General features: G+C 47.2%; 19 protein-coding genes and 2 long non-coding RNA genes across 58 annotated transcripts; 8 read left to right on the plus strand and 13 right to left on the minus strand.

Annotated features, from left to right (window-relative positions):
- Positions 1-20581: 20581 nt before the first annotated feature.
- Positions 20582-22003, plus strand: foxq1b (forkhead box Q1b). The gene has a single exon (XM_049726066.1). It carries the CDS (start codon positions 20711-20713, stop codon positions 21596-21598), a length of 888 nt encoding a protein of 295 aa, XP_049582023.1. The 5' UTR covers positions 20582-20710; the 3' UTR covers positions 21599-22003.
- Positions 22004-24673: 2670 nt separating this feature from the next.
- On the plus strand, positions 24674-27965 carry LOC125972612 (forkhead box protein F2). The gene is made up of 2 exons (XM_049726421.2): positions 24674-26070; positions 27432-27965. Exons 1-2 carry the CDS (start codon positions 25083-25085, stop codon positions 27605-27607), a joined length of 1164 nt encoding a protein of 387 aa, XP_049582378.1. The 5' UTR covers positions 24674-25082; the 3' UTR covers positions 27608-27965.
- A 3018-nt stretch (positions 27966-30983) lies between these two features.
- On the plus strand, positions 30984-34439 carry LOC125976292 (forkhead box C1-A). 3 transcript variants are annotated; one of them, XM_049732402.2, is made up of 2 exons: positions 30984-32717; positions 33910-34439. In XM_049732402.2, exon 1 carries the CDS (start codon positions 31299-31301, stop codon positions 32709-32711), a length of 1413 nt encoding a protein of 470 aa, XP_049588359.1. In that variant the 5' UTR covers positions 30984-31298; the 3' UTR covers positions 32712-32717; positions 33910-34439. The 3 variants fall into 3 exon arrangements, with proteins under 3 accessions (XP_049588359.1, XP_049588360.1, XP_049588358.1); XM_049732403.2 differs by having other exon boundaries at positions 33913-34439; XM_049732401.2 differs by having other exon boundaries at positions 30985-32717; positions 33907-34439.
- A 1217-nt stretch (positions 34440-35656) lies between these two features.
- On the minus strand, positions 35657-64336 carry gmds (GDP-mannose 4,6-dehydratase). 3 transcript variants are annotated; one of them, XM_049732405.2, is made up of 12 exons: positions 64107-64335; positions 60916-60960; positions 60709-60796; positions 60515-60624; positions 57784-57976; positions 57031-57135; positions 52438-52565; positions 44130-44248; positions 43874-43927; positions 43716-43812; positions 37064-37132; positions 35657-35975 (listed from the first exon to the last, which is right to left on the minus strand). In XM_049732405.2, exons 1-12 carry the CDS (start codon positions 64203-64205, stop codon positions 35913-35915), a joined length of 1170 nt encoding a protein of 389 aa, XP_049588362.1. In that variant the 5' UTR covers positions 64206-64335; the 3' UTR covers positions 35657-35912. The 3 variants fall into 3 exon arrangements, with proteins under 3 accessions (XP_049588362.1, XP_049588364.1, XP_049588363.1); XM_049732407.2 differs by lacking the exon at positions 57031-57135 and having other exon boundaries at positions 64107-64336; XM_049732406.1 differs by lacking the exon at positions 43874-43927 and having other exon boundaries at positions 64107-64332.
- A 275-nt stretch (positions 64337-64611) lies between these two features.
- On the minus strand, positions 64612-85356 carry mylk4b (myosin light chain kinase family, member 4b). Of its 8 annotated transcripts, none has more exons than XM_049732396.1 (15): positions 85262-85356; positions 82764-82844; positions 77002-77236; positions 68568-68640; positions 68088-68403; positions 67800-68014; positions 67635-67740; positions 67430-67523; positions 67230-67339; positions 67011-67152; positions 66877-66947; positions 66684-66812; positions 66376-66607; positions 66155-66203; positions 64612-66083 (listed from the first exon to the last, which is right to left on the minus strand). In XM_049732396.1, the coding sequence occupies exons 3-14, from the start codon at positions 77149-77151 to the stop codon at positions 66159-66161; spliced, it is 1683 nt and encodes a 560-aa protein (XP_049588353.1). In that variant the 5' UTR covers positions 77152-77236; positions 82764-82844; positions 85262-85356; the 3' UTR covers positions 64612-66083; positions 66155-66158. The 8 variants fall into 8 exon arrangements, 7 of the variants coding, with proteins under 7 accessions (XP_049588353.1, XP_049588352.1, XP_049588350.1 ...); XM_049732395.2 differs by lacking the exons at positions 82764-82844; positions 85262-85356 and adding exons at positions 77827-77937; positions 79536-79804; XM_049732393.1 differs by lacking the exons at positions 82764-82844; positions 85262-85356 and adding exons at positions 77542-77701; positions 77827-77937 and having other exon boundaries at positions 77002-77418.
- serpinb1 (serpin peptidase inhibitor, clade B (ovalbumin), member 1) lies at positions 83106-85982 on the plus strand. Of its 2 annotated transcripts, none has more exons than XM_049732408.1 (7): positions 83106-83268; positions 83812-83994; positions 84579-84716; positions 84790-84907; positions 84974-85116; positions 85216-85383; positions 85532-85982. In XM_049732408.1, the coding sequence occupies exons 2-7, from the start codon at positions 83827-83829 to the stop codon at positions 85937-85939; spliced, it is 1143 nt and encodes a 380-aa protein (XP_049588365.1). In that variant the 5' UTR covers positions 83106-83268; positions 83812-83826; the 3' UTR covers positions 85940-85982. The 2 variants fall into 2 exon arrangements, with proteins under 2 accessions (XP_049588365.1, XP_068508200.1); XM_068652099.1 differs by having other exon boundaries at positions 83161-83268; positions 83928-83994.
- On the minus strand, positions 85727-86116 carry LOC137840667 (uncharacterized). The gene is made up of 2 exons (XR_011087514.1): positions 86018-86116; positions 85727-85935 (listed from the first exon to the last, which is right to left on the minus strand). It is a non-coding gene; the product is annotated as an uncharacterized lncRNA (long non-coding RNA).
- Positions 86055-90556, plus strand: bmb (brambleberry). Its single transcript, XM_049732399.2, has 12 exons — positions 86055-86898; positions 87543-87805; positions 87950-88078; positions 88298-88483; positions 88564-88786; positions 89028-89144; positions 89217-89396; positions 89465-89671; positions 89747-89879; positions 89957-90006; positions 90259-90365; positions 90515-90556. The coding sequence occupies exons 1-11, from the start codon at positions 86892-86894 to the stop codon at positions 90267-90269; spliced, it is 1506 nt and encodes a 501-aa protein (XP_049588356.1). The 5' UTR covers positions 86055-86891; the 3' UTR covers positions 90270-90365; positions 90515-90556.
- On the minus strand, positions 87482-94886 carry LOC125976295 (GDP-L-fucose synthase). 4 transcript variants are annotated; one of them, XR_011087513.1, is made up of 11 exons: positions 94678-94885; positions 93306-93406; positions 93068-93182; positions 92857-92985; positions 92376-92449; positions 91896-92029; positions 91571-91702; positions 91413-91492; positions 91120-91219; positions 90901-91043; positions 87482-87703 (listed from the first exon to the last, which is right to left on the minus strand). XR_011087513.1 is itself a non-coding variant. In XM_049732411.2 (10 exons), exons 1-10 carry the CDS (start codon positions 94750-94752, stop codon positions 90988-90990), a joined length of 996 nt encoding a protein of 331 aa, XP_049588368.1. In that variant the 5' UTR covers positions 94753-94884; the 3' UTR covers positions 90790-90987. The 4 variants fall into 4 exon arrangements, 3 of the variants coding, with proteins under 3 accessions (XP_049588368.1, XP_049588369.1, XP_049588367.1); XM_049732411.2 differs by lacking the exon at positions 87482-87703 and having other exon boundaries at positions 90790-91043; positions 94678-94884; XM_049732412.1 differs by lacking the exons at positions 87482-87703; positions 94678-94885 and adding an exon at positions 93725-93888 and having other exon boundaries at positions 90790-91043; positions 93263-93409.
- Positions 94887-96381: 1495 nt separating this feature from the next.
- Positions 96382-108323, minus strand: eps15l1a (epidermal growth factor receptor pathway substrate 15-like 1a). Of its 9 annotated transcripts, none has more exons than XM_049732138.2 (27): positions 108186-108321; positions 107161-107202; positions 106997-107086; positions 106123-106170; positions 105944-106039; positions 105678-105734; positions 105478-105603; positions 105342-105401; positions 104920-105162; positions 104696-104853; positions 104465-104621; positions 104269-104331; positions 103702-103787; positions 103289-103321; positions 102944-103016; positions 102706-102867; positions 102340-102537; positions 102063-102257; positions 101789-101894; positions 101611-101661; positions 100921-101057; positions 100626-100689; positions 100407-100555; positions 100231-100324; positions 99940-100104; positions 99665-99681; positions 96382-99482 (listed from the first exon to the last, which is right to left on the minus strand). In XM_049732138.2, exons 1-27 carry the CDS (start codon positions 108210-108212, stop codon positions 99336-99338), a joined length of 2844 nt encoding a protein of 947 aa, XP_049588095.1. In that variant the 5' UTR covers positions 108213-108321; the 3' UTR covers positions 96382-99335. The 9 variants fall into 9 exon arrangements, with proteins under 9 accessions (XP_049588095.1, XP_049588096.1, XP_049588100.1 ...); XM_049732139.2 differs by having other exon boundaries at positions 102072-102257; positions 108186-108320; XM_049732143.2 differs by lacking the exon at positions 101611-101661 and having other exon boundaries at positions 108186-108322.
- Positions 108324-108665: 342 nt separating this feature from the next.
- On the minus strand, positions 108666-113984 carry LOC125976178 (UV excision repair protein RAD23 homolog B). The gene is made up of 10 exons (XM_049732155.2): positions 113564-113984; positions 111617-111698; positions 111451-111530; positions 110526-110869; positions 110018-110064; positions 109823-109950; positions 109638-109752; positions 109264-109424; positions 109009-109191; positions 108666-108912 (listed from the first exon to the last, which is right to left on the minus strand). The coding sequence occupies exons 1-10, from the start codon at positions 113630-113632 to the stop codon at positions 108799-108801; spliced, it is 1323 nt and encodes a 440-aa protein (XP_049588112.1). The 5' UTR covers positions 113633-113984; the 3' UTR covers positions 108666-108798.
- Positions 113985-115516: 1532 nt separating this feature from the next.
- On the minus strand, positions 115517-122431 carry LOC125976179 (calreticulin). Of its 2 annotated transcripts, none has more exons than XM_049732157.2 (9): positions 122263-122431; positions 121628-121729; positions 121041-121244; positions 120724-120818; positions 120293-120502; positions 119623-119736; positions 119412-119555; positions 119239-119331; positions 115517-118897 (listed from the first exon to the last, which is right to left on the minus strand). In XM_049732157.2, exons 1-9 carry the CDS (start codon positions 122348-122350, stop codon positions 118730-118732), a joined length of 1218 nt encoding a protein of 405 aa, XP_049588114.1. In that variant the 5' UTR covers positions 122351-122431; the 3' UTR covers positions 115517-118729. The 2 variants fall into 2 exon arrangements, with proteins under 2 accessions (XP_049588114.1, XP_049588115.1); XM_049732158.2 differs by having other exon boundaries at positions 118743-118897; positions 119479-119555.
- Positions 122432-123132: 701 nt separating this feature from the next.
- Positions 123133-129264, minus strand: naprt (nicotinate phosphoribosyltransferase). The gene is made up of 13 exons (XM_049732153.2): positions 128758-129264; positions 126816-126943; positions 126668-126750; positions 126469-126599; positions 126288-126403; positions 125953-126149; positions 125734-125874; positions 125563-125647; positions 125406-125486; positions 125238-125340; positions 124968-125125; positions 123331-123438; positions 123133-123243 (listed from the first exon to the last, which is right to left on the minus strand). Exons 1-13 carry the CDS (start codon positions 129005-129007, stop codon positions 123157-123159), a joined length of 1668 nt encoding a protein of 555 aa, XP_049588110.1. The 5' UTR covers positions 129008-129264; the 3' UTR covers positions 123133-123156.
- An 872-nt stretch (positions 129265-130136) lies between these two features.
- On the minus strand, positions 130137-135829 carry eef1db (eukaryotic translation elongation factor 1 delta b (guanine nucleotide exchange protein)). Of its 5 annotated transcripts, XM_049732150.2 has the most exons (9): positions 134593-135140; positions 132553-133580; positions 131890-132016; positions 131684-131755; positions 131403-131496; positions 131142-131248; positions 130882-131085; positions 130597-130791; positions 130137-130258 (listed from the first exon to the last, which is right to left on the minus strand). In XM_049732150.2, exons 2-9 carry the CDS (start codon positions 133578-133580, stop codon positions 130220-130222), a joined length of 1866 nt encoding a protein of 621 aa, XP_049588107.1. In that variant the 5' UTR covers positions 134593-135140; the 3' UTR covers positions 130137-130219. The 5 variants fall into 5 exon arrangements, with proteins under 5 accessions (XP_049588107.1, XP_049588108.1, XP_049588109.1 ...); XM_049732151.2 differs by lacking the exons at positions 132553-133580; positions 134593-135140 and adding an exon at positions 135670-135829; XM_049732152.2 differs by lacking the exons at positions 132553-133580; positions 134593-135140 and adding an exon at positions 135171-135616.
- Positions 135830-136013: 184 nt separating this feature from the next.
- pycr3 (pyrroline-5-carboxylate reductase 3) lies at positions 136014-139843 on the minus strand. Of its 4 annotated transcripts, none has more exons than XM_049732162.2 (8): positions 139480-139843; positions 138961-139047; positions 137651-137747; positions 137508-137572; positions 137172-137351; positions 136884-137096; positions 136610-136702; positions 136014-136432 (listed from the first exon to the last, which is right to left on the minus strand). In XM_049732162.2, the coding sequence occupies exons 3-8, from the start codon at positions 137727-137729 to the stop codon at positions 136226-136228; spliced, it is 837 nt and encodes a 278-aa protein (XP_049588119.1). In that variant the 5' UTR covers positions 137730-137747; positions 138961-139047; positions 139480-139843; the 3' UTR covers positions 136014-136225. The 4 variants fall into 4 exon arrangements, with proteins under 4 accessions (XP_049588119.1, XP_049588118.1, XP_049588117.1 ...); XM_049732161.2 differs by having other exon boundaries at positions 138927-139047; XM_049732160.2 differs by lacking the exon at positions 138961-139047 and having other exon boundaries at positions 139480-139842.
- An 11028-nt stretch (positions 139844-150871) lies between these two features.
- On the plus strand, positions 150872-156831 carry adcyap1r1b (adenylate cyclase activating polypeptide 1b (pituitary) receptor type I). Of its 2 annotated transcripts, none has more exons than XM_049717133.1 (14): positions 150872-151113; positions 152600-152734; positions 152825-152930; positions 153148-153261; positions 153342-153451; positions 153535-153632; positions 154455-154587; positions 154655-154808; positions 154885-154945; positions 155027-155096; positions 155173-155264; positions 155363-155492; positions 155690-155731; positions 156247-156831. In XM_049717133.1, the coding sequence occupies exons 1-14, from the start codon at positions 151111-151113 to the stop codon at positions 156433-156435; spliced, it is 1437 nt and encodes a 478-aa protein (XP_049573090.1). In that variant the 5' UTR covers positions 150872-151110; the 3' UTR covers positions 156436-156831. The 2 variants fall into 2 exon arrangements, with proteins under 2 accessions (XP_049573090.1, XP_049573098.1); XM_049717141.1 differs by having other exon boundaries at positions 152828-152930.
- Positions 156832-156871: 40 nt separating this feature from the next.
- Positions 156872-164003, minus strand: ghrhrb (growth hormone releasing hormone receptor b). 2 transcript variants are annotated; one of them, XM_049717112.1, is made up of 13 exons: positions 163666-163995; positions 162391-162499; positions 160923-161027; positions 160049-160149; positions 159107-159204; positions 158866-158998; positions 158317-158470; positions 158191-158251; positions 157924-157993; positions 157665-157756; positions 157462-157591; positions 157342-157383; positions 156872-157274 (listed from the first exon to the last, which is right to left on the minus strand). In XM_049717112.1, the coding sequence occupies exons 1-13, from the start codon at positions 163888-163890 to the stop codon at positions 157068-157070; spliced, it is 1527 nt and encodes a 508-aa protein (XP_049573069.1). In that variant the 5' UTR covers positions 163891-163995; the 3' UTR covers positions 156872-157067. The 2 variants fall into 2 exon arrangements, with proteins under 2 accessions (XP_049573069.1, XP_049573077.1); XM_049717120.1 differs by having other exon boundaries at positions 157125-157291; positions 163666-164003.
- Positions 164004-165826: 1823 nt separating this feature from the next.
- Positions 165827-172816, minus strand: cyldl (cylindromatosis (turban tumor syndrome), like). 4 transcript variants are annotated; one of them, XM_049717100.2, is made up of 15 exons: positions 172391-172813; positions 169164-169596; positions 168790-169068; positions 168504-168579; positions 168262-168425; positions 167927-168074; positions 167721-167862; positions 167516-167626; positions 167364-167455; positions 167231-167294; positions 167027-167159; positions 166818-166926; positions 166627-166745; positions 166339-166552; positions 165827-166232 (listed from the first exon to the last, which is right to left on the minus strand). In XM_049717100.2, the coding sequence occupies exons 2-15, from the start codon at positions 169590-169592 to the stop codon at positions 166048-166050; spliced, it is 2265 nt and encodes a 754-aa protein (XP_049573057.1). In that variant the 5' UTR covers positions 169593-169596; positions 172391-172813; the 3' UTR covers positions 165827-166047. The 4 variants fall into 4 exon arrangements, with proteins under 4 accessions (XP_049573057.1, XP_049573039.1, XP_049573049.1 ...); XM_049717082.2 differs by having other exon boundaries at positions 168504-169068; positions 172391-172816; XM_049717092.2 differs by having other exon boundaries at positions 168262-168579; positions 172391-172814.
- A 67-nt stretch (positions 172817-172883) lies between these two features.
- On the plus strand, positions 172884-189456 carry zc3h3 (zinc finger CCCH-type containing 3). 2 transcript variants are annotated; one of them, XM_049717048.2, is made up of 13 exons: positions 172884-173067; positions 173472-173592; positions 174444-175734; positions 175962-176128; positions 180992-181130; positions 183893-184056; positions 184329-184401; positions 184513-184665; positions 185885-185954; positions 186461-186592; positions 188445-188599; positions 188667-188812; positions 189067-189456. In XM_049717048.2, the coding sequence occupies exons 2-13, from the start codon at positions 173547-173549 to the stop codon at positions 189096-189098; spliced, it is 2568 nt and encodes an 855-aa protein (XP_049573005.1). In that variant the 5' UTR covers positions 172884-173067; positions 173472-173546; the 3' UTR covers positions 189099-189456. The 2 variants fall into 2 exon arrangements, with proteins under 2 accessions (XP_049573005.1, XP_049573014.1); XM_049717057.2 differs by having other exon boundaries at positions 172884-173035.
- A 4651-nt stretch (positions 189457-194107) lies between these two features.
- On the plus strand, positions 194108-197496 carry mafaa (MAF bZIP transcription factor Aa). The gene has a single exon (XM_049725320.2). It carries the CDS (start codon positions 195018-195020, stop codon positions 195957-195959), a length of 942 nt encoding a protein of 313 aa, XP_049581277.1. The 5' UTR covers positions 194108-195017; the 3' UTR covers positions 195960-197496.
- A 7830-nt stretch (positions 197497-205326) lies between these two features.
- On the minus strand, positions 205327-207759 carry LOC125970897 (uncharacterized). Its single transcript, XR_007482290.2, has 2 exons — positions 206267-207759; positions 205327-205903 (listed from the first exon to the last, which is right to left on the minus strand). It is a non-coding gene; the product is annotated as an uncharacterized lncRNA (long non-coding RNA).
- Between the last annotated feature and the right edge of the window lie 10500 nt (positions 207760-218259).

Here is a 218259-nt window from a genome sequence, read left to right on the forward strand (position 1 = left end):
AAGCCGGTCCAATTAGACGGGGCATAGTCCAATTAGACGGGGCAGTCTTCAAATTGTGGGCTCCAACTGTTCCGCGGCAGTTTGAACAGTTGTTGATGCTATACACATGCTGTTTGTCTACATAAACAAGCACTTAGAGCCACCGAGCTTGACGATTTCATCTCTGTCTCGGCAGTGCGGGTCTGACCCGTCGACAATCTCTCGGCAAGTTACTCTCGGTTAGGGATATTGGAATCGCACATGGTATTGATCTTTTCTATTTACGTCTCGGGTATATATTTTGGAAACAACTTAATATTTCGGGCCTTGCGCTTTGATTACACTCATCAACAAAAGATTACTAAACTTTTGCATCAAAGATGCAAGTCAGCGTTTGCAGATGATTATTTTTTTTTTTTACACTGATTCCGGATCTGGCCTAGTTTTTTTCTCTCTGATAAGAACGATAAAAATAATAATGATACAAATAATACTAATGCTAATAACAGTAATTATACTGATGTCAAAATAATGTAGTAATATTTATAAATTAACGGAAATGAAATGTTGATTCAGATATTCTGTAACAACGGTTCCAAGTGGGACTGCAGGGCAAGTGATATTAATAGAAGCACTTTTGAAGCAGCTGTTCAAGATGGTGCACGCCTGTAGGACAGCGATGGTGCCTTGGTCCTTTCGCTGACCCCCCTCCCCACCAACCCCCGGTGCTCCGTAATGCACATCCCGTAATGGCACATGCTGCGCTGGCACCATTGCTCATCCCCCGAAGCCCATTGTTCATTGTTTGTCTTCTCCAGTTTGTTCCCATGGGCCCCTGGCCAGTGAGAGGAAAAGGTCACTGTAAATATTGCACTGAAGTCCTCCCTCCCTCCCATCCAGCTCCTGAAGATGGAACAGGCCACCAGTGGGTGAGCACTTCCTTCCTGCACAGGGCATTTCGACTACCGGACATCAAACAAGTAGGAATCCCTCAATGTCAAAGATCATTGTGGTGAGATGGTTACACTACAATAACCCGGGCAGCTCTGCGTTCTTTGGGACTCGGTTTGGAGAACACAATCAAAGGAGGTGGCGCCAGCATATTTGGATTTGAGCATTTTGACACGAACATCATTTTTGATCATCTCAACTCACACAGCTTTGAAAAACGGATTTCTTAGCGGAAGACTCCTGGGGTATTTGTTGTGAATTTGCTTTTTGACATGGGGCAAGCCAAAAGACACAACAGCTGAAGTAAAAAGAAGAAAGCCGTCTTTTCGTTAGGTAGTTCATCGACAATCTGTTTCGGAGATACTATATATAGGCAAAATACTTTGAAGGGGTTCATGAAATGAAAAAGACTGAAAACATGAGCATAGAAACACACACACATACACAGTTGTAGTCTAATTACATATTTCGGGTGGGGTATAGATTCCAAACGTAGCATGTGAATGACAGCAGGCAAAGTAAAAGTGGAGAAATAAATGTGAAATTGTGCAGGACTGCAGATTACGTCTTCAATTAATAAATATACAAGCTGTGTCATTTTGGTGAACTGATACTCGCCGGTGTTATGAGAAGATGGAAGAGGGCTGAAGCTTTGCAAAGGTCCGGACGTGAAAGGGGCATTTTCCCAAATCTGGTGAGGCCTTCGCCACCCAGGTTAAGATAACATGTCGGATGGGCTCTCATAACAGCCTTCCTTTCCGCCGTCAGGCCAGACAACAGGCTACTGTGAACCACATGCAGAGCCTCTTTCCTGCCGAGAAACACTCTGGGAAACGTCTTTGAAAGATCCACAAGGGTGGCAAAAAAAAAAACGCTTTGCAAATCCTTGTTAATCTCATGCTACACTGCCTTTGATCGTTTAACATGGCAACTCTTGTCATGGCTTGTAATTTTGAAATAGAAACCGTCTGATCGATTTAATTCTAAGTAACAAAACGCGCATATAGCTTACTTCCATTACTATCTTTTGATGTATTTAGAAGCATACCTTTCAGTACAAGGATATTTTTCAAAACATTCATACGACCCAGCAGGGGGCGCCCAAGTCATTGTCATTTGTGAGCTTGCCTCGCCACTTTGAAAGACAAAGTCACTCCGGTGTTATGTTGTTTATTATGTAATCTCGTGACAGAATAATGGACGGCAGATGTATTTGCCTTATTTTTGCAGATATCTCATGCTTACACTATGTAACCTATGTCATGTAAAAGCCATCATTAACAACCCCCGGAGAAAATGTCAGCACTATACTTTGTCCTTCATTGCTATAAAACTGTGAGACGTGATTGGTCATTACCCGAACAATTTTGATGTCATTTTTAGTTGACGGCAAGTCGCAAAATGGATCACCCCCCTGAGATGGAAAAAAAAAATGGGTGCATTTTACTGCTTAATTTAAATGCCACAAACAAAATATGAATCAAAATACCGTGTTTAGACTCGTGGGGGCCCATACAGCACAATTGTGAAGAGTATTTTTCAATTTACTTCAATGAAGAGTTTCTGGTTGTGAAAGTCTGGGTGGCTAATAGAGTGCAGCTGTTCAAAGCACATTGTAGGATTTGATTGAGCATTTTCTTTTCTGTCCTATTTAAAATTACACGATACGTTCCATGCATCTTTGAGTGAACATGATGTACGTATAATTAGGTATAGTTGAGACTGTATGCATATGTTGACGCAAACAATGTGCGTGTGGGTGCAAAGGTGATGCTGACAAGTCAACTGCTTGCTGTGAAAACAGTGCAAAAGAAGACAGAGAGGAAGCACAACCCGGGTGCTTCTTTGAAGCACCCCACGCTCAAACGCTATTCCTAGTTAAGCCGTACAAACGTGACACGGTTTGTCCCCAATGCTGATCCGGGCATCTCCTTGCTAAAGTGGGGGGTCATAGATTAGATCAAGAATGGGTTTGAGATAATACAAGATTTCTTCTGCTGATTGTGGAGTCGAGGAAGGGAAAGAACAGTTGTTTGGGGGAAGGGGCGTGGGGCGGGGGGGTCACGCATGGAGACCTGTCGGATTGTCGGCGGGGAAACGAGTGAACGGCAGTGCAAATTGAGGTCAGTTTCAGGCGGGCGGCGTTTTGGCTTTGATCCCGGTGCCGAAGTGGATGAAAGACATCCTGCTTTGCTCAGCAACGACGGAGGAGCGGAGGGCCGGACTCTTTCCACCTGATAAAGAAGGCCTCATTCTGAACAATCGGTCAACTCCACAACACGGGAGTTCTTTCTGTTTTGAGCCATCTGTGTCATGGCTGGGAATGGAGTCGCCCACATGCAATTAGCTCAAGAAGGCTTGCCAATTCATAGCTCAGCCTTGACTGACATCTTTGTTGGTGCCTAACACCCGAAGGTGAAAAGGTCCCTGAGGACATACAACATGAATCAATTCATTGAGGAGTCTTATTTATCGGACTGAGATTTGAATCAGTGGCACTATTGCATATTAAGACATGTCCAAACAGCTGTAAATCTTCTGGGCTGGTGTAAGCAAACTTGCCAGACAAATTCTTGCTCTGTCATAAAGCAGCTTGCTTGATCTGCAATGAGAAACCATGAAACACGGCTGGACTCATCCAAAACGTTTTAATCTCCCGAGTTGCGCTCTGCAGCAAACATAAATCAATTTGCCTCACGGATTTGGTACAGGGCGGCTCGGTGGCGCACTGGTTAGCACGTCCACCTCACAGTTAGGAGGGTGCGGGTTTGATTCCACCTCCGGCCCTCCCTGTGTGGAGTTTGCATGTTCTCCCCGTGTCCACGTGAGTTTTCTCCGGGCACTCCGGTTTCCTCCCACATCCCAAAAACATGCTTGGTAGGCCGATTGAGCACTCCAGATTGCCCCTAGGTGCGAGTGCGGATGGTTGTTCGTCGCTGTGTGCCCTGCGATTGGCTGGCGACCAGTCCAGGGTGTACCCCGCCTACTGCCCAATGACAGCTGGGATAGGCTCCAGCGCGCCCGCGACCCCCGTGGGGACAAAGCGGTACAGAAAACGGATGGATGGATGGATTTGGTACAGTCAAATTGAAAATCTACAGACTGCAGTTCCTGGACATTTTTGAGCTGGCAAATGCACTTGTCTATTAGCAGGCGTGTGGATTCTATAACGACCCGGACTTTGTGCGCATATGGCTTTCAAAATGAGGACGAGCTCTGCTTTTGCAGTTCTTCCATATTGTTTACGTCTCGTCCCCAGTTTTGCTACGTGTCTAGGTTGCTATGGTTTCTGTTTGCGTTGCCCCTCCCCTCCTGTGTCACCTCAATCAATGTAACCGCGGTCACCTGCCTTGTGTTTCGTGTTTTGTATTTAAGTCCTGTCTGCCCCTCACTCCCCGTCGGAGCATTGTGTGTTCTTGTTGTCGTTATGTCTTGTTGTCGTCATGTCCTGCTGTCTTCTTGTCTCATGTCCCGGTCAGTCAGTCAAGTTATTTTGTTAAGTCATGTCAGTTTGCCTTTTGAGTTCCCTTCAATAAACCCTGGTCCGAGCTGCATTCGGTCGCCCTGCTCCATCCGTTCCATGACACTTCTCAAACAATACCCTATTTTTTTTTTGTCTAAACCCATTCCAGCAAATATGGGCAATTGCGAGTCTTCAATTAAAACACGTTGTGGGGATGTGGGAAGAAGCCCGATCACCCTCGCGATCTCCCACTGCTGCTTCTGCAAACTGTCACCATTCATTCAATATTGAGTTGGTTGTTAGATTTCTTTTTATTTTGCAGATTGCGTGACCTCAAGTTAATTTTTTTTCACGGTCTCCTCACAAAGGCAACAAACAGATGATTATGTCACAGTCACCTCAAAGTAAAGTGACACCTTTAAAAAAGTTGTTTTTGATCACTGTGACGATCCGTTCACATTCCCATGAGACCGCGCCCGAGTGCCTTATGTAATTCAATGTTCATGACACGACATCAACATGAGTCCCCATCTGGGATTTTTTTTTATTTGTAATTCATGGAACAAAAAGAGCAATCTGACACCTCGCAAACACCACCACAGTTTTTTACTCACCCAGCTTGTGTAACTTGTGTTTGTTGTTCCCAGAGGCTGTGGATGTTGGTCAGGTCTCCTGAGAGTGTCTGTACGTAGGTTGTGTAACTGACACGCTTCTATGAGGAAACATCTTTCAATTAAGAGCACTTCTTCAAACCTGACAGGCACCATTAAAAAAGGTGAGCCGACTGGACATGGCACCTCAAAGGTTGGACAACATTGAAAGACAAACCCTAAAACAAAACAAAAAGTTCAGGCTGTCATCATGCATGGCTTCAGTTACAAATGTGTGTGCAAATAAAAAAAAAAAAAAACGTTCACCGTGTTAGGTTACGGATTTTAGTTATTGATCTGACTCCAAATTGCGATCAATACTTAACATAAATTGCTATGTCCTAATCCACACACTGGCGCACCTAACAATTTTGCGAGTTCGTTCTGTCAAAGAGAAGACCAGTAGATCAATCAGACCAAATTTACCAATTGTTTATTCCTGACAAAGCGCACTAATACAGGCCTGGGTCCCGGGTCCCTCACACTAAAACTCGTGCGTTTTTGTGACCACCAATAGATGACACATTCTTCCGGGTTGCCCAGTTTTAAAGAAACACAATATGAATATTAAAGCATGCAAAACATTGTGAGATGATTGGTCGATGGCCGTCTCCTCCCCGTCTAGGTGTCGCTGAAATCTGGCGGTTGGGTTTTCCCTGCAAAGCCCGACCACATAGACGTGCTGTTGTTCTCGTTTCTCACCGACCTTGAGGTGTTCTCATCCGGTACTCCCTGTCTGGGCCTATTCCACAACACTTCGAAGAAAACAAGTTCATGCAGTTTGCCTGCACATTCTTTGCCACCCACCAATCCACACGAGCACTCCAATACTGGATATTAATATGATTATAAGTTTAACACAACCTTAAAAAATATGTTTGCAAACTCCTGAAAGCACATTTCCCTTTAACCGCTTGATGAAGATGTTGTTTCTTTCTCCTCAGTGAAGCAGCTGAAGGACGACGTCACCCAAGGCCCAAGTTGCCGGGCTCTCTCACATCAATCCTTCATCTGTCGTCGTGAGCTTTTCACACTCCCAAAGCTTGCGGACACGCGTAAAAACATTCTGATCAAGAAGAAGAAGAGTAATTGCAACCTGCAGGACAGGAGAAGCGTCAACTTGTGGTTGATCGTGTTCCAATCAGGACACTTTGGCTTGCAAGTGCTTGAGAGGCAGTTATGGGCAAACTACGGCCCGCGGGCCACATCCGGCCCACGGGACAGTTTAATCCGGCCCGCCAACCCTAAATAAATTGTATTATTAAACATTTTTTTTTTCGGTCATTTTGCCTGCAATGACTGTGTTTCCCCAGTAGATGTGGAACCACTCGCCTGCGCATTTACTACCGGAAGCCGTGTCAGAAAGCTCGGTGCACACTCACAAGTGCGTGTACGTACTCAGTAGTACGGAAATGGCGCACTCGCGCTCTATTTGTATCAGTGCCGAATTTAGAGCGTGGGCTGTGACGACAGCATTCTTGTAATTTGCGCGCCGAGCTTTCGGATACAGTTTTACGCTAAAGCCACCCATAAACCTTCCCCTGGAATCCTTCCATTAAAATGAGTCGCCCATGGAAAAGCAAGGTGGACACTGAGTGCCGAGTGTTTAAAAAGAGTGGCCAATTTGGCTCGACGTACGCGACGTGACGTTCAGCCACATGAACATCAACATCCCGTCACAGATCTAGGTAAACGGACCAACACCTCGGATCTCTCCTAAGAATTGCCACAACAAATTTCACTCCAGACTATGACACACTAGCAAAAAAAGGGAGACCAACAACACTGTTCCCACTGAAAATGAAGGGGAGGCTTTCAAGTTTGCTGTAAAAAAATGCATTTTGAATATGATCTGTACAAATAACAGGGATTGAAACTAGCGACCATTCTCATTTTCAAACAATGCAGGATGCTCAAGGACATTGATGCACCACCTGTTTGTGACTAATCTTAACCTGTAAAGTTCTTAAGGCTTACTTTAAGGAAGTGTTTCCCGTTTCCTCACCTCTGTTACCAGGTGTTTGTGAGTTAAAACTCTGCTCTGATTTTCAGATACCCCTCACCGTGTTGCCGTTTTGGTTACTTTATTTGGATGTATGCTTTCACCGATTCTTCAAGATGATATATTTGGTCAGAATGTTTGCCGTTTGATGTGATCTCATAAGATAAACATCTTTCATTAATCTGACCTGCAGGCACTGAAGTGATGGAGACTGTTATTCATAATAACAGTGTCGTATTTTATAAGAATCGCTGATAGCAGTTTTTTAGGGATTTTTTTTTTTTTAATGCTGTTAATAAATGCATTTGTTTTCAAAAAACTTTTTTTGAATATCCATGCTTTACTACCTACTAAAGGCCAAAACCTTTTATGCAATGACCTTTACAGGTCGTTTATATTACTTCCCGGTCAAAATTTAGAACCCAATTCGGCCCGCAAGTCAAAAAGTTTGCCCACCCCTGGGCGGGAGGGAACATGCAAAGCTTCTGGGAAACGTGCCTTGGCGACCATGACGGACGCAAGAGGGCCGGCCTTCGTTGTTGCTGCTGGAAGAGAAAGTGCAAGCGTTTACGTTATCTTTCTCTCCGTCACGTGGAATAGAGCCAGACGAAGCCGACACATTGGAGTACGTATATCCGACACGTCACTCAGGAAGCAGTCTCCTATTGTGTACGCATCTGCAATATATAAATATCTGCAATGTTCTCTATTCTCGTGCTTTCAAAGTGTAGAGAGTCGCTGCATATCAGGCCGGTGCTGGATTTGCAGGCGGGTAATCCTTATGCACATGCAATGTTCTTCTTTCAAGACACAGGTTGGGATTAAAGCGGAGAGTTATCGACACGTACGGCACACGCTTGGAGAAAGCGCGATTAACATAGAAAGCGACACGAGCCTTTGTGAGAGCGGTGCTGAGCGAGCTCAGCAGCTGCCTGTGTTGCCCAAACAAAAAGTCGACCTGAGTGGGAGCGCTTCGTAATGGCTTGATAGAAGCGTAAACCCCCCCCCCCCCCCCTTAAAAAAGTCAACCTCGACTTTGCAGAAATGTACCGATTGCGCGACATCATGGAAAAGGTGTACGTATCAAGCGCAAAAAGTGAGCAAACACTGTAAGCACATACACTCATCAGGTGCAAGTTAAATGTGTTTGCTTTCCATGTGACGAGCTTCGTTTGCTGTGTTTATTGCTTGCCATGGTCGGTGATGATGATATGATTGGCTAATTGCTTTATTGCTACAGCATGCGCTACCATTCACAACCTGTTTGTCAAGTCCAAACATCACTGCAGTGATTCGTGTTCATCTAATAATTTTTGCAAGAACATCAACGTCGCATCGATTTAGCTGTCTGGAGATAATGGCAAAGGTGAATCAATAATGAACATTGTAAACGTAAGGGTGACTGGTGTGGGTCAAATTAATTTTTGTGACTCGAAACCATCAAGTTTAACAGAAATTCAGACCTTCACAAACATTTTGATGCGACTGTCTGTGGGATATGAATTCAAAGACTCAATCTGTTACAGCTTATCAAACAAACGGGGAGGGAAAAAAAGCAGTGGGAGGTGTGTTGTTGAATGAGGCAACGGCGCGGCCGCTACCTTAGAAACATAACAACGTATCGTTGCTCAATGACGGCGAGGGATTGCCCTTTCCGAAATCCTCAAAGACTTTCCCAAACTAAAAATAGACATGAGCTCTTCGCAGTAAGGCAAATACACCTGAAAGCCGCCCAGCGGACGAGGCCCAACAACCACTTGAAACGCAACCACAGAAAAGCGTTGTTCGCCAGATGCTTACATTCTTTACACTTGCTCCACTTTGACCACGGCAAAACATGGAGCCGCCATCTTCGTCTGTTTGATGTTTCCCGCTCTTTTTTCATCCTCCTCTCCAAAGAGTCGAGTCTGAAAGGCTGCGCAGGGATTTTTAAGAGCACGTTTTGTAGCCACGGTGAACAATGAGCAGGAATTCAAAGAAGTTCAGGGGAGAAACGTGGAGACAATGCTCAGCTGGGAAAGATTCGACGGTGGCTCATTGCTACACTACGTGCTAAATCTCAGCTTTTGTGCCCGAAGCTTTGATCCCAAAGTTCTAGCGACCCGCCGGTGGAGTCTGTTTGCTCCTGTTGACGTATGTTAAGACTTTCCATTATGCGCCGGCTTCACAAACAGCCCGCGCTCGCTCACAGATTAGTTTACGTAAAAGCCAAAATACCAAAAACGTTCTTTTGACACTGCCAAGAGGTAATCTGTAGACGAATGTGCAGACTTTTCTTTATACAAGTGCTGTCTTTTGAATGTCTCAACATACCATAGAGTAAAAAATACATTTGCAAATCAAAATGAACACAAAAATTGACTTAATACTTTGGGTTTTGAACCACTTGTTTACTGAGATATGCACTTGAAAGGCAACCAACCCTTGCAGAGAGACAAGCAAAGAGTGTGTGAGTGCAGTTGATGTTTACTATTTGATTTCTAAATACATGTGCTGACAAATTGTGTTCTACAAAGTTGTCTGCGAGTGGTAGCAAATTTGGATGCATGTTTCAGCCTATAGAAAAAGTGCACGCATGATTAATTGCATTCAACTCATCATTGCATTTTCAGTCTCCGGTGAGGTACCAGCACTTCGAATTACAGTACGAGGAGTTTGAGTGGGGACGGTTCCAGTATTTTTGCTTTCCTGTGGCCAAAGTGGGGCTTGACCGGTATTTGGGGCTTGACCGGTAACTAAAAGGCTGGGGCCACATATTTATGACCCCTTTATCGTAGTGTAGCACTGGGCGCTAACTGCTAACTACTACAGCATGCTCACACCACATCACGTCTCGTTTCCATCATCCTCCCCAGGACACAATTGCGTGACCAAGCAGTTAAGATCCATTCAATTCTTGCCTACTTTATTCTACATTTGGGTTCTTCTGCCTTGAACATGCACCTCAAAAGGGATCGCCAACAAAAATGTAAGCATGACAGACACCAATGGTATGATAATCGTTGCAGAGGTAGACGCAAGTGGAGAGAGTGTGTTGACTGCCAACATATCTGAGCGCAATTGAGCGGCTGATTGAGCAATCACAGGATTAACGTCTTGCTTGTGTATGGACTTACACGTACTACATGCACACACACGGCACAGCAATAATTTCAATTAACATCACAACCCAGCACACGCTAGGTGCCAAGAATTCTTCTCTGAGCAACATGTAACACACAAACACACACAGACACACTCTATATCTATCTATCTATCTATCTATCTATCTATCTATCTATCTATCTATCTATCTATCTATCTATCTATCTATCTATCTATCTATCTATCTATCTATCTATCTATCTATCTATCTATCTATCTATCTATCTATCTATCTATCTATATATATATATATATGTGTGTGTATACAAATGTGTATATATATACACATTTGCATACATATATGTATGTATGTATATATATCCATCCATCCATCCATTTTCTGAACCGCTTAGTCCCCACGGGGGTCGCGGGCGTGCTGGAGCCTATCCCAGCCGTCATCGGGCAGTAGGCGGGGGACACCCTGAACTGGTTGCCAGCCAATCGCAGGGCACACAGAGACAGACAACCAATCTAACTCACACTCACACCTAGGGACAATTTGGAGTCTTCAATCGGCCTACCAAGCACGTTTTTGGAATGTGGGAGGAAACCGGAGTGCCCGGAGAAAACCCACGCGGGCCCGGGGAGAACATGCAAACTCCACACAGGGAGGGCTGGAGGTGGAATCGAACCCGCACCCTCCTAACTTTTTTTAAAAGGCCACGAAGGTGACTAAGCAAAGAGAGTGTCTCATTGACAATTACTGGCATCAATTATTGGCAACATTCCAGCAGCAGCATTCTGCATTCATTGTCAGGTTTTGAAGTCACAGCGATATGAGTCATTTGTCTTAATTGGCACGACGTTAACATTTTACTGAAGCTGATGATGACCTGAGATGACCTGTCTTGTTTGCTTGTTGGTTTCGAAACAATTGTGACGTGGGAAAAGTGCAAGTTTTCCGCGGTTAAATAATGACCAGTTTCTGTGCCCGTAAGCAGAGCAGCTCATGGTTGTCAATCTCTTTGCTTGGTCACATCAGTGGCCTGCAGAAGAAAAAGATATTGCGCTGTTACTTTTAAAATCAAGGCTGTTGTTACAGCTTGACCAACCTCCATCCTCTCACCCCCTTCCTTTCTCTGTGGACCAAAAGAGTTCAACCCCTGCTGAGTTTCTCATGCTGCACATAACATGCTAGCACGCACGCGCACACACACACACACACACACACACGCACACACACACACACACACACACACACACACGCACACACACACACACACACACACACACACACACACACACGCACACGCACGCACACACACACACACACACACACGCGCGCGCGTGCGCGCACGCAGGCGCGCAATAATACTGTTGCTTGCATGCATTGACACCACAGCTCGATCAATGTAAAAGAGATTCGCCATGTAACATGCCGTGTGAGCCACCCGCGACAGTTTTTCAACAGTACTTGTGACGACTTATCTTATCGGCTCATCTGGATGGTGGAAAAGCAAATAAGCACACACGCATAGCCACTATTTGACTCACGCACTTTTGGTATGTGCATCCAGTGAGGTGGAAACTGCACCATCACCAATGAAGTTGTCACTTTTGAGCTATTTGAGCAAATTCATCTGTAGAAGTGCTGCTAAGAAAGGAAATAATATTTCCATGAATTACGGTTCCGTTTGAGATCTGCATATCGATTGCTATTGTTATGTGGACTGATGAATTGTGATTGGAGTAAATTATGCCAACCAATGGCGCGAGCGTGTCATCGTATTCTATCGCTGTGCTCAGCTGGGCAGGGCAGCTGACTTTGACTTTGACTTTGATGAGGGCCCGCCGAGTTGACGGCAGTGAGGAATGTCTAACCCGGCATACTGACTTTCCTACATACGTCAGAAAAAGTTGTCGCTCACCCTTTGCGGCCTTATTGTGCTTCATCGCAAAGTTGTGTTCAAGTCAAGGCTGGAAGGGCCAACATCTTCCTCAGCAATGACGTGTGGTTCCATCAATCACTACAATTGTACCTAAAGATTGATCTCAAAAGATGATCAAATCGTTCTTGTGCTGTTTTCTTCTTTTCATTTTGGTTATTAGAAAATGAAATTTTGAGCAGAGAGCAAATTCCTGGTGATTTAGGGTTGACTTTCACTTTTAGCCAATATATCGTAAACAGTTAAACATTGCCAAAGGCCATGGCGAGAAAAGCCCGGAAGGCGGTTTTCCTCAAGGAACAAGTTCTGATGCTATGACATTGCTCACAAGTATGTGGGCTATGCACCTCGGCCAGACTCTGAAGATCAGGTGCGGTTGCACCTAGCAGAGGGTCACTCACTTGGGGGGCTGCCCTTCAGCGGTCCGCCACAAATTCACGTATCTCAGGTTCACACCTCAACTCGTGCTCTGGACACTCGGTCATGTCTTTTTCTTTTTTGTTGTTCTTGTGTGGCATCCGCCGGATTGGTAAAGTAATCGCAAGGAAATGACATTTTGGGGAGAGCCTGTCACGCAGCCACAACGGCTTTCTAATCATCCTACCATAAACAAGCTCAGTTGTAAGCAGACACAGAAAGCAGGCGCAAGTGTAATTATGGGCTTTGTGTTGTTTTTCAGATCTGCAGTCAGAGAGCCGGCTTGTCTAACAAACACAAAACCCAAGTCGGGCTGGACGTCTCTCTTTGGATCCGCACCTGCATGAATCACAACACTTCTGATTCACCCATCTTGAAAGCACAATCACAGAGTCTAAATTTAGACGAGGCAAAGAAAAATGGCTTTTGTTTTGGCCGTGTAGGGAAGCCCCAACGCCTGGTGATCCCGGTGCTAGCGATCACTGTCAAAACAACATTTCTGAAGAACTGGTTTTTAATTGCGCCCGCAAGACAAACACACACATGCCAAACCTCAACAGCTCAACGTACACGCAAGGGCATTCTCTCAACAATGACTCACAGCCATTACCTGAACTATTAAGGGTTGTGAAACACTACCCGGGTAGCCCGCAAAGTCGGACTGACATTCACTCTTGACTCATATTTCAGAGCAACGGCTAAGTATGTTTGGGCATTCACGACAACGCCGCGTGCCACAAGTTAGCCATCACGCATGTAAAGCGTTCGAGCGAACGCAGGTGCCGTGAGCACACCACCGCATCACAAAACCTGCTCGACCCGCGATAAGGGGAGGCCGTCGCTTGCTCCGACGCTATCCAAACATGGCACAAAGGCCAGAGGTGTCGGCCCGATTCCTCGCCTGTCTTGACGATAAGGAATGCGCTTGTAGCTGTAAAAAAGTATTTTTCCACGCAGCCGTTGTGGTGTGGCTCGGCGATGAGAGAAGCCGTGTGTGAACTACAAAGTGTAAACAGGCGCAGGACCAGTCTTGCTCTCAAGTAATTTTTGAGGCCGTCACTGTTCAAAAGTAGTCCGTCAACTTTCGGAAATGTTCCTGTGCTGCGTAGATGGCCGTCCGTCCTACCTTTCCAAAGTAATTTTGCCAACACTGCACAGCGCATAAGATAAGACAGTTTGGTGCCTTCTCTGCCTTTTCTTGGTGATGGAAATGATGCAGACAGACCACAGTGCTGCCCACCGTGTTGTGTGGCACACCGTGGTACTACACTGAAACGGCTTAATTTGCACTACGAAGATATTTCTGGGATGTGAATGACAACTGAATAAATATTTTGCATGTCGAGTAATGCACATCGGCATGTTTGAATACTGGAAAGGTTTGCGTTATTTATTTTCCGCTGGTGGTTTCAAGCACGTCTGACAAAAAGCATAGTCATTGTTATTTTGAGGGGAAACTTGCATTTGGACATGTTTGCTGTGAAATTTGTGAAAGCTTTCCGTGTTGTGCGCAAGGGTAATCGTCTCAAAAGCTGTAACGATGTGATTGGCGGCCATCGGGCCATTGAATTGGAGTGTAGCCGAAGCAGGCGATGGCGTGCGGTAGCCTTTCAAACACAGCTCCGTTCGCTCTCACTCGTGGACCACCTGGGTGATCTGTTTATAGAAGTCATCCTTGGTTCTGGCCCTGAGCACATTTAAGCTATTCGTGCCTCTTTTGTTTACACAAGGACAATTTCTAATGTCTCTGCGGAGATTAGAAACAGAGGGGCTTGTTGGACTGAATGCTTTTCTGTCCAGAGGAAAGTTCTTCTGAGATAGACTCAGTTCAGTGTCTTGGATTTACGTAACTCCTACGTTGGATTACTCCGGGCTTTCAGAGAACGCTCCTAAATGGGGAATTGTCGTACTGAGCTTCTCAACAATCGCCGTGTAAACTTTGATTCCGGAAAAAAAAAAAAAAAAAGAAAAAAAAATGCGTCAGGTATCGCGTGTGCCGTTCGTGCCAGAGAGTTTCCAGTGGGGAATTGTCAAGCGGCGCTTTGCACTGTTATCATGCAGTGTTTTGCCCCTGCTGTGAAAAGTGTTTTTCAGTTAACCCAAACAGCGTCTATAGTAACAGTGATATTATCTACCTGAGCATGCGGGGCCCACCTGCAGGGCTGGAACACGCAGAGGGAGATGTTTTACCTCGTCTGCACGAATGGGCCTGGAGCATGTGTGGTGGGGGCGGGCAGGTGGGGGAGTGCTGTATAGTGTGGGGAAGCAGAACTTTAGAGAAGTTTACAAGCTAACACGCAGGCTGCTGTTTGGGCAGGTTGCGCTTACAGATCTGCTGACTTTTCACTGGCTAGTTTTTTTTCTTTGCTTGAGCAGCCAAACTATAATTATTCCAATGTATGGAAACCTAGACACGCAAGAGCAAGTGAGAAGAACATTTCTAAAAAGAGATAGTCTTGTATTGTTGTCTTAAAACGACTGTAGCTGCAGTGCAAAGATCACACTAGAGCAGTCGAGCGCCGTTCTCCTGCCCTCAAAGAGCAGCCTCTGAATGCAACTCTCGTAGTATTATGACAACTGTGCTTTTCCCCCTTTTGACCGCCCATTTTCTGTCAGCTGACGGAAAGACAGAATTATTTTCCTTAACGGGCACTACACTTTTTTGTCCAAGGCCAATGGCGTTCATTTGTAAGCTGCTAAGGATTGAACTGCGCATTTAAATGTGAACAGGCGGAAATGAGTCTAGAAGGATATTTATTATCTGACACGTCTACACCAGATTGGAGCTGTGCCGCGCAGGCCGGAAGCCGTTGTTTGTTCCCGTGGATCGATGCTAGCACGGAGGTAACGCACCTTACCATCCAGCTGGAGGAAATTTCTTGACAATTCAACATCCCATTTTTAATGGCATGAATTATCACCAAATCAATATCTCGTAGCACGAGGACAAACAGCAACATAACAGCCTCGGTTTCTAATCACACGTGCAGTGAGCCAATCTGAAAGTGTGAGCTTTTGTCCGCAAAAGATCTTCCTACTTGGGAATGTTTCATTTTTCATGATTAAACTGTGATGATGGAGATATTCCAAATAAACGACAGATTCTGATGCTAAAGTAAGGTCACGTTTAAAATCACTTGACTAAGAACGTGTTAAAACTGTTGCCAATTCCAAGATACCAAATGCTGACACGGAACTCACAGGCGGGTGTTTGTTGGGCTTTTGTGCCGGGCCTCCTTGGTAACTGCTCCCAATCATCGCCGCTATTTTTGCAGGTAAAACCCCGGAGGCAAGCGTTCCGCCTTTCAATCAAAGACGAGAGAGGGGCGGTTAAGGTTCAGACAGAGCAAAAATAGCAGCAGGGAGCCCCGCGGTAGGTTGAGCAAAGCATTTCGTGCAAGCCACTATGCGTGAATAGAGTGTTTGGATGCTATTTCAAGTTTAGACAGAAACGGGCTGAACGGCTGCCAGGTAAACAGCACCGCGCAGCTACCGCGGCAGCTACCGCGGCAGCTACCGAGGTAGGTAATGAGGCAGGGACCGAGGCAGGTACCGAGTTGGCCCGGCCTTCGCCGTTTGCCGACACAAAAGCGCACAGCCGACAGACGGGGTCATGGCCATGGCCAAGATCAATCGTAGTACCGCCTTTTCTTCTGGCTGGCCTTCCTTCGTTGTGCCCAAATGCCGCCCACACCTTGCGAGGGGAGCCTCGCGTGTCAACGGATGGAAGGCCCGATAGTGTCACATCACGTGAAGCCTGCGTTGCCCACATTCACAAGCTGAGCTTGAGTGAAAGGCATGCAAAACAGAAACATTTGGCTAGTAGGACTAAGGGGGGCACTCACATCTGCATTGACCCTCATCAACTATTCTCAAAACTGGGGCAAGAATGAGTGGCGATGAGCCCCCCCCGCCCCATGCCTCCGGGCAGGTCTTGAACCCAGCTGCAGGAGTCCTGCACCTTTGCCCTTGGTTTCCTTAAGAACCGTCCTGTTGACTTTGCATGTTTATGTGTGTCTATTTTTTTCCACTCTGTTGGTATGGAAGGGCGTGTTCACCTCAGGTAACAATGTGAAAGAACTTAAAATAGCAACATGCGCTTGCCAAGTGACTGCAGGGTAGTCTGCACTTTTTTTTTTAATTTTCCATAATCAGATTTCATTTACTGAGATACACCAAAAGTGGTGGCACAGGTGGCAAACTGCACTCGACGGAACACGACCTGCCCACCGTTCGGACTTGAAGCTTTCTCATGCGTCCTTGCGCAGTGAGAACATTTTGTTTGTTACTGTTTGATTACAGGGACAACCCCACGCCCCACCCCGCCCGCACATGATTTCTAACACACAGAGCTATGACAAAGCTGAGTGCAAGGTTTTGTTGCCACCTTTCACGGAATAAACAAGACGGCATCGGCCATTTTGGCTGAGCGCCCTCACAATCCATCGTCCACTGTCACACACATACATACACGCACACTCACACACACACACACACACACACACACACACACACACACACACACACACACACACACACACACACGCGCACACACACACACACACACACACACTGTACATCAGGGCAGACAGACATACACATGTAGGTTTGTTCAAAAAGACTGGAAGGAATTCATGCGGTGGCTGTGAAGCAGACGCTTCATGTACCTGCCTATATGTCCCAAGCAGGCATGTCTACCTTTAAAGACTAAATATGATACAGGGAATCTTGGGAATCTCAGCAACGCGGGACCTCTTGTTGCTGCCGTTGCCTGCTGTGCTCACGCGCGCACACACACACACACACACACACACACATACACACGTGGGCGCACACATTTTGCACTTTGTTTACAGCGAGACATGGGGGTGGGACACTCCTTACTTGGGGAGAAGAAAGCAAAGCCACGCTGAGATCCAGGTAAGAAGTCATCCTGAGACACGCAGACAAGAGGTTGCGTGTGAGCACAAAGAACCACAAAGGTGCGGTTATTTTTGGAGCATTGAAGGATTTACCCCATGAATTTACACGGGTGGAATTCCACTCATGTCAACACTTTGACAAGTTGTCTTCTCCTGTTCATCTCAGTAGACAAGCTCATACGACGCGGTGCCAAATTGAACAGACGTTTGCTAACAAGTTATATAAGCCCGGCGCGCCCCCGACCGTACGTGAGAGCTGCTCTGACTTTTTCCGAGCTTGTTGACTTTATGATTTGATGAGATCATTTTTCTCTTTCATATATTTGCAAGATACTCTGACTGCAATGTTGATAGTATCTTTTTTTTTTAAATAAAAAAGCAAAACTCTGGTGTGTTAGCTAAACATCCATAAGCCCTCCCAAGTCTTGCGTGTCTCGTGAGCGTTACACAGTCCCAATGAGGAAAATGAATGCTGTCTTATTAAAGTCTCATTTGAGTGTTTGACATTTTTGGCTTTGATCCTTTGGGGGCAAAAGTTTGTTTTCGGCACCAGAGACCAGCGAACGCTTCTCCCGAATGTCTGACTTCAACTCTTTTCACCACCAATCGAAACTGTGCCCGTTTGACTGAACGCAAAGACACTCAAAGGAAATGCTGCGTAAGTAGCATCACCTTTTTGAAGAAGACAAAGGTCGGCCCAATGTCGTTGTCTCCTTGTCTGCACCCACGAAAGTTGCTGAGCATCATTGATATGCTGCCAAGTGAATGACTAACTGATTCTTTTGAATCAAAGACCACCTTTGGAGGCCTAATTTGCATTTCTTCAACGAGTCATTTTGTGTGTTGGAACGTGTGTAGGATCTTTCACAAAGCTTTTAGAATGATTTTTAAAAATTGTTTATCTTACCTGATAGGGCACGTGAAAGGAATGTGAGTTGTCATGCATTCTCAGCCAAGTCCAAGCAACCAATGGGCAAAGACAGGCTCAGATCTCACCAGGCGCTGAGCTCCTAAGTGACTTGAGCCTCTGCACCTCTGTGCATTTGCGGCCCTGACGAAACAGAGAAAAGTTAGAGGCGCAAACATGGATTTGGTTTCTGGGCTACTGTTTGAGTCCAACTTCATTCATCTGCCAAAATGACAGTCGGAATAGTCCACATTTCAAACATGAATACAACATTTTCAATTCATGATCTTAAAACTGTCAAATGCATAATCATGCATCATACATGACTATGTTACTCCATCTCCTGAGATTCCATTGGGTCTTTTTAATTGTGGTTTTTGCGTTTCATCCTCGTGTTGGTGAGGGAAGGAGACACAGCCATTCCACACCACTCGATGCATTCCACATTCTTCACCGTACACGCCGTCCAAATTGTTCAAAACCATAGAGGGGTGTCACACTAATTTTTGTCAGGGGCCGGATTGTCCTCATAGTTTCCCTCGGAGGGCCATTATGACTGTATAACTTCTATACACATACAGTAGAGCAGGGGTCACCAACACGGTGCCCGCGGGCACCAGGTCGCCCGTGAGGACCGCATGAGTCGCCCGCAGGACTGTTCTAAAATTAGCTCAAATAGCGGCACTTGTCAGTGAGCTGCATTTATTTATTTTACAGTCAAACCTCGGTTTTCGAACGTCCTGGTTCTCGAAGAAATCGTAATTCGAACAAAAAATTCGAGATTTTTTTGCCACGGTTGTCGAACAAAATTCGGAGGTCAAACCTCGCGAGATGATCCGGGAGGAACCGAGAAAACCCGACCGCGCGGCCCGGATGCTGACTGACTCCGTTGTTATTGTATTTTCGTTACTTTGAGGATTGTATTAACTCCTAATCATGCCTCCAAAGAAAGCAAGTGGGAGCAGTAAAGCCGTCCTAAAACACAAAGACGCTCTAAAAGCATTGCGACAGTGAGCGCCCGGCGCGCTACGGTTGCGCGGTCGGACCAAATTAAGCTCCCTGCGCACTGAGGTCCACTTACATTTTGGAAAGTACATCAGGACTTTAAAAGTATTTTTGAAATTTTAGCGACGGCTCTGTCACAATAATTTGACCAGCGCGGTGCAGTTGTGCGGTCGACGACGCGCTACGGTTGCGCGTTCGGCGGTGCGCTGCAGTTGCGCGATCGGACAAAATTAAGCTCCCTGCGCACTTAGGTCCACTTAAATTTTGGAACGTACATCAGGACTTTATAAATATTTTCTTAATTTCAGCAACGGCTCTGTCACAATAATGCGACCAGTGCGGTGCAGTTGCGCGGTGGGCGACGCGCTACGGTTGCGCGTTCGAACAAATATGCGCAAATGAAAAAATGCTTAAAAAAGGCTGGGTTTTTTTGTCTTGAAACGGATTAAACATTTTTCTATTATTTGTAATGGGAAAAATAGATTCGGAATCCGACCGAGTCGCTTCTCGAACCGCCTTCTGGAACGGATTATGGTCAAAAACCAAGGTTTGACTGTATTTTTGCTATTCTTGTTAAAATCACACTAACATGTGAACTGGAAATGACAATAATAACACATAGCGAAAGCCAAATTGAGCAAGTTGGCTATTTCAGAAGTGTTTGTCAAACTGGTAGCCCTTTGCCTTAATCTACCCAGGAAGTAGCTCTCGGTTTAAGAAAGGTTCATGACCCCTGCAGAAGAGGCTACACAACACTGATGAATAACTACTTTTGAAATCAGTAAAAACGGTTCAAATACTTTAAAAAATAAAATAAAAAATGCTAGCAATATCTATTTTTAAAAGATAAAGACAATTTGTAATTTTAGTAATGACAAAAAGTCAATGCAAAATTTGTCTTTGCGGGCCATATAAAATGACGTGGCGGGCCGTATCTGGCCCCCGGGCCTTGAGTTTGACACCTATGGCATAGCACATCATTCAAAAAGTATTGCATATATTTCTTTTTTTTTCCACTCAGCATTTCTGCATTCACACGCAATTCCTTTGGAAACTGCTTCATCTATTCCAGAAAAAAAGATCTTAAGAGGCTAGACCGGCATGCGGATAAGTCGCCGTGTTTTCCCTCCGTGGCGTGACACGGGTATAGCGTCCAATTGTAAACATTGCATATCACTCAATCGTTGCGTGCATTAGATGCTAGCTCCGCCCCTGGGCCGTCCCTTACGGGGCCATTATATTAATAGCAACACCGGCGAGTCTCCGGAGACAGTTTATTCCAGGCGCTCCAGGCACACACACACCCACGCACGCACGCTCGCACGCAGACAGTCCGCCCCGCCACGAGGGTTCATTCGTCCACCTGCTCAGCAGCAAGGCGAGAATGAAACTGGAAGTTTTCTCCGCGCTGCACTTCGCTGCCAAGCCGCTGGAGTTTTGCGCCGAAACCGACGTCGACGCGGACGCAGGGATCCTCTCTCCTCTATCCGGGGACGAGCTGGGGTCGGACGGGGACTGTGCGGCCAGCAGCCCGCCGCCCGTCACCCCGGGCGCGCAGGACCCGAGCAAGGGCAGCAAGCCCTACACGCGCAGACCCAAGCCGCCCTACTCCTACATCGCCCTCATCGCCATGGCTATTCGGGAGTCCAGCAGCGGCCGCCTCACCCTGGCCGAGATCAACGACTACCTGATGAACAAGTTCCCCTTTTTCCGCGGCACCTACACCGGCTGGAGGAACTCGGTGCGCCACAACCTGTCCCTCAACGACTGCTTCCTCAAAGTGCTGCGGGACCCCTCCAGGCCTTGGGGCAAGGACAACTACTGGATGCTCAATCCCCACAGCGAGTACACGTTCGCCGACGGCGTGTTCCGCCGCAGGAGGAAGCGCATCGCCAAGAGGTCCCCATGCAAGGAGCATGAGGGCGCGGACGTCACGGGGGACGAGGTGCACCTCCACCCCGCCCCCGAAGATAGGGTGGGGGCCAAGTTCTCTGGCCCCTTCGCAATCGACAGCATCCTCGGCAAGCCCTTCAAACGCAAGAAGGACGACTACGACAACCCGCGCGCGCACCGGCTCTTCTGGCCCCCGGGGACCCAGCCGCCCTACGCTCTGAACTTTCCACTGCATCACAGCTACCTGTCCGAGGCAGCGGAAGTCAGAGGGGACCCGCTTGCGTACCTCCATCACAAAGCTCGACTGGAGGCCGCGTCCCACACCCCCAAGACGCCCTCGAAGGCGCCAAGCTTTCACATAGACTCTCTGCTGTCTTAAGGACACACACTAAATGTAAAATGTACACTTTGGCACGCGGGGGCCAGCTCACATGGCGACGCAAACGACGCGTTGTCTTTGTTGTGCGTGAGGTTATCCACGGGACATTTCACTGCATGGCGCTCGTGTGTATAAGTGTGCGTGTTGCGGGGAGACGTGTTTGTTTTCCCGGTTCCTTTGTTGTTTGTGTGACGGTGTGCGAGGGCCACGTCGAGACCTAAAATTATTTGTCGCTCAATTGCATGAACTGTTGTGTGCGATGTGGTGAGAAATCCTTGGCAGTATGCATCAACTCAATGACTGAGATGCACTCGAACTCATCATGGAAGTGCAGATGTTACGCCAAATGTGTCTGCAACTTGCATGCCTATTATTTTCATGAATAAAACAAGTTAAATAATTAAATAGTGTGACATTTCAAATCTTTTGTCTGCAACCATGGTGGAAATACACAAACAGGTTGGGGTCATTTAGAAATGTTGTTTATTTAGGGGATCCGGGGGCCATACTTTTGAATTCATCCAATCTTCAGATTGGCAATGTGGTGTGGTAGAAATGAAAAAAAAAATCTTTGAAGCTACACTGTTGATGTCAAATTCAGTTCTATGAGCATGAGGATTGGAACAATCCTTAAGGATTAATGACGATAATGATGATGATGATGATGATGATGATGATGATGATGATGATGATGATGATGATGATGATGATGATGATGATGATGATGATGATGATGATGATGATGATGATGATGATAATGATTGAAAATAATAGTAATCATCCTCATCATTTCCCTAATGATACTGTTATTACTTTATGAATGTGAGAAACATCCTTCTGATGAGTCCAATCATGTGACATGTTTTGCTTCTATATTTTTCAGCAAATTGTATCTTTTTTATGTACGATCCAAACAATTTAAAAAAAAGAATTAAATCATTTTGAATGGGGGTAAATCCGGCGCGCTGAAAGATGAGGCAGATCGTTGGACGTCAATATTGTGCTGGATGATTTTTTGTTTTTGTTTTTGGTCCTTGCTGCTGTTCGGCCAGGCGGCGTCAGTTGCTCTCCGCGGTCCTGAAACCCCAACCGAACTTGCACCCCTAACTCAGAAATGGACGTCTACTCCTGCTAGCCACCTAAACCGTCATTATTCCACGTTCATATATTTTTATTTCATTCGATGACGACAAGGACCGCTTCCAAACTTCAAACTTCATATAATTCGGCTCTATCAAACGAGCACCATTAATGACGACCATGATGACAATTGTCGAGGTTAACATGCCAACATTCAATCGGGCAAGTGATTTGCACGCGGATTCTGCAGTTCAAGACAAAACAATTCAAATATAGGCCTAGTCTTGAAATGAAGCGAAATCTTTCTTTTTTTTTTCATTGTTATTTTAGTCATCATAAAGCAGCAGCTAGGGGAGGCCCGTTGCTGTCGTTGACATATAAAAAAAAAATCATAGTGATTGTACGTGTTATGGTGTGTGAGTAATCACAACTTACAATGTGCGTGCGAGTCCAACTGCCGGATGCCAGGTGCCAGGTGCGACTTCGTGTTCCAGGGGCAATGCTGCAACCTGCAGGTGAAACCACAGAATAACATACCTGCGGGTTAGCCACGTGACTATTCCCCATTAGTGCGTGGAGTCTTCGTATATGACAATGATTTAGAAGCCTCACCTTATAGGAGGGAGAGGAGTTTCGGCGGCTCGTGCAGCTGAGCGAGGCTAGCACTTTTAAAGGAGGCCCAACTTCAGAACGTCAAGTCCAAACAAAGTGTCACTCTGGCAGCCTGAACCGCGTTCGACCTTACACAGGCCCGCAGGGCCGTTTCCGAGGAGCAAATGGGCCCACGTGGGTCTCCGGTCTTCTAAAGACGAGCGGTGAAAAAAAATTCTGTCTTCGATGTGATTTCCAACATGCACCAGTTGTTCAGTGGCAGCAGGAGGGGAAAAAAAATCTCCCATAACAAAGATTGTGTGTGCATCCTGATCTCCACGGGGGTTGCCGTGCAGTTTTGATGTCGCAGGAAATTTGTGGGGCCACTGAGCTGCGCTGTGTGTCGTGCACGGAAAATCATTTGATCCGCACATCCTTTGTTTGTGCAGAGTGCAAAGGTTATTGTTTGGAAAATTTGCATGGCTTTTATTAAATAAAGACGCATGAAGCTATGTATATTACTTTTCCATAAATTTCTTGCACCACGCATATTGCTATTATTTTATGGGCCGTATACTTCAGCCCGATGTAAAATGTGCGTGCGCGCGCACGCGTGTGTGTGTTTGTGTGTTTGAGGCTAATTTGGTTTTTCTCTCTCTAATGAACGCAAAGTCCACCCCGGGAGCGCCGCTGGCCGGGGGCGGTAAGCTGACACTGGCGCACTGTGTGTGGTATCCAGGGCCGCGCTTGATGGAAAAAGCCTGCTTCCACTCATGTCAAAGTCATTTATGGAGAGAAACACCCCCAGCTTCCACACGCACATGCAGCACGGCGAAGGCCCCCACCAGCACCACCAACAGCAGCACCCCCACCCCCGTGCCAGCCCGATCACAACCGTCACTGCCAGCGTTTGTTTTCATTCTCCATCGGACCATTTTAGGAGGAAATTAGGAGAAAATGCAGCTATGATAAGATGGGGTGGGGATCGGCAGCTTCGGTGATGGAGCTAGGGGGCCGCACATTTTCATCACTAGAATTCAGGAGGGGGGCTACATATAGGACTTGCCAGAAGGATGACAAAAATGCCATTTTATATATATATTCAAAAGATACGTCCTAAATACTTCCTCTTATACACGTGCGTGGCCCAATTAAAATGCAGGACCAGTGAGTTGCATGGATGTGACGGCAAGTTTCCGAGATATAGGCTGATATAATTGCGCGAGGTTTTCAGATGTGGCAATTATAAGGCACAAACGGCCAAGCGGATGGGAGTGGAGGCGGTTCTTTTAGTCATTGATTTCAGGGAGATTTGAATGCTGACAGCGAGTGGGGGCGGGGGCCCTCCATAGAGGGGAGAAAGATTTATGAAACGATAGGTGGCCGAGTTTTGTTTGGCTGAAGTCGGCGCACAAAGTCGAAGGGCTTTTGCTGTTTCCTCCACTTGAGTGATTGTCGTGCCACGCTGCACCACTTAGCTCCACTGTGGACCCCCCTCCCCCAGTGGAGGGAGCCTCTGCGTCCACTTGAAAGCCGTGCAGGGACAATCGTCCGCTCAGCGCGATCCCCCCGCCTCTCGCTCTTCCTCTTCCCCTCCACTGGCCGCCGTCCGTCAGGTATGTGCATGCATAACGGCAAAGAGAGTCGTGCGTAACTGGACCCGAGACAGATATCTCTCTCCATTTGGATGTGAGCTAAAGGTGGCGTGACGCCCACTGCAGGCGAGGACCACTGGATCCTTTTTATTTTTTTGCACGTTTTCCAACCCTCGGGGGCCTCTCCCTCCTACCGCCAGCTGTGCGTCAGAGCTGACATGACGACCGAGGGCCCTCAGCAGCTGCAAGATCCTCCACCTCCTCTGAGATCCTGTCCGGCGTCTGGCGTCCCACATCCCGCCATGCTGAGCCCCCAAGCCGCCTCGGAAAGCTCGTCGGCTGCGCTCAAAGGAAAGAAGAACAACTCCGGTTTAAGGCGGCCGGAAAAGCCTCCGTACTCCTACATCGCGCTCATAGTCATGGCCATCCAAAGCTCCCCGAGCAAGCGGCTGACTCTCAGCGAGATCTACCAGTTCCTCCAGGCCCGATTCCCGTTCTTCAGGGGCTCTTACCAGGGATGGAAAAATTCGGTTCGGCACAACCTCTCGCTGAACGAGTGCTTCATCAAGCTGCCCAAGGGACTGGGCAGGCCAGGCAAAGGCCACTACTGGACCATCGATCCTGGCAGCGAGTTTATGTTCGAGGAGGGCTCGTTCCGTCGTCGACCCCGAGGCTTCAGGAGAAAGTGTCAGGCCCTCAAACCCATGTACCGGATGATGAACGGCATCGGCTTCGGCGCGTCCATCTTGCCACAGAGTTTCGACTTCCAGGCTCCCTCGGCCGCCACGCTCGCCTGTCACGGCAACAGCTACAACTTGCAGGACATGATGAGCAATCCCGTGCATGCCGCGGGATACGACGGACTGGGCGCCGGCCATCATGTTCCCCACATGTCCCCGAGCCCGGGTTCCACGTACATGGCCAGTTGCCCGGTGCCGTCCAACGGGGACTACGGGCTGGACAGTAGCAGCAGTCCGGTGCCGTCCTCTCCGGCCGTGGCGAGCGGCTTGGACGGCCACTCCCCGTACGCCAGTACGTGCGCGCACTGGGCCGCTTCGGGCGGGTCGCCCTACATCAAGCAGCAGCCGTTAAGCTCCGGCAGCCCCGCCGCGTCGTCCTCTCTGCACTCCGGCATGTCGTCGTACTCCCTGGAGCAGAGCTACATTCACCAAAACGCCAGGGATGGCCACACCGGCGACACATCAGGTACCCAAATCCTCCAGTACCTCAATTGTCACAAGTAGCAAAGATCCGTGCTCGTCAATTTCATTTCAATTATATTATTGACTTGGAATGTTGAATTGATTTGACCTAGTTTGGTCTGATCGATTGTCATATAATTCCGAAATCAAATTACAAATTGGCAATCCAACTCAACATCTCCGTTATTCAATAAAATATTCAACCTCATGCTTAGGTTTTAACTAATTTCTTGACGTTTACGCGAGTGCATACACGCTCCATGCAGTGTCTTCGGGGGTGTTTGAAGTAATTAGAAAGTTGTTTTCAAATTCCCACTTGGCTCAATAAGTCACGCTGGTTAACTTGAGCGCCGCACAGAGGGGCTTTTACTCAAGTCTTGAAGATTTCAGCGAGACGAGCAGCTCATGCTGGAGGCTGAAAGGGGCTCAAAGGTTAAGCAAACAAAGACTGTGCAAATCGGACCACACCGGCGACAAGATCTCAGCCTTGCAAGGGCCACAAGAGACAGGAGGCCTTGTTCGGCTTAATGCAACACCGCAAATGAGCCCGCGGGTGGGGGTAGGGTTGAGGGGGGGCTAAATCGTGCCGGTGTGAACTTGCACTTTCTGGCCTATAATCGCGCTGTCAGTTCAGTCACAAAGGCGTCACGTCTATGGTCTATGTCCAGTTGTGGACGCGTCCCGCTGCCTGCCCATCAAACACGAGTCCTTCTGACTGCGATATAAGACGAACAAAAATTCAACTGGCATGAATTAGCGCCATTCGGCCTTATTTGAGCATTTATGCAACTCCCCAGTTTCATACACACGCGTCGTGAGATAATTCATTTAAATACTTTTGACAGAACAAGCAAAAAAATCGCTGTGATGATCAAACTGGCTGATAAAATTTATTGCAACGTTATTTTGATTGTTTTGATTGTTTTATGGAATCAAGCACATAACATATGTATATGTATGTTTTAAGATATCTTAAAATGTTGTCAAGGTGAGTTCGTCTTTAAATATTTGAAAATGACTCACGTTTTTGTTAAATAAAAAATAGATACCAAATTGCAAAACGTATGCACAAATAAACGATGTGAATGGCGTATTGGCCTAAATTGCAACTAAAATTATTTTATGTTAAAATATTACACTCATTGAAGCCCTGTGAGGCGTAATTAAGGGCTATTAAAAATAAGTGTTACTTGACTGGTGGGTAAAAAACAACCCAATTTGGTTCGAGAATAGGACCAACCCAATTTAAGTGGTCATTTATAGGGGTAGCCATCATCAGTTTTAAGGATCGATGTTCCATTTGAAGGGTTGTTGTGAAAGTGAACATATGAGTTTGACGCATGATTGTGTTGCACACGCACGCAGTGGGGATTCCGCGTTACCAGAGCCACTGCGACAGGAAAGATTTCGTGTTCAACTTGAACGGCATCTCATCCTTCCACCCCACGGCGGGCACTTCCTACTACCACCACCACCACCACCATCATCATCATCCTCACCCCCAGAGCGTGTGTCAGGACATCAAACCGTGCGTCATGTAAGCGCTGTTGTCGCGACGGACCTCCAAAGACGGACGCATGCAGTCAAACTGCACGTCCGCCACAATTAAGTGACTATTTTTGTCTCTGTTGCAATTACGACGACTGTATTCACGTGTTTTCTTCTCCGTGGACCTAAGCAAATATGCACTGAAGGAAAATGAAGGAAACTTTGGCGCCCTTAACACGCGCCTCTTCGTGATTTTGCTCAACATTTTGCCCTATATTATGTTTGATTTTCCACATGGATGCTATATTATGAACTGCTACAAATATTGCACTTATCGTATAACCATTGTCCAAATGTCTCTTGTAAGGAGTTTCAATAAAGCTCTTACATTGTAGGAGGCCTATTCATGCAGATATGTTGTCTTCAATTTGTATTAAAATGGTGGCACGAAACATATTTGTACAAAGGCGAATATTATATTCAACAGAGCTGGCATTATTTTGCAGATGTTATCTCATATTATTTTTTAACCTCGATCAAATTAAAAGCACTTTCACATTGTTAGCCACATGCGTTTTTCTATATCTAAATTGATATGTGCATGTTCGAATGTATCTTGTACATCATAACTGCGTCCATGGCAGCGTGAATTAAAAAAGGTAATAGGCTAGTAAAAAAAAAATACGCAGGACGCAATTATAGGTTTTATTCTATTATGAAAACACTTGTCTGAAATTGCATTTTGATAGCAGGAATCGCTAGCTTATAATTTTGTGTCTAAGGGGAATCTTTTAGTGCAGGGGTGCTCAAACTTTTTCAGCTTACGAGCAACTTTTAAAATGACCAAGTCACAAAGATCTACCCACTACAATGAAATAAATAAATAAATAAATAAATAAATAAATAAATAAATAAACGTTCTTTTGTTTAAAAGAAAAAAGCGAGTGCATGCGTTGATAAGCTTATAAACTTTGGCGGTTTGTGTGTGCGCGGCCGTGCGCGGCCGTTAAACATGCTGCGGTGAGGAGGGTTGTAGTCACTGTCTATTGCGCATGTGCGGTTCACTGTGATTGCCTCCCGACAGGCCTACTTGTATGTCAATCAAGCGATGGGCTGGATTCTAGCATACAGCATTTTTTTTTTTTTTAAACGTCATGCGATCGACCAGTAGTAGCTTGGCGATCGACTGGTCGATCGCGATCGACGTATTGAGCACCCCTGTTTTAGTGTCTCCAGGGGGAATCTTTTTTTTTTTTCCTTCCCATTGTGTATTTTCAGGAGACACCCCCCCCCCCCCCCCCCCGCCCAAAAACAAAAAAAGGCCATGCCGTCAGAGAACATGCCATTTACAACACCTTACATTGGTCAATAAAAAATCTAATTAAACAAAACAAACAAAATGAGCAACTTGGGGGGTATGAAACGGATCAAATTGTGACATAGAAGTACCGCGGTCCGATGCCGGCAATATAAATATATAAATATATAAATAAAACAACCATCGTGTATAGTGTGGAAATACGTCACGGAAGTATTTTTAGATGGTGGTAAACAAATCAGACTGAGAGGCAGTAAGGCCTAAATCGCAAACACAAATCCCACTCGCGGGACCCTCAATTTAGGATTTCTGGGCGACAGCATGCAACACCGTTTCGGTCAAGTTACAAAAGGTTCGTTTTGTATCGAATACATAGGTTTCTAATTTCCCCTAAAATGACATTTCGATTCTGAACCCGTGACTTGGCCTATTATTGCATGATGCTTATACGCCACCTCAGACGTTAACATAAAGTGGACTACAGTGCCACTTAGTGGTTACCGCGTGTTCTTTCGGACAAGCCACAGCTTGATTTCATTTCCCTTATTTGATTTCGCGGCGCAGCTGACAGGTAAGCAGAGGCGCAAGGATCAACCACTTCGAAGAGGTTACATCTGAAGAAATAAGATGCATTCCACCACTAGGACACTGCGCTGCTGCTCTTGCGTTTCTGCAAATCTACAACATATATATATATATATATATATATATATATATATATATATATATATATATATATATATATATATATATATATATATATATATATATATATATATATATATATATATATATATATATATATATATTATTTTTTTTTTTCTTTTTTTCTTTTTTTTTTTTTTTTCTAAGAAAACCAGACACGATGGAGGTCCATTGAACATAACTATTCACAATCACATTTAGTTTGGTATTTTGTAGTAAAATCGCACTATGTAAATGCAAGGCCTGTTACACCATGAACACGTTCGGTATTAAGAGATCATGCAAATACTAGATTTGACTGAACAGAGGTACCTGAAACAAGGTGCCAAAAATTGTTCTACAAAACAAATATAAGGGAACAAACAAAGGAAATCAGAACAAAATAGCACAAATCAAACATTTACCATTCGCATGTACGACGCCGTTTTGGATGTGGAAAAGTAGAGAATTGTTGAAAAAGAGTGGTGCTGCTGCGATTGCGCGGGCATTGCAAGGCCAAAAGGGGGCGTCATTGGGGAAAAGGAGCCCGAGGTGCGACCATGATGCATTGCTGCATTTTGACCACACGGTGACAGCTGTGAACAGTAATGGGACACAAGTAGTTTTGGGAACACTGGGAGCGCGGCGAAGTCCTGCTTGCACATCCATCCATCCATCCATCCATCCATCCATCCATCCATCCATCCATCCATCCATCCATCCATCCATCCATCCTTCCTTCCTTCCTTCCTTCCTTCCTTCCTTCCTTCCTTCCTTCCTTCCTTCCTTCCTTCCTTCCTTCCATCCATCCTTCCATCCATCCATCCATCCATCCATCCATCCATCCATCCATCCATCCATCCATCCATCCATCCATCCATCCATCTATTTTCTATACTGCTTGTCTCCACGGGGGTCGCGGGCGTGCTGGAGCCTATCCCAGCAGTCATCGGGCAGTAGGCGGGTGACACCCTGAATTGGTTGCCAGCCAATCGCAAGGCACACAGAGGCGAATAACCATTCGCACTCGCACTCACACGTAGGGGCAATTTGGAGTGTTCAATCAGCCTACCGAGCAAGTTTTTGGGATGTGGGAGGAAACCGGAGTGCCTGGAGAAAACCCACGCGGGCACGGGGAGAACATGCAAACTCCACAAAGGGAGGGCCGAAGGTGGAATCGAACCCGCACCCTCCTAACTGTGAGGCGGACGTGCGAACCAGCCTGCTTGCCCATATCAATTATTTTTATTTTTGGATCTTCTATTTTAAAGAGAGAGAGAACGAGAGAGAGAGAGACCTAGGTCTCTTTAAAACTAATTTTAAATATTAGGAATTCCTAATATTTTATTAACATTTAAATAACTTGAGGGCGAGGTCGTATATGTGGCGCGGGGAGTTTTCTTTGAAATGACCAACAAGTCAACTTTCGATGTAGAGGATGACTTTGTTCGTCCTCCAATTGGATGATGGAGCGCACATTTGGGGAGGAGCAGCCCGAGCAACCAAATGGGAGGAAAAGTGTTCAGGCTCAAACAAACGAGAGAGGGGAAAAATGTTTCTAGCACTCTGTGTGTGGAGTCTCGCTGCCGCGACTTTACTTTTCGCTCGGTCGCTTTCCAAATGTTAACTGCGGGGGCCCGGGCGGTCTGCGGCTCATTGTGGAGGGCTGCGGCCTGAACCGGACGGCGACCAGAGCAACAAGACCAAAGGAGTACATTTGCAAGTTGGACGCATTGCGCGGGATGCAGGCGCGCTACTCGGTGGCCAGCGCCAACCCCTTGGGGGTCGTGCCGTACATGGGCAGCGAGCAAAGCTACTACCGGGCCGCGGGGGGCTACGCCGCGATGCCGGCGCCCATGACCATGTATTCCCACGCGGCTCACGAGCAGTACCCGGCTGGCATGGGCCGCGCGTACGGGCCGTACAGCCCTCAGCAACAGCAGCAGCTGCAACAGCAGCCGCAGCAGCAGCCCAAAGACATGGTCAAGCCGCCGTACAGCTACATCGCTCTCATCACCATGGCCATCCAAAACTCCCTCGAGAAGAAGATCACCCTGAATGGAATCTACCAGTTCATAATGGAGAGGTTCCCGTTCTACCGGGACAACAAGCAGGGCTGGCAGAACAGCATACGGCACAACCTGTCGCTCAACGAGTGCTTCGTCAAAGTGCCCCGCGACGACAAGAAGCCCGGCAAGGGCAGCTACTGGACTCTGGACCCAGATTCGTACAACATGTTCGAGAACGGCAGCTTCCTCCGGCGAAGGAGGCGCTTCAAGAAGAAAGATGCGCAGAAGGAGAAGGACGATCGCGAACGGACCAAGGATCTGCAGGCGGCGGGGGCGGCCGGGGAGCTGAGGGACGCGCCGTTGCACGACAGCTGCCAGCCGGTGCGCATCCAGGACATCAAGATTGAGAACGGAAGCTGCACGCCGCCTCGATCCGCGTCGCCGCCACCCGACGCCGTCCCTAAAATGGAAAGTCCCAACCGCAGCCGCAGCACAAGCAGCATCAGCAGCGTGTCCAGCCCACACAGCGGCTCGGAGCAGCAGAGCCAAAGTTCCGCGCAAGGCTTCAGCGTGGACAACATCATGACGTCCCTGCGGGGGTCTCCCCACGCGGAGCTATCACCGCCTCTCGTCGCCTCCTCTCGAACAGGTGTGAACCCCTCGGTGGCGCTCAGCTACTCGCCCAACCAGGCGTCTTCCTTTAGCTGCAACCAAAACGCCTGCACGAACTCCAGCTATCATTGCAACATGCAAGCGATGAGCCTCTACGCGGCGGAGCGGAGCTCAGGGGGACACCTGGCGCCATCCAGGAGTAGCGTGGACGATCGCGAGGCTTTGCCCGACTACGGCGTCGCCGCGGCCACCTCACCACCTAACCTGCAGGCGAACCTGCAGGAGGGCCCGCAGCAGCACGGCCAGCAGGGACGGCTCGTCTCCTGGTACGGCGACCTGCAGGGCCATCTGAGCTCGGGCTACCCGTCCCAGCAGCAGAACTTCCACTCGGTCCGAGAGATGTTCGAGTCCCAGAGGATGGTGCTGAACGGCTCCCCGGTCAATGGGAATAGCAGTTGCCAGGTGGCCTTCCCGTCCGCGCAGTCCATCTACCGCACCTCGGGAGCTTTTGTTTACGACTGCAGCAAGTTCTGAGCTCCCGTAAGATAGATTTCCTTTCTTACATGATAAATATGATGATGATTTTCTCAAAGGGACTTTGGCGTTACACAGAGGATTTTGCGTGTCAGCACCAAAAACACGTCAATTTATTCTCTTAATTTAAGAAAAAAATGGCTCAAATACGTTTGTAAATTATATCCTAATATATTTATTTCTAAAGAGCGATGAATAGTTCTTGAAAGTCAGATCCGCAAACTTTTTTTAACGCGCGTACGTGTGTGCGTGTGTGTGCGTGTGTGTGTGCGTGTGCGCGCGTGTGCATGTGCGTGTGTGCGCGTGTGTGTGCGTGTGTGTGTGCGTGTGTGTGTGCGTGTGTGTGCGTGTGTGTGTGTGTGTGTGTGTGCGTGCGTGCGTGCGTGTGTGTGTGCGTGTGTGTGTGTGTGTGTGTGTGTGTGTGTGTGTGTGTGTGTGTGTGTGTGTGTGTGTGTGTGTGTGTGTGTGTGTGTGTGTGTGTGTGTGTGTGTGAAATTTCGTATGCTGCCTTAATAACGTCATTACGTATACGCGGGACCTTTAGCCTAAAATGGTTATTTTATTCATGTGTCATTTGTCAACACAATTTTCACGACATTACATTTTTAATTAATAAAGTGCCGTGGTTTTAATTTGAGTGATTTATTAGTGCTTTATTTATTTATGTAACCATCAGGTCTGAATGCTAAGCGTGTTGATTTAACCAAAGCGGCTTTTCACAAGAGTAACACGACAACATTCAAACGTAACATGCAGTCATTGAGGCTATTTATGAAATGAATGGCAGGAACCAGTTCATACCGGCCTGGTCGTCTAAATTTCAGGCCTCAACGTTACAAAGGGTCTTTTGAGTTGATGTAGGCAACGTGCGCAGTCAATCTTCGCGTAAATAAACAGGAGGTGCCACGAGCGAGGCCACTAAAAGGCCCTCTCAGCATTTCTCAGTCGTTACAAGCAAGTTTGCATCTGCTCACGCTCGCCACAGTAAAGCTTGCATGCAAAATCAAGCGTGCACTTGTGCCTTGGGTCATTTCAACCACATAACACGGACACAACAGTTGCAGGAATAATTATGCAATAAATGTTCACCGACCACACTATTCGTGAATCTTTGAAAACATAAATTGCCAAGCTCGCTTAAAATGCCATCATTAATATCAAAATCAATGTAACCAAATCGGACCTACGTATGCAGCAGCAGCAGCAGCAGCAGTAGCAGCAGCAGCAGCAGCAGCAGCAGCAGCAGCAGCAGCAGCAGAAGCAGCAGAAGCAGCAGAAGCAGCAGAAGCAGCAGAAGCAGCAGAAGCAGCAGAAGCAGCAGAAGCAGCAGAAGCAGCAGAAGCAGCACATTCACTCTGATTTTGAGTGACTAATAAATTAACTTGCAAGCGTTTATGTCCCAAAAAAACCCACATGTAAATAATGGAATTCATTTTAAAAAACGTGATTTCTCTCCTTCTCACAAACGGAGCAGAACTCTCCCTGACAAGGGGATTTCTCCGAAGGCTGCACCATCGACATATGGACATTGTCTGCAGATTTTAATACGAATTCAAAACCTAAAGATCAAGACGTTGCAAGAAAAATGGAATTGGCTCTTTTATTTTTGTACTAATTGAACTGAAAACTGCTGATATTTTTTGCATGTAGCCGATCGATGTACAGGTCTATATTTAATAATATCGCTTATTTGAAAATAACAGATGTAATAAAATGCTTTTCGTCGCATGTAACTGAATTAATTCGACACTATCGACGTCTCAAATATTTTTCCCAATGACAAAAAGGATCAGTTATGCAATCCGGGTTCAAGCCCAAAATCGCTGCCTCAAACGTAGTTGTGATGACGGTTTTTGATTTGCATGATTTCGATGGGGTTCTCTTGATTTTCCGCTCCAAGAGAGATGACAAGTTTCGTAAAGGGGAGACAGCAGCGCCCCCCGGCCGCTCTCAGCGCGCTTTCAGGGGCTAAATCGAGTCGGAGCACATCTGATTCTCGTTTGCTGAGCGTTCTAATATAACATCACGCATGCACGGCCATCACAAACACTCCGGTGGTGATGCGGAGGCGCTGTCCTAAAACGCCTACGCCCTATTAACGCACACCTCGGCCTCAATTTACTGCTCAGCAATTCAAATCGATTTGGCTTGATACAAAACACGCACTGGGCCCCACGCGCTGAGCGAGGATATAAAAAATCTAGACTTAACTTGCACACGCACATCTATTAGGCGAGTCTACATTTCGTTTCAACATTTTTGAGAAATACACATTTCGTGTGGTGGCGTTTAATCACGTGCGACCGAAAATAATACTTTTTTTTTTTTCAGTGACGTGCCAAATTGATTTGTGATGAAAATATACATATCATCTTAATTTCAATAGTTTACTATGGGCCCATATGAAATAAAGTCATTCAAATACACTGTTAATGACATAATAAAAACTTAATACTATTGTTAATGGCTTTTTGTATTTTACATTGCTCTTTTATTGATTAAATAAAAACATTTCTCCACATGACAGTAAACATGCTTTTTATACATGCTAAGTTATATATTAATAAAAATGATCACATATGCAAATCACCTCAAATCGTTTTTAATTATAAAAACAAAAGACAAAATAATTTATGTGGTAAACTTAAAAGGGAAAAAAGCTCATTCAATGCGTCCAACCTTTTTTGTGTGCACCCTTAAAATGCTGGGTTAATAACCCGATTTGGGTTCAAAATTGGCCAACAAATTGGATTATTGTTTTGCACAACAACCTAAAGTGTAGTCAAATTGACATAACATACTGGTTTGGTCCAATTTTTAACCCAGCAGTTTTAAGGGTGGATGTTTAAATCTGAGTAGAATATTTTGGAAATTCTATTCAAATACTATCTATGGAAATTCCTGCACCAGCAACGCAATCAGAGGAAGACCAAAGTCAGAGAAAATACGGTTTCAATGATCTGCGTTTACTTTTTAAAATAACATACATTTGCATGTGGACTTCATCCAGTACATTTCTTGACACGTTCTGAAAGTGCTCTTTAGTAGAGCACAAAAGAGTCATTGTTGAATCATAATAATAAAAACATGTTTGTTTGTTTTTTTGTTTTTTTAAAAAGTGCAATAATTTTTAAATGTGATGTTCCTTCGTGGTGTGTGTTGACGGTTATGTTGAGACGTTGACGTCCCCCAGGGAGCGTCTCAGGCATTTGGGTTTTTCTTCATCAGCTCAATGTCCGCCTCCACCATTTCTTTCACCAGCTCCTGCAACAACACATCACGACGAGGTCACGTCACGTCTTTAGCTCAACGGGGAAAAACTTCATACATGACACCAAGAGACAGATGCGTCTCTTCAGGAGCAGCTCTCAAGGGACACGTTTTGTTTCATAGAGTGACAAATGAAATAAAAAAAATAAAATAAAAAGTTATTCCCGCAAATGACTAAAAGTAACGGATACGATTTGTTTCATAGAGTGACAAATGAAATAAAAAAGAAAAAGAAAATGTTATTCCCGCAAATGACTAAAAGTAACAGTATCAAATGCTGCCATCTTGCTTATCCTTATCTGAGGAGTCGTCGTTCGCGTCATTACAAATGGACGAATACGACAATATGAGACACATTTGAATTGAGCAATTTAAATGAGAAAATACCTGAACGAACGAGAGCAACAAATGCCGGCCGGGGCCTCCACGCATGTGTGGTGACGTCACCGCTGAAGATCCGAGAGGGTATAGACTTTGACTACCTTTGCGGGCGCGACAAGCAAATCTTTTCCTCTCAAAGTTGGATTCCCAAAATACAACGCGACACTCAATTCGGAAGGTTCCCAAAGAGACCGTACAAACCCAATCAAAGTCAATGATTATGTATTTGTAACGTTTTTTCAAACATTGAACGTAGTCTATTCTCGCAAAAATTAAATCCATTTCTTCTTTCTACAATGATGATGACCTTTATTTGTTCTTTGTTATTGTGGCCTATCTGGATCTGGCTTTGGACGATAATGATGATCCACCAGTCTATATTATCACCGTATCCGGTGGTTTCCTGATCATAATCATCTCTAAACATTAGTATAGAGAAGGTGTTGTTTTTTCAATTCAATTTCTTCCTTCACATTTGAATAAACATTCCTCTCCCGTTCCGTTGCAAGCATTTTATCATTTCAACAAGAGCAAATGAGCAAACGACAAGGGGAACTCAAGATTCTTGTTTGCACACTTGACTGGTCAGACTTTGCATTTGCGATTTTAAGAAATTTCTGCGAGGTGGAGAAGCAGCTACAGTGCCGCTGGAAAGACATTTGTGTGGCACGCATGCACACAATGCGGCCACTGAGACTCACCTCAAAGGTCACCTTGGGCTTCCAGCCCAGCTTCTCGTGCGCTTTGTTGCTGTCACCTTGCAGGTAATCCTGCAAGCACAAAAAGGCGCAAGCGTCAATAAGAGTACAAAGCAGAGCGGCTCTGCCGCGCGGGATTCTACTTTGTAAGCGACAAATGATGTCATTGTGACGCAATGCTTTTTTACACGACAGAACCAACTGAATGTTGTCGTTGTTGCTGATCATCAGCACGCAAATTGGAATCGGCTAAACGCGAGCACGATCCAGTTTTCTCAGCGTTCCTGGCTTTATGTGGCTATGCAAGCACACGTGCTGTTTTTCCAAATCCCTCCCGACGGCCCCGCAAGAAAAAGCCATTCATATGGTGAACATTGCCAAGGAGCGTACGGGCAGTAAAAGGCAATCCCGACGGGCATTTCATGCAAAGGAATTTTACCATCACCGCCACACCTTTCCCATAAATCAGGCAGCTCGGGCTCATTAGCTTAATTAGAGACATGGCATCATTCCAGCTGACGTGTCCGAGTCCAAAGGAGCCCGTCAGAATGAAACGAAAGAAGCTGCTGATGCGCATGATGTTTGAGGTGGTGCAGTGTGCCAGCAGCTTCACAGCGCCATACTGCTCACAGTTTCGAATGTCGTGCTTGCGCAGAGGGGCGCTCTAAATTGTGCAGCTGCCCACCGCCAAGCACATCTGTGACACTCTGATGAAGGCGGAAGAAACCGCCGAAACATGTCAGGTGAATAACCTAAAACAATTTGTTTGATATAAAAGAAACCAGTGAAGTGATTAAATAAGGAAAAACAAAATGAACTTAGTACAATTATTACGAAGAAGTTACGGAAAGACCATCACATCTGTGACACTCTGATGAAGGCGGAAGAAACCGCCGAAACATGTCAGGTTTGATATAAAAGAAACCAGTGAAGTGATTAAATAAGGAAAAACAAAATGAACTTAGTACAATTATTACGAAGAAGTTATGGAAAGACCATCACATCTGTGACACTCTGATGAAGGCGGAAGAAACCGCCGAAACATGTCAGGTGAATAACCTAAAACAATTTGTTTGATATAAAAGAAACCAGTGAAGTGATTAAATAAGGAAAAACAAAATGAACTTAGTACAATTATAAACATTTCAATTTAAATCTTAAGGGTGTCACCATCTTGCATGCTGACGTTTTCCCACGCACGCACGCACGCACGCACGCGCACACGCGCACACACACGCACGCACACACACACACACACACACACGCACGCACACGCACACGCACACACGCACACACACACACACACACACACACACACACACACACACACACACACAAGTGTTCCCTCCCTCCAACTTGATTCCATTATTCCTGCGGACGGGAAACAGATCATAATTCCTCGAGTCAGCATAAAGCTACAGACCGGGAGTGAGAGTTGAAGAGGGAATGGAGGGGGCTGGAGCTGGGGCGGGGGGCACAGAAGAGAGGGCTCAGGTGACCGCTCAACACCACTGAGGTCAAACAGAAACTGAGTTGTCACAAGTGTGTCTCTTGTGCAGCATAGAAGGGAAAGTGCAGTGGGGAGGGGGGCAAGTGTGAAGCTTAGGTGGAGTTCTCTGGAGCGGATTCCCCCAATCACTCAACACCAAGAAAGCAGAGTGAGGGAGACAGACGGGAGAAATTTGTACCCATGAGTGTCGTGATGCATCCACAGGATGACACCTCTTTCTGGACAGCATTTCCCCTTTGAGCAGCATTCCTGGCGTTATCAGCCTCCCAAATCGGCTTCTCTCATCGTGCCCAAACAGGGAGAGCCACAATGCCACGGCGAGCGAGACACAGAGAGAGAAAGAACGCTGAAAGTTGCTCCTCCACAGTGTTTCATTGTCGGTTGGCCGATGATAAAATGATAAGGCAGAGAGAAAAACATTGAACACCTCAGAGCGCGCGTCTGATCGGGCCTGCTCCGAAACTGGAGGGGAGAAAACATTGCAGCTGCACGGATAAACATTTGAAGTCAAACCAAAAAATTTCACTCACACCGTTGGAAACAAAATCGGCATAATTTTGGCTTTTATTCAGAGTCCCATCTCCACACATGATCCTTTTTTTTTAAATGATCTGAAACCATAATTGCCAGTCTAAATTTCAAAGATGAACGTTGTGAACGTCGTTACTTTCTATTGTTGGGACAACAACGGTGCTAACATAGCACCAAGTGATTTGCCTTTTGACAAACAAAGTGAAAGAACAAAGACATGAACGATATGATCAATATCTTTGACAACAATATTGAAATCTGTGCAGTTCAGCATTTTGACTTTTGTGTATGCTTAATATTTTTTTTTTCGTTTTAAACTGTGGTTAGCTGAGTTGTGGAAAATTTGGGACATTCTCTGCTTATTTTAAAGTGGGAGTGAAAACAATGATTTCTTTTTTTGAGTTCTTCCAAACTTGCAACCAAGAACTGCATCAAACCACAAAAGCAAAACAGCTTTGTAAGCTGTTTTGAAATAGACCAGCAAGTCATAAATAGTTGCAACTTCATCTGAAGTCGCAATCAAAACGACAATCGATCCATTCGCCGTCGTTCCGATGCCCTTGGACAGCCCAGAGGATGACAAATTCCCACACAAAGCTTCAGAGAAAAAAAAAAAGCAGGCTGTGGAGGATTGATGCTTTTGGCAGCGCTAGTCAAATCCACGCAGAACGTGCGACTTGGAAGATGGCCATGGAGCTGCAACAGCATGACAAGTTCCAAGAATGATGGCAAAGCTTGAGCGAGCGGGATCGGGGAGTGACAAGAGAGGGCAGAAGGAAAAACTGTCATGCAGCTTCAGGTTTCGGGAAAGTGGCGTGTGTGTGTGTGTGTGTGTGTGTGTGTGTGTGTGTGTGTGTGTGTGTGTGTGTGAGTGTGTGTGACTATTGGGGTGACTAAAAAAGAGCAGCTCAAGAATGAATCAGGCCAATAAGGGGTCACACCACGTTAACCTTTCTCAGACAAATAAAACACCTTTGCTTGACTGCAATGTCTTGAGAGAAAGTCAAATAAGTTCACTTGTTTTTGGACTAAGACCCGACGGGCTGTGCATCTCGCACTCAGCTCCTTCTTCAACTTGTTGGCGGAGGACAAGCGGGAAGCCCCTTTCACTCAGGTAGAGAGCCGGGCCCCGCCTTGAGGAGAAACCTTTGTCAACCTCCGTTCTTTATATTTGCAGTCGGCCGAAGTGCTGCGGGGTGGTTCCGCTCTGACGGCAGGAGGAAACTTCTTCAGGAAATACCAGACTGCCGGACGCACACACACACATATGCGCAGTCCGCAATCTCTCCTTCTCAGGCAGGCAGAGCAAAGCTGCCACGAAAAGGGAATGGGTCAAGAAATGCGGGAGGCCAAATGTGTTTGTATGCGCAGGCCAGTGTCCCAAGCCCAGGAAGTTGCAATCGGCAGCGTGACGCGGCTACGAGCTTCTCTTTCCATCCCGACCTCCCCCCCTTGGCCACTCCAATAAAGCTGGCAGGATCAGGTTGCAGACCGCAGGTGAGAGGTCAATCCCACTTTTCAAGCCGCCTTCCCAGGGGCGCACAACCCCAATTCACATCCCTTGACGCACGGTGAGGGAGCACTATCGGCCTGAAACTCGCCATCTTCTCATCGGCACTTTGCTCACTTCCAGCGCTTATTTGGTGGCCCTTGACGGGCAGCTCGTCAATCCCATTGGCCACACGACTGCTCTCTTTGTATGATTGTTTTGCCGATTTGCTTTTGGTGCTGCAGAAGCTCACCTTCGCCAAGCCAGGAGATTTGAGCACCCGGGGGCAGACGGATGGCACAGATGGCGAGAGCTTCCTCCTGACAGCTTCATTGTGACAGCTTTATTGCATAAGGAGCGGACAGTGTTCTGACAAATGACGTCAAATAGCTCTGAGCAAATAAGTGTCACTATTTGTTTCCATTTCAAAAAGCAAGTCACACTCTCTCTTACAGCGGCTATAAAAAGTCTACAGGCCCCTGTTCAAAGGAGAGCAGATGACAAAATTGAAATCTGAGGCTCATCTTCAACTGCAATGCACTCGGTGAGCGGCAATCGAGCGCTTGGGCTCTCACCGCCGCTCCTTGCATGCCTCTGAAGCCAAGTTAGGCAAACAGGTTGCAACATTTCATCACCAAAATTGAAAGAATGCTTTCAGCATCACTGACTGATAAGATCTGTGGGTGCAACTGTCCTCCGATGAAAAAAATTTGGCTCAGGTGCGCGCTTGCAACATCACGTAGCTGAGCTCATCAGGCAAGTTGACAATGGTTGCAAACGGTCCTGAACAGGCCGCCGCCTTCATCACTGGAGCCATTGTTTGCGCTTCCAATCAAACCGGCCATGACGTGGTACTTGCGTTGTTACGCGGATCTTAGCGCTGTTATGACAGCCGTTCCGAAAAGAAGAAGAACCATCATTCATTGCAAAGATTGACAGATGCTGAGGTGCGTCAACGGAGCTATTTTTAGGCGAGCGCTTTGAGACGAACCTCGAGAAGAAACGAAACAAATTGCAGACAAAGAGCTCAAGAATTGAAACTGAGGTTAGGTTTCGCATCAATTATGATGCTGCCACTTTCTGACGTCTTGCTTTGACTGATTGACTTTTAGATAACCTTCGTGTTTATCAATTCTAACGAAAATGGGTAGCTGCAGAGCAAGAAGGCAGACGAGTTCATTCTCTGCTTGCAAAATGAAAAAATGAAAAGTACAGTAATCTAAGCCGGAGGGGCATTCCAGGCTCGCCAAGCATCGCGTTGGCAAAACGGAGAAGAGGCTCCAGGCGGGCCGGCAAAGTTGTGCAGCAGCTGAGCAGTTACATGAACGCAGACGGAATGGGAGGAAGACAATACAGCCAAAGACAACTTCCCATTCATCGAGACTCATGCTCCACGTGAGCTTAGTAAAAAACAAAACAGCACTGAGCTGTCTGTCACTTTGTGGCCTCGAGCCACGCATGAACTGCAAAGTATGATGGCTGCGTGACGTTTCCGTGCACAGGCACAGCAATGTTTTGCATTTATACTCACACTCATGTTATCTCGATTTGGATTTTTAATTTTGGAGGTTCCACGTCAGAATTAAACTTTCTACTTTCGAATTCAACATATGTAGACTCGATCCACTGCTTGCACACCGACACACAAGCAGCCACATTGAACATGACGTTAAAGCTAAAATGAGGAATGATGCCAGCCAGTACGTGACACATGCAGAAAATAACGTCGGACGTTCAGCTGGGACCGACTTCAAGATCGGCTGAAAGGCGAGAGTGACAGCTTGGCAAAGCCAAAAAATGCTATCAGTGGCCTGTTGCGGACGCTCTCGTCAACATCTGTCAGCTCTCAAACATGCTTTCCTCTTCACAAATGAACAAATGTGGTTCGACTGGTCGCCACTTTCTGACACCTGTACACTTCCACATGCAGCAACAAGCGACCACAAGGAAAGACAAAATGTAAGGAGCACCTGCACATTTGACGGCCTCAACCACCTTCAACAAAGCCACACATGCGGCACACACACACACACACACACACACACACACACACACACACACACACACACACACACACACACACACACACACACACACACACACACACACACACACACACACACACACACGCACGCACGCACGCACGCACACACACACACGCACACACACACACACACACACACACACACACACACACACACACACGCACACACGGTTCCTTGTACTTTGCAACAAACACAAAATAAGTGTCGGAATCAGCTGAATTATTTTAGCGTGTAGCCACACGATGACAGGTATTTCCACTCGAGGAGCACAACAATGCTAAGCTGCGAGCCCGGTGTCATAAACTTCCTGCCTTGAGGGTCAGAGGTTAAACACTTGACGAGCTCCAAATGGAGACAATAGACAATGGAACACACACACAAGAGAAGCTGAGCTGCCTCGTTGCTACATCTGCAAATGCAGCCATCTCAACTTTTTTTTTTTTAAAATACGTTTTCAATGTGGCACAAGAAGTGCGTGTGTGGGTGCGTGCTTTGCTTCACCTCAGGAAATGAGTTAGCATAAAGTTAAACATTTCACGCCTCGCCCACTCAAGTATCATTCACGACAGTCAAAGCTCAAATATCTGCTGGGATGGATTACATCAATATGTTCAACTTGAACTAAATTGGGTGCTGTGTGCAAAGTGGTAAAACAAACACAAACTAAATGCCAGCAGAGTGTTGCCGATGCCGCTTAGACGTATATTCAACTTTACAGCACAAAGAAAAGTGTCCCAGGTGATTCCATGCTTACAAGAGTCAGTCAATGTGCTAATCCTCCAGCATCACTCAACTTCTAATCTTGATGCAAGGAACGCCACTCATGGCTTGGAAGTGAGAAACTGACAGCTAATCTGGGCCACGACGCCACGAGGCCTGAGGAGCGGCCAGAGGACCCTCGATGAGAGATGGCCACTTTGCACCCACACACAGACGCAGGGAGACATCGGCATAAGTGGCTGCTTCCAAACAGGCGGAATCAGAAACGAGGACACTTGCAAGCAATCACCAATCAGAGCCTAAAGTCACAACTTCAACTATTCAGGAAAGACACAGAAAACAATTCAGCTCAAAACTTACCACTTCTGTGGGCCGGAAATATTTTGGGTTGACCTTGACATGCACGACACCTGTCTCCTGGCAACGGCCCACCTCGTGCTCGTCCTTCCCGCTCCACCTGTAAAGATGCATGTTCCTCATCACGTTCCTTTTCTTCTGAGCTAGACCAAACATGTCACCTGTGCACCTCCCCACATAGAACTGGCCCGAGGGCAGCTGAGCAGACAATGTCACTGTTAAAACAAACATTTCGCAAATCATAAAGAAACTGATATGGGCAAATTGGCAAAGGAGTCAAATGACTGTAGTGTTGCGAGATGTCTGGCAACATGAGATTTTTAATGACAAAAATGATCAGAAAAAAAAAATCCAGGATAATGCTTGTGTGTGTGTGTTTGTGTGTGTGTGCGCGCCCGCGCGTGCGTGCGCGCTTACACAATGGTCTTCCCCACGTGCTGGAAAGCTTTCTCCACAAACTCCCTCACACTGTGCACCTCCCCTGTTGCTATGACGAAATCATCGGGTTCCTCCTGTTGCAGCATCAGCCACATGGCCTGAGAGGGAGAGAGAAAGAGAGAGCCGGTTGAGTTTCACGTCAACCGGGCTGGTTCTGACTGGCAGGAAGTGCCCTTGTGGCCTGTGAATGCGACGCTCGCCTCTATCTCCGTCCTGACATCAGTGCCAAAGCTCCCGGGACGCGCATCGTGGGAACCAAGGCCGGAGCGCTCCGCAGGCCCGCTGTGCCACCGGCACACATGAACGCGTCACGCGGCCGAGAACGCGCATGCACAAACCCATTTTCACACCAGCAACGCGGCCCGACGTCTTAAAATAAGTCCGCAAGTCAGACAACGAGCGCAGCGTCCCCTCCCGCCGACGCTCGTAAAGCGAGTCGACGCGGTTTGAAGCCGAGCCAAAGCGTCCCCGTGGAAATTTATAGTCCGGGTTCCTGAACGCAGCAGCGCTGTGTTCAACAGCCAGTCAAATGTCAGCCGAATATTTATGATGAGCCGGCTGAGCCCGCCTTAGGAGAGATCAGACAGCCTTTTGGGTGACAACACACAAATGGCAGAAGAGCCAAAAACAGCCAGATTGAAAAGGAACTCGTCAGGCCAAATGCGCAAAGACAAAATATATTTGACTTCATTGAGGCAGACAATATCGCTACAGTGCAGTATGTGGCGGTTTGATCTCCGTGGCAAAAATGCAAAATGCCGGTTGCATTTACTACAAACCACTCGAAGCTAATGACAGTTTACGTGTATTCGGCTGGGCTGACATTCACAGGTGATCACATACTGTAAAAAAAAGAAATATACAGCGGAGCCTTGGTTTTTCGACCACAATCCGTTCCAGAAGGCTGTTCGAGAAGTGAATCGTTCGAATTACGAATCATGTTTTCCCATTACAAATGGAAAAAAATGTAATCCGTTCAAAGCAAAAAAAAAAAAAAAAGAAAAACCCTTTTTTTAAGCATTTTTTCATTTGCACATTTTTGTCCGATCGTGCAACTGCACCGCGCTGGTCGCATTATTGTGACAGAGCCGTCGCTGAAATTTAGAAAATATTTTTAAAGTCCTGATGTACTTGCCAAAATTTAAGTGGACCTCAGTGCGCAGGGAGCTTAATTTGGTCCGATCGCGCAACCGCAGCGCGCCGGGCGCTCACTGTCGCATTGCTTTCGGAGCGTCTTTGTGTTTTAGGATGGCTTTACTGCTTCCGCTTGCTTCCTTTGGAGGCATGATTAGAGTTGATGCAATCCTCAGAGTAACGAGAATGTAGTAACGAACGGAGTCAGTTGGCAGGGAGCTTAATTTTGTCCGATCGCGCAACTGCAGCGCACCGCCGAACGCGCAACCGTAGCGCGCCGCCGACCGCGCAACTACACCGCGCTGGTCGCATTATTGTGACAGAGCAGTCGCTAAAATTTAGAAAATACTTTTAAAGTCCTAATGGACTTTCCAAAATTTAAGTGGACCTCAGTGCGCAGGGAGCTTAATTTGGTCCGATCGCGCAACCGCAGCGCGCCGGGCGCTCACTGTCGCATTGCTTTCGGAGCGTCTTTGTGTTTTAGGATGGCTTTACTGCTTCCACTTGCTTCCTTTGGAGGCATGATTAGAGTTGATGCAATCCTCAGAGTAACGAGAATGTAGTAACGAACGGAGTCAGTTGGCATGCAGGTCCTCTCGGCTCATCTCGCGAGGTTCGGCAACTGAATTTCGTCCGACATCCGAAGCAAAAAGATCTCTAATTTTTTGTTCGAATACCAATTTGTTCGAGAACCGGGACGTTCGTAAACCGAGGCTCCACTGTACAGCAAAAAAATTCTGCGCCAGTGCTCTGCTTTCAATCCCACATTTCATGGTACTAATTGGCTTACGAGTGGAGCCAATTGCATCCAGGTATTCAGCGGCTCGGTTGATGAAAAGGCATGGTCAGGTCTGATTCGGTATCGGTTAAAACGGCATAAATTGTTGCAGTTGTACAAAATGCTGAGAGGCCTCCGATAATAAAATACCTTTCTTAGTCCACCAATAGGAAATGAGAAGGCTTCCCACCTTGATTGAACTGGACCCAATGAATAATTTGGTGTTGTGGAGACACGGGACAGCTGAGATCGCTGCTATCAAGCGTGGCCGACTTTTAACCGATTCCATATGGCCGCTGCCAGAACACGTTCACAACCCAAGAGCTGCTGGAAAATCCCCGCTTCAAAGCAAAGGACTCAAAACGAGGACCGATTCTGTCGCAACCACAGAGACACTCTTCCCAAATCCTCATTTTTGTCTTCAACGGGTGTCGTGAGATTTTTGAACAGAACATTTTGCTCTTCCAGCTGTCTATTCTCGTTTTCCCTTAAATGTTGCTCTTGGCTATTCTAGGCAGCTCCGTTGTTCGTGGACAGAGGAACTCGACCACATTCAGAGTATCACAGAAACTCGTCATCGTAAAAACTACAATTCACAAAAAACCTTTGTCCGTTTTCGGCCGCGATATTGCTCGCTGGCCAACTCAAGTTGTTCCTCCTTGGAATGTGCTTTTTCCACTGGGAAATCATATCGGCGGCGTGCCTGTCTCTTTGGACTAAGCAGAAGGCGAGTGAGCGAGCTCAGCCCGCCCAGAGCATACCTCCGGCCTCTCGCTTATTGCAAAGGCAGGAGAGCGAGCGCACAGAGGAAATGCCTCAAATATTCCCGCAACAAAAGCGACCGGACAGAATATATGAAGGGAACCTTCCATACCGGACGGATTTTGGGGAGCAAAGCTAGCAAAGGAGAATCGGATGAGCTTCAACAAGTTGGCTGATTTGTTTTGGATGCAGCTCGAGCGTCTCAAGTGTGCAGCTGACATGAGATCACAACAAAAAACACAGACACACACACGTCTGTGTGTGTGTGCGTGTGGTGGGCCTTCCAAAGTGTGCACCTGTGTCGTATAAATCTGGCAGGGGCTTCCTCCGACGGCAGCCCGACATTTCCAATAAGAGTCAGTGCGAGTCTGGAGGCGAGGGGCGGAGAGATGGCTACTGTACGTTGCTGTAATGGAGCGCAGCTGTCGGCGCTCGTGTCGCGCGTGCAAAGTGTTGCCAAGCATTCGTGTTTTGGAAGAGACATAAAGGACACTGCTCCCTCAACTCAAGGAATTGGCATTTGACTGTGCTTTTTTTGATGGAAGATTGATGAAAGTGTCTCCTTGTCTTCTGTTCCCAAGCAATAATTTGCAAACAAAAGTCATGTCACAAATAAAATATCACGAGACTGCCATCAGCTGTATTGTAAAACTGTCTCGACATATTGCCCCGGCTGCTCGATAGTCCAAGTGGCAAAGGGCGGGAATTGCACTTTGTGTCTGAGATTCAGACAGATGAGCATTTACGCACATTCATGACGTTTCGGACGTGACGCCCCGATGATGGCAGTGACGACTTTGGACAAAGAGGACAAGGGCCAATATGGACAGGAAGCAAATGTTCCTCAGCATGGTAGCCCGTGGTGCCTCTCTCTCTCGCACGCTCTCGGTTTTAAGTCTGCGGTTTCACTGCAGAGTTCTTCTTTCCTCCAGGGAAATAAAAACATTCTTGTTGTTTCTCCAAATGAGTGTTCTGGGGGCAGCCAGATGTGCAAGAGGCAAGAAGGAGGGACCTCCTCTCTCTGGCTGAGAGAAGTAGCTGGCAAACTCTGACCTCTCACCTCTGACCTGAGGTGTGGAAGAGGCCCCAAAATGTGAAAAATTCCATCAGCACATGCAGGACAATAGTTAAGACAAAAATAAATGTTCTATTCAATGTCAATCTCGATGGATGGATGGATGGATGGATGGATGGATGGATGGATGGATGGATGGATGGATGGATGGATGGATGGATGGATGGATGGATGGATGGATGGATGGATGGATGGATGGATGGATGGATGGATGGATGGATGGATGGATGGATGGATGGATGGATGGATGGATGGATGGATGGATGGATGGATGGATGGATGGATGGATGGATGGATGGATGGATGGATGGATGGATGGATGGATGGATGGATGGATGGATGGATGGATGGATGGATGGATGGATGGATGGATGGATGGATGGATGGATGGATGGATGGATGGATGGATGGATGGATGGATGAGTCATGTTCAGTGCATTTGGAGAATTCTTCTTCTTGTCATTTTGCCTTTCCTCCCTCCCGGTGGTAATTGAGAGAATTGCGTCAAACATCTATTCTGGCCTTCTGATGACATGGAGACGAGCGGGAGTCCTTCCAAGAACTTGCAAAAGACTGCCGGTGAACATGGAGGAGCAAAGGATGTGATATCAAGAGTGAGAGTTTAAAGATCATCAAACTTGACCGGTTCCCTTTGCGCATCGAGATGACGAATGAGCTTCCAAAGTCATGCAGGCCAAAGTGAACAAATGCCCTCATGCTCGCTGCAGTTTGATGAGAAAACAACTGAAAGGCCAACAGTACAAGATGAATTTTCCAACCTTTTTCGAGCAACTACTGCACGCCAGATAAAGCGCGTGACATTCTTCTGAGCAGGAAGCGGCTCGTTGTGCCGCAGCGCCAGACTTAGCATGCTAGGAAAATCAATGCACTGCCCTCTCCACTTCCCGTCTATACAGGAAGCAGTCTCTCACTCCCTCGCTCCCGTTATCCCGCCGATCTGGACCTGTCAGATTGTTCTGACAATCAAAACATGTTAGCAAGAAAGTGCTGCTGTGTCTTTCCAGTGTAGTCATGGTGGTCTCAGCGGCCTTTGGTGAGCACACGCAAAACAAAACTCCTCATTTCAAAGAGCCTTGGTGCCACACAAACAAGCTGGCATGACTCTTGAGAACATTCACAGCTGCAATACAATGAAAATGCTTCTATTTGGGATCTCGTGGTCCAAAAATACAACGCGACAGCAAAAATTCTGAGCGGGAACACGGATGCCACCCAGGCAGACGGGAAGGGACCAGACAACTCAGTCAAGAAGAAGACAACCGCAAGCGTAGTGGGAATGTTGCACAGTGCGCTGGTTGTGTACTGCCCACTGTGGGCTACTTTTGACCGATTACCATTTCATAGTTGCGCTATAAAAGCGTCCAACAGAAAACAACCAATGTGAACGCAGTTTTGTAAATGTACTGTGAAAACGGAACCAATAAGCATCTCAGAAAAAGGTGTCATTGTATTTGTCAGTACTTTTTAAAGCGGGCAACCGTCTTTGGAAGGCGAAAGTAACGCACAAAGTAAAATCGCTGCCACAGTTTGAGCCACTGCTGCTCATTCACTTAGCGGGCTCTCTGCCAGTGAGCAATGATACGTACATAGGCTGAAAGACGGAAGCGTGGCGAGTTGAAAGGCACAAGACGAGCGGTGCAACTGGCATATTCGCTAGGTTTGCAGTTTGGCTCTTGCAGCAAGCTGCTATGCGTGCTGAGCTCAGATGCCAAGTGTGCAAGTGTGAGCCGTAAACTGTAATTTGTTTGAGATTGTCCACTTCGGTGGCGTCGGGCCACATTGCAGTTTGCAGTGTTTGGAGCCCCAGATCCCGAGCGAGACCTGTTTGGAGAGACACTCGGCTCTTCTTTGTAATACAAAACATATAATAATGGCTCTTCTGTTTTTAGTGGCCACCTCTTTTTATAGCGGCTGTCGAGGGAATTCTGCAGTCATCGGCTACGATTGAGTGAGTGCGGCATTTGCTGCCCGTGCATGGAAACACAACTCAGACATTCGACTCATTTGTCTGGGTCTTTGAAAAACCATCCTATGTTTGCTGTCTGGTGAGAACTTTCAAACACATCTTGCAATTTCGAGCAGATAAACAAAGACGCAAATGAGAGGAGCAATATCAGGTCTTTATCTCAAGAGCAAATCTGAGATATGTGAGAACAGGAGAAGCTCCGCAACCCGTTTGATAGTTGGCTTGACTTTGACACTCTGCAGTCTGGACAGAGGATCTTCCCACGGGCTGCATGACCATCTGATAGTCAGACGCACACAGTCTGTGTGTGTGTGTGTGCGTGTGTGTGTGTGTGTGTCTGCCTGCAGTGAGTGTGAAGGAGTCACACGCATTCCAGTCTCCAATTTAAAGTGATGACGGCGGCCCACTCCCATGCCAGCAGACATCTCATCCCCTGACTGCCTGCCGGACCATTCTGCGCCTCAACTTTCGACAAACACAGGTGCCGACTGTACAAAACCGGAAGAAACCACTCTGATTGTCATTTTCCAAACACATCGTGTGATGAATGACCCAGCACGTTCATCAATCATCAATGATTGGTTGAGATTGGCGTAGTGATTGGCCAATTAGCCTCCTCTGTCGCCATTACTGCAGCAGAAGAAAAAAAAGAAACGGAAATAAAGATGGTGAAAAATGACACTGGCAAGGCCAAACAGCATCGATGTGACAGTTATCACGGTGCAAAGCCACACACACGCACATACACCCGAATCTTTGCTTGAAATAAATATGCGAGTAAAACACAGGCGGGTGTCCACGCGCCTTCAGACGTGATTAAAGCAGAAACATTGCACGCCCCTCCTACCACCCGCACCACCGCCACTTTGGAGCAATTTGCCTGTCTCGGGTGGAGCGAGGAGGCCGAGAAAGAGAAAGACGAGGAGGAAAAGCAGGACACGCGCGCGCTGGTGTTTACAAACTGCCACTTGTTTACATTTGTAACTTGGCACTGACACCAGCAGCAGGAACATTTCTAGAAAAGCTTTGATGGCCTGCATTCAAGTCTCAGCAGAAGAGATGCTTCACCTCAGCATTACGGTCAACAAAGGCACGCCTGTTTACCCTCCGCCTCTCACGTTTCTTCCCCCGGCCCCCCAACGCTGGTCTACCTCCACCTTGGGCTTCTGTTTGGCTGCCCAACGTGGAGCATGGTGGTGCCTGATTGAGCAGAGCCATTCCCACAGGAAGCCTGGAGCGTCTCAAGCGGGCATTGATGCGGCAAGCGGAGGCAGCGGCCAATGAGAACACAAGCTTGGGTCTCAACTGGCTGCCGCCGCTCAACACAATGCTGGCAGTCTTTGGCTGCCTCCAAATCTTTGAGAGTCATGCTGGAGGTATTCACCAACGGCACCCGCTTCAGCAGCTCCCTTTCGCACCGACACATTGACCTCTAACTCCGCTCTGATTAGCCGCTGGAAGTGAGTCCTGCCTCAAAGGAGGCTCCCTGCTGCCTCCGCCACCTTCACCTTCTAATGACAACACGGTGCACCGTGAGAGGTCGCCTGTTGGACACACTCGCCCGTTGAGCCTTTCATCTCCGCAGTCCCACAAACACATGTTCCCAACTTCACCTATTACATGCTTTGACTCCAAGGAATGTTCCCTTGCGCACATACAAATGGGGTAAAACGCAGACGTTTGGAAGCAGTCAGCGGCCCCTGTTGCTTTGTTTCATGTGGCCGTCCGTTCCCCTCACTCGGCTTGCTGCTGGCACCGTGACATGAAGACAAACAGGCTCTTTCTGTCATCATCCGCGGGACACGGCGGCATTGCCTTAATATCTCGCTTTCTTCCGAGGGTGTCGGAGGAAGGACAGAGGGCGCCCAGAGGGATCCGGGCCACGGGCGAGCTGCGGGAAATCCAAGTGCACGCCGCATTCTACCACGCCCGCTCCCCTTTTGCCATCTCGACTGCTCTTTTGGCAGAGAATCACAGGAGGCTTCAAATATTGAGGCTGGAAAAAGCTTCTCATGTTCTGTGGACATCTGTACGCCGTTCAGCTCGCATGCCTGATAGAGTTCAGCGGCCTCTCTACCAACCTTTCAGATTTGGGCCACTACACGAGCTTGGCAACACCACCCTATCTAGCTCAACGGCGAAAAGATTCAAATTGCGTGGATTTGGATTTGGGATTGCTATAAAAAGTGGAGTATTTCTGCTTTTATTTGTAAGAGCAGCAACGCTAGGTCTCCATAACTAGGATTTCAAGGTATCGTGTACTCACAAAGGATGCCGATAGTTGCCGCCGAAACCTAGGAGGGGTGGGGATTCTTGGGTAAGTCTGATCAGACCACAATGGTTGTTTGAATTTTTGGACATGCATCAGAAGTGCTGATGCATGACAACAAATGTCTACAATTGAGCTGACAAAGCTTTTGGCCAAAAATGACAGCGGTGCCGTTTGCTTCTTAATGCGACACTCAACTTGTAACAATGGAGGACAAAAATGACACTTGCGTGTGTTTTACTGGTTTCGTGTGTGCGCAATGGTGACCAGATGATGTTGTACCTTCACATAGTCTTGGGCGTGGCCCCAATCCCTCTTGGAATCCAGGTTACCCAGACTGAAGCTCTCCAGTTGGCCCAAGTGAATCTTTGCCACAGAACGGCTGATCTTCCGTGTCACAAAATTGGACCCTAAAGAAATGCACAAGAAAAAAGGATTATGGCCACAGTCATATTCTAATTGAAGGATGCACGTTCGTGAATACCGATTGTTCAGATTAACTTAACATACACAACAGAATAAAATGAGAGGCAAAAATTGCACATTGAGATTGAGCGACAAATTATGTGCATGAATGGAGCCCCATTCTTCTGCTGTGCTTCAACTGGTCCAAAACAAAAATCAAAACAACCAGCCTAAGTCAAGTCAATTTGTTCCCACTTCAGAGTAGAGTCGAGCCAGCGCAGTTGAGCTCCACTCTATCATTATCCCCTTTAATTGAAGGTCTTGGTGTAAAATCTGGCCGATATGCCAAGGCAAATGAGGCAGCGAGTTTATGTGTTGGGGGGGATCCACCAGGGGATCACAAAAAGTGCCACAAAAATCAACAGGAGGATCACCTGGGTTTTCCCCAGCCGCCGGGTCACGTTTAGGACATTGACAAGCAAAATGAACCACGTTCATATTCCGACACGATTCACACGGCTGTAATGTGAGCAGACAACAAAATGTTTCACACTGTTCAAAACGCTTAGAGAGGTGCCGGGTCCTCTGGTGGAACACCGTGGCCCGGTGTCATATTGCCTGTTCAAGCTGTGCGAGAAAAGAGGCTGCGAAGAGCCCGCTCAGAAAAATCACACTTATCCAAGCAAAACAAGGCACTCGGCAATTGGAACGCAAAGCTGAGCATTGTGGCTGGCGTCAGCTGTACTAATGCAGCGTCTCCGTTGAAAAGACTCTCGATTCCAGACAGCTTTTCTGTCCTTCGTCGTCAAAAGAGAAGTGGTGAAATACGGGAAGGTGATTTCCAAGTGTGGTGAAAAATGGAGTCTTGCATCCAAGAGTGCTATTCTCAATGCATAAACACTTGTAGCGTCACTCGATCTCCCCGAGTGCTCAAGCTGCTCTCAGAACTGTCCGACTGTTTTTAAACTCACCATATCTTTGATGAATGTTGCCCCCTTATTTTTTTTCCTGCGGCACCCTCCCGGGCCATAATAGCGCAGCTCTGTCTCCACATTAGCTTACGCTCGCCCTGACAAGGAGCAGAGCCTTCGTTTTGAGTTCAGACTCAGGAAAATCCCACGAACCCGATTGCACCAAATTTGTCGTAACTCTTTCATACAAGCGGCAGAAAGAGAGCAGAGAAAGCTCACGACACATTTCAACATCGAGCATGTTGATACGCGTACATATGGCAAGCCTGTCAACACGCCATACACCCATTTGGAATGGGAAGCACAGACGCAGTACCTCGACTACAAGTGGTCTGACAACTTTTTCAAGACGGTGTCCGACATGATGACACGAGTTGCAGGGACAAATTCAACTCAAAACTCAAGACAGCGCTACGCTTTAGAGGTCAAACTGCAACGGCCGCGACCAGGACCTCATTGGGTCGGTAGCAACCGCATGGCACGCCTCAGGTCTCCCTATAAAGCTCACACCTATGTTCCCAATTGCTTCCCTCCCTCCTCCCTCTAATTAGTGCAGCATGGAGCGGAACTGGCCGGCCCCTGCCAGGCGGACAAAGCCAGTTCTGTTGCTGGCAGCGGCGTTAATGTGTTTCCTTTACTGGCAGCAGCACTCGGGACGGCCAGGATGAGGCCTCCTCAGGGGGAGAGGGCAGCCTTTTGCAGGGCAGGGGTGGCCCATTTCACCTGGCTTGCAGCTGGCAGAAAGTCCAATAATTCCACAGGCCAAGAAATGTGAGCAGACAGCAAAAGCCATGCCAGAAACTGACACGCGTGTTTTCTTGTTCTTCCATGTCATTTCTACCCCCGCTCTGATTTATTGGCAGGAGAAGTGACAGAAAATACGCAACACATTGGCTTGCCTGGCACAGCTCGGCTGAAGCAACGCAAAAAGGGGAGGGAAAACGTGAGGATCAATCTGAAACAAGGACACCGTAACGCTGCCGCATGGTCGTGTTTGGGAACTCGTAGAAACAGGAAAGTCAACGAAGGGTTTGCTCGATTGGTCTTCTAGACAGGTTATGCTGGATGAAAGGACACCGTGCGTGTTCTGCTTTGGATCTTACCAAACGGGGTGCCGCAAGGCTCAATCCTGGGACCCATTTCATTTTCGATTTACATCAACAGTCTGAGTGATAATGCACAGAATTAAGGTCATTATTGAATCAAGAATACATGTATTGTCGTTGCATAATATAATTGTTATTTCCACTTTTAAACCTGGATTAATTTTTCATTCCTCCCCACCAAAAAGGTATGGCGTAAAGACAACCAACTTCTTGTCAATTGCTCACTTGTCTGGCAAATTTAAAGATTAACACAGAACTCTGCCCTAGTATTTTTCACATATTTCCTAGCTGAGCTCATTTGTGTAGTGTACTTGTCTGAACAGGCAATGTTTAGTTCAGAGAAAAGCAGACAAAGCAGACGTGTGATTGCTTTATACGCTTTTGTAACAATAACACGACATAGTCGCATAGGCCGTTTTTCTTAGCAATCGCTCATTTATATTATGAACATGTCTCCTTGTGGATTTCGGGGTTATTTGAGCATTTGGTGATGCCCCGTTTACCAAAAAAATAGGTGTTTGCGACGCCTTGCCTTGGCAAACATCCATCCACTGGTTTCTGTCAGCAGCATTGCTCAATTCTTGGAGATATCTAAAGCTTGGATGATGAAAAACACATTTCTTCCTATCTCAGCAAGCCTGTGTGCTTTGTTTCATTAACACCGTGTCAAGTGGCACCCACCAACGGGGCAGAGAATGAGTAGAGGAAAAACGTCATCTAAAGGAGAATACAATGGCGATCGAGGCTTGTGAAGACAGACAAAATTGCCCTTTGCCCATTTTACATGATGCAATAATTTTTATTTGCTAAAAACAAAAAGGTGTGCTAGAAAGACCCAACAGCTTTACACAGTGAAGAAGAAGTTGAGACTATTCTGATATGCTACTGCTACCAAAATAATTGTTGCCCATCAATGTTCTATGAAGCCAGTGACTATACACGTATTACAAAAAGCAAATCAAAGACATTTTGTGTTCATGTCTCGATGCGCTGTCGGCCTGAGGTGAGTCCGAAAAAGAAGCGCGAAGCAAAGTGCTAGCAACGTGCCAATAGAGCACAACAAGCACTCAGTCAACAAGAATCTTGGCTGCCGTGGCAACACATGGATGTTGACAACACAAGAGAAAGGAGAGAAGACCAGGATGTGTTCAAATCTTGACACGGCAGGCAGCAGAAGGAGTGGAAGATTATTTATCATGACCTGAACAGAGGTCATCGAAAGTTCGAAGTGAATAAACGTTTGCTCATCATGGAGAAACGCTCCCGGCAAAGCCACTCGTTTCTACGCGTTCTACTCTCATCAAGTGAGGCTGAGGCCACCAAAGATTCAATGTTATTTCAGCTCAGTCAATAAGCTCTGTTCCAATAATTTTGCTCACGAGAGAAGCAGAAGGTGCTTGGTATATCTACGTATATGTACATAACAGAAAACCAAAAATGGAATTCTCAACTTCTCAACTCATTTTCGTCTTTTCTGCTAAACATCTCCAGTATACAAAGGAAGTGACATTGCTCTTCCAATACTTTTGGAAGGGACTGTAGTCGAGATATATTTTATATATAATTTCTAATATATTCTCTAATTGCTAAAAGCTATTGATTTCATGATTTTTTGTTATTTCAGATTGCAAACACAGTCTCACCAAGAAGATGTCAGGAGGCATAATGACAGTGCTGTCACCCGTTGGGTGCGGTCCCTTGAGTGAAGCTTCATGATTGCCACTGTCATGGAGACGTCAAAACATTCATTGTTGCCAACGACACTCCTATCACTTCACCTGGGGAATGAACAATCAGGCCATTCTGCTTCCCGGCCGGGTTTATTTACAACACCAGCACCTACTAAAGAACCTTGTGGCCTTAACTTTATCAGGATCGCTCAGTTCAATTGTAAATAGACTGGTTTAAAAAAACTTCACAAATAGTTAATGTTGCAGATTTTATTGATCATAGTAACAAGCAGTTGGACTGGATCAAAAATTGCATTTTTAAGAGCCGAGCAACAAGCTTGCATAATGGTTCTGTTGGCCACTTAGCTTTCTTATGATCCCAAACAGTAATACGATCCCCAAAAACGGCGACGAGAGCAGTCGCCGTGCCACTTTTAATAAGTGCACTACGGCCTGAGGCTTTAACACGCCAAAATGAAAAGCACAAGACTCGCGCCCAGGTCAAGCGCTCAGGTGTTTATGATTTCTTCCCTGATGACAAGCAAACCAAGCGGGGTCAGAGGTGAACCCCTAAAACCTAACGGCTCACCACAAAAAAGATTTGTGTGGGAACGGCCCAGTTTGCCCCCCGTCTGCTCTGCGGCCAGCGCGGAGGTGCAGCGGAGGTTTCCGTTTACGGAATCGAGACGACCGAATGAAATGTTTTAATATGCTGCGTCTTACCTCTCCTCGGACTCTCGTGGTTGAAGAGGATCCCATTGACGGCAAACATGTTGTAAGCCTCCCTGAAGTTGACCACGATCCAGTAAGCGTACAATTTAGCAGCACCTTCACACGTCACAGCCACAAAGATGCAGGGGGAGGGGGGGGGGGGGGGTAAACATTATTTTGGGGTGTGTACTTGACATTTCACTGCATAAGCTAGGCTGGTTTTGCTCCAAGTATGGATTTGACTTGACGTGACGCTGAGCAACGTACAAGCACTTTCAAATGACTTTGCCAATCAAAGTGGCAAGAATAGCACTGGCACGGAAAGCCTAAGAACTCAAATACCCAATGGCCATCAACAACTGCCGAATGTTTGGCTTGCCCTTGCCGCCGTGTACGCTGCAGGTGATGGTCTCCATGGCAATGGCATCTTCTCACGAGGACACACAAATGGACGGGCGGACCACTAGAACGAGCGTGTTGACAGTAGCCGCCAGCGCGTTAACATGACCGCCAACACAAAAGCGGATTGCTTGCACACGTGTTTTGCCCGCGTGGGGATCCATGCGTGCATCTACGTGCTGAAGCGAATATAAAGGTGTCTTTGTTTCAAGGAGAGCCACTCAAGTCTTCAGTCAGACATTTGGCCTCCGGTTGTGTGGAGGTGAAAATGCTGCCTGCTCACTGAATGACACGCGGGCATATGCAGCAGACGTTAAAATCAGCTGAGCCACGGCAATCGACGGACGTCGGCTGCGAACGCATTACCGTAAGGTGAGCGAGGGTAAAAGGGCGTGGTTTCCGTCTGCGGGATTTCCAGGACTTTGCCGTACAACTCGCTGGTGGAGGCCTGATAAAACTTGACGCTTTTGGTCAAGCCACACGTCTTGATAGCATCCAAAAGACGAAGCGTTCCCACGCCATCCACGTTCGCCGTGTACTCGGCCAGTTCGAAGGAGATCTGAGGACCAGACAAAAGCGTAAAAGGTCATCGCAAGTCAACGAAGTGAACCTCCACAACAGTCCGAGGCTGCCAAACTGAATCAATGACTAACAAATCTCTGGAAGGTGGCAAAATATTTTGAAGGCAGGAGGGGACGGGGTGGGCAAGTGCTGTTACTGGAGTGCTTTGGAGTCGATGGCAATTTTCAGAGCTCAACTCCGCAATGCCTGTTTCCATACAGGAAGGCCAAAAGGGAGGAGAACTCCAAGAAGGCTGTGCACATGATACAGCGCATCGCTTCTGTGTGTGCTTTTTAATGTGCCAGCTTGGTTGAAGGCACAAAACGGGGCAGGCAGGACGGTTAAAAGAAAAGGGAAAAAAAAGCCTTTCTGGTTCACGGTCGCCACAGCTGGAGCGAGGGCCGCCCCCCGGGAAAGGCTTAGGCCAGGGGTGTCGAACTCATTTTTGTCACGGGCCGCACCGTAGTCATAGTTTCCCTTGGAGGGCCGTTATGATTGTCAATGTGTTATAAATAGGCTACAAAACAAAGTGATGAAGAACTAATTTTGAAATTAATGACTAGTAAAAACTTTCAAATATTTTAAAAATACAAATTGTAAGTATTAGCTCTTTTTTTTTTAAAGTGAAGACAATTTGTAATATTAGTAATGAGACAAAGTCGATGCAAAACTGTCTTTGCGGGCCACATAAAACGAGATGGCGGGCCGCATCTGGCCCCTGGGCCTTGAGTTTGACATCCATGGCTTAGGCCCTTTCGTACTTCAACGTAGGCAGCCTTAATAATAAAGACGCCTTCTTTTGGTCAACCGGGAAAAAACTCGAAACGAATAAAAAACTCTTGAATCTTGAACACTGGGCCTCTCTGTGCCATTTGCAAACTCGCTCGCTCACACACATGCGCACACACGCGCACACACACGTACTCACACACACATAAACACGCACGCGCACGCACGCACGCACGTGCGAGGGACTTTGGTCAGAGTGGACTTCAGCGCAGCTCAGCGCAATTGAACGTGACAGCAATTCTCCTTTGAAAGAATCAAAGTATTTGCAGCCATATGTTACTTTCCAATTGAATGTTTCGTCTCATCAAGCCAATTTTTTTGTTTCTAACTAATAAATACAAAAGGCCGTTTATGAATAATGATTCGATTTCAAGAGATGCCAACATTTGTCGTCATCTCTCAGGAACACTCTGGAGAATTCTGGAACATTGATTACATACTCCTTTTATCAATAATTTTGAATGACAACATTTATTATTTGTGTTTGAGGTGTGATTTATTCAATACAATTCCTCAATATTGTTTTCAACAGTTGCTACTTTGCGCCGCTTTTCATTTTTGGGACAAGTGAACACTCTGCAATATGGACTCACGTTTTGTTGTTCTAATACATGAGGGGAGGGCTCAGAATGTCGGCTCCGAGCGCTGCGGCATGGCGTGGCCATTCGCTTCGGGAGCCAAAGGTTTTTGGGAAAGGAAATGCCCTGTGCTTGCTTTCAGCCATCAAGGGAAAGACTTTCTCTCTGCCACGTGGAAGAGCAGAGAAGCCTTTTCTTTCCTTTCCTGTCCTTCCTTCCTTCCCCCTCTCATCACACCACAGTGGAAAGAGACAGTGAGATTTCCTGGAAGAGATACTCTCGCTCCAACTGCAAGGTGACCACGTGTGTGACGGCTAATCTTTCTTCTTGAACATATTTGCTGCTGCAGAGGAGCAAAACATTTGGCTCTCAACTCCAAATCAGCAATTGATTGACAGATGATGATCAGCCCAAGGGAGGAAGATGAAGGAAGACCTTGACCTGACCCGCACTCTCCCACGATCTAAAAGAAACCTGCATTGGCCACAAGTGCAACCTCGGGCTAGCCAGCTGTTTGCTCCAGAGAACATCGTCCACACGCACGCAGGCAATATCAAAGAGGATTTGGCTGTCAAACAACTGAAGGAACGGAATCGGACCGAGGACCAAAGTAAAAAAAAAAAAAACGGAAAGGCACGTTCAGTGAGGCTGCTGCGCCTCATTGCTTGAAAATGACGTTCACCAGTTAGATGGCGACAAGCTGAGTCCGTCTTTTTTCCATTCGGACTGCCTGCCTAACTAATATAGGAGCACCAAAGCGGGCCAACTTTTCCGGCCGGCCCAGGTCAGCTTACATGTTTACGCCGTGGGAGCGGATCTCGACGGAGGCTCGCAGAGGCCCGTTCAAAGACTCGCATATAAAATCTCTTCCACGTCGGCGATACCTTACACTTGATCTCCAGATTGCAAGAGCCACATTCTGCAAGTCATTTCCTGTCCACGCGAGATCAAGCAAACGCTGGGTCCAGACAACGGTACGGTATATTTCATCATGGAGATGGGGGGGCAAATTTAAGGTGCATCTTGAGTCGTCGAGATGAGAAGGGCAAAGATATCGAGAGCTAAATCTTGTAGGGAGCAATGTGAAATTGCAACAATCATCACAAGAACATGACATGTTCCCACACGACCGTGATGATGACAGAACTCGAGAGACGCGTTGACGCTACCTTGACGTGACTCTGAGCACCCAGGTTGTAGACTTCCGTCGGTTTCACTTGGTTGATGATCTTCACCAGACACGTGCTGTCCGTCAGGTCGCCGTAGTGAAGCTTCATATCTGACAAAGACACAAAACGACATGATACGCGTGCGTCTGACTCGATTGTGCAACTTGCCGGTGTGATTACCAAACAACACTTACTGCCTTCCGTATGCGTCTGCGGGTTCTGGTAAAGATGCTCAATGCGTCCCGTGTTGAAGGAACTGGAACGTCTCAAAATGCCGTGAACCTGCCGGTAGAGAAGACGCCATGAATTTTTTTGCGAGGGAGCAGCTTGATGCTAAAGCAGCTTGCTTGGCAGCTCCAAAAAGTCCCCAAGAAAACGCTACCCACATCGGTCATTCTCACCTCGTATCCTTTGGAGAGCAGAAATTCGGCCAGGTATGAGCCATCCTACAAATGGCGAGATGAGATGACAAATAGCAATCAACGTCAAAGAGTGAAGCCAGTCTCCTTCCCGTCATCCGTCCAACTCATCGTCTTTTTTCCAGCCTCAGACTTTCCAACCGCACGTTCTGCGACACTGCGGAACGTTGGGAGCCACTCGTGGCATTTATCCCGCCGTCCCGCTCGCACATGTGCACGTATACAAGCGCAGCCTTGCTCATCCTGCCAGACCTGGACAGGAAGGCCAGGTCTGGCAAGTAACAAAAGGCAGACGTGGAGAGAAAGGCTGAGGCCATGCGTTCCAGCTTCTTTACAGGAAGCTCGGTACAGTGCCGACCCCACTACTCTGATGTCATACGTCAGTGCCGTCGCAAAACAAGGACACCCGTCACTGTTTTGAGCACCTGTGTGCAACCCACCCAAAGTGGCTGCACCACCCACTTCTGGCAGTTTACAGCCAGAATGCAGCCAAAATATTGTTTGTGTCCAAATTTATCTGTAAATTGCAGATTAGGAGCAAAGTCCGGGTCGGCCATCAGTTCTCTGTAGCATTCTGAGCTCCAGCCCATTTTGTGTTTCCCTTCCTCTACAGAGCAATTTGGGAAAAAAATGCCCAAAGAGTTGCAGCCCGCTTTACAAACAAGAGGCTCCTTGAAGCCTGCAAGCCTCACCTCGCTCTTTCCTGTCATGGAGAGTTAAGTTTTTGGGTGGACACACAAATGGACCATTCCAAGCTCACCTGCCACGGCAATAGCAAGCAAAAAAATCTACTCGCGCTCAATTCAGTTTTCTGTCATGCGTGTTTGTTACAAAGTACTCTACACGGGAAGCGGTCCAGTAAATCATATACTGTACTTAATCACATTATTTTTCAAAATCGTTCAACCCAAATAAATCTGACGGTAAGAATCGATGACGTGTCAAAACTTGACGCAAGTCAAACTGGATGCTTTAGTTTCAATAATCATACAAAATACATCATCAATACATCAATCTCGTGTTTAAAAGCAAAAAAGTGAGGGAGGTGTTTGATGAAATGAAGATACAATACTGATGGTTTGGTACCCCCTGCTGGTAAATGAACAAACTTTAAAAATGCCACTGAATGGCAATTCGGTGACTGATCTGTAATTATTGCAGTTGCACTAATCAGGAAAAAGACCTATGAAACAAAAAACTAAACTAATGTCAAACATTGTGTTGCTGAATCGAGCTTGGCGGAGCCATCGACGGCTGTTACGAGGAGTTGCGCTCATGGGTTTGCCGATTTATGATTATTATTTCTGGCACTTGCTGGATGGCATTCTCTGTTGCAAACAGCGAACGCATCAAGGGACTTCATCGAATTTCAACAAAGCAAGAACAACAAGGCCTCGGCGGATCGTCTGGCGGTGAAGCGCAGTGGCCCAGCCGAAGAACCAACAATGAAGCGAAAAGCAAACGTAGTCAAGCGGAACCGTCAGACGGCGAGGATAGACCTCTTCATAACCCACACAATCGTAAAATGGTTCAATGGGCCACAAGGCCTCCCAGTCCCGCAGCGCTACCTCAGCACTCACACAGCAAAAACTAGAGTGTTGAAATTTCAGGGTTAAACATGTCAGAGCTGATTTCCACTCTCAAAGTGTCATTTTAACACATTTTGATTCAAATGGTGCTCAGTGTTGGAGTTATTTAAGAGTGTTATTCAAGCCCAAGCAAATTAACTCTGTAGAGATGTAAAACGCATCTCAACAGAGTTAACTTGCCATTAATTGACTGCATGGGAAAAAATCGTTAAAATAAATGGTGTTTTTGAAAATGTATTTTTCTTAGAATTAATTATTGTCATTTTAATTGTATTATAAAGTTATTATTTTTAAAACTATGTAGTGTTAATTTAACCCAGTTCAGGGAGTTGAACGGTAACTCTGACATAGTGTTAGTGTAAATCGCTCAGTGTTAATTAAACCCAGGTCATGGAGTTAAAAAGTAACTCTGACAAAGTGTTAATGTAAAACGCTGTGTTAATTCAACCCAGGTCATGGAGTTAAAAGTACTTCTGGTATAGTGTTAATATAAATCGCTCATTGTTAATTTAAGCTAGTTCATGGAGTTAAAAAGTAACTCTTGGCACAGTGTTAGATATTTAACTTTTTTGAAAAATGTTAATTTAACTCTGCAGAGTGTGGAGCTATATAAACACTCCAAAAGTGTTAAAATTGACTCCGTGGGAGTTGATTCAACACTCCAGTTTTTGCTGTGCAGGTGGTCTTTCGTAACTCACCGGCCCGCATGCTGAGATTTTGCACTGACAGCTGACTCAAATGGATTCTGACAAAACAGCACGCCACCTTCAGATTTACGGCCAACAGTTAGTCTAGCGAGTAAATTTATAACCACTGTGACCTCATGGCCCAGCGAGTCACTTCTTCGCATGGTCAAGCCACTGGCATGCCGGTGTCCCGCTGCACAACAACATTATCGTCACTAAAAGCTAGTGTTGTTTGATGAACCTCACAAAGAGGTTATATAAAATAAAAGCACTGGTGGTCTTGCAGACTGCTGGGGGAAAATCTCACAAGATAGCAAAGGGACATGCACTGCAACATTGGACATGTCAGTGACACTGGCAACCATGCTCAGTCAAAAAAATTGCTCAGAATACAAATATGCTTGACGTTTCGGGCGACCAAGTTCCATTATGAGTATGTGCAAGGAAAAAGATTATAAAGCTGTCAACTTAGTGATCCATGTTTACAGGCTGCGGGGATCTTTGTGTAACTTGCAGAAACTACTTAATATGACCTTTGACAGCTGCCCACTCTGCATCTATTGCAGCCTGGTCGTCCTGCAAGGAAGGATCCTCCCATCTGCGGTCCCTTGTCAAGGTTTCTCATTTTTCCCCAGTTGGGGTTTTGTGAATTTTGCTTTGCCCTCAGGGGATGTCGAGAATAACTGTCAACTGTGGCCATGTGAGACCCTTTGAGACATGTTCATGATTAAGGGCAACATAAATAAAATTGACTCGACTTGACCTTTGCAGCGCCGCAGCATTGGGGAGTTGTTCGTTTCCCTTGATATCAAGTTGCTCTGGCTTCAAACCACGTTCATACTTCATTTGATTCTAAACGCTGATGGCGCTGCTGGTAACGAGCGTTGACGGACTGTACCTGACCAGTGATGCCGGTGATGAGCGCAGCTTTCCTTTTCTTCGTGGCGTCTCCCGTCACATCGATGCAGTTGGCTGCAGGTTCGGAACTCTGAGACATTTTTATCTGACTGGATTTGTGCCACCAAAGCGACTGTCACCGACTGTTTGTTTTGTGTGCACGGCTTTGCCTCGACTCTTGCCGTCACGGAAAGCAGAAAGCGAATTGTACGTAGCAGGAAGTTAAATGGATCGATCCAATGGGAGGAGAGCAGACAAGAACGTCGCCATCAAGAGGGGCGAGTCGTTTGAAACACTGGAGCTTTCATAACAGCGACAATATCAGGATGGACTTGACATTACATTTGCGCGTGTGTTTTAGTATTCTGTTTTTTTTTTCATTGAAGCAATATAACGGTGCATTGTCGAGTGATATTTCAGATACGTAATATTCATAATCTAATTTTAACTATTAATAACATTACGTGAATAAAATAATGTATATTTCCTTATCAACACACCATCAGTGTACTTTATTTGTGCTTTATTTAGCCTATATTCATTAAATCAGAAAACAAATTATAACATGAAATAACCAAACATTGTTCAAACTGTTTCAGTTCAAAATGGAACTGCAAACAATTGTGATGACCAGTCCATCACACAAAGATGCAGTAGAGAATCTGAACAAGGCCACACAATAACAGTAACAACAAAAAGAGACATCAAACGAGCAAGGAGATGGGACGTCCATCCCAAAAAGAAATATCCTCAGCATGAGCCAAACGTTCTTCTTCTTCTGAATTCTTATTGAGCGCAGGCAGACCGTGACGATCCTGCGCAGATGAAAGCGGGTGGGTGGGCTGCAAACTCTGTTGGCTCAACATTTGATCGAATACTCACTAAATGTGCACAAATGACAGAAATTGTGCACTTCAAGTACAATCTGGTGGCAAACCAGGCAATAAATGAACATCAAAATCAACACTGGTCAGAAACATGAAACATTCATAGGTAGTCTTGTGTAGTATTTGGAAACCTTCATGGAAGGTGAGGTGAGGCGGGGCAATTTACTCCAGACTAGCAAAGCAAAAATAAAACTAAAGCAAAGGTCAGCCAGCAGCATGACAGCAAGCCGCAAGAAAAGTGGACAACAGTTAATTGTTGGTTGACATATTTTCATTTCTGTGCAATGCAAATGTAATATACAGTTTGAATGTGTTCAACGAGATGCGTTTGCATGTTATTCACAAATACAACCTTTCATAAGACTTGTACGTAAAAGAAAGAAACGTGTATTCTCCAAAATATAACGCTTGAATACATTAGTAGCATTCAAAAAGTTGTTGGAAAAAACTAAAAGTGCCACGCATGCAAGAAAGCAGTCAAACATTTCTTGTTGAAAATGGTATAATCCAAAAGTCATCATCTTTCATTTCTTCGCTGTCATTGAAATCCAATTGATGCGTTGTAAAATGCGATCCTCTAGCACAAAACTAATCGTGAGTCAAGCAGCCACGTTTTGAGCTCGAGCCCAAATACCCACCGTGCGGTGACGACGTGGAAATTAGCCACTTTTGTATTTGTAAGTCAGAAAAGCAATGTAATTTCCCTGTTGGAAGTGATGTGAATTTCCTAACAGCTCGGGGGAAAAAAAATCACCCCAAGTCCCAAAATTCAGAAACTGTTCCTGTGTCCCATTATATTTTCAATTTGAGCCAAGCAATTTGTTTTGCGCTGGCGAGTCACAAATATGCAGTCATGTTGATAGTGATGTCAGAGATCACTTTTGGCTTTGACATTCTACGAGACAGTCTGCAATTTGTATCCCCGAAGATAAGACTGCCCCATTTGTTGACTCCAGAGGAAAGCGAAGCGCAGCTGCCCCGAGCAAGCCCGCTCGGTGGTGAGTCGCCGTCCAGGTAGAGAGAGCGGCATTGGTCCGGTGAGGGGCGCCGGGGCCCCGCATTGTTGAAGGAAGGTGCGCTTGGTGCCCTCCCTGAAAAGGAAACAGAATGTGAAGGTCGCCATGAAAACAAAACTTGTGTGGAGAACAGGACGAAGCCTCACCTGTTTAGCACGTTGAAGAGGGCGGTTGTGTGGAGCCACATTTGCTTTTCTGCAATCAGAGGGGAGGACACCAATTACAACACTGGAAACCTTTCTTGCTTTTCTGTAACGGTCACTTTCTCCTAATTTTTGGCCACAAAGCAAAGCCAGTCGAGAGAGAGGCGGCATGCCACTCCAAAATGTCAGCACGAGGCCATCCGCTCGCTGTGATTGCCTCTCACCTTCAGATGTAACTTGTAGTGCAGACTTTGGTCTGCCAGCCAGGTGTGCCTGAGAGCTTCCGTGGCGCTCATTCTCCAGCTTTTGCTCTTCACCAGCAAGCGTGTGATGAAGTCTTTGGCCTCTTCAGAAACATCTGTGAACTCTTCTTCCTCAAAGTTCCACTGACAGGCCAGGATGTTGTTTAGCGTCTCGTTATCGTCATCACCGAGGAAAGGAGACAAGCCGCTGAGTCTGAACGCAACAAAAACAAGCAAGAGTGAGCGAGATGCCCGCGGTGATGAAAACGAAGCGGCGGGTGGGAGCTCACAGCATATACATGATGACCCCGAGGCTCCACATGTCGGTGGGGAAGGAAACAAACTCGTAGTTGATTACTTCAGGTGCCAAAAATTCAGGCGTTCCAAAGTTGACCTTCAGCTTCTCTCGAGGTTTATATCTGTCCGAGGCACACATTGCAATAACAAAAAACGAAGGGACAGAAGATTCGAGAAAGCCTTTACCTCCGGGCTAGGCCAAAATCGATGATTTTGATCTTGTTTGTCGCTCTGCTGACACAAAGAATGTTCTCTGGCTGAAACAGAAGAGAGGACACAAATCAGATTTTGCCAGGTGGCGAGGTGCTGGACATGCTCACCTTGAGGTCAAGATGGAGGATGTACATTCTATGCATGTACTGCAGCCCCTCGCAAATTTGCCGTATGAAGAGCACCGTGTCAAACTCACTAAGGTTACAGTCCTCGTCGATTATGCGGTCAAACAGCTCTCCGCCCTCGACGCTGAGGCGGGAGAACGTGCATTGCAGCTGTGACGATGGACCACATCACACGGGGGCGTGAAATGCGTCTGGACTTACTACTCCATGACCAGGATGATGTCATGACGAGACTCGAAGGCCGCGTAGAGCTGGATGAGATTGCAGTGGTTGAGCTGGTTCATCACCTGGATCTCGTTCCTCACCACATCCTGAAACGAAGCACTGACTTGGCTTCCCAAATTCAAAAGAGGTGCTAAAATCATTCGCTTGGATGGCTCTGTCTCCTCTGCATACTGTACCTTTTCCTTTTGGCTCCTGGCCTTGATGATCTTGGCAGCCAATCTGAGGCCAGACGAGTTCTCCACACACTTGTGGACCTGGCCAAAGCGCCCCCTGGCAGAAGAGAGGATACCGTTTCGTGTCAAGACCACTCAATGGGCACGGGAGGGGGATTATTTGTCTCAGTTACAAACACGTCGGATGAAGACGCGCGGCATGGCTCACCCTCCCAGGACCTCGTCTCTGTTGATGGAGTAGTAGGCGGCGATTTGGTGAGGTTTGGGAGTCACAATGCGATGATCGAAAGGTGCCGCCGGCGGTGGGCTAGAGTCTGACAAGAACCAAACAAGGTTGCCAACGTCCATCAAATTGTGACAACTCCGCTCTCACCTATGAAGAATTCCTCTCTCGCATCTGACGGCTGCTTGCTGTTGCTCTCCGCATCCGAGTGGCCGCGTTGTGACTTGTCCGTCTCGGCTGCAACTCCGTTGGCCTTTTCATCTTTCCCGCCTTCCACCCGACTCTTCTTCGGGTCGTCTTTAGCCACTTCTTCTTCAGTGACACGACGTTTGCTGCAGGCGGCCGCATCACCGACGTCGTCGGAGCTACAAATAAGGTGCGATTCGTTATTTGTGGACGATGTGATGACTGCGGAAGTCACGCTCCGTCTTGAAATACCCGTCTTGCTTCACGATGGAAGTCTTGCCGGTGTCGCAAGAAAGGTCCGCTTGTGATGTTCTCCGATCGCCTTCGTCTTGCTCATCGGCGCTCTCCTCTGGACCGAGACCCGACGATGCAATCTCTGCTTCCGCGTCTTCCTCAGAGCCCGAGTCTTCAAAGACATCCTCGCTCTCCTTATCAGATTCACTGGCAATCGACTCAACGAGTCTTCCACTTGCGCCGTCCTCTGCCTCGTTGCTGCCGTGATAATGGTCAAAGTTCTTTTGGTTGAGTTTCGTCACCTGCTCAGGCAGCACTGGCACAGGCGGTGACTCTTGAGGAACAACAAAGGGAAATTGGATTGAATATCAGTATGACCTTTTTAATTTTTAAACTTTTAATTTAATTGTGTGAATTGCTCTTTTCTAACACCGATTGAGCAGTTTGACGTTGCCAAGAATGTCTCTGCGTGCTGCTGGTGAATCAAGTTCAAGCTACCTGAAGTTTCCAGGGACCTCCTCTTCTTCTGACCTTTGAGGTTGACTTTGCCTTTTTCCTTGTCGTCCTTTCCCTTGTGAAAGGCAGAAACGACAATTCAGCACGACCATCTCAAATATTCATCAGCATCACGTCATGTCATTGAGCAAATAAGGATGAAATATCTTCCTGAATGTAAATGAGGTGTAGAACAAGATGCAAGAAGGCAGAAAGCATCTGCCCTTCTGAAGGGAACAGTATGGAAGGAAGAAATGTTGTCCGTGTTTCGTGCAGCGACGGCTTCAGTCTCAACATTTACTGACACGAGGAAGAACAACAGGTACGCGTCGCGCTGATAAAGGACCTATTTTGGCTGAGGCGACCGGTCTGACTTGAATCACTGACACTCTGCCACACAAGTGGGGGCAGCACTTAACATTGCAAACAATAGGGGAACAACGCAACCAAATATCCACGCGCAAGGAGACGTGATGCTCAGCAAGCATTCCAAACCTTTGACATTTTACTCCCAAATCAAGGAGTTAAATCATGTTCTGTAAATTTCAACACGCTACAAAGCTGCAGTGGCAATATATTTCACATAACGCACATGAGGGCAACATTGGAGAAGTTCTCATGAAGGAGCCTCATCAACAAGGAACAAGGTTGCAAATCAATGTCCATGTTAGTGTTTTAAAAAGAAGGTAAATTGATAGATGGTAGCTGTTTAGCGCAATGCTACCATGATAAAAAAATAAAAAAAAAAATAAAAAAAAAAGGTTGATCGTTTTTTTCTGATCATCTTGGTCAGACTCAGAGGGGTGTGATATTCAAATCTCTTCTCCTGGTGAAAAGGTCCATCTGCAATGGCACCACGATGATCCAAAATGGCCCTAAGCTCACCTTGCGTTTGGCTTGGCCGGCCGCTTTCCGAAAGACCAAGCCCAGCAGCCGGGAGCGCCTCCCCAGCTCGCCAATGTAGCGGATCACCTGGTGGGTGCCCTCCACCACTTTTTGCAGCGCCTCCAACCTGCGGCCCTGACCCTCCATTTGCTCACAGAGCCTCTCCACCACCGCCCACAGCCGCCCAAAGACCACCGCCACCTCGGAGCCTCGGATGAATCCCGGGTGGGCATCGCAGAGGCCCCCCTCGCTCTTTGGCGCCCGAATTGGATTCATCCCTCTCACGTCCTCGGACAAAACATCTAGTCGGGTCAGGACAGCATGCTGCGTGCTAAGCAAGCGCTCCATCTGAGAGGTCAAGGCGTCCATGCGGCTCTCGATGCAGCGTAGGGAAGCATGGGAACAAGAGGAAGACGCTTGGGACTGCTCTAATCCGTTGAGCGAGGCTCTTCTCCCGGCAGACTTCTGGCCATGAAGAGGCTTGAGGTCATACATTTTGGCTAAAGAGCTGACCAAGGTGGAGTTCATGACTGATGGGCCGTTTACCTCTTCACAGGGAGAAAACAAAAGCGCTCGTTGATAAAGTCCTGCCACTCATCAATGAACAAGAAGAGCAAGTAGCGGGTGAAGAATGAGCTGGCCCACAAGACACCACTTCTGAGCGGAGTTTGAGAAAGAGCAAACGGCCCACCTCCGAATGATAAAGCGCAGCCCCAAGGGGTGGGTGGTCTGCGATAACAGTGGAAGGTTGGAGCGGCCAATCGGGGATTGACAGGGGCTTGTGGGGAGCCGTCGGGGAGGATCACTATCTGACATTTGAGATGCCTCAAAGGTGTTAGAATCTCAGGAATTTGCGACTGACACTCACCCGGATTCTAACAAAGTAATAAAAGCTCATCAAAAACAACAATGACAACTTGGTGAGATTTGGAAGATGGAACTCTACATTCAAAGTTGATGAGCAAAGGGAAGGGGGGGGGGGGTGACAGGTGCAAGTGTGGACCGGACCACAAAACCACAACAGGCCACTAAGACCGGTGTTACAATATTTGGTAAGTCTGGCTTTCATCTCTGAAATATTGTATTTGTTAGGAGAGGGAACCAGAATCTCTGCATGCCAACATGCCCTCAGCATGACGCACAGCCATTGTCATCGTCCTGGACTAAAATAATACGGTGCAAGCACATTAGGTTTCAGATCAGAGCTTTCATTTGGTACCAGTCAAGTTGGAGACTCACATGTAAGCTGCTGCGCCATTTTTAAAACATGAGCAGTAGATCGATATTTGTGGTCAATGAGTCAAGGTCTTACGAAGCTATTGTAGTGGCAAACAACCGGTTGAAATGAAAAGGCCATTCGGGTGCTTATATGCGCCATTATCAGTAATGTCCTCCTTGAAAGGCCGAGTGTGATTCTAATTTCTAAGATGGTGGGGGGTTTTCCGCGGCATCACAGGGGTGCCAAGTATGTGGCAATAGAAAGAAAGTCGCACATTGTTATCTCTTTGGCCACACCTGCTTTCATTTAATCAGTCGAAGCTTATGCGTTGCCGCCGACTGATGACAGTCTCTATCAGCCTTGATAACCGTGCGACTTTTTCCACCGTAGACGCGGACGGACATCGAAAAGTTCCCCTAATGGACCCAAGGTGTGACATCTGTTGTGTGTGTATTTACAATGTGGGGTTTGAGATTGTGGCTGTCATTCGTCAGTGCCTGTGAATACATTGCATAAGATGCTCAAGCATGCCTCGTGCCTTGAAAATAGACATCCGCAGAGCAACTTCCCCAAGTTGTCAAGTTTGTCGCTGGTTGTCACCATTACGTAAGTGCATGACAACTGGATTGTGGATCTATGATGTCCTTGCCACACCACACAATGCGTGTTAAGCCTAATGCCCGAAAACCTTCACACGCATACAGAGACACGCACACCCAGCGCCGCTTAGCAACAAAATCCAGCTGAGGATCCAATGTCGTGGTACATCTTAAATTAGTAGTGTCTAGGTGTGAATAGCTACCTTTGTTCATCATTTGTCTCTCTAGCAATGCCACAAATATATTTGAAATACATCTTTGAACACAACCCTACGAATTTAAACTGTACAGATCCATCCATCTATCTATCTATGTATGTCTCATCGCGTTCACTTTCTGATGGCAGTTATTGAAGGTTGTGCGCAGTCTCGGTGTTGTACCACCAGATGGCAGTCGAGACCTGAAATACTTGACATGCTCCTGGTACACATTTTGGCCATCTGATACGAGAGAACGCCAAACACGCGCACAGAGTCGCACGCACGCACAAACACTAATATAAATATAAATAGGTTTGGTGTGCTCACATAGCAGTCGCGGCTTACTCAATTATCATAATTCGGTGCATGGTGACGTCAAAGGCAGCGCACGCTAAAAGGGCCATGCACGGGAGCAAATGGGACCCGAACGTTCATTAATCATAAGGATCATCTCTATTGGCCAAATATGTCAAAGGACACAAGAAATGTGTCTCCCAACCGTGCATGCTGTCTATTGGGTTGAATTAACGAGTATAGGTTGCAATGGAGAGCTTGTGAGTGACAAGGCTCAACGCACGCAAGAGATTTGAGGTGAGTTCAGCGCTCATTTGGGATGGCTGTAATGATACGATATTTTGGAGCCGGTACTGTATGTGCTGGCGACGTGTACAGTACATAGGTCAAAATGATCCCGGCATCTTAAGTTTCTTGACACGTCAAAGTTTTTTGACCCCTCTCACTGGGATATTTTTTGATCCGCTGACAGCTCTGACTCAGTCAAATGTCCAAATGTATTGATCTCAAATAACTAGATGAACCCGTTTGATTTCATTATTGAAATCATGGTTGCACTGCAATGTGTTCTGAAGCGCTGCTTGCGAAAGATGCATCAATATTGTGGCAGTAATGAGTTATGCCAAGTATTGAAAGTGGACACCAGTCAATAAGTCCGCGCGAGAGTCGCGCGAAAGCCAGCCATTCCCCGAGAGAAGAGCCCAACTCGGCTGACTTCGGGGAAGAGGCGGGGAACTCGCTGGACTGGTCACCCGGCAATTGCAGGGCACCGACAAACAACCCTTTGAATTCACCCCAAAGGACAATTCGTAATTAGAATTTGCAATTTCGGTAGAAATTGTCTGTGAAGGCGAAGGGGCTTAATAAAATCTTGGGGAAAGTACAGAATGATGTTTAAAGTTGGAAAGAGTTGAATCGGTCAGAAAATGTAGAAATTAGACTTAGACTTAGACTTAGACTCAACTTTATTAATCCCTTGGGATTACTCCTTCAGGGAAATTCTGTGTCCAGTAGCAGTAAAATACAATTAAAAGGGAAAGGCAATTTTGTAAAATTTTGCGTGAATTCTAAAGTTGAAAATTTTAAATTTTTGGTAAGTGGGAAGTTTTGATATAAACTGATACAAATTGTGTGTGAAGGCGAAGGGGCTTTAAAAAACCTTGGGGAATGGTACAGAATGATGTTTAAAGTTGGAACGAGTTGAATCGGTCAGAAAATGTAGAAATTAGAAGGGAAAGAGGCAATTTTGTAAAATTTTGCGTGAATTCTAAAGTTGAAAATTCTGAATTTTTGGTAAGTGGGAAGTTTTGAAATAGGTAGGCTTAAGATGAACAGTTAAACGTTGAAACAGGTTGAATCGGTAAGAAAACAGAAATTAGAAGGACAAAAGTAAATTTTGCGGAAATTTTAAAAGTGAAAAGATGATTTTTTTTTTTTTTAATCGTGAGAAGTTTAGTAAGCCGTACTTTGGAATCCTAAACTTGAAACAGGTTGAATCGGACAAATTTGTAAAACTGAGAGCAGATGTTGAATGGCCCATAGAGAATGAATGGGGGGAAAAACGTGCGCCAAAATTTTTTAAAATTTGGAACGAAATGAGAACTACAGGTTCAAAACCCATACTTTGGAATGTAAAAGAAGAAACGGGTTGAATCGGACAAAATTAAATTAGTTAGAGCAGATGTTGAACAGCCCATGGAGAATGAATGGGAGAAAAAGTTAAATTTTAGGAAAAACTGCGCCAAAATTTTTTGAAACAAAACTTCAACCCTCGCTTTCGGATTCTAAAGTTAAAATCGGTTGAATGGGACAAAACTGTTAAAGTTAGAGCAGATGTTGAATGTCCCATAGAGAATGAATGGGGAAGCTTTGGCTGGAAATTTGCGACTTTTGCGAAAACCGTACATTTTTTGAATGAATGAGAGGAAGCCCTAATTGCATGAATGTGTGGAATATGTGAACACTGGAATGAGGTGAATCGGATGAATCACGTGGAAGAAGAAGAGAAATGTTGAAAGGTGAAATTTTGGCTCGAAATTAGTGAATTTTGCAAAAACCGTAGATTTGTGCAAGGAAAAAAATGAAAGCTCTAATGGCATGAATATCTGGAATACGTGTAAAGTGAAAGGAGGTGCATTTGATCAATCATGTGAAATAGAATGAGAAATGTTGAATGTGCCATTAAGAATGAATGGTAAAATTTTGGCTCGAAATTTCTCGAAAATTGTAAATATTTGGAATGGAAAAACATACAAGCACGCTTGGCGTGAATATTTGGAATAAGTGAAAAGTGGAATGAGGTGAATCGGATGAATTATGTGGAAGTAGTTAAGTGTAAAAAAAGTGGGTGGAAAACCAATAATGTGAAGGCCTTCGCACAATGATGAACTAAAGTTAGAAGCATGTTTTGGGGATGTGGGCGGAATATTGACTATCTGGAGAAGCACAAGAACAATATGAGAAACTCCATGCAGGCATGGCAATGGACGTTTTTGTTTCTTCACGTCATTATCGCTAATCATCATGGGTGGCCTCTCCACTGGCTTATCAACCTTCCCTGGCCATCATCGTAGCAGACACTATTCTATCTCAGGAACCTTCCTGAACACCAATTGCAACCTGCTCGGCTCAGTTTCATCAACTCCTAACCACACTTGCCGTTGCTCTGCCCCATTGAGCTCAAGTATTTCATGTCGTCCGTTGACGCTATGCGGTCTCCGTGTCGCCTCACTCCTCCTTCCTTCACGCACGCACATCTATTGTGCCTTAGTTGGAAGCGTCATCGCTGGCCTTTTCAGTGCATGCCTCCGCCCTTCTAAATGTTTCTCCAGCTAATTCCAGCTTTCACCGCCGATCGCAATGTTATCTGCAAACAAAGCTCATCCATCATTACTGCAAAGTGGAAGAGGCCTAGAGCGTATCCCTATTGCAGTCCCACTTCCACCTTGGGCTCTTCTGCCACACAGAAAGCAGCCCTCAAGCGCAGCAGCGTTCTGCGACCCTCAAGTTTGAGCTTGACGTACACACTGCAGCTCCTTCTGACATTCTCTGGACTTCTTAAGACAAATCATACGTTTGGCATTCTCTTCCTTGGCATGTATCCAAACTGTTGTTAGCAAATACTCACACCTAGCTAACATTGCTTTTTCCAAGAAGTCAGTTGCGTGGCCCATCCACGATTCCTCGATAGTTCCCGCAACTCTGCACATGGCCCTCGGTCTTGAAAACAGGTACCCCAGGACACTTTTCCTCCATTCCTTTAGCATTACGTCACCCTCGCAAATTCTATGAACCAAACGTGATTCAATGGAACAGTTACAAGGTGCGCGTATCAGCACCGTTGTAGCGTTTATGAGTAGATTGCTTCGATTGTATCGCTGGCACAAAGGTGTGACGTTTGTCAGATGATGCATTTCATTTGCTCTTTGCTGCTGTGAACATGTTTGCATTGCACAGAGGGCAGAGGCTTCGTCTGCGTGCTGCGGCTGGAGTAGTGCGAGGTGACACAATTCAGATGTTACAGCCAGTGACATGCATGTGACATTTGCTTTTCCACAGACAAGCTGTCTGGAGTGCACCCAAAACAAATTGGTTCACTTTTGCACTCATTTTTTTGTTGTTGAGCCTCATTGGTAAAAAAGGAGTTTGTTTTTTGCTTGTTGAGCTCAAGATGGCATCTAGGCACGGGATCATGAGATACATTTGATCACCTCTGAGCCGGTTACTTGTCGACGCCATGTTCAATACGACAAAAATGCTGATCTGAGGCTCGTGTGTACGGACAACATTAGTTAGTTAATGCCGCAGCATGGAAACGGACCCGTTTCTTTCACCTGTCTGTCCGCTGGTCGGGTCCTCCCCTTCTTTTTGATGGTAAATAATGTCCACAGCCTCTGCAGCGTGAGGAAAGTGGCCACCAGGCACACGCTTCCGAGCAGCCAGAGGTCTTTATCCCTTCGCGAGGTCTCCATGATGGAACACTTCCTCTTTCTGGCCGTCCTACCTTGACTGCTAAACTCTCGGCCGTCTGCCTTGTGCTGCGGGCGGCGGACAAGAAATGACTGACATGGGACTGGAACGCAGGCCTCCGGCAGTCTTAATTCCTCTCGTCTCGCTCACAACAGACTTGAAAAAGAACAAGGGTCGGCTCAAAGACAAACCTAGCCGTTGGCCCTCTCGGCAGCTTCCTCGCTACCTCCCACCCGTCAACCTAAAAGGAGAGCGCGCCGAGACGGGAAAGGGACAGGTGGTGTTCAGTTTGGGGTGTCAGTGCGAATCAGATGCCTGCTATCCTTTAACTTCAGACACAGCACTTGGTAGTTGCGTGCTCCAAAATATATTTACCAACAAGTGCTTCAGAGCCTCCTTTGCTCAGTCGTGGCAAACTGAACATAGACAGTCAAACCTCCTCCATCGCAGGGGTTGCGCAAAAAGTCAAAGCTGCAATATAGCCTCCCTCGGCCTGTTTTCACAGCACTTATTTGGAAGGTCTTTAAACACATTTTAAAATAGAACAGACACAATCAAACACATTTCACATATTTACAGCGAACCAAAGTATTCAGTCAGTCTAACAGTGTACCCATCTCTGGCAAATCCTGTTTTGCCAAGCTTAACTTATTATCTCACAGTACACATCAATAATTATGCCCAAACACATTCTTCATAAAATGAATTGACAGTCTGTAGGCATAAAACACAGGATAGTCGAGGACTGAGACAGCTTCAGTACAAATGAGGCTCACACTCCCCATTTCCTCATCTTTTAAAATGTACAATGTCATGCACAATACTGCAATGCCATCGGTTGGCCAAATGTGGAACTACGCTCCCCAAATAAATAAATAAATAAATAAATAAATAAATAAATAAATAAATAAATAAATAAATAAATAAAGTGAGATGACAGGACAAAAAAATTCTGTGAATCTAGACTTGTGATGGGTAGTGAGGTTTCTTGTAGTACAACAAACCTTTGTATCCAGTGTGCGTGTGTGTGCGCGTGCGTGTGTGTGCGCACGCTTGCGTGGATGTCAGTGGGGGGGTCGTAAAACATTTTTGAGAAGCCCGAGAGCTCTCCCTAGTGGGCGTTTTGCATTCCTGCAAGGGATTTGTGCTAACAGGTATCTGATGTCATTACAAGGCCTGCAGCCTCCCTAAACAAGTTTGCGTGAACCCAAAATATCACAAGTTGTGTTTCGTGTAGTGCATGTCCGTTGTCCCGTTTGCGGCTTGCCTACCTGCAGTTCCATGTGTTTGAGTTCCCAGAAGCAGCGCATGGTGCCCACCTTCTCCAGGTGTCGGTAGAAGGCCAGGCGGCCAAGACGAAGACTGTTGCTGCGGTTGCGGATGGCCTTCAGTCCTTCCATCTTCTCCACAATGGGCGACATGGGGATAGGCGGGGGTACCGCTGACGTTGGCACTTTGCCGTTCTTCACTCCAGCGGGCTCATGACAAGGAATCTTCCTGTCTGGACTGCAACAACAACACGTGTTTAGCAACCTACATTTCAAGTGTGCTAATGAGATAGAATCATAATTTGCATGATTTTTAACTGGAGTTGACTTAGCTATGTCAAATAGTGCCACCATGTCAAAGGATTAGTCCAAAATGTGGACAGCGCTTTGATTCATTCCACCGGTGGGGAGCAGCATGACCTATAAAAGGGGAGCGATGAGATGTGGAAATCTAGCCCGACGCCTGCGCGGGACAGCTGGCTTTCAGCTCTACCTGTTGAGCCTCTGGGGGGGGTCATGGAAGATTACCAAGGATATTTTTACCTCCAGAATGCCTGTGCTTTACAATTAGCCAGTCTGTCGTTTCACAACAGCGTGTGTGTGCGCGCGTGTGCATGCGCGCGTGAGCAGGCGAGGCAGACGGTCTGCTGCATCCAGGGCTGTCCTCCAGCTCCAGGGGATTTCTCAAGCTCGGATTTCAACTCTAAAACCAAGGGTGGCCTGAATTGGACAGCTGGTATCGCTGCTAGTGGCAGATCTTTAACTTTCATGATTTACAACGCGGATTCCAAACACGTGAACACAAACATATAACAAATGTTTGTATACCGGTATGATGCACTTTCAATTAAGAGCGCCATGAAGACATCTTTTTCTTTTGTGATCTTTGGTCATGACCTTTGGCGGAGCCAGAAATGATATGAGAAAGCGGCAAGCAACCTTCAAAAAAAGAGCAAAAATGTGGTCAGAAGCTTGGGGGTTTCTCGTCCTCCAAAGTGTCTGATCAAATTGGTAAAGTGTGGATGAACACTTCTGACACAATTCAGCTGAGACAATCGGATGAGTGGACATTTGCATCATAAATAATGTCGTACAATTCCCAATCCAGCCAAAAATAAAAAGCCAATCATTTCAACTTTAGAAGTATTTGAGCAGCCGAGTGGTGACTTTCATGGCTGACTGTGACACACAACAGCTGGCCTGGCAAAGAAATGCCTTCAACGTTGGCGTTTTGAGGCATTGGCCCGTGCCATACCTTCCAAAGCGGTGTTGACAGCCAACAGCTCGTGAAAGCCCAAATGCATCGACCAGTATGGGTGATCCCGGGTCAAGTTGCTTTAAAGAGCTTTATTTTTGGTACGCCCGAGCACACGAAGTCATGCAGGTCAAATAGAAAAGCTCCATCAGCGAAGAAGCGCTTTGGTCCCAAAGAGCCACCGCGAGGCTTGTTGCCAGGCAATCGGGCTCGGTAGGCGGCTTTTCATGGCGGCCGCTTCGACTGGTCGCAAGGAATCGCGCAGAGGTGGAGGGGAACGCTCTCCCAGTGGCGTCCGATGTCCTTGTTTTGGAGTGGCATGGAAACGGCTATCAAAGCCCGGGAATGCGGCTGAGGTGTTGGAGCATGTGTGTTTGGATAGAATAGAACACAGCGTCATGGCTCAGACGTACGGTGACACTCAGAGTGGACACAAAAGACAACACAGACAGACACAGGGAGAAGAGGAGAAGCTGTTCAACAACAAAAAGACCCCTTGTCACCAAAATAAACAGGTTGCCTGGCTGACATAATGATCTTGACAAATTCCCTCGTCACAAGCTCCCTAATTAAACAGCCAGTTGACTTCAGCCGGCAGCCAATTAAGCAGCCGTCGGCATCGCCGCTGAGCTGTGTTCGTGGCAAGTCGCCCAGCCGAGGAGCCAAACTGTTTGGGGCCAGCCCGTAACGGGGCGGCTGAAAAATGAACTCCGCTTGGGTGTTTTTCAGCGTGCGCAGACAGATGGCGCGTTGAGTGCACGCTCCAACTTGTATGACATTTTCAGCGCCTGCAGCCGCTCGGGTCCTTCACACTGTCACAACTCTGCAAGATGGTGTAACTGTAGAACTTCCACTCAATGTGCTTTTCCATGTCGTCAAGAACAAAGCCAAGATCTTATTTTAGTGCACAGCAGAGAAACACACTTGCGCTTTTTTTTTTTTGTGCTATGCCAGTATTATGATGATTTTCTTTCCAGCATTTGATTTCCAGCCACTTTTTATATTTGTCTCAACCACTACTTTCCAAAAGATAGACGAAAATAACGTCAAGAAATAGAGCAAGCCTACTTGATGAGGAGGTGTCCATCCTAAATGCAAAGATGCACAATGTGTGCAAAACGGCTTGATATGTTGCACCTTGCAGTGCATCTCATAAATACCAGTGTCAGAATTTAAAACACGAGGATCCCACCAGAGTCAATTTGCACTGCATTTCTGCACAAGACAAGCTCTTACAACTGAGGACAAAAAAAAGTTGCAGTTTCAAATGAAAAGGACTGACCCTTCATAGCTGGGAACATTGGCGATCACTAGGATCTTCTTTTCCTTTCCTCCCATGCTTCTCATGGACGTGGTGGAGGATCTCTCCCCAGGATTCCTGTCGAGCTCTGAAACGAGTTCCCAATCGATCACAGTGATTCAAGCTCGAGGTGTTTGTTCCGGTAAGGGCTTCTCCGAGAGGAGAGCTCGATCCCAAAGTCGAGCTGCTAATGGCACTTGTGCGGTAGCCGCAGATGTCCCAGGATAAGCACAGATGGGGGGGGGGGGGGGGGGGGGGTTCGAGGAGAGCTGGGGGTTGCGTCTGAGAGGAAGTGTTGCAGGGAACACGTCTTGTTATGAAGGAGCGCGCACTATGCCACAGCAGCGCCGCGTGTTTCCGCAACACGAGAGATGACAGCCAGCCGGCCAACCCACCAGCCAGTCAGGACCTCGGCCAACTCGAGACTGAAAAGCAGCAGACGCTTTGCTTTTGCTTTGTTTGGCTTTTTCAGAAGGCAGCATTGTTCAATCTCAGCTCTCGTAACCACACCGCTGCTCCTCTAATCACACTTTGGGACTCGCCAAGGGCCTGCTCCTAGAATAGCAACCAAATCTAGAGAGGCTCTTGATAAATTCTTTGTTTCACGCTCTGACAAATGACATGTGCCTGTTTGCTGAATAGTCTGAGGCCAAATACATACGCACACATACGCAAGAAGCAGGATGACAGCGATTCATTAAGACACGCTGTCATCGAGCTGCAATCAGTGTAGCCCATAATTACAAAATTTTAAAGCAGAAGTACGGAAATGTACACTTCTTGTTTCTTAAACAAGACCTCATTCACTTATTCATCTACGTAAATGTCAAGTTTCACCATGTGACATGAAATATTCCAGAATGTCATTGGAAAGTATGTGTCCAAGCATTTGTTGGTGTGTTTTCCTGGCGCTCCATCCTGTTGTCGCAATGTATTCCATGCGCTAATTGGCCAGAGCGGGATCTGTTGCCGTTGGGTTTAAAAGTGCTTTACATCCCACCCGCTGCGTCGCCCCGACCAAATGTTCATGCTCCACATTTGCTATATTTAGCTTCTACGCATCGAGATTGGGGCACGCAGGGGCCTATTGCAGGGGGGCAGGTGGAAAAACATTTTCAACACCTTACAGCATGTCCACTGTATGCACCTGAAGAGACTCATGGAAAGGCGTGGCGTGCCGCACTCGGCGGACTGTGGAGGGTACCCGTGTTTGCCAAAAAGGGATGGTGGGGTTCTCAGGCATTCCTCATCCCATACTGTGCCTGCAGCACAAGAGAAAGCTATTGCTTTCAAAAAATGTCAAAGTAGACATAAATGATGTTTGGCATCTTTAAAAAAAAATATTTTAATTCGAACAGAATGACCTTTTAGGCTCAGCTCACCTTGTATTGGATCGTATCGAGGAAGAGGTCGGCCAGCAAAGCTGGGCTTTGCGCTGCCAGCCGTCATTGTTGTGGAACAATCTGCTCATCACGTTTGCATTTTTCCACAATAGCACCTTATTGAGAGCGCTGTTCCCGCAGGGCCTCTCATGTGCCAGCTGTCGGGGTTTAGGGATCAAACCTTTTATTTGTTTTGTAGTTTGGAGAAGTGGATGGCACACGGTTTCAGCGAGCGTAAAAGCGTTTGGAGGCTCGCGGCCGGCGTGACAAAGACGATTAAAAACAAGCACACGAGCAGGGGCCGAACAGGGCCGACCTTGGCTGCCGGTGCGCGTTATCTCGCACTCGTAAAAAAGCCGATAAAGGAGCCTCCTTCTGAACATTGTGTGCTGCCAACAGAACACGCCGTTTTAGATGTCAACAAATGTTGACTTCTTCTAGATGGTGTCTCCATGGCTGAATTAACTCAAAAGGCATCCTTCAATCTTTTGAAAGACTTAAATGACTGCAATCTGGTGGGGGGGGGGGGGGCGGACAGATCCAAACTGAATGCTGCTAGGCTACGCTACATTTGCTGTTTGTATCCTCATGTGAACTACTGCCGCAAGATGCTGCCTAATGCTAGTCCCGCCCTCTCTCCCGCCCTCGACACGACCCGCCGTCCAAGCGATATTATGTTTGCCTTGGGAACCTCGTCAACTCCAGGACAGCAATGAAAGCGAGACCTGTTATTGGACACCTGGAACAGACTCGCCGCTTAGGGCCCTTCGTCTCCCATTGATGAGTGCTGCAAATGGAGAAGGCTTCGTGAAGCGGCGATGGCAAGAACAAGGGTTAAGCAGTCACGTCAGACTGCTACTGCCAGGCGCGGTTGGAGGAGCATCCCTGAATCGTTGCCGAGCCGGCAGATTGTTGGGCAATGCTGCTTTGCTCTTTTTCCCCCACACTGAACAAACAACAACGCGATGCTCTACCATTGTGTGAAATTAAATCATCATCCAGCCGGTCGGGTCGGCTGCCCTCTCGCCCAACACAAATATATCGAGGAGGCCCAGAGTTGTTGCTTGACGACTCGCCAGCCGCCATTGTTGTCCTGTTGCTCTCATTCTAAATACAAAAGGTGCAATTGAGTTTTGTTTTTGTTTTTTTAAATTGAGCATAAGATACATTAAAGGCATCAATTTGTGCACCACTTTCAAAAAGGGACAAGAACATGATTTAACCTTTGCAAACTGAAGAGTTAGTTTGTCCTCGAAGGTCTCAAGTTAATGTGTACAAAAGCAGATAACAGAGACGGATAACAGGTTGTTACTACTTATCTCACCACGGTCATTCAGAGAGCACAGCTCTACGGTACTCATCAATCAAGCAATGAACGCCACCCATTCCGACGTATGTATCCGTCCTTCTTGGCAGACTTTCAAGGAAAACTTTGTGAGCACGGCTACACGATGCTGCTGCTGCTTATGAAAGCGACATCGGCGGTGCAAAGGTCGCCATAAATCAGAGCTGTTGATCACGGTTGCCGAGGCTACGCTGTAAGCCAGCTGGCGTGACGAGCTGAAATCCGCACCATAAATCACATGGAACACACCTTTGCAAACAAGAACCTGTTTTCCTGGCAAACGCCCGCCAGACCGCACACATTTGCCGTCCATAAATCAATCAGCATTTAGACATCTCCACTCAATTGACATCCTCGTCTCTAAATGCAGTGGCAATACATGACAAAGTACAACCGCAGAATTTTGTGACAAAGTTATGTCGAGTTCTCGGGGCTACGTGTACTTGACTTGAGCAATTGCGTTTGTCACGACTTTGTACTTACTCCCTCTTGTTGTCCGTCTTCAAGAAAATGATTTGCGGCGGACGTGCTCAGTCGTCGTCATGAAGCAGTTCTTTATCCCATCTGAAAAACACACAAGTGAGATGTATTAGCTGCATTAGAATTCAAAGTTTGTTGTCTACAATATGAGCGAAGCCACATGAGTGCTATGAGTAGTTAGTAGTTTTGCCTCCTCTGTTTCAATGTACACAAATCAAACTGCTCGGTGTGTGTGTATTTTCAATAAGTCAGCTATGATGGGTGTGTTGGACTGTGTTAGTTATACTGACAAAACAAAAGCGCCCTGTGTGGATGCATGCTGACTGTTGACTTTGTTTGTCTTATCGTCGCACTTGCTCAGTCACGCGCATCCCGCCCACACACAGCAGTCCAAACACAGTGAACAGAGCGAGCCGCGCCCGAGTGTCAATTGGATTCCGGAGCGCACCTCTGGACACATTACTTGCTCTGCTTTTACCTCTCACGGAAATCAAGCGCGTGGAAAAGAGTAAGTAAGCAAAGCGGACCAACTGCTAAAGCAACAACTCAAATAGAAGTTGACAGCGTTGAACGTTCCTTATCGTGCAAATTCTCCTTCACGTTAAAAAATTAAAGTTAAAAGTCGCGTTACGTTGACGCGATAGCCAACTCGAAACGACAAATGAGTAGTTTGTCCGACTGCGTGCGACTTCCATTGCCTGTTTCCTGCTTTCCAGTGTGCCGTTATCTGCCAACTGCAACTTTGCATTGTTTTTCTGACACACTCACACGAAATCAGCTGAAGAGCTAAAAGATGCAAATGAGAATAATGACAACAAAAGAATAATATGTTTGAAAAGTACTTAAATTATCGCATGAGTCGCCTGTTGGAGGCACATTGCTGTCCTTTCAGTCTTGTACACCTGCTATTGAAAAGGTAATCTGGTCAAGAGAAGCAAATTAAAAAAAAAAAAAAAAACGTTCAAAAATTGACAAATTGAAAACTAATTTATTAGGCCTGTTGTTTTTCCGCATGCACAGGTATGCAAGTCATGCGTTTATCTCGTTCTAGGGAAATATTTCAACAATGGCCGCTCTCAGCGTATCCAATACAAATTTTGCTCTGGAGCTGCTGCGCAGCCTGAGCCTGACAAACCCCAGTGGAAACCTCTTTGTCTCCCCGCTCAGCATTAGCTCAGCGTTGGCGATGGTTTACCTGGGAGCCAAAGGGGACACAGCGACACAGATGGCCCAGGTAAGCAGCGGTGCTTCCGCATGCAATTCGGGTGACATCGCATCTAAGATGTCTATTTACCAGATATGAAAAGAACCTTCAGAGCCGGATTAGTTATTATTCCTTAAATAACTCAGCTCAGTGGCCTACTAGTAGAGTGTCCGGCCTGAGGCTGGAAGGTTGTGGGTTCAAACCCCGGCCGGGTCATACCAAAGACTATAAAAATGGGACCCATTGCCTCCCTGCTTGGCACTCAGCATTAAGGGTTGGAATTGGGGGGTTAGATCACCAAATGATTCCCGAGCGCGGCACCGCTGCTGCTCACTGCTCCCCTCTCCCCCAGGGGATGGATCAAAATCACATGGGGATGGGTTAAATGCAGAGGACAAATTTCACCACACCCAGATGTGTGTGTGACAATGATCATTGGAACTTGGGACTTTAACTTTAAAGAAGACTCTGCTCATACTTGCTGCTGGCAGTCTAGTCTTCCCCTTCAGTTTCTTTGAGTGAAAGTAAAAGGTGTGAAGGTCTTAAGTGGGCATCTGACAGGGCATCTGAGTGAGCTCTTGTGTGAGATTCCAAACAAATGTCTCTGTTGCCAGGCCCTGTCCTTCACATCTGGTAAACGCATCCACGCAGACTTCCAAGCTCTCAACACTGACATCAACTCTCCCTCAGCGACGTACACCCTGAAAGTGGCCAATCGCCTTTATGGAGAAACCACTTCCCATTTCCTCTCTGTGAGTTTTCAGGGCCTGGACTCTGCCTTTGAAAAGTATGACACTCCATGTCTGAGGCCTTGTTTGCTGGCAGGAATTCCTCGATGCCACACAGAAGTACTATGAAGCTGATCTGAAGACCGTTGATTTCATCGGGGCTCCAGAGGCGTGCAGGGCAGAGATTAATGGCTGGGTGGAGGAGCGCACCGAGAGTAAGACCTCGTCCCAGCCAAACGTGTAGTGCTGAATGCAAAACGCACAGGTTGCTTTGCTTTCAGACAAGATTCAAGACCTTCTGAAGCCGGGAACGCTCAGCAGCATGACCAGATTGGCTCTGGTCAACGCCATCTACTTCAAAGGCAACTGGAAGCATCGCTTCGATCCGACAAACACCAAGGAGATGCCCTTCAAAGTCAACCAGGTGAAACTACAGCAGGAGATCTGAGCAGAACATAGAGGCTGGGGTACGATCGTAACGGCTGGTCAGATGTAAACCTGTCTCGGTTTCGACATTTGTCAGAATGTGACCACGACGGTGAATATGATGTATATGATGAAGAAAATACCTTACAACTACATCCCCGAGCTGGGTCTGCAAATCCTGGAGTTGCCGTATGTAGACGACCAGCTCAGCATGGTCATCCTGCTTCCCGAGGAGACGACTGATGGCACAGAACCACTGCTTAAGGTACCTTCAATCTTCATCTTTCAGATTCATGCACTAAGCACCAAGTTTGATGTATCTGCAAGAAGCTCACGGTCGCAGGGAGACAACTGCTCTCCCTGTAGGCTTATTTGCAAGTACTTAAAGACCCGTACGTGTTGTTTTGGTGTAGCTAGAGAAGGAGCTTACCCAGTCAAAGCTGAGTGAGTGGACCAACAAAGATAGCATGGACATCCACTCCGAGATCCGTGTCCATCTGCCAAAGTTCAAACTGGAAGAGGAGTACGAGCTCAATGAACCTTTGGCCAAACTGGGCATGACAGATGTCTTTTGCGCTGCCAAGGCCGACCTTTCCGGAATGAATGGCGAGGGGGGCCTTTCTCTGTCCACGGTGGCCCACAAAGCCTTCGTGGAGGTCAACGAGGAGGGCACCGAGGCTGCCGCAGCCACTGCCGGCATCGCGTCCTTCTGCATGCTCAGGGAGGAACACTTCACGGCCGACCACCCCTTCCTCTTCTACATTAGGCACAATAAGTCCAATGCCATCCTTTTCCTCGGAAGGTTCTCCTCTCCTCACTAGACAAATAAGATCAACTCAAATCAAATAAAAAACAAAAATGTAACGGCGGCTACGTTTTTTTTTTTGTACCAAGCATACATCGAAATATTCAATAATTTGACGGTGTGGTGGATGAGCGGTTAGAAAATCCGGTAGTTTGAGCCCCAAATCCTGCCTTGCTGAGTACGTTTTCGCGTATTTGGTTGTCAAGCAGTGCTACCTGGTGGCGAGGTTTGTGTCCTACGCTCGTCCGTATGTACTGCACTTTGTTGCACGTTGTTGACAAAACACAATCTTTAACCGCCCAAGTCCACTTGATTATTTGGTTTTAATTTTGAATTGAGGATGATAATCGTAGGCTACTACTGAAATGCTAACGACTTGGACACACCTGCGTTATCAACCAAACAAGGCAGCTGTGACGCTATCAAAGTTGGCTTGATTTTAACCTTATAGCTAACTGTGCACAAAACGGGCGGCATCTTTCTTTGCACATTCGCCCAGATGGTGTCCTTTATGGCTATTTTTGTGTTTGCCCAGTGCCCACGTGTATATTTGAAGCTATCAACTTGTCTCATATCAACTCCACCTGTAGCTTCAAGATATTATAATATCTTGACTACTATAGTACTACATGAAATTTTATGGTCAACTGAATCGTCATCTTAAAAATATAAACAAATATTACGACAAAATTCTGAACTTTGTGTACAAGCAAGCGATGTCACCTATTCCTAGGGCCGAGAAGAAATAATGGAAAACGGTCCTGAACGCGCATGACAAATACTTTCGTGTCACCCTGGCTTTTAAATCGAGCGCACCCTTAGCTTGCCCACTTTGGCCGTTGGATGCTTGTGCGTTGAAAAGGGCGGAGATTCCGTGCGCACATAAAAGAGTTATTTCTATCAGCCGCGTGACAGCACCGATATTCAGTGAATATTATTCACGTTTGATTGTTGCTTTGCAACATCAAATGACTGGTAGGTTGAAATGTATCCTTGTTCTTTATGTTTAAACTTCAGTTAGTGCCATCGCAATGTATTTTGTTTTATCACTAATATTGCCATAAATGTAATTTTAAATATGTATGCAGCCATTCAGTTTTTTTTTTTTTTTTTTTTTTTTAGAAAAGGTCGAATTAAGTTTGCTGTAAAGTGTCTAGTTCATTTTAGTTTCATCTTGAAAATACATCCGAACGACAAATAAACTTTGTTACAAATGCACATACGGATGCATGCATCACGAGTGCCACGATTGCGTGTCCTTGTTGGTGTGGTTTTATCACTTGGTTAGAATGTGTGTAGTTTGCCACAATTTTATCTGTGCAGAAAGAGGCTCTTTTTGATGCTACATCCAGCTTCCGTCTTGCAGCGTGCATGTCTGGGCAAAACATCGCTGATGATTGGGCAATTTTAACCTCCTTAATTTTGTATTAAAAAAAAGTGAAGTTCATATACGTATTACACATAACTGACGTGTATGGTTCAATAAATGTGGGTGCAAAAATATCCCATTTAAAGAGTTTCATTTTGCTAGTGTGGGTCTTTAAAATGTAGTACACCATTACATTCATGAAGCGTTTATGGAGCACTGCTTTTAGAGTTACTAAACAAATGTGATATAGTTGCAGGCATGGGTCACCTCTTGTCCTACCGCAATTGCCTCCTGCTGCTCTGCATCTTTTCCAACTGGATACCAGCAGCCACCGGGCTCTTTGAATGGCTGAGGCAGACTGAGCATCCTCCAGCAGAAACAGCGCCTCCTCCTCCATCTGCAGATGCCATTCTAGCAAAGGAAGCACAGTTTAAAATGTCAACCGCTGATGAGAGGTTCCTGTCTGAGGCCAAGCAGATGGAGCTCAGTCCTCTAGACAGCTGCCACCACAAGGTAATCACAACATTGGAACTAAAAATTGAGGCAAATAGTGACGTTGTGTTGATTTCGAACGTTGATTCCAGATGTTCTCACGGTCGTATCATACAATTGGTGTGATGGCATTTCGAGAAAAGTTTAGCATACTGTTCTGTGTAGGTGGTTGCTCAGTTAAAAGTGAGCTGTGAAGGTCTCTCAGAAGAGGAACTGGCGAAACTGGGTGTCACATTGTTCAACTGCCAGGCACAGATTGAGGGACGCACAACGTATTCATGTACACAACACATGGTAAGCCGCAAAATGTACACAACACATGGTAAGCCGTGAAATTCCACACGACTATAAATGACCAAGTTCTGTGCATGTCCACTTATTGTCTGGTCCTCCCAAATAACTGATCTCTATATAGCATTGCACTAAGTACCGGTACCGTAACCTGAATTTTGGGAAGCAAAAATGCTTCCATTACTTTAAGGTGATGGTTACGTTTACCATTTGCAATTTCAGAGCATAAAGGAATGCACGGCAGCGATGGACCCGGACACGTGGAACGCCTATCACATCGTGAGCAACAGGGCTCGCGCCGTGTGCTACGCGATTCGCCAGCAACTCTTTCGGCTCAGGGCAGAGCGCACCGTAAACATGCTCATCTCCACAGCTGCCAGCCAACTAGCTGCAATGGAAGACCTCAAGGTAGGTAGCGTGCATGTGTTTTCTGTTTGACCAGAATTACAATTACTTTTTGGGATACTGATTTGAGTGTTTTGTGTCAGGACGGCCAATTGGAGCTAAGAGAGCTGATGGCAGCGTCACTGGACCAGCTCCTGAAGGGCCACGGTGAGCTCCAGACTCAGCAGGTCAAGCTGCATGAAGGCCAGAGTCAAATGCAAAGTGATCTGAGAGACAACCTGCAGCGTCTGGCTCAGGAGAAAGCCTTCATTGCCTCAGGACAAGAACTGGTGGCCCGGCTCATCCGGGAAATTACCGATCGAATGGGTGAGAGCTTTTGCGCTTCTTTGGCTCCTATTGGAGAGGATTTAGCAGTGGGTTCTAAGTGTGAGTCAAGCTCAAATCTTTATAGATTTAATTTGATGACTTAAATGTGCAGTGGGAACGTTGCGCTTTTGATTCCCTTTGTCAGAATATGCAGAAGACCCAATCCCACACAATCTACCTGAGTTGTAAGTTTTAGCAGCTGCGGTTGTGAACCAGTCCAATGCTGCCTTTTCTGCTGCAGCGCTTGTTCGTGAGAATGTGCAGATGCAAGGCTCCCAAGTGCAGGACAGACACAGAGCCATCGTTCAAGACCTGGAGCACGTCAGACACCAAGCTCAGGACATTCAGCAAAAACTAGGTATCAAAAGTCCAATCTGACGCTTGCAAGTTAGATGAGTCAGTTTTGACATGAGCCGACCTGTGTCTTCAGACAACAGCGTGTCAGAGTTTGTCCAGTACCAAGAGCGGACTTTGCGCTACTACGTCGATGTCATGAGCAAACTGGAAAGCATGAACATCAGTCTGGGTGTGGTGCTGCGCTTCTTGGACGAAACGCGGGGCCGCATAGAGCAACGGCTCGACACCATTCGAGGTTACCTCGATTGGGCGGGTGAGTTACACTTGCTGATCAGGTCGCCTCCCCTCCCCTTTTCGAAGTGGCATTTGTTGCCTTTCCAGGTTTCAGCGTCACCGCCATGTGGACGTGCGTCAAACACGCCGGCTATTTCCTGCTGTTTGCTGTCCTCCAGTCGTTCCTGTGTTGTCCGGTTTTCTCTCGGGTCGCGTTGCTGCTTACTGTGCCCTTGAACGCAGTGGCTGAGGTCAACGGGCAGCCAGCGCTGGGTCCGGCGAGTCTCGGCTACCTAATGGTCACGCTTTGGCTTGGTATGAGCTTGAAGCCGGCTGCCAGCACAATTGGCGTGTTGATCTGTTGCAGCTCCGTTTTCTTGGCCTCCTCAGGACATCGGTTTGTCAGCCAGTTACGGGTTCATTTTCCGAGCAGAGGCAGAGCGTCTGCTGCGTTCCCGTTTGAACCGTCGGTGGAGCCACGAGAGTCCTGCGACACATACCCGCGATCCTCGGCACCACACAAGTGAGTTTGCCAAGCTTCTTTGGTGCCAAAAAGTATAGAGTATTTCATGGTACCTCATGGCATCTTTTTGCCCTCAGGAAAGAGTACCGTTGCAGTGAACAGAACCAGCTGCTGAAGCAAAAAACTGGTACGTCAAGTTTGAATCTATCAAATCGTCCAAGAAGGTTGTAAGAACGGCTCGGACGGAATGTTCTCGTGCCATGCACGTGATCTTGCTCCAGCTGCAGGATCTTCCCACACGAAACTGGCAGCAAGTAGACCAGCACATCACTGCCTTCCTCCTTTTCTAACCCAGCCTGTTCTTTCAGCAGTAAGCTCGTTGAAGGAAGGTTGCAATCGCAGAATCGTAGTAATTGACTCTTTTTTGTCTGTTTTCAAGGGTTTGATTGACGATATTCCCTGCAGAAAGCCTTTTGACTCTTTGAATGACTCTCACTTGGCGAATGACTCAAGACGCGCATCTCCCTTGCCATCAATGAGCACCAGGTCAGTGGCTGTTGCTTGTTGCGCCAAGTAACTGTTGAGAGCAAAGTTGTTGTTTGGCATTCAAGAGAAGTCGTATGCTCAAAATGCTGATACGGCCAACGGTTATTGCATGAATTTATGTAGAAAATTGCAATTGCCGGTCTTTTCAGCTCTCTATTAGGGCGTCCGTTCTGCAAGTCGATCACCAAAGCAAGGAAAGTGTGCAAAAAGAGAGCGCTGTTTGGACGAGATTACTGCAGAATCCATCAAGACAAACTCGACTCCTCTTCACTCAACTAAAATGTGACCTTGAAATTTGTACGTCTATGTATTGCTTACTTTTTAACCCCCTTCCAGGCACCAACTGTCCTTTTTAAACAATCTGTAATAAATTTAAAGCAAAACTTGTTTGACTCAGATGATACTTACCAAGAGTAAAAACAGATTTGAGTTGGGCAGGCCATTTAATGTGGAACTGCGGCAAACCACGAAGAATCGATCGGATTTTCCCCACATGATACACACGACAATGAAATTCATGTTTGCTTTTTGTAACCTTTTTCTGGACAACTTGGTCTCTGCAGCTGGGCGAGGCTGTCACCTGGCCGCTCTCCATCCCGCCACTCGGATTTCGTCAACAACTTCACTTGCGAGCTGTGTCGTAGTGTGTAACAAACCAGTCGCAGGTTTCCTTGAGAGCTGGAAGGAAGGCAGAAGTCAGGTGACAGCCTTGATCCGAAACTGCCGCCGGAAGCGTTTTTCCTCATGGTCCCACCTTGTTTGAAGGGTGTAAAGTGGAAATGTGGAAGGTAGCCGCACAGCTTTGCATTGCTGGCTGTCTTTCTGAACTGCCCGTCCGATTTGCTGCGATCGTACTGCAGCGATGGTCAAGGAAACGAGAGCTGTTTCTTAATGGCATGACATTGACGTGAAGTACAGCATGTGTCTCATACAGTTTCACTCCTGTCCAATTTAGTGAGTTATGCAAATCAAATAACTTTCCTGAGGAATGACATCCAGACACCTGCTGCAGCAGTAAACATGACCATATATTGTATTTTAGGATACAACCACTTGGCCTTTAAAGTCCAGTGCTTGCACAACCGTGTCGGCCGCTTCTTTGATTGACACTTCGTCTTCCTCCCCGACTCACATCGACAGACAAAACGGTTTCATTGTCATTCTGGATATTCCGAGTCGGCGATGGATGCCCTACAAAGACTTACCGGAAAGGATGATGGGATCCACCTCAGGATACTCTCTCAAAACCCAGAGGAAGAGGCGAGCCAAGTCCAAAGAGTAAATGAACTGCCTTTTGGGAGTGCCGGAGCCCCAGACCACCAAGGGCTTGTTCTCCTCTGACAACAGTGCAGAGACACACAATAGCCTGCACTTATTTTTGACACGTCATAGGGTCGCTTCATGTGTATCATAGCTCGTCAAGTCTTGGATGAAAAACACTTGAAGTGACGCTACCGCTTGAAGCGTCAATTTAAGTAAAGCGCCGAAGCTGTGCATCCCCATTTGTCTGCTTGAAAAGTTGCACCTTACTTTTGGCAATGTAGGTTTTATGAATTAGGCCCGGCAGCACGTGGCCATCTTCAATGCCGAAGTTGTCATGGGGACCAAACACGTTTGTGGGGATGACAGCCGTGTAGCAGCGTCCATGCTGCTGGAAGTAGGCCCTGCACGACATCAATGCACCACATTAGACTTTGGCAATCGAGACAATGAGTTGAAAAGTGCAAATTACAAAAAGATGTCCGTAAACACGAGCCTAATAAAAGCCAGCACAAGTGTATGCTTGCAAATTCGGAAAAAGTCAAAACACCAGGCTAAGATTTGGGTAGGATAGTGAATTGACCTTTAAACTCAGTTAGCAAAATTACCAGTAACCAGTAAGAGTTACTCCTATGATGACAAAGTGGAAAGCTGTTTTGTTGAGAACTGCAACTTTAGAGCTCTGAAATGTTGTGTCCCTTCCTCCTTTGCAGTTAAGTCAATAGTCACATAAGCACTCAGTATGCCCACCTGTTGTGGACATCTAACATTCTTTTTGCATAGGCATAGCCAAAGTTGGACTCGTGAGGTGGGCCATTATGGATCTGCAGGGTGAAAGAAACACATTCAAGCTGAATGAGACTGTGCATATCACACAATTCGGATGCAGACAGGAAATTCTGGAGGGGGCCCTTCATAATTTTATGAATTTTCTGTATAGTGACCATTAAAATATATTGTGTAAAAACACAACATGAAAAAAAACATGTTTCAGCAGCATAGGAAAGAGAAGCCAGTGATCTCAGCCTTATTCTGAATTACCTTCCAAAAGCGCAACTTAATATACAGACACTTCTTCTGACATTGATTCTGTTTTTACTAATTATGAACAAATCAGACTCCAACCACTGTTTTAGAAGGGGTTATTTGTCTGACGTTCTCAAAACACCTCAAACAGTCACCAGAGTACCGTTCCTGCTGTAAAACACACCCAATAAATGCCGCCGCTTACCATAGTCTCATTGATGGGATATGCGGTCTTATCAGGAAATATGCAGGTGGACAGACAGGAGACGACCTTAAGCACACCTACTTCATGTGCGGCCTGCAGCACGTTGTCATTGATGTGGATGTTATTCCTCTGAGGAGAAGAAATACTACAGTTGCTGGAAGTGACGAGTTTGATCAAGAGTACCAAAACAAAAAAGTGCACTTTTATGTACCCAAAAGTCCAGGTTACGCTTCAAATTTTTGAAAAGGCCCCCCACCATGGCGGCCAGGTGGATAACATGGGTGGGCTGGTGTTTCCTGAACACTTCCTGCGTCTCTTGCATGCTCCTACAAGACCCAAGCACACAAGCATCGAGATTAGAGACCTTTGACAGCAACTTTCAAATAAGAGTTGAGTGAGTGCCCACGTGAGGTCGGCATCTTTGGAGGAGAGGAAGATCCACTCTTCACCTTCGTAGCCTGCCCCTTCCTCTTTCACCACATGTTGTATGGCCATCCCCACCAAGCCGGAGCCTCCAGTCACCAACACCTTCATCTGGCCACTGACAGCTCTACTGGACATTAACAAGAAGAAGATAGACTACCTTTTAAATTGCGTGGCATCGGACAAATTGACTGGACTGGGCAGTGAAACTACGGAGAGATAAGTGGTAAAAAGGGAGAACTTTGACAGCCGCAAATGTTGATTATTGTATATTTGAACATTTAACGCAATGATTCCATTCTAAAAAAAAAAAAATGGAGGAACACTTGTGCGAGTTCTAAGTGTAATCGCCACAACTAAACTAGTCGCTAACTACGTTTCAGGTTAAAATCCATGTAGCTAACACATTTTAGCAAGCATGTATGTAACCGCATAAAATGTATACCTCCGCGTAGAAACACGTTTCACTTGGCCCCTTTTCTACAACAACGTGCTTATCGTACGAAAGCAAAAAAACAATTTAACCGTCAATCGAGCTCAGTGGTTTAACCACACAATATCGCCACTACGAAGTTGTAACAACAAACTGACACTTCCGGTTTTGCCTTCAAATTAAAACTAATTTGCCATTTTGTTTAACGGAAGTTATAAATTAGAGCAGTGTTTCCCAACCTTTTTTTATTCACGGCACACCTTTTCATTGGAAAAAATCTCGAGGCACACCACCACCAAAAATCTGTTAAGTGTTACACCGGCTTCTATATTAAAATCAGTTATATTACATCAAAAGACGTAAAATTCTATTTCTATCTATAAAAATAGGTAAAGACCCAATGGTTGTCACACACATCTGGGTGTGGTGAAATTTGTCTGTATAAATATGTATGGAGAGTCAAATGATTGAATAAAAATAAATACTAAATATTCTTTAAATTGTATTTCTTTTGTAAATAAAAGTGAGTTTTTGAAAAAAGGTTTTAGACAGTGTAAGAAATAAACTATTGAAAGTGATTGTGATCAAAATTCTAAAGAATTAATATGACTTTGTTTACTGTTTTAGACTAGCTCTATAAATATTGCGATATTAAGAACAAAGTCACTTTTAAAGACGCTCTGCTGTTCTGACAGCGGCTGAGTGGCTATCACAGTCGAGGTGTCTCGACTTGACTGTGTATTTTATGTTGGTGAAAAATGAACAATCCAGGTTCTCCCGTTAAACTACATGTTCTGATTTCCATCGGACCGAAAACGCACCACAGCCGTCATAGTGTCACTGTTAGTAAAAGCACACAGCAACAGACATAAACTGAGTATGCCACAACATGAAATCTCAAGCTTCTTCGATTTGCCACGCATGCACGATTAGCAAGTGGCTGACCAGGCCTTGCGCTAACTGACCAGTGGTTTGGCGATCCTGTTTACAATGCGCCCCGTAATTAATGTTGGACAATTTCCCACGGCACAGCTGAACATCTCTCACAGCACACTGTACGGGAAACACTGAATTAGAGCACCGTTATAGCTAACTGCAGGGAACCCGTCGATCCATTTTCAATACTGCTTGTCTCTACGGGGGGTCGCGGGTGTGCTGGAGCCTATCCCAGCATTCATCTGGCAGTAGGCGGGGAACAGCCTAAATCGGTTGCCAGCCAATCGCAGGGCACACTCGCACTCACACCCAGGGGCAATTTGTAGTGCTCAATCTGCCTACCAAGCATATTATTGGGATCTGGGAGGAAACCGCAGTGCCCGGAGAAAACCCACGCGGGCACGGGGAGAACATGCAAACTTTACACAGGAACCCCCACAATAAATATGTATTCATTGTGTGTGCGTGTGTTAAATTACACAAAGCCCCATTTGAAATAAAGTTTCTAAATGTTCAACGTTGATTTACTGATATTGCCTTCTTTTTCACAATTTTGCCACTCCTCTTGCTTGGTGCTATTAGTTTTTTTCCCCCACTAGAAAAACAAAGTAAAACGACAACAAAAATATCAAAAGTCACTACAAACCTGTGAAAAGTGCCGGAGTTACCCCAAATAAAGTTCAGATATTTGAGGAAGCTTTCGTTGTATATATGTGTGTGTATATATATATATATATATATATATATATATATATATATATATATATATATATATATATATATACATATACATATACATATATATATATATATATATATATATATATATACATATATATATATATATACATATACATATACATATATATATACATATACATATATATATATATATACATATATATATATATACATATATATATATATATATATATACATACATATATATATATATATATATATACATATACATACATATATATATATACATACATACATATATATATATATATATATATACATATATATATATATATATATATATATATATACATATATATATATATATATATATATATATACATATATATATATATATACATATATATATATATATATATATACATATATATATATATATATATATATATATATATATATATATATATATATATATATATATATATATATATATATATATATATATATATACATATACATATATATATATATATATACATATATATATATATATATATATATATATATACATATATATATATATATATATACATATATATACATATATATATATATATATATATATACATATATATATATATATATATACATATATATATATGTGTATATATATATATATATATATATATATACATACACACATATATATATATATATATACATACACATATATATATACACATATATATACATATAAATACATATATATATAGTATATATACATATACATGTGTATATATATATATATATATATATATATATATATATATATATATATATATATGCGTGTGTATTAGTTTTTTATCATTTTCAGTCTTTGTTGCATTATTTTATGTTCTGTATAAAGTGTTTTGTTACAGCTGCAGCTGTTGTGAAATGCACTACATAAAAAACTTTTAATGTATTATAATGTAGGGAAATTGCAATGTTTTTTGTGTATAAGCACACATCCAAAATAAAGAGATGACGTGTCAGGTATGAGTTCTTTTTTTCTTTCAACACAAACGTCCAACAGAGTAGAAGACGTGGCCGTATTCCACTCGATTGTTCGTGTAACACTCTGGGTTTTTTTTTTCCATACAAGATGTGAAAGTATACACATCATCTAGATCAAGACAGCTCAGCAAAAGCAAACAAAAAAATAATGTACACGTCAGGATATCAGGGTTATCGTACCCTTAACACTTGTCAAAATTCTTTCTCCCAAATATTTTCATTGCCCCAAAAGAATCAGAAGCTGCAAGTGCATCAAACAGATGGAGAGCATATGAAAAACATACATGACATAAAAATAACATAAAAATAAAACATCTATTGCACGAAGGAGGCAAATACAGCATGAACGGTATGAATGATCACCGCTGAAAAAGCAGTGCCTGGTGCACGGCTGAGGTTTCACAGTAGGGCTCAATAGAACAGACAAGCTAAACTCGGCCAATTCATTTAGCACAAATGCAGAAGGGGCGATGGCAGTGAAGCAACTTTGATTATGTCTGACAAGCAAGATTAGGCGCATTTGAAACAACAATACTGACAGCTTGCCAGCAGTTAGCTACTCTGCTAGGTAACACATATACTGAGGCCAATAGAAGCAGAAGTAGTTTATCTGGCAGCTCGCCACTGTTTGTGTTGCTTTGTTGTGATATGTTGGAGATGCTTTTAAAAGTCCATTTGCAACATTTCAATAAAATCTGCCTCCTTGACCAGCTAACATCGAGTCGCCAGTTTCAACGAGGGGAAAAATGAACCAGAGAAGTCATTAAATCAACATGCTCAAGAAAATGATTGATTTGTCTTAGCTGCTAAGAAATGCTAAAATTCTAAGAGCATGTTAGCTTCTTGATATCACATAGCAAAATCAACAAAATGTAAAGAATAAAACCAAAAGTTAGCAGTTTAGGCGGGAAGACACACAAGTTAACTTAGCATAGCAAAGACTGCCAGCAAGCTGCCAGCTTCAACGAGGAGCACAAGCAGGGCCACCATTTGTTACAACAATTCTGTCAAAACAATTTTGCCTTGCTTGAGTTACTTCATTTAGCTTAGCGACACAACTTCAAATAAAAGAGTGAATCGTGAATGTGTGGACTGTAAACCCCAAAATGGGGGGAAGAGATGCAGTCCCCATTTGAAATGCATTGGAAGTGGCACCAACAAGGTAACTCAAAGGCGATCAATCATAGAGAGTTCACATTAACAGGAACATTTGCATTGGGGGGGGGGGGAAATAACAAAGCAGTTTGCTTGTTGTACAGTCATCTTTTTTACAGTCCTGGATGGATACTTGTTGACAAAGAGACAGATATTGGACATTTTCAGTGAGTTTCTTGCGGTTATAATAACCAATTGTGCTTCACTCGGGAGTATAACAGCCAGCCAGCGGTGTCAAATTTAAACTTCAATTTCGAGATAACTTGGGGGAAAGAAGGTAATCTTTGAACCAGATTTGGGTATTATGTCTTCTAGTAGCCTCAATCCAGCAAAGCAATCACAGCATCCAACAAGCATTTACGCATGTGTTTGTTTTTAAAGTGGTTTGGATCTGCAAGGGAGCGCAATGTAAACCTTCCCGTCATCAGGAATAAATAAGTACGCCAAGTCAAGACAGCAGTGTGTGTTCAATCACGTCCATTCGGTCGCTGATTCATCCATCCATCCATCCATTTTCTGAACCGCTTAGTCCCCACGGGGGTCGCGGGCGTGCTGGAGCCTATACCAGCCGTCATCGGGCAGTAGGCGGGGGACACCCTGAACCGGTTGCCAGCCAATCGCAGGGCACACAGAGACAAACAACCATTCGCACTCGCACTCACACCTAGGGACAATTTGGAGTGATCAATCAGCCTACCAAGCATGTTTTTGGGATGTGGGAGGAAACCGGAGTGCCCGGAGAAAACCCACGCGGGCTCGGGGAGAACATGCAAACTCCGCACAGGGAGGGCCGGAGGTGGAATCGAACCCGCACCCTCCTAACTGTGAGGCGGACGTGCTACCCAGTGCGCCACCGAGCCGTAATTCAAGTAAAAAAAAAAAACAACTAAAAAAGTTGGTGAGTGGTTAACATATTTCCAGTTTGTATCGGCATCCTGTTCTGCCTATCAACAACATTAGCTGTAGTTTCAAACATCCAACATGCTCATCATCTGTAGTTTCAAAAATCTCCAAATAAAAAGCTTAAAACATTTCTGTTAAAAGAAACAACAACAAATGATTCCCTCATCAAGTCATAAAAATTATAAACGTGTGCAATAATGAACTAATACTGCTTTCGCACTACAGTACATTGTTTGATGTTTGTTAGCGGAAATCCATCAGTTTGTAGCCTATCCTAGCTGAATGTGGACTGGTTGCTAGCAATTCACCAGGTCACAATTTAGACAACCAATCACACTTATGGCGCAATTTAGATGATTGGGCCAAAATTGTTAGCTGATGTTGCTAAGCGCCAACTCTCCAACCTGTCCTCCATTTTCTTGTCCAGTAGCATCAGTATTGGACCCTCTGGATATAACATGTCCAAATGCACCACACCTGAAACCAAAAACAGGGACGACGGGACGAAAACGATGAGCTAACGTCGCCCAAATGTCCGTCCTCCATTTTGTTGTCCAGTTATGGCACGTCTGGAGAATGGAAGTTTAACAAACAAAACAAAATGAGTTTTTTTTGTCCTCATCACAGTGAATCGTTAATAATTATGATAAAGAGCGTCAAATCCCATTGAGTCGTTCCGGAGCATTTTTTTTTTAGAGCACTAACACGAGCTAACCGACGCTCCCAACAAAAGGGGGAGAACAACATCGCCTGGGCTCAACGCAAGACCTCTAAAGTCGGTTGCGTTTTTTTTTTGAGGAGCTGTCAATCGTGTGTTTGTGTGTTTCAATAGAATATTCAAGAGTCACGTTGGTGGTGGGCGGGAGACCGGTCACGCGTTAGACATCTCGGCCTTGCTGAGTGCGATGGCGAGTTCCAAGTCTTCCTGCTCCTGTTGCCGGAGACGCTTCAGGCGATCTCGCTCAGCCCGCTCACTCTCCCGCTTGGCCCACTCCAGCTGTTGGGCCTCATTGTTAAACTGACACATACGCACAACAGACACAGGCACACGTACAGCCACATGTTCAATGCTGACTAGCCTCTGCCAATACGTCCGAGCATGAGACGACGCCGTCCGTCCAAACAGAATAAAAACCTGCCTGTCTAAAAACGACAGTTCAGTCGGGTTTTCAAATGTCGATATCAAAAAGTCAAACTCACCTTGACTTTGTCAGGCCCTGTCGAGGGTGAAAGAACACACGTTAGCAAAACATCGACTTGGTGGATCAAGTGTCCTATTGTCTCTGTGCTGTGGAAACCACAAATGTCCTAAATTGCCCAACTGTGTTTCATATTTTTTCACGAATGAGTTCATTCGGTCTCCCTGATTGCCTCCAACAGCAAAGACGTTCTGTAGCTCTCCAGTTCGAGTCTTGACATAATTTCCCAGTCACATGACAAATGTGAAGGTTGCAAGAATCTAGGAAGAGCCTTACTTGGTGCCGAGGATGGCGGAGCGAAGGGGTCCTTGCCGCTGAAGGGGTCCCCCAAACCTTTTTTACTCTGGAAAGGGTCGGCGGTGTCCCTGCCGAACGGCTGGAAGGGGTCGCATGGCTTGGGGGCGTCCGTCGGGCCCGACATGTTCACTGGCGTTGTCTTACCTGCAGATATGAAGCGCTCACCGTTCTGTCACACTTTTGCACACTAACTCACAAAATCCCGTCGGACAAAAGATCCCTAACGATAACCGGAGGTGCACAGTATGAAATCTTCAAAGTTGCACTCACCACTGGGGGGTTTGGGCCTCGGTGGAACTCCTTTCTTGGGGGGCAGGGCGGGCGTGTCGCTCTTCCTGCTGAACGGATCATCCGTAAACGCGGCCTGGCCGTACGGGAGAATCCGATTAGTCGTTGCCGTGCTGCCTCGAGCGTTTTGGGCAAGCGTTGTCATCATTGCGCGCTACCTTCTGGTAGTCCGGCAGCCAACTGGCGCGGCCTTCGAACGGGTCTCTGGCTTTGGCCATGTGGCTGAAGTCGGCGAAACCGGCAGAGCTGCTGTTGCTGCTGCCGCTGAAGGAGCTACTGCCAAATGGGTCCAAAGCGCCAAACAAATCTGAACAGGGACGGACGGACAGCAGTCAAGAAAACGGCCGTAGGCTCCCCCAGGATGCGAGAATTCCTACCTGCTCCTTTAGATTTGGGGTTGGCGCCGGCGAACAGGTCACCACTCGTGAAGTGACTAATTTGCTGCAAAAGAACAACACAGGTGTTTATTTTCAAAATTTCTCAGTGGGGAACCAAAAACTTCAGGTTCTTGGGCTTTCGGCTGAAATTTCAAAAAAATGCACTCTGATCTCATCATTTGAAATGAAGTGGACCTTCTTTACACTTAATGTTTCAAGTTTCAGTATTTTTTGAACTTGTGGTTGAAACTTGATGAAAAGTGAGCAGATGACACACAAGGAGTGAATGTGTCACCTTTGAGGGTAGCGTGGCGCTCTTCCTGAAGGGGTCCGCTGTAGCGAAGGGGTCCAGCTTTGAGGTCTTCTTAAAGAAATCTTCAGACGAGGCCTTGAACGGGTCAGTCTCTTTGAATGGGTCGCCGCCAAACGGATCTGCAATTACAGGACGTCTTTTATTGGCCGATGATGTGTGCTTGGCAATGTTGCCCCGAGCTTCCAAGTTCTTGACTGACTTGCTTTGAAAAATGGGCACGATTCTTTTATATCACAAAAGTCAGAATGAGGGCTTTCTTGTGCCCGCTAAGGAAAAAAATTTGAATCAATGCAACTTGGTGAGTATGCAACCAACTGGAAACAGACGTAAAATACTAGCTACGCTAATATTAGCGTTGGTGATGTTTGTCATTTTGAGCAGTGTATCCTGCCATGTTAGATTGGTGGAGAAAGTGAGTGAGCAGCAGTGGCCACCCAGGTGTGAGATAGAACAACGGCACACGCAGTAGTAATCGAGTAGCTTCTATGCAGCCAAAGAAGTACGAAGGAAGAAACCTCACTTGCACATTTGTTGTTTAAAAAGAACGCTTATAGCGCCGTTATCGCAATAACTGTGATCATTTTGATCCTACTAATCGTGCTGGTCCCATTTCGCAGAAGCAATGAAAAAGTCGCCTTTAAAAGAAAAACGTGGAGTTGTGAAAGTGAATACCTGCAGAAGCTGCTGGCGGCTTGGCAAAAGGATCGTTTTGGAAAGGGTCTCCTGGATGAGGAGGAGGAAGATGGCAACACAAAAAGCTTGAAAACAAAGCGGTGCACCGAGTAAACGACGGCAACAAGCAAGAGGAGTCGAGAGAGGCGAGCCAAGGCGAGGCGACGGTCGCGCGCACCTTTGAAAGGGTCCGTCCTGAAAGGGTCCTCCGAGTGGAATGGGTCAGCCTGAAGCTCCTGAGGTTGACTGTTGAACACCGACGGCTTCACTTTGAACGGATCCTCCTGCCAGACGCCAAAAAAATCCACATCAGCTGACTGGATGGCTGTTTTTTTCCCAAATTACCACAACAATGATCTCAGTCTTTTCTCAATGTCAGCAATTATTTTTGAATATGTCGAACGAAACACGAGAGACAAAATAAATTGACTAGAAAGGGAGGATGTGAGTACTTTTGCCACCTGCGGGTGCGAGGTCGTCGCCACAGAGGGGAAGGCTCCGTTCTCCCTGTCACTGAAGCTCTCGCCCATGTCGGCCAGGTTCGTCATGCTTCCTCCGTGGGTCCCGTTCAGGGTGCTGTTGTACTGCTCAATGCTTTTGGACACGTCCTGCTGGCTGTCTTGGATTTGCGACAGTTTACTGCGCGCCTACGCAACACATCCAGCTTGTCACCACCCCGAAGGGGGCAATCTGACCCTCAGCTGACCGTGGAGACAAATGACATTTCACCTGGTTGATCTCATCCTGCGTGGCCTTCAACGACTTGATGATGGTCTCCAGCTGAATCTTGCCGGCGGCTAGACTCTGCTCCAGCTGGTCCTCCTCCTGCTGCAGCCGGCCCAGGTCGGCCTTGGCCCGGCTCAGCTCCTCCTCTTGGTTCTGCAGGTCAGACTCCTGAGAGTGGATCTGACTCTGCAGCGTCGAGATCTGGCGGAACCATAGCAAGGTCGGGCGGGGTAATGCAGGTTTCTGGAGTTTTAACATCTAAACCGGGGCTGCTCAAATTTTGGGTCAGCAGATACCACTTTGAATCTAAACGTCAATGAATGTTAGTAACTGCCGCGTTCAACATCCTAATGATGAATGCTTACTCACCATCTGTGACTCCTCCTGACACTTGATGCGGACCTCATTCAACATGTCCTCCAGCTTGTGCTTCTGCTGGTCCATCTCCTCCAGGCGGTCTTGGGCATCCTGCTTCTGCGCCTCCAGCTCCTGCAGACAGGCCGCCTCTCGGTCCAGGTCGTTCTGCATCTCCTGAAAGCGCAAGAGCGCCGCCATTAAACCAGGCTTGCGCTCAACGGCAGGGGGACAGCTTGACAGGTGAGCTTACCTGGACCTCGGTGCTCTTGTGCCTGATGGCCTCTTCCGCCTCCCTGATGTCCTGCTCCAGGGTGTACTTCTCCCTGGCGCGCACACACAAAGCCAAATACAGAAGAAAAGATAAAAACAACAATTGAAGAAGCAGTGCTGTGCAGGCACGTTGATGTGAAATTCCACCATATTCGAAACACAAATCTTAAAATGACCAAAGTCGGCACTCTGGATCAGTAGGGGACGGTGAAAGCAAAACCGTTAGGGGTCCGGCAAATTACGCTGAACCCTAACCCCCCACAGTAAATATTTATTTTGTGTGAGAATACCAGTCCAGGTCCAGTGAGTGACTTGTGCAATTTACCTGAGCGCATTCCACTGGGTAAAGGCAAGAGTGCTGACGCAGCATTATAGAGAGAATAAGTGATGAGCAAACAAAATACACACACATGTAAGTTGCGTGTGCGTGCTGTGGTCGATTGGTGGGTGGGTGACGGACGCATGTGAGGGAGAGGCATGATGAACATAAAACTTGGCATGTTTGAACCAATCTGCATTAGGTTGTGCTTGCTCTATTAGAAAAACACACGCACATAGCTTGTTGCTGTTACAATTTCGGGTTGTGGAGGGTGACGATTCTTCTCGAGGAAGGTTTAGGTGGGAGTTGAGGTGAAGCGTCGGCGGCGTTCATGACATGGGAATGGATGCGTTCCAAACAGCACGTCGCACTCGTCACGCATGAAAAGTTTCAGCAGCAAACACGTCTCCTTGTCTTACCTCTGCAGCTGGGCGATCTCTTGGCTGATGTCGTCCAGCTCCTTGATACCTGTAAACTCGCCCGAACCCACTGAACTGGAGCTGTCCTGCACATTGGGGGGGGGGGGCACACACAGCAAGGGAGTGTCAGTGAAGTGTGGGGAAATGAAATCGACTGGGCCGAGGCAGGGAGGCAACGTGGAGGGAAAGGTCCAGTAAGAGAACTCAAGTCTCGAGTGGGCTCAAGCACGGTTTGAATGGGAACAAAGGTTAGATTTGTCACTTCAAGAAAGTGAAAGAAAAAAAAAATATATATAGAGATGTGCAAATGCTTCCAGGCGTTTCAGGGACTTGAAAGCATTGGCGAGTGGAGGCCCTGAATTTGGTTACCTACCCACAACTTGAACATTATGGCCTGAGAAGGAGGAGGAGGAAGAGGAGGTAAGAGCAGAGAGGTTAGTTGCAGAAGCGTCAGTCAATCCACCACATTCAGGAAAAAGAAACAAAAAACACCACCACCGGGAATGTTGGCTCATCCCCACATCGCCACGCGCTAAGCACACATGAAGGAGAAGAAAAAGCGCTTACCCTCCTCATCTCTGACAGCGCCGCCATCTCTGATCCCACTGGCGTCATGTACCCCGACATGCTCTGCTCACACATTGACACAACATGCTTTATTTGTGATTTGTCACAGATGGCGGCAAGATGAAACGGAGCTGCTCCTTTAGCAAAATGGTGCTCCTTTCAATTTCCGCGAGTACAGCCCTCAGTAGTGACCTACCTGGACGGGAGTGCCTCTCTCCGAAGGCGGGATCATATCCGCCGTCAGCGCCTGAGGGGGGTCCACACCTTTGCTAACTTTCTGCTGGATGAGATGCATGGCGAGCGCAAACTGCTCCCTGGTCAACTTGCCCATTTGTCTGGTGTCGGCCAGAGCCCTGCCAGGTTAGGAGAGGAGAGTGTGGGTGAATGGATGCTAATGGTCGCTAGCCGGCCAGCCAAGCTAACCTACCAGATATGCGCGAGTACACCTTGAGAGAGTCCAGACTGCATGAAGATGTCCTTCACTTCCAGCCCGCTAACAAAACCGTCCAGGTCCGCGTCTGTCTTCAAGAAGATGTCGTCGTAGCGACCACGATCTGACGGCGGGACCGCCCAGTTGCCGGGATGCTGGAGAGCCCAGGCCTCCGTGAGACTCTCTCACACGTCCAATGGCACGTTGCACCACGTACGTACCTGTGCGCACTTGAGGGTGTGTTTGGGGGACAGGCTGCCCGCACTGTTCAGAGAGTTCATACTGCCGTGGGAAGGTGTGGAGCGCAGGGAGTCCTTGGGTGGCGGCGGGCTGGCCGGCAGCGGGGGCGCGCCGCCCGTCACCGATCCCAGACTTTTCTTCCTCTTGGTTGGTGGGATGAGGGCAGCAGGCAGGTGGGCCGGCACGGGCTCCTTCTCCAACGCGCGGTACACCAGGTGCATGGCCTGCCACCAAACGAGACCAACACCACCCGTTGATTCTGGGAAGCTTTGATTCCGGCGCACAACGCATCTGAACCAGGATCTGCTTAGGATCCGGAACCGCTTTTCAATAGGCATTTCTGTTACCTCGTGACGCGTCGTGACAATAAAGAATGAATGGGAAAACTGTGAAAACGGCTCACCACGGCAAACTCGTCTCTGTCCAGATGTCCGTCTTTATCGATGTCGCTCAGGTCCCAAACCTGACGGGAAATGAGATGCTTGGCAACAGGATAGTGACAAAAACACAACAATTTAACACGTGAGGTGAGCACAAACCTTGCCGAGCACGTCCAGGGGCAGCTTGGAGTTGATGAGGACGGGTCGGACCTTCTCCCCCGACAGCAGGCCATTGACCGGCGACAGGCTTTCGAAAATGCCGTCAAATTTGTTCCTCTCCTCTGGCTGAAACAAACGTTTGCTATTCATATTCTTAACGCATCTCAGAAATGACGCAAGTGTGAGGTGCCTTTGGGTACCCTGACGGCCCAGTGAGCTTCAGTGGAGGCGTTCAGGGAAGGACTGTTGCTGTCCTTCTGGAAACATATAATGAAAACTAACATTGAAAACTCATTTTGACAAAGAAAAAAAAAAACAAGTGTGTCCACTGATGTATTATTCTTGTTTATTATTTATGAAATTGTCTTGCTCCTTGAAACTTCATGTATTGTCAGAGGTTCCATTGTCATGAGTAAAATGATTGTGATTGACAGGTGCGGTTTGCAAAAGGAGGACCGCCACTCACAAACTTGGGCGGCGGCACGCTGAGGTTGAGGCTGGATACGCTGACATCGTGGCCGCTCTGCGCGCACGCCACCAAACGCAGCGCCACGTAAAAACCCTTTTGGCCGCACAGAGGGTGGAAAAGATGCTCATTCTGATGATGTCATCATCTCAGGTTCTACCGAAGGAGGCGTATCCTACCGGTTTGTCCAAGTAGCCTTTACCGTCCGGATCAGCCAGATCCCAAATCTGGGGAAGGGAAAAATACAAATAAATAACCAGCAGCTATCTTGTTTGTCAATGACTGTGACAACACTAGTTGATCAACATCAGGTACACGGACGGCTCCACCAAACTAAACTGGCCAGCTTACTATGCAGTTTGAGCAAGGGTCTTTGACTTTTTCACACATTGTGTTATGATAAAAATGCCTGCCAAACTTCAAATGAATCAGGGCTCGATTTTGCTTTTTGTTATTTGTTTTTTGAGGGGGGAAGGGTCTAGTGTAAAATTCAAACAAATTCCCCAGCATAATGGCTTGGAAACACTGGGTAACTTGCAGACATGTTGAAGCCTACAAAAAGTCCCATTCATCATCCGCAGTGACAATCATTCACATAACGCAATGACATCATTTCCTGCTCTCAATATTTCTTTCGGGAGGACACTAATGGGCTTCGCTGCCATTTCCTGCCAGCCCATATCAAGCATTATCACAGCTTTGAGACAATCGCACTTAGCAATAGCGCAGCCCCTTTCAAACCTGCCAGTTGGACCTTTTATGGCCTTTAACGTAGAGTTGGAAGAAGTGCGTAAGGCCACCGGCGGGTGGAATGTAACCGGTCACACCCCTTTGTAATAAAACTAAGTATTAGCGTGAAGCCTCCATTGACTGAGCATTTACTCTCGCTTGGTTCTTTCTGAAATTAACATGCCAAATTTATTGCCACCAAAGATGTGTGAAAGGGACAAAGAGCATCAATGAATGTTGTACTTTTGGGCCTAAAACTCACACACTTGATAGCAACTGCAATAAATCATGACAACAAAACGGCAGCTAAAATCACACCGCTACCTTTCCCAGTGTCACATCTGGAAGTCCTGACTTTTTCAAGAACAGGGCAGCTTCTGTTGGCCCCACTCTCCCCGTGTTGCCCGGATCCACCTTGCATACACACGCGTAAACAGAATTAGCACACTCGGCTAACATGCTAAGAGAGCATCCAGTCATCATTTTACCTGTCTGTAAAAGTTCTCAAACACAGCGCTCCCGCTCGTCAGCTGTGAAAGATGCATATTACTGTCATTGTGGACTTTCATATTTTAGATTGACGAGTGGGTGACTGGGACGCACGGAGGCATGGCATTTAATACAATAAAGTCAAATATAAGATAATTGCAGCAATGCTTGTCTGGAATTGTGAAGCAAATTGAAGTAATGCAATAGCTGGAACAATTTGCAACATAAAAAAAGCATCTGGCCGGGTTTGGAAGTGTTTCTTTTAAACGCCACCTTGCGGCACCTCATTGGGCTGATTTTTTTTTACTCATGCCTGTCGTTGTCACAAATGAACGGTGTGGGGTGTGTGTTGGCTGTGTGGGTGTTTCACCGGTTGAAGCGTGGGTGTTAAAACACAAACATCACCAAAAGTGCAAGTGTTGAACCTGAATACTGGGAAAGGTGTGTGTTGAAACCTTAAATCGTGAAAAAGTATGAATGTAGTCTACATGACTTGAAAAGCAAAAGAAGTTCAACACGACAGGAATTACGCCATACGACCCAAAACAGAATGTGCTTCTGCCTTGTCTTTTGGCCGCAAAGTAGCGTTGTCGTCGGCCTGACTTACTTCAGCATCAATTTGTCACTGCCCGCAGCTTAGCCCGCTAGGCTCCAACGATGCTAACCAGCTAGCGGCGACGACAGGCCAGCTCGCATGAGCCCGCTTCAAAGACGCGGCTCGTCGGGGACACGCCCTGACACACCACCCGCTGAGTGCCACTGGTGTTCGGTTAAAAGGGCGGAGTTTCGTGTCTCAGCCTGCCGCTGTGTGTCCGTCGGCGGCAGCTAACGAGCCCGCTGCGTAACGGGACCGCCGCCGTCGCCAGACTGGGCCTGCCTCGACCGGCCGAGCGAACCGATTTCCACCATATTTGGCGACTTTAAGCCAGGCGACAATGACACCGAGCGGTGGTGGAACGCGAAGCAAAACCGTGTGCACGCGTGGTCTTAAAAAGGTGCCGTGCCAAAGGCTCGCATCCCTTACCTGGCTGAGAGATGTGAGCGCTGCCATCTTCCCTGTTGCTGCGGGAACGCACCCTCCCTCTCCCGCCCTGCCTCACCCAGGCAGCTGGCAAACTGCGCCTCCTAGCGGACAGCGTGTGCCTCGCTGCTAGGGAGCGAGTCGCTTTTGGTTTTGGTCGCGCTTCTTCTCACTCCCGTAGCTCACGGATGACATGCGTCAATGGTGCAATGCTGCCGCCACTAGAGCATTCTTGTCACTGCATGTTTATTGGAGTAGGGACTGATTTTTTGTTGGCGCAATATTTGAAAAAAACTGATTTGATCCTAAAATCCCAGCAAAGGGTTTGGCAAAGTGTGTGGCCTTCATAGCATCTTTGTAAAGTGCAGCTGCAATTGAAACTTGTGGACAAAACAAGGAGATCCAGTTGCCGTCAGTCTTTTTTGGCACCACTTACAGGGAAAACCCTCACCCCCACATATCCCGAAAGCATAATTTCGAAGAAAGCATGAAAGGTGACATTTATTCAATATATGCATCAATCAATTAATCAACCGCGACGCTGCTCCTGCACACACAAAAGCTAATCGGAGCCTGACAGAGAGCCAAGGGGGGTGCACGCAAACCCGACCAAAATCTACTCGTCATCCCAGGCTTGCTGCAGCAGGAAGTTGGCGGCCAAATTTTCGTTCTTCTCGCAGGCAAAATAGGCTTGGATGACCAAACCCTCGGGGAAGCCCAGCGCTTTTAACTGAAACAAGAACAGAGGCAGCAAGGTTTACTTTTGTCGCACGAGGTAGGACCAAAGTATTGGCATAGAAAACAACACAACAGAAGCTTTCCTGACTCTCTCAATGGCCTCTTTCTCCTGCGGTGTGACCTGGATGTAGTTGGCACGAGACAGCGCCCGTGGTTCACCGCTGCTGCCGTTGCCGCCATTGCCGCTGTTGTCACTGCCGCCGCCGCCTGCGCTGCCACCTTGAGGCTCGTTGAGCATCTGGACAAATCGCTCTTGGTGCTGTGTGATTTGCTGCATGACGACGAAAACGACACGGTAGCCGATGAGGCGAGCGTTTTGAGGGGGTGCGTCAGGGGTCCACACCTGTAGGAGCTGCGGGTTGTCTCGGCCCAGCTGCTGCAGCAGGGCGGGCAGCAGAGATGGGTTCTGCTGGATGATTTGACGCATCTGCTGAAACTGAGGCTGGTTTCTCAGAAACTCTAGCGGGTTCTGTGCCGACGGAGTGATGCCACCCAGCAACGGGCCTGACGGGAGAAGAAAGACGCCGCGTGGTTCTGAGCGGAACAAAGTCAACTCAGGTGCCAGTGCCAAGTTCTTGTGGGTGGCAAGAGAAGCCTTTGAGTGAGTGACAGATTGCCGCAGCGACATCAGACGCGAGGTTGCGTCAGTCCCGGTATTGACGCAAAATTGTGCATTAGTGACACGCAAAATGGACCGGGTGTTGTATTTGCTCTTACGCTCTGCTTCCGCTGGTGGCGGCGTCTGCGTCACGGGGGCCGGGATGGCAGGGGGGCCCGACGGAGAGTCCCCAAGTGCTGGCGTATCACCGCCGGCTTCGGCAGTGGGGAGGCCCTGCGCCACAAAAACGTCTTTGACAGCGGCGGTGATAGGCAAACAGTTTTTCCGTATTTGGCGTGCTCACGGTGAGTAAATATTCTACGGCGCGGTCCGGGTTGTTGTAGCTGGCCCTCAGCGCCGACACCACCGCCTGGCGCTCGTAGCCCATGGACATGATCTCCGACACCAGGTTTTCGTAGGCCTGGCCCGTCACTGCCGGGCAAGTAGAGACTTTTTTTTTTTTTTCCCCCATTAAGTCGAAGATCGGTCGCCATCTTACCGAGAATAGACGCCGCCTCCTCCAGCAGGCCCAGCTCATCCGCCAGGCTGACAAACATATTTGTGGTTAATGAGGTCTGAAGAATTGGAGTGCAATTTATTGAACAAGCAAATACTCAAAAACTTCAAACAAAATTAGTGATGGGTGAATATGGCTAACGGATATCTGTACCAGGCCTGTATGATAACCAGGGTTCGATACCAGCCTCACTTCAAAGTATCATGTACTCGCAAAGGCGGTCAATACTGGTCACGGATACTGACATGCGTGGCTGACAAATATTTTACTGTATGAATCTGCAATTTCTTCTCAATTCTTTCATGTGCCCATGAACACAGTGCAATTTTTTTTGCATAGTAATAATTTTTTGCTTCTTTTATAAGTTTTACACTCAACCAAGCATGACAAGTATATAACTTGAACCAAGCACATTTTGTGCAAATGCAGAGTCTTTTGATTTTCCTCAAAGCGATGTTCTCTGAAAGTGGCTGCCGCTACCTGCTCTCACCTGGAAGCTAACGTCTGGACGGACGCTCGACTTTCCGCTTCCGTCGTTGGCGCGTCATCAGGCTTCTCGATGTCCGTTGTGGCGGTTCCGGCATCAGGAGGATCTTTGGCGGCAGCCGACGGTGGGGACGCATCTTCGGGAGAGGTGGTGGGAGTGTTCTCCGGGGCGGGCGGCGGCGGCACTTCCGACGAGGTGGCGGCGGCTTCTTGTGTGGGGATGCAAACGGATGAGGAGAGCGAAGATGAGGATAAACATGTCGGTTCTGACGTTGACGAGGAAGAGGGCCGCGGTGCGGATTGGGGCATTGGCTTTGGGGGGGTTTGAGAGGCGGGGGCTGCTTTGGGCTGCCAACAAAGAAAACAAAATGTTTGGATACACACAATATGACAACTGAATAATTGTCAAATTTATCTAAACCACATTGACTTGCCATGTTGGGCAACATCGCCTTCTGTTCTTCACAAAAAAATAACGTGTAGTGTTTGATGACAATGATTCTCATTCACTCCTTAAATTGTATTATTTACTATGAACTTGATTATGAAACTATTCTTTCCAAAAAATAAGTCTTCTTTTTGTTAAAACTACATTTTAAATTGTTAGGATTTTGGAGCCAAGCATCAGAAAAAAACAACATAACCTATCACCAGACTGGTCAGAAGATGATCCAATCTAGCCAATGCATCCAGTTAACTTGTTCATTGCTGCTGTTCCCGGAGGATTGGTACAGATCCGGCCCACCAATAGTCAAAATTTTCTTAGAATCAACAGCCACTGAAATGCATCGGATTGCTTTTGCTCTTGCGTCTTATTTTCCGATCCCATCAATGATGACATTGATCACTCTGCGAATTTTGACACTCACACTAATCACAGATTTAGCCTAAAATGCAACATACTGAAAGTTTGCGAACTGGAAACCGACCTTGGCAACCATGAGAACCACAAAGTTCTTCTCACTGATGTTGTATTCTTTCAGTGCCGTGTCGTCGTTCAAGATTTTGCCTAGCCCAAAGAAAATGTGACGTGAGCAGCCTTGCTTTGTTTGACAACACATTTTGACATTCTGACAAGAGGCATCCATTCCTTACCTGCATAGATGAGTTTTTGCCCTGCGGCGGGAAAAACATCTTTTCCTCGCTCCTCTGCGATTCTCTCCTTCAACACTTTCACCTAGCAAACAAAAAAACAAGAATTCAACTTAACACCTAACATAACATATGGCCGCGTAGTATTTTATTACAAGTCAGACTCTTCCTGATTGTTTGAATGAGTTGCTTCAAAGTTAATTAATATAACTCATCTTTATGTGTATGCCCAGAGTTGAATCTAGTGCAGACATGGGAAAACTAATCCGGCCCGCCAAACCTGAATAAATTGTATTATTGAACTTTTTTTGGGGTCATTTTCCCTGCAATTAGTATGTTTCCCCAATAGATAGGGAAGCGCCCGCCCGCGCATTTACTCCCGGAAGCCGTGTCAAAAAGCTCGGTGCACACTCACAAGTGCGTGTACGTACTAAGTAGTAGGGACCCGGCGCACTCCGCGCTCTATTTCCATCAGTGCCGAATTTCGAGAGTGGGCTGTGACGTCAGCAGTCTCGTAATTCGCGCGCTGAGCTTTCAGATACAGTTTTACGTTAATGCCACCCACAAACCTTCCCCTGGAATCCTTCCACTAAAATGAGTGGCCCAAGGAAAAGAAAGGTGGACACTGAGTGCCGAGTGTTTAAAAAAAACAGAGGACAATTTGGCTCGACCTACGTGTGTGAGCAGACGTTCCGCCACATGAACGTCAACAAAGCCCGTCACAACTCTAGGTTAATGGACCGACACCTCGGCGCTATCCTAAGAATTACCACAACAAATTATACTGCAGACCATGATGCACTAGCAAAAAGGGAGACCAACAATACTATTGATTTCTTTATTACTTTATTTAGAAGTATTCTTTCACTGATTCTTCAAGATGATGTATTTGGTCAGAATGTTTGCCGTTTGATGTGATTTCGCCTCATTAGATAAACATATTTCATAAATCTGACCTGCAGGCACTGAAGTGATGGAAACTATTATTCATAATAACAGTGTCGTATTTAATGAGAATCACTGATAGTGTTTTTTTGGTGAAATATTTTTTTAATGCTGTTAATAAATGCATTTGTTTTCAAAGAGCTTTTTTTGAATATCCATGCTTTACTACCTACTAAAAGTACAAACCTTTTATGTAATGACCTTTACATGTCATTTCTATTACTTCACACAAACACTACATCCATCTGCTCCTGGTTCGCCCCCCCCCCCCCCCCCCCCGATCAAAATTTAGAACCAAATTCGGCCCGCCAGTCAAAAAGTTTGCCCACCACTGATCTAGTCTGCTGTACGTACATGTAAAGCCACACACGTACATGTAAAGCCACACACACGCATGTGCGCGCACACACACAAGCACGAAGGCAGAAGGTCAAATGGTTTTAATGAAAAGTAACTGGCTTCCAATAAACGAACAATGAGGAATCTTGCAGCGTCATTCACTGACACCAAGACGAGTCAATAGCAACACTTCCCTTTCGCGCTTTTCAAAATAATACAATAAAAAGCGACTCGTGCTATCGTTTTGTAGCTCTAATAACAAGTTACAAAGGATGAATAGTGATACTACAAAATTCATGACGTTTGCTATTAACGGCTCGACCAAACGGTGGCGCGATTTCAAACGCTACTAATGTTTACTCTGAAGGGAAACGATGCATGTACCGCCGTAACTTGGGCTAGTTTCACCCACGGATACTTCGTCGCACGTAGGTGACGAGGTCGTGCAAACACGCCAACTTATGGCCCCTCCCCTCCGCATGTATTTGCGTGTTGAACGAAAATAAAGATTCAGAAAGCGTTTGAGACCTACAGTCAACCTGAATAACGCGGAAAAGCTAGGCTGGGCTACAGTGTATGCTACAAGCTAGCCCGCCGGTCCGGTGGGGTCTCGTTTCGCCCCCCCGGCCGTCGCCGCTGTGTTTACCTCAAGCAACTTTGACTCACCGTCTCCTCGGCGTCAATGTGAATTTTGAACGTCTGCTGCTGGAGCGTCCTCAGCGTCACCGTCAGCATGCTGCCAGCCGCTAGAACTGAAAAGACACACGGAAAACAAAAAACAACAAAAGAAAAAAATCCCTAAGCACTTCACATTCGCTCTGCGGTCGCCGCTCCAAAGACTGAAGCGTCCTAGTTTGAAGTGCACTTAGTGTCAGTGAGTGACTCAGCTGTCTGACTCAATGGAAGCCGGCCGGGGGCACAAGAGCGTCCTCTAGTAGGCCAGGGAGAGAATGACAGGAACGTGTTGCCTTTCAGAACATGGGAAACGAGAGTCCAACGAGAGCTGACACAAAACAGTTCAACCGGCATGCTTTCCCAGGGGCGTAACATCTGTGGAGAAAGTGAGTGCGGCAATAGTGATCTTGACCTGTAGACAGAAAGTCTATTATGCCCCCAAAACACAGCAAGTCGGCAACTTTGATATGAAGAGACCGTTTGATCGTCATTCTGTCTATTTTCATGTGCCGCAACTAACCCATAGGCTTCAGTTATGGTTGTTGCTTTGACCAAAAATATGATTTGTTTAAGTGAGTCCGTTTATTCACAGAAGCTCAGAACCAGTGTCAAGGAGGAGTATGGTATAGTGCTTAAAATACTTTTTTTTTTTGCCAAGATAGACTGGTTATAGTGTCACTTTGGGTGATAGTACATTTATCCACATTTACAGTGGTTTCCTTAAATAGGTGGTGATAATGAGCAGAACCAAATATCAACATCTCAGTTTTATCTGGGTTAAGACGTAGGAAATTGAGAGACATCCATTCTTTAATCTCAGCAAGGCACGCCTCAAGATTACAACAATCTTGCGGATTTGTCATCGATAACGGCATATACAATTGGGTGTCATCCGCGTAACATTGAAAACTAATGTTATATTTACATACAGTGTCCCCAAGCGGAATCATATAAATACTAAAGAGTATTGGTCTGAGTACCAATCTTTGCGGGACACCACACGTAACATTAGTGAGCTCAGAGGTCGTGTTGCCATGGGCCACTTGGTGGGTCCTGTCAGATAGATAAGAATTAAACCAAGGAAGTGCTGACCCTGAAATACCAACGCAGGTTTTAACGCGCTCTAATCTACAGTGTCGAAGGCAGGTGTTTGAATCCATGACTAAGAGGAGATCACTGGTCACTTTAGCAAGTGCTGTCTCAGTGGCGTGGTCAGCTCTAAAACCAGCCTTAAACGGTTCGAATCGATTGTTAGCGACCGTGTAATCATTAAGCTCCTGCGCTGCGACTTTTTCAAATATTTTTGCTATGAACGGGAGATTTGAAACCAGCCTATAATTACTGAGACGGTCCGGGTCAAGGCCTGGGTGCTTAAGTAGCGGTTTAATAATAGCGGTTTTAAAGGCTATTGGCACGATACCAGAGGAGACAGACAGATTAATTATATTTAAGACGGACAGTCCTAAAATCTGAAATAATTCTGTAACAAGTTTGGCTGGAAGCGGGTCGAGTAAGCACGTTGTTTGTTTAGCCACGCTAACTAATTGTGTAAGGCTTTCGAGAGACACGTTTTTAAAATTTGAGAGGGATATCGTATGATTGTCAGTTTCTGTAATCGGCAATCTTTACTGGGTGTTTGGAACGGTCACCGTGAACTCATCCCTAATGGATTGAATGTTTCAAGCAAAACGTTTCATGAACTCGTCAGCTGAGTGGGAGGAGCTATCGGAGGTCGGCTGCTGTAGTGTTAGCTTTGCCCCCGTATCGAATAAGTATTTAGGATTGTTTTTAGTGATGTTAGGTTACGGATTTTAGTTATTGATCTGACTCCAAATTGCGATCAACACTTAACACATGAGTTGCTATGTCCCAATCCACACACTGGCGCACCTAACAATTTTGCGAGTTCGTTCTGTCAAAGAGAAGACCAGTAGATCAAACAGACCAAATTTACCAATTGTTTATTCCTGACAAAGCGCACTAATACAGGCCTGGGTCCCGGGTCCCTCACACTAAAACTCGTGCGTTTTTGTGACCACCAAAAGATGACACATTCTTCCGGGTTGCCCAGTTTTGAAGAAACACAATATGAATATTAAAGCATGCAAAGCATTGCGAGATGATTGGTCGATGGCCATCTCCTCCCCGTGTCGGTGTTATTGCTGAGGTCAGGCGGTTGGGTTTTTCCCGCGAAGCCCGACCACCTGGACGTGATGTTGTTCTCGTTTCTCACCGACCTTGAGGTGTTCTCGTCTGGTACTCCCTGTCTGGGCCTATTCCACAACACTTCGAAGAAAACAAGTTCATGCAGTTTGCCTCCACATTCTTCGCCACCCACCAATCCACACGAGCACTCCAATACTAGATTATATTAATATGATTATAAGTTTAACACAACCTTAAAAATATGTTTGCAAACTGCCGAAAGCACATTTCCTTTTAGTGAGACCAATAATTCAAGAGAAGTGATTAGTTTTTGCTAAAACAAGCGCTTCTTTGTATTTTAGGAGGCTGTCACACCATGCCTGATGGAAAACCTCAAGTTTGGTTACATGCTATTTGCGCTCAAGCTTTCTACATAATTGTTTAAGCGTACGAGTTTCATCCGTGAACCACGGAGCAGGCTTTCTATAATGAGTTTTAAGACGCAGAGGCGGTAATGAGTCGATGGCGTTTAACAGAGCCGCATTGAGTTCATTTGTGAGATTATCAATTGAGCCAATATAAGCGGGAAATGCAGCAGTTGCCAGCAGCAGTAACTCAGAAAGCACAGTCTCAGTTATGGAGTTAAAGGGCTAGAGACACCGGTATATGTATAAATCGGTTTTAGTTAGCTTATGGGCTTATAAATATAAATTGACGCTCGAAACAACGAAAAGGAAGCTGTTGCTCTGAAAAATATCATTTAAATTTGCCGCACAGACGAGTTTGACTGCACCGAGCCGCCAGCCGGAAGTGACGTCTCATGACGGCTCAAGTTGTACGCGTTTAGCTTCAGTGAATGTAAACAAAAAGGGAAGAGGGGCCAGCGCGGAGACGTCGGGCCAGGTTTGCGGCAAACCCAGCTCGCCTAGCCGTGCCTTCCATTATCCTGGCGTACATTCGTTCGCGGGACGACAAGATGGGTTGAGTTCGCCTGATAGGATCCACGAACCGGACAGTGCGTGCCTGCTGTGTGCTCGTGTTCACAGTGGCCTGGTTGACTGTCATCTTTCCGGACCCTGCTGTGCATTGGGAGCGGCTAGCGTGCTATCACTCTTATTGTTCATCTTCTTATTTTATTTTTCCTGTGTTGTTTACTTGTATGTGCGTTGTGAACTGTCTTATCTTTCCGGACTCTGCTGTGCATCGGGAGCGGCTAGCGTGCTATCACTCTTATTGTTCATCTTCTTGTTTTATTTTTCCTGTGTTGTTTACGAGTATGTGCGTTGTGAACGCTGTCTTGTCACCCTGGGATAGTGAGAAACGTAATTTCGATCTCTTTGTGTGTCTTGACATGCGGAGGAATTGACAATAAAGGAGACTTTGAGACTTTGACTTTGAAAAGTATGTCGAAGCGTGACGGGAGGGGCACAATTCAGAAAACGTGCTCAGCTCGTCGAAAAAATGCGATTTAAGAAATAAAATTAAAAATGCGCCTAAAACCTAAACCAAACGCTGCAGATGTTCATTTCTTCATTCGCAGTGGTCAACTCGGCACTCTACTCTTTTTACTATGCCAACCTAACCACAGTGACGGGAGAGGCACAATTCCGAAAACGTGCTCAGCTCGTCGAGAAAATGCGATTTAAGCAATAAAATTAAAAATGCTTATAAAACCTAAACCAAACGTTGCAGGTGGTTATGTCTTCATGTGCCGAGATTAACTCGGCACTCTAAAGCCCCCAAGAGCACTTTTTACTATGCCAACCGAACCAGAGTGACGGGAGGGGCACAATTCAGAAAATGTGCTCAGCTCAGCCCAAGTGAACTGCTAGATACATCATATTCTGCGTCAAAAGAGGTTTCTGAATCGGATAAAATGATGCTAATATTGCCGCTAGAAACGGAGCTGTCGCTATCATCTGCCATGTTGTTTGGGTTTGTTGACATCCAGATGTACAACTTGTGACGTCACAGTAATGGCGCCGCCAGTTTGGCTTCGTGCGGCACCCGATCGATAAACTGGCATTTCATTTCAGCTTTATTCTTAGTAATCGGTGTCCATTTTTAATTTCCAATGCGGCAAATGTGTTCACTTTATACATTCTATCAAATTCTGTTCTAATTGAAAAAAAAAAAAAGGGATGTCTCTAGCCCTTTAATATTACGGCTACAGTTGCTTTGATTGCGCTCCTGTTGTTGACAGAGAGCTAAAATTTCAATTTCAAAGTAGTAATCAGACATAACAGTCGCGTATAGCGTACCATTATATTTGTGGTTGCCAATCCTTGGGATATACCAGATCTTAAGTATTTCCATTTTCATGCGTTGCTGCCTGTATTGCCTGCGTAAAACCGAACGTATCAATTATTGTCTGACACGCCACAGTAAGTGGCTCTGACGGTAAATTTATATGGATGTTAAAATCCCCCATAATTATTATATTATCCGCATTGGTCACCAGGTCAGCCACGAATTCTGAGAATTCATCCAGGAAACCAGAGTAAACCCCGGGTGGACGGTAGAGAACAGCGAGATAAAACGACGGCAAGGCTGTGGATCGAACAACGAGAACTTCAAAGTTTTAAATGCGTTAATCGAACGAGGGTTAAGTCTAAGATCGGAATTGAAAATAAGGGCTACACCCCACCCTTCTTATGAGGACGCGCAACATGCGAACTCAGACTTCTAAACTTTTTCTTGAACGCAGACTTAATATAATCGGCTGAAATGTAATCAACCTAGTGTAAGTTTGATTTGTGTGAATATTTTTGTCCTTAGAAAAAAACAAACACGTTGAAGAAGTTGGACACGGGTAATGGTTGATACGAGGTGGAGGGCAATTGATATGCGATAAAATGATAAGATTTTCTAACAACGTATAAATTAAACGTGTTGATTTTATGTATTTTGACCAAGTGATGTTGGCGTACTTCTGACGCGGATTGGGTTGATGCACACTTTTAGGTAACCACATTGATGGCCAAGACACTCAACCCCTACCCAAATGCAGGACTACAGTTCAGTGTTTTTGATTGTCCGCACTTCCTTGTCATCACCAGCATGATCACCAAAGTCAAAGTCAAAATCTTTATCGTCTTTCCTGTTATTGTCCTGCTCCTCTTCCTCCCACTTCTTCCTTTCCAGCTCATCTTGCTCCTCCTTCATCTTCTTCTCGGCTGCCTGGTGAGCACAAAAGGCAACAATCGACTGTCAATCACCAAAAATAGTCCACAAAAGCCCAAGCACAAACACACCCCAAGCATGCTAGCTTGGTCGAATGCATCACAAGTTGTCGGAAACACCAGCGACATAAGATGGCTGCCCTTAAACTTCTTGAATTTTAAGTTTCAGAGGCAAGGGGCCAATTGTTCGTCCCGTCATGTCCACCGTGAGGTTATTTTCAGTGGACAAGAAGTGGAACAATGGCCGCTCCTCAAGATAAAGAAAGAAAATGACGCCACGGGGCACCGGGCTGCGTGTTTGACACCCGATTGAAGAAGACGGATCGTCGCTTGTCTTACCTGCGTGAGTCCCCAAGTCTGCTGGGCAAACTCTTCTGCTTCTTGGACATTGTCAGTGATGAGGAAGTTGTCAAAGATGGATCCGGCCTTCGTCTAAAAGGGGGCGAGACATCATGGATCGTGATCGGATGCAGTCTGTCTGTCCGTCTGTCTGTGTGTGTGTCGCCGTTCACCTGCCACAATTCCAATCCCAGCACGCCAATGTTGTGGAATTTGTACATGTCGGCGTCGTGAACGTACTCGGGGTTGGCGATCTCGGGGTGGACCCATGGGCCTTTGTACTTGGGGTTGTCTATCTGCCTGGGCATCCAGTCGCCCTGCCGGCGACAAGCAACGAGATGAGGCGTTGACAGGCGGGCCGTGTCCCGGCCGCTACAGACGCACCTTGTAGTCGGGATTTGCAATCACGCGAGGCTTCCACACGCCATCAATGTCCTCTCGCCAGTCGCTGGGTTTGCGGTGTTTGGGGTCTGGGACGGTTTCTGGCTGATCCCAGTCCTGGAAAAACAACTTTTTGTTCGTCAAAAGCCCCTTTTGCGCTGTCCTATCGGAGTCGTCCGCTACTTGTTCTTGAATGGCCGGTTTGTACAAAAGGTACCAAAGGCAGACAGCGGCGGGGAAAAACAGGCGACAGAATGAACTTCAAAACTCACTCGTCCTGCCGACTCCCTCATTTTTCAGATGGTCTAATGTTACAATTTCATTCGAATTTTTTGTACTGGTTTTTGTACACGTTTTCACCTTAAAAATGTGTCACCCGGTCAACTTCTCTTTTCTTTTCTTTAGCAAGAAAATGGCAGCAAACATGAGACGTCTCGACAGACACGACACGACATGTAACGAAAGCCATTGTAGAAGTAACCGAGCAGGAAACAATGATGTTTTTCCAGGTATGAGAAGCAGTTGGACTCGTTTGAAGTACACTCGTTATTCTTGCCGAGCAACTTGTCCACCAAACCACCTGGGCATGTACAGATTGATTCAATCTGGAAAGCTCCAGGCCGTGGCTTGCCTTATTTGGAGTCAAAAATGGTAAGAAGCGCGCCGCGCTCACCTCGGGCTTGGTGTCGTCTGGGTCGTCCATGGTGGGCCGATCATCCCAGTCGGCCGGCTTGCTGGCCAGGGGGTCTTTGATAGTCTTGGGGGGCAGCAGGTCCCAGTCGTCCTCCAGCGAGCCCGACGCCACCTCTGAGTTGTCGATCTTCACCTGGTACGTTTGGTCCGGACGCAGCACCAGAGTGTACACGTGGCTCAGCTTGTCGTTCTGCCGGAAACAAGCGCAAGTTCACAACAGGCCCGAGAGTGGGAGACGCTCTACGGGGGGCTCAGAACAAAGTTGGCATTTTTACATACAAAAGGAAAGAAAAGTGTCATGTACCTGGAAAGAAAAGCATTGACAAGTATTTTTCTGGAAAAATAGTATGAAAAAAAAATCTGAAAAAACTTGGGGGGCAACTTTCAAAAGGCACTGTAATTTTTGCTGACCTTGCACGGGATGTTTTTTTTGATAAGGTGTCCTTGTCCCTTGTAGTTGAGGATGACGTGCACTTTCTTGGTGGCCGAGAAGCAGATGTCGGGACCTGCCGCCAAACACAACCACCACGCCGGTCGGACCAATTTCGAGTGACATAACAAAAACAAAGGCCTTCCCTGAAGCCTGACTGGAACAAATTCTGCATGAGCTTTTAACATAGGGCTTTAAAGTAGCGTCACAATTTAAATGAGGTTCTTCAGTGTCAGACTTTCAGAGTAGGACCAAAGCCAGCGTTATGCCGTGTGTAGCGTGGCCTTATTTTTCTGACCGAACATGATGTAGAAGGACGAGCGGGTGTTCATCTGGGCCTGGTCGAGTTGGGCGTCAAAGATTTTGACGTAGCCTCCGCCGCAGTCCAGCCCCTGCTGGTGCTTGACGCTGAACTGGATCACCAGGACTTTACCCTCGTTGCTGAACGACTTCATGCGCGCCGACAGCGCGTAGAAGTGTGCGTCATCGCTCGTCTGGACACCTACCAGCAAACAAAGCAAGGGAAGACGTGTAAGACGAGAGACAATGACGCGCAACATTCCAGCGTGCTCTTCGCAACATCACAAACACCAGCAAATCTTCAATGAGGAAAAACAGCTACTCTATCATGATGCACTTGATCAAAACAAAATCATAACATAAGAGACTGCAAATCATTAAAGTTTTAATGCTGCAAACCAATTGATGGTGCGCTCCTTCTGGTGTGCCTTCTTTGGACACTAGGGGCAGTATAACAGACTACTGCTTCGACTACGATATAAGTGACTCACTAAGAAGCTTTAATAGCATTTATTTTTAAAGAGGATAAAGAATATATGTCTGCGAGTATTTCAGCATTTTTGAGTTGGATTTTAGCTGACTCACCTTTATCGAGCTCAGCGTCACCATAGAATTTCCCGGCGCTCAGCTTCCATTGGCCGTAATCGTCCTTGTGCTTGGACTCCACCCATCGGTTTCTCCAACCGTCTGAAACGTGCCGCAAAACAGTTGATACTTTCAAAATAAAATAAAAGATAACGTTGGCACTTTTCAGCTTGATATTTGACAATCCAGTTTTTAAGGAAATTCATAAAATAGTTCAAATGGACTTTCAAGGCAAAATATCATGTTTTTTTATGGCCAAATATAGCCCTTTATGGGATTTTTTGGGGCGAGCGTGTGTGGGGGTGGGGGTCATAACATTTTTATCATCTAATATAGGGTTTGGGGGGGACCATGGCAAAATATCATAAAATATCATAAATATCATAAAATCCCACTCTGCAGAGCAATGGTACAAATTTGTGTACCAAAACCAAAGATTTGGCATTCAACTATCTTATGCAGGTGCTGCACATTTTGTGCACAAAAATGTAATCACTATTTTTAGTACAACCGATCATTTTCTGTAACAGTGTATGATATTTTGAACCCAAAAGCAAACTCTTTTGTCATTCAAAAATGCATTTTGCGGCCAGGGAGAGAGAAAATATAAAAAATCGCGAGCGTCCATAACACACCTCCGTCGAGAAACTTCTCCTTGAAGAAAACAGTGGCATGGACGCTGCAGGCGAGCGCGGCCAGGAGCGCGAGGACAGCGGGCGGCATCACTTGCTCGGCTTGACTCGGGCCTGAAGACGCCCAACCTCGAACCCAGTCGCGCTAATAAGGCGAGCCAGGAGAGCGGGGAGAGCCAGGCACCTGCGGGCCGCGCTCATTGGCCGAGCGAGCCGGAACCCTCGGCCAATCAGAGGAGACCACGAGGACACCTTTCGGTAAGGTTCGGCAACGATCCAACTCCGAGGAACGTTCAGGTGAGGTGACATTCAGGTTGACTCTCCGAACTAGACAGTATGTGTAGATCTAAAGGCCTTCAAAAACATGTTGTATGTGGTTATGACTGACATCGTTGCAAAGAACACATCTGGCTTGTCGGTGAAAAAAACCTCGAGATCTCCAAACAACGAAATGGACCACCGAAAATATTCAAAGCCAACGAATCTGAGCAAATAGTTTAAAGTAATTGGATACTTAATTGTGAGTTATCTAAGACATGTTTAAAAAAAAAAAAGTCCTATTTGTGGATCAGTTTCGAGTTGAAAGATTGCGTGACATACTCCAACGTGACGTCAGCGCCTCTGGATAAATAAAGATGAGTTGAGTGAAGTTGCGTCTGTTGCAGTCTGACTCCCTCTGCTGGACAAGCGAGTTAAGCAGTTTGAGCTTCGTCCTCGTTGCAGGTTTCGCGACAGAAAATCGACTAAATAGAAACACATTTTGGCTCATTCTTTAACAGTTCCACACACAGTACTGGGAACATTGATTTACTTGGAACAAATATTACACTCTCAATTGGCACTAGTGAAGATTAGCCCCAAGACACACACAGGTTTTGAAAACACAAAATATTTTCTTTAATTGCCCAAAATCAAGTTGTTCTTCTTTGTACTGTCTCTCCTCAGATCTGTGACCAAGGTGTGTAGTTTCTCTGATAGCGCCACCTGGTGGAAAGATGCAAAAAACGATGACGGCAAGGTTGTCTTCTGACATCTCTGATTCAGTCAACACATTGAAGGAGTTTTGCTCACCACGTAGGCGTCAGGCCCTTGCAGTTGCTTATGTCGAGGGTGAAGACTCTGGATGGAACTCTGGACGGTAGCTTTAGTTTCTGCAGCACTGCACGACGGCTGCATCACCTTAAAAATGCAGCAGACATGTTCTGTTGTTTTGTTCATGTCACTTTTCAGGAGATGCCAAAATACAAGCTCGTAGGACTCGGGAACTAATGATTGAGCAACTCGTTCGCAGTGATGCAGTTACTTTGCATATCAAATCCGCAAAGGAATTCGAGTTATTTTTTCAAAGAAATCAGGTAATTTGATACTTATTAGGATGTTTTGCACAAGTTGCATCACGGTTTTTAATCTAAATAGTCTTTACAGTTTTTATAACCTGCTCTTTTGCACATTGCTATTTATTATGTGTCAAGAATTACGTAGTTCCTTCCTATGACCATTCAGCTCAATTCTTTTTCTATTTTTTTATTTGAGTGTAGACAAAATACATGCACTTCCAACAGCTTTTAGCTAACCAGCCACGTGTTGTCTGTTGTCTTCCGGGTTAGAGCAATGCCGGCATCTGGTCTGTTGACAGCCGCTTCTGTTCCAGACCGTGTACGCTACTTGTTTCGCGTTTTCTCTTTTTCAGTGCGTCTCTTGTTGTGTTTTACTGGCGTTGTTTTGTTTGCTGTTTTCTGTGTCTCTCCCGTCCACCGCGCATCTCCGCAGCTCTGCTCGCACTTATCTGTTCCCTCTCCCTCGGACTACCAGCTACGTACGTTAGCCAGCTAGCTAACAGCCAGCTGGCCAAACTACCACCCTCCTGCCTCCCGGCTCTGAGCCTGTGGCCGCTTGCTCTGGAGTTGGGTGGACCCAAATTTGGATCTGCTACCTCTTCTCCCTTGGTTATGTCATCCACAAACTCAACCTGGACTTCCACTGTTACGCTGATGACAACCAGATCTAGATACGCACTACAACCACCCGGAACCCTCCCCTCACCCACCTTGAAACTTGCGTCTCTACAATAAAAACATGGCTGACCCACAACTTCCTCAAACTCAACAGTGACAAAACAGAGCTCCTCCTCATAGGCACTAAATCCACCCTCAATAAAACTTGACCCATCTCTCTCACCATTGACTTCTCGACCATCACTCCCTCCCCTCTGGCACACAAACTCTGCGTTATCCAGGACCCCACCCTCTCCTTCCACCCTCATGTTAGCTCTGTTGTCAAGACCTTCTACTTCCACCTCCGCTGCATCGCCAAAATCCGACACCGCCTCTCTCTCCCTGCCGCTGAATCCCTCATCCATGCCTTAATCTCCTCCCGGCTTGACTACTGCAACTCCCTTCTCATTGGCATCACTGCTCCCTCCCTCCATAGACTTCAACTAGTCCACAACACTGTTGCCGCCCTCCTTACCCACACCTCATCTTGTTTCCCCGTAAGCATCTTTGGATCCTTGAAAAGGGCTATATAAATTGAATAAATTATTATTTCAAGGTACATAACTGTGGTATTCAAGGTACATAACTGTGGTAAGAGACCCTTCAGGGCCTTCCATTCTTTGTTCACCAAATATGCCTGTGGTCCTGCTGGCTCACAAAAAATTCTGTCCACACTTGTGTGTTAGCTTCTAGGATGAGAAGGATAAGACACACCTGGCCTCGGGCGAACATATCCCGGTGCAGACAAATGACCTTGAGCGGAGTGACGGAGAGAGGGGCGGCGGCAGCGGCTAGAGGGTGACACCTCAGAGGATGTCCAGCCTCTGGGGGGGGCTCCACGGCCACACACAGCAAGTCCAAAAAGGGATGTCCTGCACAAAGGCCGAGTGGCACAAAGCAAACATTGACATAAGAGGAGAGATAAAAAATTAAGTATTTATACTTTGTGACTCGCCGGCGCTGCTGACAAGTTGCTCTTCTTACCATCGGCATCCATCAGCCTGTAGATGGCTTTCCTTCCCGGGATGGTGCTCTTCTCTGGATCTTCACTGAACTTCATCCTGGGCCTACCCCCGACCTCCACAAGCTGCGAACGGCAACAGATCAGCACTCGACGGTCGGACCGAAGCACCACAATGATGATGACGATACCTTATAGACACAACCCAGCGACGGTTGTTTACTGCAGGTGACGAGATGCGTTCCGACCCCGAGCACATCAACCTCGTTCTCCTGAAGCCAAAAGGGACATGAACAAGAAAAGCAGACAGGGCGGACACAACTAAGGTTTAACATTTGGTGCCTTCACCTTGTTGTTGAGTTCCACCATCGCTTGCTCTGAGATGTTATTGGTGGCAATGATGGTCAATGAATCAAAGGCGGGGATCGAGAAGCTGGCGAGAGCAAAAAGAGCCGAGAGGGAGATGACCCCGGCGTCGCAATGGCAGACGAAAAAAGCGCGGCGCGCCACCTCGCTCACCGCTCGCGACAGAGTCGGAGGGCGCGTCGCACATCCAGTGATTGCTTGCAGAGGTCGCCGCTGTCCAGACGGACCCCCAGGGGCCGATAGCCCAGCTCGCACAGTGCCAGCGCCACGGCGCAGAAGTTCACCAAGCCACTGCTAAAAGAAGCCAGACGCAGACGGCCATCACATTTACAATCGACACGCAAAACAGATAAAAAACGTCGGTCCCCTTACCGGGCCACACTGTAGCTGTCGATCACTGGCAGGAAGTGGTGGGGGTAAGTGATGGCGTACGAGAGGAAGGCGGCCAACTCGCCCTCGTGGATCTTCCTGGGCTCCGCCCCCAAAAGCTCGCACACTCGCCCCAGCCAACCCTTGGTCAGCGAAACAAAGTCCACCTGGTCGGGGGCCCTCTTCACGTCGACAAGGGTCTAATGGGAAGGCAAAAGATGCAGATAAGAGCCCACTCTGATGGAAGCTCACATTGTCACGAGATGGAGAGCTGTGGCATCACATGCCAGAGGGCCTCGCGCACATCTTGCGCAGATTTTGCAAGCGTGCACACTCACTTGCAGTGAGACCTGATCCAGAGAGCTAAAGGAGGTGACGAAGGAGTGAGCCATGGTGCCGGTAACCGGGATGCCAAACAGCAAGCCGGCCTGAACATTGCTGCTCACGTCGAAGCCTGAAAGGCAGAAGCGGGACTCCTTCTGTAGGCTGACCTCTGACCTTGCTCTGGGTCTGGCTCACCTCCAATATACGAGTATCTGGAAGCGCTCAGGCCTCCGTCGGGGCCCTGCGCCCTTCGGAGCCCCATCTCCAGCAGCTTCCTGCGGGGGCCGGACGCCAGGCGGAAGCGGGCCGCGTTACTGCAAACCAGACTGGAAGAAACAGCAGCTTTCGTCAGGAAATGGCTTTTTGTTGTCATTTAGCGGTGCGATCGAATAACCTGGCATAGTTGACGAGACAAAGCAAGCTGGTCTCCAGCAGCTGGACTACAGCCAGAGGGCCGGCAACCTCCATCAGAGGCTCCTGCAGACACAGCACATGTCAGTGCGTGCCAGCCTCGCTCGCCATCACGCGGTCGCGCATCTCACCCGGGCAAAGACCACCGAGCCCTCCGGGGCAGAGCGCAGCGTCACGCCTGAGCAGTCCAGGCTTCGCAGAAACTTGAAGAAGGCGGGCTCCGTAGCTGCCGGTAAAGCGGAGCGCAGGAAGTCCACGTCTACATCAAAGAGAAAGGATGGAAAACATTCTCCATCTGTTTGCTCTCTCACACCATTAACATAATATGCAGATCACTCTTTGTCAAGAGTGAGATGGAGTGTTTGTGTTACTGAAGAAGGAACTGATACTGACACTGCGCGACATGTTGACCTGTTCTTGAATCAAGTTTAAAAAAGACAAAAGTGTGAGGGCAAACAGCTCGCAGCATTGACGCAGTGAAGCACAAAGTTGAGCTCCTTTGCATCGAGGATTATGCAAAGAGCTCACGCAATTATCATTGCTTTTTGGTGAAGTGAATGAGTGTTCAATTGGTCTTTGAACACACTTCACGTCAACAGCAAAACGCGAATGAACTAAAATAAAAAAACCTTTCTAAAAATGGAAGTTGACTGACGCAAACGTGTGTTCTTTATGTTTTTATTGAAAATAAGCTGGTGCTATTGTTGTACGACATCAGTTTTCACTTTCCACTCAAAGCATGTGCGCTCCCACAGCAGGGATACAGATTTTCACGGGGGTAACTACTTTGGCACACACCAGAATTGCATGAACTGACAAGAAATATAGCAACGAGCATGTACGATATCTGCTTCAAAGTTAAAGCAAAATCTTACCAAGAAGAAAACTTGTTTGGAATTCACAACTTGGAGATATCAATTGGAGCGTGGTTATCCTCCTTTAAATCCTGTATCTCAAAGAAATTCACTTCAAAATCTTACATATCACCAAATTTGTTGATATTGACATTTTAGGAGCAATTGTGTCCCAAAAATTACAATTCATTTACTCTGCAACTGTCGGGTTACTTCTAAATTTTGAAATGTTGTTAAAAACTAAAACAAAATCTCGCTAAAATTGGGAAATGGTTTTGAATTAAAAAAAAGTCACATAAGTCAATGTTCTATTATTTTGGGGAAAATTCCACATTCACAAAGCAAAACATAATCTTTCTTCTTCACTTCCTAATTTTTTTTCTGAGCCAAGATCATATGTTCATGTCTTGTGCATCGTTACAAACAAGAAATTGTTCTATTGAACAGAGATCTTTGCTGTAACCCTTGATTAAATGGAAAATGTATTTAAATTTTGAATTCTACGTTTATGTTTTAGGAGGGTGCAGTTTCGATTTCACCTCGGGCCCTCCCTGTGTGGAGTTTGCATGTTATCCCCGTGCCCGCGTGGGATTTCTCCGGGCACTCCGGTTTCCTCCCAAATCCCAAAAACATGCTTGGTAGGCCGATTGAGTACCCCAAGTGTGGGTGCGAGTGCGGATGGTTGTTCGTCTCTGTGTGCCCTGCGATTGGCTAGCAACCGGTTCAGGGTGTCCCCCGCCAACTGCTCGATGACTTCTGGGATAGGCTCCAGCACGCCCGCGACCGCCGTGGGGACAAACGGTATAGAAAATGGACGTTTATGTTTTGCAGTTATAGCCAACCTGCGAATGGAAAACGTCTGTATGCAACTGTTTTCTAAAAAAAAAAAAAAAAAAAAAAAAAAAAAAGCAAAAAAGCATTCCCTTTGCCAGCAAACGTCGTTGCCACTTTGGAACTGACGGCAAACGTTAACGAGCACAATTGTGGACTGTTGGACAATCCGCAGTAGTCCAACTGTTCTCCAGACTTTAGTGAGTGAGGGGGGCCCCACCTGTAATGATCTTGTGTTTTTGGAATTCGCGGAAGGTCACGCGAACGTGTGGTGGGCGAGCTGTTATGCAACCAAATGCCAATACAAAACGTATTGTGACGTGCGCGCACCGAATTAACCCATTTTGGCGTTAAAGTTGACATGAAACCTTCCCAAATATTTCCTCACCTTGGTCTGTGAAGCGAAAGTTGCGCAAGAAGAGCAGGCAGTCGCCGAGGCCGGCGAAGATCGCGAAGCTGCCCCGAAAGGGGTTCTCCCTGAAGTAGAGCTCGAACACGGCGTGCTCGTGGTGCCGCCCGGTGCGCCAGTAGGCGTACGCCATGGTGAAGTGGTACAGATCGCTCAGCAGCGGCGGTACCCGCTCCCGGATGGACCCCTCCGCAGCGGGTTCGCATGTGCTGCTGCAAGGCGCTGCCATCTTTTGCAAAGTTTCGCTTCAAGTTCAGAGTGACGCTGAGGGTCGCTGGGACTTGAAGTTCACGCACGCAAGCAGACGCCTGACGGGGTGTAACGCACACACACGCAGAGCTTTTGCTCCTGTTTAAACCCCTCCCCTCTGTACGGCGTTACAGAGCGCTATACGCCAAAACCAACACACAGCTTATTCCCCCAGGATGTCGCTCTGATGAACACTCACCATTCAGTCATCACTGTGCAATCACGTCCTGTTCTCGTCACTTACATGTTGTACAGCAACTGAAATTAACCGGAGTCAAATTCCGTTTGGCGTGCACAAACTTGTTCAATAAAGCTGATAAATGAAATTAAGAAGTCAAATATAAATATTGTAATACATACACGCAGAGAACTTTTGATCCTGTCGGCAAACGTGTTCAAGAAGTTAAATATGAATATTGTAATACATAATCAATACAAGTTTGAAATGAAGTCAAATATGAATATTGTAATACGGAGAGCTTTAGATCCTGTTGGCAAACATGTTCAAGAAGTCAAATATGAATACTGGAATACATAGTGAATGCACGTTAGATAAAAGGAAGCACAGTGTGACATGACTGCTTTGAAGTTGAAGTATTTGTGTCCACGGACAGTAAATGAATGCCTGAAAAACATTGAGCACATTACCCACCTTGAAAAACAGTAAGTTTTTCAAGACTGTCTGGCACGTCACAAACCGAGAACCCCCAGTCAATAAATAGCACAAATCAACATTTTCCAAAAATAGTCACAAGAATAATGCCACATAAACGGCCAATTAGATTATTCAGTCAATCAACAGTTAAATTAAATTGATGCATCGTAGTTAAAAATGTGCAACGGTTGTATAGTCTATAGATATCCACATCCTCTCTAGATAAAGGCCATCAATACATATATGCAGTATTTTGTATTGTAAGATGTAGCACGGCGGGTCAGCTGCTTTTTTTTTTGTCTCGATCGCCCCTTGGTCTGGATGAGGCGGCGTTGGAGTGTTCGACATGTCGGCAACTGCAGAGGGAGCTGGGACAGTCAACCGACGTCCACGGTGCAGGGGCACCTTTAATCCAAGCGAGCTCATTCAAAGACTCGACTTGACACGTTGGCAGTAATGTGGCCTCAGTGCAAGAATCTTTTATTAAGTGACAACGAAACAAGGAGTGGCGATGGACAGTACGCGGCGAGTAATGACTTAAATCTTGTTGAAAGCGGCGACATCGACACTCTGAACCTGAAACGACAAGAGCAAAACATTTGACTCTAAAGAAATAGCAGCACTCGCGTTCACCGTTCGGAAGGATCTTGCGAGTTATCAACATGGCTTTCTTGGAAAACATTTGGAGCAAATCCACCATATTTTATTTTGTATTTTTTTCTCTTGGGAAATCGGAGTCTATCTTAACACCAAACTTGACAGGCCGAGAATTCGGAAAAGCAGATTTTGGCAAATTTGGATAACGTGGCTAGCGTTCACTAACCTGAGGGGTACTAACTTTTCTCCCTAATAAACCACTCTCATTGTCCACTCGCTGAGCTGTCTCTTTGTTAGCATTGTTGAAGGCGACTCACATAGTCTTCAAACTTGGTGATCTCCTCCTCCAGCATGTCCGTCCCGACCTTGTCGTCTTCCACCACACAGGAGATCTGCAGCTTGTTGATGCCGTAACCTACGGGGACCAGCTTGGACATCCCCCACAGCAGACCGTCGGCTTGCACCGAGCGCACGCAGCGCTCCAGCTCGCCCATGTCTGTTTCGTCGTCCCACTGAGGAGACAGCGGGATCAGTACGTGCCTTTCGGAACCAGGACGTGGCTTTTCAGCCTTTGGCACGACCAACGGTTGTTGGACTCTTACCGGTTTGACGTCGAGTAAGATGGAGGACTTGGCGATGACTGCAGGCTTCTTGGCCTTTCGCTCGGCGTACTCTTTCAAGCGCTGCTCTTTGAGTTTTTCCGCCTCTTGGTCGTCGTCGTCGTCACTGCCAAACAGGTCGACGTCATCGTCGTCGTTGTCGAGCTGCTGTTTTGCGATGCTGCCGGTGTGCTGCGCGGCCGTTCCCTGAGCGCAGTCAGTGTTGGCGGCAAGTAAAAGGCGGAAAAAGTGCGCACACTCACGTTTGTGTAAGGCGCTAAAGGAGCCGCCATGGCCGGCATCGGGCTTTTCTCCAAGACGACGATTCGACATTCCAGCTTGGAGAGCGATGCCCTCAGGTCTCCCACCACTAAAAATGCCCAAACACAGTTGTAATGCCGTCAAAAATGCGTTGGTTCAAAACAAAAAGATTAGCAGCACACTTTCAACCTGCAATGGTGAACTTGATTCTGCAAGGTTTGTTTGACTATTTTTGCTTTTCAAACAGCAAGAAATGGCAGCACCTCGATTTAAGGTCTTGTTCTCCAGCTCCAAGCTTTTGATTCGAGAGATGAGTTCTTGATCAGCCGTGCCGCAGCCGCTACTGCTGCAGGTGCTCTAGAGCCCAAGAACAGACACAAAACAACATTGTGATTGCGCTTGATCGGGATGTTTGCAATCCAAATTCGTGTTGAGGAAATTTAAAATTGCTTCTTCAAGGGATAGATACTGTGGCCTGGCGTATCGATGGTGTGGCCTTGGCTTTCATGTTTGATGGGAGAAAAGCACACAAGAGCAAACTCACGCCCGCCAGTGACTTCTGAATGTTCTCGCGGGCGCGGGCAATGTCTTGAAGAATGGCGTTCGCTCCCGCATCCTTCGCAGAAACGACAAATGCCTTTCAATGACTTGTGCGACAAGTCAAGGTAACATCGAGACATGTTGCGTCCAAATCAACTGAATTTGAGCAACCAAGTGGATTTGCTCAAAAACGCGAGAGGCGGCACTTACAGCAACCTTCGGCGTGGATTGCGAGGACGCGCCGACCCGCTCGAAGAAGCGTCGCTCCGCCTCATCATAGCGACTTTTGTCCAACCAGATCTTCTCCCGGGCCAGAAAGTTGACCGAGTTCATCTTGCTAAAGACCAAAAGACAGACAAGCGGGACGTGAACCAGCAAGATGTAACAAGCAAGATTCACATAATCACGATGATGGGAAAACGAGTAAAACAAAAAGGCCACAACCCTGTGGGCATGCCATGTTTTGGGGATGTGAGGCCTTTCAAAGCTTTCACGTCTGCAATGTTTCCTGCAAGCACGTATTTTGCTGATTTTTGTCAATACCACCCAAAAATGGCATTTGATCAGGGGTGCGTAGACTTTTGATATCCACTGTATGTAATGACAGTTATGACATGTGAATGTGATAACACACTGCAATCGCGCTAAAATCAGTTCCACTAACTAGACGAGCAGGTTACATTTAACAAGCCCAACACAAACACAACAACAAAAAACAAACTTGTGAGGTCATATGCAACAATTCAAACAATTGTTCGAAAATAGGAAAAATTAACTACAACAAATGAATGAATTAAAAAAAAGACCGTTTGAAAAGTTGTGGAGGAAATGAAAAATGTCTGAAGCTGATCCCATCTGCGGGCGGACTCATACTTTGGGCCAGCAGTCGCGGATTCTGCGGATGTTTGCATTTTGGGCCTGCGAGCTTTGTTGGGCTGCAACGCTTCACCTCCACGGCGAGCGTGGAAACGCATCTCGGCCGCATCGAACCGCCACTTGTCCAACCACACCCGCTCGCTGTCGGAGTGAAGAAACCAGCCGAGCGGAAGATGGGGCTGCCTCCGGCGCTTGGTCTCGGCTGGCTCCTCCTCCTCCTGGATGGGGTGCAGAGTGTGGAAAACCTCGGCTTTGCCCTCTTGCGCTTGGGTGACGCTTGAAGGGAGCCGGCCACTCCTGGAGGTGGAGCACCCGGGCGACTGTCTGGACGAATTCTCGGCGTACAGGTTTTGGTGGAAGGCGGCTTCGGCGCGATCGTACAGTGGCTTCTCCAGCCACACCTCTCCAAACATTTCTGCTAAAACGGGAGGCAGGCCGTTGACCGAGTGGGGAGAGGTGGGCGTGAGCGCCCTCTGCTGGAGGCCGGTGGCGCCGGGAGTCGGCGCCTGAGACCCGTAGCCTTCGTCGGGCGATTGGGCTGCTGCGGAGCTCTCTGAAGCCTTCTGGATGCTCGAGCGCAGGCACTCGAGCTCATCTTGCGGCAAAGCTTTCTGTCCGGGTGAAGAGTTGTTTGGTGGACTCGGAGCCGAGCCCTTTGACTCGGACGAGTTTGCCAGCCAGCACTGATAGAGGCTCTCCGCTCGCTCGTAGGCGCTCCGTTGAAACCAAACGTCCGCGCATTCCGAGTGCAGGGCCATCAGTCCGGCTCGGCCGTCGCAGTTCTCTCGGGTTTTGCCTTTGCCATTCACCTTCTCGGAGTTGGATGCGCATTTCTTGCCGCGTCGCCTTTTTCCACTCTTGGCATCATTGTCGGAGCTTCGGCTTTCTGGAGAGGATGATGCGTCCCCATTTTTCCAGGCGAAGCCGGACGCGTTTCGACACTCGCCGAGCGCGTCGGCGGAAGAGTTTGTCTTATTATGGTCCAGCGTAGCCGCGGCGGAACACTTGGGGGTCTCCTTTGACATCTTTGGTCGGTTAACAGGAAAAAAGAGAACAAGTGCAGGCTTGTGCATTAGTTGGAGTAAAACAACACAAAGTGACTAAAGACCCGTTCACACGTGCCGCACAAAGAGCGGTTTTGCGTTCACTGGCTCTCGTGGACCTGATTCAGCCACTTGCCATGTTTGCATTTCATGGACAGAAAATCTGGTGGGAACTCAAATTTAAAAAAAAAAAAAAACTATTTTGATTCGCACGTCGTCATCCTTGGCCATGTGAACACAAGGAAGGGGCTTATCTTGCTTAAGGTCAAACGTCAGATCGCTTTTGCCCAGGCAAACTAAATCATTGCTGACAGACTTTGATAACACAAAGAATAAATCAACATTTCACTTCTCACATGCCAGATTCATTGGCAGGGACTGAGCCCAGTTTGTTTGACTGCGAAACGGTCAAGGTGGTGCGGGCCTTCCGCCACTAACAAAAACCTTCAACTGTTGTGACAAGTGTGAAAGGGAAACTCCAAAACTGGGGACAAGTCGGCTTCAGAGGTCCTTCTTGGCGGACAACAGCAAACCTCCAATATCAAGCAACGTGCAAGGGACTGATATCATCATGCAAATGGGCAAGGCAAGCAGAATGACTTTTTTTTTTTAAATGATAATTCCGACTCAACTCAAAGGACATTGGAACCTTCAAATGCAACATAAAGCCGGACCAATGACATTCTGACTGGTGCCAATTCATCCATGCAGAGATGCCTTAAAAACACATGAAATTAAGATTTAACCCCAATTAAGGCCTCTGAAACAACAGATTTTTTTATGATTATTTCTTGCCTCATATTTCCAAATTGTGGAGGCCAAAGTGTCAGAAGGCATTTCTCATGCAAGCCATGCAGTTGGGACAATATTAATGCTGCTTGCATGAATACCCGACATGCCCCCCCCCATCCGTTTCATGGGATGAACTTCAACGGATGGCGAGTCATCTTTTACTGCAGTCAAGTAGCAGGTCGCAATCAAGGTTTTAACTCACCGTCCTTGGCAAGTCTCAAATAAATCACGTAAATGTTAATCCAGTTAACCGCAAGCCATTGGAAGAGAAATTTTAAAACAAATCACAATCTTGCAAAGAACAAGTCAGTCTGGGTCAGTCATAAATACAGAACAGATATATTCACATAAAAACATTTCCAATGCTCTCAGTTAAACCTCTAAAGTTGAACTATTTGACATTGACAACAATTTCACGATACAGCTTCCATAACATGTCAGGGACAGAAGTGGCCGCAGCAGGAAAAGTGAAGAGCCCAAAACAACCACCAAAGACATTCTCGGTCGATTTCAAGGTCAAGGTACAAGACCCCATCCCTACTGTGAATCCTGGAAGAAGCAATGTTGTATTTTGGTACTGCTCAGCTGCATTGTGTGCAGGGCGATTTGAATCTGTGCAGGCAGGGTACAATGAGGTGTCACGATGAGCACCGTATTCAGGGGAGAAATGTGCCCAATTTCCGATTATGGGCAACGGAATAATTAGTGTGACGATCTCTAATTCGGTATGGGGAACAGGACCACTAGCCATTGTCATTCATTGTGACGGTATATATTCACCTGCCTAACCTTCGAACGGCAGTAGGTGACCGAAACAGAATAATTGTCAGGGTGGTGGACTGCGAAGAAAATCCCACATTGCCCTCCAAATTTGGGAATGTCGTCGCCCGAGTGAGGAGGAGATGGTTCAAGATGTCGCGCGATGCAGGAGGTTAGGCAGCCGATGAGGCTCCACAGTCGGCGCTCTTCCTGGGATGGCAGCCTCGCAATCCGCTCCTAACGTCTACCGGAGCTCAAACCACACTGACGTCATTTGGTTTGAAGTTAACCATCACTACGACAAAAGTAGGGACGAGACTTTGCTTTTGGTCGGTACCCCACTAGGCTCGGCCTCTTCGGCTCGTGAGCCGTCCGTCTGCTAGCCGTGGCTAACACATGGCCGGTACCTAAAACACTGGAGGAGCCTTTCTCGTTGCCTCGGTCCTTTCCCAAAGGCAACGGCAGCAAGCGACACAGAGTCTCCAACCTGCACTTGTCGCTGGAGGCCACGTTTACTTACTGTTTGTTGCTCTGCTCGTAGTGGAGGCGGCCAGTGGACGAAACGTGAGAGCGGCAAGGAGCGAGCAAGGAAAGGCAGGAAGACGAGGCGAGACGCATGCTCGTCATGTGTCAACATGGGGGAAGCGGACAAGAACCACGTTTGCGCTTGGCTCCTGTGACGTTGTGATGTCGCTAAGGTGCTCAAATTAACATATGGCCTAAAAAAATAAAACATTTGTAACCATTGCATAAAGTATAGCTCAAGTTTTCCAAAATGTATAGACCACACCACTTTAGATTTTTTTTTTTTTTGGTGAACAGTCTCCTCTTCCTGACACCAGTAATAAAGAAAATTGCGCTGAATCAACAGAGTGGTAACCTTTTTATTTGTAGAGTTCAATTTTTGTTCTATTAGTTTTTTTTCTGTTTAAATATCAAAATACTTAGCAGACAAACAATATTTGAATGATAGATGGTACAAAAGGGGTCAAAAGAAATATTTCATTTTTAAACCTTTTAACAAAGAAGGAAAGCTATTTTGTCGTTAAGACTTCACAGAGTTTCAAGAGGCCATATTATATATTGCTCCTTTGATCGGCAGACTTACGACCGAGCTCCCTTGCTCTCTCGGTCGCAGACTCCACCGCGGTCATGGCTGCCGCCCTCACCCCTCCTTGTTCCAGAGCGTGAAGCCCGTAGATGGTCGTCCCACCCGGGGTGCAGACCTCCGAGCGGAGCTGCGCCGGATGCTTCTTGGACTCGAGTAACAATTGGCCGGCACCCTGCGACAGAAAGCCGCGACACAGTCACTGCCACCAGAAAATAAGAGTCGTACTTGCAGAAGTTGTCAAGACTTCAACTTAAAGTCAAAAAGAGCGAATGGTATTGCTCGCTCACGCCGACCCCGATTGGCACAGATTGGAGACAGCCCTAATTTCTAGTTCGTCAAGGAAACTGACCAGAACAGTCTGAGCTGCGATTCTTTGGGCTAGAGCGCCGGGCATTCCCATTTTAACCGCTCCTTCCGCCAAGGCCTCCGCAAACATGTAGACCTGCAGAGGAAAAATAGCCCACTCAGAAACCGTCCGCAAAATTCTCTGAATAGGTTGAACAATTGCAATATGTGAAAATGATCAGTCATAAAGGAAATACAGAATATCATTTATATGCCGTGGCCACACATACGCTAGGTAGCATTTCAGTCGTCTGGATTATTCAAGCCAGCATACTCACAAAGGCAACCCCACTCCCACTGAGTCCGGTGTGGATATCAATCCAGGCCTCGGGTCCCTCTTCTACCAAACCGCAGGGCTGCAACAAGGAGCACAACAGGGCGCCATGCTCGTCTTTGGCGTGAGTTCCTCGTGTGAACAAGAAGGCACCTTGCAGAACCACACAAGGAAGGTTTGGCATCAGCCTGATGACACACGAACCCGGTGGCAGGAGCTACGAGGAAAAAACAAACAAAAGGCAGTGACATGACAGAAAGAAGACACGAGGCTCACTCTTTGGGATGCTCACCTCCTCCAAGGTTGCCAGGGTGACCCCCGCCGCCACGGACACAATCGTGTGCCTGTCAGTTATGTGGAGTGAGATCTCCCTGAGAACAATCGGCACTAAATGAGGTTTTACTGCCACAAAGATAATATTGGAACTGCAGACAACCTCCGCATTGGAGTGAGTCGTGGAGATGCTCAGCTCCTGAAACCAAAGAAAAAAGCGAGTTGCCACTTGGTGCGGTGCCGTTTCATAAAAACTGTGCAACCTAACTCAAAATGTGATATCAGTGGATTTTTTGACGTATTCTCCAAACTGTTGTGAAATAAAACAAGGTATTTGATGCTACAAAAGTGTTACCTGAAAGCGTCCAAGGTTCCTGAAAGATGGGGCGCTCACTTTGACATTTGTAGGAAGAACATTCCCTTCAAAGACACCATCAAAAACATCAACGTTTTTGTTTCAACGCGCCAGCCCGATTGTGTTACGTCTCAAATACTGACCACCAGACAAGATGCCCTTGGCGATGCCGTAAGCCATGTTCCCTGCGCCGATGAAGCCGATTTGTAACTCGGAGTCCATCACGGATTCAATTTTAATCTGCAATGATCAGGTTAGACAAAAAGAATGGGTCAACTCGCAGGGCCAAGCAGCTTATTTTGGCCGCAAGACAAGGTGTTGCACTTGGATTCAAGAGTCCAAGAATGATTCAAAAATAATTATTCCTCACTGAACAATGCACAACAAAATAAAATGGAAAAAAAAAAAATCAACTTAACACCACACAAACAAAGTGCGTTTAAGTTATGTCAATTTGTAAATGATCTCTGTAGGACATGCAGCAATATTAAAATAACAACGAAATCGGATTTGTTTTTGTGGCTAGTTTTCTAACCCGGAAGTGAAAGGCCCGGTTGACTCTGCCCTAGTGGTTGGCGTGCCGCTTTCGTGACGTCGCCCTGAAGCTGGCTGCCAAACAATGAATAGTAAAGATGGGAGAACATAACGTAGAGCCCGACGTTTTCGATCCAGAGTCCTTTCACGACTTGGAAGTGCACAAAGCACCAGACACCCTGAAGACTTTTGCAGGAGGTTTCTGATCGGTAAATAAATTGTTTCAATGTAAGTCTTTGGGTGCCCCGCTTTCATTCAAACTTGGTTGTCATGTTGCTGCTGGGTGCACGTGTGGAACTTGTCCAAACAATGCCCACGAAAGAATGGAACATTTACTGTCAGGAAATTCAGAATTCAGCATTTGGGGTTTTTTTTTCATAGAAAATATTCAAGATTAAAATGCATTCTCGAATTCTCTTTCGGGTATACACGGACTTGTCGACGCTCTCGTGCGAAACTAGCGCGGCTTGACAACGAAGCTAACGTTAGCGGATTCGTGCTAATATTATGTCATAATGAAGCGAGCGGTTTGATTTGCTTACAATTCTAATCTCTCCTTCAGCTTTGATGGAAGGAATCGCGCCCGTTTTAAGATTCAATCTCACGGCCAGTCCACTTTGGTACTGGCCAAGGTTCGCCAGGCAGTCCTCAGAGAAATGGCCATCACAGACGTACAGCTGTTGGTCGCCTGCTCGCGTGCTCCCAAAAATAAATTCCAACCATTTCTGGCGTACATTTTTATCTTTAGGAAGACTGAACAAACTCATAAACCTTTCGCAGCCAAACACGCATTTTCGCCATTTGCACATTTTTAAAACTAAAACGTCGCAACTCCAAAACGTATAGTTGTCAGGAGTCTGACTTGGTGCGAGAGGAACTACTTGCCTGGCTGCAGAGCGCACTTGGAGGCGTGGCTCACCGTAAGAGGGGTCTGACTTGTGATCACCTTGGGTTGGACCTCAGCGGTGGACTCTGCCCACGCGGATTCTCGTCCTTTAAGCGTCTTCTTTTAAGGAAATATTGACACATGGGTATGCTACTGGGCGCTTCAGTTTCAGTCACCAAATGCCACGTTTATGTACAAAATGTCATAATGACATTACGGCGCCATGGATCTAGAGAATCGTTGGCGCCGTTGGCTGCTTAAAGTTGCGTTGATCACATGTTTAAGATCACGTGAACATTCAAGATGGCGACCATCGCGTTGTTTGTTTCTGCTTGTCCTTTTAAGCTGGAGACATGAGATAGTTAAGATAAATTATTTTATCCCCGAGGAAAGGCTCGGAAATGTACTGTCGGGGCACCGCCATATTTGGTGTATGAAGGGCATGCGCCGTGGTAATATTGGTGTATTATTGTCTACTGTGCCCCGGGCCCGTGCACGTTTGATGGCCAATATGTCACATATTGAATAAAATTACTCCAGAAATATACTTACTTTTACGTGGTTACTTGGTGTTCCATTGAGAGTTGGTATCGATCCCGGGATAAGTGAAAGATGTCCTGCTAATCCACATTTACATTGTCCCAAATTGTTGAAACAATCGTCTGTAAAATGTTTGCCACAAACTACCACACGTTATGGGAGTTGTTTGGGCATATTCGATGCATAAATAAACTCCAACCACAAGCCTTTCTGTGGCTCGGATATTGGAAGAAGAAAGAGGTTTTTGCTGTCCTTGCTACACTGTGGTAGAGAGCATTTTTCTGTGGGTTTTATCCTGCTTTACCTGCGAAGTTGTTTGTGCTGAAAATTCCGAGGGGGTACATTCAAAATTGTGAGGCGGGGTTAGTGACGTAGAAAGCCGACCTGCTAACACTAAAACCGCCCATTTGATTGTGCTGTTCGAATTATGGAGATACAAACAGCCATAGGCAAGGGAAGTGTGTCCTCTGCTGGGGACTTGTGATATTGCGCCTATCTTACTCTACTGCACAAGTGTCAAACTCAAGGCCGGGGGGCCAGATACGGCCCGCCACATCATTCTATGTGGCCCGCGAAGACAAATTGTGCATCAAATTCGTGTGTCATTACTAGAATTACAAATTGCCTTCACTTTTAATAATATCTTTTTTAAAAAATATTTGACCAGTTTATACTCGTCTGATTTGAAAACGAGTTATTTGTCAGTTTGTTTTGTAGCTTTTACTGTATATAATATGAGGTGCTCATACATTTATTTGGGTTGACAGTCATAATGGCCCTCCGAAAGAAGCTATGACTACAATGCGGCCCGCGAAAGAAATGAGTTTGACACTGTTGGATTTTGTCCACAATTTAGGGAGCACGCTGTCTGCGCCATTGCCAATCACCTCTTATCCAATTTAGTCACTGCGTGCTCGTTTGATTTCTTCAGATCTAGGAAAATGCTAAGACACTGAAGCAGAAATTAGACTTACACAGGTTGGTTGAGTTCAATCACAATTCTTGTTCAGAAAGCTCTGTCTTCAGGAAAGTACAATACAGCGCTGGGCCTTTCAAGAGCGGAAAGTCTCCATTCAGAAAAGGCAACATTCAACGTTTTTTGGTCAGCTTATATTCAGTTGCACATGCCAGTGTGGGCCGAGTTTGATGGGTGATGAGTCTTTGGGGCGGGGCAAGTTCGCAGGAGAGTCTGATTCCATGGGAGTGGGTGCTGGTTTCGTGAGAGCTGGTTCCGTGGGGTTGGGTGCTAATTATGGGCGATTCGATGTGTGGGGGCTGTTGTTTCCTTTCCGTCTTTCAGCCCTGACGATCATCTTTGGCTGGGCTGTCTCCCTCTGGCACCTGCTGGTTTTATCTCCAAGTGACCTTCCTGTAAACATTCTCCTCCATTCTTGCACATATACTGTCTCACCTAATTCTTTCATCATTCTTTCAATTTTGTCATTTTGTACGAAATTATGTGAGCTTTTGGCTGTGACATCATTAATCTATTACTGTTCCCTGACTATGCAAAGTTTGTTCTTTTGATCTCCATGTACTTGCTTACATCATCATATTCTTAGTTTAATCATGCTTTCAACCATATCTTTTCTTTGTTAGGCAAAATATTTCCCTCTGTCCAGAACGTTCAGTAGTAATCGAAAACTGGCGTCTAGCATTAGTCAAAACATAAGATACAATCAAGTATTGAACATTTTTAGACGACTTTGGCAGTGTCCATGATTTAGAAAATCATCAGGCATGCATTGAACAGTTCCTTAAGGGTCATTAAGCTATTCAGGCAATATATCAAAAAACATTTGTTATTTCAAAGTGCTCAGAAATATATATCAGATCATAAAGTTATAAAAACCTTTCTCATCTCCAATGTCTAGTTATGTCTCCTTTATTGATTTGGTGTGTAGGTATAATTATATGCTTAAAATGTTTCTTTTATTTATTTAATATGTGAATATGCTTGTCTGTGTCACGTGCTGGTGCCACCGGCGACAGGACCACGCCCCCCTGTCAATGGAATCGCCGTCACCTGCCACGGGCTCATGGACAGCACTATATCAGCGCCGCCAGCGCAGACCTGAGTGTCAGTCTGTCCCTTGATGCTGCCTTGCTCATCAGTCCCGAAGCTACGGACCCGCTTGACTACTTGGAACCCCCTCAGAATCGTTTGTCCTCTCCAGCCCGATCGCCGCTCCAGCGCCCGCTGTTCCCATCATCCCCTTCTCCAATAAAGTCCGTCGCTACGCACTTGGCTGTACTGTCCGTTCCCTTACAGTACAGACTGACCAACGCTATGGAGCCAGCGAACGACGAGACGGCATTGAGTCGACTGGAGCGAGCCGAGACCGCCGTCAGCAGCCTGTCTGCCGACATCCGGCACCTGATCAAGGTTGGTCAGCAGCAACAGCTACAGCAGCAGGAGATGGCCCAAGCCCTCCAGAGACTGTCGGTGGCTGCGTCCCCGGCTGTCACGGTACCCCCGCACCGCTCGTCTGCCGAGGCCAGGACGCTCGTGGACGTCCCGGAGCCCCGCCTTGGCAACATCGAGAAGTTTAACGGCGATCCCAAGCACGTGAGGGCATTCGTGACGAACTGCCGCATAATGTTCAGCCTCCAGCCAATCACGTTTTCGTCGGAATCAGCCAAGGTCGGGTTCGTCCTAACCCACCTCACGGGCGAGGCGCGGCTGTGGGGCCTGGCCGAATATGAAAGGATGGCCCCGGCTTGCGATTCCTTCGACGCCTTCGCGGAGGAATTGCTCCGCCTGTTCGACCTGGGATCCGCCGCCGAGGACGCCGCCGAGGAACTGGCGACGCTGCGTCAAGGTAGCCGATCGGTCGCAGGGTACGCCCTTAAGTTCCAGACGTTGGCCGGCAGCAGCGGATGGAATACGCCGGCGCTCGTTAGCACCTTCCTAAACGGACTCGCTGAGTACATGAAAGATGGACTGGTTGCGTACGATCGCCCGCGAACCCTGAGGGGCGCGATGGACTTGGCGGCCCGAGTAGACCGGCGGATCCAGACGCGGCGGCACGATCGGGAGAGGAGGTCCCCGCGAAACCCGTGTGGTCACATTCCTCCGTCTGCTGGGGACCCGCCAACCACACCACCCGCCGAGCCCATGGATCTGGGAGGGGCTCGGGTTCCCTCGGAGGAGCACCGTCGACGCCCCTCACTGGGCTTGTGTTTTTACTGTGGGGAGGGGGGCCATCGGGTAGCGGGGTGCCCGTTAAAGAGGCCGGAGCTCACGCGGCGTCGGGGGATCCGCGTGAGCTCGACCAGCACCGGCTCTCCCAGCCCCAGCACGCTCACGCTACAGGCACGCGTCCAGCTCGCGGCGGGCGACCAGAACGTGGCGGCCTTGGTGGATTCCGGCGCGGAGGGGAACATCATGGACATTAGCCTGGCACGCAAGTGGGGTGTCGGCTTCCTCCCTCTGAGCCCGTCTATTCCCGCACGTGCCATTGATGGCCGTCTGATCGGCGAGGTGGCTTTCGTGACGGAACCAATTAAGTTACTGCTCTCGGGCAATCACCACGAGACCATCCAGTTTTTTCTTCTCTCCCTCCCAGGACAGCAGCTCATACTGGGGCACCCTTGGTTGCGGCAGCACAACCCGGTGCTGGACTGGGAGGTGGGGGTTGTTCGGCAGTGGAGCGAACGCTGCCATCAGGCGTGCCTGAAGGCGGCCACCAGCCCACTCAGCAGAGCCCCGCCGAGGTACAGTCCCGACATCCCCAATGTCCCAGCGTTTTATCACGAGCTCAAGGAGGTTTTTAGTAAAGCCAGGGCCACTTCTCTTCCTCCACACCGGTCCTACGACTGCGCTATCGAGCTGTTACCCGGCACCTTCCCTCCCAAAGGACGCGTCTACTCCCTGTCCGCTCCTGAGCGCCGGGCTATGGAGGAATACATCCGGGAGTCCCTGGCAGCCGGTATCATACGACCGTCCTCTTCACCTGCGGGAGCGGGGTTCTTCTTCGTGAAGAAGAAGGAGGGCACGCTACGCCCGTGTATCGACTACCGGGGACTAAACGAGATCACTGTGAAGAACCGATACCCTCTGCCTCTGCTGTCTTCCGCCTTCGAGAGCCTTCAGGGAGCCACCATTTTCACCAAGCTGGATCTTCGCAACGCCTACCACCTAATCCGCATCCGGGAGGGAGACGAGTGGAAGACGGCTTTCAACACCCCGAGCGGACACTACGAGTACTTGGTGGTTCCGTTTGGGCTCACCAACGCCCCAGCGGTTTTCCAGTCACTGATTAATGACGTGCTACGAGACATGCTGGACAAATTTGTGTTCGTTTATTTAGACGACATCCTCATTTTCTCACGCTCGCTCCCTGAGCACATCAAGCATGTACGGGCGGTGCTGCGCCGTCTCCTTGAGAATTCGCTCTACGTGAAGGCGGAGAAGTGCGAGTTCCACGCCTCCTCTGTCAAATTCCTCGGCTATGTGGTGCGTGAGGGATCCATCGAGATGGACCCTGGGAAGGTGCAAGCGGTCACGTCATGGCCTGTTCCCGAAACACGCAAGCGACTGCAACAGTTCTTAGGGTTCGCGAACTTTTATCGCCGTTTTATCCGTGGATACAGCACAGTGGCCGCGCCCCTCACCTCCCTTACCAGCCCCGCCTCCCCGTACAAATGGACGGAACGGGCAGAACGGGCATTTCAGGAGCTTAAGAGGAGGTTCACATCCGCTCCCATCCTCAGGGTTCCCGATCCCGACAGACAGTTCGTGGTAGAGGTGGACGCCTCGAACGTGGGTGTCGGGGCGGTGCTGTCTCAACGTAGCCACCAAGACGATCGCCTCCACCCGTGCGCCTTCTTTTCTCGCCGTCTGTCGGCCTCGGAACGAAACTATGACATCGGGAATCGGGAGCTCCTCGCCGTCAAGTTGGCCTTGGAGGAGTGGCGGCATTGGCTGGAGGGCGCCACCGCAACTTGGAGTATCTGCGATCGGCCAAGAGGCTGAACGCAAGACAAGCACGGTGGGCTCTGTTCTTTGACCGGTTTGAGTTCTCTCTTTCCTATAGACCGGGTTCCCGTAACGCGAAGGCGGACGCCCTGTCGCGTTTGTTTCCTGGGGGGGAGGAGGGACAGGGTCCGCCTCCCACTATCCTCCCGAGCTCAGTTCGGGTGGCGGCTCTTACATGGGAGATCGAACGCCACGTGGAAGCCGCATCACCCGATCAACCCGGCGCCAGCAACTGCCCGGAGGGTCGCCTGTTCGTCCCTGAAGGTCTGCGGTCGTCCGTGCTGCAATGGGCGCACGACTCACGCCTGGCCTGTCATCCCGGCGCGGCACGCACGAGGTACGTGGTGGCACAGCGTTTCTGGTGGCCCACCTGGGAAGTGGACACCAGCGATTACGTCAGAGCCTGCTCAATTTGTAACCGCTACAAGACGTCTACTCGCCCTCCGGCCGGGCTGCTTCAACCCTTGCCGGTCCCCCAGCGTCCCTGGTCTCACCTGTCGATCGACTTTGTCACGGGCCTCCCCCCCTCTGAGGGAAACACGGTGGTCCTCAAGGTGGTGGACCGTTTTAGCAAAATGACGCATTTCATCCCTCTGCCTAAGCTCCCATCTGCGAAGCAGACGGCGTCCATCATGGTGCGGGAGGTGTTTCGCCACCACGGTCTCCCACAGGACGTGTCAGACCGAGGACCTCAATTCGCTTCCACCTTCTGGACGGAGTTCTGCCGACTCCTCGGCGCCACGGCCAGCCTCTCCTCGGGGTTTCACCCTCAGTCCAACGGTCAAGCGGAGCGCCTGAACCAGGAACTGGGCAGGTCTCTCCGATGCATGGCCGCCGGGGACCAGCGCGGGTGGGTCCAACAGCTTCCCTGGGTAGAGTACGCTCACAATTCCCTCCCCAGCTCGGCTACTGGACTTTCGCCTTTCCACTGCGTCTTCGGGTACCAGCCACCCTTGTTCGCCCACCAGGAGCGTGGTGCGGCGTGCCCGTCGGCCCAGGCTTGTGTCCGCCGTTGTCATCGCGCCTGGGCGAGGGCCCGGGTCACTCTTCTCCGCTCTGTTTCAGGCTACGCCCGCCAGGCGAACAAGCACCGGACACCGGCTCCGGAGTACAGAGTGGGGCAGCGTGTGTGGCTCTCGACGCGGGATTTGCCGCTGCGAGCAGGATCCCGCAAACTGGCGCCCCGCTTTGTTGGACCGTTCCCTATTCAGAAGGTGATTGGCCCGGCCGCAGTCCGTCTTCTCCTTCCAGAGTCCATGAAGGTTCACCCCACGTTCCACGTGTCCCGTGTGCGGCCCATCCATGAGAGCGCGTTGGCGCCCGTCCCGCCGCCGCCGCCCCAGCTCGTTGAGGGGGGCCCGGCTTACGCTGTCCGCTCCCTGCTCCGATCGCGGCGGCGCGGTCGTGGTCTCCAATACCTCGTGGACTGGGAGGGTTATGACGACGCGCACCGCTCCTGGGTTCCGAGCCGCTGGATACTCGACCGTTCGCTCATCACGGAGTTCCATCGCTGCCATCCGGACCAACCGGGTCCTCGGCGCGGGCGCCCGAGGAGGGACGAGGGGAGGTCTTGCCCGCCGGTACCGGGGTCTTCTGCTCCCGCGTCCGTCGATCCTGCGTCTGGCGAGGTGTCGGACGTTTCGGCGGTGTGCTGACCCCCCCACCTGGTCGCCCGGGGAATTGCCTCCCTTTTTTGTTTTTTTTGTTTTGTTTTTGGTTCCTGGGGACGTCAGGAGCCGTCCCTTGTGGGGGGGGTTCTGTCACGTGCTGGTGCCACCGGCGACAGGACCACGCCCCCCTGTCAATGGAATCGCCGTCACCTGCCACGGGCTCATGGACAGCACTATATCAGCGCCGCCAGCGCAGACCTGAGTGTCAGTCTGTCCCTTGATGCTGCCTTGCTCATCAGTCCCGAAGCTACGGACCCGCTTGACTACTTGGAACCCCCGCAGAATCGTTTGTCCTCTCCAGCCCGATCGCCGCTCCAGCGCCCGCTGTTCCCATCAGCCCCTTCTCCAATAAAGTCCGTCGCTACGCACTTGGCTGTACTGTCCGTTCCCTTACAGTCTGCTTATGTACTTTATTCAATGAGGTTTGAGCATATCTGTTTTTGTAGCTAGGCAGGACTTTTTGTATTTCGACCCCATTCCTTCAACACCCCTGCTGTTGCGGATGTCCTTTGACCCCAAGTTTTGAACCCTCGGAACTAACGTCGACTTCCCCGATTTCTGGAAACTGACACACGCAGAACGAGCTTCCGTGGCTCGACAACACTGTTCACCCAGAATGGACAAACTGCGGCAGGGTTTCTACTTTGTTAATTTAAAACTTGATAAAAAATTGTTTGTGATAACCAGTCCTGGATATTTTCTGACAAACACATGATGTCTGCGGACAATATAGTATTACTGTGCCAATTTATAATGCATGTTGGATTTAAGATTTATTGTGATTGATATCACAATTTAAAGCAATTGTATAGTTTTACAGATTTGTTTTCTCATCTTATCAAGTTATATTTAGCGTGACAAATCCGTTATTGGTGCTGCTGGTTTCTCTATTGAGCCATCATTGTCATGCCGCTTTTCATTTTTCCTGATGTGCTTTCACCGACTTCTCCAATGCAATTAGATAGTCGTGTTAATCCAATAGCCAACGCGGATTGTCTGCGGTGTTTGGCCATCTGCCTGCCAGCTTGCATTTCCACAACGCATTTGACGGACACACACACACACACACACACACACACACACACACACGCACACACACACATACGCACTCGCACGCACACACACACACACGCACGCACACACGCACACACGCACACACACACGCACACACACACACACACACACACACACACACACACACACACACACACACACACACACACACACACACACACACACAGCACATCTGATCTTCCTAACGATGTGCAAAAGAGCCAAACACAATTGGCCTCCAGTACTTTATTTTTATGCTTGTCCTCCATATGACTTTGTATTCACATTTGGTCAATGGAAGCCTTGATCAATAATAATAATATTCCAAATGTAAAAGAGTGAAAGCTTGCACATTAGACAAAGCAAAACGATATACAGTCAAACCTCGGTTTTCGATCACAATCCATTCCAGAAGGTGGTTCGGGAAGTGAATTGTTCGAATTCCGCATCTATTTTTCCCATTACAAATAATGTAAGAAAAATTAATCCGTTCCAGGAAAAAAAAAAAAACGCCTTTTTTAAGCATTTTTTCATTTGCGCATTTTTGGCCGAACGCGCGACCGTAGCGCGCCACCGATCACGCAACTGCACCGCGCAGGTCGCATTATTGTGACAGAGCCGTCGCTGAAATTTAGAAAATATTTTTAAAGTCCTGATGTACTTTCCAAAATTTTAGTGGACCTCAGTGCGCAGGGAGCTTCATTTGGTCCGATTGCGCAACTGCAGCGCGCCGGGCGCTCACTGTCGCATTGCTTTAAGAGCGTCTTTGTGTTTTAGTATGGCTTTACTGTTCCCACTTGCTTTCTTTGGAGGCATGATTAGGGGTTAATACAATCCTCAAAGTAACGAAAATACAATCAGTCGGCATCCAGGTCGCGCGGTCCGAATTGTTGTTCGACAACCGAAGCAAAAAAATCTTGAATTTTTCGTTCAAATTCCGATTTGTTCGAGAACCGGGACGTTCGAAAACCGAGGTTTGACTCTACATAGAAAATAAAATGGGCCTTAGCACCAACCCTCGTGGTACCTCCCAATAATAATACCTGGAAAACCACATTTTAATTTTACCGTCAATTAGAAAATGTGGCCCTCCCGTAGATGGTTGCCATAGAGATTATTGAAGTGGAAGCGCTGCATGGGGGCAGCATGTTCAAACATGTGCGTTAATTTGGAGAGCTTGAGTGTGTTTCTGTGTGTGTGTGTGTGTGTGTGTGTGTGCGTGGGTGTGCGTGCGTGTGTGTGTGTTACTCCAAATGTATCCGAAATGTTCCCACCAGTCAGCTCACATAACTTTTGCAGTTTTTTTTTTTTAATATGGTTCTGTTTAGATGGTTTCTGTTCTTGCTGTTTTATGACGCAGCCTCAAAAATGTTCAGCCAGGCAAAACTGGCAAATGTTCACTTAGCATTTGCTAACGCCGCTAACTGTTACTGCATTTCCCATAACATGCGGCCTTTGGAGGCTGGATGTGGAGATATGTATATCCGAGTCCAGCATTTTTGGCTCCCCAAATGCGCTTCCAATAACAATTATAGAAAGAGATCAAACTTTGTGCAGAATGCAGTGATTGCACATGGCTTGTATCGACATTGTTTGCCTGCGGGCCTGCGGGCCAAAAAGTCTGTGATTGGAATTTCAACATCAGCAAGCTCCTGGTTTTGAGGATGACACTCTTTGTGGATGCCAAGAGTCGCATTTGCACACACAGCAGAGGCCACAACAGTTTGTTCACCTTTTCTCTTCTTAACATTCCAAAGTCAAAAGATCTGATTTCACTGACATTTGCACACACAGCAGAGGCCACAACAGTTTGTTGACCAAAGTCAAAAGATCTGATTTCACTTCCCGTTTTCGAATCCGGCTCTGGTTCACATTTGTCACGAATAAGTGAAAAAGGGTGCTTCACAATAATGACATCATCACTTTCATTGCTGAGTTATGAGGGTTGTGAGAGGAGAGCATCCCACCGAAGCGCCTCTCCTCCACAGAGCACATTTACACGGCGGGTGACTGCACGTCGTTACCCTGAGGGAGGAGCGATGACCGATTCAGTTTGGCATCAGTAATGCATCTTCACTTGTGCGTCAAAAAAAGACAGCAATTCACTCTGGCTTCCAGTAGAATGTCGAATGCGGTCGTGCTCACAATACAGGAAGCAGGGAGATGACCAAGGTGCGCTTTCAAAATGCAATTTCATTTGCAAAGAACAGAGGGCAAACAAGGTACTTGAACAATGACACAGTTGCAAAAAGGCTTGACTTGGGCAAGGACAGCTAAAAACATTAGCAATGAAGCACCAAGGACAGAAAGAAAGCGGGAAATGTAAACGCAAGACAGCCAGACCAGATAACCAGGAACACCCAGCGTGTTTGCTTTTGAGTTGACGTTCAAGATGCCTTCACTGTCGAGAGCGCTAACGACGTGGCACGCCCGAGCAAACCCCGACGCCACTGAGGGCCATGTTTTCTCAAAGTCCATTTATAGACACCAAGCAGAATGGCGCTTGATCCCCTCCGGCATTGTTTATTCAAATGCCAGAGGGTTAACACACACCACCTGACATTTCCACTGGCTCGTTCAATAGTAAAAGGCGGCGAATGGCGGTGTCGACTTTCGCGTTAAGTTGCCGAATGACGCCGGCAAGAAATGATGCTGGCTTTACAGCCTTCTATTGCCTCGTATTGTTCCTCTCGCACCTGTCGGGAGGCCTCGTCGCTTTCCATTTGTCCACTGAAGCAGAAATCGCCTTTGGTTCATTGATGGAACTCTTTGGGAGCTAGTTTTGTAATTTTAACAGACGTTCTTGTTCTCTTTTTATCGGGGCTCTTCTCGGCAGAGCAAAGACGGAACGCGCGCCGATCTCAGCCCCGTATTGATTTGCTGTCGCATTTCAAGCGGCTCGCAGAATAACCAGATCATGGCGGACAGGATGAAAGCGCAACAAACACAAATCTACATTTCAAATCAAGACAAAGCCGCCACCGAAAACGATCGTCCTCGTTCAGGTTTGCTTTTGCCAACGTAAGAAGTCGATCGAGTGCAAGCAACTTCTATTTCACTCGTTTTGGCTTCTTGGCAAAATATCCTCAATTGGCTCCAGGGTCCAGCAGCGCTCCGATCCCCTTGCATTCAAATGGTCTAGTTGCTATGGCAACCCCATACAACAGCCTATCATTTTCCTTTCAGATTCCACAACAGGATCACTTGGTGATGACATCACTACCTTGGGGGCGATTTCGTTGTCAAAGTGGCTGAGCAGCGACGTCGTTCGAGTGAAATGCCAAAGATGGACTCGGTCCAGCCGGTTGAGGCTCAGGTTGCGAGGGCCGAGCTGGCTCTCACGGGAGCCCAAGCGGGACTCCGGGTCATGCTATGGTCTGTCCCAGACAGTCCAGGTTGGCTGCAGCCCCTCTGCTGGAGGTAAGCGATGACATAATTCTTCTGGGGCCCGGCCGATCTGTCGCTTCATGTTGGGATGTCGACCGGCAGCTGCGGGACGACTCCCACTTTCTAAAAGTATTCTGTGGCACGTATACCTCTTGCGCCACCACAATACCAACAAAATCAATACCAATAATAATAGAATTTCATTGCTGAAATTTGGGGTGGCAATTGAGTGGCAAGCCATTTGGTGGGGGTTGTGCTCACACTGCCACTCTTTGCCATCGGGATGATCTGACAGTGCGGCGGAAGAGAGCGAGAGAGGGCGGGGTGGGAGAGAGCGAGCGAGAGAGGCGCATGTCAAAAGAAAGCGATCTCCAATCAGGCACCTTCGACATTGAAATGCCGTTGTTATTTCAGCAGCAGGATACTTTCGTCGCAGTGTAAAGTATAATATTTTTTTTACCTCAAAAGCTTGCTTTCGATGTTGGGGTCATATGCTCACTCTCCGGACATTTTCATCGGCGCGGGAGGAACGAGATCAAGAATAAGGACAAAATGGTAAGCGCTTGCTTCCATCACGTCAAGTGCATTTGCAGTGTTTGCGTTGTTTTTTTTTTGTTTTGGTTTTTTTTGCATCCTGGCAAAAGCGTGGTCTGACGGTCTTGCGGACACTTCTGAAGATCTTGTGGCATGTCTGCTGGGATGTGTGCAGGTTGTCCTCCCTCAGCGACAACCAAAATGACATCTCAGTGTCTTTCAACAAGTGAAAAAAAATAAAACAAAACACACACAAACAAACCAAAAATATGTACATTTGGTGGAGTAATCAGTTTTTCTTTTCGCATTTTGTCAAGGTCATGGCTTAAAATGATGTTTCAATGGTTTTAAAGTTAAAGTCCCAATGATTGGAAAATTTGTCCTCCGCATTCAACCCATCCCTGTGTGATTTTGATCCATTCCCTGGGGGAGAGGGAAGCAGTGAGCAGCAGTGGAGCCACCCTCAGGAATCACTTGGTGATCAGACCCCCCAATTCCAACTCTTAATGCTGAGTGCCAAGCAGGGAGGCAATGGATCCCGTTTTTATAGTCTTTGGTATGACCCGGCCGGGGTTTGAACCCACAACCTTCCAGTCTCAGGGCGGACACTCTACCACTAGGCCACTGAGCTGGTTTTAGCTATAAATTGCATTTCGACAGGCTTTTACGCAGTAGAACTAAATCAGATGTCCATCCTTTGGGAGTTTAGCCAACGTCCAGCAGGACATGCGCAATACGTGTCGAGTAGCCTCTTCTTTTTGCCCTCAAATCTATAAATAATGCCCATGTTGAAAGCCTCACTGTGTAGCGATAAAGTGCAAGACATTTGTCCGGAGTCAGGAGGAGTGGTCAGAAGACCGAAACATGAACTCTTGAGTTTCGACCTTCTGAAGTGCTTTCTTCAAGGCGAAATTACAAATAAAATATGGACATTAAAGTGTTAGGGAAACAAAAAAGGGGCTTCATGAAGCCTTGCCCAAATCCAAAGCAGTTCTCTTTGCTGTTGCTCTGGACAACAGCGATGGTGGTAGTGGGGGGTGTTGGCTGGGCTATAGGGGGACTAGGACAGACCAGCTGCCAAGTTCTCCTCGGCAGACAAAGAGCGAGTACTCGTTTGGGCTCCTGGGCTTTACGCATGCCAGACAGTCTTGGTAGAAGCAGACAGCGACGCGATTGCCGTACTTGCGTCGTGTCGTTCACAAGCGGTTCCTTCAAACTTTAGAGTCAATGTGCCGACCCGATCCACGTTCCCTTCTCCATTCGGCAGCGGGAGCGCAGCTGCCCCGCTCTGTTGCTCCCCAAATAATGAGATGATCCTTGTTCAGTTGTTGCTCACATGACCTTTGACCTCTTTGACCAAAAGTGTCGGGCGGTCGCACTTAGCTGTGATGCTCCGATGACAATTCGGTGGTTGAGGGGATTGCAACTCCGGGAACATTTTTTGTCAACATGCGGCACATTTTCATCTCGATTTTCTCTTCCTTTGCCAATTTGGTGCTGCGCTCAGATCCCGAGACGAGCGGCGACACTCCCACTGGGGTCGACTCTCGAGCTGTCCACGTGCGCAAAAGAATCGTTGCCGCAAATGTCAAGCCCTGGGCCCAAGCTGCTGCTCCTTGCCGTCTTTCTCCTCCAGCTAGCGGTAAGCGCAAAAACCCTTCAAAAGCGTCGCCCACCCAAGCGAGCGCTTTTCAAGCGGCAGACGTGAACACGCCACTCTTTGTCTGCGCAGCAGCTCTCGTGCCAGCAGGTACCGTCCAACTGCGTCACCAAGAGGGAGGAAGAGAAGTGTGCCGAGATGATGGACTTTGACCAGGATGGGGAGGATCTCCAGTCTGGTAGGCACACGCAAGAGGTGAAAGGAAGGTTCCGGCCGCCGGCGCTCCATCACAGAGCCCGCATTGTCCAACGGGTTGGCGCCATTTCAGTCTTCCTCATTTCGGGGGCCTTGGCCTCTCCTTTCTCCGGCTCTTTTGTTGGCCTCGGCACTGATTGCCAATGCAGGCGACCGAATTTGGTGCGACGGTTCCAAAAGCCCGTACGTTGCGTCCTCAGGGTGTCCGTGGATGTGGGACAACCTGACGTGTTGGCAGCACGCCAGCATCGGCGACGTGGTGGAGGTCAACTGTCCAGAGCTCTTCTCTCAGTTCCTGAGCGAGGACCATGACGGTGAGCACCACGTGACAGGAAGCACAGCAACCAGTGATGAGACTTTGACTCGTACGCGCTGTGGGGGTTTCTTCTTGAAGTTGGCGAGCTGGGGAAGGTCCGTCGCAACTGCAGCGAGTCCGGCTGGTCCGAGACCTTTCCGCACTACATCGACGCCTGCTTTTACCAAGACGGAAACGACAGTCATGCGGTTTGTGCGACTTTAGCGTGACAGAACCGGTCGGTTTAATGACGCCTGTCCATTTGTTGTTCTTGTCTGCTTGTGCAAAACAGGACTGGTACTTTGTGTCGGTGAAGGCCCTCTATACGGTCGGCTACAGTATGTCTTTGGCGTCGCTCACCACGGCCATGGTCGTCTTGTGCTGGTTCAGGTGACAAAATACACGCGGGCACGATGTGTCCTGTGTATTATTTTGGTTAAAAATCTGTCAGCGGCAAAACCCTAACTGTTGAGGATAGTGGCCTCTAATGCTGGACTTTAAGTTCATTGACCACTACAGGGCTTCTGTCAAAGCACGCTGGACATCAAGGAAGATTTTCTTGGTTTAATTCGAAATGATGTGCTCCAGTAAAATGCCGTGCAGTTATGCAGTGGAGTTGAACAAGTATTTAGGCAAGCAAACAAGCCATCCAGTTAGCAAGTAAGCAGCCAGCAACAAGCACAAGTACTAGCAGTTTCTGAAATATAAAGAAATAAAGACAAATTCAAAACCATGTAAATATAACTCAGACACTGTAAATAAACACTTCTCGGTCATAAATTGCCTCTATTGACTGCAGATGACGTTATATTCACAAAGCTGTCTTAAACTGTCGGCGAATAACACAAACGTTAACAGTGCAGGCTAACGAGCTAGCGGAACGATGCTAATTCACGAAACGGACCTCTAAAAGAATGAAAACAAACATTTGGAGTAACAGAACATTGTCCTAAAGGGTAGATACATATGATCGTTCTTTTCTTTTGTTAGGAGACCAAACTTACGTCGTCAATGACTGCTTTTCCACTGTGACAAACAAGTACTCGAACTTGAAAAACAGTAAGAAGGTCTCGCGTGAAAACAGCCTTCAAAATAAAAGCACCGCTGAACAAGATAATGAAGAATTCTTAACACTAGCAAACTAGCAAACTTTTGACGAGGACAGCATGTGATCACGCTGGCTCACGATGCTCTCCTGCCCTTTTTATGCAGGAAGCTGCACTGCACTCGGAACTTCATCCACATGAACCTGTTTGTGTCGTTCATGCTGAGAGCTCTTTCAGTCTTCATCAAAGACGTAGTGCTCTATTCTCAGGACGACAGCGAGCACTGCTTCGTACGCACAGTGAGGAACCTGAACGGTTGTCGGCCTTCATCAAACGTTCCCACTAACCTCTGTCTGTCTGCTGAAGTTGGAATGCAGGGCAGTGATGGTCTTCTTCCACTACTGCGTCCTCTGCAACTATTTCTGGCTGTTCATCGAGGGCCTTTATCTCTTCACGCTCTTGGTGGAGACCTTCTTTCCCGAGAAGAGATACTTCTATTGGTACATCGTGGTTGGCTGGGGTGAGCCCGCTGCCGACGTCTCAAGGATCGCGCCAGCTGTGTTCTTGTTCTCTTTTCTGACGGCCGTGCCCAATAGGAACCCCGACCTTGTGCGTGAGCGTCTGGGCGTTGTTGAGGCTGCATTTTGACGACACCGGGTACGTTGGACACAATATCTAGCCCGAATTTGGGTTGCTGAATGTTTCATTTCATTGGTCATTCCTTTGCTTCCCATTCAGCTGTTGGGACATAAATGACAATGCCGTCATCTGGTGGCTGATTAAGGGACCCGTGCTGGCTTCAATCATGGTGCGCTTTTCTGCCGCTCTGAGACTTTGCTTTGGTCAAGACTATGCCACTTATCTTTGTTTTCTCTTGGAACTAGATCAACTTTTTACTCTTTATCGGCATCATCGTCATCCTCGTCCAGAAATTGCAGTCGCCGGATATCGGAGGGAACGAATCGAGCATTTACCTGTGAGTGTCATTTGAAGCATTTACAGGATCTCCCATCACAAAGACGTTCAGCAAGAGTAATTGATGATGTTGCGCAAACCCTTTTTGCTGTCGGGCAGGAGGTTGGCGCGGTCCACTTTACTGCTGATTCCGCTCTTTGGGATCCACTACACAGTGTTTGCCTTCTCCCCCGAGAACGTCAGCAAGCGAGAGCGTTTGGTCTTTGAGCTGGGCTTGGGATCCTTTCAGGTAAGCAGCTTGCTTTCTTTGCTCCGAAACACAAATGTTTTCACCTTTGGGTTAAGCTACTGGGCCAATTGTACAAAGGAGCCTTGTTGCTTGAATTGAAGAATTTGGAATGAGAGAAATAAACCTTGTGTTTTTTTTTGTAATCACCTTTGTCTCTTTGTTCATGTATCTCATATTTGGCATGTGTGTCATTGTAGGGCTTTGTGGTGGCTGTACTCTACTGCTTCCTGAATGGAGAGGTAAACTGCTTGGACTTGGCACGACGCAAAGCACGACTGAACAGATATCAGGGAACTAAGTAGAGACAAACTGACGAGACAATGACGGACACCTGAACAAGACACAAAAGGAAGCTGATTGGAGAACACTAACAAGTGGAAACAATAACTTGACGAGACAGACCTTGAAGAAAATGGAACACAAACCAAAATGGAAATTAAAACCAAACCAAGAATGAACGTGACCGAACAGGCTTGACACTGTTGTCATGACTTTGTCATGGGACTCGTGTGCTTGAAGCGGATTGTTCAAAACAAGCCGCAGTCCATGCTTGGCACTGGGACAGCCATAGTTCCTTGACGTACTTTGACGTGTTAGCTTGTCGTTTGGTTCTCTTCGGCAGCCGCTCTCAGTATTTTGTTCGTGAAAGACGTTTCATTGCACGGTTTGATAACGCATCAAACAATAGCAGCCTGAGAGGAGGGAGGGGCCGAACGGCCGTCGCTAACACCCCTTGTGACAAATATTCCTCAAGGTGCAATCGGAGATGAAGAGGAAATGGCGCAGCTGGACGGTGAAACGATACTTTACCGTGGAGCCGAAGCAGCGGCAGCCCTCGCTGGCTAGCAGTGGCGTCAACGGCGGCACGCAGCTCTCCATTCTCAGCAAGAGTAGCTCTCATATCCGCGTGGCCATGCCACAGGCCGAGACCACGGCCACCTGAGCGGCCGCAAGCCGTGCGCGCCGAGCCCGATGACCACCCTCGCCGCTGAGCCGTGAAAGCGTCATGTCGACTCATTTGAACAAAGTGGACCGGCGCTGATTGAGTAGCGCAATGTGTCCATCGTGCCCCTGCAATGCTTATCGCCAAGTGGCCGCTCGACATTCGAATGCATTCAATAGCGTCAAAACGCAATTTCAATGACGCAGGAGCAGTTGCGCTGTCCGCCGGGCAGTTGATGAGTGACTGTGAGGAAGAAAACAATTTCCTAGGAACTATTGGTTGGTTGCTTTGTGCACATGACTGCATTCAAGATATCAAAGTGGTCATTACGATTTCTGTTGTTTGCATTGAGATGTACAGACAATCAAAGAATATTAAAAAGTGCCATATGAAGTCTGTCGATTTGAGGCGTCGAAGTCGAACGGATGCCGTTAGCTGCAATGCACGAGAAGGATTTTATTTGATGAAGACCAATCAGTGCCATCAGAAATGTTCATCGCGACAACCGTGTTAACTTCATAAATACTGTAGCTGAAGATTTTCCAAATGATTTTGCAGTCAAGTCCCACCGTACCAAATGGAAAGATACATTCAATCAAGCCGCTCCATTGAATCACCTGATTAGGTTTGAATCAAAGCGCAGAGCTGCGGCAGGTCGTGAGCACGCCCGGAAGGACATTTGTCCCACGGGCCGGCCCGTCTTTGGGGCTACTTTTGTCGAGGACGGAGATCTGAGTGAGCGTACTGCTGTCCGTGAACAAGGTGCGACGTCGCTTACTGTAACGTAGGTAATCCTGAGTCTGCCATTTCCAAAACCGTTTCTTCAATTCGGCCTGCACCTGCGCCCAAAAAGAATCTTCAGAGATGATAAATCTTTCAGTCTTGTTATCTTCTCAAGTCACTTACCTCACCATTCAGGAAACAGTAGAGTAGGGCCACAACAAATCCCTGCAAGCAAACAATGCTCATCGTCATATATCTAAGATTATATCTTCGGAACGTATGACGAGTATGTGAATATGGCACCTGAAAGGACCCCAAGCCGAGCTCGATGAAAAGACGAGCCTCCGCTCCCGTGTTCTCCGGCAGGAACGCGAACACCATGTAGTGCATCCCAAAAAGGGGAATGAGCAATAGCGTGGACTTGGCCAGTCTCCTGCCGGCCGGCAAGACACAACGTTCGTTGGTCAAGCCGCGCATTTCCAAGCGTTTGAAAGCAAGCGCCTCACTTGAAGTGACCGCCATCGTTGCCGCCACCAGCAGGGGAACGCAACTTCTGCACCAGAATGCGGATCACGTTGATGAAGATGATGAAGTTGACCTGCACAAAGAAGACACAAGGAGCAGCTTGGAATATTGAGCCATGTCATATTTGGCTTTGTTTTCCTTTTTGACCACAAATCCTTACTATTGGTCACTCCCCACGTGGTTGTGTTATTACGATAATTTCTGTAGGTGTTGAAAATGGTTTGTATGTCACTAACTCACCATCAACGATACAGTTATGGGAGCTTTTATGATCCACCAGATGGAGGCCACATCTGTGTCGTCCCAGCATCTGAGGCACAGCGCACGCGTTAACAAGATCAACATGACGAGGGCGAAATATCGTCGTTCTCGCCTGAACACGTTCAGAAACGAGAACGCAAAGCCTGGCTGCTTTGGCTTCTGCCTCCAACATTTTCCCTTTTTATTGAGCGACTCTCGTGCACGTAAGCAGTACAGGAAATGGACGGTGTGTCGGAAGCGCCTCACCCTCTGTTGTCATAGAAGTTGCGAGTCAAGATCCATGCCGTTATAATTGTCGACGGGACACCTGGAGAGCACGGCGAGGTATCACGTCATTCCAAGTCGACCCCGAACAACAACACAAACACTCACCCCAGCCGATGAGAATGTACCACCAGAAATATTTCTTCTGGAAGACAAAGGTGAGAGCCAGCAGGGTCTGCAGGTACATGCCCTCCACCAGCAGCCAGAAGTAGTTGGCCAAGATGCTAAACTGAAAGAAGACCACGGCTGATTTACACGACATCTGCAAACAAGGCGAGAGAGTGATGATGAGTATTATTACAATATAATATAATTATTATTATTACTATTATTATATAATGTGTTTCAATAATCTAAACCGTTCCTCATCGTCTCGTCACTTTAAATGTTTCGGTGGCTCACTGCTTGTATTTGCTACTCAGGTAACCTTGGGTCTGTTTAGAGGTGCTTTGTTGTTTTGGACTTTTGTTGATGTTGTGATTTTGACAATTACTACACATTGCTTGTGACTTCACCTTGCTTCCTGAAATTGCACCCTCAAGCCCCCTGAAAAAATTCCAACTTTGCATTTGCCCTTCTTCTTGAAAGGATGATTGCGAATGACCACATATTCTTTCTTTTAAGTGCGAAACATCGAGTAAGCGCTTCTGTACTCACGGTGGACATGAAACAGTGGTCCAGATCTTCATTGGAGAAGAGAATTTCGTCTTTAATGAAGACGGCGCTGGCTCGCAAGATGAAAGAGAAAAAGAGGTTCATGTGGATGTAGTTTCTGGTGCAGTGAAACTTCCTGCCAAAGGAGAAGGTCAAACAGTTGAAAGTAGCCTGAACACAGTTTTTACAAGTAAAATGTTACTGGACTGTAATTTGCCAGGATTTATTTTTTAAAAAGAGTTACCTGAAAATTGTAAATACAAAAATGGCAGAAATAAGCGAGATGAGGGATGTGGCGTAGCCAGCTGTGTACACCTGTTTGAAGTTGGAGAAGTACGTTGTCTGAAGTGGGAGAGAAAAAAGCGAAACACGACCAAGCAATTTGCATTAACCTTCATGAAATGCTGTCAGGTGATTGCGATGTTCATTAAAGCCACTGTGAACCTCTTGAGGTGTCCTCATCTATTTTAGCACACCGTGACCTTCATTAGCAGTTTTGTGCAACGCATGGTCACAAACTTTTAAGCAAAACCTATTTAGCATTGTGACAAAAAAGGCTGAATTCCTTATCCTCGCTCAAATGAAGATTTGTTGTGTAGGCACAATGATATTTTGCTAATTGGATGTTTTCATCTTATTGAAATCCTCAAAATGTCATCAGAAAAGTCAAATGAAATGGACTGAACCGATGTCCGCATGAGCGAGCATATGTTGAAGCCCCTCCCCTGTAGAGCCAAAGCAGAAGCAAGCCTCAGCATGGGGCAGCAGCCATCTGCCTCGACCGCTCACAATACAAAATAGTGGAGACGGACGGCGCACACGTAAACATCGAGCAATACCTTTTTAGGAATTGCCTCCTTGCCTGAAATAAAATGACATTTGCGTGAAGGTTGATATGAAGTTTTCTCAGGGCCGGTTGGCAGCAGAAACTGTCAAAATGGAAGAGCCAGGATTTTCTACCAAGCAGACTTTTCACGCTTGTGATTGTCGCTGTCACGAAACTATCCGAAGATTTTGCAAGCCTAGTGGACAAGTATTAATACGGGGATACTGTTATCTGATCCAAAATTATGAACCCAGTTTCAATTCAAATTCTGTGGTCGTGCTTTTTGTTTTGATGTTGTCGTTATCTTGCCCTCCCCGTCAACTTCCATAGCCAATCGGTACGGTGGTGTTTGACGTCTACCTCGGATTCTGCTGGGTTGTCGTCAGCAAACTGGCAGGCGTCCGTGTAGCTTGGATACAGCTCAGACCAGCCGCTCTCGGTGCAGTTCCTGTAGATGTGACCTAGCGCACAAAAGGCACAATTGCGAACCTCTGGCAACTGGCTGGGGAACCTCTGTTCTAAATAACCACAAAATCAAGTGAATCTGGCAAAGAAATACTACACGAAGGCTATGATCAGATGTTATAGTGAGCCTCAAGCTGCCTGTCAGGAATACAAACACACGTACGAGTTTTACAGTTTTGGGAAAGAGTAGGCATCGTGATGCAAATCCACCCGCACGTCCATGGAGATTGCTCGGTGGGAGGTTTGCTGTCAAGGCTAAAGTAAGGTAACGTGTTGACCACATTGCATTGGCGGCCGGGGCGAAGGCTGAGGCTCCAGAGAGAAGTGCCTCTTCTCAGCATTGCCGGAGCTAACAAGTGCTGCCAATTTCTTGCTCATGGCCGCTACACGCAAGCCTTTGATTTCCTACTTGGTTCTTTTCTCTGCGATGGTCCTGGCGTTTCCATCGGCGCTCGCTAATGACGCATCAACTTGACTTTTGCAGGCATCCGTGGAGGCGGAACTCCATTGGGGGCCGGGAACCCGCTAACATTGAGTTAGGAGGTCATCGGCTCGGGGCAACCCGTCCGCCATTCCTCGCGCATGCAGCGCACCCACTCGGCTCAAATGGAATGATTTGCTTTCACTTTGGCTTTGCGCTTATTTGCATTTCTGGAAGATATGCAGTCATAGCAGTCATGGATGGATATACATTTTTGTTTTCTTGATTCAAAAGGCGGGAAAGACAATGCTCCTGTTGTCTTTGCTTCCAAATGGCGGATTGCTTTACCTTGGTTAAGAAAGAGCAGGGAGACATTGTCGCAGGACACGCCCACCACCTGCCCCACCTCGGCAGCATACCAGCAGCGAATCTCGTCCCACACGGTCGGGCACCCTACGGTGGCAAAACCACGCTTAGTAATACAGCACGTTCAGCAAGACAGCGCGTTACCAATTGAGAAATCTGTTTGATTCGCGCCTCTTCCATGACATCATCCTGTTTCTCGTACATCTGTGTACATGTTTGTTCTGTCAAGAAAGAACTTGAAGCGAACACTGAACAAAGAAGGTGGCATTTTGCTTTGGCGTCGGGCTGAAAATGGCCTGTTTAGTGTCATCTCCTAATGGCTCTCCGGCGAACGCATGCTTGGCCGGGCAGCCATGCGTGAAAGGCCGCCGTGCTCTCATTTGAATGGCCTTGTGCGTGCGTGTGAGCGGCGCTTCCTTCATTAGCCGCTAATTAGCGCGTGTGACATTGTGATGAATGCTGTAGATGGAAAGGCTGCTCTTTGCGGCTCGTCTGCCCTCTCACATTGTTAATGGGTCTTTTGTCAGACGCTAACGTCCTTTGGAAGTCTTACCTGCCGTGTATTTCTTTCATGTTCTGAAATGAGCGAGGCATTCAAACGGTTGGTGTGATTCAAAACATACTTTGCAGCAGACTGTGTTGGTGGGTGTTGGTAGGTGTGGTCTGATTGGATAAATCCAAAGCACTTCCAAACGAATGACAAAGTCATCTGTTTGCTGTTTTGAGGCCTGTCAGCGGCGACAGCGGCCCACAAACAGCGGACTTACTGGCGTTGGCGGCCACTTGGCAGATGTCGTTCACCAGTTGGTGACCAATTTGGTGCGATTCAGAGATCTGGTTTACTAGCACAAGCCTCAACATTTACTCGAGCCCGTCACGACACGTGACTGGCTGCTTTTCACCAGCTCCCTTTCAGTTCTTCATGCTGAAAATCCAGAATGCGTTCATATGTGGACGGTTTTGATATCTTTCCCATTCCCAAGCACCAAATGTAAATCCAAGTTTATCATGTCAGAGCTGCATTCCTCATCCGGCTCATTCTGTGCACAGCTGACTTATCGCTGTTTTGTCACGGTCCAATAAAACATTTTTCTTCATCGCTGCCGGTCCCATAATATTGTTACAAGTATTGCGAGAGGAAAGGGCACCGCTGGGATGTACGCTGCAATATCTCGCCTTTAATAAACAACGAAGCGATAAGGTGAAAGCCAAGAACGCCAACGAGAAGCGGCAGATAGGAGTAACTCGGGATTTAAGGAGACATGTGGCGTGCCTCTCGTGGAGCTCAGCTGCCAGATGGTGAAAACAAACCGGCATTCATCTTGTCGTTAGACAAAGCGCACGTTCTGCCGCGTTGACCTCCGACGCCAGTGTGGCGGATGAAACCCAAAAGTGCAAAGTGGCGGTATGGAAATGTCCCTTGAGTGTGTCAAGAGTGCGACTTGTATACCTGTCCCGGTGGAGAGCTTGTTTTCTTCCTGAGCGATAATGTGTCCGCATTCTTCCTGCGCCTTCATGTGCTGAAGCACTAGGGCGCAATCCGGGTGCATGGCCTCTGTCTACACAGTGACAAAAGTCTGCATCAGCCCAAACTCCTTTCATGGACATTGCCGTTGACACAGAAACAATTCATCCATCCATTGTCTGAACCGCATGCAAACGCCACCCGGGTAGGTCGGAGGCGGGATCGAACCCCGCATCTCAGAACCGTGCACCAGCATGACGCCCACTTTAGACGATGACATTTAAATTTAATTCCTTCATCAGTCCACATGAAAGATCACAATCCGTTCTCATCATTGGCTCACTCTGTGTGCTTGGCATTATTGGACGATCCTCCCAAATTCATTTACGTGAAAAATGTGCTCTGAAATGTGTTGAGATGGCCACCGCTGCGGCATTAGCGGGGAGTGAGGAGAAGAAAATCAAGGTGAGGCGTGATAGAAAATGTGAATCTTGTTTGGGAAGCGCAGCTTTGCATGAAATATGTCTTTCATATCTGCTTGACGAGCGAGAAGATCGCAAGCTGCCAACATTACAGCCTGTGAGTGTGTGTGTGTCTTTGTAAATGGCAGCGCTTCATCTGAAAGCAACTGAAATAAAATCACCGCCTGGGGGGGCAAGCGTCAACCTTTGCCGAGACGAGATGGTTAAGGGCGTCATTGTCGTAGGCTTCGAGGTCGATACAGTGACAGCCCTTCAAAGGCCAAAAGTGAATGTAAAGGGACACCGCCACAGAAATAAGTATTTCATTCTTATCACACTAAATCATCAAATCATCAGTTGGGGATTGGGATGGTTTTCATGTCTGAAAGCTAATTTCTCATCTGCAATTTTAAGAAATTAAAATTGAAGAGGCACCATGGGTAATTTCACATTCCCGCAAGGGCTGGGGAGCAAGATTTTGGCTCTTAGAAGTCAAATTTCTTGTTTCCCCTCGCCAGTACTTGGCAACCTTGTTCTTTACCAGCTCTGGATTAAGAATAGCCGTTCAGATTTTCCCTGGATCCCAGCTGCCAAGCGCTCCCTCCCGGGGATGCCTTGAACACAAGAAGGGTCCCCATTTTGCTTGTTACATCAACTTCTTTTGCTAAATTGGTTTTCTCTGTCCAGATACTGAGAGTTCTGTAGGATCTTTAAGAAATGGGTTAGGCGATGACTCACGCATGCTTAAAGCTCACACGGAACAGGTGAACGTGAAGTCAGGACCGTCGGGGGGACTCACCAACGTCGCCCACAGCATCTGCAGCAGACTCAACTCAAGGAACGTTGTCGCCCGTTTCCAGCGGAAGCCTTGAGAGACGGACATGCTGTATACGCAGGCTTGGAGAGCAAGCTGTGTAGTTCGCTCCGAGCCGAAAGAAAAAAATATCCAAGCCAATAAAGTCGCGGCGATGCAGTGACTTTTCGGCCTGATGAGAATGATTTGGGTTATTTTCCAGTCCTGCATGTGCAGGCAAGAGATTGAGAATGAGGAGTAGAAGAGGATGCGCGCACGCGCGCGAGCGAAAAAGACGCGCGCGCTCGTCTAATGGAGCCGCGGAGGGCGCCCTTGCTTTGGCAACCCTCAAGTCACAATTATACTCGATATCGGCGAGCCATAAATATCAAATCCAATCAAGCAGGGCGCTAACTCAGCGTGCGTGAAGTCGCGTAAAATTAGGACGCCCTCAACATGTTGCTCGCTCTCATCGTGATAACTGCAACTTTTGAAATTGTATACGGCAAACTTTACGGATCACAAAGTTTATTAAAAGATGCAAGCTAGTGTCTCAGAAATGACCGAATGATGTCGAGTACTTTCTTGACTATTACACTCTTTGCCAGTTCCTTGTTGGAGAATTGAGCTTGTGGTCAAAAAAGGACGCCAACTGTTTCCAGCTGCATGTCCCCCAGCAGCCCATGCAGGCATTGTCGACAAAGGCTAAGAGGTCACGTGAGAATGTAAACACAGCCGCAAGCAAGAAAACACAACTGGACCGCACCGCTCATTTTTTATCATTCCTTTTCAGAACTCAAAAGTATTGGTCATCTGGGCTTATTGTGGGTGAGCCTCGATCATAATGCAGTTTTCTCACAGATTTATGCAATTACAAAATGAGCTTAGCCCTCGAGGAGCTCCATGCAGTTCGCAGGCGAGCGGCAGCACTTTGGAATCACTTGAAGGACAAGCTGACTCCAAAATTAAGTGCACTAGTATAGCCGAGATGGAACCGAGGTAAGTGCATCAAGTTACTGCTCTTCATGTGTCCATCCATCCAGATCTTAAACATTAAGCATTACAAATTCTTGCCTTGCATAAACAAGCGATACAAATCCATGACCCAATCAGCTTTCTCTTTCCATGGTAGCCTTCAGGAAAGCAAGCCAGATGACGGTGAGCGGCTGCTGTGGAGTTAAATAAAATCAATCTCCTCTTAATCAGAAAAACCTCTGTGCATTTCCTCCTCATCTGATGCAGGACGTCAACAATTAACACTTGAAAGCCTGCATTCATCAACGTCATAATCGTTGTAATTGGATGCAAAACAAAAAGCACCGCAGTTTCATTTCCCTCTTGTTGAAGATACAGATTCGCATTCAAGATCATGTCTCAAGACGCCGAGAGGCATAATAGGCCACCCGTGCACTGGGTTCATTTGCATTTTGCACAATGGAAATAGATCTTCAGAAACGGACACACTGGTGCATCATCGTGATCATCTTGTTTGAACCTCCAAAGTGCAAGGGCCAAAACCCGAAGGCAAACTTATATGGCTCAATTTGCCAATTTGATTGATGAGAATCCACGGAGTCAGAAAGACCTCACGCCCAGCTCATGAGGCATAATCTTCCATTTGCTTGATGATTTGCAGACTGCACATTGACGACCAATCAACTTGGACTGAAACGTGATCAAAGCAGGACAGTCAAGTTGCTCGCTTGACTGTCGTCATCAGCACAACAGCAAAGAAGACATTTGCCGTTGGACAGCGATAGTGATGGTTCAAAACTAAGCGGCGAAAGTAAAGACAGCTTCGAGATAGACTTTGAGAAGAAGGTGGCAAAAGTCCTCATTTCTGTGTGGCAAGATGTCGTGTTGACTTTGACGTGAGAAAAAGTTGCAGCTGCTTTGTTTGTTTAACAAGCACACATCCTTGAGCAAAGCGTTCTCCTAACGAGGAAAATACACGGCAGCCGGGTCGCTCGGCCAGCTCAAATAAACCCACCCAGCCGCACGAGTGGAGCATGTGCCCTTGTTTGCGCAACGACAACTTCTTCGCTTATCTCCCTGGACACACTTTGAACTTTCTGAGCTCATCAGGCAAGTGTTGGGCTTGATCGCTTGGAATTGTCACCACACACATGCTTTGGGAAATTGAGGTCCAATTTAACCACACGCACACTTTGGGAAATTGAGGTCCAATTTAACATCACAAAATGATCAACTTTAGAAAAAACATGTAGAACAGCAGGAAGAGACAAGGTTTTTCAACTTTGCTACCTGCTCCATTGTCTTTTTTTTCCCCCAGTCAGTCTTTGAAAGTCGAGCTCAAGCTTCGTAAAACAATTGAAGAAAGTGCGGGTAGGCCAGATGAAACGTGGAAGGCTCCGAGAGGCGTCCCGCTTAGCGATAAAGGTACATGCTGGGACTCTGGTACAGGTACATGTAGGCATCGCAGAAGAGACGTTTGGCAACACCTTTCATGTCCCGAGGGATCTGATCGGCCAGCTCGGCCGGGGACATGTCCAGGTAGATGGCCACCTCGGGGCACGCTCGCACCTCAGGGATGTTGAAGCCGTCTGCGTCGCCTGTGAGAGCGCAGCACATGACCCAGTCAAAAGCCAGCAAAAGGGAGCGCTGCTAGCTGCTGCCGCGAGCCGCCGCTGCGACTCGCCATTTGCCTCCGCAGCTCACCTTCCCTGTCCGCCATGCTGTCAAAGAAGATCCAGTCGTGGCTGTGGGCTCCGTATTTGATGAAAGCAACGTAGTGGCTCGTCTCGATGCAGAGGACGGCAAAGAGCTCCAAGGTGTCCCGAGTCAGCGAGTGAGGCGGTCCTTGCGCGGCGTAACCCTCGGGGAGGTCCAGGACGGTCGTCTGATGGCTGCGCCGCCGAGGGTGAGAATGGACCTGGAATGCACGTCGTCGACTGAATTCCATTTGGAAGCGGCCTTTGCCTTAGGACCGTGCGGAAGGCGGCACACCTGAAGCGAGCATGTGGTGCAGAAGACTTTGAATCCTGTCTGGCTGAAGAGCGACTCGTCAAAGCAGAAGGCACACTCTTCCTGGGCCAGCTTGCCGCAGAGGATGCACTGCTGGGGACCTGAAAGACACACAGCGTTCAGCACCGCTCTGACTCTGCTCGCCGGTAACAAGCAGCACAACCCGGGCTTACCCTCTAAGAGGAGGCCGCTGACATCCAACTCCAGGGATGGAATGATCTTGTCAAACATTTTGAATTTCTTGCCAAAGCGAGGCATCTGAAGAATAAGGCAGGACGGCATCTGAAATCAGAAGGAAAGAGAAAAGTGTTACATTTTTGGAGACAATGAATAGGATGCAGAAAGCAGACAGGACACGCCGACGACAAGGAGCCCGTATCACCTCGGCCAGCTTAAGTCCGGCGTTGTGGAAGGAATGTTCCAGCAACTGTTGCACAGTCGGAAGCAGCAGGCCTCGCTTCTGCTCCAGGAAGATCTGGTAGCAGTAACTCTCTTGCACTTTGCCAGCAGCCGACCTGCGGACGTCACGGCACGCGTCAAGGTTCGGGCGCGTCTGGCGAAAAATTCCGCAGAGGCGCCGACGTACAGTTTGAGGAGAGGATCCAGGGCGAGGATGTGGTGCATGATGACGGTGAGGAACTCCTCCGGGTCTGAAAACCCACAGCGGAGTGAGCCCGGCACACAAATGGCGTCCACGATGCCAGGGAAACCAAACTCACCCTTCTCCTCTGTGGTGAAGGAGTGACAGTAGCCGTGTTTTTCCAGCTGCTGTCGCAGCTTCATGACGTGCATGGCTTGCACAAAGCCTTCGCTGGAAAAGCAGCCCGAGATCACTCGCCATGCCTTTCCAACTCACACGTGTGAAACACACCTTCTAAGGGGGTTGACGATGTCGTGGAGGAGCGTTCTCTGAATGGCTGCATCTTGAGGCTCGATGGATTTGCACAACATGGAGTCCAGCACCGAAGAGCAAGAGAACAAACTGCCAAGGTGCAAAGAAGCAGACAAGCGTCGTCTTTGAGCCAAGGTCTTGGAAGCAGCAAAGAAAGAGCTCCGAGCAACAAACTCGTGGTCACCTAACGAGGGCCGCATCCATGTAGCAAGAGTTGCAGTGTCCCTGGATGCCCTTCATCCGGCCAATCAGAACTCGCGCAACTCGATCCGAGCTGACGGGAGCCACGGGATCCACTTTTTCAACACTCTGCTGTATTTCTCTGTCTGCAACAGTGAACATAATGCATGAGAGGTCAAACTTTGCTGGAGGGTCGGAGAGGACGCTGACCTGCGACCGAGTGCTTCGGCGCCCCCTCGCTGAGAAAGCGCGCATCGGGACGGCAACAGCTGTACTTGACGAAGAGAGCCCTTCTGGGAGGACATTGGAAGAAAGAGACGTTTTTGAAGGTGCCGTCACTCACGCCAATGTCCTCCTCCTGCACAACAGGACAGAAAACGGGATCAAGCTCAAATGGAGGGTTGAAATCATGTTACGATCAAACAAAGCAATCCACAATATCACCACAGATTTATTTGTTGCCAATGAATGAGAAGTCTAACTAGATTTCTTGTACATAGGCAGTTCCACTATTTTTCAATCTCCACCCAAATGGTAAACATTACAAGCTCGAGTCCAGCCATCACGTCCTGTCGCCCGGGAAGGGTCCCAATCCAGCGGATGATTCCGTACAAACTGCCCGTGCCCAAGGACACCTCCACCAGTGAGTTCACACCCATGCCCCATTTTTCTTCTACTGCAACGTTGTCGAGGGCAATCAGGTCAGACCCTGTGAGGGGGGGGGACACACATTTGGGTAAAATGTCCACCAAATATAAAGTGTCATGTGAATCATGCATGCTCCAACCGGCAGGATATTCCCCAACAACAACAAACTGGAGCGGGACTTCAACTTCGCCCGTCTTCCCCGTGGCATCAATGTCCTGCAAACATAAAGAAAGGGCCAAATTTCTGATGCTTTGTTTGCATTTGGCCCTCCGCTGCCACCTGCTGTTCAGATAAAGCTCCAAGCAAAAAGGCGAAGGAGACTGTGCATCAAACTTCCCCTTCAGATGTGAAGAATCGTAAAAATAAAACAAAATAGTCATATTAAACTTGTTTACAAGCGTAATATTGCTGCAATGTTGACTCACGGTGGAGATCAAGACAAAATGTTTGCCGTCCTTCTCCTGGACGTTGAGCACCATTCCATAACAGCAGTAATCTTCAATGAAGTAGGTGACTCTGTCGCCCGGGACCGGCATTTGCGTTTGGCGACCCGACGGGGGCTCGGAGTCGGCCACTGAGGAGGAGTCGGAATCACGTGGTCGGACTCTGCAGAAAGGAGCGAAGATGCCGCAGTCGCGCTCGCAAGCGAAGAGGCGCTCGTTGTCGTGGCATCCGTCCGTGTTGCCTTTGCCCTTGTCTTCCCCCTTGACCGCAGACAACAAGAAAAGCATTTCTTGCAAACAGGCCCGAATGCAAAAAGTGGCACGTTTGGGACGAAGTCTTGTTTGGAAGCTTGTACCTGTAGCTCAACTCCAAAGAATGTTGCCTCCAAGGGCTCTTCTGCCGCCGCTTGGGACAGGCTTCCTATGAAGCGGATGATTCCGTTCAATTGCCCTCCTCCTTCTTCCACGACGACTTCAGTCCCCTCGCAAAGCGTCAGCGCTCGACGGAGAGTGTCTTTGTCTCGAAACCATTTGAGCCTTTCAGAGTTGTCGGTGACGGCCAGCAGAAGAGCAGCCTCGCACCCACTGACTTCTTCCAGACATCTGCGATCCATCTCGCAGTACAAAGGTGCCAGTGAGCCAAGCATGAATACTTGTAACTTTTGGGCAAAGTCGATACTTGCTCGGTACTCATAAATACTATAACAGATGCGACCAGCGTGACTGTGTCGGAGGTAGTCCGGCGGTTCGGTGACGATGAAGTACTGGATGCCTGTCGACATCATGATCCTGAGGAAGCATAGATAGCAGGATAGAATAAAAAAAACACCAACACAATCACAAGAGTAAGTTGCACAAATGATAATGTTCACTCTAACAGCACCTGAGCACCGTAAGCGCGACATTTGAGATGCCGGTACAAAAGTACGACATTATATTTGGAAGAGTTGAGCACTCGTGAAAATTAACCGGAAGCCTGTCCTGTCAACAAACATTAAACAATGCTCCTCAACCAGCGTGTACATGTAAACATTGCAGGGGGCTACTTGGAAACATTCCCATATTTTAATTTGCAAGATGTCGAAATGCGATGAGTGCTTTACAACTTGTTTTCCTGGGGAGACTTGTGTTTTGTTCCAAATAATTAACGTTTCAATGCCTCTTGAAAGGGGGACTTATTTAAAAAAGCTCCATTTTTATTGCGGCACATATTCTAGTTTTTCTCTACACGTGGTAATAACACAATCACACAACCGATCAATTAAAATTCGAGTGGTTAGTGTATTGATTAGGCTTGTGGAGAGCCCAAGGCTCGCTGACCAGCTAAACAGGTTCTACTGCAGGTTTGATCGGTCCTCCCACACAACGGGACCTCCTGCAGCACAATCCACACAATCCACATACTCACCTCCCCCCACAACTGCTCTGTCCACACCTCCATCACCGTGGTCACCGACTCTCTCTCTTGCAGAGGCCGCGCCCGCACTCCAGATTCGCGAGGAGGAAGTGCGCCGGATGTTCCGGAGACAAAAGATCAGGAAGGCACCGGGCCCAGACGGCGTGTCACCTTCCTGCTTGAAAGTCTGCGCTGAGCAGCTGGCGCCCACCTTTGCACGGATCTTCAACCGTTCCCTGGAGCTGTGTGAGGTGCCCTCGTGCTTCAAGAGCTCCACCATCGTTCCAGTGGCCAAGAAGCCCGCCATCACAGGTATGAATGACTATAGACCTGTTGCACTGACATCTGTGGTCATGAAATCTTTCGAGAGGTTAGTACTGAACCACCTGAAGGATGTCACGGGCCCCCTGCTGGACCCCCACCAGTTTGCCTACCGGGCAAACAGGTCGGTAGATGATGCGGTCAACATGGGACTGCACTACATCCTGCAACACCTGGACACCCCAGGAAAGTACGCCAGGATCCTGTTTGTGGACTTCAGCTCGGCGTTCAACACCATCGCTCCTGACATCCTCCAACAGAAGCTCATCCAGCTTGCGGTGCCTGCCTCCACCTGTCAGTGGATCACCAGCTTCCTGACCAACAGGAGACAGCGTGTGAGGCTGGGGAGCATCACATCTGACACCCTGACCACCAACACTGGAGCCCCTCAGGGATGCGTCCTCTCCCCACTGCTCTTCTCCCTCTACACCAACGATTTCTCCGCAAGTGACTCTTCCGTGAAGCTCCTGAAGTATGCAGACGACACCACTCTCATCGGACTGATCCAGAACGGTGATGAGACTGCGTACAGACAGGAGGTGGAGCGGCTGGTCCACTGGTGCAGCCAAAACCACCTGGACCTGAACCCGCTCAAGACCGTGGAGATGACAGTGGACTTCAGGCGAGGCCCTTCACCACTTTCACCCCTCACTATCCGCAGTAATACTATTCTCTCCACAGACACCTTCAAGTTCCTGGGAACCACAATCTCTCGGGACCTGAAATGGACCGGCCACATAGACTCTGTCCGCAAGAAGGCCCAGCAGAGGCTGTACTTCCTGAGACAGCTCAAGAAGTTCAACCTGCCACGGGAGCTGCTGAAGACCTTCTACACTGCCATCATCCAGTCTGTCCTCTGCACCTCCATCACTGTCTGGTTTGGATCGGCCTCCAAACAAGACAAGCACAGACTGCAACGGACAATAAGGACTGCAGAAAAGATAATTGGAATCAACCTCCCATCTATCCAAGACTTGTACCTGTCCAGGACCAGGAAACGTGCAAGTAACATCTCAACAGACCCTTCGCACCCAGGTTGCAGCCTGTTTGAACTACTCCCCTCCGGACGCCGTTATAGAGCTCTGTACACAAAAACCAGCAGACACAGAGACAGCTTCTTCCCCCAGGCTGTCGCTCTGATGAACTCACACCACTCTTAGAGTCTCAGAGTCATTACTGTGCAATAACATCCCGCTTGCCACACCTTTTTTGTCTACACTGTTTGTACTATGTGTCCTCTCTGCATCCATTGCAGCCTGGTCATCCTAGAAGAGGGACCCTCCCATCTGTGGTCTCTTCTCAAGGTTTCTCATTTCCCCTAGCTGGAGTTTTGAGTTTTTCCTTGCCCTCTTGGGAGTTTAAGATCAGGGGGTGTTTGAGAATATCTTTCGTTCTTCACATGTCCTGAGTGTTGTTGTTAGTCACCTAAATGTTGAACAGAGGCTGTGATTTACCGAAGTCAAATTCCTTGTTTGGCACGCTCAAACATGGCGAATAAAAAACTCTTGAATCTTGAATCTTGAATCTTAAAATGTGTTTTAGATACTCGTATTATGAAGTAGAATGATGGGTGTGGTTGTGTACCTTCAAATATGTCACTTGACTGCATCTTCAAACTATTTTGCACTACTTTTCAGAATACATTGTCATGTATATACGAATATGACACTTGCTGGTACGGATTGTGGGGACATCGCTATATCTCCCCACCCAACAAGCAAATTCAATCAGATAAAATGGGTTTCCAAAAAATAAAAACGAAACAATAAAATAACAATCGATTGAGGTCAGAAAACACCCGTCGGTAAGCGAACATGTAAGTGTTACCAACAATACAAGCCGAAATGTAAGTGTTACCAACAATACCTTAGCTCGTCCAGAAAAGATGATTTGTTTTTATTTTGTCCCCATTCGATCGTGAGACGCGCTTCCTCGTCGGTATTAATTCAGAACGTCGTCGTGAGTAATGGTCATTCTTCTGCTAAAATATCAACTTTTCGTTGTCATTCTTCTGCTAAAATGGCAACTTTTGGTGCAAATTGTTAGATGCATCAACAAATTCGATTCTGAATTTTGTATTCACAACTACTTGTTGTGACAGCGACACAACTGCGCTACTTTTACTTTGAGAGACAAGGCCACATCTCATTTATTTGAATAATATCTCATTTATGCTCGCGTCGCTTGTTCGCTTGGTAGAACCTGCGAACACCGTAGAGCTCGTCAAGGAGACGAGGCGGATAATAAAGGTCTAAGGGTAAAGAATTCCCAGAGAATTGAGACGAACGTTTTGACAACGTCATTTATGGAGACGGCGATTAAAGATGACGACACATCAGGACGTATAAAGTCCGCATCCCACTTTGAGCATTGTGCTCATCGGAATAAATGCTAATGAAATATGATCAACTCTGTTACTTGAAGCAACTCTGCCAATACAGGGACGTGAAGATTGTGAAGGGGCATACACTACATCACGCCCGCCACATCTTCATTTTGTGAAAGAGATCGGTAGATTAACCCAAAATTGTTCTCAACTATGAGTACGTACTGTGACTTTTGAAAAATAAGATTCGCCACCCCAGTGAAGTTAAGACTTTGACAGAATTGATGGGCTGACTCAAGCAACAGTTAGAAGTAGTGCTCCTCCAAAAATGAACTGTGTTAAAGTACTAAGTGAAAAAAGTATAGAATAATTGTCGAGTAACTTTTTTACTCGGAGCATTGATGTCAAATAGACAAAAATATAAAACGAATGTGCACTTTAAAGTATTGGCCAATAACATAATTTTGACTAAATAAGTAACACGTGTATTCGTCAACGCTATTGAATACGAAAACAATATCTTCTTTTCCTTTCGGCTTTTCCCCTCAGTATAAACACTACAAATAAACATTAATGTTCTTTTTTTTGCACTTGTTTTTTCCCTTTCATCTTCCGAAACAGAAGAGGGGGCTCACACAGCGACAATGTGGTTGGAAAGCACCGTAATCACAGGAAGAAGAAACAAGCGATATAAACATGGAGCAGCGTGAGTCGTTGAAACGGCAAATTGATCTTCTACAAAGTACGTATGTTTGTGGTAATGTGTTTATTCCGTGACAGTCACTCTGGATCACAGCTTTGTTTCCCCGTCTAATTGTTTGCTGTTTTACGCACTCATACTCCAGTTTCGCTCAATCGCACTTTCCTCAGTGAAATTCATCAACGTTAGCTGGCTATTTATGAAGCTGTCAATGTTTTTCTGAGGTTTAATCTTAACGCATTACAACGAAAGGCTGATAAACTGTTCCATTTCGCTGCCGCTGGTTTGAACCGAGATGCAGCGAAGCTGTGATGATCCAAGTGAACACATCGGACATTGGCACTCAATTAATGACAATGTTCTAGTCCACACAATCAGGGTTTCGATGTATTTTAAAGCTCGATACTTTGGCACCAAAATAATGACAATGTTCTAGTCAACAGAATTTAAGTTTTTATGTATTTTAAAGCTCGATACAAGCAGGAATGGATAAATGGCATTTCCATTTATTTCAATGGGTACAGACGGTTTGAGATACAAGCGTTTTGAGTGACAAGGGTGGTCACGGAACGAATCCAACTTGTATCTCAAGGCATCACTGTATTAGAACACTCACAAGGGGGGGGGGGGATACAAATTTGGCATAATTGAATAATAATTGTCAATTTTTGTCTATGTGAAGCACTTTGAGACTGCTTGTGATTTAGGGCTATACAAATAAACTTGACTTGACTTGACATTTAATCTTAGCTACCTCACATGTGTTGGACTGGAAATGATGTAGATTAGTGGGAACTGCAAGAGAGAGGAAACAAAGCAAAATAGCAGCTAATAGTCTTCTTCATGCTGTCAAGTGTTTTCATGTGGATTTGTTTATGTTCTCCAAATTTTAGATCTCATTGATAAGCATAAGGGTGTCCATGGCAACACGCCAAGGCTTCCAGAGGCGGCAACAACATCCAGAGGCAGATTCCAAAGTTCATCTGTCACACATCCACATGGTTTATATGCTCGTTCCAGCCACGGTAGCTGGTGGGAGACTTACTCTCGCAAAAATAGGAGCCCCATGTCCACCGTCTCCACCTCCAGCCCAGAACACCATTCAGACATTCACGTTGAGGCTCACGGTCCCTCGCTACCCAGTGAAAAAAGTGATGCGTCCAAGCCTCCCACTGCATCATCAAAAATGGCGCCACACAAGAAAAAAGGACAAAAAGAAACTCTGAACGCAGGAATTGAAAATGTTGCCACAGAAAGAAGAGGGGGCTGTAAAACAACGGTAGCCGTACCTCCATCAGTCCTGTTAGTACAAAGTACCCAACAGCAAGGGCTGGTCAAACAAAGTGTTGTACCGCCTGGCCCAAAAGCCAGGGCTGACCCAGCCCGGTTCCAGAATCAACCTATTCTCAACAGTCAAGCCGACGTCATTGAGACCCAACGGCCAGACTGCCAACAACAGGTTGGCCAAGGCGAGAGCTCATCACCTTCCAAGGTGCCACAACAAGCTTTCCGAGAGCAGCCTTTGCCTCGATCCAGGCAGGCCACAGGCGGGCAAACAAAATCCAAGTTCACTTGGGTTAAGAACCAGAGTTTCCAAAGCCAACCAAGTGGCTCCGTTTACTCGCAAGCAAACCAAGATGTGGACTCAACGAGCAGTGCGAAAGCTTCCCTTTTAGGCGCAAGCTCCCTCGCGTCCCCGCTCACCAAGCGAATCCCCGCCAAAAAGGCACGCAAGCAGAATCCGGTCGCCGCAGTCCCCAGGGCCTCCAAGTACAAATGGGTCTCCTCTTCTACTGGGCTCCAAGCAAAGACTTTGAGAAAGTCAACGTCTCCCAAAACTCTGAGCGGTGATCAGAGAGCTCTGGAAAAGGGAGAAGCCATCAAGAAACTCAAATCAGGCTCCTTCACCACGACAAAATTGAAAAGGGGATGTGCGGCTTCTTCTACAAGTTTCTCGTCCAGTAGGTACCACTGGAAGGCGGCCGTTGCCAGGTCTCCAGTTGCAGGTGCAAGAGCGGAAGCCCTTCGCAGGTCTACTTTTGTCTGGCTGGCAGAGAAACATCACAGAGGAGCAAAAAAGGGCCCACTTTATTCTCACTTGGGCCATGGCGTCTCCATCCACTCGTCTCTCAACTCATTCAAGCTTCGCAGCAGGATGAAGATCATTCGCAAGTCGGTTAATGGGTAAGTTGTGGCCATTAAAATTAATAAAGGAAGAAGTCTACAAAGCCCAGAGATATTAAGCACAATTCGTCCCAAAAAACAACAATGTATTTTAGCACGAGATATCTAGAGATAGAAATCTCCTAACTGAGGATGTGGCCATGTTCGCATTCCAACTCATTTGATCAGCAACATTTTCAAAGCAATTGACGTCTTCACTGATTTGACTTTGATTGTGTTTTCCTCAGCTCCAGTCCAAGCGGAAGCGGCTCACCGAGGGGAGGCCTCTCATTGGCCGCCAAGGACTCTGCGGGGGGCCACGCGCCCTCACCTACCAGGAGGACGTCCGGCAGGGAACTTGTCTCCTTTGGGAGACACAAGTTGAGACGACTCTCTCCGACTTCATCGAGAGCAAGTAAGACGATCGCTCGTCCACCCCCGTTTTCTCGGAACTGAAGTAGGCGGCTCTGAACGCCTTTGACTTTTCCATTGACCAATGGATGAAAATGGCTTCCGTCATTCTTTCGTTATGAAGACAAACGAGTTGAGTCAAAACATGTCAGCAACGATCGTCAAGCAGCAGCGGCCAGTGCTCTGTCTTGAAGCTATTACAGCTTTGCTTGTGTCCAGTAGGAGGCAGCAGGTGCTGCATAATGTCAGCACTGCTAAGAGGAAGGAGAGAGCTGAATGATTGCCCACTTGAAGTGCAGATAGCAGATAATTTGCAGAGGGCTGTCAAGGCACTTGGCTCCGCTGCTGCTGCTATCGTGTCTTGCTGCGACCAGATAAAAAGCAGCTCATGCATAATTATCATTTTGCAAATTGGATTGTTTTAACGAACTGGAGAATATAGGCTGGCCCTAATTGAAAGCAATCATTGTTTTTACAGTCCCATCCCCCATCCTGTTGCCCCCGCCAGCCTGCGGTCAATCCGCACGTACCCTGCCCGCCCGCCCGCCTCACCATCGTTTTCCACACTTGGTGGATTCGCAAGACATTAAAAAAGCCATCACGATTAACATTAAGCTTGATTTGTCCCGCCGGCTGGCCGTCTTATCGCTGATTCCTTAATCCGACTTTATCCGTCCCGCGGTCCCTCCATGGTTCTCTTTCAGGCTCGCTTTCCGCCACACGCAGAACCTAATGAGTCTGCGGCGGGCAGGAGTGCACGCATCTCTAATTAAAGACGGCACGTTCCCACTTGAAGATGGGCGAAAGGTGGCGGCGGCGTGAGCGAAGAGGAAGATGGAGTGCGGGAAGCTGCCGCTTGCTGTCTGTGTCTTTGATAAGCGCGGCTAATAAAGAGCAAATTGAATTACTAATGACGACGAGCAGAGCACCCGCAGATGTGCCCATTACAAGCGACCTGATGAGCGCTCACTTGCGAGCGACGGCAGCTTTGCTTCTCGGCTGCCTTTTGCTTTTCCACTCAACTTGTTGTGCTTTTGTTTGTTTTCAAAAGTATACTGCACATACGCTGACGTCAGCACTTCAAGTTGTAGCAAGTCAAGGTGGGCTTGTTACTGCCCTTAAATTACGCGAACTGAGACGACCTACGAAAGCTGCGTACGAAAACAGCTGATCCCTGAGAGGGATTTTAGGGGCCATTGGATGACCTTTGAAACTCCTTCCAGCTGCTTCCCCTTTATCCTTAGTTTAGCGCTTCTCCGTTCACTATTTCCACATAATATCACACCAAAGACCTTTTTGAGGTAGTTTTAGTTCCTGACGGATTTTCTGGAAAATGAAACACGAACGAGGAAGGTGTGCCCGTTGATGGCGTTGGGATCGCAGCGACCACCTTGCCCGGACGATGAAGGCATGGAACGTGGTCCTCTCAAATTCGATGCCGCCTCCGTCGTGCCAACAAGACCTAAGAAGACTTTGAAGGACCTTGAAGGATCCAGTCCGTTCATGTTGCGCGCATGTCTGGGCTCAAAGCAGATGCCCCGCTCTCCTGCTCGTGGTCTGCGTTCTCCTCAGCTGCTGCCGGGCCCAAAGGGACCAATTAGAGCCGGGCAGCTACACTTGGAACCAAGCGAGGCTCAGTGGCAACGGCGCATCAAAGAAGGGCAGGCGGGCAGGCATGCGGGCAGGCCATCAGGCCTGGGCTCATGAAGAAAACGGCCTCGCGGGTGGAAGACTCCAAAACTTGGAGCAAACATTTCCACTAGACTTTAGTGTAGAAGGGGAAACGTGTTGAAGAAAGAAGGTGACCGTGTGCCTGAGCTTGTTGCTTTGAATTTCCTCTTTGGTCTTGAGGAGAAACTCCCCGGGCCCCCTCTCCAATCCAAATTAGCGTCACCAGCAAGAGACTCTGGCTCTCCTTCCTTCATCTTGCTGTCATCCCACTTTCTCGCCATTAACCTTTGGCATTTCCGCCCTCACTTTCACCTCAACAAATGCGGTGCCGTATGAAAAGCCCACGGCAGCGTGTCGTTGAGCCGCGGCCTCCCCCACTCGGGCCCACAGGCAACTGGTGCAACTAGCGCAAAAGTCTCATGTTCAAGCTTCAAATCACACTTTGTGCCCCACTTTGCAACATTTTTTTTTTTTTTGGGGGGTCTCCATACCACAACTGCCATTTCTGGCATTCTGTGTGGAGGGAAGCGTCTGACCAGCTGACCAGGCTCCATCACTCACTGCCCGAAAAGAATTAGCACCACGACGAATGCAAAACCGCGGTGGCATTCGCAACCAGAACCCGACTCCTGCTGGAATTTGAAACCGTGCAGCTACATCTGTGCTTCGCACTTTCTTTCTTTTTTTATGGAGGATACAAACATTTCACAAGAACACCTGTTTGTCTCATTAGGTTTCACAAATTTAAAAAATCTAAATATCATGTTCCAACCCTATACATACGTATTTACTGTACGTACAGAATATGTACCAAATACACGTGTGTGTGATTTTACATCCTATCTGGCACACCTCTTTTTTGAATTGCCATCTTTTTTGTTTGTGTGTTTGAATTTTTATTCATTCTTTTATTTATTTCCTCCTCCCCTTTCTGCCACTGCTGCAGTGGAGTCTCGAGGAGTCTCAGCAAGTTTTGTTGAGGGGGAAAAAATCAATCCCTGCAGTCTTGTTTGCCTTCAGAGCTTCACCTTGAATTGCCTCTTTCACGCTCGGCAAAGGTTCTTTCGCATGTGCGTCCCTACGTGGCCACGGGGCCCCTTAAGTGGACAAAGCCCCAGGCTGTCGCTCTCTGACGGCATTGGCTGATTGACAGGCATGTTCATCCGGTTGACCCAACGACAGTGAGTGACAAACGCGTCCTGGGAGCAAATCGCAACCTGACGTGGTCGCGATCTGTACTTTTATTCGCCCTCGGGGTTGACATAAGGGTCAAGGTCGGTGCCAAAGAAACGGTCTTCCTTTGGTTGTCTTTTCAGTGTTGATGATTAGAGTCCGTCCGTGTTCAATCGCCACTTTGTGTGGAGCAACCTGTAAAAGCAAGCTGCATACGCAAGTGTTGTTTTGCTTTGGAAGCATGTACGTTGATACAGTTTCACTGTTGCGAGAGGCCGGGCCCCCTGACGGCAAGCTTAACGAGCATGCAGCTCGGGCCCGAAACGAGTTTGACACCCCTGCCACGGGTCAAGCGGTATAGCTTACAGATGATGGCTCCGCAGCGACGATAGACGAAGCCACGGCCCCCTGCCCACCATCCTCTTTGCCATGACATCATTGCCCTGCATGCTTGCAGCAACTGATAGCATGTACGGGGGGGGGGGGGGGGGGGCAGCCATTAGCCTTTGCTGTGTCGACATATCATCATTAACATTGCCGTTTGAAAATGTCACGGGCTTGCAGGAGACTGACTGAGGGAGCGCAATTATGCAAATGTTGAAGTGGCTGCAATGCAATGGAATGCGGCTTGAGGCGCACAAGCCATGTTTGCATTGGAAGGTTGCGTGTCAAACATGGGCGGATCATGTCAGTAGCGATGCAGGCTTAGACCAAGTTATTAAATTGTGCCAGCACCCTTGTTCAATCATGGCATGGCTGTCTTGTATAAGCGCACCAAAGCAGTGGGAGTCAGAAGATGAACCCCAGGGAACGACACGATGGCGCGGCAGCGGGGACAGGCGCCGCCAATAAGAAGATTTAGTATCCATTAGGGAAGGAGCAACCTGACACTGATGGAGCCTGAAATTTGCAGGCAGGTATGGCAGGCTGGTCTGGGCTGGGCTGGGGGGATTTGAAACATCATGGAGGATTCAAAGACTAATGGCTCGCTCTCACAGTTAAGTCCGGAAAGCCAGGCTTACTCGTCGGCCACATGGGCGTGCTTAGGTCAGCTTGTCTTGCGAAGCCTCTGTAGTTCCTCCGTTGGGTTCGTGTTTGGGACACGTCTTCTTTGATGTCAAGCACAATTTAAGCTCTCAGTAAGGCTGCACAATTAGGCGGAGAAACATTTTCGTTGTAATCGCCAGCGCGAATGTTAGCCGTCAACGCAAAATGTTAGCTTCGTGCAAAATTAGCATGATGCTGAATGAGTGATCGTCCTGCAACTAACCGATATTGACACACAAATGCTGAAGCAACACATAGCAACAGACAGTTCATATCAATAATCAAAGGAATTTATTGTGTTAAAATCCCAGCTGGCAAATGTAAGGTGCGCCCGGAGGAGTGCGAAGAATTGCTGGATGGTGTGGAAGTGAAAATAGTCGTATTGTTTTATTGTTTGCAACTTTGAGCCTGATGAACGCGCTTTGATATAAGAGGTTAATTAGAATTGCAACCATCCTTACAAATGGGAATGAAATGAGCTCCTCACAGGACACATAAAGCCTGTATTACCCCCCAATCCCCCCACCCCCGCTTGTCTTTCTAGTCAATTGGCTGCCAAAGTTGATAGAAGTGGAAGAGAGTGTAGGGCAAATCTCACAAGCATCCGTTGAATTGTTTTTAGTGATAGCAAACGGCTTGATTGTTGCCGCAATGTTTATTACACCCCTAAAATATGACCAGTTATTTCCCTCCCACAAGAAAAGCATTTGAATGTAGTTATTACTGGGCTAGCCAAACGTGTAAGACGCATTGCATAGGTGAAAAATGAACCTTTTTGTCCCGTTGATGGTTCTGAACGGACTTGTCCCCGTTGCGCCTCTGTTGCCCTATCTTCAGAGCATGATCTGGTTGCTTGTCCAGAGGGGATCCCATTTAACGTGTATAACGTGTGTCCACGTTGTACATTGCAGCCTGTCCTTTTTTTTTTTTTTTTTTTTTTTTGAAAAGCCCTCTCCACACTCCTCGTCTTCTGCAGGTACGGCCTTTTCCTCCCACCGCGCTCCTGCCTGGCAGAGGATTTGCAGAGCACAGTACAAGATTCTGGGCCACCCGGGCTCCAATGTGGCTTACCAGCCGAGCCTCTCCTGGAGAGCCAAGAAAATCCAGTCCGCCAGGTAATCCATGCACACGTCAGCAAGTCCCGCCATGGTTTAGCTTGGCTTCGTGTATGTTTCAGTCAAATGCAGCATGCGCTCATAAATTGATTTTGCTCGTTTTGACAGCGTAGATAACTCAGAGAACCAAGCATTGCGACTCCTCTCGTCAGTTGCTCCTCGCCCAAGGAGAGAGACACACGCAGCGGCAGACTTTTGTCATTCTGATGATGTATTTTGCCGCAGAGCGTTCCTGTCCCTTTCTCTTCTCTGTGTGTGTTTGCCGACGGACTAGTGGCCGCTTCATTTGTATGACCCAAAAATGTGGCTCCAGCATTCGTTTAGCCTCAGCACTAAATATTGATTGATGGAAGCATTTTCAATCGTGGCCCCTTGACGACCTGTGAAATACAGCTCTGAGGAGAAAAGCGTGGCGTGAGATAGCCAAGGAAAGCACCGAGGTCCAGCGGGTGCTCGTATCTCTCCCCTAACTCGCTCGCTTGCTGCTCTTTAATGCGTATCTCGGAGACCTTTTTCCGTTTTTCCCTCCTGAACAGAACACGAATAAAGCACAATCGCATTCAAATGATCAAGCTCTTGTGTTTTTGCGGTCAATCCAAAATCCTCAACAAGAGGAACTTGAGCGTTGGCCTTTCCGATGCGCGTGTACCATTATTAGCATGCAACCAAGTGAGAAATATGTTGACAATGTTGCCATTTTATATGGCTTGACACCAGTCCCACAATTTTGCTGCTTACACCGTCGTCATTTCTCCTGCTCCTCCTTTCATGTTAATTTGAACCCTTGCTCTTTTTCAACTCTAAACGCGAGCTTTGCCAAAATCATTTTTTTTCCAGTCATGATTTATTTTTGCCCATTTTTGGCGTGTGTTTACTCGAAAACGTACGCTGTCGCGCTCGTGCTGCAGGAAGAGACCGATTGTCGACATTTTGGAGGCGCACGTGCGTGCCCGCTGTCCAGCCGCTCATCTCCTTTAGTGCTCGACGATCGATCGCAAGAGCCGGACCGTAAAGCCAAAAAGGTTTCCCTCGTCTTGGCCGTCCTTCATCTGCTCATTGCTTAGCACGTTCCTCATTCTCACACTATCGGCTCATACAGATGCTGTGCTTCTGTTCACGTGGAATTGTTTCCCAGAGGAGGATTTTGTACAACTGTCTCAAACTGTAAGCAAAATCCTCTCCGAAACGTTTCTATTGCATACCATTGTGGGGAGCTTATATTTTCAAACCATGGCGCTTGATTCATTTGTAAGCAGTTTATTCTTCTGACCTTATAGATATTCCCCTAAAACAAGTTAGCTGTCGGACGGCTGAGGATTTGCGCAGTGTGGAAACCCAGAGGGTCTCTGATAACAGATATCCCTGTTGAAGGTCAAGGACAGGCCAAAGTGACCCGGGTGAAATTGCCTCTGGGATGAGCTTTGGCCATGTGACGCACGAGTCAAGTCCGTTTCATTTGCGCTGCGCCAAAAGCAACAAAATTGTCCGTCCCCAGAACCGAGACTGTCACAAGAAATGCAAACAGAATGACAAAAGTGGATCCCGGCAGCGAGGGCAAAAGCCACGTTGCCCTTGTTCATCGTGCCAGTGAAACCAAGCAGCAGCAACAAAAAAAGCGCCAGCACAATCTTGCCGGGCCCGAACTTGATGTGAGCACACTGTGTTAAGGTCAACGGCCATCCGTGTTAACGGATCATGTCATCTCCCCATTAACCCACCGATTTGGTAGCTCCCCCGGGCTGCCCGTTTAAACGTCCCCACTTCAGCATTATCCTCAATTACGTCTCCTAACATCAGCGGCCGTGCCGTAGATTTATGCTTCGCTGTCTGGCTAAGTCTTTGCACCGGCCACTCAATCCATTCGTCCTCAGGTGCGGCATCGTGGTGGCTTCCTATCCACCCTCTAAACACATGCTGCGTGCGTGTTCAGCGCAACTCTCGTCGGTCTGTAATGGGAGGCGTGAACTCTCGCTCCAAAGCCATTTCCAGCCCATCTGAAATACGGCAGCAAATTACCTCCAGCAGCACACTGCGCGGCAGCGGCCCACCCCAAATAGAAGTGACAGGACAGTGCAATTTATCGCTATAACCCCTGCACCGCTCCTCCTCCCCCACCCTGCTGTGCAGCCTTCTACTTGCTGCCGGCTTCCGCGTACTCGAGAAGGTGCAGTGGGACTCAATGGGCAATGAATGGGCTGTGTTTGGAGGCCTGTTGCGCAGTGTGTATGTTTGTGCGTGTGTGTGCGTGTGCGCTGGGTGGTCTCTGTGCTTCGGAGTGTACGGGCCACCTCAGCGCTCTGCCCCCTGCCTTGCCTATTATCTCATTAATTTGCTCCTTTCCTGGTTTCAATTCTTTCCATTTCCACACAGCCATCCGGCTTTCGATTAGAGGAGCAATTCAACAGAGTGCTGTGACACACCAAAGCGTCTCAGAGGCACAGCGCTGTGTTGGAGAGCAAACGTGACAAGACAGGAGGGGATTGTGGCCCCAAACTGCCACTTGCAAAAGTGGATGAGGACAGAAGTCCAGCATTCTTCTTGTTTTCACTCATCCAAAATCAAATGAAATAATTTAGTAAGCATGTGAGAGGTCAAAGTGACTGCAGCCAACATTCAAATGTCCACGAGTTAGTGAAGATGGGAAACGATTTTAATTATCCGTTTCAGCGTCAATGCTTCTTTGCAGTCACAACTTCCATTTTTTGGGTTAGCAGGATTGTGCTTCTTCTTCGACAATTTTTTTTTTTTTTTTTGCCCTACAGGAGTTTCCTCCAAAGTCGTCAGAGATCGTCTCTCACCCGATACCCGCCAGCCGCTCACCACTGGACGCGGTCGGGCATGTGTTGGATTCGCGGTCATCTTTACCAAGTCTCTGCCAATAAGTTGTCCCGGACGGGCTGTCACAACATATCCGGCGACCCGACGGGTAGTTTCCATCAGTGTGTTGTTTACCTGCTGACGACTCACTTTGCTTCACTAAGTGAGGCTTTGCTTCTTTTGCTGCTAACCAAAGGTTGACTTAATTGGGCTCTGAATTGGAGTCCACTTGGAGGTGTTTGGGAGATAAATTCTGGCTTTTTAATGTGTTTTGTCTTCAGTATTTTTTTCCTCCAGCACTTGAATTCTTCGGTAAACTGAACCAATTGTTGTGATTGTTACTGTTATTCTCAGTCAAGCACTTTCCCCCTCCAAATTTAGAAAGAAGCTTTTCCCAAGTGTCTTCTGTCAATTCTGCTCCCGCTCACCCGTACAGTCCTCGTCATCTTGCCAGGTAGGCACATCTGACATTTGAATGCCACCGAAGTATGTCATCCACTGGATCAGCAGAGGAATTTTATCTTGTACAACAAAATGTTGGATTCATTTTGTTTTTGCCTCCCAGCCGCGCGGTCCAGCGCAGTCTGGCCATCATCAGACAAGCTCGTCAAAAGAAGCAGAGGGAGTTCTGCATGTACTACAACCGCTTTGGCAAGTGCAACAGGGGTGGCAGCTGCCCCTTCATCCATGACCCGGACAAAGTTGCCGTTTGCACCAGGTGACAAATTTAAACTTTGCCATGTGAGAAGGACGCTCATCCTTCAAGCCAAGCCGAATAGTCGACCCGTGAGCTTTGGGCCAGCAAACAAAAACAGCTGTTGACTCCGGAACGAGGTGTGCCGCTGACATCGGACTAGATATATCAATTAAATGTAATATAAACAATTTTATCGAACCATCCGTGTGACTCAAAATCATTAAATCCATCGGAATCTTTGTCTTGTGTCACTTAAAATAGACGAAAACAAAAAAACCTGTTGACGCCGGATCTACGTGCGCCGCTGACGTCAGACTATATATATCAAATAAATGTAATATAAACAACAATTTTAACGAACCATCTGTGTCACTCCAAATCATTGTGTCACTCCAAATCATTAAATCCATCGGAATATTCATCCTCTGTGTCAAAAAAAACCCAACAAAAAAAAATCAGCTGTTAACTCCGGACCTACGTGTGCTGCTGACGTAAGCCTCGTCGTCAGCCTCGTCGTCAGTTGTGGCTCCAATTATTCCACAGATCTACGTACATAACTATATTGTAGCGTTACCAAAGTACCAGGCAAGACGTGGGTTTGGTAACCGGCTCTTTATTTCACTAAAACAAGAGCTCAACATATGTGTGTGCTCCAAGCAAGCGCTCTGGATCCCCTCCCCCCTTCACGGCCTCACTAGACAATCGGAAACTACTGAAGTCCAACAACATACACGTTGCTACTCTAAATGAACTATATGTCAAAAAACTATAACATAAATAACGACTTTATGGAACCATCTGTGTCACTCCAAATCATTAAATCTCCTGACTCCGGAAGTCAGTGAATGGAATTCATTGTCAGTGAGGCTCCAATTATTCCACAGCCATAGTGTGCCCTCATGCGGTTTAAAGTGACTATAACATGTGAAGTGATCAACTATACTAGTAAATAATGTGTTAATGATCAAGTAAAAATTTGTGAATAATTTCACATATAAGTCGCTCCTGAGTATAAGTCACCCCCCCACCCAAACTATGAAAAAAACCCGCAACTTATAGTCTGAAAAATACGGTATATATACGGTGCACATAAAAAATCCGATTCTTGATTGTGTTTGATCTTTCCCTCGTACGGATTATATATATTTGAATTAGTATATAGACATAAAATTTGTATATATAATTTGTACAAATATGTGCTCCTAAAAAATCCGCTTCTTGTTGTGTTTCCCCCGTACAGATTTCTCCGTGGGACGTGTAAACAGGCGGATGGAGCGTGTCCGTTTTCTCATAAGGTCGCCAAGGAGAAGGTAAAATACATCAGATGCGCCGCCGGCCCTTGCAAACACACGTGAGCCACAACCCCACCCGCCAGCACGCTCTCGCGAATACAGTTGCCACGCCCCCCTGCACCATCCGCTGTGCCTAAAAGTACGATGAGACGGTTGAGGTGTGGCGTAGTTGACGGGCGACCCCACCCACACCGTGCAGTCGGCCAACCCCCAGCGAGCGCCTTACGCTGAGCGATATATTTAGACAAGCGCGCACACGTGGCGTCACGACGCACGCTCACTTGAGCTTCCCGCCGTCGGCCGCAACGAAGCTCATTCAGCTGCTCGGCCTAGCCAATCGGCAGCTTCTGTGCCGGGCGGGCCAAAAAGCCTCCACCTGTTGACAAACTCGTGTAGCAGCTTGTCAGAGTGATCCGCACCCCTCATTCTTTTCCCATCAGCCTTCCTCTCTGATTTCATGCTTGCATTTTGAAACTGAATTATGAATTGGAAAAAAACTGTTGGTTTTTGGCCTCCATCTGCAGATGCCAGTTTGCTCGTACTTCCTGAAGGGAATCTGCAACAACAGTGAGTGTCCTTACAGTCACGTCTACGTTTCCCACAAGGCAAAAGTTTGTGAAGACTTTGTCAAAGGCTACTGCCCGCAAGGAGAAAAGGTAAAGGCCAAACATCACCGCCACACATCAAGACCAAGAGCACCTTGTCTCCTATCTGCCCCAAAAAGCCAGTTTTGCTAACTGGGGTCAGATAACGCTGCTTCTTGAAAGCTTCTGAACGCTCACCACATTTTGCTCCAGTTTAGAAAGCTTCCAAACACACACGCACACACGCACGCACGCACGCACGCACGCACGCACGCACGCACACACACACACACACACACACACACACACACACACACACACACACACAAGCACATGTATTTGAAAGCGACTGAAACTTGAACACACACGAGTGGTCTTATGGTTTGTCTTTTCTTTTCTCGCTGATGTGCTTAGCTGTGTGCTCTTCACCGCGCGTGTGTGTATGTGTGCGTCCGTGATGGATAGCAGGCAGTAATTATAGAAGTGAAAACTGCTGAGGACGGCACACCGGGCCAGCCCGCCGTACAGTACGGCATCTCCTCGCAGCCACCCCTCCCCCTTGCCGACATCACTCCTCATTGGGGTTTGTCTCGTGCGTGCGGCCGTGCGTGCATGCATGCGTGCATGCATGCACGCTGCATCTTTCCGTAATGTAGGCAGCTCTCTGTGATGCTTTTGTTGCTCCGTATAGCCCCGTTTGCTTAAGACGTGCTTTTGAAGCTTCGTTTTCTTCTGAGGATGCCCGCTAGCCATATTGTGCTGGGCCTTGGATGCTCCTTGATGCTTTCATTCTGTAGAGTTGTCATCTGCTATCGTTGACTTAATGCCTTCTTGTCTTAATGCAAATGCACGTCGTCGTAGTATTTCGACTGTCCTCCATTTTCTTCGCACCCTTTGACGTGCTTCTTTTGTGACTATCCGCGCACTCTTTAAATCTGCTGACTTTTTTTTTTTTTGCCAAGCTGAAAGCTCTCTAGTAGACCCCAGAGACATCAGCCGTCTTCCTTAAATCAAAGGGCAAATTGTTAACTTGGTGTGGGATGAAGATGTTCTGTCCATTGCAGCAACATTTTGCCGACATTTTCAAGGACGCTGTATCTCATCAGAACCAAACGGCGCGCTTGATGCTGTTTGCCTATAGCATCCAAACGGCTTTGTCTGGGGACAGAAAGCAAATAACACTGCCCTGACACTTTACTGCGTTGCACGCTCAAGCTGGTCAACGACATGGTACCACACCTTCATTGGACATGTGCACCAAATGTCAAAGCATGACTGGCGGCAGATTTGATTTGTCGGAACACGTCATGCCAAAGCCCGGGATCTCGCAGCTGAGTGAAAGGAGCGAGACTCCTCTGTGTGCCTGGAAAATCAATATGGGGATCCCCCCCACCCCCCAACTCTGCCAACACTCTCCCTCCACCGAATATAATTAGCTCCTCTGACAGGTGGGAGGGATCATATCTCGCGCAGAACCAAGCTTCCAATTTACATCCGTATTACTGTCGCACACGCTCACTTGCTTGCAGACCAGCCTCTGCAACATCGTTTGCCATACGTGATGATGTCACATGCGCTACTCCTCCTCGTGAGACCGATCGTGATAAATGGCATCAAGAAGTCAAGAGACGACCCCGCCGTCATGTTTCTCTTTTTCGCTGTCGACTGTCCTCTGCTGACGTCTCACACGCAAAGTCCTGAAAGCAAACCAAGAAATGGTGACATCTCGCTTGATACGCACTTCATTGCTGATTGCCATTATTTTAAAGATAAAGGAAAAATAACAACAGCAAACAAGCACAAACAGGCAAATGTACACTTTTTGTGTGATTGAGTAAATGCCGCTTCTTTGCCATCTTTGCCTAACGTAATGAAATGGGTTGCCGGGATGACCGACAACAATCGTGTGTTTGCGTCCCTGCAGTGCAAAAAGAAGCACACGCTGGTGTGTCCGGACTTCTCCAAGATGGGTTCCTGCCCTCGCGGGGCTCGCTGTAAATTGCGGCACCGCCAGCGCGCCAAACTGAGAGTGAGCGAGCTGAGCACGTCGACCGCGCCAAGCGACGGGCCCTCCACCAGGTTAGTCATGAACGCGCACAGCTCTTGGTTGCTGGAGTTGCCATGCAAAGCGTTTTCTTGCTTCCAGGCCTCGCCTGTCGGGGCTGCTTGCGCAAGGCTCTCGGGACTCCACGAGCACTCTGGCGCTGCCTTCCTTCATCTCCCTGTCCAGCTCTCCAGAGGAGCCCGATGCGCCAGCAGAAGCGGAACCCGCCAAGAGCGCAGCAGTCCAAGGTAACCAAGCCGCTCAAGGCGAGGATTTTGCTTTGTTTTCATTAGCGGGGATGTGATTGATTTGCCTCACGACAAGCACACTCATCAACTCGCAAGCCTCATTCGTCGTCGTTGTCGCGCTCGCTTTGATACCTGTCAGTTCCATCGGTCATCGCTCAGAGTTGGCACACTTTTACTCATTTCAGTTCTGCAAATACTCTTTTAATTGTCATGTTCACTTTAAACATGTGTTCGTCTTTTCTTTCCTTTTACAGAGAAAAAACTGCAGATAAAACCTCGCTTGTAGGAAGACAAAAGACGAGCCGCGCCGACAATATTGTTATTGTATGACGTTTTGCAACACGCAATGTGGGCCCTCAGGTTTTGCACATTTTGGCGGTTATTCAGTGTTAAAAGGTGTCATTGTCATGTCCGCTCTTTGTGCAAACGTGCTGTGTGTTCTTGAAGGCGGCTGGCTGTAATTTTTCTTGCGTTTCATGAACACACTCGGATGTCGCTCTCTCTTTATTTGCGACTGCTTGAAATGTTCACAGTTGCTCACAATACGTTTCACAGGGTTTTTGCTACCTTATGTTATGCTTTTATTGTATTCATTTTATTTTTGTGTGCTGTATTTTCAGATATATTAAAGTGATAGTCCTTTATACTACTGTGCATTTGTTATATGAATGCATGTGCCTTGCTCACTCAAACAACAGAATTAGCTAAAAATAATGAAAGTGGCTTGGACAATCACACATTAAGCTCTACAGTGCCCTCAATAAATCTTGGCATCCCTGGTTAAGATGTACGAAAGGCCTTGAAATGAGTTCACAGTCACTATTGTTATAAAAGATTAAGATTTGAGAAATGCAGAATCAAGCTCTTCCCATGGCCATTCAGTGCCCAGACCTCAACCCCTCGAAAACCTGAAGAGAAGAGGGTAGGTTCTAACGTGAAGAAAGCGGGAATGGCCTGCCGGGTGCGAAATATTGTTGTAGTACTGGTGTTCGCCGCGGGAGGGCAGACACCAGCACCACCAAGCCGCGGCCGGACTGGTGAAGAAGAGGCGTAGCCACCGCAACGCTAAGCTCCAAAGTACATTAACAGCAGGGTTTTATCTCCCCACGGAGTTGACACTGTTTAAAGTGCATAAGGATATAGTAAATTTGAGTCCTCGAAGAGCATGAATATGTTAAAGGCCTAATGTGTTTCAAACGCGTATGGTGGCTTAATTGGACGAGCGGCCAATGGGAAGGTCGGTCGCTTTCCTCAGCACATGTGACGAGTAGTAGGAGTGGCCAACTTCCTGCCCTGGTGCAGGTGAGTGATCTGTTGCGAGTGATCTGTTGCGAGTGATTTGTTACTTTGGGCTTTGAACTGACACACTGGATAAATGTATAAGAAATATTTATTTGCCTTAAGTTTGAAAAACATGCACAAAATGGGTTCTTGCACAAAATGTTGCTTTGCTGTGCAGCTGTTGAGTGGGATTTTTTTTATGCAAAAAAGTAGAAAAATCAAAAGGTGGTTATTTGTGTGGCTGAGGTTTGGGGCTTTTCTATCGCCCATTTCGAGATAGAGATAGAGATGGGCGAGATACCCCCAAACTGGAGGAGTGGCTGAAACAGATCCCAGGAAAAACATCTGACATCTCAGTCCAGAAAAGTGCAGTACTAGGAACAGCAAAGATACTGCGTAGAACCCTCAAGCTCCCAGGCCTCTGGTAGAGGACCCGAGCTTGAAGGGAAAAAGAGACCACCCACGGGGGGTGAGGAAAAGTTTTTTTTTTTTATATATATATATATATATATATATATATATATATATATAACATACTCTGTATACATTGGCGCAAATACGCACAGATTAATTTTAATATATCGTCCTTATCCAAATGGCCTTTTGTCATATATTTGCTTGAGAGTGTGCAGCCCTCCAGGGCCCCCGCAGTAGCACTAATGAAAAATTGTCCAGCATTTCGGTTGGTCATCTCGGATTTTGAGATTGCGCAAAGAGGGGTGGTCCATGTTCCTTTGTTCTCCAGTCACCCTCCCTGACCCATGCGTTCATGCTTGTGTTTTGGCTTTGTGTGCAAGCTCTTGGCAAAAATGTCATCCAGTTGGATTTTTCTATTTTCCTTTGCATAACCTTTGAGTTGGCGGCCATACACAAGAGCTCTGCAATTTGTCCTCTTTAATGTGTACGTCTCTACCCTGATGAGTCATTTGATGTTCACAGCGCCTCATGCTCGCCCGTTACAGACTGTTGTCAGCGTATTTGGCCGTGATGTTTCTCCAATGATCTATCACATTTGTGTGTGGTTGGCAGCCAATGTCATTTTTCATCCATGGCATCTTCATGTTCAGCTCCTTTTTTCTTCTTCTGATGGACTGACAAGAGCCACAGATGACTGAGTGGCCACCATGCTTCGCCCATCATTCTTCTCTGCACACTCCTCTCCCTCCTCCTGCTTTTGGCCTCTCGCTCTTCTGCTCAACCGACATGAGCGCCGCAGACTGATGCTGCTGCCTCTTGTCTAAAAGCCGCATAAGAAGCTGCTGAGCTTGGCAAACTGTAATTAAGATCAATACTGGATTTCAATTTTTTTGTAAAACAAAGAGAAATATCATCACTTCATGCTGACTCGGAGAGACAATGTTGGAAAGGTCAAGTGTGAGGCTTTGTCTCGTGTGCGCGCACGTGCCTGCGTGTGTGCATGATATGCCGTGGGTATTTCTCCCCAGCCGTTGGGTGACTGATCGATCAGTACGGGAGACCGCCTGAAAAGCCAGCACAGAAACAGACTGACACGTTCCGTTCTGCATGTCATTGGTCGTTAAGTGTTTGTAAAGTCAAAGTCTGCTTTATTGTCAATTTCTTCACATGCCAAGACATACAAAGAGACCGAAATTACATTTCCCACTATCCCACGGTGACAAGACATAGTACACAATATACATACAAGTAAACAACACAAAAAGTAAAAACAAGAAGGCACAAACAATGAATAAATAAAAGTGATGAATAAATAATAAATAAACAAATAACATAATAAATAAGAGGAGCAAAAATGGAGCAAGTGTGCATACAGCAGACAGTCAGAATATAGCGCAAAAGTACAGGACGTTACGCAGGAGGGAGGAGAGAGTTCAGGATCCTAACAGCCTGGAGTATGAAACTGTTGGTGAGTCTGGTGGTGCGGGAGCTTCCCAGAGAAAGGCCTTCCTCACAAGTCCAGATTCTGGTGCCGTGCCTTGTTTTGCTTTGAGACCAAACACATTGGCCTGACACACGCTTGAGCAATTGTGAGGTTGCCGTCACACTTCAAAGTGCTCCTCTGCCAATTGAAGCTGATTGCTCCACTGCAGCGATGGGCGGCTTTTTCTGGTGCGTGCGTAGCCAGTTCCACTGAGCTCGCCATGCAGCTTGTGGCCTGCTCAAAGCGCGTCTATCCCTTACCTTGCTGATGTCCATTTAAAGCCAGAGAAATGCACTCACAGCAAAGCCCCAATGTGAATGAGCACAATGAAAGGCCTGACCCCCCCCCCCCCCCCCCGAAAAAAAGAGAAGTCTCAAGCCATGGTTGCAGTCCCTCGCCTTCCCCTGGCAACAATGGAGGGACCACAGCAGAGCTGCTTAAGTGTGCCTTTTTAATGCAGACTGCTTAGCTGGCCCATTGCAGGCGATTTAAAAAAAAAAAATAGACTAATCACGGAGTCGAAATACCTTGATATGACTTTCTTTCATTTCATGCTCAGCAGCAGATTTTGCAAGAGCAAAGGCAGCTCGGATCGGAAGTTAAGCTCGGCAGCTGCGCAAGGTTTTCCTTTTCGTATATCACGCAAAGTTCAACTTTGCAACACCTGCTTTGAGGGCCAATGGCGACTTGATACCGCATGCTCGAGCCGATGCGACTCACAATGGCTGACTTCAAATGAAGTCATCTTTCTCCTCTTTGCCCCTGTAATTGTTTGGATTCATTTCCAGTGACTCGTTTTTCCTTTTGATTGACAATTGTGAATCGTTTGTTTGAAGAGAAGTCCATTTTTAGCCGATTTTGGCGCCCTCTAGAGTCCAGGGCGCCCCTCGCCTTTGTCTGTCTAGCCGCCCCGCTCGCTTACTTGCAGGTGCCGGCTGATGGGACAGCCTGGGGGGCGGACAAAAGAGGTCAGGTGCAACCGCGGCCTGGTTGAAGTCCTATTCCCCTGGTGCTCATCACCGGTATCGACCCCTGCCCCCGGCCCGCCTCCCAGCCCGGCGCGTCCAGGCTGGGGGGCGCACGCGGCGGGGCTTAACGATACGTCGATGCTTGCAGATGCAATTTGTGCTTAATTGCGAATGAAAACCCTGCCGACCACCGCCGGGACCATCCAATCATACTTAAGCCACGTGCAGCCACCGCGCGGCCTCCTAACTGACTCGCGGAAATGCGAATTGATTTTTGGCAGAGGGGGGTGCGGCCTGGAATCGATCGCTGATTGATAGATTGGCTGCAGCGATCCTCGGGGAAAACCCAATGAGCCTCACCAGATACAATAAAGCTCGCCGCGATAAAGCTAATCAACGGCGGCGTCCCAAATCATCATCTCCACCTACGATTAACGTTTCACATTTTAATTCCGCTTGATTTTTTTCCCTCGCTGTTCCACACTTGCCAGTTTATAGGCTACGCGGCCTTTTAAATGAATTGCGGTTGACACCGAGCCATTAGCGGCCCGACACACCCTCCAAAATGTCCATTAAAAGAATTAAAAACACCTTTCTCTTGCAGATTCAACAAAAAAAAATCACTCTTGCAATTTCTTATGAGGCCCTTGGAGAGCGATTCTTTATGCAATCCGACTGTCTGAAGATCTCCATTACGATGTGATGTTCTCACGATGTTTGGCTATACGCAGCAACCATACACGACTCTTGATTCAAATCAGAACCATGAGTGTATGGCGCTGTTTTGCTGTTGATGAAAAATGGGTAATTGAGCTTTCAGATGATTATCACATTTTGTTGAATTAAATCATATTTGTTATGCTTCTTCCGTGTTAGTGTTTATGGCTTGCGTTTAGAACTTTGGGCCTGCCGCGCATGCAGTTGCTCCTGCTCGCTTATAGTTTGTGTGTGTGTGTGTGTGTGGGGGGGGGGGGGTGCACCTGTTCGGCCCCTCTCTCGGCTCTGTTCGGTTGCGCTCGCCTCGGTCGGTTTGACTGCTTCGCTATAGGCCAGTGCAAGTGAACGATGCGCGCTCCCCTCCCATTGGCCCGTCACATGCACCTCTCGCGCGTGGGGGAGGACTACGTCGTCTTTATAAGTGCACGTTGCCTTCCAGCGCCTCAGTGTCAGTGCGTGGTGGCACGGTGCTGAAAAGGGAAAGCGCGACCGATTTAAGAAGCGCTCGGCACAAACAAAAAGTGGAATTCGTCACGGCCCGCTCTCAGTCTCCTCGTCAGATCACCGCGCGGTGCAGGGACCGAACCTGTAAGTAGAAGGCTCCGTGCGTGCGAGTCGCAAGACGGGACAGCCGCTGCATGCCGTCCCGTCCCATCCCATGAAAAGTCCGCTGAACATCAGATGGAATTTGCAGACTTTGAGCACTTCCGCATGCACGGTGGGGACTTTCGGGCGCACCTTGACGCGCAGCCCGTGCATGCGATGATTTGACTGTTCCAAAGTTCCATCCCGCGAACCACGCTGACCAGGACTTCGGCGAAGAAGGATATCTATCTGCGAAAGACTGGGTGCGTGCGAATCGGGCTGCCGAGGTGAAGCAAGGACAAGGCGGGTTGCCGGCTTCGGGTTTCAGCCACCGGGGGGCTCCTAGTATTAAAGTGTGCATTTGACCCGGGATAAGTTGTCAACAAGAAGAGCGAGCAGACGCAAACTGGCAGGTGGACAAGTTCATTTACATACAGACGTATATTGGGGCCGCTATATATAGAAGTTGGACGAAGGACGAACAGCCTCAAGAAGTTTCTCTCGCAAGACCACCCCCCTCCCCCTGTCGGCGGCTGCAGGAGCGGCTCGGCGCAGCACACCGAGCGTGTGCACACCCCCGACCGAGCTCGCTAGCCTCCCTTGCGGGCTATATATAGGCCGCACAACCGCCCAAACGCCTGCCCGCTAGCCCGCTCCGGCGTCTTAATTTCTCGTGTAGCCAGCCAATCTGCATCCGAGAGGGCTGCCCGGTGTGGCTTTGGCTGTGAGGGCGGGTGCCGTCGCATGGACTGACATGGCCACCGATCTCGCCATGAGCGCAGAGCTGCCCAACAGCCCGCTGGCCATCGAGTACGTCAATGACTTTGACTTGATGAAGTTCGAGGTGAAGAAGGAGCCCCCGGAAGCAGAGCGCTACTGCCACCGCCTGCCGTCGGGCTCGCTCTCCTCCACGCCTATCAGCACGCCCTGCTCGTCAGTGCCTTCCTCGCCCAGCTTCTGCGCCCCGAGTCCCGGCGTGCAGCCCAACCAGAGCCTCTCCAGCGGGGCAGCCAGCACCGGCACCGGCGGCGGCAGCAACAGCAGCGGCAGCGGGGGCGGCGGCAATAATCACAGCAACGCGGGCAAGCCTCAGCTGGAGGACCTGTACTGGATCCCCAGCTACCAGCACCACATCAATCCCGAGGCGCTCAACTTGACCCCGGAGGACGCGGTGGAGGCTCTCATCGGCAACGCACACCACCACCACCACCACCATCACCAGGCCTACGAGGGCTTCCGCGCCCAACAGTACGCTGGGGAAGACCTGTCGGCGGCCTCGGCGGCACACCACCACCACCACCAGGCCCACCACCACCACCATCACCACCACGTGCGCCTGGAGGAGCGCTTCTCCGACGAGCAGCTGGTCAGCATGACCGTGCGCGAGCTCAACCGGCAGCTGCGCGGCTTCAGCAAGGAGGAGGTGATCCGCCTCAAGCAGAAGAGGCGCACGCTGAAGAACCGCGGCTATGCGCAGTCGTGCCGCTTCAAGCGCGTGCAGCAGCGGCACATGCTGGAGACGGAAAAGTGCACGCTGCAGAACCAGGTGGAGCAGCTCAAGCAGGACGTGGCGCGCCTGGCCAAGGAGCGGGACCTTTATAAGGAGAAGTACGAGAAGCTGGCCAGCCGGACCTTTAGTGCGGCCGCTCCCGGACCACCCAACCCGTCCGGGAAGCAGGCCGACTTCTTCATGTGAGGCCGCAGTCGTCCACCTCAAGACACTCTCGCTTGCTGTCACATCTCTTTCGAGTCATCATTTGATTTTGTTTACAGGTTGACAAACGCCGCAAGTAGAATTAGATGCACTCCCGATAATCCCCGAGCGCAATTTGAGTCTTAAAACTCGAGCGGATCGTGTAACAGTGACGCGGGCGCGCAGATGCTGAAATCGCGCCCGCGCTGCTCGACAAGTCTTACTTGACATTTTGAAAGAAAAACAAAAGCTCATTCGAGACTCATTTCGGTCTCGCAAGTGCAATTGCTCCCATCGCAACCCAGCATGCAGGACATGTATGGTCGCCTCACTCGTGTGTATGGACGGCATGCCGCTTCGACGTTCCTCCTCCTCTTCCTCCCTTCATGCGTCAGGCCTGCAAGAAGCCACCGTATCACCTAAACAACGCGAGGGCCGCAAGAACTAAAATGCAACACAAACTGCAAATTGCGACAAAAATACGGATGCGGATATTTTCAATCAATTTTTCTAAAGACATTTGCTGAGCCAGATTTTAGACTGTATTTATTTCCAAGTGTACATAAATGTAGAGAAAACGGCAACGTGTTTATTTTACATGCGCCCTTTTTAACAAAAAGAAAAAAAAAGAAGGAAAAATAAATTGCGTTTGTTGCTTGGATGCGTCCTCTGCACTGATCATTTTTCGAGGCAAAGCTCATGTTTTTCTCGGTCGTAAAACGTCTGATCCCTAAAATATTTATTTTAATTTCCGAAGGTACATTTGTGTGATGAAATTCGCTGCTAAAACTATGCATCAATCAACTGACGATTCAATTTTTTTTTAATTTTTTTGCAAACGAAAAAAAGTGCAGCCTGGTTGCATTCATAAGATGTCGTATCCGCTCATCGGAGGATGCTTGAAAGGACTTTTCTTTTTCTTTTTTAACAGCTTGGACTTTGACTCGCGTCGGAGTATGCCAACAAATTGTCTTTCAAGTGTGCAATATTGTGCAGCGCAGGCTTGCTGTTGCAAAATGGAGCGAAACATCCAAAAGGAAAGCCCCAAATCAATTGAGGTTATTTTAGAATTCACATTTTCCAGATGAATTTAAATTTGTCCTTTCCAAATTTAGTTGGCTAACAAAACATTTGGAAGTTGCGCGTGCACTTGCACTGCTGTTGATGTATATCTGTAAATAGTTTCTATATTTATTCAATAAACGTGTCCTATCCTGTCGACAAGTGAAAAGGCAACAACGTTGTTGGGAATCTTGTTTTAATAATGTTTAATAAAAAGACGTGTTCTAATTCTGCATGTACCGCTGCTGTTGTCCTCCTTCTTGCAGAAAACATGACGGCTTGTTATTTTTGCCCGCTTTCAGATATTAAATTAGAATTTTATTTCAGACATTTTTTGACTACATTTTTAAATGAGTTGCGTGGTATTGGACATTTTGAACCCGCCAACATTTGATTATTATTGCGAGTCTCGTTTATTAATTTTATGGAACATGGTTTGATGATGAAATCGAAAATAAAAAACAAATGTTGCTTTTCATTTGTCTCTTGGCGCAATGTTATTGCTCCTTATTTAATTCCTCTCCCCCGTAGGAGGAAAAACAACGTTTATACTGCTGCCTGCAAGACTCAAGGCCGCTGTCGGCCACGGCCCGTGTGCACCTCATCATTTCCATCTTTGGAGTTTTGACGAGTCGGACGAGTGACGCACGCGCACACACGCCTCCGCGTATATTTGATTTTTTTGTGCATAATTCGTAATTCGTACGAGTAAATACGAACAACAATTGTGTCAATATCTACTTTTTCACCCTTAAAATTGAATTTCCCTTGTCATTTTTCAGGTGAATGTCAACTCCACTTACCTCTTTTATTGCCACAGATTTTCATATTGTGCGGAATTTATATATTCAATAGAAACACAATAAAATCAAGTGCTGGTGATGATTATCTTCTAAATGTCCCCAACATCAAGTGCTGATTTGCGAAACCCTTTTTTGAAGTAATTCTGACTCCGGTTCCATTTTCACTTGCCATCGTTGGCGCCTGTCAATTTATTCATTTCGCTCACTGCCAGGCTTTCTGCTGACTTCTTCCAAATGTTGAGCGGTGTGACAGCCATCAGCGCGTCCAAGGCAATACTTGTATGCTTAACCTGCCTTTTATTGTATGCTGACAAACTCTAAACGCGCGAGATGGTGTGAGCGCGTGTTTGTGGCACGTCGTCATAAATCAGCGCGCGCATGCAGCCGCACTCGAGAGAGCAAAGGCTCGGCCGCTCGCTCGCTGGCTCGTCTACAGGTTCGGCCGCACTGCATGCAGGCGGAGCTGCAAGAATGACAGACACGTTCAAGGCTGGCATGTTGGTGACTTTTCTTTCTTTCCTGCAAACGGATGGATTCATGAATCGAGCTTGACATTATATCCTCTTTTAGACACACATTAGCATTTACTTAGCCGGTCATCAACTTTTCAACTTTTTTGTGAGATCTACGTCGTCGGGTGGAAATGTCACGCTCGCTCTTTCGAAAATGGCAACAGGTTGGCCAAAATGAAAAATTAAAAGAAAATCTGTCCTTCTTTCTGATATTTTATTTTTGCTTCACTGACACCAAGCTCCATTCTGACCTCAGATGATCCAAAGAATTGGTGACAAACTTCCGCAGTCGCACGAGCGAACGGGGACGTGTTGGGCTGTGCAAACCGCTCCAAAACCTCATTGACGTTTTTGATGAATCGCCTGCTTGCGGTTAATGCTCACGGGGTGTTCCTAATTACCTCCGATGATTGAGTTAGTGACCCGGGCGGGGCCAGAAAGCTCTGTACTGCAAAAAGACCCGATTGGATGTGGGTTTCGCTCGGCGCCCGATACTCCCAGAAAAGCAATTTGGCACAGGTGTTCAGCTGCCGTGACCCCGCGGCGCATGCTCGCCTCTCTCTGACGCCATGTATACTGTCACGCGCAATCAGACATGCGCGCGCTCGCGCACACACGAGCGCTGACGTCGCGTGCTGAGTAGGCAAATTCAAATATGCTATTGCAGTGGAAATTTGCCCAAAGCAGCAAAAAATAGTAATAAATAAAGAAATAAATCAATAAATCAAAAGAGCGGCCCTCCATTTCTGAAAGGTGACTGCAATAGCAAACAAAGCTAACCAGCAAACAAACAAAAAGGAGAAAGATGATATGCTGAGCACTGACAACAAAGGCGGTGTGTGTGCGTGTGGGTGTGTGTACGCCAGTTTTGTAGTGCAAGTGGAAATAAACTACTTTCCACTAACAACGCATTAGCAAAAGACCAGGAGCGACAGCTGCAGTCGTAGTCCAAATTTCATGACCCAGTCAGAGAATGCGCCTTTGTGTTGCAGCGTGAGGGCATCCCCACCTGGCGCAGAAACAAACGAAGCCCTTACCTCAAATCCGGCAAACATTTAAAATTGGGGAACATCCGTCAGCCTCTTATCCAACATCAGAGGCAAATGTTCATCTGTATGAACTGACAAATATTCTCTGGACGCATGCAAACACGATTTGAATTTAAAGGTCAAGCTTTTGAAATGCGGACGACCATGTTCAGGACACTGAATGTGCTTAAAACATGTGGAGCTTCGGCGGTTTGGATTGTGGCAATGTTCCTCGTTGTGGCTTTGCCCTTTTGTCGCAGTGCAGCAAGTTTGGGTCCTGCACGGAGCAGCAGTTTTTCTCTATGCAGACGGGAAACACACGCAACGCAACGCAAGCCGAAAAGCTCACTCTGATGTCTGACAAAGTGGAAGCTTTGGATGAGCTGAGACGTGAGCAGCGACTACACCGGACTCTCGCAGTGGTACTCGGGTGGCAAAAAGACTCTGAGACATGACAGTGGAGTGGCGCCGCTGGTGCTCCCGCGGCTGTCTGTGCCTGCAAAACGCCAAGCGTGCAACACGCAAAGCCAAAGTGACCACGCGTGTCACTGAGCCGAAGACCCGAACCCAGAGGTGTCTTGTGCTGGTAGATAAGTTAGTTGACATCAAACGGGGTCCCCGCAATTGTTTTTGGCATGTGTCTCACTCCCAAAGGTTTCACTGACTCAACGCGACAATTAAGTATCTATTTTTCATACCCGTTTGTGACAAAGTAAGACGAAGCAGCCACGTAACGTTCTCCCGCTCGGTTTTAACTTCAAGCGGGCGGCGTGTGTCCTTATTTGTCCCGTTTGATGGCGCAGCTCAACGGAGACAAAGAACATAAAGACACGCTTGTGGAGGAAGAATGCCGACTCAGCTCTTGCCGTTCTGGAACTGTCATGGCCGCCCTCATTTGGTGACAAGACCACGAAGACGAGGTGGAAAAGGAACAAAGTCGAGCAAAGTAGATGGAAGAGAGGAGCCGCTTGTCGAACACGTCGCCGCCTTTTCATTTGCGGTTAGACGTGTTGGCAGTTTGGGGCCAACACTCGCATTCTTTCCCGCTTTTGTGCTAAAAGTGGCGCTCTTCCTAACGTATTTTTCTCGGTATTAAAGCAGTCCGCATGTCTTTTTGAAGGCGTCTTTTCAAAATACCTTGCAGTACATTTAGTGCTGGGTGCTTCCGCTTATGCGGCTGCATTGATCCTCCCGTTCCGAGACCAACTTTGGCTCGCATCCTCAATTAATTTTTTTTCTACTGCATTTATTATTTCGAATGATATCTCCTCATATACATGACGTTTGACTATGCGGTGGGCAAAGGTGTTGTGTGGCTTGAGTTTGAGATCTTGTTCCTCCACTGCCAGCGGCACCTGTGATTCTCTCCAGAGCAGACGGGCACTTGAGCGCGGCGCCGTTTGCACGCAATCGGTACGCCGCGGCACGGCAAGCTGTCGGGCCTCCCAGAAGTGTCGGGTCAGGGAGGCCCAATAAATAAGTCATCCTCCGCCGGCCGGCCACTCACTTGGCGGCCCTCTTTCTTCTATTAAATTTGCATGACCTTTATTGTTCAGAGAGCAACATTTGCTTTCAAATATTGGACATGATGGTGTTGAGGGATGGCAGATCTCCCGCACCCTGGGACCTGGACCTGGTTAAAAAGCGTTTAACGGGTCCCCGTCTGGGCCCGCTGCTTTTTTGACATTCACTTTCATCTTCCGGGACTCATTTGCCCTTGAGCAAGCAGACTGTATTGGTGAAAGGTCGCTGAGGAACTTTATCAATGATGTCGTTTGGACCTAAGTAATAATGGGTTCAGAACCAAGAGCAGCGTCTTTTCGCACTTTGCAGAGAAACAAATGAATGGTCCTCGTCGTTCGCTTCGGTCTTTGGGCTATCGCGGAGCCCTCGCATCTGATACAGCATTGGAGATTCAATATTTATCATGTGTGCAGTGTGCGCGTGGGTGAATGGGGGGACGGTGGGTGTACAGGAAAGCCCACCCCCGTCCAAAAATGCATTACGTAAAATATGTATTTGCAATTGCAAGTGGTGTCGTTTATTCCTCTGCTCTGCGGTTGCTGGCAGTACAACGAGCCAGGAGGGACACTTGGAAAAGGTACACTTCGAATGCTCCGAGTCAATCATTGCTGTCTGGCTGGAGAATTTGTGCCCCCTGGTGGAGTTGCCCTTTGAATCTGATCTCACGCTTCCTGTCAGTGTGGATCAATATTTTTTCTTCAGGCCGCATCAAGGGGCCTCACACGGGGCACCATTCAAGCGAGCACAAGGCGTAGGCAACATCATTGCCACAATTGGGGAGAACATTTTCCTAACCAGATGCCATTTTAAGATGGGAAAAATATGTTCATTTTTCAATGCATGCATAAAAGACCGAAAAGCAATAGGTTTAGTGCAAACCACAAAATGGCCAGTGCGTGTGATTTTCTTTTTTGCAGTCCAAAGACCTGTGAGCGTTCCATGAGGTCACAAATCTGCCGAAACTGCCAAGCGGCAAAGCAACAGTAATCCAAACTCATGTTGCTCCCTTTTCACAAAAAGCAACCCACAAGACCGAGTAAGAAAGAAAATGATCTTGGCACTTTGCGGAAGCTGTGAAGGAATCTAAAAAGTCTTTGGAATGAAATGCAAGGCAGCGTCCTGTGACTGACTCGAGCGGCCGACTAATGCGGCTTCTTTCATCTTCCATTTTGCTGAATTATTGAAGACGGCCTTACATCAACATGCTACCTATGACTGACAGGTGGACACTCATTGAAAAGTCACCAAACACTTTGGGACCTGTAACTAAAATATTTACAAGCTTCTTAGCATACACAGAGAACGCTAGCAGTTTTGAAGCTATATTAAAATGTGTCGTGTCTGGTTGCATGTGTGTGTGTGTGCGTGTGTGTGATGATCATGTGCTGGCCAGAGTCCACCACACAGTGTTTAAGGGTCATAAACCACTTGGGTCTTTTTTTCCTTTTTGTCCAATGGTCAATCAGTGAGGTTAGGTTTAGGTTTATTGTTTAGCACATATTATTATAGCAATAACAGTGCAAGGAGGGAGACGAAGCCTAGGGCTTGTAAGGAGCTCCACTCCTGTTATATATACAAACAAAGTGCAAAACAAACAAAGTGCTGTGTAGTCAAATGTTATTCAAGCGTTTAAAAAAATATAAGTTAATCAACAAAAGCATAACAAGCTAAATATTAATTTGTCATATTTATATATGCATATATACAAGTGTGTTTGTATACATACATAAACAGATACACTATACAAAATAAGAAACAAGTGAAACAAAATAGACACTTAGCGATGTTGAAGCAATCAAAGAGACACCAGATAGGAATAGCTAAAAGGGAACAGAAGAACTGTAAACAGAAAATAACAAAACAAGAAAGAATCAGAGCATAAATTGTGGTTTAAGTTGATGTTCTTAGTATGGATCAGCTGAGTGCAGTGGAGTAATTATGGACTGGTAGGATCATGAGTGGAGAGGTGGTGTTTCAGGTGCTTTCCAAAAGCAGCCTGTGAAGATATGGATCGGATATGGATTGGTAGCTTATTCCAGAGTGAGGGCCCTCTAAAGTGGATATTATATTGATGGCGTGATGTTCGACAGAAAGGTCGGTGAAGATTCTCCCTCTGTCTTGTTGGATAAGAATGAAAGTCTGATGCAAATGTGAAGAAATTATGAAAAGTGGCTGGAAGACAGTGTTTCCTATATATGTATTTATGGATGAGTAGACAGGTTTGATGAATATTTACTTTATCAATTGGCAGTAGTGAATAATATCTAAACAGTGGTGCCGATGGTTCATATCTATTTGAAAAAGAGATAATTCTTAGGAACTTCTTTTGTATGATGAGTAATTTGTTGAGGTATGTTGGATATGTAGCTGCCCAGCCTATGTTGCAGTAATTGAGTAAAGGAAACAGGAAACTATAATACAGAGTGAAATGAGCAGAAGGATAGACCAAGGGACAAACTTTTCGTAAAATACCTAGCATTTTCATAGATCTTTTGCAAACCAAATCATTGTGTTCAGACCAATTTAAGTGTTCGTCTACTATAACTCCTAGGAATTTGGTGCTAGTAACTTGATGGATTTCGTTATTGTTTATGTAAATTTTGGTCTGTTCTTTGGGGTAAGATTTATTTATATTGCAGAAGATCATGAAGTTACATTTTTTTATATTGAGTGTCAACTTATTTGTTTTGAACCATTTTGTAACAGCGTACAACTCAGCATTCACACTTGCAATGAGGGAATTAAAATCATCGTGGGTGGCAATGAGGTTGGTATCGTCCGCAAATAACAAAGGGAGAAAATTTGAACAAGACATGGAAAAATCATTTATGTACACCAAAAATAATAGAGGACCCAATATTGAGCCCTGCGGGACCCCAAATAGTATTTTAGATCTGTTGGAAAAACAACCACTTATATATACATATTGTTCTCTGTTGGCGAGATAGTTTGTGAACAATTTCAGGGCAGAATCGTTCACTCCATATCTCTCTAGCTTAGCGATAAGGATCTTATGGTCGACAGTATCAAATGCTATACTTAGATCTAGAAAGACACCAAGAGCGAATTTCTTATTGTCAAGAGCTGTTGAGATATGGTTGACAAGCTGAAGCAGTGCATGCTCAGTAGAAAACCTTTTGTGGAAACCATATTGATGCTTGTAGAGAATATTGTTTGTTTCTAGGTGCTTTGCCAATCTTGAATAAACCAATTTTTCTAGAATCTTGGAGAAGCATAGAGGAATGGATATAGGCCGAAAATTACCATATTCATTTCCTTTGAAAATAGGAATGACTTTAGCAATTTTTAGTTCTTGGGGTACAATGCCAAACTTTAAAGATAAGGAGAAAATGTGTGTTAGTGGGATTATTATTGAATGGATGATTTTCTTAATAAGTATGCTTCTGATCTTGCATGGCCAAGGGCCGAGTTTTTCAAGCTCATCAATGGAGAGTGAAGGAAACTGCCCTTTAATTAGGCAATAGGGGCTTGTATCAGAGGTTGAGAAGCTAGATGCCAAGGTAGGGACAACATTTACAAAGAAATCATTGAAACCATTAGAAATATCTACTGGGTTAGAATGGGCTCCATTTTTCCCCAGCATCTCACTTGGGGTAGATGTTTTAGATTTTTTGCGATGTAATAAATGGTTGATAAGATTCCATGTTGTTTTGATGTCACCAGAGGCTTGAGTAAATTTATCAGCATAGTAAGTTTGTTTGGTTTTCCTTAGTAATACTGTAAATCTATTTTTATATTTCTTGTATGTTTCTATATTTATAGGGGTGAGATTTGCAATAGATTTTCTATCAAGTTTATTTTTTTTACGTGAAAAGTTTTTGGTTCATCCGTTATCCATGGTTTCCCTTTAGAGTTATTTTTACGATTAGAAATTAAAGGAAATGAGGACTCTAATGCATTTGTGAGTATTGTTAGAAAGGAGTGATAGGCTTTGTTGACATCTTGCAACAGGATAACCTCATCCCATGACACAGAGCTGATGATAGATATAAAAGATACCATGTTTTTCTCGGTAAATTTGCGGAATTTCATTTGATCACCAGTATGACCTTTGATTTTTGGACCACTATCATTGTGGATGAAATGGAAGACAGGAAGATGATCAGATACATCACAGATCAACAGGCCAGATGTTATTTTGTAGTCTAGAGAATTAAATAAAATGTTGTCAATGAGAGTGGGCGTTGAGCTTGTGATCCTGGAGGGTTTGTTGATAAGAGGGAAAAAGTTACTGGAATATAATGTATTAAGGAAGTCTGCTGTATGTGACTGCTTAGTTTCAAGCAAATTAATATTATAGTCACCAAGTAGGACACACAATTTGTTTTCTTTGTTTATGATTTCTAGAGTAGAGTCAAGGGCTTCATTGAAGGTGATTTTATCAGAGTCTGGTGGTCTATATATACATCCAATTATCAAATTGTTGTTGTTTATAAAGTCAAAGTCAAAGTCTCCTTTATTGTCAATTCCTCCGCATGTCAAGACACACAAAGAGATCGAAATTACGTTTCTCACTATCCCAGGGTGACAAGACAGAGTTCACAACGCACATACAAGTAAACAACACAGGAAAAATAACATAAGAAGTCAACATCAATGAACAATAAGCCTGATAGCACGCTAGCCGCTCCCGATGCACAGCAGAGTCCGGTAAGATGACAGTCAACCAGGCCACTGTGAACACGAGCACACAGCAGGCACGCACTGTCCGGTTCGTGGATCCTATCAGGCGAACGCAACCCATCTTGTCGTCCCGCGAACGAACGTACGCCAGGAGAATGGAAGGCACGGATGGGCTAGCTGGGTTGGCTGCAAGCCTGGCCCGACGTCTCCGCGCTGGCCCCTCTTCCGCTGCCTCGCAGACCCGCTGCCGACGCATCCCAACAATGCTCCAGGACGGAGCAGTCCGAGCTCAGGACGCAGTCCAACCGGGGGAGGAAGAGCAGGCCAGTCCGGCGTCGCTCCATGACGAAGCAGTCCGAGCGCCCTTAATCTCTCTGCACCAAAGTCCAGAAGGAATGTGTTAAGGTTGATAAATAGGTTTTCAGACCATCATGATTTTTAGAGATACTCCGTACATTAAAGTGGACAGTGGCGAATACATTTGTTTGGCAGTGGCCAGGAGGAGTATTGCACAGTTTGTTAAACATATCTTCAGAAAAATATTCACATGACAATTCAACAGATTTTAGGGGAGTGTAATTAGTATCTGGGTTCAAGAAGGACTCATAGATACCAGCATTAACATTCTCTAGGTCAAATGAATTAAATAATAAAGAGTCTAGATTCGGTGGGACAGAAATTCCTGCATTAGTGAGAGTGTCACTGGATGGCATGAAGGGTGTAAGGGGACGGTCTACCTGAGATGGATGTCCTCCCCGCCAGTTTCTGTTTGCCATGTTGTGCTCCGCTGTAATCCACCATTCTCGTCAGGAGGATCCATAGGTACCAGTTTATGGTCATCAGTTCAGCCATTGTAGATGTTAGGTTCCCCCACCACCAGGGCATAGATCTTCAGTTCCTCCAGTTCACTCACAACGAGGGTTTTGACATCTTCTGGTGTTGCTCCATTCGTTTTAATCCATACTTTGCAGTTTCTGACCCACGTTGCGAGAATCTTGTTTTCCTTCTTCAGTTTGCGTGCGTTCCATGCTATCTCAGCATTCTTCTTAGTGTGGTGCTCATTTAGGTAAACACCCGTTCCTTGTAGTTTCCTCCCTTGCTTCAAAAGATCCACTTTATGTTTCCTATTGACGAACCGAATGATAATTTTCGGAGCATCTTTTGGTCGTTTTCAGTTTCTTGGGAGTGTGTGACAAGCGACAATGTTTCCTTTCTGGAGTTCCATAAGCTTACTCTCGAAAAACTGTACTACCTGATTTTCAAGCGTTGACAGTTTGTCCGATGGAGAGTCATCTGTCGAGGGATCCGGAGGACCCGCCGCCCTGGCATAGGAGCGGTGTGCTGTTTTAAGACCAGTGATTATGAGGTCTTCTTGTCGGCAGTACTGCTCCAGTGCATCGACTCTCCGTTCAAGCGACAGGATTTTCTCATCTTTCTCCTTGGATAATTTCTTAAGCTCCGTTAGTTCAGACGTTAGCTGGAGCAGGGTGGCTTGCTGCTCTAAGAGTGTGGTAAGGTCTTGCCGTATCAAGTCAATGGATGTTTTGAGTTCATCGTAGCCCTCATTTTTTTTTGGGCGGCATGGCGTAAAGTTTGGAAATGTAAACCAGCTAGCCACTTTAGCTGATTTCCTTGTGAGCACTGCGGCATGTTCACAAGTGGAGTGTTGCGTTGGGCCCGGGTTGCCCCGAGCCAAGTAGACGTATTCAATGTCATCTTGAGACCTTTGGAAAGAGGTGCGAGTCAGCGTTCTGGAGAATTGATCAATATTAATCACATCTGGTAGAATGCATAAGCAGGAATTAGACTTCATAAAAACTAATGGTGAGTAGCATCTGAGGTCATCGGGTGTGCGGACGGGAGAACGACATCACTCGCAGCACATCTGGGCTTCATGTTGTCCCTCACCCCCAAAAACTTCATGTTGTCCCTCACCCCCAAAAACAAAACAAAAAAATATTATGCTCTCAAGGCAAGTGGTGCAGTCTTGCACCAGGGAGGACCCCAGATTGCAAATGCGAGCACTTGTTGCGGTGGAAAGCGGTCGTCGGACAGACCTCACGTCAGCGGGCCGCTTTAAGACGCACACAAACAATGGTGAGTGCATCATCGGCGTGTCCACAAAGAGCGGCTGAGCAAACAACACGGTGTGCACCTAATCAGCTGCAATCAAAGGCAGAAATCGCTGAACAGGGGCGAATTGATGGCGGCCATGATGAAAGGTGTCTGTGAGAACTAAAGGAAAATGTGCTTTCGGCAGTTTGCAAACATATGTTTTAAGGTTGTGTTAAACTTATAATCATATTAATATCTAGTATTAGAGTGCTCGTGTGGATTGGTGGGGGGCGAGGAATGTGCAGACAAACTGCATGAACTTGTTTTCTTCAAAGTGTTGTGGAATAGGCCCGGATAGGGAGTACCGGAGGAGACCATCTCAAGGTCGGTTAGGAACAAGAACAACAGCACGTCTATGAGACCGGCCTTCGAGGGAAAAACCCAACTGTCTGACCTCAGCGACACCTGGACCGGGGAGGAGATGGCCATCGACCAATCATCTCACAATATTTTGCATGCTTTAATATTCATATTGTGTTTCTTTAAAACTGGGCAACCCGGAAGAATGTGTCGTCTTTTGGTGGTCACAAAAACGCACGAGTTTTAGTGTGAGGGACCCGGGACCCAGGCCTGTATTAGTGCGCTCTGTCAGGAATAAATAATTGGTAAATTTGGTCTGATTGATCTACTGGTCTTCTCTTTGACAGAACGAACTCGCAAAATTGTTAGGTGCGCCAGTGTGTGGATTAGGACATAGCAATTTATGTGTTAAGTGTTGATCGCAATTTGGAGTCAGATCAATAACTAGAATCCGTAACCTAACAATTTCTTGGTGACCCTGACGTGATGTCAAGAGAAGGGTAATTGACAACTCGTGGTCTTTAGCCAAGACACCGGACAGTGTCAGGGACACTGTCTCCCGGTCGGCGAACCGTTTGGAATAAGCGCACAACGTTGAGCTGGTACGACGTTTCCTAAACCCTGAGCTCATCACCGATAAGGTAAGCAGAATACCTGTTACTATAAGTCGAAATGCTGCAAATTGAAAGAGGAAATTTAAGAGGAGACTGTCGTTCAGATCAAATAAGGTGTGCATGAAGTTAAGATACATACGGTGAATAAGTTTGGAACTTACGTGTGTAACGTGTACGGTAAAGTCAGGGACTTACGCGTACTACTGATAGGTCAGGGACCTAGTGCTTCGTCGTGGCGGACAAGGGTGCGGTGACGATCGTATTCAAATAGCTGGGGTTAATAAAGAGATCCCCGAGGGGAAGTGAGGCCTCCTCAAAAAATATCCGGTGGTAACAGTTCCTCCTGTGAGAGATCAGACCGCTAAAACATCCAAAATGAACCAAATTGGGGGGAGAGAGAGTGTGCGCGCAGAGGATCCTCATGAGTGGGTGTGTATATGAGTGTGTGTGAGTGATGTGTGTTCTATGGAAGAATGGTGTGTTTAAGTTAAGTTGGTTAGAGAAACTAAGATGAGCAAGGTGTGGCAGTAGAGAAAATAAGGTGTGTGACAGAAAGTTACTAGAACGGTGGCTTGATAGGATGAGAATAAGAGACAACAAATGTTGTGTAGAAGACATTGAAAGATGTCGAATGTGAACATGATGAAGGGCGCAACAGCAAAGTTGGCCTGCCCTTTGAGAGGTTGAGACTGATGGGCGAGCCTGCACTCGCGCGTAGTCGCGGGTCTGGGCTGTACGCGTGGGCCTGTGCTATGCTCGCGCGGGCGGTGGGCCGGCATCATGATTGTTGCAGGAAATGGCCAGCCTGTAACCAGTCAACATTGATGCCGCGACCCTCTCGCACGGGGGGTGCTATAGCCCGGGCGGGGCAGGGACAGTGTGAGTTTCTCAGTGAATGTTTGAAGCAGTGAGATTGAAGGAATGTATATGCTGATGTGGAAGCGCAAATTGTGAGTGGTATTGACCGATAGAAAGTGGCAAAGAAGCTACATGAGAGATGGATTGTGCGTGCGTGCGTATGCGTGTGTGTGTGTGTGTGTGTGTGTGTGTACGTGCGGTTGTGTGCGCGCTCGGTGTGTGCGTTTATGTGCACACCCTGTGTGCTGCATCCACACAGTGTGAGGAGGAAGACGGCATGGATCAGAGAATGTTCAAGAAAGGGGGGCTAACTCGTAAATAATGAGGAGCTATTGGGAGTAATCTGTTTGTCCTTTCTTTAAGGTTAGGTTAGGTTAGGTTAGCAACACGAGCGATTTAGAGGTTCAAAAGAAAGACAGTTAAAAGAAAAAAACATTTTTGATTTGGACAATGGCAGGCTAACAAGAGCATGAGAAAGAAGGGTAGAGAAAGCGGTGAAAATAGACAAGGAAAGAAATGAATACAAGGGCATTTATCCATCTTTGCATGATGTGACACACCCGAGTGCCCCGAAACTCGGAGTGAGCTATGTTGGACCGCCGCCGTACGGCGACCCCGGAGTAATGGATCCGGTGGTGACGTTGGGTGGTAGGATGGTAGTGGATGTCGAGGGCGAAGGCGAAAGGGCGGATCAGAGTATTGTACAGTTGATTGAACAAGCAGTAAATAAAGAGAGGCGACGGGCCCGGGAGGGGGACACATCCCGCGTGGACACATCCCGCGTGGACACCTCCACCCCCGGTCCGAGCCCTCAACCGTCCAATGTGACAAAAGGAGAAAGCTGGCATAGACTTACTGCCGAGAATGAGGAGCTAAAAAAGAAAATTGATCAAGCCGATGAGCAGCGTACACAGGAAGCGCAGATGTTAAAATGGGCAACAGAGAGAGAGAGAGAGAGAGAGAGAGAGAGAGAGAGAGAGAGAGAGAGAGAGAGAGACACTGAGAAAATATAATTTGCGGAGTGGTCAGGGACAGATGACACAGGCCGAGGTGCAGAAAAATGAATTGATGTGTCCGCTGGTGACCACATCGGGCGGTCAGCACTACGATAATGGAAAATATGCCCCCACTTCACAGAGGAGGCAAGGTGTGGCTGAACAAATTTTTGGCTCTGATGAGTGGGCAGAGCTGTACACTCGGTGACATGCGCCAGATGTTGGCAGGAGCATGCTCCCTGGTGCAACTGCAGGCAACTGAGGAAGCAGCAGGCACAGCGAGACTGGGGAGGGAGGTGCCCTTGCCACAAGTAGCAGCGCCCCTGTTTGAAAACATTAAATTGACTTTCCCACAACCCACCGATCTGGCCCCCACTATGTTTCCTTATGATGTGAAAATGTCACCTGCACAACATTATTTAACATGTGTGGAGAGTTGGATTGAAACCACAGGTCGACATCCGGCTCTCACGCACGAGGCAGAGGTGCTCTTCCGAACGGCGCTGCTGGATGGACTTCCGCCAGATGTGAAGAAGCAGCTAATGTCAGATCCTGACATTCTGGTTTGTGCCGAAGAACGATTTAAACGTCATCTTTTGCATCACTGCAGAATGTTCACTGAGTCACAAGCTAAAGTTGAAAACGAGACAGACGCATTATCTAAACAGTTGTTGAAATTACAGTTGGCAAAAATGCATGGTGAAGCTAAACAGTCTAAATCACAGAAAAAGGAAATGCAAATGTCACAGGCTCTTCAGGTGGTGGGGCGCGGAAGGGGCCAGTTCCGGGGCGGATACAGAGGGAGTGCACCTGCTTACCCGGGGAGGGCAGCATACAAACCCCATTCGCCCAACGCATGTTTCATCTGCGGCGAAACCGACCACTGGGCAAAAGAATGCCCACAGTATCGACCGCGCGGAGCCACCCGCCCACAAACGCACGGAGGTCAGTACTACCAACATGATGATCTCTGGTGTGGACAATTTGAATAGGGCTGCCCAGGGAGCCAGGAAAGCAGTGGCCCGGCGGAGCCAATGCTTCATGTGACAGTGGAAAGAAAAACCTGTGAAGATGCTGGTGGACACAGGAGCAACTTATTCATCAATAAACACTGCCCTTCCTGTATCCTCACTGTCAAAGAAAACAACAACTTTAGTCGGCTTCTCGGGACAACCACGTACTCTGCCTTTTACCAAACCACTTGAAACTGTGATCACCCGGACAGGGTGTAGACTGTGGTACAAATACATCCATTCCACAGACATTCCGATCAATTTGATGGGAAGGGACTTGCTGTCAGCCGTTCAAGCCAGAATTCTGTGTGGGCCAGAGGGAGTGATTATTCAATTTCCAGATGGCATCAGCATCCAGTGCTCACAGCAGCTACAACAACATGGTCAGTGGCTGATGGCGCCCCTACCGGCAGAAGCAGAAACTGCAACCATCTACTGGGCCAGGCTGGAGCCAGAGACCCCTGCTGGTGGCGGTGTGTTCTCGACCTACCTACTGTGGAAGCCTGGATCTGCTCACTGGCGCCATACCACCCACCTGTTGATCCTTTGCATTGCACTCTATTTTATGACCGAAAAAGTGATGATGTATATCGGGATTTGTTTGAAGAAATTGAAGGGCACATGTGGGATTTAACTTCATCGTGCATTTTGATTGGTAAAGAGGGAGTCGCAGCGGCAACTGAATTGACATATGAACAAATGCAGTGGTTCAAAATGACAGAGAAAGGGGTGCCACACATTTCGCTGGCTCTTGCCCCAGGACACGAGGCCAGACAATTGGGCTCAATGGTCAAGCAGTTGTTGCAACAGACCGATTGGCGGAAAACTCACATTCCTAATTTGTACTGGTCTGAGTCTCAGAATGCATACCAAATTAAACAACCCATGGCAGACACAGGATTGCTGGAGGAGATTATGGTGTCCCGCACACACGGTAGGGAGTTAACTGATCATGAGGATGCTGAAGTAATGCTGGCGGCCTTGCCCGACACACTGTGGTCCCAGGGTCCATTTGATGTCGGGTTTTGTCATTCGGTGGCCCCTATTGATCTCCAAATGGATGAGACGCAGCCTATCAAACGGCCTCAATATCGTTGGCCGAAAGAGGCGGACCAAGGCATGGAAGACACTCTGTGTGGCCTCTGGGACGCAGGGGTGTTGGAAGTGTCCGACGGCCAAATCGCACTCCTTGCTGTGGCGTTACCAAACTGGGTGGAGCTCGGGTCAAGGTGGACAGGAGCTTCATTGTGCACTGAGTTTGACAGAACTGAGGAGATTTGATAAAAATTGAATAATGCGTAGAGCTACAGAGAAAAGCATCATAGTCAGAGATTGAACAGATTTGGATAAAACAAATAGGCTAAAACGGTAAGAAACAAGAGCGAGATCTGATATTTTGGCTCGTCAGGCTTAAGAAGTAGAAGTCGAGTTAGATACATTTTAGAATAGGACATTTGGACTAAAGTGGATTCGGTCAAGAGGAACAGGGGCATTTTGGCATTTTAACAGGGATTGACAGCAAGGGAGATTGAGGATAGAAGATCTGGACAGCAATGACGTAAATTACATTAAAAACTGCCCATTCTAGGGAGAGGTGCTGGATGGTGTGACAGGCAGGATTTTTAGGAAGAGAAAAAGGGGCGAGTTAGACTCGCCAAGAGGGGCAATAAAGAGAAGCAGACTGAGAAACATATTTGAGCTAGACAACAGGAAAAAGGGGGAGAGCCAAATGATGATGTAAAAATCCAGAGGGAATAGTCGGACCCATCTTTATTGAATTTAATTAGGATAATTAATAGAGATCGAGTTTGTAGGAGCAATCTGAGGTTATGGAGGCTCCCCTGACACGCGGGTCCCACAGTCGTCTCCCCCCCAGATAGACATATATGACAATTTGCGATGAATCTGATGGGCGAGTTTATGGAAAATTGAATTGGAGATTTTACAATAGGTCATGTTGACAAGTATGTCCAAATGTGAAGAGTTACTATTAGGAGTCAATGTTTGCCTGCACACTAACATACTAACTTTGCTTAGTGTGGGAGGAGAGCTGAGTGATAGAGACGGATGTGTGTGTCTGCGAGTGTGTGGATGGGTGTGTGCGCATGTGATCATCTATGACTGTGTGTGCGCAGTATGATTGGCCAGAGAGGTCTGAAGTTGGGGTGATGTGTTTGCAATTGAGGATAAAATTCCTCTCACCTGAAGGCGTGGTACAGACTGGAGGGTCTGGAACTGGTAAATGATGAGTTCTGACCGGAACCATGGCTCAATGATCAAATCAGGGGCACCATCGACAACAAAACGATGTGATGGAGAAGGCCCATTTCAGTGATATGGTCAGACAAGACAGAACTAGTATCGAACAGCAAGACTTTGGACGATTTGACGTGTGACGACTTTGAGCTCACCCGACGGGGTGACGGACTAGGTGGACAGTGACCAATTGTTTGACGCTTGAACGTGTTTGCGACAATAGCACGCTCTGCTTTGTTTTTCTGTGTGACTTGATTTTTTTTTTTTTTTTTTTTTTTTTTTTTTTTTTTTTTTTTTTTTTTTTTGCAGCATCAGCCACCAGCCAAGGAACGGATTGCGCGTTGCTTGCGTAACTTGTTTTCATTCTTGCAGGTTGTCGATTGCATTCGTGGAAAGTTTGTGTTGGATTTACAAGAATATGTTAACCCTTGCCCTTTTGGTTTTTATGATGAACTTGTTGATGACGTGGTTTTCAGGACATGATCCGCGGGCGCCAGGATTCATTTTATGACTGTTTTAATTTTGATACTTGATGTCTGTTTTTGTGTGTACAAATGTCCGCTGTCAGCCGGGCTATAAGCTCACTGACAGGAGTGCGATGATTTTTGTTTGTGTTGCCGAGTGTGTGTGGTGGACAGTCAAGTTTCAAGGACTTGGGGTGATGGTCCCGGGGCCCAGATGGTAACTAGAGGTTCCGTGGGCCTGGCTACAATGAGTGTGGTGATGAGAGGGGACGCTTTGCAGGTTCCTTTTGATACGTAATGACACATTGGGTGAATGTGTCAAAGGGGGAGAGTGGTAAAATAGAAATGGGTGAGTAGGTTTCAATTTGTAATTGTGATGTACAAATTTTTTCCAAATTCACTTGCTTTCAAGCTTTAACAGGACATGCCAGAATTCACCCAGCAATGATGGAAGGAGCAGAGGAAGACCAGTGACATCTGGTTGTGGTGTGGAGATGACAAATTATAGGATCGCTTGCCGAAGAATGCATCAGGTATCTGTGCCCTCGTGTCGTTGATAATGCCTGTGGTGGTTGTCCCCATTGAAATACAGAATCTCAATTGGAACCTGGAGTCCCCACTGGCGGGGCTCCTGAAGCAAGCCAAAAGAGACATTTTGCCCCCGTGGTTGAGCGACGACCATCCAACATATATTGGCACTATAGGAGTGCCCCGGGGTGTGCCAGATAAGTATAAACTCGTTAATCAAGTGTCCTCGGGATTCGAAAGTATCTTCCTATGGATCACCCCCAGTAAAAATGTAGACCGTATTAATTACGTTCATTACAATGTCCAACGACTGGGTAATTATACAGCTGAATCATTTGCCGCAGTTCATGAACAATTGGCTGCAACGTCGTTAATGGCGTTCCAAAATAGAATTGCGTTGGACATGCTATTGGCTAAGGAACATGGTGTGTGTGGAATGTTTGGTGATGCATGTTGTACTTTCATCCCAAACAACACGGCACCAGGAGGCCGACTGACCAGGGCGTTGGAAGGACTAAGGACACTGAACAAAAAGATGAAAGATCATTCAGGCGTACACACCGATATTTGGTCTGATTGGATGAAAACGTTCGGAAGCTGGAAAGGCCTCATCATGTCTGTGCTTGTTGCTGTAGCTATTTTTATTACAATTATGATTTTACGCGATTGTTGTTGTATTCCATGTATTAGGTCACTCACTGTCCGGTTGATCGAGAAAACCGTCGGCCCGTTGCCACCGATGGGCCAATATGCCCTGGTGACTCAACATGAGCAGCGGGGGGAAGGAAGGATCGACAGCGCGCTGGTAGCTGTTTGCTAAAGTAACGGGTGATGACCTCATAAATGAGGTCATGAGAGGGAATAAAGGAAAATGTGCTTTCGGCAGTTTGCAAACATATGTTTTAAGGTTGTGTTAAACTTATAATCATATTAATATCTAGTATTAGAGTGCTCGTGTGGATTGGTGGGGGGCGAGGAATGTGCAGACAAACTGCATGAACTTGTTTTCTTCAAAGTGTTGTGGAATAGGCCCGGATAGGGAGTACCGGAGGAGACCATCTCAAGGTCGGTTAGGAACAAGAACAACAGCACGTCTATGAGACCGGCCTTCGAGGGAAAAACCCAACTGTCTGACCTCAGCGACACCTGGACCGGGGAGGAGATGGCCATCGACCAATCATCTCACAATATTTTGCATGCTTTAATATTCATATTGTGTTTCTTTAAAACTGGGCAACCCGGAAGAATGTGTCGTCTTTTGGTGGTCACAAAAACGCACGAGTTTTAGTGTGAGGGACCCGGGACCCAGGCCTGTATTAGTGCGCTCTGTCAGGAATAAATAATTGGTAAATTTGGTCTGATTGATCTACTGGTCTTCTCTTTGACAGAACGAACTCGCAAAATTGTTAGGTGCGCCAGTGTGTGGATTAGGACATAGCAATTTATGTGTTAAGTGTTGATCGCAATTTGGAGTCAGATCAATAACTAGAATCCGTAACCTAACAGAACGCAGGTGGTGAGGACGAGAAGAGATGGTCGAACAAAGATGATAAAAAGATTCTGCCCCGAGGAGTATTAGTATGTGTGTAACAGCGCTTTGTTTGAACGTGGCCGCGGTTGGTTTTCTTCTCGACAGCATCGTCCGTGGGCCTGCTGGGCTTCTTAAGGTGCTCGGAGCGAGCCCGCCCCTCCGCAAAGCAGACGAGGCACGAAAAGCGCTGACGCTTGTTTGCTTTCTTTGTGCTGTTTTGCAAAATGCTGCGTTTGCCTATCGCTCAACAAAAGACGCCGCTCGGGTCCCGGGAATGCGCGCCACCGCGCCCGCCGTGAGAGGCTCCCATTGACTGCGCCCGTCACACCGCAACGTTCGCTGACGCTCGGACGACTTTTCACTAACGATATCACGCACGTTGGGTCCGTTTCATCTCGACAGAAGGTCAATTCACATGTTTTCTCTCTGCTCGACTTTCGGCCTCCTTCTAGTTTGTTTGCGAGTGTGTTGTGTGTGCGCACTGTAAATTTGCCCGTTTTCCGAGGCCTCATTAGTGCAAGAGAGTTAACGTTGCGTCCTGCGTTGGAGCGTGAGATTAGTCATTAATGACGAGTCTAACGAAGGGAGAGAAAAAACAGCTCGACAAAGTCCAGCCATCCGGCAGCCCAGACCTGCTGACTGAGAGAATCGCAACTTGTGCGCATCTTCAATGTGGTCTCCGAGATCTTCTCCTTGTTTCTTTCATGGAGATGTTTCCAAAAAGCAAGGTGCAGCTTATTTACTGCCCTGAGTTTTTTCCACAAGGCAAAGCAGGCTCCTCTCTTTCCATAAAAGGTTTCCTTGTGGCGACAGAATTAAACTTTTTCTTGAATTCTTCATTTTGTTCTTTTGGTCGAAGCTGTCCTCCTGTTTCACTTGGTTGTGGTCGCTTGTTGTTTGCACTTACTTTTTCAATTACCGTATTTTCTGCACTATTAGGCGCAATTAAACACTTAAATTTTACTCCCCAAAAAAACCACAGTGTGCCTTATAATGCAGAGCGCCTTATATATGGATCAATTGATGAATTTGTTGATCCATACTGGTTGTACACAGCGCTCTGCCAAAATGTTTCAGTACTTTTTAGTGAGACTAGTGAATTACAAGGTCGCATCGCTTCCCAGCATTACGGCAACCGTGGTCAGAGGGCGTCACTGTTGTACCCGCGAGGCTATTTCATTTCAAAATAGGCTGTTCCGTTAATGTTTTCGAGTACGTTTACGGAGAAATATCCAACAGAATCATAAATAAGCAGCACCAATGTGTTAAATCAGTCTTTAGTCGGTTCCGATCACTTTTATGGGAGACAGTTTGAGAAACGTGATTGTTTGCGCCTTTTAATCCGGTGCGCCCTATATATGAAATAATTTCTAAAATGAAAAAATATTCAACGAGGGTGCACCTTATAATCCAGTGCGCCTTTTGGTGTGAAAAATACGGTGTACAAAGGGCTGCCCTGAAAATTTGCTCAAGGCTTGAACAAAGAAAAAATTGGGTGGCAAAACTGATTGACATGATTGTGGCCAATCAAGCGGCCTGTGTTCACACCCACAGCGGTGCCAATGGCTCTTTGTGAATGGCGCACGCCACACAGCTGCAAAAGCACCAAAACACCAACACATGCCTGGGCTATTCCTGTCGGCCGGCGTCTCGGGCCCAAAGAAGGAATCCCCGCAAGCGATTGTCCTCTCGACCGCAAGCTGCCGCTCGCTTCGAGCAATCCCTGAAATGCGAGCAGAGGGAGGCTCGCCGTGGTTAATGATGTCGCCGGCTGATCCGTGTCCGCTCCGCTGGCGCTCAAATCCTCGGCTGTTCCCATGTGGGCTCCGTGATAAGTCCCATCATGCCTTTCAGCTGACCCACCTTGGCCCCGTTATTCATTTTCTCCGTCTCCGCCTCAGAAGGGATTTGGGCGGACCGGGGCCAACTTTGGAAGGGTTAATCGCCGCCAAAGAAGGAAAAGGGAGGAGCAGCTCAGCCCGGAAAACAATTACGCAAGCGTCACAAGGAACGGGCGAGGCCACAAGCCACGCAATCCTGGGAGAAGTGTAATTTG

This window comes from Syngnathus scovelli, chromosome 10, assembly GCF_024217435.2.
Source record: "Syngnathus scovelli strain Florida chromosome 10, RoL_Ssco_1.2, whole genome shotgun sequence".
Classification (NCBI taxonomy): Eukaryota; Metazoa; Chordata; class Actinopteri; order Syngnathiformes; family Syngnathidae; genus Syngnathus; species Syngnathus scovelli.

Coding starts and splice junctions, on each gene's coding strand:
- pycr3 (XM_049732159.1), bottom strand. CDS start 138,850: ATGTGCAAATGGCGAAAATGCGTGTTTGGCTGCGAAAGGTTTATGAGT. Junction 137,748..138,583: donor CTGAAGGAGAGATTAGAATT/GTAAGCAAATCA, acceptor TGATCATTGCAG/ATTAAAATTGAATCCGTGAT. Junction 137,097..137,171: donor CCCTGGCAACCTTGGAGGAG/GTGAGCATCCCA, acceptor TTTTCCTCGTAG/CTCCTGCCACCGGGTTCGTG.
- LOC125976178 (XM_049732155.2), bottom strand. CDS start 113,632: ATGCTGACGGTGACGCTGAGGACGCTCCAGCAGCAGACGTTCAAAATT. Junction 111,699..113,563: donor ACATTGACGCCGAGGAGACG/GTGAGTCAAAGT, acceptor TTTGTTTGCTAG/GTGAAAGTGTTGAAGGAGAG. Junction 110,065..110,525: donor GTCCAGACGTTAGCTTCCAG/GTGAGAGCAGGT, acceptor TATGTTTGTCAG/CCTGGCGGATGAGCTGGGCC.
- adcyap1r1b (XM_049717133.1), top strand. Junction 153,452..153,534: donor ACGGAAACGACAGTCATGCG/GTTTGTGCGACT, acceptor TGTGCAAAACAG/GACTGGTACTTTGTGTCGGT. Junction 154,809..154,884: donor GTACATCGTGGTTGGCTGGG/GTGAGCCCGCTG, acceptor CGTGCCCAATAG/GAACCCCGACCTTGTGCGTG.
- mylk4b (XM_049732391.2), bottom strand. CDS start 69,977: ATGAACTCCACCTTGGTCAGCTCTTTAGCCAAAATGTATGACCTCAAG. Junction 68,404..68,567: donor GAGGTCCCTGGAAACTTCAG/GTAGCTTGAACT, acceptor TTGTTCCTCAAG/AGTCACCGCCTGTGCCAGTG. Junction 66,204..66,375: donor ACTACAAGTTACATCTGAAG/GTGAGAGGCAAT, acceptor CTCTGATTGCAG/AAAAGCAAATGTGGCTCCAC.
- LOC125976179 (XM_049732157.2), bottom strand. CDS start 122,350: ATGCCGCCCGCTGTCCTCGCGCTCCTGGCCGCGCTCGCCTGCAGCGTC. Junction 119,737..120,292: donor CAGACGACACCAAGCCCGAG/GTGAGCGCGGCG, acceptor TTGTTTTTCCAG/GACTGGGATCAGCCAGAAAC. Junction 119,556..119,622: donor TTGCAAATCCCGACTACAAG/GTGCGTCTGTAG, acceptor TGTCGCCGGCAG/GGCGACTGGATGCCCAGGCA.
- cyldl (XM_049717072.2), bottom strand. CDS start 169,592: ATGATGTCGACAGGCATCCAGTACTTCATCGTCACCGAACCGCCGGAC. Junction 167,863..167,926: donor GCCGAAGCACTCGGTCGCAG/GTCAGCGTCCTC, acceptor TCACTGTTGCAG/ACAGAGAAATACAGCAGAGT. Junction 167,295..167,363: donor CTTCACCACAGAGGAGAAGG/GTGAGTTTGGTT, acceptor GTGGGTTTTCAG/ACCCGGAGGAGTTCCTCACC.
- ghrhrb (XM_049717112.1), bottom strand. CDS start 163,890: ATGCAGGACTGGAAAATAACCCAAATCATTCTCATCAGGCCGAAAAGT. Junction 158,471..158,865: donor ACCACTGTTTCATGTCCACC/GTGAGTACAGAA, acceptor CCTTGTTTGCAG/ATGTCGTGTAAATCAGCCGT. Junction 157,757..157,923: donor CCATAACTGTATCGTTGATG/GTGAGTTAGTGA, acceptor TTCTTTGTGCAG/GTCAACTTCATCATCTTCAT.
- naprt (XM_049732153.2), bottom strand. CDS start 129,007: ATGGCAGCGCCTTGCAGCAGCACATGCGAACCCGCTGCGGAGGGGTCC. Junction 126,150..126,287: donor TGGATCAGGTCTCACTGCAA/GTGAGTGTGCAC, acceptor CCTTCCCATTAG/ACCCTTGTCGACGTGAAGAG. Junction 125,875..125,952: donor GACAGCTACAGTGTGGCCCG/GTAAGGGGACCG, acceptor GGCTTCTTTTAG/CAGTGGCTTGGTGAACTTCT.
- LOC125972612 (XM_049726421.2), top strand. CDS start 25,083: ATGACGACCGAGGGCCCTCAGCAGCTGCAAGATCCTCCACCTCCTCTG. Junction 26,071..27,431: donor CCACACCGGCGACACATCAG/GTACCCAAATCC, acceptor ACACGCACGCAG/TGGGGATTCCGCGTTACCAG.
- serpinb1 (XM_049732408.1), top strand. CDS start 83,827: ATGGCCGCTCTCAGCGTATCCAATACAAATTTTGCTCTGGAGCTGCTG. Junction 85,117..85,215: donor TGCCCTTCAAAGTCAACCAG/GTGAAACTACAG, acceptor GACATTTGTCAG/AATGTGACCACGACGGTGAA. Junction 85,384..85,531: donor GCACAGAACCACTGCTTAAG/GTACCTTCAATC, acceptor GTTTTGGTGTAG/CTAGAGAAGGAGCTTACCCA.
- eps15l1a (XM_049732138.2), bottom strand. CDS start 108,212: ATGGCAGCGCTCACATCTCTCAGCCAG. Junction 106,171..106,996: donor CAGATGTGACACTGGGAAAG/GTAGCGGTGTGA, acceptor TCCCTTCCCCAG/ATTTGGGATCTGGCTGATCC. Junction 100,690..100,920: donor GCGCCACGCTACCCTCAAAG/GTGACACATTCA, acceptor GTTCTTTTGCAG/CAAATTAGTCACTTCACGAG.
- bmb (XM_049732399.2), top strand. Junction 87,806..87,949: donor TAGACAGCTGCCACCACAAG/GTAATCACAACA, acceptor TGTTCTGTGTAG/GTGGTTGCTCAGTTAAAAGT. Junction 89,880..89,956: donor CGATCCTCGGCACCACACAA/GTGAGTTTGCCA, acceptor TTTTGCCCTCAG/GAAAGAGTACCGTTGCAGTG.
- zc3h3 (XM_049717048.2), top strand. CDS start 173,547: ATGGAGCAGCGTGAGTCGTTGAAACGGCAAATTGATCTTCTACAAA. Junction 175,735..175,961: donor ATTCGCAAGTCGGTTAATGG/GTAAGTTGTGGC, acceptor TGTTTTCCTCAG/CTCCAGTCCAAGCGGAAGCG. Junction 188,813..189,066: donor CAAGAGCGCAGCAGTCCAAG/GTAACCAAGCCG, acceptor TTCCTTTTACAG/AGAAAAAACTGCAGATAAAA.
- foxq1b (XM_049726066.1), top strand. CDS start 20,711: ATGAAACTGGAAGTTTTCTCCGCGCTGCACTTCGCTGCCAAGCCGCTG.
- gmds (XM_049732405.2), bottom strand. CDS start 64,205: ATGTCTCAGAGTTCCGAACCTGCAGCCAACTGCATCGATGTGACGGGA. Junction 57,977..60,514: donor GTGCTCAGAGTCACGTCAAG/GTAGCGTCAACG, acceptor TCTGGTCCTCAG/ATCTCCTTCGAACTGGCCGA. Junction 57,136..57,783: donor TTACCCTCGCTCACCTTACG/GTAATGCGTTCG, acceptor TGACGTGTGAAG/GTGCTGCTAAATTGTACGCT.
- LOC125976292 (XM_049732402.2), top strand. CDS start 31,299: ATGCAGGCGCGCTACTCGGTGGCCAGCGCCAACCCCTTGGGGGTCGTG.
- mafaa (XM_049725320.2), top strand. CDS start 195,018: ATGGCCACCGATCTCGCCATGAGCGCAGAGCTGCCCAACAGCCCGCTG.
- eef1db (XM_049732148.2), bottom strand. CDS start 133,628: ATGCACAAGCCTGCACTTGTTCTCTTTTTTCCTGTTAACCGACCAAAG. Junction 131,756..131,889: donor AATCCACGCCGAAGGTTGCT/GTAAGTGCCGCC, acceptor GTTTCTGCGAAG/GATGCGGGAGCGAACGCCAT. Junction 130,792..130,881: donor TCTTACTCGACGTCAAACCG/GTAAGAGTCCAA, acceptor CTGTCTCCTCAG/TGGGACGACGAAACAGACAT.
- LOC125976295 (XM_049732410.2), bottom strand. CDS start 94,752: ATGTTCAGCTGTGCCGTGGGAAATTGTCCAACATTAATTACGGGGCGC. Junction 91,703..91,895: donor TAAAACCTACATTGCCAAAA/GTAAGGTGCAAC, acceptor CACTGTTGTCAG/AGGAGAACAAGCCCTTGGTG. Junction 91,044..91,119: donor CTTTACACCCTTCAAACAAG/GTGGGACCATGA, acceptor CCTTCCTTCCAG/CTCTCAAGGAAACCTGCGAC.